At 39.9% G+C, this 288,358-nt stretch overlaps 1 protein-coding gene and 1 non-coding gene across 4 annotated transcripts; one reads left to right on the forward strand and one right to left on the reverse strand.

The window, feature by feature from the left end:
• The first annotated feature begins 66,347 nt into the window (after nucleotides 1-66,347).
• On the forward strand, nucleotides 66,348-234,055 carry Peli2 (pellino E3 ubiquitin protein ligase family member 2). 3 transcript variants are annotated; one of them, XM_047539057.1, is made up of 8 exons: nucleotides 66,348-66,856; nucleotides 84,433-84,506; nucleotides 116,576-116,705; nucleotides 144,208-144,312; nucleotides 213,099-213,200; nucleotides 223,266-223,463; nucleotides 225,357-225,545; nucleotides 229,289-234,055. In XM_047539057.1, exons 2-8 carry the CDS (start codon nucleotides 84,472-84,474, stop codon nucleotides 229,853-229,855), a joined length of 1,326 nt encoding a protein of 441 aa, XP_047395013.1. In that variant the 5' UTR covers nucleotides 66,348-66,856; nucleotides 84,433-84,471; the 3' UTR covers nucleotides 229,856-234,055. The 3 variants fall into 3 exon arrangements, with proteins under 3 accessions (XP_047395013.1, XP_047395012.1, XP_047395014.1); XM_047539056.1 differs by lacking the exon at nucleotides 84,433-84,506 and having other exon boundaries at nucleotides 66,351-66,856; XM_047539058.1 differs by lacking the exons at nucleotides 84,433-84,506; nucleotides 144,208-144,312 and having other exon boundaries at nucleotides 66,358-66,856.
• On the reverse strand, nucleotides 167,850-167,956 carry LOC124978343 (U6 spliceosomal RNA). Its single transcript, XR_007107380.1, has one exon. It is a non-coding gene; the product is annotated as a U6 spliceosomal RNA (small nuclear RNA).
• Nucleotides 234,056-288,358: the final 54,303 nt, after the last annotated feature.

Consider the following 288,358-nt stretch of genomic DNA (forward strand, 5'->3'; position numbering starts at 1 on the left):
TAGTTTCTAGACCCCAAGCCCCATCCCCCATCCCATTTCCATTTCCCTCCTCACCTTTCACACTTCAATGAAGAGACCCATGCTGTTTTAACAGTTCATTGAAACCCTACATGCCCACCCTTATCAACTTGCCTTTTTATTAATCATGTTAGTCTAATTGTTTTAATAATGCAAGTCTGCCTCACTTACTTGATAAATATCAGCAAAGATTTGTTACACAGATGTGCTTGGTGAGAATTTCTGCAAACTAGAGTAACAAGTGCCCTGACCCTTGAACTAAAGCAGGACTTCTTTGGCCTTCAAAGAGACCAACTTTAGACAAAACATGATCTGTGAATATGGAACCAAACATGTTCTTTCCCAGTAATAGAGCAAAATAAAATAAAAACTTGGGGAAAAATATGCAATTGATTTAACAACAAATTCAAGTATTATTTGGTAGTCCAGAGCATATTTTTTCATAGACCTTCTTTGTTCTAACTTTTTTCTGCAAGGTTTGTGTAAATATAAGAAACCCTAATAGGAAAAGCAGAATTTATTGAGGGTTCTGAGTTCATTCCTTTGTGTACTTCCTGCCCAGGTCTTGAACTGGTAACACAGTGTGGGAGGCCTGAAAACCACAGAATAGGCTAAACCTGTGTTTTAAAAATCAAATTGGTGAGTATCTACCAGCAGTTTTTTTTTTTTTTAAATGGGGAAAAATAGGAAAGAAACACAAAAAAAATCAGCATTCATCACATATAGGAAGAGTGAGCATCTTTACATTGTGTGTTGACTTCAGTTGTATGTGTTGGTTCTTCATTTTGATATTTCTATGGATCTCATAAAAAAAATTGAAAGTTAATGACCAGAGAAATAGCAGAAAAAAATGGCAGTTTCTGTTAGATGAAGAGACTTGTATTCAAGATGCTAAAAATCAAGAGAAGGAGTCTGGCTTCATGTAGAATCCATTGTACCTTCTTAAGTGGAGAAATGACATGATAAAGGTGAAGGTTTCTTTTTTTAAGAGTTTGGCATGGGTGGCTGTTGGGGGCTATGCCATGCGGACTATGCCAAGATGGCACCTGGCAGCCAGCCAGAAGTTGTTTTAATCACATCGGCGGTGAGGAAGTCGGTTAGCATAGACACTCAGGAGCCTTATCATTGGCCGTGTTCAGGTGAGTCCACGCACACAACGCGTGCACGGGTGTTCCTGAGTGCTCCTGCTCGGGCCTGCTCGTTTTGACCTTGCAGTGATTGGGCAGCTGGCTCCTCGCCTGATCTTCGCTTAACTGGCGTGGCCCTGCCCTCCGCCTCTTGGAGGGAATATAAGTGGACAGTAGGTAGAAGGAAAAAAGGAAGCAGCAAAAAGAAGCAGCTAGCAGTAAGAAGAAGCAGCTAGAAGAAGCAGCTAGCAGAGAAGCAGAAGCAGCTAGCAGAGAGAAGAAGCAGCTAGCAGTAAGAAGCAGTGGGTAGCGGCAGAAGGCAGATCGTAGAGCGGAGAACTGAGAACACACCTCTAGGTTGCGCCCTTTAGTTCACAGGATGCAGAACGCACCTCTAAGAAGAAGCAGCAGAACTCTAGGAAGAAATAGATCTCTGACAAGCGTAGAAGCCTCTCTTTCTCTAAAACTTTATCTATAAGCAAAGGCTATCTTTCTCTCAAAGTCTCTCTTCCTCTCAAAGAAGCCTCTTTTCCTCTATAAGCTAGAGAATAAGCAAGCAAGCAAGAAAGCAGCGCACTAAAGAGAAAGATAATAGAAGTAGCTCAGTTTCCAGTCCACCTCTGATAAATACCCGCGCAATTGTTGCTGCAGGCGGTAATAAATATCCACGGGATTGTTGCCATGGGCGGCAACAGGTGGCATGCGTGATAGCCTGTTGGGGGTAGGACCAGATAGGGAAACTGGAATATTTTTGAAGTTTCTTGAAACAGAAGCTGATTCTTGCTGTCTTAATCATGAAAAGAAGTTTTCAAATGAATTACTGCATCCTCACTCATGGACATGCTGGGAAAGTTAGAGAACCAGGTTGAGGAAGTGAGAAGAAGGGCAGTGCATAGCAAGGGCCATGGTGGAAATAACTCCATGTTATGGTTTGGATATGAGGTCTCCTCCAAAAGCTCACTTGTGAGATAATGCAAGAATGTTCAGAAGATAAATGATTGGGTTGTAAGAGTCTCAACCCAATCAGTGAATTAATCCCCTGATAGGGATTAACTGAGTGGCAACTGAAGTGGTAGGTTTGGCTGGAGGAGGTGGGAATTGGGGGCATGGCTTTGGGGTATATATTTTGTATCTGGAGAGTGGACTCTCTCTCTGCATTCTGATGATGTGAGTTGCTTTCCTCTGCCCCACACTTCCACCATGATGTTCTGCCTCACCTAGAGCCCTGAGGGATGGAGCCGACCTTCTATGGACACTAAGACTTCTGAAACCATGAGCCCCCAAATAAACCTTTCCTCCTCCATAATTGTGCTGGTCGGGTCTTTTTTTTGCAGCAGTGAAAAAGCTGACTAAAATAGAGCTTATCTGGGGAGGACACCCAGAGCATAGCTGCTGAGCACTGGGCACTGGAGCTTACCTGACGTGCTGGAACCCCCTTGGGACCCTGGAGACATCCACAGGCATTGCTGGCATTGCTGGCACTGCTGCTGCAAAATAATTCTCAGCAAATTCTGCCCCTGTGCACCATTAGAACCACACTTAGTGTCCAGGGTGGGTGTTTCTGATTAGCCAAGTCCAGTTGTGCACCTGAGCTCCAGCCTCAAGAAAAACTGCTCTTTTTGGCTTCTCCAGCAGGAAGAAGTCTCTGCCTCCCATCAAGATTCACACATTGGAGAATTCTCTAAACACCGGAAAAGGGCTCAGTTAATCATGGACCAGCTAGAATACAGCAATGTGCCAGCTAAGGTGGTAAGGGTTTGGAGCAGAATAGTGACAAAGAAAAAGAAAGAACAAATCAGAGAGATTAGGGAAGGAAGAAATGGACTTGGTGATAGACTGCTTATAGATGATTAGCAATGGGGAATGGAAAGAGCCAACTCCAGGCTTCTGTCCTGGAGTTGATAAGAGAAGTTGGTACTGCTGACAGTTACAAGAACTGAGAAAAGAAGAAACTCAAAAAAATCATGAAGCCATATTTAGTGGGGACAGATGACCTAATTGTTTTTGAGTTAGTGGTCATGGTAAATGTAGCTCCTTCAGTTAATCCCAATCTTTGAGATCATCTGTAAGGACCAATTTACATCATTGTCTTGAGCAGGTCTTCTGTATGGTGTCACTGGTGTGACATGGTCTGACATCTTGTGGATTCAGGACTTTCCAAATCAGTGTTCTCACTGATTGTAACCTGCACCCTGAACCCTTTTGATATTTATTTTTACATGCATTTTGTAGACTCAAGTTAGGAAAGAACTTTAAAAAGTGTTTTCTTTCTTTTAAAACTCCGACACATAGCACTCACAAGAATGACAAATTGCCATTGAGATTTGACAAATGAAAAGACCCAAGAGTGTGTATATAGTGCAGACGCAGAAGCACAGATATGCACTGGATGAGAAATCTGCAGGGGCATTCCCCACCCATGCTCTCCCTTGCCAAGATGAGGTGATGTTCTCTACCTGTCATAGCTCCAGTGCCTTTTCTTGTACCCACTTGGGATTAGGACTAGAACCCCAACCCATTGACCCATCAGGTTGATGGTCAAACTTGCTCATTTTGCATCTTACACCTGACTATAGCTTTTCACTACCCCTAACTCTGCAGTTAAGAAAGTATAGTGGGTTGGGGCTATTAAGAGCAGATGAAAAGACCAGACCAGCGAGGGGTTCCAATCAGCTGGTAGCAGTTCACATCTAGAAGAATGGACTTGAACACCAGTAAAGGTCCTAGAGTATTCTTCCCTGGTATGCCCTTTCCTAATTGTTCTTTCCCACCTCTTTTCATATGCAGAGCTCATCTTATGTGTCTCAAATTTCCTTGCTTTTAAGATGAAAGGGAGATATTGAAGTCGCCTTAGTAATTCTAAAGCTCCTATTTCTTGTCTGGCATCACAATTTCTGTGCTTCCCAAGTTCTCTTCCTTAACCTGTATTACAGAAAAGAGAAAGTGAGAAAGTAGAAATAAGGGATTGGGTTTTAATGGGAGTTAGGTGATTATCAACAAACTGGGAAACTCAATAATCTTTTCCTGTTCTGGAACAATATAAAAGAAGACCAAAAACCAATGCATTGATATGTTTAAAATGAAACCAGGTAATTTTCATAATTTTTAAGACCATACCAAACAAGCCATTTTAGACTCCACTTTTACCTTCCTCCAAAGCATGGCTAGTGCTTGCTGATCATTGTCAACAAGCATTAGTGATTGGGCATTATATTCTTAAATTACACCTGTGTAAACCAAAGGAAAGAAAAAAAAAAAGAGGTTGCTGAAAAAGTAAATCAGCTACGATTTGCCTGATTCAGTGGACAAGAGTTAGTCATGGACCCTGGAAAACCCTTAGGATCTTTGCACCTGGAGTCCCTCCTACCTGGAATCTTCTATTCCCCAGGCCACTCCCTTCAACCCACTAACTCCTACTCATTCACCTCTTAGATTTCAACTTAGATGTCCTTTCCTCGGGGAAGCCATCCCTGACCCCAAGACCAGGTCAAGTTCCTGTTATCTTATTTTCATAACATGCAAGGTTGTACTTAAAAATTGCATTTCTCTCCACACAAGAGGGCAGGAATTCATCTTTTTTTAAAAATATTTTTAATTGTAGATGGACACAATAACTTTATTTTATTTGTTTATTTTTTTATGTGGTGCTGAGGATCACACCCAGTGCCTCATGTGTGCTGGGCAAGTGCTGAACCACTGAGCCACAACCCCAGCCCAGGAATGCATCTTTTTGGTTTGTTTTAGTATCATGCATAGTGCTCAATAATTGTTTCCTAGTTTATTAATTAATCATGAGTCAGGTCCTGGGTTTCAATTCTAACCTTGCTTCTAAGTAGCTCTGTGGCCTGAAAGATTTGTTTTCTTGTGGATCTTGATTTCTTCATCTATAAAGTGAAGATTTGAGACTGGCTAATTCCTCTGAACTTCCACTCCAGATTTCATGGTCCTGAAATGTTATGTGCAAAATTTTTCGTGTGTGAATCATGTAATATTAAAGTTTGCCTTTAAGAAAATTTCTAGAGTAAATCCTCAATGACAGGTGAAGGTAAGACTCCTCCTCACTAGCTCAAACATCAGGACAAGAAACCTGATTAATTTGAACTGGGGGAGGATGCTTATTTTAAGATGTTGGAAGGTTTTATGAATTCCTTAGGTTATCAGTTCTGAAGAAATTCAAACTTGGACACATCGCTGAGAACAGGGTGGGGGTTGGGGAAAGCATCCATTAAAAAGAAATGAAAAGGCTGTCACAGGACCAACTCATGGGAAAATAAAAAAAGAAAATGTTTCTGTAGACACATATATACATGTATTCTGCCTTGCCTGGTGGATAATGAATCCTTTTGAAAGCAAATAGTTTGTATGCTAAAGTATTTTGTAAATGCAGGTTTTCATCTAATGGGATTCTGAAAACCATGCCCAACCACATTTTGATCTTTCTGCATACTTCACATCGAATTCTGCATTCTACAGCCTTAAAGACAGTTTTTAGAAAGATGCCCTAGTTGAGGAGAGAGATTGAGTCCCACCCAACTCCCTGAACACAATGCATTTCCATCTCAGATAAGGGCCAGAAGAAAATATCCTGTACTGATATTTGAAACACAGATAGAAGGTATTTGACAATTATGCCAATGTCTTTCATAAAACATCTGAAAATGCAACTACCACCCGACCATCTCTGAATGATATCTCATTTTGCTTTAGGACATTGATCATTCTCTGTTCTTTCTTCTGCTCTGCTTTAATCTCATGGGGGTTTTCATTAAAAACTGATCTGAGGAGCAGAAGCCATGTCAATGTTATGAATGGGGACCAGCCTTTGATAACATCTCCTCTCAGACCAGGAGGGAGATGGCAGCTGAACCGTCATGCTGGATAAAAAGCAAACAGGAGCCTAGAATCTGCCCTGGGGAAGCGGCAGGGAGAGGTTGGCAGCTGAAAGCTGGTGTGTGTCAGTGCATCTTGGGTTCAACAGCTCCATTTTGTAAGCCAGTACCCAGTTAGAGGGGTGAGAGAGAACATGAGGCCCAGGGGGCTCCTGCCCACAAGAATCAATGCCATTTACCCAGAGAGGAAGGATGGAGCCAGCCCAGAGCACACTGCTCCTGGCCGCCTCTCAGCATGACCTGGGGCATACAGTGCAGCTTCATAGCAGCCGCAGGAACTCTCAAAACCCAGGTAGGGAAATTCCAGCTCAAGATGCTCAACGGAAGTCACTTCCTGGTCCCTTGTGGCACTAATACCACTCTTCTCCTCTCCAGGAGGATTCAAATGAAAAGGTGGAAACAGGCCAATACACCCAAACAATTAATAATCAATATTTGTTAAGTGGCTCTGGACCATGCAATGTGCTAAGCGCTCTCTATACACTACCTCTTAAATCTGTACAGCAACTATGGGGGAGAAACTATTTTCTAGGTCAGGAAACTGAAGCACAAGCCACAGGCTGGTTAATAGTTGAGCCAGGATTTGAACACAGGTTATGAAACTTCACAATTCACACTTGACTACGCAATCAAATAACTCCAAGCAATTAGCGGAGGCACCTGACCCAGGAGTATTAACAAATGGATTAGTAGGCTTGTGGACTTGATCAGATTTTTTATTATTATTATTATTTTTAATTTTTTGACAGGGTCTTGCTAAGTTGCTCAGAGCCTCACTAAGTTGCTTAGACTAGCTTTGAACTTGCAACTTGATCAGGTTTAATAGTAGGTATAGTAAAGGTTAGTTGCAATAGTGCCTATCTTTACATAATTCATACTACCATTTCTTATCACCAAGACTCTCTTTAATTTTAGAGATAATTAAAATACTGAAAAAATGTGGGGAAATCATTTGTTTAGGATCAAATTTCAATTGAACTTACAAATAAAATCAGGTTTATAAGATCTCTGCCATAAGAAAACCTTTGTTTTTCTATGACTGATACTTGGGGGTTTATCAAACAGGGAAGGAGAAGTCCTGAGGTTTAGATGTAATTTTGAAAGATCTGCAGTCTGGGAGTCAAAGGGATCTGAACTTTAGACTGTTCCGCCATCTGAAAGTTTTTAGAACTGAAGTTCCAGTTTCTCATCTAAAAACTGAGGGTGATTAAATCAGCGTTGTTCTGGAGGCTGCTAAGAATAGAACTTCCCTGATCTAGGGACTGGGGATATAGAGCACTGGCATGGCATGTATGAAGCCCTGCATTTGATCCCCAGCACCTCACCTTCACACACAAAAAAGGAGCTCAATTTGTAGTATTTGCCCATTTCTCTGGTGTAAACACTCCTACCACGACTGATTGCAAGCTCTAACTTGATGCCACTGAATGCAGGGTTGAAAAGAGATGTGTGATTAACTCTGGTGGACCATTGTAAACTGCTCCTGCCCACCCTGCTCACAGGAGTGTGGATAAATCCATTAGATTGACTGTCCGTGTGATTGACACACCCCAGCAGCCAGAAAGCTCAGGATGGAGAAGAGGGTAACAAAGGCGAGGGTAGGATGGAAACGGAAAGATGAGAGATACTGTCTAATCTGTTGTCACTCCTTCAATAGATGCTCACAAATAGCTCTTATTTGCAAGCTTCTTGGACACTGTGTGGTTTGGGATAGGATAGCAACCCATTAAGGTGGGAGCAGAAAATAACCTTTTTCTGCAATTGGTTTACAATCTAGCTTTTCCCAGAGCTGGCTACTGTATCCCAGCCAGTGCTCACAGTGATAGAAGGTGATCCTTTCTCAGGTTGTTAGACTCAGGAAATGGATCCTTTATAACAGTAGGGAGACCTGGTGGACAGGGTTACTGTGAATGTGGTTGTCTTGTTATTAACATCTAAGGGAAAGGAGCAGAAATCCATAATGCCATTTTGAGAAGGAAAAGCAAGATGTCCCAGATGTATTCCACCACTCACACGGAAGCAATTAGCTACCATATTGCAATTGATCACTCTGCTCAGACTTCTTTGGGCTAACTACTCTTGTTTTGGGGGAAAAAGAAAAAGGAAAACAAAACAAAGCAATTCAGAGGAACTGCTAAAACTGATTTGACAGGAAGCTTGATTCAAAATTCCTGTTTTGCATCAGTGGAAGCGTTTAAAGTGATGGTATTTTGCAATACCTACTGCTTGATATCTATTTCCAGGCAACCCCTGTTCAGTTGCCTGACATATTTATGTGTTCTTTCATTTCTACATCAAGTATTTATTAAGGGTCTTCTAAGTGCCAGGCCCTGCAGTAGGTACTAGAGATACAACAGAGAATAAGAGAGATACAATCATTCTCCTTACTAAAATCAACTGGAGAAACAAAAAAATTAAAATTTAAAATTTAAAACAATTATTTAAAAATTCACTGGAGGGATTCAGGTTTAGAAATTCACTGTCAAATCCATGGTTACCCACTGTGGAGGTACAGTTGAGCCTCCTAATCAGCAAATCTGAATTCTGAAATATACTAAAATCAAAACCATTTTGAGTGCTGACATGATGTTCAAAAAGTTTCCAATTTCAGAGCATTTCAGATTTTGAATCTGGGAGTTTGGGATTAGGGTGTTCAACTTGTGAAGTCTCTGCAAACATTCCAAAAGCTGGAAAACTCAAGAAGAGGAAATACCCTGGTCCCAAGCAGTTTGGATGAGGGACATTCAACGTTTACTAAGAAGAAAACGAGAAACCATGAGAAAGGAAAACATTGGTAATCTCACTTTAGGCTACTCAGGAAAGCCCTGAGTAGGTTGTATTCACTGTAGACATGAAAGATGAGGGACCAGTTCATCAAGTTGTGGAATGAGGAGGTGGGGAGACCTGAAGGGTAGATTGAAGAGCCTTCAAGGCAAAGGAAATAATACTTGCAAGGCACTAATGCAGGAGGAAGTTTAGTGTACTCAAAAGCTAAAAACAAGACTAGACAAATCTGTAAAGACAAAGTAGATTAGTGGTTGCCTTGGGCTAAGGATGTCGGAGGATAAAGGGGGTGTTTGCTGCTGGGTACAGGATCAGGGGTTATAAAATGTTCTAACGTTGATTGTGGTGATAGTTATGTAACTCTGAGCATACTAAAAAAAAACAATGAATTATACACTTGGAATGGGTGAACTGTATGATATTTGAATTATAACTCAATAAGACCATTTTTTAAGCATCTTAATATTGGGGTCTGAATGAGCAAGGATTGGGGGAGAGAATAAGGTGAATCTGGAAATTCTCAAGCAGGCCCATATCATTTAGGGCCTATGCGCCCTTGGCAACAAAGTCAGATTTTATTCTAGGTTTAAGAGAAGCTATCCCATTGGTGCTGTGTGGATTTGGGGTGGAATGGAGTGGGAAGGCAAAAATGGAAAGGGCGAGAGTAGTTAGGAAAACATCACAATAACCTATGTGAGATGTGATGACGAAACCAGATGGTAGAAGTGGGTAGGGAACAGATGGGATTCAAAATCCATTTTGAAGGGCAGCCCTGATAGGAACTGGTGAAGAATAAATGTAGGAGGTGAAGCTACAACAAAGAGAAAGCTTTCTCATGTTCTTCTCCCACTGTAGCTTCTAGATCCTAAAGCAGGAAACATGGATCTCCAGAGCCTGTGGTCATTCCCGCCCAGAGAAGCCCTTAAGAATCACGTTCGGGGTCTGGGACTGGAACAGGAGAGATGCCCCACTGCAGGCTCTGCTGAACCCCCTCTACCTCTCTCAGAGACCCCCTACTTCTCCATCTGGAATGGTCGCAAGACCCGTAGATCCCAACAGCCCTTGGCGTGTCTGGCAAACTGTGGAGAATCCCTTCATTTTACATAAATTGTGTCAGAAAAAGACATTAACTGGGCAAAGGGAAGAGGAGGGAGAGCCCAGTAAACAGAAGTCTGGATTTTTCTCACTTCCTCGGGAACCTGTCCACTCGCTCCGCGTCATCTGCACTGCAATCCCATTTGGCAAGAAGTGCATTGGGGGCTGGACCGGCCTCCTCAGAATAACTAACTTGTTTGACTCCCGAAGAATATTGGGATACTCAGCCTTGGGCCTTTGGCCATCTCTCACTGTGTGTTCACGGTGATTTGGGCCACTTGCTGACTCCAGGAGCAGAGAGCCTTCACGGAATGGCCTGGACCCAACAGCAGCTTCTCCAAGTCCCTGGAGCTCCCCTGTTATCCATATGGCCGTCAGGCCAAAAATATGTATTTCCTCTTCCCTGTTCACACCTCCATCCCGTCTTTCCCACCTGCCTCTAGAAGCAGAGTGTGGAGCGTTGGAAGAGTAGTTAAAGCGTGGACTGTGGAAGCAGACAGAATCCAACCTCCTCTTCCAACTTGCTGGGTTATCTTGACCAAGGCATTAAGTTTCTCTGAGTTTCAGTTTCATATACATAACAACAAAAACATGGGTGAATAAGAATAAAGTAAGATGCACACCCAGAATTGTTTCCTTTACTCCTTCAACAAATCTTGACAGACACCTGTTTTGGGCGGGTCCTGCAGGTGATGGGGATACCGTGGTGAACAAGGCACGTGAAACCCTGCCCTCTGGAGCTTATGTTCTTTTCTCTAACTTTAAAAAGTTTGGGGGGGCCAAGATGGCGGACTAGAGGGCGGCTGCATTTCACGCTGCTCCAGGACGCAAGATTCAAAAGAGGAGATAGTGAGAGACTTGGGACCAACTCAAAGCTGCCGGGTGAGTCTCTCCTGTTGGGGAGGCGTCCCGGATGGGGCGGTAGCCCCGGAACGCAGGGAATTTGTGAAGTGGAGTTGCTCGGCGAGACGCCCCTCCCCCCACTGGAGCGGTAAACACGGACAACTGGGATCATCGTAGAGGAGGCGGCTCAGCATAGCGCTTGGACTCGAGCAGCCGCTGGGGCTCCGGGCGGCTGCCTGGGGAGGAGCTGCGTGGTGAGCTGTTTGGACCCAGAGTGACCGCTTCCGAACACCGGGGGGTTGCCCGGAGGAGGAGGAGAGGCCCGGCGGGTCGCTTGGGTCTAGGAGTGACTGCATCAGAGCCACGGGCGGTTGCCAGAGGAGGAGCTGCGTGGTGAGCTGTTTGAACTCAGAGTGGGCGCTCCTGAGCGCCGGGGGACTGCCCGGAGGAAGAGGAGGAGCACGGCGGGACGCTTGGTCTGGGAATGACTGCATCAGAACCACAGGCGGTTGCCAGAGGAGGAGTTGTGTGGTGAACTGTTTGAACTCAGAGCTAGCGCTCCTGAGTGCCGGGAGGTTGCCCGGAGAAGGAGGAGGAGCGTGGCTTGTTGTTCGACCTGGGAGTGACTGCATCAGAGCTGCGGACGGTTGCCGAAGGAGGAGCTGCATGACGAGCTGTTTGAACTCGGAGCAGCTGCTCCAGAACACTGGTGGCCTGCCTGGAGGAGGAGAGCGGTGGGACGCTTAGTCTGTGAGTGACTGCATCAGAACCACAGGCGGTTGCCAGAGGAGGAGGCGAGTGGTGAGTTGATTGGACTAAAAGCAACCGCTCCGGAACACCGGTGGCCTGCCTGGAGAAGGAGCGTGGTGAGTCACCTGGTCTCGGAGCCACCGCTCCTGAACACCCGGGCGGCTACCCCAAGGAGGAGGAGGAGGAACAGGGCGGGTCACTTGGACTTGGAGTGACTGCCTAGGGCTACGGGTGGTTGGTGGGAGGAGGAGACCCAAAGTGAGTTGTTTGGACTCCTAGTGACTGCGTCGGAAACCGGGCGGCTGTCCGGAGGAGGAGGTGTGTGGCGGGTCTCTGTGTCTCGGAGCTATTGTACGGGGCTCCAGGTGGTGGCTCAGGGGAGGGGCTACATAGCCAGGCGATTGGTGCAGAGCAGGGTCCCAGGAGCTAGGTGGCTTCTTGCTGGAAGAGCCACACAGAGACACGCCTAGGGGCGGAGTGAAGTTTCCAGGGCGGCGGGCAGACTCTCTGGGAGAGGCAGCCTAAGGAGACTCGCCTGCGAAGGGTGAGGCTCCCAGGCCCAGGACGTAGGTCCGGGCCCCTGGGATCGTTGCAGAAGAAGACAGCCCAGCCCAGGGGGTAGTTGTAGATTGAGGGGAACCTCTAGGAGGGCAACTGACTAGCGAGACGTCCCCACCGAGTGACTCTTCCCAGCCAGGGGAGGTTTTCCCACAGGGACAGTAAAGTCAGAGACATAGGCACAAACAGGCCTTGCCTCAGCCCACAGCCTACTTCCCCGTTGGATGACCATTGGTCAACAAGTGGAGACACCTCTGCCCACTAGCAGGGAATATACGCCACCTGAGGGTCACCACCCTAGAGAGGCAGCTTCTTCGTGGAGCTCTGCATTATCAACCTCCTCCAAGACTTCAGGCTACTGAAGGATAAGAGGGGATATACTAACAATCTTCAGGGACATTATAAGTTGATAGAGGAAATCTGCAATATCTTAATGACCCACTGATCCCTGAACAATATGAGAAAACAAGGGAAGAAAATGCCCCAAACAAATCTAGATGTTACATCAATAAAATCCAACGACAGCATGGCAGAAGAAATGACAGAAAGGGAGTTCAGAATGTACATAATTAAAATGATTAGGGAAGCAAACGATGAGATGAAAGAGCAAATGCAGGCATTGAACGATCGCACCAATCGACAGTTAACAGAGCAAATTCAGGAAGCAAAAGATCATTTCAATAAAGAGTTAGAGATATTGAAAAAAAACCAAACAGAAATCCTTGAAATGAAGGAAACAATAAACCAAATTAAGAACTCCATAGAAAGCACAACCAATAGGATAGAACAGCTGGAAGACAGAACTTCAGATATTGAAGACAAAATATTTAACCTCGAAAACAAAGTTGAACAAACAGAGAAGATGGTGAGAAATCATGAACAGAATCTCCAAGAACTATGGGATATCATGAAAAGGCCAAATTAGAGAATTATTGGGATTGAGGAAGGCTTAGAGAAACAAACCAAAGGAATGAACAATCTATTTGAAGAAATAATATCAGAAAATTTCCCAAATCTGAAGAATGAAATGGAAAATCAAGTCCAAGAGGCTTATAGGACTCCAAATACACAAAATTACAACAGACCCACACCAAGGCACATTATAATGAAAATACCTAACATACAAAATAAAGACAGAATTTTAAAGGCGGTGAGAGAAAAGAACCAAATTACATTCAGGGGGAAGCCAATACGGATATCAGCAGATTTTTCAATCCAGACCCTAAAAGCTAGAAGGGCCTGGAACAACATTTTTCAAGCTCTGAAAGAAAATGGATGCCAACCAAGAATCTTATACCCAGCAAAACTTACCTTCAAATTTGACGATGAAATAAGATCATTCCATGATAAACAAAAGCTAAAAGAATTTACAAAAAGAAAGCCAGCATTACAGAACATTCTCAGCAAAATATTCCATGAGGAAGAGATAAAAAACAAAGAAGCAAATCAGCAAAGGGAGGAATTATCCTAAAGGAACTGTCAAATGAAGGAGGAACCAAGATGTGTCAAAAATTTTAAATATGAACCAAATGACTGGGAATACAAATCATATCTCAATAATAACCCTGAATGTTAATGGCCTGAATTCATCAATCAAAAGACATAGACTGGCAGATTGGATTAAAAAGAAAGATCCAACAATATGTTGCCTGCAAGAGACTCACCTCATAGAAAGAGATACCCATAGACTAAAGGTGAAAGGATGGGGAAAAACATACCATGCACATGGGCTCAGCAAAAAAGCTGGAGTATCCATCCTCATTTCAGATAAAGTGGACTTCAAGCCAATGTTAGTTAGAAGGGATAAAGAAGGACATTTCATACTGCTTAAGGGAAGCATAAATCAGCAAGATATAACAATCATAAACATCTATGCCCCAAACAGTGGCTCATCCATATATGTTAAACAAATCCTTCTCAATTTTAGAAACCAAATAGACCATAACACAATAATACTAGGTGATTTTAACACGCCTCTTTCACCACTGGACAGATCTTCCAAACAAAAATTGAACAAAGAAACCATAGATCTCAATAACACAATCAATAATTTAGACTTAACAGACATTTATAGAATATACCATCCAACCAAGAGCGAATACACTTTCTTCTCAGCAGCACATGGATCCTTCTCTAAAATAGACCATATATTATGCCACAAAGCTAATGTCAGCAAATACAAGAAGATAGAGACACTACCTTGTATTCTATCAGATCATAATGGATTGAAGTTACAAATTAATGAAAGAGTAAAAAACAGAAACTACTCCAACACCTGGAGATTAAACAATATGCTACTATATGATGAATGGATAACAGAAGATATTAGGAAGGAAATTAAAAAATTCTTAGAGGTAAACGAGAACAAAGAAACAACATATCAAAATCTCTGGGACACTATGAAAGCGGTACTTAGAGGAAGATTTATTTCATGGAGCGCATTTAATAAAAGAAGTAAAACTCAAAAAATAAATGACCTAACACTACAGCTCAAAGCCCTAGAAAAAGAAGAACAGACCAACACCAAAAGTAGTAGAAGACAGGAAATAGTTAAACTGAGAGCTGAAATCAACGAAATTGAAACGAAAGAAACAATACAAAAAATTGACAAAATAAATAGTTGGTTCTTCGAAAAAATAAACAAAATTGATAAACCTTTAGCCACACTAACAAAGAGAAGACGAGAGAAAACCCAAATCACTAAAATTCGGAATGAACAAGGAAATATCACAACAGACACGAGTGAAATACAAAACATAATTAGAAGCTATTTTGAAAATCTATACTCCAACAAAATAGAAAATTTCGAAGACATCAACAGGTTTCTAGAGACATATGAATTGCCTAAACTGAACGAGGAGGACATACACAATTTAAATAGACCAATTTCAAGTAATGAAATAGAAGAAGTCATCAAAAGCCTTCCAACAAAGAAAAGTCCAGGACCAGATGGGTTCTCAGCCGAGTTCTACAAAACTTTTAAAGAAGAACTCATTCCAATACTTCTCAAAGTATTCCAGAAAATAGAAGAGGAGGGAACCCTCCCAAACTCATTCTATGAAGCCAATATTACCCTGATTCCTAAACCAGACAGAGACACATCGAGGAAAGAAAATTTCAGACCAATATCCTTAATGAACATCGACGCAAAAATTCTCAACAAAATTTTAGCAAATCGCATACAAAAACATATTAAAAAGATAGTGCACCATGATCAAGTGGGTTTCATCCCAGGGATGCAAGGTTGGTTCAACATCAGGAAATCAATAAATGTCATTCACCATATCAATAGACTTAAAGTCAAGAATCACATGATTATTTCGATAGATGCAGAAAAAGCATTTGATAAAATACAGCACCCCTTCATGCTCAAAACACTAGAAAAAATAGGGATAGTGGGAACATTCCTTAACATTGTAAAGGCCATCTATGCTAAACCCATGGCTAATATCATTCTTAACGGTGAAAAACTGAAAGCATTCCCTCTAAAAACTGGAACAAGGCAGGGATGCCCTCTTTCACCACTTCTATTCAATATCGTCCTTGAAACTCTAGCCAGAGCAATTAGACAGACCAAAGAAATTAAAGGGATACGAATAGGAAAAGAAGAACTCAAACTATCCCTATTTGCTGATGATATGATTGTATACTTAGAGGAACCAGGAAATTCCACCAGAAAACTTTTAGATCTCATAAGTGAATTCAGTAAAGTAGCGGGATATAAGATCAATGCACATAAATCTAAGGCATTTTTATATATAAGCGATGAATCTTCAGAAAGAGAAATTAGGAAAACTACCCCATTCACAATAGCTTCGAAAAAAATAAAGTATTTGGGAATCAATCTCACAAAAGAGGTGAAAGACCTCTACAATGAGAACTACAGAACACTAAAGAAAGAAATTAAAGAAAACCTTAGAAGATGGAAAGATCTCCCATGTTCTTGGATAGGAAGAATTAATATTGTCAAAATGGCCATACTACCAAAAGTGCTATACAGATTCAATGCAATTCCAATTAAAATCCCAATGATGTACCTTACAGAAATAGATCAAGAAATTATGAAATTCATCTGGAAGAATAAAAAACCCAGAATAGCTAAAGCAATCCTTGGCAGAAAGAGTGAAGCAGGGGGTATCGCAATACCAGATCTTCAACTCTACTACAAAGCAATAGTAACAAAAACAGCATGGTATTGGTACCAAAATAGAAAGGTGGATCAATGGTACAGAATAGAGGACATGGACACAAACCCAAATAAATACAATTTTCTCATACTAGACAAAGGGGCCAAAAATATGCAATGGAGAAAAGATAGCCTCTTCAACAAATGGTGCTGGGAGAATTGGAAATCCATATGCAACAGAATGAAACTAAACCCATATCTCTCACCATGCACAAAACTAAACTCAAAATGGATTAAGGATCTCGGAATCAGACCAGAGACCTTGCATCTTATAGAAGAAAAAGTAGGTCCAGAGCTTCAACATGTCGGCTTAGGACCAGACTTCCTCAACAGGACTCCCATAGCACAAGAAATAAAAGCAAGAATTAATAACTGGGATAGATTCAAACTAAAAAGCTTTCTCTCAGCAAAGGAAACTATCAGCAATGCAAAGAAAGAGCCTACAGAGTGGGAGAAAATCTTTGCCAATCATACTTCAGATAGAGCACTAATCTCCAGAATCTATAAAGAACTCAAAAAACTCTACACCAAGAATGTAAATAATCCAATTGACAAATGGGCTAAGGAAATGAATAGACACTTCACAGAAGAAGATGTACAAGCAATCAACAAACATATGGAAAAATGTTCAACATCTCTAGTAATAAGAGAAATGCAAATCAAAACCACCCTAAGATTCCATCTCACCCCAATTAGAATGGCAATTATCAAGAATACAACCAACAACAGGTGTTGGCGAGGATGTGGGGAGAAAGGTACACTCATACATTGCTGGTGGGGCTGCAAATTAGTGCAGCCACTCTGGAAAGCAGTGTGGAGATTCCTTAGAAAACTTGGAATGGAAACACCATTTGACCCAGCTATCCCACTCCTTGGCCTATACCCAAAGGACTTAAAATCAGCATATTACAGAGATACAGCCACATCAATGTTCATAGCTGCTCAGTTCACAATAGCCAGATTGTGGAACCAACCTAGATGTCCTTCAATTGATGAATGGATAAAGAAAATGTGGTATATATATACAATGGAATATTACTCAGCCATAAAGAATGATAAAATTATGGCATTTGCAGGCAAATGGATGAAACTGGAGAATATCATGCTAAGTGAGATAAGCCAATCTCAAAAAACCAAAGGAAGAATGATATCGCTAATAAGTGGATGATGACACATAATGGGGGTGGGAAGGGTTAGTGTTGGGGTTGGAGTTGGGTTTAGGGAGGGGGGCAGGAATGGAGGAAGGAAGGACTGTATAGATGGAGGGGAAGGGTGGGAGGGGAGGGGGGGAAGGGAAAAAATGGCAGAATGAATCAAACAACATTACCCTATGTAAATTTATGATTACACAAATGGTATGCCTTTACGCCATGTACTTTTGTTATACAGTAATTGTGCCTCCAGGTGACTGATATAGACATGATGTGTACATAAAATTACTAGAGATACATAAAAAAAAAAATAAAAGTCATACACATTTGAGTTAATATATATATATATATATTAACCAAGAGAATATAAAAAAAAAAAAAAAAAAAAAAAAAAGTTTGTAGCTCAGCATGTAGACAGAACAGGACACAGATACTTAGTGTACGGCTTGGTGAATTTTTGCATCCATGCATACACCAATGAAACCAGAGCCCAGGCAAAGAAATAGAACATTCCCAAAGTATCAGGGTTTTTTTCTTTTTCTTTTTATTCATGCTCCTGCCTAATTAGTGCCACTCCCACCCCACACCCACCTCCACCAGAGGTAACCGCTGTTCTGATTTCAATTACCATGGACTTGTTTGCCTCTTGAATTCATGTAGATGAAATTCATGTCCTTTTGACTCACCATTTCGTAGTTGACTTCTTTCACTAAAGAAAGATGTTTGTGAAAATTATTCATATACTGTTGCATGGATTACTGGCTTGCTCTTTTTTACTGCTACATAAATCTTTCTTTCCCTTTATTATTATTATTTTTCAGTCCTTGGGATTAAACCCAGGACCTTGCACATCCTAAACAAGGGCTCTACCACTCAGTTACATCCCTAGCCCTTATTGCTGTATAATACTTCATTGAATGAATATATTATCATCTATTGTTCTAAAGTGAATATGGGCATTTTTATATACATCTTTTGATGGACTTATGCATTCATTTCTCTCATACATTTAGGTGTGAAATTCTTAGTATATATGTAAGTTTTGGTAAACTTGGAACACACTGACAGTTTTCCAAAGTGGTTGCAACAATTTACAGACTCATCAGAAATATATGAGATTCCTTCTCAAAAAACCAAAGGACAAATGATCTCACTGATAAGTGGATGATGACACACAATGGGGGGTGGGAGGGGGGCAAGAATGGAGGAAGGAGGGACTGTATAGAGGGAAAAGAGGAGTGGGAGGGGTGGGGGGGGAGGAAAAAATAACAATGAAACAAACACTATTACCCTACGTAAATGTATGATTACACAAATGGTATGCCTCTACTTCATGTACAGAGAAACAAGATGTATCCCATTTGTTTACAATAAAAATAAATTTAAAAAAAGAAATATATGAGATTCCAGTTGCTAGGGGGAAGAGGGAGAGGATCTAAATTTAATAAGTTATGCAGTATGTTAGGTGATAAATGCTGCAGAAAAATAAAATGGGGAAAGACGGACAATTTCAAAGAGTACTCATTTATGTGTACCTATTTATCCGTTTCTAACAATTTTATACTTAGCATACTCAGAGATGATTTGGTTATCAGTTAAATGAAGAAATGTTTATTGATCATTTACTATGTACCCAGCACTACATGCGGGGATATGAGTGTAAGGCAAGGCCCCATGCCTTGAGGGAGTTTATGGTATGGTTGGAGTCACATTGAGCACAAGGATTTATTCAGATGGAGCAGTGCTGTCCTGGGACAGACTGTCAGGACAATGCGAGCTTTTGCAAGGGAGAGAAAAGCACCAATCCTACTAGCAATGAAGAGACTCCAGAAGAGAGACAGAAACATGGACCCAGGTGGGACTTCATTCTCATTTTCCTCCTATTTAGATCCTCTTCATTTGTGTGTGTGTGTGTGCTCAGAAAGGCCTCTGAATATCTTTGTGAGACTGTAACCTGACCTTTCTGGGAGGTCAGTGGCCCACAGTTTCCCGAGATTTCAGTCATGGGGGCATTTGTCCTTTCCATAGACACAGCTCCGAACTTGGGCAGGCACTTTTCTAGATCAAAAGATACAGCTGCATCCGAATGGTCTCTGCCCTCAAGAAGTTTGGGGTCCAGCAAGAGAAAAAATAGATATACAAATAACGACAAGAAAAGGGAAAGAAAAAATGTCATAAGAGAAGTGTTAGTAAAGCATTTTAGGCATTTGGAAGAGAAAAGGATATGGAGAAATCAAGTAGTCAAAATTCCACGTAAACAGCACACAGGCTCTCTCTCCTTCTCTTCCCTTCTCCCTCTCTCCCAGACACACACACACACACACACACACACACACACACACATCACGCACACACACACCACACCCACCATACCACACATCCCCCCACACACGCATACCACACACATCACACACACACACACCACACCACACACACACGCATACCACACACATATATACCACACACACACATCACACACCCACACATACCATACACCCATACTCACACACACATACCACACCCACCATACCACACATCCCCCCCACACACACACCACACCCACCATACCACACATCCCCCACACACACGCATACCACACACATCACACACACACCACACCACACACACATGCATACCACACACATATATACCACACACATCACACACACACAGCACATACACACACATACATACCACACACACCACACACCCACACGCATACCACACACATATATACCACACACACACATACATACCACACATACACACATACCACACACCCACACCCACACACCACACACACACACACACACACACACACACACACACACACATACTGCACACACACATACCACACACCCACACCCACCCAGAATTAGACATTTCTGCAGCCAGGAGCAGAACCCATTCTTGCCTGAATGGCTGCATCTTTTCTGCTTTTAACTTTTTCTATCACAGTCTGAGAACTAATTGTCTAAATGTTGCTTATTTTTTTAAAAATAAGAAAACTTCTACCTTGTGATCCCAGCCATCCGATAGTGGGGATCTAGAATCCCCAGAGCAGCCTAAGGCAGTCAACCTTTCAGCTCAGAGAGTACCTGCCGGCTGGGAAGTGGGGCCTGTGGAAAGGAAGCAAGAGGAGAGAGCATGCAGGGGAAGGAAGGAGGCGTGGTGAAGGAAGAGAGGAGAGTCCCGAAGAAGCACAAGAAGTGGGCTCAGACCCTGCCCTGGTCTCCAGACACCTCAAGGCTTTATCCGAGTGTTGAACTCAATGAATATGAGGCTGGGGATTGAGAAAAAGCCACATGAATGGTAGGTCTAGGACTGCCTGTCTTCTGTCCTTCCTCTGCTCTGCTTCTGAGAACAGGAGTGAGACAGCTGGAGCCCCAGGCCCCATCTTGGGCCATGAGGATAAGGTCACATGCTGGGGATGGCAGAGTTGGAAACTGAGTTGAAGGAGCCATCAGGGAAGCAGAGCTGCCAAATCAGCCCTGGATTGTCTACCTCCAAAGGAATACAGTCCTCAACTTGTATAAGATACTGTTATTTTGGTTGTCTGTTATTCACAGTTAAACATAATCCTAATGGATACAGAATTGTTTCTGATACAGAATGGTTTTCTTGACAAATTAAAATTTATAAACCAATTACCAGATGATTACTATTACACATGATGAGAGCGACTATGATCTTTCTTCCAATTATATTTTAAATCACACAAGTAATTTCATACAATGTGAAAATATTATAGTAAAGACTGACAATTACTCTGAGATTCTCCTCCCCCTCCTCCCCTACCCACCCTATTCTATGCTCAGCCTCCAAAGCAAGCATCCAAAGTAAGTGCAGAGATCATCTCATATGTCCCTACCTAGATGTTTACAAACACATCAAGGCCCTGTTGCACTTTTGTTTTAAAAAATGTGGTCCTAGCCAGGTGTGGCACAAGCCTGTAATCCCAGTGGCTTGGGAGGCTGAGGCAGGAGGATCACAAGTTCAAGGCCAGTCTCAGCAATAGCGAGGCGCTAAGCAACTCAGTGAGACCCTGTCTCTAAATCAAATACAAAATAGGGTTGGGGATGTGACTCAGTGGTTGAGTGCCCCTGAGTTCAATCCCTGGTATCCCCAACCCCCCCAAAATGTGGTCCTAATATGCATGTTATTCTGCAGTGTTTGCCATTTAATGATGAAGTGTGACTTCTGTCAATTCTGGGATATTCTTTTCAACCCCTTTGAAGTACTTCATATGTATGGATGAATGATAACTAACCAGTTATACTTTAAGCATTGTTAAGAATGTTAAAGTAACAATCTTTACTTTCGTATCATAAATAAGGCTTCAATCAACAACCCTGTGCTTGTGAATGAGATTTTAGTAAGATGGATTTCTAAGTGGATTTGCAAGGGTTTGACCTTCTGAAGTGGACTTTAACATTTTTTAAGGATTGAAAATGACATGGAAATTTTTTTTTAGCAGCTGCAAGATGGCAGAGCTAAAGAATGAGACAGGGCTAATGGGAAGGTCAAGTGCCCTGCTCACCCTCTAGCCATAGGAAGCAGAAAAAAGAGATATTTTATAAACTGTGGGAGGCCTTATGAGTCTAGTGCAGGGACAGAGACTATGGTCACATCTGACCCTGTGGCCAGTTGGATGCCCCCTAAGCATTTGCTTCACCCAGCTTCATACATTGTTCTTTGTGGCTGATGGAGTCCCAGGCTGGATTTGGGAGAGGAAAAGACCTTCCCAGGGACAATTATGCAGTTCTGCCATGTTTCCCTTCCTCTCATCATATCTGATTTTAACAAACAATTCCAACTCCGCTGCTTGATGTTCATCTTAAGAGTGCCCCGCTACTATGGGATCAGTGCACAGCATCACACTGACTCACAATTTCCCAAGAGCAGTAAGTGAAACCAGCTTATGGCGCATTTTCAGCAGGAGACTGGATCTATGAAGGCCAACTCTTTCGGGAAGGAGGCCAGAGGCTTCCTAACCAAATAAGCGCAAATTTCGTTGTCTTTTGCAGTCAACCATTTCCTTTCATCCCCAATCTATTTACAGATTCCCTGGAAGAGGTCATATCCTTCTTAGCATATCACTGCTCAGCAGAAGTTCGTGAATTATTGACCAGTTGTGGTGCCTTCAAACTCTGGACCAGAACCTTTCTTTGGACCATGGATACATTTGGCAACCTGCTGAAGCCCATGAATTCCTTCTCGGAATGATGTTTTTAAATACTCGATATAAAATACATGGGATGACAAATGAAATGAGTCATCCAAATGTCGTTAGTAAAATGTTAAAAATAAGTGTGTGATATAGTATGCATGCTTTCTATTTAACATTAAATAGTAATATTCAGCAGCAGGAGGAGTAGCTGGCATCATTCTGAAGAAGTGACAAGTGTGAACAGTGTTTGAAGATGTCTGCAATAACCGAAAAGTGATACGGACAGATCTGTGATTACTAAGGACAACAAACTCCAGGATACTGCTAATGCCACCGTGTTCTGTCGCTACCCTCGTAAAGGAAACACAAAATTTTAGCCTGAGGTTAATGAAAAGAAAGATGCAATTTTTCTCCACCGAAGTTCACAGACCCTAAACTCTAGTTTAAGAGCCCCCACCCACCCACCTCGGGCTGGGGATGTAGCTCAGTTGGTAGAGGGCTTGTCTCGCAGGCACGAGGCCCTGGGTTCAATCCCCAGCACCGCAAAAAAAAAGATTTATTTATCAGTCTCAACCCAGTTTTCAAGGTGTCCTCAATCTGCCCCCAATCCTTCTTCCCTGTCTTATCTCCTACCAGCCAGTTTCATGTACCTTCTTCAGCCAGACTGGATCAGGGTCTCCCCACACTTCCTTTCTGCCCCCAGCTCCTTTGCTCACATTATCCCTATTACTCTTCCCCTTATTTCAAAGCCAGGTCTCATCTAGCCTTGAAGGCCAGTTCCATGTGTGGTACCTTCATGCAGTTTTTCCTAATCACTAGAACCTCCTTGTGGTAGATTGAGAATGACCATAAATCCTTTGGCATTCTTCCCATCAAAGAGTTTATTTTTCCACCTTTGTATCTGGACTGGTCTATGACATGTTTTGACCAACAGAATAAGATGGAAGTGACTATGGACAATTCCAGCCCAGGCCTCAGGAGGCCTTGAAGTTTTCACTCTTGGAACCAAGTGAGCTAGCTTGCTGGATATGTGTGGTCCAGTTGATAATTTACACCAACCTATGGACTGGCAACAAGCCCATCTTAGGCCATTCAGCCCTAACTAAGTCACCAAACTGTGACCACAAGAGAGATCGAGACCAACAGAAGATCACCTCGCTGAGTCCAACCCCAAACTGCCAACCCAGAGAATCTCATGAGCAAATAAATGGTTGTTGTATTAAGGCAAAAAAAAAAAAAAGAGCCCTCCTATTTTCATGCCCATTGACGCTCTCACCCGGGTGTTGCTCAGGCAACTCCCAATCAGAGTGGAATGAACTCCTCCTCTTGGCTCCATCTCCACTCCCCATCCACATAGACACCCTGCCCACTACCCAAGCCCTAAACCTGGTGCTGACCTGGGGCTGCTTCTCCTTCCCTGTTGTATGACTCTTCTCCTTGCTGTTCCCCCTGAGTCTCCTCCCCACACTCCTACTCCCTCCATTTGGTGTCACCTTGGTGGGCTTTTGCATTAGCCTTCTGCCCCTCTAGTGTGTCCTCCTCACTGAAATGGGAATGATTGTTTCAAAACGGCAACATGTTTATAGCTTCAATGATTAAACCCTTCTGTGACTACGGGATGGGACCCAGTCTCCTTAGTGGGGCATAAAGGCCTTCTGAGTCTGGCCCTTGCCACATTTATGGGCCTGTCACTTGATCCCTTACCAACATTCCACGTCCTGATCGTAAGAAAGGATTTCCACTCCTCTGGCACCCCCAGAGACCTGACCCTCCTCCACCCCCGCCCCTGGTTGGTGCCCTCTCGTCTTGACTCATCTGCCAAGACTTCCATGAACCTTGTCTTCTCAGCCTGGGTCCTATCACTGTCTTGCACAGGTGGCTGTGGGCACACATGCACAGAGACACACATGCACACAAAGTAGGTTGACCATTTTCTCCTTGGTTTCCTCACCACATAGTAAATACTTCATTAAAATCTCCTGTAATATTTGATTTGACTTTTTTTTTTTTTTAATGTGACAATCTTTTTCTAGTAGACATTGAGGGTTCCTCAAGGACTGGCCCTGTTTTTGCCTTTGTTAGATTTCCTTTTGATTCTCTAACATCCAACACACTATTTAGGATATAGAACATGCTTAATAAATGTATACGCATTTTTAAAAGATAAACAAAAAAAGGAATCCATTCATGAATGTACATTAATGAGGAGAAAGAAATGCACCTGTAACTTCCAGCATTTAAATAAAATGTCAATCATGGCACCAAACCATAGTAAAGAGCAGGGGAGTCAAACACACAGAAACTCTGTCGTCTCTTTCGCTCTTCAAACCCTCTATTCAGCATGCTCCAGGAGGAGCTCCAGGAGGGAACAAGGCACAGAGGCCTGCATTCTGCTTTGTGTCTCGAGTCTGATAAAGAGAATCCTGAAAGTTCCATCCTTGGTAGAGCTGCTGACTTACTATGAAGCCCATCCTGGAAGGCATAGGCACTGCTGACCCCAGAACTTGTTTTCCTGCCGGTAGATGGGAATTCCAATTTCTGTGTAAAACACATTCCAGATCTGGAGATTTAAGGGGTCAGTTCTGTATTTCTAACAGAACAAAAATTATTATTTTGGCTTTCTACTTTATCAGGTCTATGTTTTCTATTTTCTGGGATCAAATGTCTGGCATTCTTATTTAAACTCTGACCCCTTTCCTCAGTTCAATATATCCCTTTATAAATAAATGGCTGTTCTTCCTCACCCACCATGTTAATTTGCAAGCAGCCACTAGACAGTACTGACTTATCCAGGCAATTATTTACTGGTGCCATGGAATCTCTACCCAAATGGGTGTGCAGCAGGGGTAAGGCAGGGATTTCTCCCATTTTCCAGAATTCTTCCAAATCAGAAATTTGGCCTTTTTTCTTATTCCAGCTCCATGCTCAGTCTGGTATGACTAATAAAGATGTTGATGAGATTTTATGTTCACAATTTGCGGATCACTCTCATTGGAAACAGTATTGCATTAGCATCCTATTTCTGTGTGCCTCTGGCCAGCAGGACTCTCCTTGGGCTCTTAACTGTATGTGAAGTAGCTGGGCAGAAACAAGGGCCTCCAGCTAACTCACCAGCACATTCAGCTTCCTCGTTAGGAAGACCCTCATTATCACCAACTTGAGAATTGCAGCCAGGTAGAAGACAAATGGGATGGTGCCATGGTCATTCATCAAATGAAGAGAGAGTGTGACCTCTGCCATCCATTGGCTGAGATGAAAAGCTTTGGCATTAGCTCAGTTAAAATGGTGTGCATGCCTGTGCCCACCCGTTCACATCCAGAGCAAGGGCATGGCTAGGAGTTATTTGGCTGAGCTTTCTGCTCCTGCACAGAGAGAAGTTTTATATAATCCAGTCTCTAATTCCAAAAGTCCAAAGCCTTTCATCGTTTTCTGTCTTGTGAGAGACTCCTTGTTCAGGGCCTTCCATGATTTTAAGAACAGGAAAGATCTTTTGCTAGATGTTTTTGGGTACATAGACATTTAGTGGCAGCTTCTTAAAGAAAAAGAAAAAAAAAAAAAAAACAACTCTCCCACCAAAGAGCTATCTTTAGCAAGGTCTTCCCTTTTTCTTATTTTGGAAACATGAAGTACTCATTTCTTTGGCTAATTAGTATTTCAAAAGCAAGCTCAGATACAAGGCAGGGAATCCAGAAAGTTTTTAATTTGTAGAAATGTTTTGGTTTTGATATAGCCCAGGCAGTTTAAACACACACTTTATGAGAGGCAAGGAGGTTGGGAAATGGAGGTCTCCTGACCTCGTGGTTGAGCGGCCTTCAGAGGGCCTAGTCTCTGCGCATGGCATTGTGTGCTAAAGATGCAGACTCAGCAGAGGGGGTCCAGGAGTGGATCCCCTCTACTCATCTTCCTGCACCTTCACATGAATCTACTTTAATCCCCTGCCAGTCCCTCTACTACTCAAACCCTCCAAAAGGGATAATCGCTTTTGAGGGAAAACTAGGGCAAGGTAAAGTGAGAGCGCCACCTGAGCCAGGGTGTTGTATCCTCTAAAGGTAGCAAGAAGTGTCGCTGGGCCATCTTCTAAGGGTCCATGGGGCAAAGTCACTGCCATAGTCCTGCATCAGGGAGTACAGATTCTGGGATTCAGAGCTGAGCACCAAGAACTGTGCCCAGAGATGCCAGGCCAAAGGAATAAGGGAGAGGACAGTCCTGGGCACTAACCCCAGAGTTCAGAGATATAAAACTTATATCAGAGCATACCAAGTATGGGCTAAGATGAGACTGGAAGAGCTTACTATTTTCTAGCTGTACCTTTTATCAGTCGAGGGCATTCATGAGTTGACATCAATCCTCCATCCTCTATTCCAAAGCTAAGTCTCCATCAGTGTGCTAGATTCCACACCCCACCAATTTCCCTACTACCATTGCTATGGGTTTGGATAAGTGTCCCCCAAAGGTCTGTGTTAAAGGCATGATCCCCAGAGGGTGCTAATGGAAGGTGCTATGGACCTTTCAGAAGTGGGACCTAGAGGGAAGATCTTGGGCCATTGGGGACAGGCTGTCAAGCAAGACTGTAGGACTCTCGTTTGTCCTTTCTCTTGTTTTTGCTTTCTGACTCAGGAGGTAAATTTTCTCTGTCATGTGCTCCTGCCTGATGTGCTGCTCTTGCCATAGGCCCAAAATGACGGGGTCACTCAATCTTAAGCTGGAAACTTCAAAGTCATGATTCAAAATATACCTTCTCTTTTTATAAATTAACTGCCCCAGATATTTTTTTATAGTAACAGAAATTTGGCTAATATCACTGTGTTCTAATTATTCTGTCTCTGGTATCTTCAATCTTTCTCTCATCACTGGATTTTTTTTTTTTTTTCTTTTTTCTGGTACTAGGGATTGAACTCAGGATCTTGCACATACCAGGCAAGCACTCTATCACTGAGCCACATAAACTTGTTCTAATTTTTCCCACCTGAGGAAAAAATTCTTTCCCAAAGCTGGCTCTTCCCTTCAGTGAGAGAAAGGAGGAGAGGGAAAAGGAGAGATAGAAGAGAAAGAGAGGAGGAGGAAGTCCTTCATGTTTAAAAAGAAGAAAAAGGAAGAGAAGATGTATATTACACTTTTAAAAATTGAGCAATTTTTAAATATTGGAAAAAACAGTCACAAATCTTGTGCTTCGGTTTCTGTCTCTTCTCCAATCTCTCATCCTTCTTCAGCAGGTTCTCTACACAGCAAGAAAGTTTACCGTGGGCATACCTCACAGTTTGCAATCCAGAGTGAGAAAGGACAGCTATTCTCTGATATCTATATATCAAAACTCTGGGAACACATTCATGCTCTGCATGAGTCTATGCCCACATTAGGTGTTCATAAATATAGTCTCTTCTTGGTAGAGAGGGAGGGGATTTATAGTGTCTACCAATTCCTATGGTCCAAATATCTCCATCATGGAGATACCAGTGTGATGTCCCTTGTAAGCTGGAAGGAGTCCACTCCAGCACATCACTGATCAAATTACTGTGATCAGGATGATGAGATAGATACTCCTTCCATCTTAGGGCAAAGGACCCAGTACAGTTTCTGCAGGACTGCATGAACATCTGCTTCAGCAGATTTACATGGAGTAGGGAAAGGTGGATGACCAAGGGATAGATGAAGAACTAAGATCAGAGAAATGGAATGAAACCCTGCCATTGAAAACAGCACATGCCCATTTGACTTAGGCGGTTTTGTTTGTTTGTTTGCTTGTTTTCATTTATCCATTCCTCTTCCCAGTATGTGTTTCCTCTGTGTGATCTCATCCTTCTCCATGGCATCTACACTTATGAAATAATGATGTCCAGAGTCTTTACCTTCCACTTTGGCTTGGCTTCTGAGCTTCGGTCTCATATATCACCTGTCAATTGGATATCTACGACTGGATGCTCCCCAACCACAAACTGTATTTCCATAACTGAATTCATTCTCTCTCCACACAAGCATATTGACTTAGCAACATCAAAATCATCTCTGAGTCATTTCACTTTCCTTCATCCCCACGCTCCCTGCCCACATACACACCACTCAAGTTCTATTGGTAAGTGCCTCTACAACATCTTTCAGATGTACCCCTTTTATCTCCTTTCCAGGGCCATTACCCTAATTCAAACACACACTGGCCACTGGCTGACACCTTGACTCTTACAGTGACCTCCTACTTGGTTTCCAAGCCTCCTCCTACTCTGCAAACTCAAACATAGTCTTTCTAAAATATAAATGTGATTGTACCCTGTCCTAGGGTCAAACCCCTATAAAGGTCCCTATGTACCTAGGGTACAGTTCAGACTGCTTAGCATGGCACACGTGGTCTGTGACTGTCTGGATCCATGTTCATCTCTTTACATGTGCTGTTCTTTCTGCCTGGTATTCCTTCCCAGCCGTCTATTCTGATGCATAAACTCTTTCTTACCTTTCAAAGTTCAAAGTGAATGTGAGTTTCCCCTCACTATCCAGCCCAACTCCAGAACTATCTGTGCTCCAGTTGTTTGTACTTTAAACCTTAATAATAATACACTGTATTAGGATCAGCCATTTATTAATAAATGTTTTTGAATGAATGAATTCCAGGTATATAGTGAATGAGAATAGCATATGGATTATATTCACTAAGCTTTTCAGTACTGGTCTTTATTTCGATGATCCAAATTCCTGTTCTCCCTTAGAAACAGTTAAAGATTTGTTTCTGTGTTAACAACAACAATAATAATAGCAATAATAAATCCTCTAGACAAAGTCTTGGCAGTCATCAGGCAACAATTGGTTGAAAGATCCTGACAGTTCAAGGAGAGCACATTTCCTTTATTTAAAAAGAATCTGTTCATTTCCTATCCAGATGAATATATATTTTTCTCTTACTTCATTTATAATCAAATATATTTTACTATTAAAAATTATTTTTGAGACTTTACCTTCTGCTGCATCTGTCTGTTAAAAAGGCAAAGTGCTGCATGATTTAACAACAAAACCTCTTCATAGTAAAGCTGGGATCTAAGGCATTTTCAGCTCTTGGTATGACTCAACATATTAAAGTGCAGGAGAATTAACTCTTATATCTCTTATTTTGCCAAAAGACAAATTTAGGCACAAGAAAAGTCAAGTTTGACTTGAAGGAAAAGAATTGGATCAGTGAGCTACCATTCCTTACTCTATTTTCTAGGATATATTTACTTTCTTAAGGAGGATTAAATAACTTCAAGTGGGAAATTAAACAAACAGAACTGATTACTAAATAAGTCAGGGTTTTGTTATTATGTAAATGGTAAGACTAAAGAAAGCTAAAACACAGTCTAACCAAAAAGGGTAGACTGTGGAATGAACACTAAATTCAACTGTAGTGGTTTCAAAATCTCATCCGCCATTTGCAAGTTCTAGAAGACAACATAGTTTTAAAGTTAAGTGTCATCCTCATTATAATAATTCTCGTGATTTCTTGTATTAACACTAACCTGAGTGTCTGCAACATGAAAATGAAGATTATTAATAGGACTTGACTAAATTATCAAATGCTTGACTCTAGACTGAAGCTATTGGCCCAGTTTTATCCACCATGGTAGATAGAGGCCTGTGGCAGGAATAGAAGATACATGGGATTTGGCTGTTTGTGTCCATTCTCCTGCACTCAAGGTCAACAATAACAAAGTCACAGCACTCATTACCATGATCTGCATGCCAGTCTTCAAATCTTCAGGGTAACATTTTTGATGGCAATTATCACTAAGCCATCACTGTAGGTTCACATTTTAGTCAGGGACCCATCAGAACAGATGATATACTCAGAATGCTAATTTTAGGGCTCTTTGATACAGGGACTATTGTTAGCCTTTACCACTCATAGGCCTGAGGGAACAAGTGGTTTCAAAAATTTAGAAAGAGTGATTGTACGGAGAGAGCATTTGAGGAAGATTTTAGTGGAATGAAACAGGAAAATTTTTGCAACTGGGCAAGGAAAATACCCAGATCTTGCTCTTCTACCACCTCCAGTCTCCTGCCAGTGTGTTCCACTAACGAAGCCTCCTGGTACAGTCTGTACGGTAAGCTCCCTATTGCATGGAGCACATTAGAGAGCAGGTCTGGATGGGACAATGTAGGAAGTCTGATTGCTACCAGGTTGAAAGTGCACTGCCATTTGTAGTTCACCTCAGTGTACTGTCTCCTGCAGGTGAGTGCAAGGGCCAAAGAACACAGGTGGGTGTGGATGGTAGGATGCCGTTGACCTTCCATGTCTGCATTTTCCCAGTAGTAAGGCAGGAGTGAGCCTGCAGACCTCTCCAATGGGTGATGCAATTCTCCAAGTTTAGCATTCTAAACCCACTGGATTTTTGGCAAGAGAGTATCAGCCGGTGTTGTTAGAGAGATGTGATAGACTATTTTGTTTCTAACACGTCTCAAGCAGAGCACCCAAGAAAAATTTCCTCCTTCTTTTCATCTGTCTACAGATGGGATCCTTGTTTCTCTGCAGTCATCTGTCAGAGTTATGATCTCCCCATCTGAGCCCCCGACCGGCAGAGAAGGTTGAGCTTTCCAGAGAGTTTATTCATATCCAGTCTCTGTATTCTTGAGTGAAACCTGATATCTTCACTCCAAGTGCCTTGTAATCACCCAAATGTGTCTGTGAGGTTCCATCCCCATGGTGTTATTTTGTATTACAAATAGGAAGTTGTTGGTTTCTTTTCTGTTGTGGAAAATGTTTGTGTTCCAGTTTTCAAAAACAAAGAATGTCCATGGGACATTCTAGGAGGAATGGAGAAAGTTTCGTCCGAGTAGGGTTTACGTTAGCACCTGGCCTGTATTTAAATGATCACATAAGAAGAACAGCTGTGGAAGCTCAGCTTGCTTAACCATAATATTTACTGTTAATGCAAAGAAAAACAGGGAAAGAAAGGAAAATATTTGTTAAAAATGAATTTAACAGATCATTGTCTCTCCCTTTTGGAATGAGGGAACCCAAGAGGGTACTAAAAAAAAGAGATGCATATATGTATTCTATACATAATTGATCACTGTTTTTCAACTGGTCATTTAAAAACTCATTCAATGTTTTCAGTTAGGGTGGTCAGGGTATCTTATTTATAGTTTCATCAGGAAAATGAAAAGAATATTTTATGGCATATTTTCTAGTTATATTTAAAGATGTTTGTCTCATTTTCATATTGAAAGACTACTTACGAAACAACAAAATCTCTCTCTTTACACTTTGTGTTTGAAGACCTTCCAAAACTTTATAAATAATAAGTTTCAGAATATCCTTGTTAAAAACGTGATTTTATTCTCCCTGAGCCAGGAAAATTAGAGAAATGAAGGCCCAAACCCAGGGGACTGAAGGAAGTGATTTTCCTCTCTTCTGCCCCCTCTACCCTCGCCTCTGTTCTTCCTATGTCCTTTAACTCTCCTGGGCCTTTCCTTTTACTCTGTCTTCTCCCATGGTCCTGTCATCCCATGTCCTAGATACTTAGTTCACGTGTCCGCTTTCCTCCTTTGATTCCCCTCTAACATTCCTATTTCCTGCCTTCCCTGAGTCATCCTATAACTTGGAGTCAAGTTCAAAAGTGGTTGGGTAAACCAAATACTCGCTCACCACCTGCCACCCTTGTCCTTTGTCTGCTTTACTCATTCAATTCAAATTGGCTCACCAACCATGAAAAACACTGCATTCAGTAGGTAAATAGGTGACTCGAATATGGTGCCTGCCGATGGAGCTTAGAGTCCAATGAAGAGCAACAACAGCTCAAAGTTACAAGACACACCGTGATAAATACAGAAATGAATGCATATCTGAATAGTGACAGGTTTCCAAAAGAAGAGCTGATTCTGACCAAGGGTGGAAGCTTTGGGAAGGAAGTGACTGGCAATGGACCTCCACCAGAGGAGGGCAAGCAGGGAGACCTCCAGCAGATCAGAAGACCTACGGCCTGAGCTAGACACAGCTGCTCAACCATGGGAGAGGGAGGGCTGTGGGAGGGGGAGGGAGGGCTGTGGGAGGGGGAGGGAGGGTGTGGGAGGGGGAGGGCTGTGGGAGAGGGAGGGCTCTGGGAGAGGGAGGGCTCTGGGAGAGGGAGGGTTGTGGGAGGGGGAAGGGCTGTGGGAGAGGGAGGGTTGTGGGAGGGGGAGGGCTGTGGGAGAGGGAGGGCTCTGGGAGAGGGAGGGTTGTGGGAGTGGGCAGATCATGGAGGTAAAGAGCACAGCAGGGAAAAGAAAGGTGAACAGCAGAGTCGAGGAGACTGGCTATATTTGAGGAAAAGAAGAGGAAGTGTCCTACAAGGGGCTCAGAGGATAACTGTCAGAGATTAAAATAAACTAGGAGTTCAGTGGCAGGAAATTTTAGGGATGAATTTCCAAAAGAGAGGGTAACTAATAATAGTTATGAGAAGAATAACAACAAATTTTAATAAACTTTTTACTATGTTCCAGGCATTATTCTAAAGCACCCGATAAAGTTAAGAAGTGGCAGAACTAGGACTCACACCAGACCTGACCAATGCCAACACTCTTCACTCTGCAGACGGTAAACAGGATGGAAACCTTGACTATGCATTTTCCTTTGGTCATCACAGGAGTCCACTGGAGGAATCTCAAGTGAGAGATTTCAGCTGGGTGATTGGGATAGGTAGCAATAAAAAGAAGTAAAGGAATTGGCTCTAGTGTCTTCTCCAAAATTTTAGCAGTGAATCTGAAGAAATAGGGCAGTGACTTAAGGAAGTAAGAAGAAACTTTCCAAAATGGGAGCTACTTAGACAGTAGGTTGATTAGGAGCTTGAAAATTCAAGAGAGAGATTCCTATTAAGAAGATGGGAGGAAGTGGGATCAAGAAGAGAATAGAAAGATTATCTTGGAAAGATGAGGGACCTGGCTCCCTGCCTCTGAGTTAAGAGAAGGAGGACAGGATAAGTATTAAGCAAATCAGATGCAAAGGGTGGTAGATTTGAGGGGGTTCACTAAGGTCGTTTCCACCTTCCCACCAAAGATTGCTAATGAAAGGGACTAGGAACTCTGAAAACAGAAGATGGTGTGACCCCTGTAGGTCACAGGCTTGGGAAAAGTAGACCTGGACAAATTAGTAAATATCTACTTGGAATGCCTCAGAAGTATATTTGAGACACAGAATGCAGAATACAGAAATAACACTGCATGAATGGAAACTGGTTTGAAAGTAAGCCTTCCCCACAAAAAGCAAATTCGCATTCCAGTTGGGTGCCTAGACTTCTACTCTTACTCATTAAGGGCTAAGAAAACAGTAGACCAAATAGTTGGGATATCTATAAAACAGAGAGACAGCTGATAAATTAAAAGTCACCCTGGCAGAAAGCAATGTTCAGAATGCCCATCGTATAACAAAAGGTTCTTTGTAGCAAAAACCACACAGAACAAGGGCTTAAGATAGGAGATTCTGCATTATTCAAAGAGATAAGGACCAGGTCAGGAAAATCCTTCCCTACTGACACTTCACCTGCCTCTCCTAATCAATCACAGAGCAAAGTATAGTGAAAAGAGTGTGGCCACTGGGCTCTGAGAGCCCAGGGTTCAAGTCCATGTCCCTAGCTACACTAGTGAGCAGCTTTTATCAAGTTACTTAATCTATCTGACCCTTATTCATAAAATGGAGATACTAATACCCACCATCCCAAAGTGTCAGAATTAGTGTGACAATCCCCTTTTCCTTTCCTTTTGCTACCTGATCTGCCTGGACACTTTGAAAACCTCCAATTCTAAGTTTTGGAAAAGAGTTAACAAGTCATGCAAGCAGAGTCCTATTTTGTGTCTCACAATGCACCTACCCCTGGCCCAGCACTACCTTTCTCTCCTGTCACTAGCATGACCTGGTCTTATCCCTGTTCATGGCCAGAATTACCTGGGCATTATTAGCAAGCTACCTGAGAATGTTTGCTGTAGTACTTCTCCCCATCTCTCTCCTGCATCTTCAAACTTTCTCTCCAGGATCATCCTGATCAGCTTACAAACATGCTGTTATTTTGCCCCACTTTGTCTCCTAGTTAGACCCCATTATTCTCCTTCCTTTTGGAAGGAAACACTTTGAAAGAGACATCTGTTCTTATGACCTGCAGTTGCTTCTCTCTCTCTCTCTCTCTCTCTCTCTCTCTCTCTCTCTCTCTCTCTCCATCTCTTCCTTCTTCTGTACTGTCTCTACTCAAGGTCACCAATGATCACAATATTGCTAATTTTTTTTTCAAACTTTATCTTAGTTGACCTACAGGCAGCATTTGACAAAGTGGAATAAATACTTTCCTCCTTAAAACACTTTCCTGTCTTGGTTTCTAGGCTTTCCTGGTGTTGTCCCACCTCCCTGGTCAGTGACTTCCTCACCTCTCCAACCTCTATGTATCGGACTTCCCCAGGGCAGTCTGTGGATGCTTTGTTCTTCTAATTACAATTTTCCTCTTGGTAAAGTTTATAGTTTTTTGGTTTTAAGACTAACTCTAGGATGATGACTCCCAAAATTGTATCTTTATTCTGGATCTTTCCCTAAAACTTGCAGAATCCATTTGCCCACTTGATATCTCCAACTGCATACCTAATTGGCAACCCCAAACTTAACATGTACAAAATGGGACCCCTAGCGCACTCCCCCAACCAACTTTTCCTGCAGTCTCTGGTTGGTGGTGACTCCATTCTTCCTCTGATTTCATTCAGAAGATCTTAAGGGCACTCTTGATTCTTCTCTCTGTCTGTCTCTCTCTCTCTCTCTCTCTCTCTCTCTCTCTCTCTCTCTCTCTCTCTCTCTCCCTCTTTGTATATGCTCTGTCATCAGAAGCTATTGGATCTACCTCCAAAATGTCCACATCTTTCACCTTCCTGCCACCATCCTGGTCCAACTCTCCATCATATGTCACCACTGTGGCCATCTAACTAGTCTCTCTGCTTCTCTACTCTTGAACCCAAGCAGTTTCTTCTCAATGTAGCAACCAGAGCTGCCTGTTAAAACACAAAATCTGATCATGACACTCTACTCAAAACCGTTCAAAGCCTTCCCGTCTCATTCAGAATAAAAGTTAAGACCACAAGATGATGCTGTCTTATCTCTTGACCCCATCGTCTCACTGATTTCCCCTCAATCACATCAGATCTTCAAATGCACACTGGGTCTTTGCATTTGCTGTTCCCTCTGCCCAGATTCCTCCTCCCCCAGATTTGCTGATTACCAGATCCCTCACTACCTTAGTTACTCCAATATAACCACTTCAAAAAATCTTGTCCTATTTTTCTGCTCCATTACTTTCATCTTCTAAATATTTATCACTATTTAACTATATGTATTACTTATGTTGTTCATTATCTTCCCCAATAAAATGTTTGTCCTTTAGGGTTAGGTGTTCACAACTTTATTCTGACACCTACAACAGCTCCTGGCATATGATATTTGTTGAAAGACTGAATGAATTTTTATTAATTGAATGCATTTGAGCAGTCAAAGAAACGGTTATTAAGTTTTTTAAAAAGCTATTTGGAGGGAAAGGGGACAAAAATCTAGTGATCTAGAGTATTCACACATATGCTGGATTTGGGGAAAATATTGCCTAGTGGGAACCTGGTGAGCAAAAGTGGGATCATGGGTAGCTCTTGGTCACGTGCTGATGGCAGGACTCCAGCCAGAGAGCTTCCCATTGCCAGTGAAGAACCTACTCTGACTCTCCTGCGAAGAATAAGACTAAGGTGGTCACCCTACCCAGACAGTAGAATTGCTCCTCAATGATTTTTAACATCAAAAACATGGGATAACACGCTGAGGCGGTGAGGGAAGGCAGTGTGTTATGGTCTTAGTTATGGTTACGGTTATAGATGGGAACATTTGTTCTGTCAAGCTTGTGACCCAGTCACATTTAAAGGTCTCAGAAACCCGAACTGAACTAGATTTAAAGTTCCTTTTGTGTGAGTGAAACATGACCAATGTGGCCTCTTTTGTTCTGTGGATGGAAGCTGTACTTCAAGAACCTGGGTCTGAGCCTCATGGAGAACCAATATGAAGTAGCACCTGAACTTGTAAAGAAATTCCTAAAACTATCTCCCCCAAATGTTAATTAAATGACTAAATATGTGATGTCCAAGAAATTGCTTAACCTTTTGGAACTATAATATCCACATCTGTAATATAATAGAGTGCCCCACTATTTTACCCTCATAATCTTTTAATATGACATTAATTAACCATTTTCCTGTAAAATTATAATCTTTGTCCTACATATTTCTTATTTTGCTTATGAGTAGATATATTCTAATAAGTTATGGTAAAAGTTCTTGGTTAACGAAAACATTTTGCCCATGCAGAGCATTTATTATTACCATTCTGCACTAGTTTGGTAAGATAGGCTGAGAATGTTACTGTTTCTAAGACAGTATAAAACTCTAGTGAAAAATGAATTTGAGTATCCCAATATATAAACATAGTTGGATAATTTTCATTTGAACTTTTTAAAATGTAAGCTAGCAATTATGATTGTTTTGGCTGTATATCCAGACAACATAATTCAAATCAGCCCATTCAAAACCTTGCATAAAAACTAGAGTACAGGGAATATCAGCTTTGGGTGACTCAATCAGGCTTAAGTGATGTCATCCAAATTTGGTTACTTGGGCTGGGGATATAGCTCAGTTGGTAGAGTACTTGCCTTGCATGCACAAGGCCCTGGGTTCAATCCCCAGTGCCGCAAAAAAAAAAAAAAAGTTGATTATTCTTTTTGCAGATCTGCTTCCTTCTTATCAGGTCTATTCTCAGATATTCTATAATCATAAGGTGTCTTCCTGAAGCTCCAAGACTACAACCTTCCAAATTTGAATACAACAAGAATTAGCAAGACCTTTGTCGCTCCAATCTTAGCAAACATCTAGCGATTCACATTGCAAACCTGAACCTATTTCTGTGAACAAGAGAAATACAATATGTTCATTGAGTATATGCTGTATGCTAAAACAAGGGCAGAGTCAGCTTCCCAAACCAAGAGTGAGACAGGAGTGGATATCTCAACAAAAATTTATCCATTGAGAGAGAAGGCAGGATGCATGCATTTTTCCCAAGAAAAATAGAGGCATCAGCTCTTGCCATTACTGCTGTATAATTTCTCCAGTTGCCAAGAAAGCAGCACATCCTTTCTACTGTGCAAACAAGCAAGCTGCTGGGAGACCATATTAACTTTTGCTAATAGAAAGCTTTGAGTTTGCAGAGTACAGCCAAATCTTCCTCAAGAGCTGGTGCAGTCAGCTGTGTTTATCTTGTCCTTGCTTTCAGGCAGTGCTGGCTGGAACAGATCGGTCATGCCGTGGATAACCATGAGAAGTACTGTATTGTGCCCAGGCTCTGGTACAGACATTTCTGAGGCACCACAGTGAGGTATCACTCACGCACAGTTCAGGGAGGAAAACTCGGTGCAAGCTCCAAGAGCAAATTAAACACAACTTTGTGGGTTTCGTGGTTAGCTGCCAATGAGAAGACTGATCTCTGAGTTAATGGTTCATGACAGGATGACTCCAGAGTTCTTGGCAGGAAGCAATGTTCTCAATACTAACCCTCCTTATGGCGAGCGAGACACATGCTAACTCGTCCATATTTACTGATGGTATTTGCATAAAGGATCAGCTCCATTATTTTATTCAATGCCCAGATTTCCCAAGATGAAGGAGATGGTGGATCCTCAACATGAATATGGTGATCAGCGGCTGGTGCCTCTAGAAACCCTATAAACAGTGTAACGGTGGGGGATGTGCCATCAATGTGACAGGTTTTCATGTAAGATTACACTCTCCCATGAATATGAATTTCCCTCTGTGGCATACAAGGACTGAATCTTATAATGTAAGCTCTGCTACAAGGAGATTTGGTTAAGCTGTCAGACCATTAAATAAATGGTTTCACAATTTGTTTATACTTCTACTGAGCACAACATTTCAATAAGGAAGGGAAATTTTAACTGCCTGAAGGGAGATAGGAAAGAGATTACAGGATCTTTGTTGGTGGCTGAACTTCATCTCATTTCAGGAACTTTATTTTTCTAACCATTGAGAAGAAAACATGAGGAAAGTTGCTTCTAAAGATTCTATGGGAAACCCCACATTGGTTAAAATAACTAAGTGAGCCCCTGGTAACCAACACAGGGTCTTTCCTACAATAATTTGCATTGAGAAATGGTAATCAAGGTCCTTGGCAGCCAAGATAAATTTACCTTTTCTTTACTTTCATTGTGATGCCTTTTGATTTAAGACAACACTAAGCTAGTCCCTCCTGTGAAAGCAATATTAAAGAACAGAAAACATCATTCTAACATGTGGGGTTCACATTATTTCTCTTGCAGTTTTCTCACCTAAAACATTTTGGTTTTTTTTTTTGGGGGGGGGGGGCTGCTGGGGATCGAACCCAGGGCCTTGTGCTTACAAGGCAAGCATTCTACCGACTGAGCTATTTCCCCAGCCCCAAATATTTTGGGTTTTGAGGTTTGAGTGCTTGTTAAATTTTGTCCCAGAAAATTTGTCATCAGATGACTATTACAGAAAAGTTTGGTTAACAACAAAGTGCTAAAAACCACTACTCCAGTTAATTCTGATGTTCCCACCTGTCAGAACCAGCTGCTCTCCACAAGGGACTTGTCTCTGGCCAGGTCTATATTCTTGTATATAAAACGGTGGGGAGAGATTGGCATAAGCAAGCCAGTGGAGGCTCAGTTTGTGACAGGATTGGCAAACATTTCCAAGGTGAGCTTTCTCTTGAAAAGTTCTAAGGAGACAATCATTCGAATTTGCATTTGCATTCATCAAAGGTAGGTGGGCGAGTGTCATGGTTAAAAGGAAGCAGATGGTCCCACCTAAGCCACCTACTAACTGTGTAACCTTAGGCAAGTCACTAAGTCCCTCTGATTTCTAGTTTTATCTCTAATTTGAGGATAATAGTAGCATCTAATGCAATATCATCTTAATCATTAAATAACGTAATGAGCACAAAGTTCTTAGCAGGGTTTCAGGCTCATATTAAGTGGTTGATAAATATTAACTATCATTATCTGATTTACTTTAAATTTTTGCTTTTTTTCCTATTAATGGAAAACTCTAAAGGCAGAAAAAACTATAATAATGTTAGAAAATGCTTGTCTCCATGTTTTCAGAGACACAAATAACCAATCTGTTTGACCCAAAAATATTAAATCTTAGAAATCCAAGATTTTAATTCTAAGACCTAATTAGAAATGGCAAGGGATTTTATTTTGGAGGTAACATAAGGTTTATTCAAGGATTATCCTGGTGGAATATTTATTTTTATTTTGAATATGCTGTTTCAGAAAAAAGCTACTGAAAATTATCGAACAGGCTGTGAAGATAAAATACAAATTTCCCAAACAAATTTTCCTCCTCTCTCTCTCTCTCTCTCTCTCTCTCACACACACACACACACACACACATACACACGTACACACACATGATCACACCATCTGAAGCAGAACTGAATTTTCTCTCAGACCAGAACAGTCACCTCTTTGTGCTACTGCTGAATTTGCTGGAATGTTTGCATTCACGGTAGTGCATTTGAAAAGGGGATTAAAAATGTAAAAGTTTTGTGTGAACTTGACAGAGTTCGTCATTTCCTTGGGGATGCCTAGGCCTCTGGCCTAGAGGAGACCCCAAAGGCCAGTTTCTACTTACTGATCATCCATCAGTTCCTGGGCAGATGGTGAAGACCAGGGAAGAGAGTGCATAGCAGGCCCTGCAGCCACGCACTGGCACCTGACTGAGGGTTGACCAGACCTCCTTCCTGCCAACCATATAAAAGAAGAGAAAATGCAAATTCCAAATCCACACACTCTGGAAAACCACCCCACAGGCACAGACATGTGCCCTGATTTTTAAGAGAAAAACATTCTTCACGTTTCCTTTCTATGACAAAGAGAAGAAATGTTAAGTAGGGAAAATAGGTGATGAGACCAAAAAATATTTTTATTTCCTTGGCCAATGACCTTTGAGAAATTGGAATTTCCTTTGGAGGAGTTTAAGTGGAAAATGAGTGAAACCCCAGGCCGCCTTCCGGCTTCCTTTGTTACCCCACACATTGGTCCCCGCAGCCAGAGTGGCCACCGCAGGACGATTTATAGACCTCGGTTGTTGAGCCGTGGTCTCAGGTGGCGCTTTGCAGGTCGCTGAGGCTTTGGCCTGCAAATGGAATGAGAAGGCCATTTAACAGTGTGGCGCATTGCTAATTAGTGGCAAATTTGGCCAGTTTCTGCACATAAGGAAGCTTGAGCTGACTCTGGCCCCATCTGCTCTGAAAATAATGATAACTGGATTTTATGCAAAGGTTAGGTTTTTGCAGGGAATTCCTCTTCTGTCTTTCACAGGAAAATGATCTATAAAGATTTTTTATTTGCACCATTGTGGTTATTTGTTGTTTAGCCCAATTACGGATGCTTTTCTGTATGACTCTTGTCAAGGGTCTGAATAGAAAGCCCTCAAATGTGAGGAGGAGTTCTCTGTTTCTTTTGTTAAGCTAATTCTCCCACAAACGCTGAATTCTGCAGAAAACCTTCTAGAAAACTCAGTCTGAACTTAGCTCTGCAGGGTAAAGTAGCATCCCTTTTTTCCATCTGCCTCTGTTCAACTTTCACTGCTGAACAGAAGCAATGGCTCCAGACGTTGGTTTACTGGAGGTTAACTTTTCTTGGAGAAAAATGTCAAATCTGCCCTCTCCCTATTGTGGTTCTGAACTGGACAACTCACTTTTTCTTGTTCCTACTTGTGCAAGAATTGCTGACTTTGTTCTATCATAATCATATTTACCTAGGCTAAAAACCAGAAACGAAGTAAATAAAAACAAGTGCACACCGCCCCCACATAGAAACCACCAAAAATAGTGTATGGCTTTTCTCAGATCCCATGGATGGATTCCAAAAAATAAGCAGCAAAGGTACAAACCTTTTAAATTTTTCTCTCTTTCTAAAGGTTTGAGTGGAGACATGTCCCCTCCCTTTTTGTTGTGTCAATCTTTTTCCTGGATTTTCTAGGCGCTTTCATGCATAACCCTCATTAGCTGGATGTTCCAAATAACTCCCAGCAACTCATTTTCAGCAGCATTTTTTTTTAATTCAGGAAGAATGCAAAAGTCTTTGTACCACTTGCAGCAGATAGGCATTTCTCTGTTAATTAAGACATTATGATCTTATTGCCGTGAGAGGGATTTGGCCTGTGTATCTACCCACTCTGTAGCTCCGAATAATGAAAACTCTGCGAGACCCCTTGCTGATGGGTGCACCTTTGAGTTTACAGAGATTAATGATTTTTAAATTGACTCCACAGACCACTAGTAATGAAATTGACCATATCCAATTTTGAAAGCCCTAAGACCCCAAGAGAAACTGCAAATTAGCAGTGAGAAGGTAGCGTGTTCCTAGTGATGAGAAGCCCAAGCTGATATTGTCCCGTTGCAGAACTGGGCAGGTCAGGTTAGTATTGCTGCACTAGGTTAAAGGTCAACCTGGATATGGAATGTGTAAGCAGCCTTAGGCCTGGTACATTTGCAATTCCTAAAGAACTGAAGTAGTGACAGGATATTATCCTGTACCCTAATGGCATGAGACACAATTAAAAAGGAAGTAGCTTAGGCTAATATCTTGCTTCTGGTGAAGTAGTAACATAGTAGCAAAAATAGTAGCTAATATTTATTGATATTTGCTGTGCTTTAGACACAAGCATTTAATATGCATTATCGCCTTATTTCTCACCAGAACCCGAGTGGGACACACTTTCATTATTGTCCCCATTGTGCAATTGCAGAACTAAAACTTAGGGAGGCTAAATGACCTGCTTGACATAATCAATAGTCAAGTAGTGGGTCTGAGAGTTGAGCCTCCATCTGATTCCAAAGTGAAAGCACGTGGTCTTTGTCTTCCACTGCCTCTCTATAGACACTGTTGCTATGGTTCATAGAAACACAAGAAACAGAAGGTGGAGCCAACAAGGCCCTTACAACCAAGACTTTAGTCATCTGGAAGTCTTAAGCAACATCTTCTTGTGAAACCTCTTTGTTTAACAACCAACTTAAATTCCTCATACTGCCCTTACAAACTTTTTTTTTTTCTTTTTTGGTTCCAGGAATTGAACCCAGGGTCGGTTAACTACTGAGCCACATCACAGCCCTTTTTATATTTTATTTAGAGATCCTGTCTCCCAAAATTGTTTAGGGCCTCACTAAGTTGCCGATGGCTTTGATCCTCCTGCCTCGGCCTCCCGAGCCACTGGAATTATAGGTGTACACCACCATACCCAACTCTTTCAAACACTTAACTGTCACTTTCCCTTTGTGCAATTAGAAGATCAATTGATATGACCCTCTTCTTTTCTCAAAGAAGATAGAAGCAAAGACAAGTATTATGGTCCTTATGCCTCCTTAGTTATAGTCTCCAGATTCCCACCAAGCCCTTGGTGAGTACCTTCAAGTTGTAAGTTTGGGCACCCTCCTGGCTGACATACAAAACTTGTGATAATCAAATGCCTAGACCCATAAACTGAGTGACTGAATGCTAGAATGCAAGTCACATGAGGGAATGCGTGCAAGCCCTGTCTCACTGTTCCTGTTCTCCAGCAAATCAATTTCCCCCTTTAAATATTACAACATGTCATTTGAAATTTAGCTAAGGAAAGAGTTGTTCATGGTCTTTTTTTTTTTTTTTCAATTGCAGGTTTTCTTGGTTGTTGTAAGTTAAAGGGAAAGTGTGATTTTAAAGACTGACTTTTATGACATCTAAAACTGTACTCACCTGTTTCTCTTCTCTTTCCTCTTCACTGCCCAATCCATTTAGCATTTCTCAATGATTTTATTCTCAGCAATACCACTTTTAAATTGAACATGTGCTTTACAGTAACAAAAGCTGAAGAGTAGCATGTGTTCTGGATTGATTTTCAATTTCTTTTCAAGGAAAACCAAGAAAGCCTGGTCAAAGAAGGGCCATCCGAAACAGAGTGCTCTCCCTATTTCCCTCTCAGCGTTTGGTTTCCTTCTTTATTTTTTCTTCTTTGAGTCTTAGTATGGATTTTGGGCTAGCCTCACCTGGACTATTCCTCAGGCTTAGCAGTCTCAGTCTTGGCCAGTCTCCAAGCAACTCCTATTTATGTGATAGGATATTAGAAAAATAAGAGGAGTTTGTCATCTCAAACACTAGAAAAATATGCCATGTCACTTTGTGGTTCCTCCTACTTCATCTTTCTCCCCCTCTTCATTAAGCTTCAGGGCAGCAAGGATACTGGGGACCAAGTTTTCACTCTAAATGAAGCTCCCTCAAAAGTCTGGCGGTCATAAAATGGAACAGATAAATGACTTCCTTTGTCTTTATATGACTGCTTTATCAGTTTAAGAAGCTGAATGAAGCCCAGGTTTACATTTGTATCTCATGGAAGATGGCAAAAAAAAATTTTCTTTTGTAGCCACGTCACAGTTTATCTAAATTTGAATATGTGAGACATAAGAACCCAGAGTTAGGTTCTCTGGCTGATTTCTATAGCAACTAGAGTACAGTGCTATCTACAGGGGACCGCTCAATAAGAATGTGCCAACTTCAGCACCTCTCAGCCTTCCACAGATGCTGGAAGGCTTCAGCAACATCCTGAGAGATAGAAATGAGAATGACGAGCACAAAATCAAAGAGGAATGAGTTATTCCTATTATCTCAGCTGCCTGCCTCGAGCCTTGGTACATTATGACATTGTGGGCTGATGTCAGTTTCTGATTTCTATGGGAAAATTAAGGAAAATCCCAAGGAATCCACCAGGAAGAAAATGAACCATTGAAATATATAACTGGAAGCAAAATGACTATTGAAAATTAGAGGACAGGGAACTGTGACCCAAATTTGATGATATCATTTAATTTAAAAATATGCTTAAGCACAGAAGACCAGGATGGAATTAATAACACAGGTGAAGTGTTTGTTCACAAATTAGAGAAAGACCAGGATGTGGAGTGACTTGAACCTTGAGAAAGCAGCATGAAAAAGGAAGTCGAAAAACTCGGAGGTTTACACTTGTCTGTTCAGCACTACTTCCTGCAGCCTGGCCGCTTCCCCCTTCTCTCTGAAGTCAGCAATGAGATGAAAGCTGGAACTTAGGACCGCCAGCTCAGGGAAGGAGAAGGAATGAAGGGAATATTTTTACCAGTTAAATATACATTTGGGACCTTAGGCTCCTCTTTTAAAAGTAAAATCAACAATGATGATTTCATAGGGGAAACAGTAAAAAAAATGGAAAGGCACAGAATTAACTGTTTGAGGCTTAGTTCTGTGACAAGGGCGGGTTACAGGACCTTTCCAAACTTCAGGTTCTTCATCTATTAAGGTGAGATTAGGTATCAACTTCTGCCCTCCTGGGGAAGAGTTGTTGGAATGATGTATGAAAAAGTCACTGCTTAATAGGCCCCTAGAATGGAGGTGGTCAAGGTTGCTGGGTGTATTCATCTTCTAGGGCTACCATAACAAATTATCACAATCTGAGTGGATAAGATCAACATACATTTATTCTTTCATGGTACCAAAGGTCAGAAGTCCAAATCAGAAGTACAATTCCTCTGAAGGTTGCAGGGGAGGATCCTTCCTTGCCTCTTCCAGTTTCTGGAGGCTTCAATAGTAGCTTAGCTTGTGACTATTTGACAGTCATTTATTCTCGATAATAACAAATGTGCAATGAACATTTAGTTATGTTGTAAGCACTGTTCCAGGTTCTGCTGACATTTTATTTCTTTAACTTGAATCTTGCAAGGTAGGAATACCATTTTCTCCACAGTGAAGAAACTGATGATCGGAGAATTTAAATCACTTGCCCAAGCCAAAGTTGTAAAGCTAGTAGGTATAGGATCTAGGAATTAAATCCAGGTGTCTCTAACTGCAAAGCCCATGCTGTAAGCCACAGCCCTCGGGGGTTTACTCCTCAAGTTGCTTGCACAGGAGAGGGAATTGGGGAGAGAATCAGGCAAAGAGCAGCTTCTTACAAGGAAGAAGGGCTCAATGTCCTAAGTAGTGACACACAGGACAGGAACAGTCTGTCACTTCCCGTCACCCTTGCCTCTTACATCTTCCTCTGTTAGCATCCTTTCTCAAACCCTCTTTGGACAGAATGGATCTGCCTGCCCAGGAATGGATCTGCCTGCCCAGGAGAAGATGATGGAATCTAACAATCTGGTAGGTTTTCAGGTCAGCTTTTACTAGAACTTCTATTTTGAAATCAGGGAATCCTGAAAACATGAACACACATACACACACCAGATGGTTGTTCTCAGAAAAGTTTCTTTTAAGAAAAAGGATTCTCCATCCTTACTTAACACAAAATCAGTGCTGTCTTTGGGTGTCCTGTGTACCTAACCACAATTTTCCCACTTTTGGAAACATGAGAGAGGCCTCTCCACAGTGACAGCATGATGAGAGGTGGCACAGTTTGCAGACGGAGATTCAAATACATATAGAAATGTTAATTGGTAGAGGCCCTTTCTCCACATTAGCAAGGTGCAGTGAATGGCTCTGTATAGGAGACCACTGGTTATTTAAAATGCTCAGCAATAATTGAATACAGCTGTTGGAATATTGCTGCATGATTTCTATTTCAGAATTAGGAAACACCAGCAACTTTCATTGCTCCAGTTACAAAACAAAGAATTTCTTCTTGGGAACTCTAGTTCTAGAAAAATAGTTGTACACGTGTTGGAGGAAGAAAGCCATGCAAGCCTTTTTGACATGTCATATATAAATACCCATTCCAGGCCTTGCCCATCAACTCATAAAACAAACATATAATTTTAAATGTCTACTTTTCAAGTTACTCCCATGAATAACTGCGAAAAAGTCCATATTTTCTGTTTAAACTTTTTTTCATGTTAACTCCAAAAAAGTTGACATTAATGGACATTCTCCTTGAAAGAAAGTATTTTAGGTCCGATTATGGCATAATTAACTGTCCCAACATATATCAGTTTAACATCATAACCAGTTTGATATGCTCAGAGTCTCTGCAGGTTGGGGATTTGGATAGAGCATAGAAGGAATGTGTTGATTCTGCTCCAGGAAGCCTGCAAAGATGAGGGTGACTGAGCTCATATCGCTCTTATATCTGGAACCAGCACTCAGGTGACTTTCAGAGTAGGCTTGCAGACCAAAGCACCCGTATCTGGTTTCTCTGTGTGGTTTGACTTCCTCATAAGCATGGCAGCTTCAGGATTCTCAAAGCAGATGTTCCAGTAGCCAAGGTAGAAGTTGAATTACCTGCCATCTCCCTTGGCATGACTTTCACTACATCCTATTGGCCAAGTAGTCAAAGGTCCACCAGACTCAGGGGAAGGGGACACCACCTGTTGTTGAAGAAGTGACATTTCACATTGCAGAAGAAGCACATGAGATGGAAATTACTGTTGCACTTGTCTTTTGAAAAATGCAGTCTGCTGTAAGAAGGGATAAGAAATGTCAAAATAGTTCAAAATATACATTATCCAAGAAGGAGTTGATGGAGGAAAAAAAATGTGAAGGGAACAATCTCCTAGTGGGGTATATGTTATACCTAGGCTACAGGTGAGATTGAGGGCAATGACAGTTACTAAATTTTACAGTGTTCACTGTGTGCCAGACACTGTTCCAAGTGGTTAACCTGTAGCAATTCCGTTCATCCTTAGTGGAAATAGGTATAAAGATATTAAGTAACCAGACCAAAGTTATACAAAAAGCAGTAAGGCTAGACTGTGAGTCCAGGCAATTCACCTCCATGTGCTGTGTGCCTTAACCACTCTGCCTTAGTGCTTCTCCAATCCGAGGGAAGAAATAAGAATAGTATAAGGAAAAGCAAACTGTGAAGTGGCATTCATTTCTAGGTATTACTTGGGAAGGAGGACAATCTTTACTGAATGCCCACCAAGGCCAGGGATTGTGCTCTGGATACTCCATCTCCCAATTCTCACTATAATCTATGAGGCGGGTATTATTACTGCCACATTATAGAAAGGAGAACTGAGGTTTAGAGGCATTAAGTGACTTGCCCAAAAGTCATAAAGATGACAAACTGTAGCCATGAGTTTCAAAGACAAAGCCATCCGACTTTGGTCTACCTGTTTTTTCCATCTTTCTCCAGCAACAGGCTACCTTCTCCGGGGTTTTTGTGTGAGTCCATGTGAATCCTGAGTTAATTCACTGTGGAGTCTTTTGCTTCTTGATAGCATGACATTTGATAACACTGATAGCTGAAAGATTCAGAGCATCCAATATCCCTTGGTTTGATTATGGAGCTTTGGGAACTAATATTGCAACATTTGTGTTCGTCTTTGCAAATTCCTGTTAGACAAGAACTATGACTTTTATCTTAGATAATAAGCCTGAATTCTGGAAGGATATTTTTTCTCTTTCTAAGAATATATCTTATCAAATACCTGACATTTTCAAGAATTTATCCTTTGCCCTATCAGACCATTAAGTAAGCAGAAACTCCTCTGAAGAAGTCTGTGTTTTGCTTGGGCTTTAGCTATAATTTGATAGGCACTCAACCATAACATGATGATTATGAAGTACTTAGGATTGTGCATCTGCAAGATGCTTTCTAAATATATATATATATTTTGTGCTTCACCCTCTAAATCTTTAATCTCAACTGTGTCATGTTTTTAACCAATTTTGTGAAAGATCCTTGAGCTGCCATGGAAGATAGAGGCAAGTGGATTTGGGAAACCAAAGATATTTGTATATTCTACATTTTTTCATTAATGTGACTGACAGATTCATCTCTAGTACCAGATAGCTCTCTTTCAACTTCTTTCCTGTGCCAATGACCAAGGTTTTAACTCCCTTGTGACCAGTGGATTCAGAGGGCTATACTCCCTGCCCTTTTTCTTTGACAACAAAAATGGCACCTATCATTACATAAAGTCTGACACTGTGCTTTCCAGAGCTAAGAATAAGTGAACTTTCCTAGACTCTGTTCACAGATTGAGGGTTTTCAATTATTAATACTCTTACCAATGGCATTATTTGCAATCACACCTGTTCCTAATGGAACAGAATTTAACTAATGACAGGAGATCCGAGAGAGTCGCAAAGGTCTTAGACAGCTGCAGAATCTACCAACCCCACAGTCAGGCATCAATACAAACAGCTAGGGTGTGAGTGATCTCTTTTATCAGAATATAAAAGCCATTTGGATGTGTTTATCTTAGTTCACTTTCTGGAACAAAAGTTCTTTGACAAAGAGCAAAGCCTTTTTCATCTTAGTGTATGTTCAATGCCGAGTACAAAAGTTTTTAGTAGGTGTCTGTTGACTTGTTCAGAATTGTCTCAGAAATTTGTTCACAGCACTTTGTGAGTCTATTGTCAGAGTCATTCAAGGAAGAAAGAGCTGAATTTTTCATGTGTGATTCAAACCTCCCAACTTTCCAGTTCAGTGCTTTTTGTTTTAAATCATCCTTAGCATTCAGTGAGCTAAAACGTATTATACAATAGCTATGATGTACTCATTGTCCTCCTGGAAAACTTTACTTACAACTCATCTAATCTCCTTGAGGACTCCAGAGCTGTTCACAGTACCTGGCTCATGTAGTGGACACTCCATATAATTTGCAATTACATAACTGAAACATTCATCTCATCGGGAAAAGCTTTGCTATCAAGTCCCATTTAGGTGGCAGAAGTTGCTCATTGAGTCCTATTCTGGATGAAACTGCTGTTCTTTGCAAATGCTAAGGATATGCATGCTTCCTTGCTTGCCTTCAGTTTTCTTCAGAGAACTGGAAGGGGTGGAGGCTAGTTCTTTTGATCTTTAGAGGCACTGCTAAATGAAGTCTTTATCCTGGATTAAAAATATGCGCACAAGCAATAGAATTATCTTAATCTCATTACAGCACAAAGAAAAACACTCAAGCTAGTAAAGAAGAATCTACGTTAGGGTTTGAAATCCTATGCCTAACATAAAACTGAGACTTAGGGGAACTCAAATATATTGGAGCAGACAATTTATCTTGGTCTTTCTCACTATAGAATCTTCACTTCTCTTTGCATGTCAGCTCCATCTTCCCTATGAAAATAATCTTCATTTTTAGACCTGCTTCCCTGTACCTTCGGCTACATTTAACTTTGGGGTGCTCTAAAGTCAAGTCTAAAATGGGTTGAGTATGTTATCCAAAACACTTCAGAAGTGTTTTGGAGTTGAGTTTTTTAAAAAATATTTGCATATCTCTATAATGAAATAACTTGAAGAGGGGGCCCAAGTATATGAAATTTATTTATATTTAATATACAACTTATACATATAGACTGAAGGCAATTATAGGAAATATTTTAGGGGCAGGTACAGGGATTGAACTCAGGGGCACTCAATCACTGAGTCGCATCCCCGTCCTATTTTGTATTATATTTAGAGACAGGGTCTCACTGAGTTGCTTAGTACCACGATTTTGCTGAGGCTGGCTTTGAACTCATGCTCCTCCTGCCTCAGCCTCCTGAGCCGCTGGGATTAAAGGTGTGTGCCGCCATGCCCAGCAGGAAATATTTTTGATAATTTTGTGCATGAAACAAAGTTTCATGATGGGAGAATTTCTACTTAGCCTCATGCTGGCATTTGAAATTTCAGACTTTGGAGCATTTCAAATTTTGGATTTTTGAATTGGGGAAGCTCAAGTACTAATTCTATTTACTATTTTTTCCATCTCTATGTTTCAACTTCCAAATTTTCTGGGAGTTTGGTTTCAAATGGCTCAACAGACTTATAGGCCCACTTTTGGTCTAATTACCAAATGGGACAAGTTCAATCTTTTTCAGGCAGAGTTCGTCACAGGAAAAGTTTTCAGTCAGAGTGTTGGCAAGAGGAAATCATGGCCAAATCTTTAAAAATTACCATATAAATCTATCTTTGCAAGAATGTGATTTTAATTAGATTAATCATGAGAACATTTAAAATGAAAATAACAAAAACTAGTTTCAATCTTTGTGCCTGATGCTACTTCATTTTCATTGCTGAACTACCTCTTTATCTTTGAATCCTCTAGTTTTCTCTCAAAAATTATCTTTAGAGAATAATTTTGTGACCCCCTGACCTGAAGATCCTATATTAGAAGTCAAACAATAAGGATAAATCCTTTGAACATTTCTTGTTGCTTCTGGTAGCTTCATTTGTAATGACTATTTGCCCTAAATTAAAGTGAGGTTGGAGAAAGTAGAAATCAAACTCCAGGGAAAAGATCTGAAAAGCTGGGGATACTTTTGAAGCTTAAAAAGATGAAAGAGATTGTAAGTAGCCTCAACCCTTCTTTGATAATTTACTCATGTAGAAATTTGCTTTCTTCAAGATAACACGTAAATTTATTGAAAAATGAACTTTGAAAAGTATGAATAATCTTATATCTTAAAGATTAAAATAAAGAGGGCTATAAATGAGTATCAATTGAATTTTTAAAAATGTTAATGGTCTCAATTTAATTTAAAATTGATAGTGTTAACACCCTATTACCAAGATCTTGCTTCAGTTGCACCCCACATACCTATCCTTGACTCGTTTGTCACTCCCATCAGCCTGTGGTAGATCCTTGCAAGGTGAGCTCTACTGAGAGAATGAGAGCAGCCGTGCGCTAGGGAACAAAGGCGTTCTTTCTTACGACCCTGATGATTGGACCAGGAGAGAGGGCCCAGCCCAAGGCCAGCCTATAACTTCTCACATGATGTTCAAAAAAATGTGTTGAGCCAATCAGATTCCATCTCTCAAAAAATGTGAACTCATACATGACCACAGAAGGAATCTAGGAAATATTTTAGGAGCAAAAGTTTGCCCATTACGGGACTGGGGTTGTGGCTCAGTGATAGAGCGCCTGCCTAGCACATGTGAGGTACTGGGTTCAATCCTCAACACCACATAAAAATGAATAAATAAAATAAAAATAAAGGTATTGTGTCCATGTACAACTTAAAAACAAAACAAAAAAAAAGATGGTCCATTATGGTACAGAAAGATTTGATTTCCATCATACTGTGTGAAAACCAAACAAAGAAGAAAATAGGAATCAACAGAGGAAGCCCACCTAGAGAGAAAAACAACATCTTAGCAATGGAATCTCTTTTAAGAGATGAACAGCCCACCGGTCACTAGAGCAGCCCTGGATGGTGTTTTAGTCTAGGTGGAGACTTGCAGCAAAACCTCTATTTTCTACAAGTATCACAAGTGACTCTGTCTCTTATAATTCCAAAGACCTAACTTTGACACTATCTTATCCAGGGCTCATGGAAAAAGACTAAGGGCTGCCGACTTACATTAGGCAATGGAACTTGATAATTTGACATTTAGGATATTGACATGGATCCTCCAGATAATGAAATTTGAACAAATTGGGAGTTAGCCGAGATGAAAGCATTCGCATGTTGGCTCGCTTTCTTGGGGCAAGTTTGTCTCTCTCCCTCACCAGTGCTGAGGTAGGCAAGTCTAGCTGTGGGCTAGGGACTCATCCACAGAGGACACACGCCCTATTAGAAGGAGGACCAACCTGTGTCACTTGAAGGTGACTCAACCATTCCAGTCCAGAGTCTATTGAGAACTGTTTAGGGATGATTTGGGGGGCATTTCCTTTCTCTGAACAAGGAGGCTGGTTCCTCAGCCAGGCCAGGAACTCTGGTTCTTAGTGAGAGGAATTGGAAGGGTGCTAAAGTTGAAGAAAGATTTTTAGTCACCTTGCATATAGTAGAGTCTTGTGGTAGCTGGGGTGGAGGTGAGCTGGGAGTGACGTGGTGTCAGTGAGGAGAGTGAATGACATCTATGCTGTGTGCATGTGTGTGTGTGTGTGTGTGTGTGTGTGTGTGTGCACAGACATAGGCACATTGCTGAGGCAGCAGTATAGTGAGCAAAGATGGAGCTTCTAATCACTGCTTCCATCAGGAGAGAAATGGCAGTCTGGTGAGCTCGGGGAGAGTGTTGGGTGCCTCATCTGGACTCAGGAATTTGAAACTCACAGGAGGGTCAACCAGAACAGGCTGTGATTCCCCCTTTCACATCCCCCCTTCACAACCAGCACCAGTGACCCTGTTCTTTTTGTTGCTTCGGAGCAGGGAGGTAAAACTAGTTGTTTTATGACCCTGCCTGCTGGTATATTATGACCAAAACTGATGACCATGATAGACATATAAAGGAACATGCAGATAATATTTCCAATAGGTATAAAGTAAAAATTCAAAATGTTCTTAAGAGGTACCATAGCATATTGTTACAAAAGGCATGGTTTATGGAACTGGACATGTTGGATCTAATACTGAACATTATCACTTATTAGCTGTGTAATTTTCAGCAAGACACTTAAACTTTTTATGCCTCAATTTCTTCTTCTTTGTAATGGTGGCAATAATAACAATAGTCAATACTTCATTTAGTTATTGTAAGGATAAATGCAGTCTTTGTGTGAGGTGTTTACTAGCATAGCTGGCACAGAATAAATATTCTGTGTTAGAGATGTTATTATTTGCTGCACTTCAAGAATAAGGCATGGAGAGGAACTTGTCAAAGTCCATGTGGTGGTCAGCTGCAAGGTAAGGAGGAATTCAAGTTCTGTTTGACACTGGTTCTTTTTTAACACACTATTATAAAACCAAGCTTTGCATGTGTCTTCAAGGAAATGCAATGTGACTCACACTTCATCCTCAGTTCCAGGTGAGAAAACTAGAGAATGAAAAGTGAGATGTCTCTGTCTGATTTGTCTTCTTCTGTGTCACCACGCGGTTCTGACTTGGTTGGTGTTCTCTGCAGTAATATGTCGCTCTCTCTGTTACATGCATTCCTAGAATCCTTTGGTCCCCCTCCAGGCAGCACATAACATTCACATGCTCTAGAACTTTCAATCAAAGAATCCACCAGGGCTCAGCATGGGGGCCTGGCACATAGTGGACACTCACTGAGTCTTTATTGGACATGAATGGATATCAATTTGCTCCTACCTCAGCAAGTTTCCACAGACCCCTGTTCTTCAGATTCAATCATTCTTCTTATGTTTCAGCCCTTTTGGTGGCCTAACCCTTCACATTCTTTACTTACTTCAGTTAATGAGTCTTCTCTGGTCATGTTCTTCTAACCTATCTTTATCCCTCACATAGTACTAAATATAACTCCTATACTTGAACATTCTAAAATCCATTTTTGTGCTCCATCAGAATTATAGTTGGGGTGGACAAATTGGAGGTGTTTTCTGTCACATGCCGTCTTCTCTAAAAATTGCTCTCATGGCAGCTATGTTTGAACTACATTGACCTTGACCTTTAACCCTAGTTGATGGGACCAGAAATGACCACCTGGGCCATGCTAGGCCAATCAAATTCTCTCCTCCTAGATTATGGAATAGGTTTTGAGAGGAACTAAGCAGTCTTTACTTGTCACAGGAGATAAGGTCATGTAACCCCAGAAACTATAAGGTCAGGTAGCCATCCTCTGTCAGGTGAGTGGAGAAACAGAGAAAGGTGACTGAAAAGAGACAAGAAAAACAAAAGGGAAGGAAAGAAAGAAAATTCATGCAGTCAGTCTCAGAGGAAAACAGACAACTTCATCAGTAACTTTCATCAGCTACATTGGGAAGAAATAGCATCAATTTTACACCAACTTAAAAAAAAATAGATGTGGGTTCACTGCACAACCTGTTTAATGCAACCAATGTAGCCTAATAAAAAGTCAGATAGAGACATTCCTGAAACAAAATTACAGACCATTTTCTCTTGTTAATACAGTTGAAAAGATATGTAGCAAAATAACAGCAGATTACATTCAATTGTAAATAAATAAAAACAATAATATATTATAACCAAATAGGACTTATTACATACAAAGTTGGTTTAACATTTGAAAAATCAATCCATGTAACTAGTATATGAATAAAATAAAAAAGAAAAAAACATACAATCATCTTAATAGATTCAGAAAAGGCAGTTGATAAAATTCAATACTGCACTATTTTTTTTTAACTCCCCCAAAAATAGGAATAGTAGGGGACTTATTAAAACTGATAATGGGCACCAAACGAAAATTTCAGCTAACATCATATTTGATGGTGAAAAGTTCAATTTTTTCATCTTGAGGTCATGAAAAAGGCAAGGATGCCTGCTTTCGTCACTTCTATACATTTTCTTGATGTCACTGCCATTTCAATCGGAGAAAAGAAATAAAAGGCATAAAGATTAGAAAGGAAGAAGTAAAACTGTCCCAATGGTAGATGATATTGTTTACATAGAAGAATCCAGAGACTCTATAAAACAACTATTAAAACTGAAAAGAAAGTGTAGCAAGTTCAAAAGACACTACATAGTATTTTCAAAAAACAAATTTCATTCTTATGTGTTAATGGACTTTAGAAAATATCATTAACAGTTGTGCTGAAAAGGCCCTTACAATGCCTGGGAATTTTTTTTTAAACAACAGAAAATAGTGCTCGGAAAAAAAATCATGTCCATAGATTACAAAATGTCCCAAAGTGAACTATACAGGTTTAACAGGATACAAACTATATTTCAACAGGATATTTTGCAGATATTAACATGGTAATTCTAAAATATATATAGAATACAAAAGATATGAAATAATCAAACCAATTTTTATTTGGAAAACTTTTTCTATCTAGTTTTAGGATTTACTCTCTAGTTCCTTTAATCAAGACAGCTTAGTATTGGCAAAAACCAGACATAGAGTCTGGTTTTTTGAAAAATAGACTAAATATGGACTCATGCATACAGGAGCAATTCTGTTTTTGACAAAGATGCTATGCAAATGCAGGGGGGAATCTTTTCAGCAAAAGATTTCAGATCAACTGAATATCTGAGTGGAAGGAACAAACATTAACCCTTACCTCACACCATATAAAAAATTAACTTGATGTGGATCAGAGACATAAATGTGAAACTTGAAATTATTATACCTCCAGAAGGACATCAAGGGGAAAATATTTGTGACCTTTGGATATGCAACATGTTCTTCTTTTTCTTCCTGTAACTAATCATATGCAAGTAAAATAAACCAATTGATACTTTTAACATTTTGCCTGGAAACTTCCTTGGTCAGATGCACAAGTTCATTAGGCACACTTTTGTTTGTTTTTAATCTTCCATGTTTCCACAGGCAATGGTTTTGCAAATTGTTCCTGCCACTGCGTGATGCTGTTCTGTCCTTTTTCCATCCTCCAAGAGTACTTTCCTCATTGCTATTCTAGCCTCCACTAACAGCCTCCTTTCTCTGTCCTCTTAGCCTTTATCTTCGGCCCAAAGCCACAGCCATGAGTTTTAGATGTTTATTATGGCAGCACTCCACTTATGGATACCAAAACCCTATCTTACACTTAAACTTGGAGCTTCAAGGCTCACCCTTTTGGAAAACTGTTACTTTATGAACAAACCCAGTAAGTGCATATTAGTAAATATGTGTTGAAAGTTTCCTGTACAATGTGCAAGGAACAGCCCTATAATAATAAGCAAACTTGATACATACTTATTTAGTGTCTATGATGTTTGAGACTGAACTGTCTTGTGGAAAGGGAGACCACACTGAGAGAGAAAGCAGCCCCACCAGCGAACTCTTCTAGCCAATCCAGCTGAGGCTCTGGACATGTGAGTGGCATCTGGGACCACCCAGTGCCCAGTTGACCATCACTTAATGGAAAATGCAAGAGTAAGCATCTCAAAAGGGTGGGAGCAGACCAACCAACCAGCTGAGCTTAGTCCACATTACTGACTCACAGTCTCATGAAGAAATAAATGGATTTGTAAAAAATTTGGGGTGTTTTGTTTTGCAGTAATAAATAATTGATATAATCATTATCCTCAAAAAGTTGCTTAATAAAATCTAGCTGTGAATAAAAATTTACTTAGAGCATCTTGCAACTTAATATCCATGTGATTTTATTGTAAAAAGATTATTGCAAGCAATTTCTCTGCTGAATATGATCTATAGTACCAAACATATGGTAAGTCTGTGATAAGCACAGAAAGATTATGAATTTTAAAATGCCTAGAAGAGGAGAGAGAGGAGGCAGGGGATTTGATTTTTAAGTTTTTTTTTTTTTTTTTTTTTTTTAACTGGCTTTTAGTATTCGTTCTTCTGGATATAGAAGAGGATAGAGCTAATAAAATGTTTAACATTTAATAAAATGTCCATCATTTCATAGAGGAAATAGATTAGTTCTTTTTCAGAAATGACTATCTCTTAAGTCTTGGAGCTCAGTTAAGAGATTTCCCTTTCCTTGTTGCATATTTGTGGCTTTCTTTTTGTCAACAGCAGATCTTTTTGGCATATTAACTTCAGCCAATCACAACACAAAGAACAGAACACAGGAGGGGAAAGGCCCCTCAGACAATTGACTGGTGATCAAGCAAGAAGAAAGGTTAACAGGAACTAACCAACTAGATGTTTTGTGAATTATCAGTTTTGATTTGTAGATGTTAAAGTGTTTAATTTTCCCATTATTGTGGTTAAGCTTCAACCTTGGCTTAAGCACTTTCAAGAAGAATGAGAATGTCATTTTGTCTCACTATTTATCTTAAGAGAATAGTTATAATTTCTACCTGTTATCTGATGCTCATTCCTACTTTAATGGTTGATGATAGGGGTCAGTTCCATCTGTTCTGGGTCGTGTCTGTCAATGTACCCTTGGATTGTTTTTTTTTTTTTTTTAATGTGAACTGGCACTTGGGAATGGAGATTAGGTCACTCAAACTTGGTGTGTTGATTTTGCAACTAAACACACCCACTGACTTCATATATGCAATAGTAATGGTCAAATTTAAAAGATTATGGAAAGGTAAGAATAAAATGATTGCATACAGCATCATTTAAGGTCAAAAGGACGTTTATTGGCTAGGTGGAGATGATTGATGTATTGGATCAAAATTTTAGCTCTAGTTTCCTGATATAAGTTGATCTCTCAGTACTTCCTCATAATTATACTATTGCATTTCACCTTACAGATTAGAAAGCATTCTCATTTGGATTCATTACTTTCTTTGATTCTGAGGTTCTAGTTGTTATAATTGGAATATTTTCACAACTAGTAGGAAAGCTACAAGATTCTGTGGGTTCTGCCAGTCAGAGTAAATTAAATTATTTCAAAAATGTAAATGACCTCAAAAATATAAGCCCTTGGGACTCCTGGATAACAGCTGTCTTATTTGCAGCTGTATTGTTGCTGTAACTATCACTGTGCCTCCAACATCATAGACACTAAATAAATATATATCAGGTTTGCTTATTAGAGGACTGCTCATTGTCAATGCAGGAAACTTTTGACACATATTTACTAATATGTTACTGTTTAATATTCCCACATACTCTTTCCCATAATATTGTTCATATACTTTTATTAAAGAACAATGATAATATATACTTTTAATACTCTGCAGTACACAAATTACTATCACAAGCATTATCTTATTTGATTTTCTCTAAAACCTAGTGAGCTATATAGGCAGACACATATTATACTATTTCACAGATGGGATAACAGAGGCAGGGAGCAGGAGATTAAGGGATTAGAATTCAGTCTCTGACTCTGAAGACAAGCCTCACTCCACTCTGTTAGTGTCTTTCTCAGTGGTGAAGATAAGGAGGCCTTGTTCCAGTATCATCTCATTGTTACAAGTTTGTTTCCTTATTTGTGGTAATTTTGGCCTTGGGCTAAGAACATAAGAATGAATTCCTTTATTAAAGATTGCTTATATGTAGCTTCTAAAATGTGTATCTTGATTTCAGCAAAGGATTTTATGGTCTTTAATGATATCTAGGTAGGTAAAATTATTAGATGATTTTTAGTGTTTCAATAACTATACCCAACCCTTCAGTGATTTCCAATAGGAAAGGGAAACAGTTTGTACATTATTACCCTGAAGGCTCTGTGTGGTCTGGCTCCTACCCACTTCTCCAACTTTATCCTATATCCCTTTTCTGCTCATTCGGTAGACTCTAGCAACATGAATTTCTTTCTTTTTTTAAATACATGCCAAGCTCATTCCAGTCTCAGTGCATTTGTACCTGAGGTGCCTTCTGTAGGGAATGTCTGTAGTCCCTCAGATCTTGCACGGGTGACTCTATTTTATCATTCAGTCATCTGCTCAAAAGTGTCCTTGGAGAAAACTTCCCTGGTCTCCTTGTTGAGTACAAAAAGCTAGGAACATAAGAGTGTGCTTCCACGTCTGTATCTTTTCTTAAATATTAGTTATACAAACACATACACATACATGGAAGATATTGTTGGAAAAATACATAAGAAAGTATTAACAGTGGTTTTACTATAGGGGAGAACCATAGGACGAAAGTAAGATCAGGTATTTTTATTCTTTTGATTATTTGAGTTGCTTATCATCCATATGCATTAGCTATTGAAATGACTAAAACATCTTTAAAAGAATAAAGAAAAATTCATTGGTCTGTCTGAGACTAACAAATGGGAAACAGAAGAAAAATAAGTATTTAATATTTCACTTAGATTCAATAATTCAACTGCACAGGATTTAGTAAGGTAGATCATGTTTAAAAGCAATTCATTGGCAAAAAAAACCCTAATATTTTATTGATCCAACCACTTCACTGGGTTGAATGTATCTGGCCAGCACCATACATGTTCTTTACAAGTGCACAAAGAAATATTTCCAGGACAGATCACATGTTAAGTCACAAAATGAATTTTAACAAATTTGTAATGTATAATTTAAAACAATGCCAAATATCTTTCCCAAACACAGTGGGATGAAACTAAAAATCAGCAGCAGGAAGAAAACTGGAAAATTCATAAACAAACACGTATTAAACAACACACTCTTGAACAGCCAAGGGGTCAAGAAGAAACCAAAAGGGAAATGAGAAAATATTTTGGGTTGAATAAAATGAAAACACAACATATATGGTTTGTATGCAGCAAAAGCAGCATTAGGAATGAAGTTTATAGCAGAAAAATCTACATTTAAAAATAAGGTTCTTAAATAAGCAACCTGACTCTAAATCTCATGGAAGTAGAAAAAGAAGAACAAACTAAGCCCAAACTTAGCAGGAAGAAGGAAATGATAAAATTGGAGCAGAACTTAATAAAATAGAGGCTATTAAAAAGTGGGGGAAAATGAAACAGAGAGTTAGTTATTTAAAAAACTCAATACATTGATGGACTTCTAAATAAAATAAGAAAAAAAAAAGAAGATTCAAATAAATAAAATCAGAAATGAAAAAAGAGACATTACAACTGGTGCCATAGAAATGAAAAGGATTATAAGAGCCTACTATGAATACCTATATACCAACTGTTTGGACAATGTTACAGTTTAGATGTGGTATTCCTAAAAGCTCACGTGAGACAATGCAAAAGGTTTGGAGGAGAAATGATTGGTGTATAGCCTTAACATAATCAGTGAATTAATTCCTGATGGGATTAACTGAGTGGTAACTGGAGGCAGGTGGGATGTGGCTGGAGGAAAAGGTTCATTGGGGGCATGGCTATGAGGTATATATTTTGCAACTAGACAGTGGTCTCTCCTTCTCCCCTCCCCCCCTCCTCCCCTCCCCTCCCCTCCCCTCCCCTCCCCTCCCTTCCTCTCCTCTTCTCTCCTTTCTGATCATCATGTGAGCTGCTTCCCTCTGCCACACTCTTCTGCCATGATGTTCTGCCTCACTTCAAGCCTGGAGGAATGAGTCTGTTGTCTATGAATTGAGACATCTGAAACTGTGAGCCCCCCCAAATAAACTTTTCCTCCCGTACAATTGTGCTGCAGCACAATTTAGTTGCAGCAGCGAAATAGCCAAATTTCTAGACATATATACTCTACCATGACTGAATCATGAAGAAATAGAAACTCTAAAACTAAAGTAAGGAGATTGAATAATCCCAAACCTCCCAACGAAGAAAAATCCAGCATCAGAGGGCTTCACTGGTTAATTTTACCAAATAACTCACGAACCAATGCCAATCCTTCTTAAATACTTCCAAAAAATTGAAAAGGAAACAATACTTCCACACTCATTTTATGAAGACAGTATTGCCCTGTTAGCAGAGCCAGAAAAACATACTATAAGAAAAGAAAACTACAGGCCAATATCCCTGGTGTATATAGAGGAAAAAAAATTCTCAACAAAATACAAGCAAACTGAATTCAATAGCACATTAAAGAATCATATATCATGACCAAGTAGGATTTATCCTTGAGATGCAAGGCTTTTTCACAATATAGAAGTCAATGAATGTGATACATCACACAGAATACAGGATAAAAATCATATGGTCATCTCAACAGATGCAGAAAAAACATCTGAAAAAAGTCAACACCTTTTCATGATGAAAACATTCAACAAACTTGGAATAAGAGGAAACCATCTGATGCTATAAGTAAAATAATAGTAAGTGGAAAGTAGTAAAATTAGCTCTGTGTGTGGATGACATGATATTACACACAGGAAACATTAAAGATGCCAAGAAAACAGCTAATAAATTAATTCAGTAAAGTAAAACCCTTAGGAATAAACTTAACCAAGGAGGTGAAAGACTTGTACACTGAAAACTATGAAATCACTGGATAACATTAAAGATATCTCATGTTCATTAATTGGAGGAATTAACATTGTTAAAATGTCCCTTTTACCCAAATATATAATGTGAACCATATGTATAGGGTCAGCTAATTTTTGACGAGGGTGCTACGTATACACACTAGGGAAAGGATAGTCTCTTCAATAAATGGTGTTGGGAAAATGGGAAATCCAAATTCAAAGGAATGAAATTGAACCTTATTTTACACCACTTACAAAAATCAACTCAAAATGGATTAAAGACTTGAAAGATCTCAAGCTAAAATTCTCAGAAGAAAACAAAGTGGGAAATTTTCATAGCATTCATCTTGCCAATTATTTCTTGGATATGACACCAAAAGTACAGGCAACAAGAGCAATAATAGGCAAGTGGAACGCTATCAAATTAAAATACTTCTGGGAATAAATATTTGCAATCCATATATCTGGAAGGGGTTAATTTCCAAAATATATAAGGGACCTCTACAACTCAATAGAAACAAACTTCACCAAAACCCCTCCCAAGAAACCTGATTGAAAAATAGGCAAAGGACTTAATAAATATTTATCTGAAGAAGACATATAGAAAAAAAAATATATATATATAAAGATGCTCGGTATATCTAACCATCAGGGAAATGCATATCAAAAGCACAGTGAGATGAAGCCTCACTTACTTCCTGCATGGGAGGCTGAGTCAGGAAGATGTAGGTTCCAGGTCAGCCTCAGCAGCTTAGTGAGGCCCTAAGCAACTTAGTGTGACTGTCTCAAAAAAGTCTGGGGAGGTAAGTCAGTAGTAAATTGGCCCTGGGTTAAATCCCTAGTACCACCCCACCCCCCAAAAAAATCCCCAATGAGATAATCATCTCAAATCCATTCAGATGACCTTATAAAATGAAACATAACAGATAATAAGTTTTATTGAGGATGTGGAAAAATAGGAATCCTTGTACACTGCCAGTAGAAATGTAAAATGGTGTAGCTGCTATGGAAAACACTATGGAGATACCTCAAAAAATTAAAAATGTAACCACCATATGAGCCAGCAAACCCACTTTGGGGTTTTTATCCAAAAGAATTGAAATCAAGGTCTCAAAGAGATATTTGTACTCCCATATTCATTGCAGCGTTATTTACAAAAGCTGACCTAAATGTTCATACAAGATGAATGGATAAAGAAAATGTGGTATATACATACTATGGAATACTATTCAGCCATAAGAAGGAGGGAATCCTCTCATACGCTACAACATGAAGGAACATTGAGGCCCATTGTGCTCTGTAAAATAACCTAGTCCCAGAAGGACAAATACTGCATGATTCACTTATATGAGGTATCTAAAATAATCTAACTCATCAAAGCAGAAAGTAGAATAGTGTATGCCAGAGGCTGGAGGCGGGGGGAAGGAGAGTTGTTGTTCAAAGGGTAAAAAGATTCAGTCAAGCCAGATGAAAAAGTTCTAGAATCTGCCACAGAATATGGTGTTGATAATTAAAATTGTAGTGTACATTTAAAAATCCATTAAGAGGGTAGATCTCAGATTCTGTAGTTTCTTTACCACAATAAAAATAGTGAATGCACTGCATAATAATAATCACAGAAATGCAAATAAAAAATTATCACCTGTCAAATTAGTATGAATTTTAAAATGCTGGTGAGAGTTCCCCCAGGCAGGCTCTCATTTAGTGCTAGTTACAGTATAAACTGGCAGGCACAACCGTTTTGAAAAACACTTTGGAAATACACATCAAAAGGTCTTAAAAATGTTTATACCCTTTGATGTAAAAATTTTACTCGTAGAAATCTGCTTTTAAGAAATAACAAATATAAATGTTTATTATTTATAGTAGTAAAATTTAAAACTCCTCCAAATGTTCCATGAGAGGAGAATGGTTAATACATTTTGATAATTTCTATTTTAAAAGTTTATGAGGTTTTAGTGACAAGAGAAAACTTTACAACATAAAACTAAGCGAAAAAAAGCTAGGATGACAAACTTCATAAGGGGTGTTTACACACAGTATTATCACCACCATGTTAAAGAAAAAGAAAAAGATGTAGGAAATACACAGAAATGAAAAAGGGTTGTTTCTGGGTAAGGAGATAATGAATGGTTTAAGACAAGGTTTTTTAAAAAATCTTTTTCCCATGTTTTCCACACTTTTGACAAAGAACTTATATTATTCTTTCTATCAGGAAATGAACAGAAAGACATAAAAGATCAAATGTAATCTAAAGTTCCACAGAAAAATGTATTATACCTTGAGCAAATATGCATTTTTCAAACTGTGTACTTACTCTTTGCAAACATAAATATGTGAGATAAAATGTACAGGGACCAAAAGTTAAACTCTTCATGCTAGAAATACTGGGAGGTATTTTACTGATTTTAAGGTATGGTTAAAATAAACATAATTTTTTTCACTAAATCTTTTAATTCTAAAGTAAAAGAGGAAGGCATAGTAGGGAGAGAAAGCAAAAGAGAGCATTACATTATTTATTTGTATAGTAAACATATGGCTTCTGCTAACTCAAGGAAATAGCACTGGGTCCCTGTGGGATACTGTGTGCATCCTCTTCAGGAGAGTGGTCTGCAGGGACATAAATGGCATGACCAACAGGAAGAGTAGGGAAGGGTCTGTCCTGGCAGCAAGGACAGCCAAACCCACCATGGCTTTCAGTGGATTGGCAGATGGCACAGCCAGATTGTCCCACCAGCCTGGAGCTACTAACTAAAACAATTACATTCAAGAGGGATAAATTCATGCTACAATCAGATTCCTAGCATTAGCTGGGATGGTGGGGGTCATGTTCCAATTGGTTTGAGTTGTGAGCAGATAATGGATAAGGGATGGGCCGAGAGGTGCAAGCTGGCTTCTTTAGGGACAGAAGCCAACAACTCTGACAAAATCAAGTTTCCTGCCATGGCCCCGGTCCTCCTGTTTGATGCCACTTGAGAAGTGTTCCTTTACTTTTACTCATATGTTTCCTTGAAATCAGAGAAAATCAATTTGGAGACCTTGGGTACAATTTGGAAACTAGACATGGTTTTGGTGGGCCCATGAGATATTTAAAGGTGTGTGTATGGGGCTGGGGGTGGAGAGGAGCTTGAATACATTGCTGACAGTTCAAATTTGGGAAATTTGGCATAATCAGGATTTGGGGTTTTTAAACAAGATTAAATCTATCAAGAGTAAGCTGTCATTGTCACAGATCACCAGTATACCACAGTCTTCACTCAGTTCATTTGCTCATTTGGATTTCTATGCATGGAGCCTGTATGTATTCCTAAACCCTGATCAATAGGCTTGCTCTTACCAGTAGGAAGCTTTCAGGGCTCACAGTGACTGACAGATCTCACAAGCTCTGAGCTGCCTAGGATAAAAAGCTTCCATTGAGAGAAAAACTCATTTAAAGCAACACTACCTGTTAGTAACTTTGATAAAGACAGACCTGATTAAGCACTATAAACATGCTCAAAGATACACTGGGGGATAAGAGAGATGCCCCTCTGGAAATCATGGGTGCTCTAAGCAGGTAGCTAGAATGGTGAGGGCTTTCGAGGAAGATTGGGACAGACTCTGGGAAGCTCTCAGTTTAGTGTTTGGAACTTGGTAGGAGGTTAATAAATATTTGTTTCTATCTTCCTAACAGCAGATGCAGAGCACAGCAAGGAAGAAATGGAGCCAGAACAGTGTAATGCAATGCACAAAAGCACAGCATGCCAAGAGAGAAAGAGGTAATTGTAGCCTAGAGATCAGTAGATGCACTAGAATAGACCCCTAGTAGTTAGGATGACAGTGCCAGGTACTGTCGTGATGGGGACTGCAAAATTGCAGCAAGATTCTGACAGATCTCTGATAGTTACACAACAACATGGTAAGCTGGAGCACAGAATAGATGAAAACAACATTAATCAAGCAGAAATTTAGGTAGAAATCACACCAACACTGATGTAAGGAGAAAGAATTCAACCCTTTAGCGAATGATTACCAGTTGAAACCGCAACAAACTCTTTATAACATAAAAATACAAAGAGTATGTAAAATACACAGGATAGTTATATTCAGTTTAAGTACAGGATTTCAGCAATTAGCAGAAATAATTTAATTGTTTAATAAAATTTATTTTTGGATTATCAATGGTGCAGCTTTTGTTACTTTGGAACAATTTGTTTCTAAAGGCTCAATTTTTAAAAAATCAGTTACTAACTGAAATAAAACTATCAGAAGCATCATTGTCACCACAGTAATAACCTGTCAGGGAGTGTTACACAAAGGGTGTTTAACAGCAGAATGGAAGGTTATAGATGCAATTATTTCTTCTCTAGCCCTTTACTTAGGGTCATAGCCAATCAGTCGCTGTTTACACATAGGGTAGCTTCTGCAGTATTTATTTCTTTAAATATTTAACAGTCTTGAAAGGCAGCAACTGGCAATAGTCTAGAGTTTCTAGCATGTTGTAAGTGCTTAATAAATGTTAAAATATTTAATAAAATTCTGTATGATGAAAAACAGCAGTCAGTAAAACTATTATAGTCAAAATATAAAAAGCAAACAGTGCATTGACTAAACCATGATAATAAAGGAATATTTATAGTCACCAAAAAAAAAAAAAAATCCATCCAGGTAATTTCCTCTTAAATTCCTTAGGGAATCAGAAAAGTGCGTAGAAAATGGATTAAAAAAAAAAAAAAAAAACACCCCATTTTTTTATTTTTTAAAGGCATGTGGGACTCTACTAAAGACAAACCAGAGTAGTTATATCCTGTACAATGGTGGGGGTCTCCGAGTGCCTTCAAAACTACCTCTAAACCAATACCAAAGGGAAAAGCCTTCTGATTCTTCAGCTGCCATCAACTCTGAAGGAGTAGTCTGTTTGAGAAGAGGAGGTGCGTGGGTGCGACGCTTCCAGATGTAAGCCGGGTCGCAGTGACACGCAGAAAGCAAATGCTCTGATGCAGAGAGGAAGTTCTTCATTTCCGTCTAATCCCGGGAAAACGTCGGCGAGGCTTGGGAAGCGTGACTGCTGCGCTCCGGCGTCTCTTGCGCAGCCCTCGGCGGCAGGAGCCGGCGGCGGCGAGGGCTGAGGACCCCGCGCTCCAACTTTAGGGAAGGAAGTGAGGAGAAAAACAGAGCTGCTCCTTTAAGAACTCCCCTTTCCTTTTACTCTATGTTTACATAACACCCGGCCGGTCCTGGGCCGCCCGAGGGGGCGGGGAGGGGGCGCGGGCGGCCCCACGCGCCGGGGGCGGGGCCGGGGGCTGGGGGCGGTGGCGCTCCGCGAGGGCGGAGCCCCCCACCTGCCCGCGCCGGCGGGGCGGCTCCGCGCTCCGGCCCCCGCCCACCCCGCCTCGCGCGCTCCCTCCCTCCCTCCCTCCCGCGGGGCTTCGGCGGCGGCGGCTGCAGTGGCGGTGGCGCTCGGCGCTCGACGCTCGGCGCGGGCAGGTCCCCCTGCTGCCCGGTCCCATTTGTTGCCGGGTCTGGCTCGGGGCGGCCGCGGCGCGCGGAGCTCCGGGGAGCCAGGCGGGCAGACGCGCAGCCACGACGGAGCAGCCGCGGGACTGGCCGCCCCGCGCCCCCTTCGCCGCGGTGCCCTTCCCGGGCGCGCTCACCCCCTTCTCGGGATGGGATTGTAGCGGCGGCGCGGACTCGGCGGGGATCGCGGCGGAGGCGGCGGCGGCCGAGCGGGGCTCCATGTTTTCCCCCGGCCAGGAGGAACCCTGCGCCCCCAATAAAGAGCCGGTGAAATACGGGGAGCTGGTGGTACTGGGGTGAGTCCGGGGATCCCCGGCACCGGGCAGACGGGCGGGAAGCGAGCGTCCCCGAGTGGGGCCGCGGGGTGGCTCGGGCGCTCTCAGGGGACCGCTGGGGCTCAGGGAGCGGCTCGCCGGAGGCCGGGATGCTCCGCTCCGCGCGCGCGGGACGCGGCGGCCGGCGCAGGGACGTGCGGTGCGCGCGGAGGCGACCCGGGCGACCCGGCGAGGCACAGCGTGGCGCTCCCGGACCCGGTCCTCGGCGGTACCGCGGGGGCCGGGGCTTGACTTCCCGCGCGCTGCGGGTGCCCTCTCGGGGGCCGGGGAGGGTGAGCAGAGGCTCCAGCACCTCGCGGGGTCGCTTCCCGAAGCTGAGAAACCAGCCGCCGTGGCCCTTGGTGGTCCTTAGCCCACCGAGGACCGTTGGCCCGGAGCACCCGTCTTCCGAACCCCGAGTGCGGGCTGTGGGCTCGCGCCGCTGCGGACAGTGGGGTCTGCGGGCTGCGTTTTGCATATTGTTATGGTGACCGCCGCGGGCGGTGAACTGTCTGTGACCCAGGCTGGCCGGTTAGCCCCGGCTTCTCGGAGCAGGGAGGGGACGATCGGGGACGCGGCCACAGGGGCCTGGACACCGGGCGCGGGGCCTCACTCCTCCGGCCCCCGGCCCGGGCCTCGGCCCTGCGGATGCCCTACTGGCGGCGGGGCAGCGGCGGGGAGCGAGCCAGCCGCCTCTGCTCCCTTTCCGCTGGTGAAAACCACATTTTGAAGATGGTAATTATCTACAATCGTTAAACGGCAGCAATTAGAGACTTCATCTACTTCCTGAATTTCCTTGTGACATTTCTATTGTTTACCCTTAATAAACCAGGAGAGAGGCTTCGCAGGATTAAAGCAGGATAAAGTGGGCAGTGAAAGGGGAGTGGAAGGGGGAGGAGAAAAGTGCAGGAAACTCGGGAGAAGGAGCAACTTGGCTTTAGTGTTGGAGGAGAAAGGGTTATTTTTCCCTTTGGATGTGCCGCTCCTGGGAACCCGCGCTTTTGTCCTCCTCTGTTGAAAGACTTGTATTCAGAGCACATGAGTGCTGATAGGTGGTTTTAGCACACATGTGAGGAGTCCTCGCTATGGAGACTCAGGGGGCTTTGAAAAAAGTGTTTTCATAACTTGAAGATACCAACTTAAAATAAAACAATTTTATAAGAGAGGTGTTTTAAAGAGAAGCTCTTAGACACATATGCCTACTTTTCCTCACTTTGTTGCTAGAGTAAGTGGGATAGTGCTGAAAATCCCATTACTTGTCTTGAAACTATCTGCAGCTAAGCGTTAATCACACCTGCATGGTAATTGCACTTAAAAGACAAATGTCAGGGTTCGCTGGACAGGAAGGAGGAGTGACAGGGAAAAAGCCACAGTTTAGTCTGTCTTATGTAACTTCAACCCAGCCTAATTTTGTGGAGTTTGGTTTTGTTTGTGTGGCTGGCTTCAAAGTATGTTTAACACTGTGAACTTGACATGGAAGATTAACTTATGCCAGAACTTTATTTCATTATTTCCTTTTGAGGCAATCATTGTTGAGATGTTTCAGAACAGCAGTCTGTGAGTAGGACTGGAGGAGATTTTGTGTTCATAGTTGGAGTGAAGGACATTCCAAAGCCAGGAAAAGGATTTATACCCTGGATTGTCCTGGTGTCACAGGCTTATTCCAAAGTAGGCTATGTAAATACATTGCTAGTTGCATATGAACTGCCCTTTACTAATGCTTTCCAGTTGACATTGAGTCTGACATTGCTGCTGCTTACCTGACTGTTGGAATCAGGCAGAAGTTATTCGTGCACCTACTGTGTGCCACTTCTGTTTAGGCATTGAGGATCCAGCAGTGAACCAGGAACTTTCATTTTAGTGTGGAGTGACAGGCATAAACACACACAAAAAAGTGAATAAATTAATAAATGACAACTTCAAGTGTTGCCAAATTCTCAACAAAGTTGGTTAAAGAGTGACTGCTGGTTATTGCTTTCTTCAGCTAGGTCAGGGAAGGTCTCTCTGAGAAACTAAAATTGAGTAGAAGATGCTAGTCTGGTTTTTATAATACTTGAATTGTCTTTTTTTGAGAGTAGATTTCTGATTCTAGCAATATTAAACTTTGGAGAACAGGTAAAATAGTGAATAAATGGGTAGATTTTTAAAGAGGCCTTTATTAAATTACATCCTACCCTTAGGACTTGAGACAGTGTCTTCCTTCTTAAAACAACAGTAGCATTCAAAGAATAATCACTATCAACTTTGAATGTCTGATCTTCTAGGACATAAATATTGGTAAATAGTCTATTAGATTTTCTTACTCAAATTATTTTTGAGGTTAAAAATCCTCAGTGTTTGATATTGATGGAATTCTTTGCTTGGCCATAAAATATAAGGGTTTTTGTTTGTTTGCATTTCAAGAAAATTGTTGTGACTGTCCTTTTTGCTGTCTTCTGAATTTCATAGTAAAATGTTACCAGGAAATTCTAGAGGACAGGCTGAAAGTTTGATAGATATCTGTATCTTTATACAAATAATCTGCATCTTTTCATGTGTTACACAATATTAAGAGAATTCTATGTAGTTGGGATTGTAGCGGGGTCATACGTTTTGTCAGATTAGTGAAATTTGAATTATTTCATAATTCTAACCAGTTAATGTATTACAGCCACACGTCTTTATTGTGCCCACTAATTCATTTAAAGTGCAGAAAAATGACTTGTCTGCCCATTGGGTCTTTCTTGTTATTAACTTTAAAATTGAAAGTTGAGGAAGTGGCTTAGGATTTGAGAGGCATTTGAGTGAGTGGGAACAGCATGCATTCACAGTTAGGGGACCTGATTCAAGTCCTGCTTTCTTGCCAAGTGGCTTTGTGATTTTGGCTTAGTTCCTCCCTGTTTCTTTAGCAGTAACAAAATATGATTGGATTAGGTTGTCATAAAAAACTGTTCATTGGCTCAAATGTAGAAAATGTATAGTTATTATATTTTCCAAATTGCTTGACATTTGATTTTATATATTCTTAAAGTGATGGTGCTAGAATTCAAATGGGCACACATCCTGTATCTGTAGCAGAAAGGTTAATGCTGTGATTGCTTTTTGTGAAGTAGACATGCATAAAACAGGCTTAAAAAAAGTAATATTCTACATATACTTGACTCCTTGGTGGTAGGTTGTGCAAGAATACATTCAAATGGGGTAAAACTTGCTTTCCCAAGTTTAAGAAACGCAAAGATGGTTTAAAGTTAAGCTAAATAGACTGAAATACTAACCTAAGGAGGAGATAATGTAATGATAGAATTTTAGGACTGAGAAGGGCCTAAGAAGCCCTTTTATTATTCACAAAGAAACGGGGGCTCCTGGAAGGAGGGAGACTTTTTCAAGTTCCTGCTTGCTCCTGGCTGAGCTGGGTCACTGTACACACTGTTTCCCTGCTGTGGGTGCTGTCAGCCACTCAAAGTACCCTTTCTGGATTCAATTTGAAGCATGCAGTTCTCTTGCTGACTAATGGCCCATCATGGTTTTTGGAAAAATACTGCTTGCTCTTAGTTCCCTTACCTCACAGTTGAATGGATAGTGCATTTTGTAAGACTTTATTTTTCATTAGATGCTTCACAAAATGCATTTGCATTGGCTCTCTCAACCAAGGTTTCCTAACTGAGGGTCCACAGATGGAATTCAGGGAATTCACAAACTTGGATGGGGGAAAACACATCTTTATTTTCACTGTATTCTAACTGAAACATAGCATTTTGCTCTATTATGAGTATATGCAACAAAAAGATCTGCTGCTAGATTTGTCATTTAATGCCTCAACATAGAAGTACATGTATCATTATTTACAACTTAAAACTACTTGGATAACTCACTATAACTGATTTCATTGATATTCCATTGTATACATTGAATAAAACCATTTCTCTGACCAGAGTTGGGTAGGCTTAGCCAGACTACCAGAGAGATCCTTGGCACAAAAAGAGCTTAAGATCCTTTACAATTGAAGCTTTATAAATATTACCGAAAAATGAAGTATCTTAGTGGAAACATTAAGCACTACAAAAGGGGGAGGTACCTGCCTGGTTTCCTTTGGATAGTGCAGTTGCCTGTTAGATTAAAACAAAGAGGACTGTTGCTTGAAGAGGCTATGGTCTTTCTTTTTTAAAGGCAGTCCCCAATTTCCATATGCTTTTTGTGTTGTTCCCTAGGGTCCTTCTTTGACTCTGCCTCCCTTTGGTAGTAATAAGGAACCTTAAAATGTACCCTGACACTTTTTCTTTTCTCCTCCTCCACTCTAATTTGGGCACAAAGGCATCAAACACTAGTATCTTTTATAGACTTAAAAGCCTTTGAACTGTTTTTTATTAAAGCAAAATCTTTGTTGTCACTTGGCATGTGGGGTGACTGAAGAGTTCAGATCTGTTTGTGTGGACGTAGTGTCTCATTCTGTAGGCTATTAAGGGTTATGATGTTACTGGCTTTGGGTTGCTATATTTTCCTTTACTAACTTTAGCCTTGTTTGGAATATGCTGCTGTCTGTGTGACTTTGTGGCTTCTGGTCTGACTTTCTCAGATTTATTTGTTTCTCTCTTTAACACAACAGGACTGGAATCTTTATTAGGACTTTTCACTGTGGGTCGTATTTTGTCATGTGATCGTTTGGGGGTGCCTTTTATAAACAAAACAAGCTTGATTCAGGTTCTAACAACTTTACCAAACATGTTTTATCTGGAAGATAAAACACAGACACAGAAGACCAGAACAGAATAAAACACAACAGTTGCTGTATCGGGGGGGACGTGGATGTTGTGACCCTAGAGCCATGGTTCTGTGACTGCTGTGCAGGGGTGGCCGTGTGGCCTTCCTGAGAAGACCACGTGAGACTGAAAGTTGACTTTTGAATAGAGACAACAGCAACTGGCAGACCTCATTGGTACGGGAGAAAAATAACTGTGAGAAGGAATTTCTAAATCTTTTATTTAATTAAGGGTTTCTTCTGGGGTGTACAGAAATCTATTTTACAAAAAGAAAAGTGAAGGTTAGAATGATTCTGTTATTAGTTCTTACTGAACTTATTGTCACCTTCATCTTCTAGAAAATAAAATAATAAGAGCAGAAAGTGCTTCATATTTCTTAGTTTGTTTAAATTGGCTGTTGCAACCTCTGTCTCAGCCATCTCATAGGTGATGATCAGTCTTGAGGTATGTGGCCAGTAATTTATGACATGTAATAAAGTGTGAATCTTTCAAATGATTCAGGGGTGTTCTTTTAATAATGCTGTTTTTCACCTACATGCATTCTGATGTTTTCTCAAGTGGGAGAGAAAGGAGTGGAGTCACATTAGGTAAACCAGAAATGTATTCATTCAACATATATTCCCTGGGTGTCTTCCAGGGTTGGCGAAGAGAATTGGGACAAGGCACACAGATTCCCTGCTCTGGTGAATTGCTAGATGTTCTTGTCATAGCCCTTTACTACTGTGCATGTACGGTATGTGTGTATTTAGTACATACAAATATTTGTCATGTGCTGTGTTTGGCACTAAGGGATGCACAAGACAGCAAGGTTCTAGCCACTGAAATTTACAGCCCAGCTGGGGAGAGCAGAAGGCTAGGATCCTGGCATGTCAAAAGGCTCACATAGCCTCTGCCCTGAATGATAAGGAGACAGCCCGTGTGGAGATGAGAGGGCGAGAGAGCTCTAGAAAGGGTGTATGACCTATAGGGGCATGCTGCATGTAGTGCCGTTAAAGAGCAGGGTGGAGCCCTGAATGGCTAGGGAGGTGGTTGCATAAAATAATGGGAAGATAAGGATGGAGGCAGGTGGGGGGGCTTGTAAATTATTGGAAGTGTTTTGGACTTTAAGAGTGTGGGAGACTATTACTAGGTTTTCAGACATGAGAGGGATATAGACAAAGCTTTCAACCAAGAAGACACAGTGGAAATGGAGGAAAAAAACTGAGTCTGGAGCCCACCAAGGCAAAGAATGGACTGTGAGCCCCAGGGCAGCTATCTGGCTTCCAGGTCTTGCTTCCTGTTGCATCCCTTGCCTTGTGTTCTCTGTGGTTTACCAGAAAGTGCGGGATGGGGACCAGCACCGCTCTCTGACCCTGATGCTGGGTTACAGGCATCTTCCCTGCCTGCCTTCCTGGATCTCACCTTGGGAGAGATGGCAAGCCAGCAGGTCGATAAAGTGTGGAATTGCAGAGTGCTGCGAGGAACATACAGCAAGATAAGGGAGAAGGCAAGCAGGTGGGTGGGAAGAGGGGGACTGGCAGGGTGAAAGTTCTAGGGATAAGGTTGGGGTGCTTTTAAATAGAATAATCAGGAGGAACTTTCCCAAGGAAATGATCCTGTGTCCTTTGAGAGCCCCCATCTTTTTCAGAGTTCATTTATACTTTTTTCCCCACTCTGGTCAAGCCACCAAGAGAAGGTTCTGCTCCTAAAGCCAAAAGGTTCTGAGTATTCCATTAGTTAAGAAGCAAAGTGTATAAGCAGTTGACAAAGGGAATATAGAAAAATGTAAGGACAGATACTTAATGTCCCTTCACACAAACATGGTTCAGTCCACAGTGCTACCTGCCACTGGCCCGGAGAGGTAGCTGCATTCCACCAGGGTTCATGGAAACTGTCAGGAGTTCCCTTGGAGTTTGCCCTCAAGGGCAGGGATGCCTGCCTGACTCCACCCTCTGTGGATTGTGGGCACATCTTTCTGGCACATAGTGGGCATTCATGAGTGTCTTGAGGGAATGGATTTTAGGAACACACCCCAGCACCCTAAACCTGGGGTGACACCTGGGCTTAATAGATGTTTCTTAATTTGGAAAGAACACTGCTTCTGTAGTGCAATTACAATTCCGTGAACAATCCTGCCAGCCTTTAGGGCCCAAGTTAAAGATTCCGTAAGACACTAAGCTGCTTTACTGACATCAGCTATTCCAATTTCAACTTCTGTTTGTTTTTCTTTTCATGAGTTACCTAACAGTCATTTTGTCACCTGCAGAAAGTTCTGCCTCGAAGGGAAGCGGACCATCTGTTGTAATTCCACCAGCTGCTCTGAACTGCATTGCAGTGCCACAGTGGCATTGAAAGGCTGTGGCCATTAATGTCTGTTAATGATGGCTGGAGATACTGTGGCATACAAGCCTCTTAGATGACAAACCTGATAAATATGCATCGGGTATTTTCAGCAGCAGGTTTAAGTCTTGATTGAGGTTTTCTTTCCAGCCATACACATAATGCTTCTCACTCTCAAACACTTAACTCTGCTTATTCCCTGCTTTTCTGCTCATGCAGAATCTGTTTTTAGGATAAGAAATCATTATTTCAAGCTTTGTATTTCTATTTTAATTAGTACCAGTTTAACAGAATCCAACCACAGCAGGCGGTTGTATGTTTAGCTTCTAGGCTAGTGGTAGGAAACGGCTGTTTACTATTACCAAGCACCTCAGAGGAACCTGGGCAGCTCTGCCTCCCTCCTCATCTGTACCTGATTCTTCCACTTACAGCTCCTCAGTTGTAGAACACTCATTGTAATGAGAACTTATGATGGGTGTCCAATTAAGTTTTCCTGAGGCACTCGATTGATTGATTACTTTGAGTAAAGCTAATTCCTGCACAAGGACCATAGACACAAAGGAATATATGTTTTTATACCAGATCCCAGAAAATTATGCAGACTAGATCCTTAGACTTCTCAAGATAGTTTTTCACACAAACCATTTTCACTTGGTAAGCATTCACTTGTTTGACCTGTCAAGATCTGTGGAAGAATCACAATAAAGGCTGAGTTACTGAGATGGAGATTACCCAGTTTCTCTAGTTGGTGTTGCTGATGGTTGGAGATCAGATAGGGAACTCAGTTCTTTTACTTCATCTCCTGTTCTTTCAGCCAGAGGGAGTTCCTCCTATCCCTGTGTGTGTGTTCCAGACCTCCCATCAGAAGAATCCCCTCTCCTTGAAACAGGGCTGGTGCTGGGATTGCATTGACCCCTCCACATGGCACAAGGGATGCTGTGTGGCTTCTGGGGGTGTTGCCTGAAGGGATGTTGTAGACTGTTCTTGTCCTTACATCCATGACAAAATACCACTTGCTGGGGACTTCAACAACAGAAACTTGTTTTCTCACGATTCTTGAGGCTGGAAGTCGAAGATTAAGGTGTCAGCTGACTGGTTTCTCCTGAGACCTCTGCCCTTGGCTCACAAATGACTACTTTCTCACTGTGTCCTTACATGGCCTTTTCACTGTGCATGTATGTCTCTGGTGCCTCTTTTTCTTCTTATGACACCTATCATATTGGATTAGGACCTTCCCATATTACCTCATTTTAAGTGCCTGTCTCTGAGGTTTTCTGGGAGTTAGTACTTCATAAGAATTTTACGGGGGTTACAGTTCAGACCAAAATGTCCTTTTAGAGGGCAGCTGACTTATCAAGAAGTCTGACTACCCTACTGGAAGTAGTTACTCTGCCAGATGAGAGATTATAAAAGGAAAGGAGAAGTTCTGCCAGCCCCCAGCCATTGCAGCCACTCCAGCTGAGGCAGTAGACCTGTGATTGAAACCATCATGGGTCCTTTGGTCTATCAGGCAGCCAGTTCATATCATACCGAGCAAAGATGAGTTCTTTCCAGCACCCAAATGAAAGCATCATGAGCAGATAAGCAGCAGTTTTAAGTCATTTGTTTTTGGGAGATTTGTTATACAGCAATAGACAAAAGACCAGAATACTACATTTGCAAATGGTTCAGTTGTCAGATTTGACAACTCTAACATGAAATAAATTCAAATACTCATTTCTTGTTGAATTGTTTTTTTGTTTTCTTCAGGTTATTAATTACTTTAATAAGCACAATTTCAGCCTTTTGGATGAATTATTCCAGACATCATGTACTGTGCTGTTTGAAAGTCTCAGCTGACAAAAGCATTTGTGGAATAATTTTATCACATGAAAGTCACCTGCGAGTTTCCCTGCCTTCCCCCTCCGTAATCAGTACAGTCTCCTGCAGTTCACTGAGCAGTTGAATAACCCAGCTGAGCTGAGAACCATGCTTCTGGGAGACTCCCACATAAGCAGCTTTCACCCAGGACAGCTAAGTGCATGACACAGATTTTCAGGCTATTAAAGGTCACCTGACATGAAATAATAGAACTAGCAGAGATTTCAGTAGGGGAAGTAATCTATACCAGCATTCTGCAGGTACAGGGTGCCAAGTGGACCAAAGAATGTTTTAATACTGCAGTCAAGTGATTAAATGACAGGATGAAAAGCTCATTTATATTGGTTGTACCTGTCTGTGATTGCAGGCAGTAAGAATGTAGAACAGTTTTCTGAAGTACTTCTTGTCTCATGCTCATAATGGAGAACAGTGTTGTGTCAGTTCAGAAGCAAGCAAAGGCAGAAGATTGCTCTGGTGCTCCCAGTTTGGGGTACTCTCTGCATAGAGGCCAGGTGTCATAGCAGCACTGCTACGAACCACCTGCACAGCATACAGGGTGGAGGGACCTGCAGGCATGGGAGCCACCATCCACTGCCTCCAAACTGAACATGTCATAATAGGAAGAAAAGAGACTCCTCTAGTAGCTGAGACCAATGTAACTTTTAAAACTTCCCTATGGGAGAATTTTCCATTTTTAATCAGGGATTGAGAAATGCAAAATCCAGACTTTTGCCTTTAAAGTTGATTAACTATGTGTAAAGAAATTAAACTTCCAAATCATGTATTTTGAAAGTTTAAAGCTTTTATAATTTTTTTAGATTTTATAACAACTGTGGTAAGACTTTTGGGACTATATATAAAATTTCATGTGTTCTGAATGGATATATTTAGCTAAAAATGGAATCCACTATATGTCCAGAAACCGAGCCATTTAAACATGTTCACTAAACATGAGCCAACTCTGTTTGTGCTAGGTGATGCTGTTGCTACTTGATAATGATGATCAGAGGATAAGGGGTGCCGGAACTCACATGTCATATGAGGAAGTGTGGAGCAACAAATCGTGGCTGGTTCAGAGGAAGGGTGGTTGAGGGGAGCAGCTTCTGGGAGCACTGTGTGCCAGGTTGTGTCAGTTGTTTCATGTCATCATTCTAGGAACTTGTTTTTATTATGTGGGCAACAAGGCTCAAGCCTGGTGACTTGTCCAAGTTCACTCCCTCTTGGAAGGTAGGTCTGTGTGACTCTGAAGCTGATTCCGTCTGCTTAGTGAATGTGGGAGGCATGTATACTGTTAGGAGATGGGAAAGGATTTCCCAGGGCAAAAGGCTTTGAGAATCTTGAAGGGTGATGCTGATTTTTATAGAACAGTAGTTAGGAGGTCACAGGGGTTTTGGAACGTAAGGAATTTGGCTGGAGGTTGAAATTGGAGAAGGAGATGAAGTTGGAAAGTTAGGTTGGAGTAAGATCAGGGTATCAGTCAGCAAATTCATATGCTAGGCACATGGTGGGTAGTGGTTCCTACCTTCATGGAGCATATAATCTTATCAGTAAAGGAGGACTTTAAGCAAATTAAACCTGGCAAGATGCTGCTGGGTTTTTGGGGAGGGGGATTCCCAGGGGACAAAATTTGTGTTTGTGGTTGGGGTAGGAAGGATATCATGATTCCACGTAAGCTGAGATGTAAAGGGTGAGCAGGTGTCAGCTGAAGGTTATTGGGAAGAGGGCAGAGTACACGAAGGTGTGGCACATGAGGAGGAGTTGAGAGACCCCTCAGGAGTTGAGAGACACCAGAGTGTTGGGAAATCAAGGGGTTGGAGGGCTAGGGTAACGATAGAGGGATTTGTGAGCCCAGGAAAGACTTAAGCTCCTGGGAGTGGGAAACCTTGCTAATTACATGTCAAAGAGTTATTTCAAGTTATAGGTAGCTGGCACTGTTTTGAGTAGGTGAGTGATCCATAGGATCTGATTTCATGGGAAATCTCCAAATAGGCCTTTTCCCTCTTTTTTTGATTTTTTTTCTCCCTTGACTGTCTCTCTTCCCTTGCTAAGGGACAGTTGCTTATGGTGAGTGTCTCCCCCATGTGCATGATGACACTCATGGAGTAGATCTATCATTCAGTTGCTCAGTGGTTTGTTCTGGGAACTTGGGCTGCAACTGATGAATGTTTTGGGGTTAAATCCACTAACCTAGCAGTCAAGAATCAGAGAACTTGTCTTCACTCAGCCACCTGTGCCCTAGACCCTGGCATTCCTGGCAGGCCCTGGTGATGGTGTCCCTGTGCGTGGTCTGCAGGGGAGAGGACCTCAGGGAAGCTTAGGGGCCCTCCTTTCTGAGTCTGAGGAAGCATTGCCAGCCACTCTTTGTGTAGGCTGTCATTGTGGTCTAGGGCAGGCTCTTTCTTCTGTCGCAGGTCTCCACTGTCTTTGCTCTCTGTTGCTGAGCTGTCCCAGCAGTATGTGGGACTAGTGGGCCTGCTGTCTCACCCCCAGACCACCCCCCTGATGATATAATCGAGAAGGTTTTTGTTCTTGCCCTGTTTGCTTGCCCTGACCCTGTGCTCCGCTCAACCTCTGCCTTGTCCTCTTGGTGCCCAAATCCTTTTGAACTGAAGTGGACCTTCTTGGTTAGAACCTAGTTTAAAATCACCATTAGAGAGAAAGAATTAGGATCTGAGCTTGCTTGCTTGCTTATTTATTTATTTATTTTCCTACAGAAAAAAGGGAATTCCAGTAGAGTCGCTCCTTAGTGGCCTGATTCTTCCTCCTCTTGGGGGAGGTGCCCAGGGGCCTGGCTCATAGGTCATGATGATGGCGTCTGTCCCTCCTTGAGAGCTTCCTCTCAGTCATATCCTTTGCAAAGTGTTGACTTCTCTGAACTCCGACTAAGGGAGGTGGGTGCCATCACTTGTTACCCTTAAGTGAGGAAACTGAGTCATGGTGCCTGAGAAACCTGTCCAGATTACTCGACTGGCATAAGATTTGAGCTCTGATTTGAATTTAGGCCTTTCCGACTTCAACACAGTTGTTCTTAAATCCTGCCTTTACTGAATGAGTTCAGAAGCAGTTTTGCACTATTTTAATTACCTTTTTTAGCCAAATACTTGCATTCTGGGTATTCTCATTCAACACATGACACAAAGCTTTACTCCTTTAATGAAGTTGCTGGCAAGGTTAAAAAAAATTGGTTTTTCTTATATTTACAGCTGAGATTAACTTTTTGTGGAAAGTTTGCTTTTTTTTTGTGTTTTTGTATTGTATGTTTTGAAACATTAAATATATAATTTCCAGGAAATAAAAACTAATCCTTATAATATCTGTCTGCCTTCTTATTTACCTGACTGTGTTACACTTGAATTATGCTTCAAGAAAGACCTGCCTTGGTCATCTAGAATTCAAAGTTCATTCGCCTAGTTTCCAGGATGATTTATTGAGTTGTTCTTCCCTGACAGAACAGCCCTGTAATTGCACAGTGTGGCTCAGCCCTTGAAGTCTTCCTTTGTCTTTGTTGTTGGTGAAAACTTAGGCTAGCATTTGTATTTGGCCCATAGCTTGGAGAAAGAGCTGCAAGGGTTTTCCCTCTCCAGTAAAACCTGGGATCTGCCCGGAGACTAATGCTACTGCATGTGGAGTTTTCCCTTTCTGTCTCTTGATCTTCCTGTTAGTATTGATTACGGGAAAAGGACTTCACAGTTTCTATCTCCTCACTAACAGCACTTTGTACAAGTTGTTCCAGTAATGGCACTCGTTCAGCTAATCTTAAAAGTACAGGCCAACAACAGTCCAGGAAAACTGCCTTTTATTTGCTTACACTGAGTGTTAACTTGGACCAGATGAGAACTTCAAGGCGTTCATGAAACTTGGTTGACGTAGACCCTTCTGAAAACTGGCGTAGCTTTATGTTTTACAGTTCCAACCTTCCTGTAATGGCAGTGAAATCTTTTCAGTGACATATATTAGGAGCTGCAAAGGACCCAGGGTTTCTGAAGAACATTCTTAGCAAATAGGCATCCTAAGATATCAGATGGTAAAATACCAGAGGACAAATACAGCATCTTGATAAGCACTATTAGATGTTATATGGGGGAAAAACAGAGACCTGAAGCACCGCAGGGAAGTAATTCAATCAGCAGATTCTGATAATGTAATAAACTACACAGGGTGAAACTTGAGTGGTTTACACACACCAGAATGCCCTTCAATTGAATTATTGTCTCATAATAGTTGTCTGCCCATGTACTACTGTTTTAAATATTAAAAGACAATGCAAGTCACTTTTTCCCCTCACATGAAAAAGAAGACACAAATCTTCATCACTTTAATAATTCATATGCCACCCCCCATGACTGTCAGGGCTCATGTTTTGGGTTTATTAGTTGGAAATCCTGTCTGGGAGAGCAGAACATGCAGACTCTGTATTGTATTATGTGTAAAGCTGCTTCTTGATTGTGTGGGTGCAGTGGAGAGTAGCTTCTCTCTTGGTAGTGAGGGGGACTGAGTGGAGGGCTCCTCCCTCACTGGGTTTTCCCTGCTCCTGTACCTTTTGCAGCTAGGAGGCAGGCAGAATCTCCTCTGGCAATCATAGTGTGAGAGGCACACTGAAAGGGCCGGTGCTCCTGCCACAGGCTAGGTGTCCCATTACAGTCCTGGAGGAGGTGATGCCATCCACACTGAACAAATGAGGCAGCGGAGGCCAAGACCTTGAGTGACTTGTGTGAGACTGCGCATGACTGTAACGGATTTTGAAGTTCAAGAATTTGAGTCTAGTTCCCAAATTCTAAAGTTCATGCATATTCCACTTCTTAAGCCTGTAGATACATCTTAAGCTTGCAACAGGGCTTTCCAAGACTGGACACACTGCACTCTAAGGCCATGTCACTATCAGTAGTAACTTTTGATAATGATCAGAAGGGTATAAGTCTTCAGGTCTGGCATTAGGTTCCAAAGTTGTGATTTTAGCTAGAAATGCTGGAGTTGTCCCCACTGGACAGGGGATGAGGTGAGCTGCAGTGTAGGCTGACAGCCCTGCTGGCCCTGCACCTCCCCGTGAGATGGCTCTGCCTGTTTACATTTCCCTTTCTGCTCTTGCCTCAGACCCAGGAAAGGGTCAGAGGATGCCTGCCCCTGTTTTTCCTGTTACTTCCACTCAGACCCAGTTGGGACAATAGAACTCAACTCCCTTGAGGGAAGAGATTTCTGTAGCTCTTTAAGCTCAGTCTAAGTGAATCTTTCTCTGATCTAATTGGGTCTTTTTATCCACTTGAACACCACCATGGTAATTATACAAATCATACCCTCTTCCATTGGGTTTGCAGAATTTTTTCACCCCAGTTTCTTCTACATTAAATCAGTTTCAAGTTATATGTCATGGGTTCTTAAAACTTTTAGACATTAGACATTAATCCTTAACATTAATTTCATAGCTTTCCTTCACTGAAAAATTTGTAAATGAAAAAAATGTTTAAAGAACATTTGTATTCAGGTAATATGGTATTAATTTAAAAAGCTGCATGCTGGAAGCATATATTAAGAATATTAACAAAAATTTTGGAAGAGGAAAGAAAAATCACCCATGATGTTAATATTTTCTTTTTTTCCCCCACGTTTTCTTCTAGGTGTGGTTCATATATGTAAATGTTTTTGTATACTTCATGTTGTACATGGTATATGTGCCTATTTTTAAAGTATTAGCTAGTTGACCTTCATTTTTAGGAGAATTTGATTATTGCTAAAAAAAATTTAAAACAGGCCAAATATATTTTTTCTTGAATAAAGCAGGTTTGTGTTAATTGGTTATTTAATGCAAATTCTGCTCTTTTGGGGGAGCATGAGGAATTGCTATGTGATTTTTAAGGTCTCTGTTCTAAAAGAATATATGGATAGAGGAGAAACAGACTGGGCTCTACCTTGCTTGAGATTCCCCAGGAGAGCAGCCTATATGTGAAGGACATGTCTCCTGAAAATGCTTCCTAGGTGCTGAGAGGAAAGGACACTCTGGAGACAGTAAATTCTACTATGCATGATTGTCCAGGATAACTAATTTACTGTCGTTGGGGCCACCCCTGGATCTCTGGGATGTGTCTGTATAGCTTTCTTCCTTCTCTTTTCTTCATCTTCTGTGCTTTTGCACATATAGTTCCCTCTGTCTGCAGTTGCTTCCATTCTGCTCTTTCTGCCATGTCTTGCTCACTTATTATGTAACTCAGGTGTCACCTCCAGCAAGCTGCCCTGACTCCCCTCTGTTTTCCTCTGTCCAGGACCAGGGATTTCTGGTGACATTCTGTGCTGTGGAAATGTCTCCTCCTTATTGGGTTCCTTCAGGGCAGGTTCTGGGGCTTGCTCAGCAGCTCTCCTTCCCAGAACCTCGGTAGTACCTGGCATTGGGAGAATGGAGAGAAGGGTGAAGAGATGTTCTCCTGGAAGTAGGAACATTCTATTGGAATGGCCTCTTCCCCATTTCTTTGCTTCCTGCTCTAGTTTTTAAGAATGCATTATTTATTCTAAAATTAGTATTTGATTTATTTATATTTCTTTAATAAACTTTCTAAAAGTATTCTCCTGTTTGTGTCTTCCAAGGTAAGGTAGATTATAAAGTTCTTTAGCACACAAACATGATGGGTGCTCCTTGATGATTGACTGGCCCTGAAATGAGATGGTAATGACTTTAAAATTTTCCCTTTAAGCCTTTCATGAAGAGAAGGGTTAAAGCAGGTGAGGAGGGATGTAACTGGAAGCTGACAGTAATTTCAGCTTTTATCTTTAAATGACCTTTCTTACTATGTAGTATTAAAATTCTCCCCAGAAAAATCAACAGACTCAGCCACATTTTTTTGACAGTGATAAATCTTTATTTTATTCAAAATTTGTTGCTCCGAAAAAAACATTAGTTGCTCTGGTTTCTTATCTTTTCACTCGAAAGTCACAGATAAATATTCTTTCCATTATTTTTTCCTGATGTATCGCATCTGCTTTTGCATTTGTGTGCTGGCTGGGTTCATGTGTGCTTTCCCTGTGCATCTTCTACTTGTCAACTCCTTTCTTTTGATTCTTAGAGAACTTTATGCTCATAGTGCATATGTGATGTTTGCTGTTCATCCAGTTTCCAGGTTTTCTTTTTTCATGGCCCGACACACATACTTGCTGTTGATTGACCCCCTCCTCCCCCAATTATACTGGGTTGAGTGCCACTTGTTATATATTTGAAGCAAGACAGCTGGGGTACTCTGAAAGCCAACTTGAATTTATTTCCCCCCCTTTTTTTTTTCTTTCTTTTAAAAAACAATTGAAACATTTTAAAATGTGAAATTATTATATAAAACTTAAAAATTTTATGATTCTATCCTTTGATTCTAAGAAAATGTGTTTCTGTTAGGCAACCTTTCTTTAATTCTGCATCTTAAATAAAAAATAATAAAATGAATCCATAAACACATACACAAAAGAAAAAAAATCCTCATTTTCATGAGGAACCAGAAATCTTATCATTAGACTATTTCTTTTTGCTAGAGAGGATTGTGTGTAGCAGGGGAACATAAGGCATCCTGCCTTCTGATTTTCCTTTTCTGTCCCCCTTCTCCCCAGTGCAGTCTCCTACCCATCCTCCACTTTGTAGAATTCTCGAATGAATATTCATCTCCTTTCTCCAGTCCCACTCCAGTTCTTATGAGGGTCCACAACAGATAATGAAATGTCTAAAATTCAGATTATTCATGGGATTTGTAAGAAATAAAAAGGGAATGTGGTGATTTTTTTTTTTTTTTATGGAGAGCAGCATAATAGCATAAATTATTGTGAATTAAGGTCTTCGTTCCTAGTGGTGTCGGCAGGGAGCCCTGAAGCTGTATTCTAAGTATAAAACAGCCACAGACACAAACCAGGCTCTGTGAGCACGTGCGCTGCCTCATGACGTGCCAGCAAGAAGGAAGGCGGTCTGCTGCTCAGGGTGTGCACAGATCTTTGGGAGAACACTGCAGTCCAAATGATTTGTGAACTGTGGTTTTGTAAAGTGGTTTAATGAATTCGTTCATTTAGTTTTGATTGGATTATAGGGGACTGTCTTACAGTGTGTATCTGGCTGATTATTTTTGCTTTGTAGATTTTTTTTCTGGTATATCATGGGCACATACTCAATAAAAAATGACCCAGAAATTGCAGATATTTCCTCAAACTGAGAAATAATGCTTAGGGATGGTAGCCCAGAGATTTGGGGGAATGTTGGTGGTCGTTGAGTCAATTTATTGCCGATGATCTCTCCAAAATGAGATTTCTCTAAGAGCTGACAGTTTTTGGCTTTCTGTTGTAAATGTATTAGCTACATATGGTGACTATTACTAAATTGAAAACAGCCTTTATTTTTCTGATAGAATATATTTCAAAATCTGAAACACTTACTTTCCTGGACTAAGAGTAACTGGGTTTAAAAAAAAAAAAAAAAGGACCAAGACCTAGAGTATAATATGCAGAATATTTTGCTCATTAACAAAACTGCACAGTCAACAGCCTTGGTGTTACGTAGTAAAGAAACCTGGTTAGGGGTTGCCACAGGAGTGACCTGCTTGTGGACCACTGAGGTTCATGTTAACTGATTATTTAGCAGAAATTTCTGTAGAGGATTATTTTTTTTTAATTGGTGCTTCTCTTTTTCAGATACAACATTTGGTGTCTACTTGAGTCCTTCTTTGATGCATGGAGCTTGTCTCATTGACCTTTCTGCACATTAGGTATCATTGGATAACTTTGTAAATTTAAGAGGTAGAAAACCGGAACTCAGGAGAATCCTCTGAAGGTCCCTTTCAAATATTCTGTTCCTACAAATAAAGTTAAAAAGTAAAAGTCAAATGTTAATGGTAACTTAGGCCTCTGTAAGGACGGACTGTGTGGAGGGCATTTCTGTCCCCCGAGGGTACCATTGGTTCACTCATGTTCTGCACAGTTGAATTTTTCACTGCCTCTGAGGGAGCTTAGTGGAGTGTTGAGTCCACAGTGTCTTTGATCATGCCCTAGATCTCGGCATTATCGTAGATAGTGTGGCAACAAAGTAAACATGCTTGTTGGGTCCATTTGTGGAACATACAATTTAGAAGCATCACTGTTAACTTCTAGATTGTATTTTTAACCTTTTGAACTGGCAGTTTCTTGGAATGTGTTGAGGTGTTGAAAATGAGATTAAATCAAGGTTTCAACTAAGAATTGGGAGCAAAAAAGCAAAGCTGTAGGTTTCATATGTGATCTGTCACTCTCTAGGACTGTTCAGTCAGAGAGATGCCTTTTGTTTAAATAAGAAGAAAAATAATAATTGACTACTTTGGCCTGCTGACCTCGGTAATTATTAGCTCCTCTGATGTAATTTATTAGTGTAATTTATTGAGTGCCAGGGGTTTAACTGATGTATGAAGCACAGATTTATATGGGACTCCTGCCAGTGGTCTCACTCTGAAGTCAATATGGATCTTTCTTTTCTTTCTCTCGTCCCCCTGCCTCTCTCCTCCCCTTCTCTTTCTCTTCTCCTCATTGTAGGTATGGCTGACATCCTTCCTTTCTGGTAGACCTTGTTGGTTTGCCTTTTGCAACTTCTAGGAGTCTTATGTGGAGAAAACCTCACAATATAGAATTTGTTTTCCAACTTCCCCTTAGAAAACCTTTTTACGCTTGTTTGCCTTATGAATAGAGGTGGAAATATTTTGCCTGACTGGTGTCTGGTCCCACATAGAAAGGTTTGGTTGGATATTAGCAAAACAGTGAATTTTTACCTACCCAATAGAAACTTCTTTTCATTTACTTACTCCATAGGAGGTGACAGCATCAGGTTTACAAGAAAGAGTAGAAAGCAAGTTTATAATACTTGTCAAAGTGTTTTATATCTTATCATTAACATATGAATCCCATGTAACTTTTTTCCTTAGAAGGGAGAGACCATTGAATGTGCATAGTAAGAGGATTTTCTCCCATGAAATATGAGAAATTGGCTTTCTTAGTCATTGGAATAAGCAACAGAGGAAAAAGAGCTTTTTAGGTCTTGTGACATGTAATTGCTCTGTGTCTGGATTAAAAAGTGCATAAAAGAACGCAAGCCTAAACTACCTAGGGCTTAGTGGGTCATTGGATTCTGTTTCTTTGCCAGGATAGCATACTTTTTTCCAGGTCCCTTATAGGGTATGCTGACCCTGGTTCCTTGTTACCTCCAGAATGTTGCTGATTTGAGTGTCTTAGGTGTGATTCTGCTGCAGATGAGGCTTGTGTGTACACAAAGGAACAGTACAGGAAAGGTGGTTTTGTACATGCTCTCTCCCACTTTGGGATATTTAGCAAGCAGTACAGTTAGTACATGATAAATGACCACTCAGCATTCATGTGTGGGGTTCTGACTTTGTCATCCATTTTTTAAAAAGCAAGATTGTGATCCAATTGAAGGCTAATGGTTTGGATTGAAGATATTAAACTGCTCTGAGTTTGTCTAGGTTGCTGATGAGCTGTGGTGAATAAAAAACGGATGATCTTTGCACAGGAGTTCAGAAACTGTTATGGTTTGGATCTAGAATGTCCCCCAAAGTCTTACCTGTAGAAGATTGGTTTCTAGTATCCAGTGCAGTAATGTGTAGAGGTGATGCTTTTAGGGAATGATTGGATTAGAGGGCTTTAACCTCAACAGGCGGATTAATTGATTTGATGAATTAGTAATTTGAATGGACTACTGATGGTGGAAACTGTAGGCAGGTGGGGCATAGTTGGAGGAAGTAAGTCACTGGGGGCATGCCCGTGGGAACTATTTCTTAACCTTGGCCCATTTACTTCCTGCCCCCATGAGCTGAGCAGCTTTCCTCTGCCACACCCTTCCTTGTTCTGACTTGGAGTCAGCCAGCCATGGACTGAAACCTCTGAAACTGTGAGCGAATATGAATTTTTCCTCCTCTAAGGTGTTTGTCAGATATTTTAACCACAGCAATGAAAGACCAACACAGAAACATTTGCATTGATGCTTGGATCATTCTCTTAGAAAAGTTATTTGATCTGAATATTTCATTTTGAAATATTGTCTTCCTTGCTGAATGTCACTTCTTTACCTGTAGTGTCACCTGGGCTCTAGGTTGTGTTTCCTGGGACAGACTTGGGAGCTACCTTTGCTGGAAACACCCACCAGAGGAGGCTGCTGCATGTGCTCTGGGAAGTGTGGAGACGAGAATCTGCCAGGCCGTGTGCCCTGCCCCATGCTGGCCACCTCTCCTATGCCAGCTCACCACTGACGCCTGCCTCTGTTATATGCTCACCAGAGCATTACAGTGCTCAGAAAATTGCTTTTTCCAAGAACTGGCTGTTTTTGTGTAAAGTAGTCATTTTTCATGAGAAGGTAAAAGTAACTTCAGGCATATTCTTTGAAAATTGCAGATGTAGTTAGCAAAAAGTGCAGTCCAAAACATAGTATAGTATATTTTTACATAGATTTTGACACAGAAAACTATGTTTGGAGTCATGGTCCTATTGTGGGATTATAAAAGTCATTTTTTAAGATTTAAGCATTTCCTGTATTCAGAATTTTCTGCAAGATTTAATTAAATCTAAGTACAGATGTCACTGTGGTTCTTTTTGTCTTTCAAAAACTGGGAATTATCGTTAATTTTCTATAATACCTATCTGCAGCAAAAGACTTGAGTGGCAATTATTGAACAGGGGTGTTATATAATAAGGAATTTGCTCAATTTGAAATGTGTCAGATTCAGAGTTTGGAAACTGTAAAATGTCCTCTTTGGCACATTTTTAAAAAAATCAGGTTTTACTGTTAGAGATATGTGAAAAATGATAGAATATTAAAAATTTAAAGATTTGATTCACCAAACTAATCTTAGCATTTATTCTGCCTCTCCCTCTAATTGATTTGTGGAGTCACTGAAAGAGCAGGTTGTTTTCAGTCTGTTGTCGGTCTAGTCTGTGCACTCACTCAATTTGTTTGAACCCTCAGATTGTGGAGACCTTTAGTTCATGTTGAAACAATTCTTTCTTCTGTGTTGTTGGTGAGTTTGTTTTCTCAGGTGTCTTTTCACAGCCTGGCTCTGCTTCTTCCCTGCTGACATAGTTGGTGAGCATGTGGGGAGGCGGTGGGAAAGAAGTAGGGTTACGTGCGATTCAAGCTGGTCCAGCTGACGGGGGAGGTGGAGGGATTTTCAGAATGTGGCAGCACAGTTAGAGGGACAGCTGGGTGGAGGTGGAGTCATTGGATAAGCCACAGAATCCTTAATTATCTAACCCAGTGCCTTGCCTCTGGGATGCCCTCACTGATAGGGCATTACATGCGGGAAATGGGGCTTCTTCCTTGGTTTGGTGCTGACGGGGTGGGAGGGAAAGGAAGGAAGGAAAGGAAGACAGATGGGCCAGGGAACGGGGAAGAGGAGGTAGAAGATGGGATAGGAGAGAGAGAGTGTGGGTCTGCTGAATAGAGTGGGGTTTTGAAATACTGGGATTTATATGTATTGGGTAGCTTTATGATTTAATTGTCTTACACTAATTAGGAAACTGTGAAAATTGATCAGTATATATTTTGTAGACAATTGCTTATTTTCTAGTGAAGTTTACCCTGTGGTTTCTTGCTCAGAACCATTGAAGTTCACTTCTTATGGAACCTGACTCCCTCACCCTTCCCTGTTGTTGCTTCTTTTATCATTGTTTACCTTTCCTTTTCTGTTCTCTTCTTTGGGTACATTTTGTTTTGGCTCATTTTTTAAAATCTTTGATTTACTTTTGAGTGAAGTGCCTGAGGGTTTTTTTTTTTTTTTTTTTTAAACACTGTCTTTAATGCTTCAGTTTGCCCCCACCACCACCAAAGTTGCAAGAATTTTTTTAAGTAAATTTTCTAAAAATATGATTCTGTGAGACCCCACTAGCACAACTGAGAAATAGAAAAGCTGGGGCCAGCCAGAAGTCGTGAAAATAGCCCTGTCACAAACCACTCCTATGCAGCAAGCTTCTAGCTGGTAAAATCTGACTCCATTCTTTGAAAAGGGTGGTGCAAACCAGCTTCTTTACTAAAAGGAAAAGGTGGGATTTTGATATTTGAGACTAGTCTTTGGCAGGGCATTTAATTACTGCTAAAATTGACTTTTATCAGAAATGAATAATTGTTGAGAATGGGTTTTCCTTCTTCATGTGGCTGAAGGAAATGAACTTGGAATTCTGTTGATTATGGCTAAATCATGCCTTGTTCCTTAAACCTGTATAGTTCAGAACTGAGTGCCTCAGCTGAGTGTTCTTGAGTCTGAAAGCTCTGTACTTTTACAGATGCATCTGTCCCGTTAATATTTTCAGGACTTGTAAAGAACAGTTAAATAACAACCTACTTTCTCCAAAACAAACTCCTACCCCAATTGTAGTTATTCATTTAAAATGAGTTAAATAGCATCAATCTTTGCTTTAAATGAGACTCACTTGAACATATTTGTTAGTTGCAAATTAGTTTTTCAAAAGTAGTCAGAGCAACAGTAAGCACAGCTATAATATATCCCTAAGATTTGTTTTGCCTTTATAGTGAGAGCCTACACGAAAATAAAATATTAACTTTAAGCAAACCCTTGAAAATGCCTCCTTTGAAAAGTAGTTTCTTTTGGAAGTTTCTCAGTCAAGATCATTAGATTAAGGAGTTCTGTGCATATGCAGCACAGCCCTTGATAGGATCATTAACCATCCATGAGGGTCCTTGTTAGCCTCTGTTTATGGATAGCAGTAAGAAAAGACAATGTTGAAGGCTTAAACTTACTAGTTTTTAACTGACAGTGTTTTCATTTTTAAATTCTGGTTTAACCACAAGATAAGGGAAAATGGATGATGTAAGAACTAGCCCTGATGGGGTCAAGTGGACAGATGGTCGTTGACTTGGTATCACAGGAGCTTCCTAATATATTCAGAGGCACAATAGGGAAGGCTGAGTTTTTTAGTCAGCTTTTTCATCAGTGTGATCAAAAGACCAGACAAGAACAATTTTCAGGAGGAAAATTTTATTTAGGGCTCACAGTTTCAGAGGTCTCAGTTCATAGTTGGCAGAGTCCATACCTCTGGCCTGAGGTGAGGCAGAACATCATGGAAGATGAGCATGGCAGAAAAAAACAAGCACAGGACCTAACAGGACAGAGAGAGAGAGAGAGAGAGAGAGAGAGAGAGAGAAAGAGAGAGAGAAAGAGATGGAAGGAAAGAGAAAGAGAGCTCTGCTCACTAGGGACAAAATATAAACCCCAAAGACATGCTCCTAGGAACCTATCTTTTCCAGCCACCCCTGACCTTCCTATAGGGCAGTGGATTAATCCACTGATTAGGCCTCTACCTCATAATATGATCATTTCACCTCTGAAAATTCTTGCATCGTCTCACACGTGAGATTTTGGGGACACCCTATAACTAAACCATAACCAAGAGAATGGGGCAGATGTGTCAAACTGGCAATTTTGCAGGCCAGAGCATGTGGATGCTGACACAGCAGCTGAGCATTGATTTCTATCCTCTGTTTCCTGATACTTTTATTTTTTAGTTGTCCTTCTAACCAAGGAGAGCTTGAGTGCAGTAAATGTACGACTAAAGTTTGTCCTGGCTGGGTTGGAACCCCAAAGGCAGTTGGCAAGGCTTGGACCAGCAAGCGGGCAGTCACACAGTTCTGAGCTGTTTCCTAGTAAGTCTGAGCTTCCCGTGGGTGAGAAGAAAGTATAACTTGTTTGAATTGACTTAGGACAGAGGGATCATTTGATTCACAGTGAAGATGTTTAATATTCTTCAGGCATTAATCTGTCTGTAGTGTGTTGTTGGGGAAAGTTAAGTGGAGGAAGAAATGTTGTGAGACTAGAGTCTTATGTGGTGCCCATGTGCCCTTTTTGACTGCCTCAGAAACAATCAGGACTGGCAGGCACATGAGTGGCAGAGAGGCAAACCAGCATCTGCTCCCTCTGTCTGCTACCATCTTTCATAGTTTTTAGGAGCTAATTTGTGTCATGGACCATGTTCCTGTATTTGAAGTATTTCATTACAAGGAAAATGCTTTGTAGTGTTGTACAAAGGCGTCGGCAAAGCTTAAACAAATGCAGTGTGTATGGCCATGCACTACAATGTCAGCATAGTTCTGATTGTTTCCAGTTCTAGAGGGTTCTTTCATGAGTGCTGATCTCTAATTTACTGTGGCTTGAACCTACCCATCCCTCCATAGTGGCCTTTAAAATGAGAATTCACTGTGTACTCATGAGCAGAGCTTCAGATACTGATGATGTTCTCTGTTTTACCTTAAAACTTTTTTCTCACCCTTTAAAGTTTAGACAAACTCAACTTTTTATGAATAATTAGGCAACAGGTATATCATTTATTTACAAATCCATGGACCTTTCTGCATCCTGAATGTTATTATTTCTAATTGGGTCTTGGTCCACTGTACCATCTGAGGTTATGAGGTGGCTTTCAAGAAGAAACCTCCACCTACCATTATACTCTCACTTGCCAGTAATTGTCCTGGGATGTCTCACAGTTGATATATTTTCAGAATTAGGAGTTTAAGGCTTAGAATTGATAATTTTCTCTGCTAACCCTGAACTTCTTAGCTAAGAGGTATTAAATTTTAGAAACTTCCAGAGTATATTTTATATAAAGTTATTTATTTTCAAATATGAAAATGACATAATTTTCTGTTTTATCAGGTCCCTGAACACTATTATTAGAAAAAATGGGTTATCATAGGAATTCTCAAGGTTGCTAGAAATGTACAGGTATAACAGTGGTAAATTGAGGGGTCTCCTGTTTTCTTTTTACAAATCATTATCTTTCCTTAAATAAGCTTTAACTTGTTCATCGTTGAAGATTTGGGAAATACAAAAATACATGAAGGGATATATCATAAGTCATCAAGAACCCAGCTCTTGGAGGAGGCAGCTGCTACACTGGAAGTGTTCTCCTGGCCAGAATAGGTTCCTTCCTGCTTCCCTGCCTTGCCCTACCACAGGGCAGCTTGGAGACCCTTTCAGAAAGTTGGTTAGCTAGTCAGGACTTCCAAGACCCTGGTGATCTGGCATGTGTTGTGTGTTCTCTTGCCCGCCCCTTAGTCTATCACAGCATACTGTGTCCTTAATAGACGGTATCCTAGTGTGTTTATTTTTTATTGGCTTACTTGGGTTTTGTCTCTCTTTCCTATTGGAATGTGAACTCCATAAACTTGGGGAGCATGTCCCAGTAGTATCCTTGGTGAGTACCTGTAATATCATATGGGCTTAATAGGAGTTTATTAAACAACGAATGAATGAATGACCCTTTCAAGTCACTCTCTTTGTGTGCATGTGTACACATAATTACATATACATTTGTCTTTTACAAAATTCTTAATTTTTTTTTATCCTAAGCAGGTCAATTTGACACTTAAGACTGACCATCCCACCTACTAATGTGCAAAATGTAGTTACAGAATATTTAATATTTGTAGATACGATTGTAAAATTTTATAAAATTTTAAAGAATTGTAGAAGTTACAAACTTGTTAGAACCTTAGTTGTTCCCCTTATTTATGATTGTCTACTGTTCCCCTTCCTCACTGGGCTCCTGTTCCTCTTTTCCTGATCCCCAGCATTTAGTAAAGTACTTGGTGTGGCCACCTGTTGAGGGAATAAATTCAATAAGGCCATCCATTCTAATATTTTTCTTAGTACCAACTTTCCCCTTTGCCAGTGTTTCCATTAAGAGAGAGGAATGAAGTGGAAAAGAGGGTAGAAAGAGACCAAAAGATGAGTTTAGGTTAAATCCTGGATCCCCAGGAAATGTTTTGTAAATGTTCTCTTCACTTTATTAGTATTGAAATAGTTCACTGCCTGCTTATCCTCTCTTGCTCACACCTTCCCACCACCCCTTCTGCAAGTTCTGCTTGGTTAGTGTTTCTACCTAACTCTCACAGTTTAAAGCTTCACAATAGTTTAGTAGTTGAAGGCAGAAGAATCAGTAGTAGCATTTCACATTTTTGTTGTTTTGGAATAGGAACATAATGCAGACTCATTTATTCAGCCATGTTTTATGAGGGCTTCTCTTTGCCATGCATTTGGGCTATTGAAGGGTTGTATTGTGGTATACTGCCTCTCTAATTTGAATGATAAATGGCTCTGTTTCAAAGGGGAAAAAAAGTATCTGAAATCCCTAGTATTGACTTAGATTACTTTTGTTTCAGTGTTACTTAGATATGTAGAAAACCTGTAACTAGAAATAAACACCTTATGTGTATCTCTTTTACAACTAGAAACAAAAGCCAGTGCATAATGAAATCTGAAACTATAGTCATTGAAATCCAAATTTACCATATTAATTTAATGTGACCGATGATGCTGTTTTGCTAAAACAAAAGCACCATTTGTGATACAGAACCTGCACTCACTGTGCAGGCGGGGTTTTTGAGTCTGGCCAGCCTCTGCTACCACAGGTTTCTCACCAGTGCCGTCTGGGAACTGCTGAAGTCTTGGTTCTTGGGGAGTGTAGGTGGTTTCGTGTGGTCCTATGACCAGTAGGTCTGCCTTGGTTGTTTTCTTGTCAGTGCCAGACAGTGAAAGTGGTAAGTTTGCCTTTCTCTATTCCAAATGGAGTACAAACTGGGATGTTGAAAAACAACATGACATGGTCTTGACATGTTCTTCTTGACATGTCGTGGACCACCAGGAACATTCCATGAATCAATCTATCTTGGAGAAACATTGGTTCAGAGAAGAGAGGGAGAGGACACGCCTGATACCACACCATGTGCTCTTTGCTGTACTAGAGTGTACAGGTGCCATGTGGTGGTAGGAGAAGGTGTTAGTTTTTATATTGAAACCCTGAGGCAAGAGAGGAGTTTATACGGTTGACAGGCAGGGAGGGCATTTCACACAGAGCTGTTGGTCTGTACAAGGTCATGGGCCTGGAGGCTTGGATATTCTGTACTGTTCAAGAATCCTACAAAAGGAGAACTTTGGAAGTTGAAGAGAGCATTCTGACACAATCTGTATATAGAGTTCTTAACATTTGCATGCTGACAGATGAATTTTGCTTGTGTTAGAACATTGTCAGATTAAAGTCTTTCTTATGTTTTCCTTTTTTGAGGTGTGATTTATATGTCACACTTTATTCAGTGTACAGTTTAGTGGCTTAGTAAATTTACATATCATTTATAAATTGACCACAGCGAGGTGTAGAACACTTTTCAGGATCCTCAGTGCTTCTTCCTGCCAGTTTGTAGTTAGTTCCCACTTCCAGCTCAGCTCTAGGCAGCCACTGATCTGTCACTTTAATTTTGCCTATTTTAGAAATTTCATATAAAAAGGACCATATAGTAAGTAGCCTTTTGTGTCTGACTGCTTTCATTTAACATAATGTTCTCAGTGTTCATCCATGTCATAGTATATATCTTCATTCCTTTTTTTATGACCAAATTATATTCCATTGTATGAATATACCTCATTTGATGTATTGCCAATTGATGAACCCTGGATCATTTCTAGTTTTTAGCTGTTATGAATAATACTGTAATGGACTTTGCTTGTGGGTCTTTGTGTTGATATCTTTTAGATTTTTTTTTTTGGTAGGTACTTAGAATTGCTGGGTCCTTTGAGTGTCTGCTAAACTTTTTAAGAAACTGCCAAATTTTTTTCCAAAAATGCATCTTACTGAGTGTACAGTCTTATTGGCAGCAAGCCATGATGTTGTCATTTGCAGTTAGGGTGAACGGCACATGTGTGTTTGTGGTAGAGGGAAGATGATGTGAAAGTCACTGTGGTGGAATGGGTTCATTCTTCGTTTCCTGCTTGGTGTTTTTAATTCCTGTACCAGTACCAAACTGCATAGAATAGTGTTCTGAGGATATTACTTTCTTTGTTCTGAAGTTTAATGTTAATAATGCTTCTTTTTCTCTTTATGAGCTTTGGTTTTATGGGAACTATTTGTCAGTCACCAAAGTCTGGAAAATTCTCCTGTAGTGATCCCCAACTGGGTTAAACAAGACCCCCCCTGCCCCCATAACTGTCTTGTGGTGGAATTTTCTGGTCCTAGCTTTTAGAAAGAGGAAAGCTATGAAGTGTGTAAGAGAAATAGCAAGTATTTTGAAGTGTGTGGTTTGGGTGTGTGTCCAAAAGGGAAACTAGGTTACTGTTACATTATTACCAATGTGGTGTTTTGACCACAACATTATTGGTGTGACAAATGATCTTGAAATCAGATTTGGGACAAGTCTGAGTATTCTGTGTGTAGGTGGCTTAGGAACAGACAGGTTTAGCGTGGTGTTATAGTATTGTTTGATGGAAGCACAGATTGTTTCATACCTTCGGTCACGTGAAGGTCAGCACCAAGATTGGTATTTCTCTCCTTAAATCTGCCTCCTTCCTCTCAGTCCCCTCCGGGCAGTCGGAACAATTCACTGTGCCAGCCAGAAACTGGAGGTCAGCCTGGATCCTTCTCTCGCCTCTCATAGCATGTGCGTCACTGAGTTTTTAAAATTTTCTTCCTTGCAGTCTGACTTCTCCCTCCTATCTGGCTATGGCTGTAAGTCTCCTAGTTCCTTTTCATCGTTTCTCTATTCCAGTGTATCCTTCACAGTGCTGCTGGAGAGGTCCGTCAACAATGAAAAGCAGTTCATGTGACCCTGTTAGGATTTATGGAATAGTGTGCATGTGCACATGTGTACTCTAGGATAAAGCGTAAACACTCCATGATCTATTAGGGCTTTATAGTGATAGCCGTGCCTACCTCATCCTCCTGCATCCTCATGGACTGCTTGGGGTTCCTGAGTTGTCCCCTGCTGTCTCATTTCCAAGTATTTGGGAATCCTGCTCTGGTTGTCTGGGAAATAACCAGGTTTAAGCCTTAGTATATATGGATCCTTCTATGAAACCTGCTTCTCCCCCTCCTCTGTCTGCAGTGAACATGTAAGTTCATGCTTCCAAGACAGTGTACCTCACTACGGAAATCTCAGATTTTACCCCCTCATTTTCTTCCTGAGTTCCCATAGCATTTTCCAAAACTTTTCTACTTGATTTTGTCCCTGAGTAGTGCCTTTGCTTCTGTTTTCCTGTTGGACCTGTACTCCTGGGTAGCAGGGACTTCTTCTGTGTAAAAGAAGTGCAACCCTGGCATCCATCAAATGCAGTGCTTGCCACCAAGTGTGCACTCAACAGGGACTTGCAGAAGTGGGAAGTGGAGTCAGAGCTAAAAGGGAGGTGGGAGCTGCAGATGCCTGTGAGAAATGATAAGCAGGAAGTGTGTGGGTCACTGTCTTCCAGTAGATGGAGACCCAAACCATACACTGATTGAGAGAGCTTCATAAGAAGAACCACCTCCTTAGGTGACTCGTTTCAGCAATCAGAAGCACTCACGCCTGGGAAATATAGACTGATATTTTACCAAAATCCTTTATGCCAGGGTTTAAGCCTTAGTGTATACGGATCCTTCTGTGAAAGCAGAGAAAGCATTCAAATCAGATTTGTAATAAAATTGAAACAAGAGTTGTGAAGTTAGATGCCAAATGTGTGAACCTACTAGCTGAGATTAAAGCACATATCTGTGCTGATTGAAAAGTGAGCACTTTGCGCACAGTGTGCTTTTCCTGCTGAACTTATGCATAGTTCCGCCGTGTGTATTCTGGCTAGTTGATCTGCATACTGCAGTTCACTCTTTGTCCTTTTTTTATTTTTACAACGTGCCAAGTGTAATCATGCGTGGAATTATGCTTTATAAAGCAAGAATGCCTGCCTAAGGGAGCAGGGGACTCCAAGAAGAAATGTCGGGGAAAAAGCGCAGGGATATTTTCTCCATTTAGTCACATTGTTCAGTTTTTTTGGGGATTGGAGCCCACCTTGTACTTTGGGGTTTTTCTGAACCACATCACAGCAGTGATGGCTTTTTTTCATTCTGTTAGATTAATCTGCATCTGGCCTTCAGGACCCATATCACCTCTGTTCATTTCCGGATTATCTTCCCTCTGCAGGGTCTGCGAATAAGATATTGAAATCTCTATTTAAAATATTATACTTTGTATTTTTGTTCTTGTCTAAGAACTCAAGTATCTTTCAAGGAATAATGTAAATATTTCACGTTTTACTCTTGTTATTTTTAAAGGACATATAGCATCTTCCCTTCCACGTTAGGAACATGCATTTTTCCTGCGTCCTTCCTTTTTCGGTGCTGGTGAGAGTCTTAACAGGTCCTGCCTTCCTATGATTTTTTATGCTGGTCTCAGCTGTGCTGTGACAAGATTGATGACTCTTCTAGAACTCTGTGGCATCACCAATATTGTCATTAAGAGGAGACTTGAATAGCATAGGCCTCCCTGATTGCCCTTGCTGCCTGCCTTTTTAAGGCAGAGGTGATGATAATTGAAGAGTGTTTTGATCTCTTCAAAAGCAAAATAGTTTAAAGAAGAAATATTGTAGGGATTAAGTCCCTGGCAAAAAGCACAGTGTAACTTTAAAGTGTGGCTGGTGGTTAACATTAAGATCTGCTGTTAACTGCCAGCATACCAACATGAAGGAAACCATTTCCCCACATAGAAGCCAAAGTAAAGAAATTCACTGAACAGATTTTGAGAATGCAGATATATTTCAGAGAATGCTCTGTGTGTTGATTGATCCAGTGTAATCTCATTACTGATCCCATTATTGGTTACCATTATGATTCTTAGTATTATTATTTTATCATTTTTGAATACATTCAGTAGTCACTCTACGGTAAGTAATTTTTTCAGATTAGCCTACTATCTGACATAATAGTGGAATATTTATGAATGAATTTTAGGAGTAGATACTTAAGTAAGAGTATTTAAGTATCTGTTTACACATATTTGGAGGTTTTGTATACTTGGAAAATACCTTGCAACCTTTTATTTTTAAGATTCTAGATATTTGAAGGACCAACTTGTATAAAATAGCAAACTTATTTTTGTTTGTTAAAAAGACTTGATACAAACATCAGGCAGTGTACAACAAAGAAGACAAATTGAACTTAACATGAGGAAGACCTTTACCAGAGACATGGGTCCGCCATGCACTGGCCTTCCCTGTGACCGTGTTCCAATAGGACTGGCTGGTCCACCCTCTCTCAGAGCTAGCAGAGTGGATAAGTGGTGGCACTGGAGTGGCTGGACCAGGTGCCAGAGGTTCCCTCAACCCTACATCCTGAAAAATCTGATGTCAATTTTCAGATAAGGCTGAAGTCTAATCAGATTGAATGATTTTGCCTTTCGAATATAAGAACTTAAAGAAATGAGAGGTTCAATCACCTCTGTCATGTTTGAAACTGGAATTTAGAAAGAAAAAGTTACAAATGAGATTTCAGGTTAAGTAGGCACTTCCTACCAGTTCTCTGGCAGTGTTACTGCTCACCCCACCCGCAGTGCCCCGCGTAGCCTCTTTGAAGCATCTTTGGTAATTGTGGGAGCAGCTACAGGAGGTTAAAGCCCATCCAGGGTCTTTAGTTTCTCCCTCCCTGCCACCTGGTGATTTTTTACTTGTATTCAGAGCTTTGCTCTATGGTCACCTCCTTTTTTGACCCTTGTTTCTCCTTTCCACTTTCTTACTAGTTGTCCTTAATGGCCCCAGGTGGTCTGACCTTGGTGCTCTTAGTATTATACATAGAGCTGTTTGAGAACAACACTGTATTTTAAATGTCGTACATTTCTTGAGGGGTTGAACTTCCTCAGTGTGTTACATGACCTTGGTAATACCTCAGCCATTTGAACATACCTGTTCAGGTAGGACTTGAAGTGAGAGTGTTTGGATTTTTATCCCAGTTCTGCCACTTCTTACTTCTGGGATGGTGAACACATTACTTAACCTGTGCCTCAGTTTCTCATCTGTTGGATGAGGATATTAGTAAGATTATTATGAAGACTACATGAGTTAATAATACATATGAGGTGCAGTTAGAACAGTGTCAAGTAAGCATTTAACAAGTTGTAGTTGATGTATGGACCTAAGCTGAGAACCAAGTTTTATTAAGAAACACATTATTAGTAGAGTTAAAGAAGAGAAGGAAAGTTTGGGGCCAAGATAAAATGAAATTAAGCTTCCTTTAACAGATATGCCCCAAAGTAACTGAAGTAATATATTGGGTTTCTCTAGAGGAATAGAACCGATAGAATATACACACATATATAACCGTTGTAGTCAGCTTTTTCGACTGAAAGACCCAACCTGCACAATTGTAAAGGAGGAAAAGTTTGAGGGCTCACGATTTCAGAGGTCTTAGTCCATAGAAGGCTGACTCCATTCCTCCAGGCTAGAGGTGAGGGAGAACATCATGACCAAAGAATGTGGCAGAGAGAAGCAACTCACATCATGGTCAGGAAACTGAGAGAGAGAGACTCCACTTTCTGAACGTAAAATATGTACCCCATGCCATACCACCAATGAACCACTTCATCCAAACACACCCCACCTGCCTCCAGTTACCACTCAGTTAACCCCATCAATTATCAATTCACCGATTAGGTCAATGAATTATTTCTCCCCCAAACATTTATTGCATTGTCTCACACGTGAGCTTTTGGGGGACACCACATCTAAACCATATAATAAGGGGATTTATTAGGTTGACTTATACAGTCAGAGGGTGGGTTGATTCCACATAGCTGTCTATAGGCTAGAGAGCCAGGAACACAGCTGCTCAGTCCAGGAAGCTGGAGCCTGAGGGCAGGTGGGGCCAGTGGTGCAGCCCCCGTCCAAGACTGAGTTATTTTCTTTTATTTTTTTAAAAATTATTTATTTATTTTTAAATTTTTTACAGACTGCATTTTCATTCATTGTACACAAATGGGGTACATCATTTCGTGTCTATGGTTGTACACAATGTAGAGTCACACCATTCGTGTAATCATACATGTACATGGGGTAATGATGTCTGTCTCAGTCCACCGTTTTTCATACCCCCACTCCTTCTCATTTCCTTCTACATAACCTAAAGTTCCTCCATTCTTTCACTCCCCCAACCCCATTATATCTTCCACTTATCAGGGAAAACATTCGGACTTTGTTTTTTGGGGATTGGCTTATTTCACTTAGCATGATATTCTCATGCATTTATTTCATGCATTTATTTGCAAATGCCATGATATTATTCTTCTTTATGACTGAATAATATTCCATTGTGTATATACACCACAGTTCCTTTATCCAGCCATCTGTTGAAGGGCATCTAGGTTGGTTCCACTATCTAGTTACTGTGAATTAAGCTGCTATAAACATTGATATGGCTATGTTACTGTACTATGCTAAAAAGAATGCGTTCTTGAAAACCCCCTGGAGAGCTGCTGGTGTGAGTCCATGCAGACTGAGGAACTGGAGTGTGGTGTTTCTGCTGTGTGTCTTCTGGATCCCCAGCCTGCCGGATGGTGCCTCCCACATTCAGGGTGGATCTTAACCCTTCAGTTTGCTGTCCTGCATGCCTGTTGTCTCAGGAAACGTTCTCACGACAAACCCAGAAGTGCCCTTTACTTATTTTGTAGACATCTCTCAGTCAGTCACATTAACAAATCAAGATGAACCCTCACAAGTAATATAGGTGAAATTTCTTAGGTGTTTCCTCTTTCATAAAATAGCCCAAAGTCAAGCAGTCCAAGGCTGCTGGAATCTAGAGGATCATTCTGATATCCTGCTTCCTTTAGTGTTGTTACTCTTGGGAGTTGGTCTCACGTAGAGAAACTGTCATGTCTCCAGTCTGTTCTAGCCCTCAGGGCAGAGAAAAGCCAGGGGGGAAGTGGTTTCAACCTTAAGGAGAGGAACCAGAAATTTTAAGTGTCACTTATGGTTACATTATCCCACATAGTCACATGACCACACCTAATAGCAAGGAAAATAAAGGGCATTTCTCTCAAATGGGCTGGTTAGATTCCCAGCTCTGCCTCTTAAAGGCTGTGACTTGGGAAAGTTTCTTAAACTCTGTGCCTGTTTTCTTTTAAAATGGGGTAGTGGGAGTACCTGCCTCATGGTGTTATGGTAGGGATTTCATTGTTAATCCACGTGAAGCGTTCCAGACAGGGCCTGAAAAAGGGAAGCATTAGATAAATGTTAGTGATTTTGATTATTGTTTTACTTAAAGAAAGAAGGGAGAATGAGCATTAGGGGACAATGAATAGTCTCTCTGTGGGAGAAAAATCAGAGACTGGGTGACCACAGGCTTATTATTACTGTTGGTCCCAGGAACTTTTTGTTTCCACCTAAGTTTGCCTTGCTGTTAGGTCTTATGTAGGCTTCCCTTGGGTCCGTTTGAGAAAGGTTTATTTTCTGTGTTTATGGTTTTGACCTCTCAATTTTCATTTCTATTTCCACTCTCATTATAGCTTGCCATTAATATACCACAGAAGTAAATGTAAAGAAACTTTCTATTTGTAACTATTAATTTATAATTACAACCTTAAATTTTCCTTATATGTATAGAAATATGACTATAAAGTTAAGTTTTACATTTTGAAACCTATTTTTGGGGGGTGGGTACTGGGGATTAAACTCAGAGGTACTTTGCCACTGAGCCATATCCCCAGCCCCTTTTATTTTATTTTTTAATTTTGAGATAGGATCTCACTAAGTTCTTAGGGCCTTGCTAAGTTGCTCAGACTGGCCTTAAATTTGTGATCCTCCTGCCTCAGCCTCCTGAGTTGCTGAGATTACAGGCATGCCACCCTGCCCAACTTTGAAACCCACTTCTAATTGCTGTCAATGAGAAAATGTGTATTTTTAGGCAGTATGCAGTCTAGTTGTTTCTAACTGCTCTTCTCTCTTCAAAGCATCATCCCATATCTTTGTAGTAACATGGTGGGCTTCGTAGTGTGTATACACACATCTACTTGACAGTTTCTACGTACTTCGCTGCTGAGACTGCACCGTGGTAGTAGGATAGTAAGTCAGGTGAATCTGGGAAATATTGCATGCTGTCTCTTCCACTTGGTGATTGGTAGAGTAAATTAGCATATGTGTATGTTTTTAAAAAGCTGCAAGAAAGATGATAGAAGAAAAGTCTGTTTAATTTTGTTTAGTTCCTTTCACAAACTCATTTGAAAATGAACACTTTTGGCTTTCTGGTTTGTTTTTGAGGAGCACCACTGAGGCCTTTCTAGGAAGTGGGCTTCTGTGTGTGCTGGTTTTGGCCGTGTGAGCAATCCTGATCCACCTCAAGACGTGGTTCGTACCACACTGCTAATTCTGAGTTGCCTGCACTTTCTGTTCTTGTTGTTAGAGTCCTAGTAAAGAGAAGGCCCAATACCCTGATGAGCATTCTCTTGTAATTTTAGTAACTAATTGGGAAGCACCCTTTTTCAGATTTAAAATTTTTTCAAAGTTTATCTTAAGATCCTAGAAATCATGCTAAGTGAGATAAGCCAATCTCAAAAAACTAAAGGACGAATGATCTCGCTGATAAGCGGATGAGGACATATAATGGGGGTGGGAGGGGTTAGCATTAGGTTTAGGGTTAGGTTTAGAGTTAGGCTAAGGAGAGCGGTAAGAATGAAGGAAAGAAGGACTGTATAAAGGGAAAAGGGTGGGAGGGGTGGGGGGGAAGGGAAAAAAATAAACATCATTACCCTATGTAAACGTAAAAAAATAAATTAAAAAAAAAAAAAAGATCCTAGAAATCAATTTTGTACTCAATGGCAAATTACTGAGTTAAAAATTTGACTAAGATTCTCTGAAATAGAATGAAACATTCGTGTCAAGCATATCTGTGGCAGAGGCTGAACATTGGTACGTTTATTTGTTTGGAAAAAAGTACGAGAACATTGAGAGGTATTTTGTGTTTGTGTTTGTTTTTGTTTTTTGGTAGAATAACAGCTTTTCCAACTGTGTCTGGCATCCCTGTCCCTCACTCTATGCTTGTGTGCCAGAGTTGATCCCTGTGTGGATGGTGTTAGTGTAGCCCCCTAACCCACTCCATACACTGTGCATGCTACAGCGTGGAAATTTAAATCCTCTTCTCATTCTAAGGGTTGATTGTATTTCTGGATTTTCTTTCAAATCTCAATTGAGTAATACTTGACTTGGAAATTAAAACAGTGAGGCCACCTTATTTAACAAAACGTATCTTTTAAAAAATGTTCTAATTTAAAGAAATATACTCAATAGACAATTAGAAGATACAGACACTATACATCAAATAGAAATCACAATTCTTTCTTAACCACAGTTAGTATTTGGCATATTTGTTTGTCCTATGTTTCAGCATATTAAAAATACTCTATACATCTTGTGTTCTTGGGTTTTCATAATCCTTTTCCATTACTCTTGAGAATTTGTGGTGAATATTTCACCATGTAGAATTACAGTCTAATTAATCTATTATTATTGAACATTTTTGTTATTTGCTATATTTTTCCATTAAAAATAATGACATAATTAACACCTTTGTGCCCAAAACTTGGCTTTCATTTCAAAATTATGTCTGAGATGATCCCTCAAATTAGAATTACTGAGTCAAAGTACATGAGTACTTTTAGAATGCTGCAGGTGTGTGTTGCTAAAATATTTTGTGGAGATATTGTACCAATTAACATTCTCTACAGTGGCATAGTAGAGTACTGTATCATTTGAACAGAATTTAGTAATTTGGCAAATAATGCATTTTTTTAAAAAATTTCTGACAAGATTGGATTAAAAAAAGGTGTCCACTAGTCATTGGTTTTTTTTTCCCCTCTGCCAATTGTTCTTTGCATTTTTTTTTTTTAATTGTATGTCTGTAGGGAGTCTGTGTTTTCTCCATTTTATTTGTAAAAACATATACCTATGAAAGATACTATATTTTTGTCATATTTCTGCCAATATTTTTTCTAGCTTTGTTGAATGTATAATTTTATAACTTTTGATATGCAAAATTTTCATAATTTTACATATTCAAGTGTGCCAGTTCTTGATTTTATGTTTAGAGATCACATAATCAACTTTGTTTTCTTTAATTCTTTGATTGTATTTATATTCATCTTTTGAGTATTTTAGAAAGTATTGTGTAGTGATGTAAGATGCAGTTCTAAGCAACATTTTTTTCTTTCAAAGTAGCTTCAGTTTCCCTAATAAAGTTGATTGAATGACCCAATTTCTTTCTCACTGAATGGTGGTCCTTTCTTCATTGCATTACTTATTCTAGGATCTATTTCTGAAGTATCTCTTCAGTTTCGTTGGCTGGTGGTTTTTCTTCTCAAGTAATACATTGTTATAATTATTAAGGCAATAACATTAGTTTTGTACCTTCTTTCCAGAGTTAATACTTTTGCCGTCTTATTCTTGAATAATTATGTGAATGAAGTATTCTTTTAGGCTCTTGAAAACATTAATCTGGAAAAGTAAAGAATTTTATCAAATGTCTTTTTGGTATCTATAATTAGTATGAATTTGGAAGCTGTTTATCAAGTGAATTTTAATGTGTGAATCACACTTTGTTAGTAACTTACATTGTTAAATTCCAAAGTGTATCCCTAGAGAAAATGCTTTGATCCCAAGAAAAATATATATTTTTAATGCTAGAATATTTCATTTCCCTCAAAAAGCAGGAGAGCATTTTCTTAATTACCAACTAGAGAGAAAGCATCTTAAAGCAGAGAGATGGAGTTTGAGAATATCTTCTAGCCCTGGCATTTTCCCAAGGAACTCTTTTACAAGTGTAATGTCCCAAGACTGTCAAACCCTAGAGATCTTGAAGATAAAATCGAACTAGCGTTCAGGTCACTCTGTTGATTGGCTGTGTGGCCTTGAAGATGCCTCTTCACTTGACATGCTTCACCGTGGATGTGTCTGTACCTAGGGGCCTTTCTGTGGTGATGAAAGTGTTGTATCTGCCAACTGTCCAGTGAGGTAGTCACTGACCACGTAGCTCTTGAGCTCTTCAAAGTGTAGCTAGTGTGACAAACTGAATTTTAAATTTTATTTAATTGTAACTAATTAAAATTGAAATTGAAATAGCTACCTATGGCTATTGAACCTTATAGATCTATTAGTGAATCTCTAAGATCATATGTAGTTCTTGAACTGTGCCTCTAAACACTGGTAAGATTTTCTAAGAATCTTCTTATATGTCAAGAAATTGTAAATGGGAAGATTTTGGGGAAAATCTCTTGATTTGTCCCGATTCTCGAATTGATAATGTGCATACTTCCTCTGTTCAGATTATGTACATGGTAGTTGACTGACTTCTAGTAGCCACATAAATATGTTGTTTGTGATAATTGATAATGCATTCTATATTTATTTTCGTGGTATTTTCCCCCACTCTTTATTGTTGTTGCAGTCAGTGGGTTAATGCTTCAAACCAGAATTAACTTCTAGGTAATATGCTTCTGTAGCATTTACTACCGTTTACTACTGAGAGGCTCAGAAACACTTTTATGTAATTAACATTCTTCACCTGCTACTTTGCAATTATAAAGTGCAGCATTAAAGAAGAGTGCTTCCACTTCTTGAAATAAAGTTGATTTTATATATATTTTTATTTCTAATATTTTCTATTCTCATGGTTCTGCTATTAGTCATATAAAGTGTTTTGGAAGTAGAAAAATCTTTAGAAAACTCATGGAAGGAAGTGAATCCATGTAGCATCAACATGCTTTGTGTAAAACCATGATCGCTTTATGTTTTTTTATTTTGTATAAAGTAACTTTTCCCCCTGAATTCTGCCATGGATAATTGAACAAAGCTAAAATATTTTGTAAAAAATTGCCTTGAGAATTTATTTTTGCATACAATAAGCAATTATTTATTTCTTTAATAAATAATTGGGGCATTGCCCAGTAATGTTCAGAATTGAATCTTCTTGCTCTGGATTGTCTATATTTTTAGGAATTTCTAAAAATTGTCTGTGCATACACTGAAAGTTTAAAGTAAACATACATTAGAGTTATTTTTCTAGGAGTAGCAAGAGGAGCATTCCTTGAAAATTTTAAAAGGGAAATTGGAAATAATTATTTTAGTAGTCTGAATTAATTAGGATACAGAGGAGATTTCAATGCTAGTTTGAATTTCTGTCTTAATACTTACTCCAACACTTTGGTTTGGGTGAATAATCAAATTTCTTTGTACCATCAAGTTTCTTTATTTGAAGTGCCCATAGCTTAACACGTTTGATGATGGGGCCAAAGCTAGTTTAATATATTGACTAAATAAGCCTTTGAGATGCTCATTTTTAGAGGTTTTTTACCATAGTAAAAGTTGTGTATAAACAGATTTAAAAGAATCATTGCTTTGCCAAAAATTACATACTTAATTCTTTCTTATAAATTTGAACTTTAGAGATTAAGAACTTTGTAGACACATATTATTTGTCTTATTTGAGGAACCACAGATTTTAATGGATAGATTTCAATAACAATTTATTGAAAAGAAAGATAAAATACATACAGTTTGGTATTACCATCCTTCTTCTGTTTAATAAGTATGCATTTTATTTTTATTTTTTTGTAGTACTTGGGATCGAACCTTAGCTTCACACATGTGGGCAAGTGCTCTACTACTGATCCACATCCCCAGTCCTTTTTTAAAAAATTGTAACTTTGAGATAGGTTTTCACTAAGTTACCCACGCTGGCTTCAAACTTTTGATCCTCTTACCTCAGCCTGGTGAGTAGTTGGGATCAATGGTGTGCACCACCTTGCCTGGCAATAATTATACATTTGCAAAATTTTATTATCATTTTTATATCTCATTTTAAAAGGGATGCATTTGAAATCAACTCCAATTTTAGATTTCTTCCTTCTGAATGAAATAGTATTCTTCATATATTTAAATTTCAAAAGCTATGTAAGTTTATGTATATTTAGCCCAAAATATTTAGGCACTAAGGAAGTTCCTTAAGTTAATTTGCCTTTGAGATGCACAGCATCAGTTAATTATTGCCATATGCTGCTGTATAACCAATCATCCCAAATCTCAGTGACTTAAAACGGCAGTCATTTATTCTCCTGAGTCTGTGGGCAGTGGAGGAGACTGCTTTGGGCTGTGGTGAGGTGGCTTTGCTCCACACTGCATTTCTGTGGTTTGGTGCTCCTCCAGGTTTCTCTCATGTTCCTTGACATGGCAGGCTGGCTGGACACGTTCTCCTATGGCCATGGCAGAGGTGTCGGAGGATAATCTCAACTATCAAGCCTGTTTCAAGCCCCGTGACCTCACCTTTGTTAGTATCTCCTCCATGGACCAGAGTTGCATAACCTAATCCAAAGTCCTGAGCAAGGCAGTGAGCTGAAACCATAAGGTTACAAGGCATAGGCATGTATTTAGGGAGGAATGAGGAACAGGGACTACTATTTCAGTCTATCACTTACAGTTTATGCTACTGATGAAAGGCCAAAATAGGCAAATGTTAAAGCAATGAAAAAGTAATGTATGGTATTTAATCATTTTTCAAAACTATTAATTAGTAAAATATGTAAAGAAGTGTAGAGTATAAAATGGCACTAATTCTGGAATAAAGTATATAATGATAAATCTTCCTAATATGTGTTATACAAATCACACTATCAAATCCACTTGTTATACAAATCATACACTATCAAATCCATTTCTTGCTACACCTCATTTTTTTCTTTTGATGTGACATTTTCTCTTCTTAATAAAATGACTCAAGCTGGGTGTGGGGATGCATGCCTTTATTCCCAGCAGCTCAGGAGGCTGAGGCAGGAGGTTTTCAAGTTCAAAGCCAGCCTCAGCAACTTAATGAGGTACTTAAGCAGCTCAGTGAGACCCTGTCTCTAAATAAAATACAAAAAGGACTGGGAATGTGACTCAGTAGTTGAGTGTCTCTGGGTTCAGTCCCCAGTACCAAAAAAAAAAAAAAAAAAATTTACTGCAAGTCAGTATTTAAAAATTAATTTTTATTCATATTATATTCTTTGGCATAAAGCATTAATATTATATTAATATATACTTAATTGGAGAGATTTTGGGTTGTTGGAGCTGAAGGTAGACTAGAAGTAGTAGTCTTGAACAGCATCATAAATAGCCTTCCCTATTCCTGGCACTTTGCCTGCCTTCAGGTGTTCAGTGAAAATTGTTTTCTGTTGGCTCTCCAGCAGTGCGCAAAAATCAAAGATTCAATACAGTAAAAAAATGCACACACACACAGACATGGTTTAGTGATAGTTCCAATGTAAAATGAAAAAGGGAGGAGGAAAAAAGCAAATAGCTCGACATAGGATAATATTACTCTTTTCGGAGACAGTTAATTTTTTATTTTAGGTACACTGGATTTGCTTTGCATGCTCTTATTTTTGGTGCCTGGTTAGAGGAAGAAGTGGGGAAGTTTGACCTTCAAGAATCAATAGAAACTGAATAAAAGCAGGAAAGAACAGTGTGTTTGTCCTGGGATCAGCGTAGGTGTGGTGCTAATGAGGCTGGAGTCGGGGTTGAGGCTTCTCATGAGCTGCTTAGTTTTGCCCTCAGTGCCAGAATCCAAGCTAGAGAAGGTTACTCCTTTCTAACTTATGGGGAAGGAAACTGAGGCTCTGAGAAGCTTGGGGACTCATGCAGAATCACATAGGAATTGGAGATAGAACCAGGGTACAGGCCTTTCACCTCACATCGAGCCTTTTGCTACAAAGAGCTGTTGCAAAAACCTAGGAAGAGCAGGTGGAAGTCTACTGAATGCAGGTCAGAGCTATGTTCCTGATACCAAAAACTTTTTAATGGCTAGCCTTAGGAAATATTTTGGCATGAGGAAATCATTAAATTTCAAGATGAGAAAAAAGGCTACCTATAGTAAACTGGCGTTTCTCATTTGCCATGAAGATGTGGGGGTCTTCTGTACAATGTAGTAGCAGTACACATCCAAGATGAACTTTACTCCTTTTAGACAGGAGGAGGTATTTTAGTGGCTAGAAATACCTTCTGTATCCATGTTGAGTGGAAATGTTTGAGAGAGATTTGGAAAATCTCTCTTAAATATTGAATTTGTAACTTTGTAGCTGAGCTTAGTCAAGGTTAAGTGCCTTCACATCCCCAGCTAAGAAAAGAACTGGGGCTGTATTTCCTGTCTCCATCCTTAGACCACCACCATTCTTCCTGCACTAATGAGGTGACTTTTATTATTGAGTCATCCTCTGATTCAGGGTACTAGCTAGAGGCAAAGGGGGGGATATGCAAAGAAACAGGGAGCTGCTCAGAGAGCACCCAGTTCAGAGGTGGAAGTAAGTGGAAGATCAATTTGTGTTGTCACACAGGTCTGGTATAGAAGACTTTTATTAAGGTGTCATGACTGGACTCACATGTGTAGGGCATGCCAATAAATATACCTTCAAAGACACCAGGGCAGTACCCTAATTCAAAATGTACTGTTCAGGGCCTGTGGGGGTAGCCCAGGGGTAGAACGGTGCATGTATGAGGCCCTGGGTTCCACTGCCAGCACCAAAAGGCAAAGCATAATGATACCACTGTTTAACGGTGACGAGTTCTGCTCCTTCTAATGTTGAAGACTGAACACCAGAGAAGCACGCCAAGGCAAGCATATTAAGCAGGTTTTATTTAAAGATAATAATACAGACTTCTCCAGGGAGGAAGAAGGGGGCCATGGCTGATGTTCTAAAGTCCCCAGAAGCGAGCGTTCCCTACATCTTTTATAGGTTAAAGTCTCTTTTGTTCTCCAGTTCTCTCCCCCTTATCTCTCCTTCCTGCCTATGTGACTAGGCCTAGTTTTGCATTAAGTGAGAAGCCATGGGCAGGGGGAGGGCCAGGGTGATTCAGGCAGGTGAGGGCCCAGGGGGCATTAATTAGCAGCTCCATGCTTGCAGTCCTTGATAAAGGCAGGTAAGTTTGGTAATTGGTGGGCTCCGGAGATCCTTGACATTCCATTCTTCCAGGGGCAGTCTCCAACTTCCAGAGGCAGATGGCTTCATGGCTTCATTTCCTCGATTTGACCCGATCCCCTGTTTCTACACTAACTGCCTGTCCTTAATCTGGCTTCAATAATAAAACCTAAAAACAAAACTTTTTTATTTTTACCTATTGTGTTTTCTAACCCACTTTCATCAGCATTTACCAGTGTTGGTTTGCATCTGTCACCTTGTCTGCCTTCCTACCTGGCTGAATCTATTAGAAGACAAGGTGTCTTTGTGTCTCCTTAGCCCCTTACACCCAACTCTCAGCCTGACACACCCCATGCACTTTGCCTGATCCATTTTGAAAGAACATATGTACTTTTTTTTTTTTTTTTTTTCATGTTCAGTAGGTCTTAGATAACTCCTTGGAGTAAAGACCGTTTCCAGACAGAAATGGGGACTTGAGAATCTTCCATGTAATGCCATGGCCAGGAAGATTTTCTGAATGAATTGATGTTTACAGAGCTGCAGCAGGTTATCTCCAGAGGGGATAGCTGTTATGTTGCTGCCATAATTAGTTCTCTGGCTAGAAATCAAAGTCTACTTTTATGGGACTTCATTGTGAGGCTTTTCTTAAAGGCACAGAGAAGTAAATGTTGTGTCCCCGGGCTTTGCAGTTTATTGGGGCAGGGGAAGTCCATGTATATGACAGATTAAATAATGAGGGCGTTGGGACTATAATTATGTAAAACCAATATCAGGCATTTATTGGTTTATGTGCATTTTCTTACAGTTGCATTTGTAATAAATGTGAGAGTGACCTCAAGACAGGTGCCATCTTGCAGGGGTTTACCAGACCCTGTGCCCTGCCTTTGAATCTCTTTGTCTCTAGAGTCACATCCTGTTCATCTGCAGTGTATGGTCTCCTTTGGTTACAGTAGTTGCCTGTGATTTATTGGTGCAAGTGACGGAGATGTTGCTTCCGAGCGAGGGCAACCTTCAGTCTGTAATGAAAAGCCTGGCTGCTTCTGGAACAGGCTCACTGGATGCTGATGACGCCTCCACTGCTGGAGCCCATGGCTCTTCTATTCTACAGGGCTAGTTAAGATCCCAGGGAATGTCTCAAATTGTGACCAAGGGTCCTGGCATCCCCTCTCTTGCTATTGTTCCCTGTAGGAAAATCTGTCAAATGCATTTTAGGTGGCAGGCATCTTTTCAAGGCTGTCTCTTTGCATTCGTATCCCAAGAATTGCAGTGTCTGTGTTGTCTTCTGGGAAAGAGCATGAAATTTGGTGTCTGACTGACCGGGTGTGGCTTTGGGTTCTGCCTGGCCTTTCCTGGCTGTGTCATCGTGTTTCGGCCATTCTGAATCTTTTACATGTCTACCAGAAGCAGTACCCCTTAAACAATGTTTCTTGCCCACAGCAAGTGTTATGAATTCACATTAATATGTGAACTCTAAATTGTTAATAATTCTATATTACTTGGTGAGGTGTTTTCATTAGCCTTTTCAGCTTCCCAATGTCTGTACTATTAAGACCAGCTATTGTTCTGTACATATGAAGAGTTAAGTTTTCATCACAAATTTCCTAAACAAATGGGTGTTTTAAAAGGTCTTCAGAATTTTTTTTTTAAAAAAGTGAAGCTTGAAGGCAACCCCCACACCCTCCCCACCCCCCCGCAGCTGCTCACTAGGTATGTCAGCATGTGGACATTTTGTTTCCACAAACTTACTGACTAAAAAGCTTGCCAGGCCAGGGAACATTCTGACCTTCTTTTGTAGAACTGTAACTTTTTACCTTTGTAAGCAGAATTTCAACTTCACACTTGAGTCATACTCTAGAGAAGATGGTCCTTCTGTCACCACATGGTCTGGAGGTTTTCAGTGACTACTGTGTATCCCCCCTGCGTTGTGCCAGGTACCTTACTTTCTTGGAGTCAGAATGCAGATGGGCCAGGTGGGGAGGTAGGGAGGACAGAGGGGAAGAGCTGGTAATGGTCATCAGGAGTAGGTGACAGTGCTTGGCTTAAAACAGATGAGGGACTAATGCAGAGACTGTGGAGCTGGGCAAGTGGAACTGTGCTGAGGATTTGGGACTTGTTGTTCCAGGGATCTATTACTGCACAACTGACTACCCCCGTGCTTACTGGCTTAAAGCAGCCACCATTTTATGCATTACACAATTCTAGTTCAGAAATTTCGGCAGTTCTGCTCCATGTGATGTCATCTGAGGTCACTTGGTGGTAGTTAGGGTGGACTCACCTGCAGAGGCCATAGTGGCCTCAACCCATTGCAGGCCAGGATCAGCTGGGACTGCAATTGAAGTGCCTATGTGTATCTTTCCTAGCATGTCACTCACAGAGTAGTTGAGTTTCTTATGAGGCAGCTAGGGTCCCAAGAGACCCAGGCAGAAGGCACAAGGCCTTTCCACATCTGGCTGTAGAACTTAAGACTGCCACTTCTTTTGTATCCTGCTGGTAAGCAAGTCACAAGTCACAAAGGTAAGCCCATATTTAGAAAGAGGGGAATCAGACTCCATCAATCAGCAGAAGTAACGAGGAATTTGTGGCCCTCTTCAATTGTCCCATGGTGTTCCTTGACAGAAGATCCACTGCAAGAGACTTTCAGGAGGAAAAGATGGAGGGATGCTGGTGCACATGATCAAATGCACTTTCACATTTGGTGGCTGAGATCAGAGGATTGTGGGCTGAAGAGTAGGCGTGGGCCGAGAGTGGGATAGCAGGCGAGGAGTGCTTTTTCAGGATTCCTGGCTGTGCCGGGAAGATGGGAATGAACCCAGAGGCTGGGGGTAAGCCTGGGGTTGGAGCATTTGCATGCTTGGCTTTGTTTCATTTGAAGATGGGTGACGTCACCAGTGACTCTCACTGTTTCAGATTGTGGGTGTGCATTTTTATTCTCATGGCTGATTGCCGAACTGATGGACTGTTGTTGACATTCTGTCTGGTCTTTGGTGATATTTCTTCTGGTCCTAGTCTTTCTGCCTGTGTTCAAGAAGGGGTTGTTTCTTTTAGTGGTTGTATTTCCCAGGTACTATCTCAGTCTTCTTGCTTCCTTATTCTGTACCCTTTCCTTGAAGTCCATATATTCTTGTGATTTTAACAGACACCCCATGATGAAGGCCCCCAGATCTTAGCATGTTCAGAACTCCAGTCCTGCCTATGCAGTTGCCTCCTGCATGACTCCCTTGAATGGTCCTTTAATTCCTGTTCCTGTTTCTAATAATTCCATTATTTTGCCCAGGCCAGAAACCTCTATGATTTTCCCTTTGTCTGTCCCTCACCCTGTGTATCCAAACACGCCACCAAGTGCTGTTGATTTTGTGGGTTCTCAAAAACATTGCTGCACATAAACACTACCTGTGGGGCTTTGCAAATGCAGACCTGGAGCCCATTCCAGCCTTCCTGAATCAGAATCTCCTGGGATTTAACTTTCCGTATTTTTATAAAGTTTCCCAGGTGATTCTGATGTTCACCGTACATTGAAAACAACTCTAAAACTTTTCTGTTAATACTTCAGCTCATTTCCGTCATCATTGCTTTGAGTCAGGTCCTTATAGTTTCTCCTGTAACAAATTACCACAATTTGGTGGCTTAAAACTATGCTATGTGCATTGAATATATCACAATTCATTCCAATTTTATGTATATTTATAATGTACCAATTTAAAAAAAATAAAAAAGAACACAGGAAGGCCAATAGAGTAAACGGAGGGGACCAGGAGGAGGGAAGAGGGGAGGAAGTACTGGGGATCGAAATGGAGAAAACTGTTATATGCATTTATGACTATGTCAGAAGAACCCCATTATATATAACTGTAGTGCACTATTAAAAAAAAAAATGACTTTCCTCTCACAGTTCTTGAGCCCACGAGTCTGAATCAGGGTGATGGTAGGGCTGTGCTCCCTGTGAAGGTTCTAAGGGAGAATGCTTCCTTACCTGTTTTAGCCTCTGGTGGCTCCAGGTGCTCCTTGACTTTGTGGTTGCATAACTCCAGGCTCTGCCTCCATTTTCACATGGTCACCTCTTTGTCCCTTTGTGTCTCTTAGAAGGCATTTGCTTTTGGATTTATGTCCTACCAGTAATCCAGGGTAATTTCATCTGGAGATCCTTAATTCCATCTACAAAGACTCTTTCTAAAAGGTCATATTCACAGGTTCCAGAACATGGTCATATCTTTCTGAGGGCCACCATTTGTACTGCCACATGCCCCCTCTGGCTATGATGGTTCTTCCAGCTGATCATCTTGCCTCTAACCTGGGTATATCTTCAAGTATATTCAGTCATGTGATCCATTTGCTTACATCTTACCAGATTTGCTTACATCTTACCAGATTCCCCATTCCCTTGGGGTAAAAAGCCAAGTCCCTTATCCTGGAGAACCTGCTGTTAGGATCTGGCCTCTGCCTGCCTTTCCCATCCTTCCCCCTTGCTTCCTGTGCTCCTGAACTTCAGCTCATGACACTGAATTGCCTTCGTCCTCCCTGCCTTGTGCAGGCTCTTGTCTCACACTTCCTGTTGTGTTCTGGCTTAGATTCAGGACAGTGCAAGCAGCATCTTCCCATGAAGCCTTCCCTAAGGCCTCTACTGTGTGCTCTGTGCTGCTAGTGCCTCTTGTTCCATGTGTGTGTGTGTGTGTGTTTTAATCACACTTGTTTTTGTGCCTTTCTCTCCCAGGCATAGAGCCCCGTGAAGGCAGAAAAGCTGATATTCATCATTATAGCTCTAGTACTTGGCACTATAAATATTGAATGAATGGTGCTGTAGCTTAACCTAATTAGCTGCTCATTTTATCTTGATTTTGGTTTTTCCACCAGTACTTTATTTCCGAACGAATTTTTCACCTAACATTATCTAGACATGTAAATCAGTAGTCAACTTATAAGTAGACTGGCTTTTTATTTGTTTAACATGCAATACCTGTGCATCTCTGTGGGCGAATTTAAATTAAAATGTTTCTGCATGCATTAAGGTTGACATTTCTGGACCCCCCCCCCCCCGCCTTTATGATGTATCGGTTTGGGGTTGTAAATAGCAGAAACCAGTCTGAGTTAGCAGAAACTAAAAAGAAGTTCGTGAACAAGAGTCGGAGTACAGCTGGGCCAGTGAAAACCCTTTAGGATCCTCTTTCCATCTCTTTTTGCTGCTTATCTCTTTGTCCATCTGCTTCATCCTTCACTTTCTGTGCTTCTTCAGCCACATACAGGTTGTGACGCGCCCATGGCCCCCATGTTTACAGGGCCAAGCAGCCACCCACAGAGGCTGGTATGGTTAGTTGCCTCTCTTCCCAGTGTTGTGTTTCCCCGGATGAGAATGTCATTGGCCAGCTTGGGCGCTATGCCACCTCTTTCCAGTCAACTCCAGGATGGTGGTGGAGAGGACGCTGGCAGGGCCATCTCATCCAAACATAGTAGAGCTCACCCTTGGGAGTTAAGGGACAGATTCTAGGGAAGGGAGTGTGCTATTGTGAATAAATAGCCTAAGAAGAGCTCAATCGGAAGTGTGGTTGAGAGAAGGATACAGCAAGGGCTGGGTTAAAACCGGGGGCACAGGAAACCTAGCCAGATCTTGTAGTAATTGTAGATCACAGTAGTGAAAATGTTTCTCTAAATTGTTTACTGTCTTGACTTTAATTGGTTCGCATATGTTTCCTTTAACACAGAATGTTCATCTTGAGTTAAGTGGTATGAAGATATCTTAAAACAAAATGGGTTTATGATGGTTGTTTACTCATGGATATTCCATAGAAGTGATCACAAATAAGAAAATAAATTAAGAAAATAATGTACATTTTTCTACCTAGCCTGAAAAAGAAAGTACTAAGATTTGAAATAAAATATCACTTCATTCTAGAGACATTTTTATATAGCTGACATTCTTTTGTGATGGGAATGGAAACAGATCACACACACAGTGGGAATAACTTCCGGTGATTATGTTGAACCATTGTCAGACTGCAGATACTGACTCAGCTGTTAAAACACACACACCCCAAATCCCTTTGTTCCAAAGTCTGCCGTTCCCAATGGGCCTCATGTCCCCACTTCCTTACCCTGGTGACCATCTCCTCTTCTGCGTAGAGCTGGAGAAGTGGAGAAAGCCCAGGGATCTGCTGGACAGGACCCTTGGGTCAGAAACAAGCTGCCAGACCTGCTGTCCCCTGACTTGGGTGTTCTGAGGGAGCCTTGGAGCAGCCATTTTAATCCATGTGCATTTTAAATGATTCCTTTCCCTTTTCTTGAAAGGAGCTTCTGCCAGTGTTGACAGAGAATAGTTATGTTAGTGTGGCCACATGGGACAGTGGTCAGAATAGTCAGTAACAGGTTAATCCAAAGTTAGAATATGCAGTCAAAAATTTAACTGCTAACTACAACCTTGCCTTTGTTTTAAATTCTCATGTTAGCAAAATATAAAAAATCTGCATATGAACATCGTGTGTTTTCCTTGTAACTGTAAGTTTTTGACAGTTTATGGACTATAAAACTCAATGTATAATTTGTGCAAGTTATTTTTTGCTAACCAGCAGTGTAGGATTCAATGAAAAATGAAAGTGAATGTGTTCGGAACTTTAAAGAAAGCAGGTAACTAAATTTGGTCTTCTTACAAATAAAGATCTTATAGAGAACATTAACATGATTTGAGAATGAGGGATGAGGTTTAATTAGTATGCTATTTTCTAACTAGTTCATTTAAAAATATTTCTTAAGTTTCTCTGGGGTCCATTAGAATGATGCTGGCTGAATTGAGCCAGCTCTTGATATGGCCTCTGCAGAATCTGCTTGTTTATACTGGGTTTCAAAAAAGATTTGAAGAGTGACTTCATAGAATAGGAAACCTATAATTACTTGTACATCACTCTTAAATTAAGTTTCTGGAAGTGATTTGAATTTCATTACCACTAAAGTCTGTTTTGCAAACCTTTCCTTTGTGAGTTGTTTGGTGGGCAGTTGTTTACTCCTGTCTTTTTCATTATTTCATCTAACTTTCATGCCTAAAACTTTAAAAATCTGCAAATAATTGAACCATCTCATCTCTGTTTTTAGGTACAATGGTGCTTTACCTAATGGAGACAGAGGAAGGAGGAAAAGCAGATTTGCTCTCTATAAGCGGCCGAAGGCTAATGGTGTTAAACCTAGCACGGTCCACGTAATATCCACGCCCCAGGCATCCAAGGTAGGTGACTGGTTTGTTTGAGAGGGCCCTTGTCAAACAGTGATTCAGAATCATTCCTTGTCAGCTGCTTGCTTTCCTTTAGTCCTATTCCTGTTGGACATTTTCTCAACCACCTAAGGCGGGGTATTTGTTGTGGGGCTGTGCTGTGCACTGTGGAATGTTTAGCAGCGTCCCTGGCCTTATCCTACTAAGATGCCAGCGGTACTCTCCTCTCCCCACTCCCTAAAATGTTAACAACCAAAAAACCTTGACATTGAAGGATGTCTTCTGAGGAGGGGTTGCTAGGTAAAATCTGCCTTATTATGAACCCCTGCTTTATGATGCAAAGTAATTAGCATTTATCAAGTTAGAATTCCTGTGACTGCATGCCGAAATACGTAACAACAAATCCTATCAGTGTGCACAACTAATGGGCCGATAAAAAAGTAGGAAAAAAAAAAAAAAAAAAAAAAAAAAAGAATTGTAGCTGAAAGATACATGATGTTCTTTACCAAAGAGTTAGGGCCTTGTGCTTACAAGGCAAGCACTCTATCAACTAAGCCATATCCCCGGCCTACCAAAGAGTTCTTGTATTGAATCTTGGTATACACGGCAAAGACTTAGTGATTTTCATTCTATTAATTGGATATATTATGTGTTTTCACATATTCTCCACGTGCATATAATTAAATTTGTGTGATTATTGAAAAGATAGGAAGAAGACAGGGCTAAGTGATATAAGTCCACTGTACCTATTTGAACTGAATAAAATGCTAAATTAAAAAAAGGATTATTTCATTTGCTTCCTGATATACAAGTGAAGGAAAATGGGAGTTTTCATTCTGTTTGATACATTTTATATATTAGACTTGTGAAAGTTGTTCTTTCAATAAGATAAATTTTTTGAGATATAATAAAGTTTCCTTTTATATAAAATAATTATATATATCTGCAGTATTTCATATGGGGCTACTGGCTATACATGTTTATCTTCATGGGTTTGGACCATCTGGAATAAGTAAGTATTGATTCCCATCTTACTGACAACCTGTATTGAGAGAGGGATGGCTCCTTGGAAGCAGACTGATGTTTATACAGTGATTATAGTGCATCTTTATAGGTGCTTTTATTTAAAAACAAAACAAAAAACAAAAAAAACCCTTATTGTTCCTGAAGCCAAGCTATGGATGAGTTTGTTAAATGTCCCCGTTAAGAGTGTCTTGTACTAATGAAAGAATGACTAGATAAGAAAATATAAAGCACCAAGGAAACAGAGGAGAGATTAATATTTAGTGGGCAAGTTTTCACTAGAGAAAGAGAAATAAACTAAACATTTTAGGGAGGAAAGAACATTTTATAAGGAAAACAAAGGAAATCCACTTTGCAAAGATTCTGCATGCATTAAGGTTGACATTTCTGGGGACCCCCCCCCCCCCCCCCGCCTTTATGATGGATATGGGTTTGGGGTTGTAGATAGCAGAAACCAGTCTGAAGAAAGAAGGCAAATAGCAACAAAATCTTGGGATGGTCAGGGAACTAGGAGAAACATTTTATGTAAAGAACAAAAATATTTGATGTAAAAGAAAACCAAGACAATGTTTTTAAGCATGTGATGAGAGCCATAACTGTTTATTCTGATACTACAGATGTGGTCATTATAATTTTGCATATTTGTTGACATTCATCTGTATCTGTACCTTGTTATGTTGGCTTTTTTTTTTTTTTTTTTTTTTTTTTTTAAGTTTTAGGTCTATAATAGAATGACTGACCCTTACAAAATTAGAGAAATCTTTGTTACAATTGTTTTGCAATGAAATATAAAAAATTGCTACTATAGGGATATCAGTGGTCTTCTTCTTCATTCCCTACCTCCTAGTTCTCCCATTTTAGCCAAAGTTTACCTTATGCCTAGATTTTACTTGAAGTTACTTAGATTATACATCTTTTATCTTAAGTCTGTGTTTACCCACGGTACTAAGAGTAGGTCAGATCGGGTTTTGGTCTTTACCCTTCTTATGCTGTAATCTGGGGGAAATAAATTCTCAGGATCTCAGATTACTCATTTACTAAATAAGCAAATTGACTACAGGCAGAAGCCATATTAAAACAAATGCTACATTTTGGTTATAAGCAATAGAAATTATGGACTTAAAAAAAAGTAAAAATGGAGAAATTATTATAGGATAGAGTAGGAATAACTCTTAGAATCAAGGAAAAGTTGAGTAACCAGGTTTCATTAAGAGGAGAAATGGAGTGTCAATAGAAGTTCACATGGCTATTCTTTCAGTATGCAGTGACTTGACTTCAGTCACCTTCTGCCTCTTCTCAAATTTCCAGGAGAGAGAACCTGATAGGCTGCACCTGGCTCACCCAGTTGTGGTAGAGGGAGATGGCAGAGGAGGCGTAGTTATTGTGAGTTGATCACTACCCAGTGCTGTCTTAACCTCATTCGTTCATCTCCGTGCCTCTTCCTTGAGGTCCTTGTACTTAGTCAGTACTAAATAATGGTTAGGACAGAGATTAGGTACTGAATCTACTTTCTTCTTCCCTGTGTGAATTTCTGACCTCAGCCACAAATCCTTCACTTCTTCTGGTCCCTCCCAAACTTGCATCTCTCAGCAGCTTGGCCCTGCCACTCTTGCTGCTGGATTTGCTCTATTGGCCCCTTCCACTTTGTAGCCCCATTCAGATGTGAACAAAGCTCTTTATGTATTTAACTGTAACATTTACATTAACATTAACATTTAATCTGACTGTAAGTAATATGCACTTATTATTCTCTTTTCCATTTCTTCTAGTGGAACTAGAAATGATTCTGTTCTGCTACTCCATTCTACTCCCTTCTTGAGATTATTAATCTAAGCTATCTTTTCCCCAGACTTGTGGACCTTGCTGACCTATAGCTCACCTCTGTATTTCAGTGCCTTAGGGCAGCCCTTTATCTTTCTCCTGGACCCCTTTAACTTCTGTTTCGCCTTATGCTTGCAAGGTAAGCAAGCTACCAGCTGAGCTATCTCCCCAACCCCCCCCTTTAACTTCTGTGGTTCATTGTACTTTAACTCTTTCAATTTCAGAAGCTGTTACTTCTGCTCCCACTCATACAGTACACTTTGCAGCCAGTTGTCACTTAGAAGTGATCATAATGTCCTGTTCATCCTACCTGTACATACACACTTTCCTATCTACTAGGCATTCCATCCTTCAGTCTGTCCTTATTGCTGTGGTTATTGGTCTGCCTGACTTCTATAGTTATTATGCTAATTTACCCCAGATTCTTTTTCTCTGGTGCTTTTTGGGACCCTCTCTCCCTGAGTCCCTGGCTCCAGGCTCCCCTCCAGACCCTGCTGGACTGTTCTGTTTGTCCTGCTTATTGCTTACACCATGTCCCATGAGAATGCCATTGTGCGTGGTGATACCTGGCAGAAACTGTTTGACCTGAAATGACAGTGGTTTGCCTGTCCTAGAACTTTTGATTTTTCAGTATTGGAAATAAAAGGGGCATCTTTGATTCGGGTTGTAAAAGTGAGACCTAAAAGGGTGGGTGTGTTAGGATTTGAGCACTGTGCCTTTTGGCTGTGTTGTTTCTTTCTTTGCCCCACAATCCAGGGCAGAACAAGGATGGAAACCCCTTTGCTAGTTGGAGCAGCAGCTGGGAAACAGGACCTCTTAGTCTCCTACGCATGCCAATATCCAAGTGAAAGCAGATTAGGGTGGCAAACATGTGCTGCTGTTGTGTAATCTCTGTTTGTATAGTCTTTATTTGTGCACATATTTGCTCTTGGAATAATACAGGTATTTTTCTGATTATATAATACATTTAAAAAAAATCAAAAGTCCTCTTTTACTTCTGGCTGTTCTGTTACATATGCACAAGGCCTTTAGTAATTTATTCACCCACTCATTTACTCAACAAATATTTATCCAGCACCTTCCATGACCAGGCATTATGCCAAGTATTGGATAGACTGCAGTGAACAAACACATCAGCATGGAGCTAATCGTCCAATGAGTAGGCAAACAATGAAGAATCATGTGAATACGTATGAAACTGCACATTGTGAAAAGAACTGTGAGGAAAGGGGGCTTAGGGTGGAGGCTGGGTAGACAGGGAAGGATGTCTGAACAAGGGGCATGTGAGCTGGAGGAAAGAGGGCTCAATCAGGACAGCAGAGAGATTCAGGCATTTGTGGACCTGGCTGTAGAAGATTTGAGTTTTTTCCCAAAGGGAAACATTGAAGAGTGTTAAGTAGGGGGAATGACATGCTGTGACAGAATCTCAGTCGATTTATATATGCTCATTTACTTTTTATTATGTGGGGCAACTATTTTGCTGTTATTACTAGTAAATAGTGTGACAGTATGATGGTGGTGGTGATGCTACTAGTGTCTGATGGAGGGATATTTTGCTAGTGCGTGGTTTAAATTTAGCCATGGAAGACTTTTTGTGTGTGTGTTTTGTTTTTGTGCTTTTTAGAAATACATGACAGTAGAGTGTGTTTTGACATCTTCCATGCACATGGAGTGTAACTTAATTAGGACCCCAGTCTTGTGGTTGTACGTGATGTGGAGTTTCACTGGTGGTATAATCATATATGAACATAGGAAAGTTATGTCTGGTTCATTCCACTGTCTTTCCTACTCCTGTCCCCGCTTCCTTCCCTTCATTCCCCTAATCCACTGCACTTTTATTCCCCTCCCCCATTGCCTGTTAGCATCTGCATATCAAAGAGAACATTAACCTTTTTTGTTTTTAAAACTTTTTATCATGATTTTCCCTTCCTAGGTGATGCTTTAATGAAATATCCTTTTTTTTTGGAGGGGGTATCTTTGCCTTCAAAAAGTAATTGAAAATAACTTTGTTCCAGTTAGCATATTTCAGTATGGAAAATATCAGTGATCTTTAAGTGATAGGTTAGAGAAAGATTAGTGCTCCTTAATATGATTGACATGACTAGGCTGAAACTTGTGTCTTATTCCTCTTTGTGTTGCTACAAAAAAGTACTTTATAAAGTACCTGGGACTTAAAGAAGTTTATTTGGCTCACTATTCTGGTGGCTGGAAGGTTCACACAATATGGTACCTGCATCCTGGTTGTATCACATAATGGCAGAGAAACAAAAAGGGAACCAGCCACATGTAGAAGGGATATAGATACAAGCAGGAAAGTAGAGAAGAACAAGACTTGTTCTTTTTTAACAGCCACCTCCCATGGTCACTAACCCATTTCTTCAAGACTTCATCTACTCTGTGAAACAGCATTAACCTCCTCCCAGGGTGGTACCCCCATGATCTCCTAATAACCTGCTAGGTCCCACCTCTTAGAGATCCACTACCTCTCAATATTGCCAGAATGGGCACCAAACATTCAGTACATGAACCTTTGGGGATGAACCACATCCATACCATAGCAGCCTATTTGAGCTAGTATGTCTCTTTTGCTTAGTAAAATACTGAAATTCATCTGTATCAGTCAATGAATAGTAATAATAGTAACCTTGGGAAGTGGTAAAACTAATACAATTTTCAATGTGAACTCATTACCCCAAGCTAATTTTGCAGGGTGTAGTGAGGTCCACTTTTGAAGCCTTCATTGTCTCTGCAGCCTGTGCCTTGGTGCAGTATGTAACATATCTCCACTGCACATTCAAACGAGGCTCTGTTTATGCTTTAGGGGAATCATCAGTTTATCAATATTCTCAGACTTTCTAATTACCACTGCTTTTAAAGAATTAAAAATTCTTTAAAGGTTTTAAGTAGTTATTATTTTGGTTTCTTTCATAGTTATTGTATTGTAATTCTTGGGTAATTATGTTGTTTGATATTTTTAAGTTCAGTAAATAATTTGAAGTAAATTATCCTTTAAAAATTAATTTAATAAAATATTTTATTAAAAAAGGGACAACATTTGGATAAGGTTTATCCTTTTAGATATCATGAATATTCTGAATCTGTGAGAGGAGAAAAAAATAATAAAAAATAAGAGAAGGAAAAAAAGAAATAATAGTAATTAACTTAATTACTATTAATAGTAATTTAATAATAGTAATTTCAGCCCATAATATCTTTTGATTCCATTCAGAATACAAACCTAAAAACAAATCATTTTATTTCCAGAATGAGAAATAGATGATTTCAATGAAAAATAAAACATGAATTAGTTTCCAAAATATTGAAATAACAACTTTCAAAAACTTTTAAGCAATGAATATTGATAAAGCAAAGACAAAAACATTCAGGAAGTACCAATATAATATGTCGTAAGTTAAAAATAATTTTCTGACATAGAGTATACATTAGAACTTTATTTTTATAGGAATGTATCATGTCACTTTAGATTTATGATCCTGATTATAGCAAAACATATATCTACTGAGATGGAAAAAACACTTTCTGGAAGACTTATGTATCAGGGCAGTAAAATTTAGTCACCATTGACAAAGCTCCAAACATTTCACATAGACATATTTGAATAATTTACTTAAAATGCAATATTTAAGACTTTGAAGATAGTATGATGGTTTTTGTTGATTCCATGGAACTAGAAGGAACAGCATCTGAAATATATTAAACTTTATCATCATACTCAAGAGAAATTGTTTCAATGAGAAATATTTACATGAAAACCTTATGAATTTTGTACAGATGGTGCAAGTATAGTGCTGGGAAGAAGAGTCGTTTCAACTGAAGTTCTAGGAAAACTTTTGAATGTTTTTGTTTGTTACTATCTCATTTGTTATTTTGTCGTCTCTGGATGATTGAAAGTTAAACCAAGTAAACCACTACCATTTTTCTTGAAAATTTTTGTTACTATACATCCAAAAATTACTAGAGAATTAAGTATCATTTCTAAAAATTTGGAATTGCAATAATGAAGTATTTGAACTTGTGGTACTACATGTAAACTCAGTTTGGAAACTGTATAGGCTTTAATATGTGAGATAACAGTTGGGCAGTTAAACATTTTAGAGGCTTTATTGCATGATATTCTAACCAGTGTCAAGATTTTCCTTGGTATTAAGAGAATGAAAAATTTCTGTTATTAACATGGACAGATTAGTTGACAAATAATTAGTGGTAGGACAGATAAAGCCAGAAACAGAACTTCTGTTCTCTCCCCACTGCCTCTGATTGTGGGTTAGTTTCCATGTATCCGTGAAAACATTTGACCTTTGCTTAGCTTATAAAATTATGTCAAAATGGAGTCTACTGTCATGTATATTTAAAAAGAACCAATAAAAAAATACAGGAAACCATGGTAAAGAATCAGGATATTAGAGAAAAACAAATTTAAAATAAAACAAAACAGTAATTCTAAGAGAATATCTATCAAGTTACCCAATAAATTACATGAATATGTGCTTATTTGGTGATATTTATGAAGAATACGATTTATTTTAATAACATACTTTTAATTTATTGATTCTTAGAACTCGGCCAGTTGATGTTTTCAAAGCATCATGGATTGAAATTGATTTTCATGACATAGGTGATAACAGAAATAGTGAATATAAAAACCTCAAGCAGGAAAGCTTGATTCTAGCACTCAGCAAACTAATTATCGGTGCAATTATCTGCATTACTGATAATATAATAATTATGATTTTGCCTTGATGCATGTATTATTTGGAAAAATTATGTAATTTGTGTTGTCCTTAAAGCAGTTTTCATAATGACTGGCTTTTAACATGTCAGTGTGGAAGAATACCTGTACTTATATTTATAATTGTGCTTTTATTCATACTTATTTTAATTATGTCTCTGATTCGGGCACTTGCACTTTGTGTGTGTGTGTGTGTGTGTGTGTGTGTAGGGTCTTTTGCTGTAACCCTCCTTTTCAAAACAACATTAAGGAGCTTTTATTCAGACCAACTTCTTTTTTTACCAATGAGGAACTTTAAAAAGCCTAGAAGAGTTCAGTAGGTTATCTTAGGTCACTAAGCTAGCTGTGTTGCCCAGGACCCAGAAATGTTGGTCCATGGCTATAGGTAGGAGGTGCTCTGAAGGGTGCAACTCAAGCTGGTTCTGTTCCTCTTTCCCTTTCTCCCACTTCCCAGGATTGTAACTTGGGAACTCCATAAACTAGGACTAATGTAATGATAAAGTTAGTTAATATGGCACTTGCCAATAAAAATCAAAGTTGCTTTGTAGGCTTATGGGATAGTAGTGCTATTTCTGAAATCAGGTGCTCTTCAGAGAGCCTTTTCTATAAAAGAAAGGATGGTGTTTAGTTTGTTTATAGTGGTGGTTATGATAGCATGTAGTAGAAGATACAGTGAAATAAAATTCTGTACAGTGGAAAAGAAGTCACAAAGGGTCACAGAGGTATCATCAGCTGACTTGGAATGACTAGTCCTCTGTTTTGTTACACTTTTTACATTAAAGTGCGTGGTGGTCTTATCTTTTTCAAGAATGTACTCTGAGCCTCTTGAAGTACTAGTTGTGGATGACTGATTCATAGGGGTGCCTACTTACAAGCTCTTGATCGATCGAACCTGTGTTCCAGAGGAGGTGTGAATGAGTATCTTTGGGAATTTTTGATTTTGTCCAACTCTGAGTTAATGGAGGGCTTGGTAAACTGGTTCAGGTGCTCTCAGATGGGCAGCCCATTTGTGCTTCTCTCTTTGTTTATTCTGCTGCCAAATAGTCCCTGCAGACTTCCCTGATCTTCTGCTCTGTGTTCCCTAGGTGGCCATGTTTTCCCTCACCTGCATACCTTTGCTGGTGATGTTCTCATTGCTTAGGATGTGCTCCAGCCTCATATAGTAACCTACACTGCCACAACCCTTTAAAACACAGCCCAGTTATCCTTTTCTTCCAGAAAGACTTCTTTCATTCCCATCCTGGGGCTGAGTGTGTGTGTGTTCTTTTTTGAAGTCCTAGAGCAGTTTGGGTATCCTCTCCATTGCTCTGATGCTGCGTTAGAGATATTACCTGACTTCTCTTGTCATCCTGGATGGCAAGCTCCTTGAAGGCAGCAATCTTGCATCTCTGCACTTCGGCTGCCTGGCACAGTTGGTTGACCTGACTTGGGAATGTGCTGTACAGTAGGTGTTCCTAGTCGTAATAGAGTCTGCCTCCAGGTATGGCTTGAGAGAAACTCTTGGAACATGTCATATGTCTACTACATGGTAGCAATCAATTCATGTTAGGTAATGTTGTTAGTGATGGTTTCTTAGGAAAATATTAATGATCTGTTATAAGAAATTATGAATAGGCGCAGAATACAATGAAATATAAATACTTATTGGATGTCAATTGTATTAAAAAATCCTTCTAGCTAAAATATACTAATAGATTAAAAATTAAAACTGCATCTTCATGATTTGAATATAGGCTTCCTTTGTAAATTTCACAAGTTAAATTTATCATTTTCTTTAAATCACAGCAATGAAGCTTTAATAATGAACAGTTTTAGAATTATTGAGCCTACTGACTTTGAAAATCAGAGTATTTCCTCACTGGAGAATGTACTTACATTTAGAACATTTTGATAAGGCATTCTTATATGAAAATGCATCTGGCTAAATTGGTTTAGTTCCTCATGCATTCTTTAGCCTTCCAACATTTGTTTAATTCCTTGTGTTTTGAACAGAGGAGTAGTTCTGTATTTTTTTTTTTTTTCAATGTAGAGTTAAGCCTTTGTTTCACACAAAGTTATACTTAAAATTTTTTTTCTAAGTTGTTTTGTAGTGCCTCTTCGAAATTGTTAACATGAATATCAGCAGTCTTTCCCCCAGCATTAAAAAAAAAAACATTTTTGTTATTTTCCTCTACAATCTAGTATCATATTCTAAAACTTCTAAATAGCATTGATACTATCAAATTAAAATGTTTTTGCACAGCAAAGGAAACAAGAATATGAAGAGAGAACCTACAGAATGAGAGAAAATCTTTGCTAGCTACTTTTATGACAGGGGATTAATAACCAGAATACATAAAGAACTCAGAAATCTTAACACTAAGAAAAGCAAATAACCCGATTAATTAATGGGCAAATGAATTAAACAGACACTTCTCAAAAGAAGAAAATACAGATGGTCAACAAATAATATGAAAAATGTTCAACATCATTTAGTGATTAGAGAAATACAAATCAAAACTACATTGAGATTTCATTTTCCTCCAATCAGAATGGCAGCCATCAAGAATACAAATGTTAATAAATGCTAGAGAGGATGTGGAGAAAAAGAAACACCTTTAAACTGTTGGTGGAATTGTAAATTACTACAACCACTATGGGAATCAGTGTGGAGGTTCCTCAAAGGACTAGGCATGGAACCACCATGTGACCCCCATGTGGTATATAAACATGAGCCATGAAGAAGAATGAAAATGTGTCATTTGCAGGAAAATGTATGGAACTTGAGAACATTGTGTCTAGCGAAATAAGCCAAACTCAAAGTCAAGGGTAGTATGTCTTCTCTCATACATGGAAGTTAGAGAGCAAAAAAGAAAAGAAAGTTATGTGTGGAGGTCTCATGAAAATTAAAGGGAGATCAGTGGAGTGGAGGCAAAGGACCAAGGGGTGGAAGATGAGAGGGGAGGGAGAAAGTACTGGCCAACTTATATTTAAATTGTGTGCATGTGCAAATATGTAACAACAAATCCCATCATTATGTACAACTATATTGCACCAATAAAAAAATAGAGAAAAAATATACCAACAAAAAGATAAAACAAACAAATGAATAAATAGCATTGATATTTAAGTCTCATAAGCTAGATAGAACTTACGCCTAGCATACAGGTCTTATTTAGTTTTTTAAATTTTTTTCTTATTATTTATTTATTGGATGGTGCTGGAGATCAAACCCAGGGCCTCTCATGTGCTATGTTGAGCTACATACACAGCACTAACATTTTTTGTTTTAAGAACTTTTTTAAAAATACAAGTTCTAAAGTGTGAAGTTTGATGAATCTTCATAAAGTGAACATGCACATATACACAGTACCCTGATCAAGAAGCAGAGCGGTGGGGCTGGGGCTGTAGCTCAGCAGCAGAGCACTTGCCTAGCTCCTGTGAGGCACTGAGTTCAATCCTTAGCACCACATAAAAATAAACAAATAAAATAAAGGCATGCTGTTCCATCTACAGCTACAAAAAATTTATTTATTAAAAAAAAAAATAGAAGCTGAGCAAAATCAGCATCCCAGAAGACCCTTACTGCCACTCCTGATTGCTGCCCCACCCCCAAGTAGTAACCAGATATCCATCATTCTAACACCATAGGTTTTTTTTTGTATTTTTTTGGTTTTTTTTGCTTTGTATAAATGAGACCCATAGTACATACTATTCTGTTTCTGACTTCTTTCATGTAGCATCATATTTGTGAGTGAAATACCCCAACTTGGATGTAAAAATAGTTTGTTCATTGCTATTTAATATTCTACTATGTGAATACTCATTCTAATACCTAATGTGCTTTAAAGTTTTGATAGCACTAAAACCTCAATTAAGTTTTTGTAAATTATGAAATATATTTTCAAAAGTTAGCTATTTTACTTTAGATGTGAAGTCAAAATAAATGGAATTCAGTACTGGCTACCAACATTCACATTTGTAGCTTGTAGCAGTTTAAAATCTAGCTATTTGTTGTGCAGGTGAAGAATATATCCTCACTTAGAAAATCGGTTAGCTTGCTAAAACAGTAATTTTACAGAACTAAATATTTGGGGAAGAACTAGAATTTTATGCTAACCTTTGGTTTTTATGTTATGTTTTTTTCTTTTCTGAAAAAAACGTACACCTAATACAATAGTAGATGTTGGACAGGGAACCTGCATATCAAATTTTCCTTGATTTTCACATTTGTGAGATGAGGTAACCTGATATGGGAGGCAGGAATGACATAGACTTTGATGTCAGATGAACCTGATTGGAATCATGGCTCTGCTCTTTCCTAGCATGAGCCCTGGACAAGCCTCTGAGTGCAGTAGCATTTTCAAAATTGCTCATGAGACTTAGGCGGGATAGATAGGATACACAGCTCCTGTCTGAATAGGCTCTGGGGAATCAGGAATGTTCTTTTAGTTACTGTGCAAGGATATTCTAAAGATACAATGGAATCATATGATCTTTTGAAAGCCACCATACTGAATACCAACATATCATAATCAATGCATTGAGAAGATTTCAGACTATTCCCTAAGTGCATAAATGCTCATTCTCATGGGCTGTGTAGCTCATTTTCAATATTTAAATATAAGCAAATCCTTAATATTTGCTCCCTTAATTGCACACCAAAAAAAAAAAAAAAGTCTTTGAAACTTTATCCTAAAAGGTGAGTGGCAGTGCCCAGAGGCCACCTCCACTGTGAATCGCTATCTTCTAGGGTCTAGTTCCCCTTCCTTGCATGGGGCTTGGCAAATCTCTGTTCCCAGTAGATTATAAGATCCTTGACAGTAGGACCTACTCTTATAGGCAGGCTCCTCAAAGGAAATTTCACATAACTGATGGAATGAACACTGGCCATATATGATTTAGAATCTCTTGCTTTTCCCTCAATTTACATGATTTTTTGAAGTGCAAAAGAGTTGAATAACTTAGGACCAGAGTCAGAAGAAAGCTTTTCTCAGTAAACACATGTTTCTAGCATTCCAGACGGTTGAATTACTTGAAATATTTTCCTTTTCTTTGTGAAAATAATCACTGCCTGACATTCAGATGAAGTCCTCATATGGGAAGGGAAAGTGAAGTGTGGGAGGTTGGTAGCAATAATGAGTCACAGGAGGAGGGTCAGAGGGTCTGGACAACAAAGGCCATAACTCTGCTGTGACTGTGCCTACCAGATTAGCTCTCTGCAAGGGCAGGGCTTTGCCTGCTTTCTGAGCTGTGAGATTGGACAGGGTCACTATGAAATTCTTCTGAGCTGCTACCTTACCATCATCTTAACAGCTTGCCAACCCAAACTGCAATTTTGAGAACCATGATACAGAACTAGTTTCTTAGGTTTGATGCTAGTTATTACCTTTTTTTGGTTTTATTGATGTTTGATAGTACTTTTGTTTTTCAAAAACGAATAAAAACTTTCAGCAGCGATTTATTGACCTTTCTTCCACTTAGTCTTTCATTACACTGACATTTCTAGTGTGTATTCCTTGTTCTGCGTTGTTCCCTAAACTGAATCATACTGAACAGTGGTAAGGAGGACTTGGGAAAGTTTAGGAATATTATTTCTAATTGAAGGTTGAGCATTTCTCAGCCTCGGCAACCGCTGACAGTTTGGGCTGGTTACCTCTTTGTTGTAAGCAGCAGTGCTGTGCATGTTCAACATTATCTTTGACCTCTACCCACTAGATACCAGTTGTACCTCCTGTTCCTCATTGTGACTGCCAAAAATGTCTCCAGGCTTTACTGAACGTCCCCTGGGGGTGGGGACAAAATCACCCCAATTAAGTAATAATGACTTAGATTCTCAAACTCCGGTTAAGTATGGAATCTGGTTAATAATTGAGCCCCGGAGTCAGAGTCCCTATTTGAAATCCCAGTTCTTCTTTGGCCAAGTGACGACCACACTGACCCTCAGTTTTCTCATCTCTCAAGCTGGGGAAAATAATATCACTAAACTGTTAGGTTGGAATAGCTGGTTTAGTACATGTGAAGTTCATTATCAGTAAATGTTAACCATGACTATTATTACTACTTATAAGATATCAATTATCATAATTAGACCTTTCCTTCTTACGTTTTCACCATGTCACAGAGTGGAAACTTGAGGGGAAATCGTAAGTAAGAAAACTTCTTAGCAAATTCATCTTCATTTTAAAAAGCTGCATCACCAATCCTTTGGCAGGCAGTGTGGCAAAGTGAATGGATATCAGGCTCATCCGACAAGGCCTTTTCTCTGAGTAATTCAGTGCTGCTTAGCAGAAACCATTGCTTTAAATCAGGCTTTGTGGAGATAGAGGGAGATTCTTTACAATTGACTTCCATATGGGGTTAATCTGTCTTTGGCCTGAATTAAGAAGCACTGGTCTCAGTTCTCTGAGCCTCTCTCTGTCTTCCCAGGGTTGGCAGCACATTTCAAGACCTGTGTCCCCAGCCCAGGACAGGGTAGTGAGAAGCCTGCGGGTGGGAAAAGGAACTGGAAGGAATGCTGATTTTTCTCTATTGCTCTGTCAGTGAAGCTGCCTCCTCCCTGAATTCAATCCATTATCTGATTTGACAAGGATGAATTCATTTTGCCAAAGCCTTGGTTGTGGCAGTGATTGCTAATTTCATAGAGTGAATAAAGGAGGATTGGGTGGAGGAGGGACTCAGAAAGAGCAGCAAAGATCATGTGGAGGGAAGAAAGTTTCCCTAAAGTTTGAGGAAGGAAAAGGAAGAGGAGAAATTGCAAATAAATATAGTCATACAAACCAAAGACGACTTCAAATAGTTTAAATTAGCAAAACATCTCTGATGATACATGCAACTGAGTTATACTCTCTAGTTTGAAGGTTCAAAAAAAAAATCCACAGTTCATCCCAAATAGGTTAACAACATGTATTCTTTTAAAATTTTATCAATCTTCTTTTTTTGTCGTTAAATAATTAGAATTTTCATTGAGCTTTTAAAGGTAACTTTTAGCTCACTCACTTAACTTTTAAAATCAAAATAAAGGAGTGCAGTCATCCCTTGCAATTCATGGGGGATTTGGTCTAGGACCCCCCCACACACAGATAACCAAAATCCAGGATGCCCAAGTCCCTCATGTAAAATGGCATAATACTTGCATAGAATCTACACACATCCTTCCATATACTTCAGATCATCTCTAGATCAGTTCTAATCTAGACCTTATGCAATGTGAAAGCAGTGTAAGTAGTTCTGTACTGTAGACTACATCCGGCCATATCTACACATCCTTTGTGGGATTCAAAGTAGTGCTTGACATCTGGAAAATTCAAGGTTTGCTTTTTGGAAACTTCTGAAAAAATTTTTTTTCCAAATGTTTTCCATTGGTGGTTGGTTGAATTCATAGATATGGAGGACAGACTGTATATAATTTGCTCCTGGGGTTCAGAATCCTTTTTTAACGTGTTACCTAAGGAATATTCTAGTTCTTCTGCCTACCTTTCCTAGTGTGAAAACTGATGCCTAGAATTTCATAGGCACTTTTTAGGGTTGCTTCTCAGGCTTGAGCCTCAGGCTCTTCTGTTATTTTATTTTATTTTATTTTTTTATGTCTGAGGTCTTCACTTGGTTTGGTAAGTTGATAAAAGTCTTTTTACCACCTTTTTGTTTTTAACGTAGTGATGATTTCTAAGCTTTGTGTACCCATATGGGGCCCTAAGCCGAATGTGAGGCATTGACCTTGAGCATACAGTTTACTTCCCACTGGAGTAGCAGTGTTTTGGTGCGTCTCTGCCCCTCTTCCTGCGGGACAAGTACCTGTCCCTGACCTCAGCCTCTGGTCCTAGGCCTGCTCTGCCCTCCAGTTCTGCTGTCCTTGATAGCATACTTAAGAGTTTTCCTTCCCTTGGCACCTAGGACCCACCCCATCAAGGAGTCTCCAGACCCTGTGCCATCTGCTTCTACCCCGTCACAGTTCCAGGCGTCAACATTTGTGGTGGTTGAAGGATGGATGGTTGAATGAGACCTTAACAATTTCCCCTTCGCCCCAGGCCATAGTTTATTCCTGCCTTTCAGGGGTGACTCAAGTGCTAAATGTGCTCCCAAGATGACTTGGGACTCTTCCCTTCACACTCTTGTGTGTCTTGCCTGGCTGAAAACCTTGACTAATTCTCCAGTGTGTGCAAGGCAGGGCCCCAAGTCCAGGGAGTGGCACACAGTCCTTCCCTGAGTGGCTCCATACCTTTCTGACCTCCGTTTCCACCAGTGTGCCTTCTTCCTGCTTTAGAAGTCAGTCCATGGGGAATTGTTAGAGCTTATTATACGTTTAAGATCTACACTTTATGGAGGTGAAAATAAGGACCGAGTGTTGTCCCTGTTATTAGGATTCAAGAGCCAGCTGTGTGGAATTAAAATACCCCATCCCTCACTGTGCAGCGATGACCCTAATGAATGCAGCAGAATTCACTTTCCACTGACGGAATTCAATCTAAAACTGTAAACTGGATGCTCATTAATTTAATGCTTTTCCTTGACACATCTTTCTGCAGCTTTTGGAAAAATGTTTTTAGGCATCTGTAGATGGAAGGATGCATGCCAGCCAGAGGTAGATAAGTCTAGAAAATGAACAGTCTGTCTTTGGTGTTCCTTATAACCACCCCTGTAAGAGGAGCCCTCTCCCCCAATTCCCAGGACCCAGTCTTTGCACTGTTTGCTTGTAATGTTGTATCTTTATGTTTGCTTCTTTCCAGTTTTCTGTTTCCTCCTTTCTCGTGGGGATATGAACATGGAGAGACAAACACTGGAAGTCCCTGGGGAGAGGTGTGTCCCCTTCCCCATTTCTCTTATTTACCTTTGGTTCTCGATACCATTATCCCTTTGCCTTCACAACGTGTGTGAGACCAGTGCATTTTCCCAGCAGCTGTTCACCACAGCGGTTCTGAAGCTAGCTGGGATTGTAGCAGCCATAGAACAGACTTGCTGTGTGAAAGGCTTATTAGCCTCCAACTAAAGGCCTTAGAGGCCGAGGTGTTTTCACTCACCAAAATTGCTGCTAATGAAGCAGGTGGGGTTAGCTGTCTTCCAAATGCCACCACCTCCCATATTAAAATTCCCCATACTTCCTATCAGAAGAAACTTTCCTGTCTTTGTTGTTTCTTTTTTTCCCCTTCGGGCTGTATATTTTGTATCTGGTGAGTGAAATCTTTTTCTCTGCTTGGTGATCAGCCTGGGAGCTGCTTCCTTCTGCCATAGTTGTCCACCTTGATGTTCTGCTTCACCTTGAGCAGCAAAGAATAGAGCCTGAGACCTCTGAAACCCTGAGCCCCAAAACTTGTCATCCCCTAAAATTGTTCTTTTTAGGTTTTTTTTTAGTCACAGCGGTGATAAAACTGACTAAAACAGTACTCCATTTTAAATTAAGCTTAATTTATTCAATTAAGAATAAAGTTTGAAGAATAATGTTTCCTTTTTTCATATTTCCTACAGTTCCTAGGATTTGTAAAGGTGTCTGTCTACCAAATATTTGCTTTTAACTATTTTAGTCTATTTATAATAGTGCAAAAGAGAAGATGCACACTGCCCTTGAGGGATTTTTTACACTAGTAGTATACATATGTGTAAAAATGATTCCTTTAAGAAGTATGCATGTATTATTACACAAATGGTGTGACTCTACATCATGTACAACTAGAGAAATAAAAAGTTGTACTCCATTTGTATACAATGAAAAAAATAACAATAAACTAAAAAAAAGAAGTGTGTATGACTGATGATTTGTTGAAATAGAGCAGGGCTCTGCATTTTTCTACCAATAATTTTTTTTTGTTGTTTCATTTATGCTAAATGGCATCTTAGGTTTGGGGCAGTTCTGTGGAGACCTTTTGGTTTGTCAAATGTGGTTCAGATGTCAGAAAACCTGATCTGTCCAGCAGGCAGCTGGGAACCCTGTTCTCATGGGCCATGTGTCTATGCAAGCTGCAGCTGGTACATGTGACTGTCAGGCCAGGTCAGGGTGGCACTCCTCACAGGAGGCCACCATCTCCACCCTTTATTCACAGTTGGAGGAGCAGGGCCTTTCTTAGATTCCAAAATGTCAACTTGTGATTGCTGGGGGTAGGTGACTCTGGTGGGGGAAGTGTTTACTCCCCTTAACCAGAGAAGCAGTAGAGGACGGAAATACTTAAGTACAATTTCCTGGCACCGTCAGGGAAACAAGTAGTGGATAATACTGTGAGGTCCAAGGACACAAATTATGCTGAGTTATGAAGGGGTGCACACAATTTTGTCTTGCAAAGAGAAAGGGGCAAAAGTGTAGCTGGCAGCATATTCCAAGACCCTGAGACTGACCTGAGGGCTGGCGAGTTGGAGCCTGGGATGAGGTGAGGATCCAGAAGTAACAACACTTCAAGTCTTGGTAAGGGGCCTTGGTGTTAATGTAGGTGCAACTGGAAACTGTTGGCAGTTACAGGGAGATGTGTGAAGAAGATATTCTGGCTTTCATATGGAGAGTAGGGACAGAAACTGAGACCAGTAAGACTCTTGCAGGGGTTAGACCAGATAAGGTGGCTTAGAGTAGTAGGATGGTTAATTTTATGTGTTAATTTGTCCAGGACTTGGTGCCCAGGTATGTGGTCGACATTTATTCTGAATGTTCCTGTGAAGGTGTTTTTGTAGCATTTAGATCTCTGGACTTTAAAACAAATTGCCCCTCACAATCTGACCAAGTCTCATTCAATCAGGTGAAGGCCTGAATGGACCTCCCTTGGGCAACAGGGAATCTGAAGCAAACAACCTTCACACTCAAACTGCCCACTGGCTCTTTCCTGGGTCTCCATCCTGCCTGCCTCCCTACCCTACAGATTTTGACTTACCAGCCTCCATAATCATGTGAGCCAATTCTGTAAAATAAATCTCTTTATATGTGTGCATCCTGTTGGTCTATTTCTCTGAAGAGCCCTGACTAATATGACTAGAGTGGTAGCAATGGAAACAAGGAGGTCAACACGTTTTTGAGGAAGAAGCAACAGGACTCTCTCAGAGGAGGAATTAACTGTAATTAATGGATGGTGAAAGAAAAAGGAGCCAGTTTAGGGAGAAATTTACGAGTTTGGTTTGGGCCTGTTTAGTTTAGGGTGCCCATGAGATATGAGTGGAAGAGTCAAGGATGCAATTGGATATGTGATTCTGAAACTCAGCAGTAGAGGGAGAACCTAGGACTGAGCAACCCAATCTTTAGGAAAAAACTAAAAAGGAGTGACCAGAAAAGAAGCAGCCAGCCATGGAAGCATTGTGGAAGACAAGGAAGAGGATCGCCAGAGCAGAAGGCAGTAGCTGACATCAACTGCTGCTGAGCAGTCAGTGAGATGAAGAGTGAAAGGAGGCCACTGTTAAATTCCACCCCTTGCAGTGTCGGGGCTGTGGTGGTGGCTAATGCAGATTTGGTGAAGCATTGGAAGCTGAGTCAAGCATTTGTGGTCTGAGGGAGTGAACAGGAGATGAGGAAGAGCTCACCTTGTGGCAGTGCATCCATGGGAATCAGCAAAGCCAAGGATCGTAGATGAGGCTTCAGGGGTCAGAAGCGTTTCTCTCTGTCTTTCATCATTGGGTGTTAGGAGAGCATGTTCATATGCTGAGGATACAGGGGACTGCGTGCAGTGGAATATTGATGACGAGGTGGGTGGATAAGTGAAGGAACAGGCCCTTAAGAAAGTGAAAAAGAGGTGTGTCTCAGAGCACATGTAACTGAAGGAGTGAGAGTTAAGAGTGGTAAAGGGCAGCTAAGGAAAGGGTCCAACAGCAGGTGACCTTGCAGTTTTGGAAGATGAGAGACTGCCCACCTGGTGGTTTTTTATCTCAGCACTATAGGAGAGAATGGGTGGTGGGAAGGAAGTTTGAAGAAAGAAGTGGGAAGTAGAGCAGGGGAGAAAGACTGGAGACAGAATGCCAGGTGGCATGGGGAGCCCCCTTGAGGGTCAACTGACCTAAAGTCACCCTAGTCTGTGTGTGTTTTCTAATGTACACATTTTGCTGCTTGGCTGTATCTGCAGAGAAAGGAGAAAATAGGGTTAAAGTGAGTCCAAGGAGCAGGATAGAGAGGGAAGGGTTCTTACAGGAGTGGCAAAAAGCAGGGGGTGGAATTTGAGTTTGATGAGAAGGGGACTGATGAAGAGTCATGCCAGGACCGTGGGGAAGGGTTCCTCGCGGAAGGACTCCCAGGCGAGAGGTCGCGAACGCGGTGAGCCGGCCCACAGCACTGCTTCCTGGAGCAGCCGGGTGCCTCAGCCCTTCGCTGCACGCCTCCGACCCTGCCTGCTGAACTTCCACCTCCTGCGTGGACCCTTCTCCGGCCCTGGGTTCCCCACACCCTTCACCTTTTGTGGCGCTGACCCACTGCTTTGCCATGGGGCAGAGCCTCTTCCCTCAGACGCACAGACCGTGGTTTCCCTGAACCTGCCGCCTCCGTGCGGGTGCCTGCTAGAGGATTTTGTTGATCTCTGAGTTGCTGGGAATCAGAAGTCTTTACTTTTTATGCAGTCAGGTCAATTTGTCTCTCTGTACCACCTCTTTTGTGGCTTGTTTCTGATATTGTCTTTTAATAAGTTTTAAAGGCTTTTGGTAGGTAGGAGTTTAAACCATATGGAATTTATTTTGTGTAGGTAGTTAGCTTTGTAAAGATCCAGTGTGTTTTCATGTAGATAAGTTAATTTTTTCTGTACCTTCTCTCATTAACTGGTAATACTTCTTCATGACATCCAAAATTTCTACAAAAACATGAGAACCCACATGTAAAACTCTCTGTTCTCTTCCATTGGTCTGTTTGTCCCTGAACCAATCAATGCCACACTCACGTCTGGTCAGAGCAGTCCCACCCACCTTGTTCTTCAGGAATTTCTTGCCGATTCTTGACTTTTTTTCTCAATGTGAACTCTAGGATCAAATTGCCAGATCTTAGCAAAAAGCATGTTCCAGTTTTGATGGGAATTGCATGTAATTTGTAGATCAATTTTGGGGAAAATTGTATGGTATTGAATCTATCTATTAACTTGATCTGTAGGTCATCTTTTATGATTTCAAATAAACCTTTAGTCCATAGATATCTTCCATATATTTAAAAAGATTTAGATAACTAATGGTTATGATTGCAAACAAAGTATTTCTGTTTTTTAAGTTATTATGTTTTATAGATTTTGTTTTTGGTAACAAGACGTGCTATTGATTTTTACATATCCATGCATATAGTTAGTGATTCTTGTTTTCTGGCTATTTTTGCAAATTTGGTTTTTGTCTTTTGGTTAATTTATATTTTGTTAGAAAACCTTTGCATTTACTAAGTTATAATAAACACAATTATCCATGTCTATAATCACATCACTTTTTCTATTCCTAACATTGTGTAGTCTTTTCTCTTTAACTTTTTTCTTTTTTTTGCTTAGATATTTTTTACTCATTTTTCAGAAAGGCAAATTTTCACTTTGCTTTTTTTCTACTATTATTTATTTTCTTAAATTTTATTTGTTTTAGCTCAGATCTCTTCCCACTCATCCTACAATAATTCTCTAAACAAAAATAATTTTATTACAGTCATATGTGAGCCAAATTTTCTATGTTGCTGCCCAAAGTCTTTTTCATGAGAGGGATCACATGATGCTTCTGAGTCATCTGAGTGACTGTCCTGGATGTCTCCACATATCCATGTTTGGAAAATGAATGCAGCAGTGCTGCCTGGGCCCTGGTAGCCTCTTAATTCTGTTCTGTTTGTGTTTATACAAGAGACATTTTAGCTGTGTCACATCTCTTCATATGTTGCTGCTGCAGCGACAGAGTTCAGTTAAAGAACAAAGAACTACGCAACTGAAAGTGTCCCACTAATCACAGGTGGTAGATTCCCAAATGTAATGAAAAATTGTTCTTTATTATTGGGAATATTAAAAAGGAAGAATATATTTAAAATAACACATTAATTAAGTTCACCCAGTGCTTCATGGTTCTTCCTGTTGATTTCTCAGAGTGTGAGTAGCCATGAACCAAATTTTATAACTAGCAAGTCGGAGTGAAATTCCCCTTATAATTAAGTCTAATGGCCATTTTGGCATATGTTACGGTTTGGATATGAGATGTCCCCCAAAAGCTCATGTGTTAGTCAATGCAAAGTTTTTCAGAGGTGAAATGGTTGGATTATAATAGCCTTAACCTAATCAGTGACTGAATTCACTGATATGGATTAACTGGGCAGTAACTGTAGGCAGGTAGCCTGTGACTGGAGGGAGGTCAGTAACTGTGGACTTGCTTTGGGAGTTTATATTTTGTTTCTAGTGAATGGAGGTCTCTCTGCTTCCTATTGCCATTTCCTGAACTACTTTCCTCTGCCATGGCCTTCTTCCATGATGTTCCGCCTCACCTTGGGCTTAGAGTTATGGAGTTGGTTGACTATGGAATGACCCTCTGAAACCATGAGCCCAAATACACTTTTCCTCCTCCATGTTTTCTTGTCAGGTCTTTGGTCACAGCAACAAAAAAGCTGACCGAAACAGCATATTCAGCCAGATTTAGACACAAACCCTACTCATTGTATAGACAGATAAAAAGTTTTTTGGAAATTAAATTTATAAGAACATCATGATAAACCAATGAGGTATTTTTTCAGTGTTTATGTATAATTTTCACTCAGCTCGCCAGGATCCAGGGATTTAATCAAGTTGTACTGCAGGTTCTGTTTAGGGGCATGCCATATATAGTTGGTGCTTGAGAGAACTTTGCTGGCTTGATTTTGATTGAGTGCACCTGGTAGAAGTCTTCCAGGTCACTAGAGAAAGTCCTCTACCTTACAGAGTGGTAGTAGTTCCAGGTGTATTCAGCTGGTAGACAGGTCTGTATCAAGTTTAGGTTTTCTGGAACTCTGCAGTCTTGAGTGATTAATGAAGAATGCTACCAAACAGAGCGATGAGTTAGAGCCACAATTCAAGGCCTTAAAATTTTCTATTCTTGGTGATTTGGGTCATGTTGCATTTTTCAAATATTTATTATTGTTATTCTTGTTATTTGAGGAAAACGGGATGCGTTTCTTTTGACTTTTGTGTACTACTCTCACCCATATGCCATAATAATAATGAGAACGCCTTCATTGAGTGCTGCTCCTGCCAGGTATTGTGCCAAGAGCTTTTCATGTATTTCATTATTTTTCCTCACAGCAGCGTGAAGTAGGGATTTTGTCATTTCTGTTTTTCCAGTGAGGAATCTGAGTTGATTCAGTTAAGGTCACACAGCTGGGGAAAGGTGGAGTGGAGACTCAAGTCTGGGTCTTTCTGACCCAAGCCTGCTTTCATAACTGCCACACTCTTCTGTTTCCATGCAAGTAATAAAAGTATTGCCCAGACTGGAAAATGTGCCTTTAGAAGGAAAGAAATCTTATTAAAAGGTGGGAAAGTTATCAATAGAACCACCATTCAACCAAAGATACATACCCATGTATTGAAAAATTGAATTTTTGATTTTTGGACTGCTAATGCTTGTAAGCAACCAGTTTTACAGTTTAGGCAAAGATGATTCTTGTTTTAGTAACTAAATTCCTGACTCAGACACCTCCTTATTAAAGTTACTTTCAGACTAGTTTTTGATATTATAGTAGGACTTAGCAGAACTCTGGCTTTGTTGTTAATCATCTTACCTTTGTGTTTCAAACAAATATGTTTAGCTCATGGGTTTTGTGTGATCTAAAAGCCATTAGTGATCATTATTCAGTGAAACTGTCTAAAGATTTCACAAGTCATTTGGATTTCATAGGTCTTCTTTTTTTACATCAAAAGGCATGCACAGTCATCTTTAATATTAAAATTCTTTTGATGTAGGCATAAAACACCAATTAAAATAACCTTAAGAATTGGTCTTGAAATGTGAACCCAAAGAAGAGCACTGGCCTGTGAATTTGGAAGCCTGGAACTTACTCCCTACTATGATATGGCTCCAGACAGATGATCTACTTGCTCCAAGGATGCCATAAAGTGCAACTCTAAATAAGTCCCACTTCCATGCAGTTCTTCACATTTCATTATCCTATCAAAGGATGATTCTGAGTTTGCTGGTTGTTTTTCCACGAGATTTTTATTTAGGAGAAGTGTAGAAGACAGAAAGATTAACTAGAAACTGGACAGGGTATTTTTTTTTTTTCTTTAAGCAGGCCTGAAAGCCACCTTTCAAATACTGTGGTAGTCATTTTTCCCAGAGTCTTGGAACAACAATGTACCCATAGAGACAGTTATTCAGGAAAGAGGGAGGTATTTTAAAAAGTGTAGCAGTAGTACTCTTAAGTTGGTGTTTCTGTGAACAGAGGATTTTCATGCATTCAACTAACATTTTAAGGGCCTTCCATGTATATATTATTATTATTATTATTTTTTTTTTTTTGTGGTACTGGGGATCAAACTCAGGGCCTTGGGCTTGCGAGGCAAGCACTCTACCAGCTTAGCTATCTTTCTAGCCCTATTATTTTTGAAGAAAGAAAAAATACTGCCTGTATAATGTGGTTGAATTGTGTTTTCAAACTCCACCTGAAGCCATTCTGCTCTCTTAGGCTCTCATCTACTTGATTTCAGAGCAAGGTGAAGGGCTGCTTTTGAACTGCTACACTTTTGCTCTTAGTGGGTGGTTCAGTTGCACTGGATTTACAGATACAGTAAGGAATATTTAACCAAGAATTCAGCTCCCTGTTTACAGAAATCTCATCCATGGTCAATCAGTATACATTCGTTTTTCTACAAAGGTTAAGTCCTTGTGGTTCAAGTCATTTTAAAATTAAAAGAGCTTCTTAACCAGTTATTAATATTAATAGCTCACCATGACTACAGAAATGCATTGAACATGAACCGTGTGCTAGAATACTGTTCTAGCACTTAACATGTGCCAACTCGTTTATTCTCACAACCCAGTGAGGTTATTCCATATGATAAATGAAGAAACCCAGGCAGAGAGATGCATGAAATACCTGGTGGTTACCTGTCGGTGAGGTTACACGCCAGGTCTCCAAGCCCACAGCCTAAACAGAGTTAAGGTCATTCAGCTGGGGCTGTATAAGATGGTCTAATACAGAAATATGGCTTCATACCTCTTGTCCCGCAGAAATGTAAATTTCCCTTAGCGCAGTCAGACTCCCGTGTGTCTGTCAGCTCTCCTTTTCTGTGGAGACAGCCCTCCTGCAGCCTCACTCCTGGTCTGCTCACAGCCAGCTTCCTCCTCGCTCCCTCTCTCTCACTGGGACTTTCCTAATCACCTGATGATACTTGGGTATCTGTTCACATGGAAGGCCAACTGAAACCTGGGTGCAGGGAAGGAGTGGGGCTCCTGCAGTCTGGGCTTAGTTGCAGTAGCCCAACTAAGGCTACTTACTTAGCCTTACTTACTTAGGAGGAACAAGGCTGCGTCTTTTGGGAATGTGGCTTTTGATGTGCTGCAGTGCGAAGCACAGCATCATCCACAAAATGTCGTTAATGATATCTGTAACCTGAATCAGATGTTACAGTACAGCTAGAGAAATACAGACCAGGCAGCAGTCTGCAAGACTTCTGCCTGAGCTCTTTAAAAATGGCCATCATGGAAGACCAAAGTGCTAAATAAAAATAAAAGGTAGAATGGCTGTTCTTCATTAAAGGAAATTTTAGAGACAGTTCAACCACATGCTGTGTGCGAGCGTTCCTTGGATCCTGGGTTTAAAAAAAAATCCCACTGTAGTGCATTTTTAAAAATGATTGGGAAAGTTGGAATGTGGAATAAAGTGTATTATTATTGTATGAAGGTTAATTTCTTAGGTGTGATAATGGTATTATGATTATGTAGGAAGCTGCTGGAATATATAGCAGTGAAATAATGTCTGCAACTTATGCTGAAATAGTCCTGCCCCCCAAAAAGCATGTTGTGCACATATATCTTTTTCTCTTTGTGTGTACACATGCATGTGTACATATAAAATGTGTGCATGTACATTATTTGCACATGGATGCCCTCTATCTGTGAACATTCTGGACATTATTATGAAAACATTAATTTTTCAGAGTTGAACAATGAAGGACAAAGCAATGATTCAGAATGAAATGCAATAGTTAAACCATGATGTTTGTGAGGGCATTTACTGGCTTTATAATTTATTAAACAAAGATTTATGAAGTACTTGCTAAGGGTGCCCAGGTGCTTGTGAGCAAGGTAGAGCCAGCCATCCCAGTCAGCCTGGAAGCCCAGTGTAAGTGTATGTAAGTTATTATGGCAGCTGTTTTGGAAAGGGATTACGGCTGTATATAACGGTGGCTCTCACCCTACTCTGAAGTGTGGAGGGAACTGGCTTAAAGACAGTTAAGTATCCTGAAAGAAAGAGTTAACTGTGCTGAATTGGGAGTTGGACAGGAGGCTGGAGGATGGAGGCGAAGCCCTGTATCAGGAGAGGATGAGCAATTTCTGCATCCAGAAGGGGTCGGATAGAGACCAGAGCAGGGAATAGTGCCGAACTCCCAGAAGGACTCCTCAGCCCGGGCATCAGGCAGGCACTGGAAGGCTTTCAACAGGAGACTGACCCATGGGGTTCACCTTCCATTTTAGAACAGGTGGTATTCTAAAAGTTGGTGAATACCTGGCGATGCATTAGAATTGTTATCCAGGCAAGGGGATGTGATGGTGTAGACTAGGTTAGTGAAATGAAAACAGAGAGCCGCGAACAGCTTAGAGTGATGTTCACATAGTGGATTAATCTGGGTGCTTGGCCCAGTCCTCAGGCTAGTTGAATGTGGTGGATAAGAGAGCAAGAAGGCTAGGATGATGCCATGCTTCTGGTTTGAGGAAGGGGAAGCACACTGTGAGTCCTGCAGGAGACCCATGGTCTTTGAGTTTGGGGCAGAAGAGGGCAGAAGTTGGTTTCAGTTTTGCATATGCTGCATTTGAGGTATTTGTGAGACCTGCAAGTGCTGGAATTCAGAAGGCTCTAATATATATGGGTCTGGAGCCCAGAAGTGAGGTTTGGGTAGAATTGGGGAGTTTCTGGCATGCAGATGGTATTTGGAGAGTATGAGCTCCTCTGGAAGAGCTTTTAGACAGTGCAGAGAAGACTGGTGTAGTTAGGGCCTGACGGAGAGGGAGGCACCTGTGAGTTAGAGCCCAGAGGGCAGGGAGAGAACCCGGGGTGTCAAGGCCAGGCAGGGAGTAGGTAGCAGACTGGAACTGCAAGAGACCAAGCAAGACAGGACTGAGGGAGCCCAGTGTGAGGGAGACACAGAGTGCTAGACTGAGTGCACTGCAAGCAGATGGGGAAGAGGAGGCAGAGCACAGGAAACGCACGCAGTCTGAATAGCTGAGAATGGGAATGGTGTGGAAGTAGAGTTAAGGGTGTATTCATAAACATGTTTTAATATGGAGAGTCTTGAGCATCCTTCAGCATGGAAGGTAGTGGGCCCATGGAGATGGGGAGGTGGAAAAAAAGAGGGGGCAATGGACTGGGCAGGATCCTAGAGAAGACAGCGGGGCGAGTGGCTGGAGCTTAGTCAGAACTGGCCTGAGGAAGCGTAAAATTCCTGCTGGAACAGGAGGGCAGGTGAGGGCGTTGACTCAGTAGGATGTTAAAGTGAATATTTACAAGAAAAAACATTCCATGATTTTGAAAGTAAATGAAATCTGTTCCTTCAGATAGTATTCATGTGGAGGCATGACATGATAGGTGCTCTTGCAAAACATAGCATGGTTCCAAGGGGGTGCCTCAAAGCCCTTTGGTGGCTTTGCAGGACACCCGTGCCCAGAGAACCTCCTGTTGTACACACCTGACCCCAGATTGGATGCCACATCTTAGAGTTAGAAAGTAGTTTGGAAGGGGAAGAGGGTCATTAATTAAATGCACTTGGAATAAAAGACTGTTCAAAGTATCATGGGTATTTAAGGGATAACTGGAAAGTTGGATTTTTTTTTCCTGTGAACTAATCAGTAACCATTATTTTGATGCAGGAAAAGATCACAGATAACCATCCAAACAGCAGCAATCAGCTTTCCAGTGATGCTTCCCAGCAGGAAGAGTGGCAGAAATTCACACGTACACTGTTGTTTGAAAAGGTTGAGTACTGAAGTGACACACTTCATTTACTAGGGTATTTGCAGTAGGAAGGTGACCTAATTAGAACAAATGGTAACCTCAGGAACTTTCTCATCTCCTTATTATGGGGTCAGTGCCTCCAATTACTTGCCTTTACTTGATCAAAACAGATGAGTTGTGACTCATTCCTAGACTTAATCAAGGAAGAAAAGTTATATTGGAATCTATGTGCATGCCTTACTGAAATCCCAGCTATTTGGGAGGCTCACCCAGGAAGGTCACAAATTCAGGGACAGCCTGGGCAACTTAGTAGGACCCTGTCTCAAAATTTAAGTGAAAGACTGGGGATGTAGCTTAGTGGTAGAGCACTCCTGGATATAATCCTCAGTATTGGGCAGGCGGGGGAAGAAAATGAAAATGGGTTTTGCATATCATTCTTCCATTTCCCATTGAAGGAAAAATAATTAAGTTATTCTAAGTTGATGAAAGTATTTCTTCCACCTCATCCCACCTACAAAGTTTCCTTCGCCAAATGGATCATATTTTGTAAGTCCTTTGAGAGTTTCCTTCCAGTTTAACTTCACTGTTTTGATAACACCAAGTGTTCCAGAAAGTTGTCATTTCAGAGTGCAGTAAATGACTCTTAATGTGCTAGGCTGGATGTGACGTTTTTGCTTCTGATTTTCCACAAAGGGCCACTTTGTTTTGCTAATGGTTCTACATCCCTAGAAAACAGTGTTTCCCCTTCAGATGTTTTAAAATAACGTCAAAACCCTGGACTTTTCACCAGTCCTTGCAGTATTCTGTGACTTTTCTCTTTCCTCCTTGAACATTTCCTTTGTTTCCTGCTGTTGGGTGTTTTATCAATCTAATACCAATTTCCCTCTCAGCGTATGGCTCTCATGCACTGGCTGTTAACCTTTGATATGGAACTCTGTTAAGTGTTTTCTGAATTCCAAGATCACTGCCACTCCTTTTATTAAACTTGTTGGTATTATCCTCAGGGGGATTTGCTGCATGTTATGTGAGAATGACTTGCTGTTCCCAGAAGCGGGTTGGCTGTGCCTCATCCAGTGTGCTCAAAAAGTTATCACATAAGACCCTTAGTTTTCAGTGATTACGTGGCTATTGAATTGTAATTCTGCTGTGAAATCCTGGGGAGACAGAAATTAATAACACAAATTACTACCCAAGAGCAGAGTGAGCACAGGGCCTTAAGATTCATGAATCACATCATTTCTCATTGCCCTTAGACACATGCTCGGATTGTTAGATCCTAATAAATAATATACTTTACACATTGCCAACAAGGCCAGTAGAGCAAAAAATCACTATTCTCTGCATAAACCCTAACATTCTTGTAATTGTCATCACATCAGAATCAGAACAGCTTCCCTATGGACTACTGACTGTGTCCCAGTCACTGTGCTGAGAACTTATATACTTTTTCTAAATTAATTGCTTCAGTAGATATTTTTGGGCACCCACTTGTGCCAGGTACTATGGTAGGTACTGAGGATATTATGCTCACTACCCTCAAGGGATTGTAACTTTATAGGAGATTCCAGAAAAAAATGTCAGAATTACCACCAGTATTATTGGATGTATTAGAAACAGAAACTGGGTGGGTTTGGGGTTCAGCACCAGCTATAGGCTAAAAGGGGTGGGAACTGTCAAAAGACAGCTGAGGCTTTTCTATGTGGCCAGAAGGTAGGGAGACCTGCATTGGCAGGGACTGCTAGGACAGAGCACAGCCCTGCCCAGGAGAGGACCTTGGTGCCTTCAGGCATCCTAGGGACCTGGCTATTGTGTACGAACCCTTGGACCTTTATCCAAATGACAGGCACATTTGAAGTTGCCAGGCATTCAAACTGGGACTCAAAAGGAAAATAAAAAATTCTGATTGTTGCTAGATATATAGGCAGTAAAAGTCAGATTCCTCTCTCATGGGACAAGATGGCATTGGTGCCTAAATTCAAAGTGCTGTGTTATCAAGGCGCATGAGCCAGTTTTATAGAGAGAGGTTTAACATTTAGGAGTCAGCCTAATCCTTCTCGTGTGCTTGCCAGGGTGGGTGCAGGCGCCACTGGGAAAGGGAGTGTCTCCTGGCTTCTGCTCAGGCCCACTCACCACAGCAGACGAGTGCCATGGAAGTTCCTGGGAGGGCACCTGATCTCATCTCAGGGAGGTGGAGAGGGCTTTGCAGAAGAGATGACGTTCAAGACCTGAAAAATAAATTAAGATGGGGTAGGAGGGGAAGGAACAGAGGGAAGCGATTGTTCAAATAGGCGCAGCAAGTTTGCTCCAAGAATTAAAAATATTTCCATTTGCTTGGAAGATGTAGGAAAAGGAGGGCTGTTAGGTAACTGTTGCATTTTACTTTCTCCCTGTGTTGACATTTGCACTAATGGTTCAGAAGCAATGGTGGGTAAAACTGCTGACACTTTAGCATGAATCAGTGTAGTGGCTCCAAGCTGTAGCATTTTGTTCTTCATTGCCACAAAGCACCTGCAGTTTTAAAAAATGCAGTTTCACTTGTTGAAGCAGTAAACATTATTTTTATTAAACTTCTACCCTTGAATACAGATCTTTATGTTTTGCATGATGAAGTGGGACGTATATACACAGAACTTCTGTCATGTAACAGCATCAGCGTTATCTCTAAGAAAAGCACTTGTGCAGTTGTTTGACTTATAGGCTGCACTGACCACTTTCATAGAACACCATTCTTATCTGAAAGAATGATAAATAAGGTTATTCAGACTTGAGTATTTAGCAACCCAAGGGAAACTATGGAGGATTTTTGTTGTCAATGTTATGATCTAGCTTTCAAGCAAAAATTAGGATGTTGGAAAACTTGAATCTGCTACCCAGAACTTGACAGTTTCCAGTAATTAAAATTCTGATGAGGATGGTGGTGATATTAATAAATACGAGCTTTTGATATGTATAATGAAATGTGTCATCATTTGGAATATCTATATAACTCTGGGAGCTATTTCCCAAGTGACCAATGCATGATGTTACAGAATCATACATAGTTAAAATATCCATTCAGTGTAAAAATTAGACCAATGGATTTTGATACTACAGCATAAGAAACTCTCATTGCTATAGTTTCAGATTCCACATTGTAGCTAGCCTTTAAGAAATGACTGGTTGTCAAGTTTTAGTGTAGTATCAGAGAAGTATCTGTAATTACCTGAAAAGGCTATTAAAATTCTCATTTTTTTCATCTACTTATCTAAGGAAGGCTAGGTTTCCTTCGTGTTCTTCAGCCAAACTGATGTATCACAACAGATTCAGTACAGAAGCAGATGTAAGAATACAGCCACACACAGACATTGAAGAGATTTGCAAAAATGTAAAGCAATACCACTCATTTCTGAAAATTTTTTCATGTTGGAAATAGAGGATTGTTTTCATAAAATATTTTGTGATATTACTATTGTTATTAAGTGAATTAGTGAATATTTAAAAATTTTCAGTTTTAATTTATGATATGGCAAATGCCTCTATAGATACAATACATGAACAGAAACTTTTGGGGATTTTTCAATAGTTTTAGAGAATGTAAACAAGTCTTAAAACTAAAAAGTTTGAGAACCAATGATCTGAATATTTAAAACTTAAAAAGATTTAATACAGGGAAGAAGATGCTTACCAAATAATTTGAAGATCAGGAGGAGCAAAGATCAGGGAAGATCCTCACTAACTCTTAGGTTTACCTCTAGTTCAAAGAAATGAGACATCAATACGTCAAGGGAGTCAGAAGCTGTAGGGAATCCTCAGTGATTTATACCAGATGAAGGGAGATGAGGAGAGGAGGCAGAGAAATAAAAAGCATAATCGTATCCTCGATTGGGGGGGACAAAAATGATATGGCCATTACTGGGGAAATTTGATTCAATCTGTAAGTAGATATTATGTATTGTTAAATTTCTGAAGGTGTAATGTTATTGTGGTTATGCAAGTATCCTTCCTCTTAGAAGCAATCTAAAGTATTTAGTAGTGAAATGTCACATTTCAAATTGACCGTAAAGAAAAGATACATTTATAGAAAGAGAGCAGATGTAGTAAAATGTTCACAATGGATAAATCTAGTTGAAAATTGTTCAGAATAGATATTCATCATATTATTTTTACTTTTTTTTTTTTTTTTTTAGTTTTGAGGTTTTTCAAGATAAAATATTGGGGAAAAGTATAATACCAGCATAAAATAAATCAATCAAAGGTTTAGAACCTAAAGTAAAACTATCTCTTGGAGTGTAGAACACAAAAACAAAGTGAGGAAATTAAGAAGGAAAATTAAAAATTAGAGGATCAATCTAGGAAGTCTAACATTTAGTTAGTACAAACTAAGAGCAAAGTAAGAAGAAAAAAGTTAACAAAGAATAGTAGAATAAAATGGGATAAATTATCTCAGAACCAGTTAAACGAATCTCCAGTTTTAATACTAAGAGCCCAACAGAAAAACTGAAGAAAGAGCCACATCAAGGCATATAATTGTAAAATTCAGAATAAATTCAGATAAAGAATCCTAATAGCCTCCAGAGAGAAACTCATCACACATAAAGGGCCAGGAATTAGAAAGTCTTCTCACCAGCAACGCTGTGAAGCAGTGTTTTCAAAATTGTGAATAGAAATGATTTCCAGCCTAAGATTGTGTTTCTTGCCAAATTTCTGATCAAGTATGAGGATAAAATGAAGATATCTTCAAATATGAGATGTAAAAATGTCACTGCTCTGTACGCTTGCTCATGAAGGTGGATTATATCTAAATGAGGGAGGAGGGAATGCATGGGGTCCAGGGAGCATTCTGCACAAGGGAGAAACAAAGGGAAGATGCAGGGAATCCCAGGGTAGCAGCTGGCAAGCAGACCTAGAGAACTATCTAGCCAGGTTAGAGCAGTAGACCCAAGTTTTATTTGCAAGAAGGAGTATCAAAAAACAAAAACAAAAACGCAACCAATGTATTATCTAATGCATATAACTATATTGAGAAAGATTTGTACTTTTATAGGAGAGTTGGGGTTAATTAGTTATTGATAACAAACAAAATAAGCAAATCAAAAGAAGTAAAATTCCAGGTAAAACAAAAAGTTGAAGGAAGGAAATTTTGTCATAGTTCACTGCAGGGTTTGGCTTTGACCAATGTTAATGTAGTCACAATAATGTCAAAATTAATATTGATTTAACCAAAAATTGTAGTATAGCCCTATTGGAAGAATGAAAAGAAATATGTGCATGTATATGTTGATGGGGGGAGGGTGTGTTCAGGAAGAAGAGCAAAAGAGATCAATCTGTGGGTACTGTCTGAATTTGAAAAGTATGCTGTTTAGAATAACAGAATTAATTAACCAAAGAAACAGCCCCAAGAGTTGAAAGTGGATATCTCTGGGATGGGGAAATCAGTGTTGAAAAAGGGGTGAGTTCAGGTCTTCTGTATTTGATTTTAATTCTTGGACAATGGTTTGATTTTTTTACTATGCATTTCTTAAATAAAAACTTGAAGAAATAAGATGGAAAATGCTAGAGATCAATAAGGAGGGCTTGATGAATTGTAAAAGCAAATGTAAAAGAATTGAAATAGGAGCTTGCAGTCCTGTTGATTTCAATATAAGATTTCCATCATAAAGAGACGATGAAATCAGGCAAAATTGGCACACAACTGTAATCCCAACAACTTGGGAGACTGAGGCTGGAGGCTCACAAGTTGAGGCCAGCCTCAACAACTTAGCAAGACCCTGTCTCAAAATAAAAATAGAAAAGGGCTGGGAATACAACTTAGTGGTAGAGCATTTGCCTAGTGTGAGTGAGGACCTGGGTTCAATCCCAAGTATTGCAAAAAACAGTGATGAGTCCCAGAGAATGGCCTTAGAGATAGGTGAATAGAGTGAACATCTTTGCAGTTAATGAAACAAGCACAGGTTAGGGCCATCAAGTGTGGTGAAGCTGTTTACAATAATGGTAGGTAGGGTTTGGAATGCCAAGCAGACAACACCTGGGGTCAGAGTCTTCAGTCTGGAGCCTTGTGATCAGTAAGTAGAGGAGCCAGGAGTTAGCTATTCTGCATGCCCTGTGAACGTTTTCCCTCCCATATAAAGGAAAAGTGAACCCCTTTCTCTCTAAATAATTAAAAGTGCCTATTAAATAACTGGTACAATCGATTTTGGCATTAGGTACTGCTCATGGCCTTGGTCTTAAGTAGCTCTCGAGAGTTTGGGCATGCCCTACACTTTCTGAGCATATTATGTGTGGGATTTATAAGTGGTTCCAAAGTGGTTGTAGCCCACCTGCGATTCTTGATCCTGTACATAACTGGCTGAGAAGACACCATAAGGATGGATACATTCTGAGGACCTTGGGCATTTACTTCATCCCCTCTGTCCATTATTTTCCTCCTCTGAGGTAACGGCGAAAGCAGCTCTCATCCTGAAGCATCTTCAGTTACTCTGAGGATAGCTGCTGGCTGGCTGGCCCTTGCCTTCGTGAAGGTCATCATGGGGTCATGAGGAGTTTGTTTTTTTCTGACTGGTGGACAAACTCCCGAGTTGAGGTGTCACAGCTTTATTTTTTGATCTGTCACCTCCATGTCATCTGCCCTGAAGTTACCACCTCTTCCCCTCCCCTTCTCCATAAACTGAGTTAAATGCTCACATGGTTCTTACTGTGCCCTTCTTATAAAGCATCTTTTAATTTTATTGTATGTGTTTTCCAACTTTGTTAAGATAAAGAATGTACTCTCTTGACATTTGTATCTTCAATGCTTAATCATAGTTCTTGGTATCTAGTAAGAAATCAAAATTTGGGGAGTACATAGATGGGTGAATATAAATTAGATAGGCATTTGACCTTTACCAGTTTTAGAGAGATTTTGTTATAAAAGTATTAAATGTGTTATTTTTGTATGTGTTATTTTCAACTGGTAATGTTGTCAGATGACTGAATTGCAAGTTGGGGGTTGGTGTTAGAATACTATAATATAGGCTCTTTATTTTTTTAATTTTAATTTTAATTTTTCTGTAGATCGAGCTAAATTACCTCTTCTTTTTTAACAGTAATCTACATGACCAGACTTAAAACCCATATGAAAGCGTGCATGTTGGTTTTCACCTAGGAATAGGAGTGTAATGTTGTGGAGCACTGAAATCAAAGGCCTGATATTAATAGCTGACTGGTAGTTCTGTTTAGTCAGCAGTAGCTTACCAAGAGCCTGTTATGGGAGCTGGGGTGCAGCTCAGTGGTAGAGCACTTGCCTAGCTCTACCATGTTGAGACCCTGGGTTCAATCCCACCACCATAAAATTTTTAAGAAGAGCCTGTTATAGACTAGGAATAGCCCTGGGTGAACACCGTTTGGGGCAGAACATATTGGAAAACCCAGTGAGGTAGATATCACCAAAGAGCAAGAAGGTGGAATCAGCCAAGGTAGAAATGGGACAGAGACATTGTTTTCTTAAGACATTAATTTATGTCCCAAGCTAGTTTGTGGCCTGTGTCTAGAGCCAGCAGTACAAACCACTCTTCCACTGTTTGGTCCTGAGCATGACTGATTTTTCATGTTCTAACCTACATTGTTTTGCTTTCCATAGCTCCTATGCTGTACTTTTATTATTTTAAATAATATTTTAAATAATTCCCATAAATTCTACCAGGTCCAATTTTCAGTAGATCCCAAGTCTTAAAGCTCCTGTGGGGAGTTGAAGACATGGGAGATGAGGAAGGGTGATGAGCAAGAGGCTTTCCTTGTTGCTGCCCCCTTGCTATTCTTTTGGGGGATGAGGTTCTAACTTTGAAGATGGCAGATGGAAGCTCCACTGCTGAGCTATCTAACAAGTGTCTGAACCAGTCCTAGAGATCCTTATGACTCTTCAAAACTCCTCAATCTTCCTTTAACAATTCCTCATTTGCCTCCTGGATGCTGTTTCAGGACAGGGACAGTCTGTGCACATACTCAGAGACTGAGCCCACACCTGCCCACAGGACATGGGAGGTATGAGCCCCAGCCAAAGATTGTTCAAGCTGAGGTCAACAGCCAACTGCAGCTGGGGGCTGGGGAGAGAGGCAGGGGCTATAGGGAAGTCAGGAAGTGGCTTTTTTTTTTTTAATTTTAATTTATTTTTATTGTAAACAAATGGGATACATGTTCTTTCTGTTTGTACATGGAGTAACAGCATACCATTTGTGTAATCATATATTTACATAGGGTAAGGATGTTTGATTCATTCTGTTATTATTTCCTTCCCCCCACCCCTCCTACCCCTCTTTTCCCTCCATACAGTTCCTCCTTCCTCCATTTCTGCCCCCCTCCCACCCCCCATTATGTGTCATCATCCGCTTATCAGTGAGATCATTCGCCTTTTGGATTTTTGAGATTGGCTTATTCACTTAGCATGATATTCTCCAATTTCATCCATTTGCCTGCAAATGCCATAATTTTATTATTATTTATAGCTGAGTAATATTCCATTGTATATATATACCACAGTTTCTTTATCTGTTCATCAATTGAAGGGCATCTAAGTTGGTTCCACAGTCTGGCTATTGTGAATTGAGCAGCTGTGAACATTGATGTGGCTGTATCTCTGTAGTATGCTGATTTTAAGTCCTTTGGGTATAGGCCAAGGAGTGGGATAACTGGGTCAAATGGTGGGTCCATTCCAAGTTTTCTAAGGAATCTCCACACTGCTTTCCAGAGTGTCTGCACTACTTTGCAGCCCCACCAGCAATGTATGAGTGTACCTTTTCCCTCACATCCTCTCCAACACCTATTGTTGCTTGTATTCTTGATAATCGCCAATCTGTTTGGGGTGAGATGCAATCTTAGTGCAGTTTTGATTTGCATTTCTCTTATTACTAAAGATGGTGAACATTTTTTCATATGTTTGTTGATTGCTTGTAGATCTTCTTCTGTGAAGTGTCTCTTCATATCCTTAGCCCATTTGTTGATTGGGTTATTTGTATTCTTGGTGTAGAGTTTTTTGAGTTCTTTATATATTCTGGAAATTAGTGCTCTATCTGAAGTATGAGTGGCAAAGGTTTTCTCCCACTCTGTAGGCTCTCTCTTCACATTGCTGATAGTTTCATTTGCTGAGAGAAAGCTATTTAGTTTGAATCTATCCCAGTTGTTGATTCTTGCTTTTATTTCTTGTGCTATGGGAGGTCCCGTTAAGGAAGTCTGATCCTAAGCCAACAAGTTGAAGATTTGGACCTACTTTTTCTTCTGTAAGATGCAGGGACTCTGGTCTGATTTTGAGGTCCTTGATCCATTGTGAATTGATTTTTGTGCAGGGTGAGAGATAGGGGTTTAGTTTCATTCTGTTACATATGGATTTCCAGTTTTCCCAGCACCATTTGTTGACGAGGCTATCTTTTCTCCATTGCATATTTTTGGCACCTTTGTCTAGTATGAGAAAATTGTATTTATTTGGGTTTGTGTCTGTGACCTCTATTCTGTACCATTGATCTACCTGTCTATTTTGGTGCCAATACCATGCCGTTTTTGTTACTATTGCTTTGTAGTATAGTTGAAGTTCTGGTATTGTGATACCCCCTGGTTCACTCTTCCTGCTAAGGATTGTTTTAACTATTCTGGGTTTCTTATTCTTCCAGATGAATTTCATGATTGCTTGCTCTATTTCTGTATGGTACATCATTGGGATTTTAATTGGAATTGCATTGAATCTGTATAGTACTTTTGGTAGTATGGCCATTTTGACAATATTAATTCTGCCTATCCAAGAACATGGGAGATCTTTCCATCTTCTAAGGTCTTCCTCAATTTCTTTCTTGAATGTTTTGTAGTTTTCATTGTAGAGATCTTTTACCTCTTTGGTTAGATTGATGCCCAAGTATTTTATTTTTTTTGAGGCTATTGCAAATGGAGTTGTTTTCCTCATTTCCCTTTCAGCTGTTTCGTCACTTGCGTATAAAAATGCTTTAGATTTATGCGTGTTGATTTTATAGCCTGCTATTTTGCTGAATTCATTGATGAGGTCTAGAAGTTTTCTGGAGGAGTTTTTTGGATCCTCTAAATATAGAATCATGTCATCCACAAATAGTGACAGCTTAAGTTCCTCTTTTCCTATTCATATCCCTTTAATTTCTTTAGTCTGCCTAATTGCTCTGGCTAGAGTTTCGAGGACAGTGTTGAATAGAAGGGGTGAAAGAGGACATCCCTGTCTTGTTACCATTTTTAAAGGGAATGGTTTCAGTTTTTCTCCATTAAGAATGGTGTTGGCCATGGGCTTAACATAAATAGCCTTTACAATGTTCAGGTATGTTCCTACTATCCCTATTTTTTCTAGTGTTTTGAGCATGAAGGGGTGTTGTATTTTGTCAAACGCTTTTTCTGTGTCAATTGAAATAATCATATGATTCTTATCCTTAAGTCTATTGACATGATGGATTACGTTTATTGATTTACAGGTGTTAAACCATCCTTGCATTCCAGGGATGAACCCCACTTGATCGTGGTGCACGATTTTCTTAATATGCTTTTGGATACGGTTTGCCAATATTTTGTTAAGGATCTTTGCATCTATATTCATCAAGGATATTGGTCTAAAATTTTCTTTCCTTGATGTGTCTTTTCCTGGTTTGGGAATGAGGGTGATGTTAGCTTCATAGAATGAGTTTGGTAGGGTACCTTCTTTTTCTATTTCCTGGAATACTTTGAGAAGTATTGGAATGAGATCTTCTTTGAAGGTCTTATAGAACTCGGCTGAGAATCCGTCTGGTCCTGGGCTTTTCTTGGATGGTAGGTTTTTAATGGCTTCTTCTATTTCATTGCTTGATATTGATCTGTTTAAATTGTGTATGTCCTCCTGGTTCAGTTTGGGAGGAGCATATATCTCTAGAAAGTTGTCAATGTCTTCGGTAGATTCTATTTTGCTGGAATACAGATTTTCAAAGTAGCTTCTAATTATGTTATGTATCTCAGTGGTGTCTGTCATGATATTTCCTTTTTCATCACGAATTTTAGTAATTTGAGTTTTCTCTCTCCTCTTTGTTAATGTGACTAAGGGTTTGTCTATTTTGTTTACTTTCTCAAAGAACCAAGTTTTTGATTTGTCTTTTTTGAATTGTTTCTTTTGTTTCAATTTCATTGATTTCAGCTCTGATATTATTTCCTGTCTTCTACTACTTTTGCTGTTATTTTTCTGTTATTCTGTTCTTCTTTTTCTAGGACTTTGAGCTGTAATGTTAGGTCATTTAGTTGTTGACTTTTCATTCTTTTCTGGAATGCGCTCCATGCAATGAATTTTCCTCTTAGTACTGCTTTCATAGTGTCCCAGAGATTTCGATATGTTGTATCGTCATTATCATTGACCTCTAAGAATTTTTCAATCTCCTCCCTAATGTTTTCTGTTATCCATGTTTCATTCAATAGCATATTATTTAGTCTCCAGGTGTTGGAGTAATTTCTGTTTTTTATTTTGTCATTGATTTCTACTCTCAGTCCATTATGATCTGATAGATTTCCTAAGGGCTGCTTTGTAGCATAACATATGGTCTATTTTCAAGAAGGTTCCATGTGCTGCTGAGAAGAAAGTGAATCCACTCGTTGATGGATGAAATATTCTATATATGTCTTTTAAGTCTATGTTATTGATTGTGTTATTGAGTTCTATGGTTTCTTTGTTCGGTTTTTGTTTCGAAGATTTATCTAATGGTGACAGCGGTGCATTAAAGTCACCCAGAATTATTGTGTTGTGGTCTATGTGATTCCTGAAATTGAGAAGGATTTGTTTGATGTACAGGGATGCACCATTGTTTGGGGCATAAATATTTACTATCGTTATGTCTTCCTGATTTATGGTTCCCTTAAGCAGTATGAAATGTCCTTCTGTATCCCTTCTGACAAACTTTGGCTTGAAGTCCACTTTATCTGATATAAGGATGGAAACCCCCACTTTTTTACTGCTTCCATGTGCGTGGTAGGTTTTTTCCCATCCTTTCACCTTTAGTCTGTGGATGTCTTTTTCTATGAGATAAGTCTCTTGCAGGCAGCATATTGTTGGGTCTTTCTTTTTAATCCATTCTGCCAGTCTATGTCTTTTGATTGATGAGTTTAGGCCATTAATGTTCAGGGTTATTATTGAGATACGATTTGTATTCCCAGTCATTTTGCTTATTTTTGTTTTTTAAGTTGGCTTGGTTTCTCCTTTGAGTGGTTTTTCTCTAAGGTAGTTCCTCCCTTTGCTGACCTACATTGTTGTTTTTCATTTCCTCCTCATGGAATATTTTGTTGAGAACATTCTGTAGTGCAGGCTTTCTATTTGTAAATTCTTTTAACTTTTGTTTATCATGGAAGGATTTTATTTCATCTTCATTTCTAAAGGTTAGTTTAGGGTATAGGATTCTTGGTTGGCAACCATGTTCTTTCAGAGCTTGAAATATGTTGTTCCAGGCCCTTCTATCTTTTAGAGTCTGGGTTGAGAAGTGGGCTGCTATCCGTATTGGTCTCCCCCTATATGTAATCTGATGCTTTTCTCTCGTGGCCTTCAAAATTCTATATTTTGAATGTTAGGCATTTTCATTATAATGTGCCTTGGTGTGGATCTGTTGTGATTTTGTGCATTTGGTGTTCTGTAAGCCTCTTGTATTTGATTTTCCATTTCATTCTTCAGGCTTGGGAAATTTTCTGATATTATTTCATTGAATAGATCGTTCATTTCTTTGGTTTGTATCTCTGTGCCTTCCTCAATCCCAATAATTCTTAAATTTGGACTTTTCATGATGTCCCATAGTTCTTGGAGATTCTGTTCATGATTTCTTACCATCTTCTCTGTTTGGGTAACTTTATTTTCAAGATTAAATATTTGTCTTCATTGTCTGAGGTTCTGTCTTCCAAGTGGTCTAATCTTTTGGTGATGCTTTCCATTGAGTTTTTTATTTGGTTTATTGTTTCCTTCATTTCAAGGATTTCAGTTTGATTTTTTTTGAGAATCTCTATCTCTTTGTTGAAATGATCTTTTGCTTCCTGCAGGTGCTCTTTCAGCTTATTGGTATTATCATTCATTGCCTGCATTGCTCTCTTATCTCATCCTTTGCTTCGTGAATCATCTTAATCATGTATAATCTGAAGTCCTTTTCTGACATTTCTTCTAACATACTATCATTGGAATCTATTAATATAGAATCTAGATTTGTTTGGATCATTTTCTTCCCTTGTTTTTTCATGTTGTTCATGTATCTTCCCCTCTAGCAGTGCAGATCTGGGGTATTGCAGATTTCCTCCTATAGGCTTATAGTGGCCCTAGAGGTTTCCAAAACCCTTTCTTTAAGGGGAGATCAATATTAGCAGTGCCCAATTCAGACACTATGCAATCCTGGACCAAATAGCTCATACGAGGACAATAACAAAATTGTCATAATAAACAGAATGAGTTCATATATTATCTTCAATAAAACAAACAGATTTGCAATAAGGTCTGCAGTTTCTAATGGAGGACAAAGAGGATGCAGAGGATGTAGAATGTGGCTATTAATGGGATAAGAAAAGATACGGAAGTTCTAGATAATAGGGTAAGAGTGTAATCAAAAGAAATTGGATGTTAGCATGCAAAAAAGGGAGAAAGATACTCTGAGGGGACAGGTAAACAAAAGGAAAAGAGAGCAAGAAAAGTAAAGAAATAAAAACTTAAATTTTTTGTATAAGGAGAAAAAAGAAAATCTACAGTATAACAGTCATATAGTAATGAAACCTCCAAGTGTTCAATAGCCTGATGCATGAGAGGTACCTGACAATGAGCTTCAAGCCTCCAGCAGGCGTCTCAGGATGGGATTTGCCCCACCTAAAGATCGGAGCTGTGGCTTCCAGGATTATCCAAGATGGCTGCTCTGGCTTCGAAATGTGTTGGCAAATGGGGAGCTGCAGTTCAGGGTGTGGATGTGGTCAGCTGGAGGTCCTGGAGGCGGGATGCGGTTGGTCAGGCAGGGGTCCTGGAGGTCCAGTGTGTTTAGTGTAGTTGCGGGATCCTGGATGCCGGGTGCAATCAGTTGGTCTGGGGTCCCGGTGATAGGGAGTAGTCAGTTGGTCTGGGGATCCTGGCGGCAGGGAGCAGTCAGTTGATGTGAGGGCCCCAGAGGCAGGAAGTGATAGGTCTGGCTGAGGGATCCTGGAGACGGGGCTCAGTCAGTCTGGCCAGGGGTCCTACGGGGCCTGGCTGTTGTCTCAAAATGGTGGCAGCCATGTGTAATCAAACCTGCAGGTACTGTAACAGTGACCTTCCAGGCAGCAGCAGGCAGCTGTGCTTCACTGGCGGTCGGCGATCAGTTTGCTGACTGTTGTCAGACGATCGGGAGGTAAACCTCGTGCATTGGGTGATGGATAGGTGTAATGCAGGCAATGGACCGGCCAGAGGCAGGCAAATGGCGGATGATAGGCACCTGACAGTGAGCAATCTGCACTCACAAAAGGCTTCGATAGGCTGGCAGACTGCAGGTCATCACAGCAGACAAATGGGGTAAACACCAGGGGATCGATAAGCAGCAAAAACTGCCTCACCAAGAAACAGATATCCTCTGCTTGAAACCGGAGTTACGGAGCGACAAGGAACGCAGCCTCCCTCTAGTCTGCCATCTTGGATCCCCCAGGAGGTGGCTTTTTTTTTTTTTTTTTTTTTTTTGTGGTGCTGGGCATCGAACTCACGGCTCTGTGCTTGCAAGGCAAGCACTTTACCAACTGAGCTATCTCCCCAGCCCAGGAGGTGGCTTTTGTTCTACACCTGCTGTGTGTGTCCATCCTGAGAGTGTCCTGGCTCTGAAGTTGATGGCTTTTTCCCAGACCTTGGGTCACTGCCCTTTGCTCTTATTGACTCTAGCCCATCTTAAGAATTATTCCTGAAACTGGAAAGTGATACAAGCAGGCTGCCTGCTTGAATTGTAAAGAACATGAACTCTGGGTGGGAGATGTCTTCATCAGCTCTCCAGGAAGTAGAAAACCCCTGGGTAATGATAACTTTTCTCCTCTACCAACTGTGAATGAAGTTACAGGTTTTTTTAAAAATTATTATGGATTACTTTTATTTCTGTTTTACATTTATCTGTTGGACTCAGGCACATTTTGCACAGTAGAGCCTGAAGAGGATCCAGAACAGAATTAACTTGTTGGAAGCCCAGGGAGAAGAATATTTCATAGACAGGGCCAAACTCAGGAAGGGGGGAGGCAGGAGACAAGCCCATGGAGCAGTTTAGGGCAGTTACCAGAGAGGGGGATAAATGTTAGATTACAGAGAACAAAAAAAGAGAGCAAAGGCTAAAGAAGCGTGTGGACTATTGTCCCTAAGAAGTTTGGTGATTTGATGTTAAAGGGAGGAATTTTGGTGATGGTGGTGTGTTTTTAGGATGGAGGGAGCACAGATGTGCTGGGGTGAAGTTGATAAACCTGTGGTAGAGAAAGAGGAATTGAAGTAGGAGAGGGGCTCAGAGTGAGCAGCATTGATAATGAGTAGAAAGATGCCAGAAAGGAGCATAGGTCTGTTTATTTAGTTGACTTCCTATCAGTTTTCTGAATGACAGATATGTGCCTTGTGTTAAATTTTTTTTTTTTTTTTGGTTCTGGGAATTGAACTCGGGGATCTCAACCACTGAGCCACATCCCTGGCCCTTTTTTGTGTGTTAATTTTTAAAGGCTCATTTATAAGACTTGTAGTAATATCACTATGATTCAGCAAAACTCACAGATCTCAAGCTGGGACCCACAAGGAAGTATATTGTTAAATTATTTGTGATACGAGGCCAAAACATGTATCTTGTTTTCCCATCTTGGACGAGTGGGAGCCTGCAACTCTGAGGGAAGGAGGGTGGTTAGAGAGGGTGGGGAGAGGACTAGAAGGCATTGAACCCTATGCTGTGTTTTACAGGTACCAGGATGCATTTGGGACAGGAAAGGATGCTCTTACTTCTCTCAGTTCAGTTTTGGGTGTTGGCAGCGTTCTCCAGTTGGATTAGTTAGGCTTGGGGAACATTGTTTTACAGTACCCACAAATGATATGGTAACTTGCATTTAGGCACCATTGCTCTGGTAGTCTCTCCTTACTTTGAGTTTTTCTTCCTCTCCTAGCCTTTGTCTTCAGCTCGTCCAATGGGGAGAATTTTATCAAGTGGTTTCTTTGTTCCCTTGGTGGGAAGAGGGTGTGGGACCTGTGTGTCCCACAAAGAACCAAACTTGGAATAAGCTACTGCTGAATGACAGGGGCAGCCCTGAAAGGGGCTGGAGAACATAGCAGCACAAGGACCTCCAGAATTCAAAAGATACTCTTCCATTTTTGGCGGAATATTAAATGACATTTAATGCCTTGAATGCTGCATGGGGGTGTTCTTTTAGACTTCTGGGGCAAGATTCTAGGGAGAGACAGGCTAAGACAGCTGTTACCCTCCTGGACTTCACAACAGTACAGTGCAGGGTTCCCGAAGCTCAGTGGCAGAGCATTGAGGACCAGGAGGTGACTGCATGGGTTTGTGCTCTCCAGAACATCCTGTTTTAAAAAAAAAAAATGAGAGATGCTGGGCATTTTAGTTACTGTTTCACTTAAGCCTACATTTTGGAATTAATAGACACTTGCTTAGTAATTTGAGAATAGGAGATTTCAGTAATTAATATCGATTTTTTTTTTTTTTTTTTTGCCTAGCTTCATGATGCTGACACATGTCATTCATGGATCACACAATTATAATTACCTGCATAACATTCTTGCTTGGTAATGTAGATGACAGTGAGACAGCTCTTTATCAGTCTTGAGACCCAGCACTTGGGATTATTTTCTGCTCTCTCTTCAGAAGTGTGTTTCTCTCTAGGAAATACGATGTCTTACAGGCTAAAGCCTGTTCATGAGCATAGGGACTTTGGGGAGAGGGCATTTAAGGGTGGTTACCCTTCTGCACTGTTGCTAGCAAAACACAGCTCACTGGAAAACCAGCTGAGGGGAAACTGGCTGATTGTGTTATAGGCAAACATAACTTTGGTGGTGTTTTCATGTGATTTTGGGTTTCCTCAGTAGGCAAGTAGAAGGAAATAATCCTTATTTTCTAGCTTTATGGCTTATTTCTAGCTTTTTAGAAACATGATTAGTTCATGAATCAAGACTAAAAAGAAGTGACCAGAAACAAAACAACTTAAATCAGTAGTTGAAAATTCTTATTTGCTGTTAAAAATGTGATAATATTTCAATTGAACCCTACATTTTGGTAGCAGAACACATGAATTCAGGGGCATGTTATTTCCAAAATTCACAAAGTCTTAAGAAAAAGATCAGAATCTTGAAATGTAGCCTAGTTTTGAGATAAATTTTTAATTGAACTCACTGTTACTTAACAATGCCTGGCCCATGTTGTCACTATCACCAGTGGTATAGAATTTAGGTACCTAATGCCTGAGCATCAGTAAGTAACCTAAAACACATAATGTGACCACAAAATAATGACACCGTTGTGTTTTATAGAAATTGTGAAGATTTTTTTATTATCATATATCACATTATGATGCTGTGAAATTTATTTATCACATTGGAGCTATTGCTGTAATTTTATTTTTATGTGGGAAATGTGTGCCAGTACTGCTCGGGAATTTGCTTAATCTGGCTTATATTTTGCAGAGATGTCATCCCTAGGCTTTCAAGGTAGCAATTAATTTTGCTTCATTCTTTAATCAACATTATAGAAAGGCAAAAACAAAAGCCATATGCTGATGCATTTGCTTTCTATGTGCCTATGACATAATTAATCTTTTTTTTGGTTTAGATTTCACTGTAATTGAGTGCTTGACTGGGGGTGGGGTGACACTTGTCAAGGTCATTTGCACTTGTGGGGTTGCAGCATTGTTTGTTAAGGCTCTTTGCTGTTTCATTTTCTACTTTCTAAGCCAATTGTGGAGTTACACTATGCCCAGTCTTGTTCTCTAGCATCATTTCCCAGTTTATTATAAAAGCATATTAAACTACTTGTTCTGCAGAGTGTAGGCTAGTATTGTTGAATGTTCAGGCTGCACTGTTATTTTGTAAAACATACATACACTTTCCCAACAAGTCATAAGCTATTTTGTGCTGCAAACATAGTCTCTTCTAAAAGCAGATATTTCACATAATTCACATCATTTTTTGTCAAATTACAATTCTGTCTTAGTTGTAGCAACTGAGTTTTATGCATTTGATGATAGTTTTTCTGTGTACACTGCTAGGTGGTTTGTTATAAACCAGTTGTAATTGCATTCATTATAACCTAATTCACTGGCAAGAAAAGAACAAAACTCTGTAGGCAGAGGATGTGTTTGGAGCTCCATTGCTATCGAGATTCATGTCAACAGGGCTCAGTTTTCTGGCTCCTGAAAAAGCTAATTCAGTTTCTTCACTTACCCAGCAGACAGTTGGCTCTTTGCCAGGAGCTGTTGACAGTTATTGCTTCTCTTTAGGCTGATTAGCATGCAAGGTTACAGTGTCTCTATGAATAATTTTGCTTACCTATATAATAATTTAAGAATTTAATCATTTCCAAACATGTCCTAAATTATTCAGCCCTTTGTCAGCATCTCAATTCAGTCCTAAAGTATTCACCATGGTTGTAGTGTGTTAGATACATTAAGGAAAGTGTTTCCAAATAGGTTGTTGTTTCTAACAATAGAGTTCTTACATTCCTTTGGTGTGTTAAATAGTTTTATATACGCATCTCCTTTGAGGTGATGACAGTCTTCTGAGGTAGAAACATCAGTGACATGTCCCCTGCTTCTCACAGAGAAGGAAACCGGGTCCTTGAGCAGTAAGGGATTCATCCAGAGTCACATAGTTCCCCAAGTATTGCAGGGTTCTGCAGCCCAGCCCTTCTTCCCCCTTCACCTTCAGGCAGGCCCATGCAGGTTTTCCATCTTTGGGGAGAGAAATTGACATTGGAATCAGCCAGAATAAGGAGAGAATGAAAATGTCCTATTGACCGTCACAAGGTGTTGCATGGCAGTTGACCTCACAGATGGGGGGTGGTTACACTATTGTGATAGGAGGAGGGCTCCTCTGAGGTGGGCATCCTCTGTGGCCAGGGGTCCACCCTCTGCCACTTTCTGTGGCACTCTCTGAATGGCCGCCGGGGAAGGCTTGCTCACTGCATCAGGAGTCTTAGACAAATGTTCAAGACCCTTTTATTCTGCTCCATCCTGGAAACTGAATATAAATTTCATTAGGAAGAAAAACAAAAAAGCCAATGATAGAAAAAGGCAATTCGTCTATCATTTTCTAATCTCTGGGTTTTTAATGGCTTGACAGGCACCCTGTTCATATTCCCTGTTTCCCTTTCTCTCATTTTCGGTCTGACGTGGCATTCTTCTTGTTAGAGCTGCCTGTCCCTCTGCCCGCTCCTTACCAGTGTCATCCTCACCACCTCTCTGCGCTTTTATTTATTAAACATCTCATTTTCTACTTAAAAACTCCTGCTCAGCTAATAAGAGTGACTTTTCATGACGCATCCTTCCCCAGTCAAGCACCCTGCCTGGCTCTTTTCACACAGGGTCTCCTGCAACTCCTCCAAGCTTCCCGTCAGCTGGGTGTGCTGACAGCCAGTTCAAATGAAAGGAAACTGAGGGACGATGAAGAAAGCTGACCAATATTACACAGCCTGGATGTGAACCGCGTTTAGTCTTACTCCACAGGCAGTGATTTAACAAATGAGCAAACTAGACTGGTTCTCTTCTTCCCTGGCAAGATTACATATCCATGCTTTACCATTATTTTCTAGGACATCTGCTTTCAGATAATGTAACCTTGGGGTTGGTTTTACTGTTGTTGTTGTTGTTGCTAGCAACTTCTGCACTTTTTCTGTAAGTAGTCTGGTGTTTATAATATAAGCCAAGAGTTGCATTCTTCTTATTTATACCTCTGTACTCCTGAAATAGATAAATGGCTCCAGGTAGATCTCCTAGTAATAAAAATGATTGGTGTTAAAGCCGACATTGCTGCTGCTTTAATTGTCTATTTTGACTCTGCTACTGTGTAGCCAACTGTGTAGTCAACTCTATATAGTTAATATTTTGTGCTACATTTTAAGATTAATTTCTTGCCACCTACCCTTCTATCTCCTAAAAGTTTTCCTTTATTTTCCCCAAGATATGAACATGGGAATTTTTTTTCTCTTCATCTTTCTGGGCAACACTTAGGAAAATCAGACCTTTTGTCTAAGACCTTTGTGTGTGCACAAAACACAGAGAGAGAGAGAGAGATCAAGACAATATTTAATTTGCCCAGATTACAGATTATGCTACCCAAAGCAGAGAGCTATTCGTCTTGAACTGTTGTGTCTGTGGTGCACACTCTGGTTTGTAGACACAGAAAAGTTGATCAAAGTTAAATGTGTTGGGAGTTTCGTTCTCAAGGATGGTAAGTATGAAAAGGTTAGCCATGGGTTGCAGGGCACACACCAGAACAGCAGGTAGTGGCCTCTAAGTTTTGCCTAAGTTTTATAAGATGCCTAGTCCTTTCACTTTCTTGGACCTGACCAGATCAATGCCTTGTATTTTCCCTTCACCCCTCTTTTTTTAATAGTAAACAGAGTCCCTGGAAGTAAACACATTTAAGTATAAGCCATTATAGGTATCCTTGTCTCTTCATTCTGTGCAGATTTTTTTTTAAAAATTAATATTAATTTACCTAAAACCAAAGCTCGTCTTCAACTCTGAGCAACTCCAGTTGTCTTTCACTGACCAGGTCCCCTCCTTCTTTCCGTCCCTTCATCTCCCAGTGACGGCCAGAGCTCTGTCTGACCCTTGAGTGCTCAGCGTTCACAAGCCTGTCTCATGTCTCCAGTATCCTCTGCTTCCATCTGGAGAGACCCTGATAGCATCTGCAAGAAGTCAGCGACGGCCTCAGAGCTACAGTCACTCCTAGGAGGCCTCCTTAGTCCCACCCAGGACACACGTGTTCTTGTTAATAGACTATTCTAACCTGACTGATAATTCCCTTCCATTTCTGTCTTCAGCTTAGAAGCAGAAACTCAGATGGGGGACACGATACATAACTTGGTAGACTGAAAAGTGGCATGGCACTCGTCCCTTCTAGTCAGCTCCAGTTGTTTGTTTACTTTCACGTTTATAATTTGCCCTGATGCACAAAGGACTTGAGGCCACTGCCATCTTTACAGAGAGTCCCTTGTTACATCTTTAATGGATACAGCCTCCTTTAGGAAGCTCAGGATTGAAAAAACTCCTGCAACAGAACAGATAATTTAAGTGTTCTGCTAACACTTTTTATTGCTTTATTAATGCTTGCTGTGGGAGTCATTTGAAGCAGTGCAGGTGAACAGGAAGCTAACAGCAGACACGAAGAATTGTGCTGTCTCACAGATGTGCGTCTTATCTGCAGGCTGCAGACACTGAGCTCCAGCTTGCTCCTTACTTCTCTCTCCATAAGGTTCTGAACAAGAAGTGCACAGCAGACGTGCCCCTGCTGCTGATGCCTACGACAGAGCACCGTCCCCAGCTCTAGGGTGACTGCAGTGGGCCACGCTGTGGGAATAACTGTTTAACTCTCTGCAGCTTTAAAATCAGATTAATTTCATCTGGGCAAAGGCACATCGGCAGGGGTGTATTTTACTGTTTGACACACAGATGACAATCTAGCTGGAAGCTAGTATTTTGGAAGAAAATACTGAAAAGAAAATGATGGTTTTGAAACAACATGGTTATAAGACACAGCATGTGTCTATATTTTTCTTCTGAGAAAAGTCAAATTTTCACCCTGGAAAAACACCCAGAAACCAAGCAGTCACGTCCTTGTGTTTTGGCATTTATCTAACAGTTTGTATAAAAGGAAAACACTGTAAAAAGTCATTCCAACACTGTGTTCTAATTTTGCCAAAGCCATGAGATGAAACAATCAGCGTGTTTGTACTTTTATGTTGAAAATTTGAGGAGCGTGACAATACAAAGGGAAAAATAGGGAGGAGAATCCTGTCTTGCCTTTGAAGAGGACAGGGCTGAGGCATAGCTTTACTCCAAGGAGCTCCATAACCAGTGTCCAGAGAGCTACCACAGGAGGGGAGGAGATAAATGAGGCATGCAGGAATTTGGAGAATGGCTAGGACAAGGCAGCAGGTACAAAATGTGCCTTCTTTGGTGACTAAAATCCAGATTCACCCAAGAATTTCCAGAAAATAGAAGCAGCTGCATAGTTCAAGTTAATACGCATATGACACTTACCCAGAGTTTTCATGAACACACAATTCCGTCCTTCCAACAGCGCCATGCAGGTGAGGCACACAGCCCTAGTTTATAAACCAGTTGCAGTCAGGCCATGTGAGATGCTGGAACAGGGATAGCTGCAATCTTGTTGAGACAAAGTCCCCCTAACAACTATGCTCTTCAGGAAGCTGAGATGAAGTTCCGTAGGCCACACCTGAGAACAAACATCACATGGGGTGCTTAATCTAGGCAGCTGAGAGGAAGAAGAAAGGCCTGCCTAAGGAGAATTTGGACCTGAGGAGCGCTGCTTAGTCCCCAAGACAAAGGGAACAGCAGTGACTAGCTAAAGAATGAAGGAGCAGGTGGAGGCAAGGCCACCAGCGAAGGTCACATGAGAAGGTGAAGGGGTTCCAAGCTTCACTTGTGGGAACTTGCAATGCTAGAAACAGATTCCAAGGATTTGCCTGTCAACTGTGGAAGCTAACGACCTGGGAATAGGCACACACTTTTCTACCCCCAGTCTCCGTCTCCCAGTGCTCAGGAGTAATCATCTCATTTTAGAAAACAAACTATAGAAACATCTATGTGCCAGATTCCAAATTGGAAATGAGTATCTTCTTTAAAGTATCTTTGCAGCCAAGACAAGTTCTGTTACAACTTGAGGAGCCAGGCTGAACACAGCCCCCTAGGTGCCGTAGATACTGTTTGGCAGATTCCTCTCTCCTTTTTTTGTGTGTGGATGCACAAAAGGAAATTTTACTGGTGCAAACTTGAGTTTTATAAAAAGTTGATGGTGTGAACATTCAAATTTTCTTTTAACCTTTTGTTTCCATCCTTCCTTGAGACCAGTCACTCAGGTCAATTTTTGCATAAGAAGAGTAACAGCCTCGCTCAACTGATAGAGCTGGGATGAACGTAGCATATGCATCCTGATGCTGTGGGGCAGCCATGGGAGGAGCTCAGTAAAGGTCAGCTTCCCGACTGTGCCTCTCCCTCCTGAAGAAAATGCAGAGTAAGATGTACTTGACGTGAATAACAGTTATTTTGCATTAAAGTATATTTCTTCTATGCATAGTGGCCCGAGGCTGCTATTTGTTTTTAGTGTCAGATTGCTATTTAATAGTTTTTCCACCTCTTTAATTCTTTTCGAAAGGTACTGATCTCCTGCTATGTTATGCTAGAAGTTTTATCTGTGTCACCTCATTTAATCTTCATGGCAAGATGTCCTTTTCATTGGCCTGCACATGAGTACCTTAATTCAATACATTTTGCAGCTGTGATTCATTTTTTTTTTTTAAATTGTAGAAATCATTTTGCTGGATGTGGATCACTCTGTCTGTGGGAAAAGGTATTAATATATAATATCATGCCTTAAAATGACAATTTAAAAAAATTTTTTAATATGAAATGCTTCACAAATTTGCATGTCATCCTTGTGCAGAGGCCATGCTAATCTTCTCTGTATCATTCCAGTTTTAGTGTATGTGCTACTAAAGTGAGCACAAAAAGTATTTTTTTTTTTTTTTAATCAAAGGGAATTTGAAAAGTATTTGTTTTGTCAGGAAGAGCTGTCTTTTTAGTCCACAGTGATTGCATAAGAGGGTTGGAGGCAGAGTTAACCGTAGTCCATACAAATTAGAAAATGGTGTCCTCTCTGGGCAGATACTATCCCTAGGGCACAAGACTTGTGCACAAAATGAACCAAGGCCTCCCTTTAGGTGGGTAGACACCATAATGTGTGGCTCAGAGAGCTGACAGCAGGCTGGATATCAGCTTCTTGTGCATCTTGTGCGTCTTGTGCATTGCACAACCTGGCCTAACTACATGGTGGCTGAGGGGTGTGTGTGTGTGGTGGGGGTGTGGTTGATGGGAGAGCCAGGTGTTGATGGAGAACAGCAGACAATGAATGTAAATAAGGGGAACACGTACAGGACAAAATGATAGATTAGCAATTGGTAAGTAATCAAAGAAATTTTATAGAATTGGAAGAGGGGAGAGAGTGCCTACAGCTGATCCTTGCTGAAGACTTGCAAGGCAGTTTGAAGCTGGTGGCCAAAAACCCAATGGAAAAAAGAGCGTGCTGCAAACCCCAGCAAGTCACCACCAAGGCAGTCTTGTTAACCTTGACTCCCTTTGTTGTTCCTAATTTTTCTAACTGCAGCGCTTTAATGCCAAGCTTATTCTTAGGGAGTGAAGCTTATTATTAGGCCCCTGAGTCTCAGGCAGACCAATTAGAGATGATGGAGGAATAATGTGAAGTGCTCTAGAGCCTGGACATCCTCCCCTGATCCACCCGTGGAGATCTCCAGAGCAACCAGACCCCGCAGCCCTGTTCTTCAGCCTGTTGGTGGTAAGCTCTCCCACTCGGCCTCTGAGTAGCAGCCTGCTCTCTACTCCCACATTACTCCGCTCCCTGTGGACTGCAGATGTGCAGAGAAAGGCCAAAACGGTGGGTCCGCACAGTCAAAATAATAGGAAAGCCAAATATGGAAGCAGAAGAAGAAGATGGAGTGTGCAGAGAGGAAGGTCTGTTTGTAAAAGCCTGTTTAAAAATGGGGTACATATCTTATTTTCCTTCCTTTCATACAAGACAATATTTGATCATTTATTATTTACTTCATTAAGAATTAAATATAGGGTTGGGGAGATAGCTCAGCTGGTAGAGTGCTTGCCTTGCAAGCACAAGGCCCTGAGTTTGATCCCCAGTACCGCAAAAAAAAAAAAAAGAATTAAATACAGATTTCAATACCATACATAGTAACTTTCAAAAGTTACAGAAGGGTAAAAGAAACCACAGTAGGTTTTTCATACATTTTTGTTATTTAGACATCATTTACTCTAATTTTACAAGAACCAAAATCTCTGCTAAAATTCTCAGAGTTTAATCTACCAGTTCATGTTATATAATACTTGTTTTCCTCCACCCCCATTCCCAGCTTGGCAAATACAAACGTACAAGAATGCCAGCAGCGGTGGTGGATGCCTGTGATCCCAGCCACTTGGGAGGCTTAGAGGATTTAAGTTTAAGGCCAGCCTCAGCAAGCTACCAAGACCCCCAGCAACTGAGCAAGACTCTGTCTCAAAATAAAAAATAAAAAGAGCTATAGATGTAGCTCAGTGATAAAGTACCCCTGTGTTCAAGTCCCAGTACCCAAAAAAAAAAAAAAAAAATATATATATATATATATATATATATATATATGTATGTATATATGTGAGAGAGAGAGAGAGAGAAAGTAGAGATCAATGTACTACTTTAGATTATATTTTTGAGAGCAGATGATTTTACAGTTGCAGAATAATGAAACAGTATAAATTTATCTTATGTGGAAATATAGATGAACATGGCTTTTAAAAGGAGATTGATGAATGTGCGTGTGTACTTTTAAAAGTTCTGGCTTAGAAATCATAGCAGACTCATAAGTAACCAGAGTAATACCTGGATTGCTTTTGATGGTCATTCAAATGATCTGATTTCACTTAAAGGGACCTTTCAGTCATAGTAATACTTGCGTCAGTAAAATGATTTTATATTGCTTGCAAATGTAAAGACTTGTGATTTAGACTCAAGGAAAAGCAGATTCTGGCATTCATTTCCTACATCTGTCCCAAATCTTATATCCCAAGTCTTATATATAGTAGTGACTATGAACTAGTGTGATCTGCACAGTTAATAAGTTGCAATCTCCTAACTTGGAATGTCCACCATGATTTTGCCCTCTGGTGTCTTTTTAAAAACTCATTAATAACTTACTGTGAAACCTAGCTAGTAAAATTGTTGCTCTTGAGAAAAGGGTCATCTGTTCAAAGTTTAGTAGAGATAAAATTCTTACAACACAATATAATGTGTTTTGAATCTTTCCCTTCTATTAAACACTTGAGCTCACAGACAAGTTCTGCCCACTGTAGTTTGGCAGAATTTTGTTTTCATTATTAACTCATAAAAGCAATTCAGACCTTAAGTAATATATTTTATGTGTAATTGTTTCATTTCTCTGTGTATATACTGAGGGAGGTGTTTTGTACATTTGTGCAGGTCTTGTTACATTTTAACAAGGAAATCTTTTCTTCATTGGACTTGGGAGACTCATAAAGATGTCAACATGTAAAGTACAGTTGAATTTGAATGTGAAAATGTGGCCCACACCCACACCTGCCTTCTCTGGGTTTCCTTGTGCTCTATACGTAATTCTGACATAGCACCAGCCTCTCTGCTGTATAATTGCTGATTCACCAATTGGTTTCTCCCTAGATGCTCTGCCTGCTTTGAAAGTCTTGGTATGTGCAGATAACTACACCTTTTGTGTGTGTGTGTGTTCCTGGAGCCTAGGAGCCTACTGTATGCTGGGTGCTTAGCACATGGAGAGCAAACAAATAGCACATGCTGATAGAATCGGTGTGTGGTAAAGATGACCAGTGAGAATGGAGGTTGTTCCTGAGAAATGGAGAAAGGAAAAAGCCCGTCCAAGAAGTCCCAGTATTGTTTTAACACACTGTAAAGGTAACTAAGTTGTTTTGCTGAGTTCCTAGCTCTCCATGTAATAATAATACCTTATCATTACTTGTAGTCATCTTAGGTAACATAAGCCATGTCCTTGTAGTTAAGGGGAAATCTTACTTTATTCATCTTCCATTTCAAGATGGATCTAGAGTTAAAGACTTTATATAAAATATGTGTAAGACTGGCTGCATTAAAAAAGTTATCTCAGCTATACTGTTTGCATTGAGTTTATACATATATATATATATATTTGAGTTATATATGTATATTCTTAATTGGTAAAATAATGTTAGTTCCTGTAGTCTGCATTCAAAATTTTCGAGGTTCTTTGAAATAAAAAGAAGTCTAAAGATGTTGTTTTAAAAAAAAAAAAGTTCCAGTAACAGCTGAGTCTGAATGATGGTGGGGACTCCAGAGTCACGAATGAAGGTAGATGTTAGGCTGCTGTTAGGACAGAGGGACTGGATGCTCCAAAATTCCAGACATCTGAGGCAGCACCGAGGCACAGGGTGTAGATGAAGTTAACTACAAGGAGTGACAGTGACCTCGTGCTGTCAGGGCTAGGGGAGAAACTACTGAGACCTCGGAGCCCAGAGGAGGCGTGCGCACCGCTCTCTCCAGGAGCTCCCTGAGTGATGTGAGGTGGCTTCTGTGAGCTGACTGAGCACTTTGGAAATGTGGTCCTGTGCTAGCTGAGAGGGTACCAGGGTGTACGCTGTCCTCCAGAGGGCACGTCAGTGAAGAGGGTCGGTGGTCCTAACTTCCAGCAGTGTTGCCTTTTTAGGAGAAACTGCGGGCTTTGGTTCTTCTGTTTTTATTGCCCTGGAAGGGGAACAAACTCTTAAGAAGAGCACTAGGGGAAGGCTGTGTGGAGTCTTCCAACTCAGGGCAGCCCCTAGACTGCTGCCCAAGCTCCCTCCCATGGTCCCGCACACCAGCAGACTGAGGCGGGGGCTCCTTGTTCCATTAGTCCTCATTCTGGTTTAGGATATGTATGTCGTGTTGGAAACAGGTACAGAGAGGTCGTGGGCCTTGCCCAAGGTCACTCAACCAATATACTGTGAAACCTGTATTTTAACTCAGTCTGGTTTCAGAATCTGGCCTTTTAATCCTAGTCTACACTCCACAGGGACTGACTGCCCCAGGCAGAGTTCCCAGGGCAAGACCCAGCAGACCAAAGCAAAGCTTCTCTGGCCCCCAAAAGTCAGGTCAAGGAGACTAACTCCTAGTAGATCAGACTTCTAAATCAATATATAGGTACTTAAATAACCCTAGAATTTTATTACTTATGAATTCCTAGTTTAATCCCCCCTTCCAGACTTAGATGCATTGATACTTGTTTTAAGATGGCTTTTTGTAAGCCATTAAAAACTTCCTGAACGTGCCCTTTAGTTCATTTTACTGAAAAAGATGATCATGCTCTAGGGCTTCTGCATTCCAGTGAAATGGTGTTTTGTTTCTTTAGGCATTATAAAATCCTGGAGTGCATTGATTGTGTTTATTGTGGTTCATCTCTTACCTCAGGTACTGGCACTTTAAAAAAAATCATGTTTGATGAAAATCAAATTTTGCAGAACAGCTACAGTAGTAGGGATTATTCACACTACAAGATGACTTTTTGCCTTATGAAATAACTCACCACTGTGTTCCTTTAAGTGGAAGGCCTCAAGGGCTCTAAAATGGAATTTCTATAAAAACTTAAATGGAAGTTTTCAGGAATGTACTATTATATAAACTGAAAATGAACCACCTAATAAAATATTAGTTATATTTTATTTTAAAGATAATTACCAGGTTCTTATTTCCCCTTCCTCAGCAGTTCAATCCAGAAACCATTAGGTGCAACTGGCAGAGTACCTGTGGTAGGGGGGCATGGTGGTCCCACTGGGGTATAGGGTGACCTCCTGGGAGGGCTGCCCAGCACACATCTTAGAGCCAAGTGGGGGCCTTTGGTCATGGCCCATTGTGGGGTGAGGAGGACACTAGGTGTCTCATTCTGAGAGGGAAGAGGTAGGGTGATGTGAGTGGTGTGGCAGGTGGCAGTCAGGTGAGTCCAGGTAGAGTAAGGAGAGTGCCTCACCTGGACCAGAGGCTCAGTGGCAGCAAGCAGTGGAGCTAAGAAGACATCAGTATAGCAAGGATCCAATGCCCCAATTTTTTAATTCATAGAAAAAAAATACAAATTAGGGGGAAAAAACCTGGAATAATCACTATTGTGGAAGATTTTCAAATGGGAAATATCAGCATAAACTTGTTGATTTCAACAAATGTAGATATATGGAAAATAAATATAAATGTGCATATGTGCATATACATATGCACTTGTAGACTTACCTGTAGTCCCTAGTGTAGAGCCCAAGACAGCAGCACTCCAGTAGCAGTGAGCACACCCAGCATCCAGATCTTGGATTCTAAAGGCCATTCTCCTGAGAGGAACAGGACTCCTTGGAGAAAACTGACTTCAGGGCTGGGGAGGGAAAGTACAAAATGAGTCTGAATCCATGCACCCAAAAGTAAGGAAGTGCTCAGAAACGATAGAGGCCTGTCCAAAGGACTCTAAAGCAAGGTGGAAGGAGCCCACTGGCAAATCTGGACCATATGAACATCAGATTAAATTAGGATGATTCCAAAAGAAATGCTGGTCCAAACCGAGAAACAAATCTGTGCCACTACTAGAAATGGAACTTAAAACCAGGGTCACCTCATTTTTGCTTATAGGCATCTAATATAATGTGTCACTCCTAATACATAGAGTGCAATGCTTTTTTGTTTTGTTTTGTTTTGTTTTGCTTTGTTTTTAGTACCAGGGATTGAACTCAGGGATGGTTAACTAACCACTGAGCCACACCTCCAGCCCATTTTTATTTTTATTTTGAGACAGGGTCTCGCTGAGTTGCTAAGTGCCTTGCTAAGCTGCTGAAGCTGGCTTTGAATTCACAATCCTCCTACCTCCGTCTCCAGAGCTGCTGGGATTACAGGCATGTGTGTCTGGGCAAGGCTATGTTTTAAAAAAAATAGAATCTGAATAGAAAAAGGCCTTGCTTCCAAAGAATCCCCCCACCTTGTAACACTGTTTCAGTTCAGAAGTAATTTGATGATGAAAACAATAACTGCATGTAAAACATACCATCTTATTTAAAATAGATATTCAAACATTTCTCATTTGTGGCAGGGACAATATTAGATTATTTATTACTTTAAGTCAAGTATAGTGGCTTATCTTGGTGTCATCTGTAATTGCTTTTTCTCAGCAACATAGAGCCAACCTTTAATGCCACTCTGGGGACCTGCATCTGTATGTACTCTAAGAAAGAACAATTAAAAAGTCGAAGAGTTAGAATTCTGATCTTTACCCTTTTTCTATAAATTTCTAATTTTTATCCAGACATACCTAAGTAGAATATCTTTATACATTTTTATATTATTGACAGCTGTGCTTGTGCTATTAGGTGACTAAACTACTCAGTAGCTTTTATGTATAACAGGAAAAAATAAAATATAAACTTAACCTTTTAAAACTAGATTTTAAAAAATTAGTCTACACAATTCACATTAAGATCTAAAAAAAAAACTGGGCAGACCTAGGAGTGTGCTGTCATTTTGTAGGAGGACTGGAAATGAAGAGAAGAATGTGCTGAAGAATGGAAATGGTCTGGAGTGGGCAGAGCTGGTGAGCGGGCCACCCACAGGGACCCACAGGTCTGGCTGTGGAATGTTGGCAGGAGCTTCTGTTTCCCAGACTTGACATCGGGGACTAGGGAGTATGGTTTTTCCGGTAGAGGTTTGTATGGATCCTACCATGTCTTTTCTGAGGGTGTCTTGTTTGTTTCACCTCTCCGAAAATTGAGACAAGACTGAGCAAAGTATATCAGAAAAAATAAAAATGGTAATCTCCATCTCAAAGTGTCATAGTCAATATTCCTTTACTGTAACTCCTGGGGGGGGGGGGTGTAATATTGTGGTGCATACCTGCTTCAAAAGTAGTTAATACAAAAACTCTTAATAAAAAATAGTATTATGGGATAGACACTAATAATAGTGCCCAAGTATTTGGACACTTTTCACAGAAATCTCTGAAAATTTATGTGTTGCTCTAAAGGGAACCCAAGGAACCTAATGCCCTTTTTCACTTTATTACAAGGTCATCTCTTCAGTGGTGCTGTGGGGTAACTTTGTGAAGGCTTATGCTTTCAATTTCTAGACAGTTACACATGTTTTGCCAAGATAAGAAATAACATAAATATTTGTTTATATGTCCCAGCAAATGGTAATTTACCTACCTCAATGACTGATTAGAATATTAGTGAGCTCCTTATGGGGTGGACCTGTGTCCACTTTCTCCTTGCTCAAATAGTATACAAGGTGTCGAGGATTCATATACTCATCTCAGTGACAGGAACAGGTTGAGATTGCAAAGCTGGTTGCTGTGGTATGGTCAGGATTTCTTTAATGCCAGAAGAAACTCACTAGAGTTGGGTCAGGGTATGGTGGGGAGAATTCTGGTGCTACTAGACTCTCATTCTTACTGATCCTCCTCGTGAATCTGTTTGGTCTCCTTCCTCTCTCTGTCCCTGACTGCTTGTGTAGTTGCTTCATTCTTATGCTTTCAGCCTAAGCTGTGGTCCACCCAGCCTTGCTAGGATCCAGTTCACCTTGTCAACTTTCATCTTCTCTTCTACACGATGGGCCACGTCTCTGTGTGTTGTTTAAGTCACCTTTGAGAGCTAGTTCCAGAGCTGCTGCCAGAAGTGCTGCAGTCAGTTGTGCAGGGACTGGCCCTGCCAGAGTCACATGTCCCAAGTCTGGCCACTCAGGACGGCAGTGAGCTCAGCTGTACTTGTTTGTAGTCCATCATGTTCATGGCAGATCCAGATCTTCCAGTTTTATAGAAGAATATTGAAGGATGGAAAATGTGTGTTTTCATTTCCTTAGAGCATTTCTCATGTATCTCCCCTGCACAAGGGAGCTGTCCATCCAGTTTTGTTGTTGACTCTTCTCATTCTAGGGAATATGGTGACAGGCAGTTCTGCAGACAGTCAGGCACAAAGACATATCCTATTTCTAGATGGGGAGACTAGTCTCTGCTCTGTGTGCATCTGTAGTTTTTTAAAATTTAGTTTCATTTGCTGTGTAATTACAAGGAATCAAATTCAGAAAGTAATTTAACTCTTGGTCCTTGAAATCTTCTGTTTTGGTGCTAGTAGCATTTCACTCCTTTTGCCCTTTTCTGTGTCTTGCTAGTTATTTAGTGGGATACTGGAAGATGTTGAATTAGGAGTGGTATAGCTGGATACCCTTTTAAATTTGAGCATCCTTTTGAAGGTTTGAGATTCTATTTTAACATGTGTTCCCATGTGTATTGCATCAAATAGATACTTACAAGCTTTGATTCATCCTTCTGATTCATCACCATCAACTTTGTGACTGATAGTGTTAGGAGTGTTTAGACCTCAACCGACCTTACTAGCATAGGAACATGTGAGGCAGTGCCAGGTCCTGGATTTCTGGCAACGTTAGATATCTTTTCTTTAGATATTAAAACCTGTGACCTGAGAGTGATGCTGTCCTTGGATGATTTTGCATGCATGTGTCTTATAAATGCACATTAGAATTAAGCATTAAACATGTAAAGAGCCCAGAAGAGCGCTCTGGTGATGGAGAGCCAAGGGAAACGGTCCAGACACTGCACTTGTCTGTTATTGTAAACCTGGACAGCCTCTCCAGTGGTAGCAGAATTTCCCCATGTTTAGTTTTTATTTAGTCTCACATTTGGTTGGTTGAAGACTAACTTGGAACCCGTGTTGATATGACCATTTTTTACCTTTTCCTCAGTGAAAGGGACAGCTGGGTTTACAGTAGAGCCTTTCCGTTTCCAAGTGGCAATATCTGCTGCACAGTTCATATTTCACTCTAAAATGTTTGTGTTTGTTGTGATGTTTTTTAGTCTATCTTTTGTGAGGTTGATATGGTTAAATTTTAGGGTGTAAAATTGGATTGCCGTTTACTACTTTAGCATGTTTCAAAATAAACATACTTGTTGACTTGAAACACATGCACATAGGCATGTATGAACAAGGACTCTTGCACAGCACTATTCTAAGTTGTGCAGAGATAAGCTGTAGCGTAATGAATGCCTGGAGGGAGGAGACCGCTGTTCTCGGGTTTTAATTACACTTGTGCGATAACTTTTGTAGTGGAGCCTGAGACGCTTCTGAAGAGCAAATGAGGTTTCAGCCCGACTTGCTTAGCTTGGAGTCTGGTGTGTGCTACGTGTGTGTAAACGCACAAAGGCTTTCACAACTCTGATTCTACTCTCTGTTGATTTTGCTGACTCTTACTTATGGTGCCTTGTTTTTTGTGCATTTTCTTCCAGTTTTTTACCCTGAGATCGTATTTCTTAGTTTTATCTGTGGCTGTTCTCTGGAACCAGACCTGAGGGCAGATTGCTCCAGAGGGGATTGCTTACTTCTCAGGGGTGCCTGGAGCCACTGATCCCAGGACCACTGGGGACTCAACTCTCAGTTTGAGGTCTTTTGCACCTTCAGTTATTTCTGGCTACAGATTTACATCAGGGCTGGTTTGTGGTGACAAATGGATCTCTCCCCATTCACTTAGTATCAAGATTTGGGACAGGCAACTTTCTTAGTGATCCTGAGGTGTTATTTAATCCTATTTTCCCCAAATACAGGCGGTGTGGTCCTCTGGTATGTCCCATTAAATGCTCCACTTTGGGCTGGCATTGGGAGTTCCCCCTGCTTCTACCAGTGCTATGAGACTGTGAAAACCAAAGCTAAAATCTGTCCCTCCTTCCGTAAATGCCCCAAAGAGGAACCAGTATTAGTCCCCTTAATACCTCTGGAATTCTCATCTTCACTTCATCTTTAACTTCTAATATTCCTTACTAACGAGACAGTCATATTTACCTGGTGGTCTGTCCTTAATGCTTTAGCCAACTTTTTAGTTTTCAATGTGAGAATCAGGCAGAGTATCTGCCTAGACAGATCCCCAGACATGGAAGTCCTTAATTTAAGATTGCTTTGGACTCTTCCTTGTTTAGCTTGTCCACCTCCTGCCCCAGGAACTGGAAGAATTCACAGAATTTACGTCAGTGAGATGTTGAGACCCTGTTTTATACTCAGTGCTCTCTACTTGCTCAGAAACCCATGTAAGTCAGGCAGCTTTCGTGTTTTAGATCCTCGTTTTTTTTTTTTTTTTTTAAACATGGGACTAAATTCTCTCTTCTTAGAATTTCTCCCAGTTAAATTCTGTTCCTTGAAGCAACAAAGATAAATCTCCCTTTTCCATGTGGTATCTGGTATTTTGTGCCTCTTGCTTCCTCGACTCTTCTAAGTTTGCTATTCTCTGGGTTAGCTTCCCTCAGGGTCTCCAACTGTGTCTTGGGCAACATGATTTAAGGTACCCATCCCAAATATTAAAATTAACGACAATTTCCTCTATTTGGTATCTAGTTTGTAGTTTCTCAGGCATTGTGTGTTCATAACTGCACACAGTGTTCCAAATACGACCTGATGGTGTCAGAGTACTTTAATGCTGTCCTCTTAACTATGTGTCTTTACAGTTGACACAGCTAATAGTCCATTACTTCTCCTTTCCTCACTCCTTAACTCCTTCTGCCCACAACCCTGATACCTTTTTTGTGTAAATTGTTTTAAGCTGGATCTTATTCATCTTGGAACTATAGATAATATGCCTTTTTAAAAAAAGTTAATGAATGGGATTATCTCAAACTAAGAAATTTCTCCATAGCAGAGGAAATAATCAGCAGAATTAAGAGATAATCTATAGAATGGAAGAAAATGTTTGCAAACTATTCAATCCAATAAGAGATTAATATCTAAAATATTTAAAGAAATATATTTAAGAAACTGAACACCAAAAAAATCCAATAAAAAAATGGGCTAAAGAACTAAAGAAACACTTCCTATGCGCATATATGATTACACAACCAATGTAATTCTACATATCATGTTCAACCAGAAGAATGAGAAGTTATACTCCATTTATGTATAATATGTCCAGGTACTCTCTACTATCATGTATAACTAATAAGAACAAATAAAAAATAAGATCTATCAGTGAGCAACAAGTATATGAAAAAAATTTCCAGTCTCACTAATCATCAGGGAAGTGCAAATCAAGACCACAGTGAGACATCGTCACCCCAGTTAGCAGGGCTGTCATCCAAAAGGCAAAAAATAATAAAAAGCCAGAGAGGATATGGAAGAAGAGGAACTCTAAAAAATTGTTGGTGGGAATGTATATTAGTATGACCATTTTTGAAAGCAGTGTGGAGACTTCTTTAAAGACTAAAAATAGAACATGGATAGCATGTTAAATCCAAGTGAAAGGTTTTATACAACTCTGGGGTTTTTGAGAGTCTAGATAATACTCTATTCAAGGTATTCTTAGGTAAAGGCAAGTAGAACCATATCCAGCCATTCCACTACTTGCACTACCATGTTTACTGCAGTGCTGTGTGCAATAGCTAAAATATGGAATTACCCTAGATGCCTGTCAGTAGATGAATGAACAAAAAATGTGGTTTATACACACTGGAATATCATTCAGCCATAAAAAAGAATGAAATTCTATCATTTGAAACAAAGAGGATGGAAGTGGAGGCCACTGTGTTAAATGAAATAAGCCAGATGCAGAATGACAAATACCACACATTCTCATATGTGAAGCTGAAAAGTCAGTCTCATAGAAGAACAAAACAATAATGGTCACTGGAGAATGGGAATCCATGATGTATTTCAAAATGACTAGAAGAGTATGAAGTTCCCATCCCAGAAAGAAGAGATGGAAGTTCTTATTCCCCAATATGATTATTACACATTGTGTATATGTACAAAATTAACCAAAATATGTCCCATGAATGTACAAATATTATGTCTCAATTCAAGAAAAAAAATAAACTGTAAAGGGTAAATGGTATGCTGCTATTTAAATCCCTTTTTGAATGAGCATATGAAGGTCCTGATATAATTCTGTTTATCTTTGCTTAAGAATACCTTGAATAGAATATTATCTAGAATCTCAAAAATCCCAGAGTTGTATAAAACCTTTCACTTGGATTTAACATGTTATCAATCAATTCTATCTGTAGAAGCTGATAGTTATTCAGGTATCATTAATAATAACCAAGCCCATTGACTTAATATGCCTGTACAGTCATATTGACTTTTAAAAGATTATATTTTACAAAGACATTTTATTTACCATCTTTAAGAGAAGAGATTTAAGTTCATAAAAACTCGCTTTTTCCAACATTTGATGTCAAATGCATTTTATATTGACAGCATTAGTAGATTTGTTTAGTCTTCTACTACATAATATATCAGAAAATCTATTAGTTATAATTTAGATTCTTGTCATAAATGTTTTCAGAAAGCTATTCTAAAGCTGCTATTAGCAGCGGTAATAGCAGTTAAAGGTTTTTAGTGTTCTTAATGCATCTCTACAATGACTTTGTGCTTCTCAAAATAAAACCTAGTTTTTCCTTGCTTTTGAGTAACTTTCCCTTTGGATTTGCTGAGTTTTGACTGTAGGACTCTTTGGTTGAATATAATTATGATTACATATGTAATGAAAGAGTTTTGTGAAGTCAGAGTCTGATTAACCCTTTACTGGGAGGATTCATGACGCTCATTGTGCAGAGAGACTTGAAGCATGTGTCTGAAAGCCAGATGAGTGAACTAGTTGACAAAGATGTTTACCTGGGGGAATTTGTGGGTTAAACTTATTTTAAGGTTCACATGTAAGAATTTGTTCAGTGAACTTGAAAAAAAATCCTTTTGTACGGTTAAAAGACATTAGAAGAATAACAGGTTTGGAAAGTAGCTGAAAACTTTCTTGATGTGATTAAACCAACTCAAGCAGTAAATTAAACATGCTTTGTTGTTGTTGTTGTTGTTGTTGTTAATGGTGAAAAATGCTTTGTCCAGTGGTTTTGATTGGAAACATGAATTAAAACTCTTATCACGTGTTTTTCACAGAGGACTTTATATGTTAATAATTGTTAGTGAACTGGAGATACTATTTGAAAGTATAAATTGATCTTCATAAAGAGCTAAAATAATTTGAAGTATTAGTTATTAAGCCACAAATGATATTTATTGCCTTTCTCCATCCAGTTTTATAAATATGAAACAGTTGCTTTGTTGGTTTCCTGTAGTCTAGAAAGTTGAAGAGTATTTATATGTTCTTTCTTTGGGATTGAGAACAGGGAAATAATCCTCAAGAAAAGAATAATTCAGAATATCTTCTTTTAAAAATTCCCAGTGGGCCCAGGGGTACTGCACAGGGGATATGTGGCAGAGCACATGCTTATTAGCACCCGAGACCCTGGCTGAGACTGCAGCTGAGGTTCAGTACCTGGCACCAAAACCAATTCTCAGTGGACTGCACAGAAGAACCCCTAACCTTGTCTAAATGAACTTAGTTATTAGAGTTTGGTGGTCCTGTGGACAGGTGAGAGCTGTGTAAGAGTAAATAGGTTCTTTTACCTATTTTGTTTTGTTAATAAGCATGCTCTGGACCTTTGCTTTTAAACCTGCCTCTGTGAGTACTGATTGCAACATGTATAGTGTACCTCCCTGTTTCTCTTCTCATCTGAGTTCCACAAGTTTGAGGATTCTGCTCCTTTATTGAAATGATTTGGACTCTTGATCACCAGTGTCACAAGAAAGAACTGAAAGCTCAACATTTTGTAACCAAAGGTTAAAGCAGCTTTTAATGATAGAAACATAAAGATGGAATAAACCTCCCAGAAGGTAGAACAATGAAGAAAAAAAGGAATATTGGAGAATCAATTCAGGAAGCCCAACACCCAACGAATAATGATTTCCAGAAGAAGTAGTGAGTAGAAAATTATAAAGAAGGAATTCAGGAAAATCTGTGTACTTCCAAATTGAAAGGGCTTGGCGGGCACAGGCACATTTGTTGTTCACTCTACCTGTGTTCCTTCAGGGTCTGCTGGACGGGCGTTGTTAAAGGCAGGAGGACCGTATAGATGAGGGGAGGCCAACAGTCTGTGCCATCGTGGAGTTTACATTTTGTTGGAATTACACTGGAAATTTAAAAATAGCTCATACCAGGTCTCTTCACTGTGAAATTTCAGAACACCATGGATAAAGGAAAGATAGTAAAAATTTTCACAAAAGAGAAAAGTCAGGTTGTGTTTGAAGAATTGGGAATCAAATGGAATCGAACTTCTCAATAGTAAAGCTCTGTGCTACTCTTGAGAACAGATGAGTGCCAGCCACTAGTTATATGCCCAGCCAAACAATTACATGGGAGAATAGACGAGACATTTTAGATAGGCCAGGAATATAAAAAATATTTAGCCACGGGGAATATGCTTGACAAACAATGAAGGAGTGAAATTCTGAAAGAGGAAGCAAAGATGAGATGTAGGAGATGAGACCCAACCCAGGAGAAAAGCAAAGGGAGTTCCTGGGAAGGTGGGAAGGCATGCAACTCTCAGGGTCCTAGGGTCAGGGCACCCCAGAGAGGGCAGAGGCCTCTGGATGAAATGGCCCTCTGTGAGGGGTGTGAGGACAAAAGCACTCACTAGTTAACCACCTCACGGCTTTCTCTACAGAGAAATTTTATGGTTGTATTAGAAGGTTGGGAATAAATTAGTAATAGAAAGATAGCTAAGTGACTGTAAACAAAGTTATAATTAATTCCAGCAGAAATAGAGTTATCAAGAAAGAAAATACATTGATGATATACTACAGACACAGCTGTGAGCTTTATAGTTATAGTCATAACCATGGAAATAGTGAATAGCAATTGAATTTTTAAAAACCCATATATTAGCAGGATAGGGAAGGGGAGTCTGTGAGAAAGCTAGTTGCACCTTGCAAAGTAGGACATCAAAAACGACACATCAGGAGTAGTGGCACATGCTTGTAATCCCAGCTGCTGGGAGGCTGAGACAGGAGGGTTTGAAGTTCAAAGCCAGACTCAGCAATTTAGTGAGTAGCAATTTAGCAACTTAGTGAGACCTTGTCTCAAAGTAAAATACAAAAGGGGCTGGGAATGTGGCTCAGTGGTAGAGTGCCCCTGGGTTCAATTCCTGGTACCAAATAATAATAATAATGATAACATGTCATTGAAAACTCAAGAAAGAGATTAACTTGGTAGTTTGTGTGATACTGAAACAACCTGTCAAAGAATTCTGTGTAATTTTCACCCCAGTGTGACTCAGCACAGGATGAAAAGCCCTCCTTCAGGAGTGTGGCCTTCCAGAGTCCTTGGCTGATAACTTCCACAGCAGACTACTCTCTGAGGGAGGCGGGAGGGCGGGGCTTGGAGGCCCAGCTGCTTTCAACAGACCCCTGTGAAGCAGCTACAAGGACAGCATCGTGCCTTTGTTTTAATTCACAAGGCACTGATCTCTGTCCTCATTTGTGATGGATTAGAGTGTGGGATAAGCCTGGTCCCAATTTCTGGCATTTTGTAACCTTGGACAAGTGAAGTCACATTTTAGTTTTCCTATCTGTAAAATGGAAATAATACTACTACCTCCTTCCTAAGGTGATTTTGAAGAGTAAATCAGTTAAGATATGTCCAGTCTTTTAAATAGTTGATAGCACATAGTATGCATGCTGTGCTATGTCATTTATTTTTACCTTTGTTGACCTTTGCGTTTGCATTTTCCTTCCTTCCTTCCTTCCTTCCTTCCTTCCTTCCTTCCTTCCTTCCTTCCTTCCTTCCTTCCTTCCTTCCTCTCCTCCTCTCTCTCTCTCTCTCTCTCTCTCTCTCTCTCTCTTTTGCTATCACTATTGTGATGTTTTCTTATCCAATTCAAAAAAATGCATCAATAATTTAGAAGTGGTTCTTTGAAGTATAAAAAAGTGATAAAATAAGAATAAAATACTACTACAGCTCAAAATAACATTATAAACATCAACAGTGAACAGAAACCCAGAGTAATTACAGGCTGTGAATCCCAGTGTCCAGGGACCAGTGAATCTGCCAGATTGATCATTTCACTCAAGTAACCAAAAAAGGAAAATCGTAAGTAGAAAGTACCACAGTGACTCTCTAAAATTGAATTTTACTTGGCAGGTGATTTATTTGTCCACAGTCTCCAGTGCGTTCTCTGTTATGAAACTTTGTCAAATAGTGGCATGAAACCCTTAATGCTTTTGAGTCATTTTCAGGCAAAGTACGCTAGTCCCTCTGGTAAACCAGTTGAGTTGTCCCAGATCAAGTTCAAAATAGTGTTTTCCAGGGTGAAACTGATTAATTCTGTCCCTGAGGGCCCAAAATAGAACAAAACCTCAAAGGCATCATTCAAAGTTACATTCCTCATAACAAAAGCAGATTTGCCGAGAAGTTTGCAACATCAGCCCCAAAGCTGATGGCAAACATATTTAAAGGGAAAGAAGAACAAGTTTTTGTCAGAATCCTTTATCAAATGCTGTTGTTGTCTGTCACGTAATGTCAGTGGTATGCAGTATGAAAAACAATCGTGTGTGAATGACTGTTGGACTTTATGGTTTGTTGAAATCACTGGTGCGCAGAATATGTGTCAGCCTTTAGCATATGTCTGGTGACACATATGAAGGAAAAGTGTTCAGTGATTTTTCTTGCAGTTTGTCATTGGAAACCTTTGCATCAGGAGAGATTTTTTAGTTGCTTATTTTATGGGCCCCCCCTTATTGATGGGGAAGTTCCTTGACATTCCCAGCAACAGGCACCTACTGAGCACTCAAGGAAGATGCTGCTCAGGGAATACTGGTCCACACTCCACTTTCTCCACCAAGATGGTGAAGCTCCCTCATTGAATGTGTTCCACTGGGCCATATGAATTTCTCAGCAAGTAGATATCTTAGCTCTTCCATGTTGAGTTCTGCTAGCTGATGAGGAAATCTTTTTCCAAGAAAGTGTGAAATAAAATATTTCTTCATGGTCCTGATGCAAGTAAAGAGCCATTTCTATGACATCAGATGGCTTAATCCAATGACTTAGTGGGTACTTTTATCTTCTTCCACTGAATCTGTTTCTTTCTGGTCAGAAATAAGAATGAGAATTTCTAAAATCTGCATGATGATGCTGATGACTTGATCACTCAAGTAAGAATTGGCTCTTTACTAGCCATTCTGATTTTCATCAGGAAGAGATTGATAGTTGGCTCTTTGTAAAAATAGAAGACAAATAACTAAATGATTGAAGTATCATGTACTTCAGTCACTATTCATCTCTTTCCCAAGTTGAAACTCCATCTCCCACCTTTTAAGGATAACTTAGGTTCTTGTTGATACCAAAGGAAGCCTTTTAATAAGACTTAGATTTTATCTGGGTTCATTCTTGATGCAAATATTTGTACTACCTATCAGAACAAAACATTGCAACAATTTCCAACAGTCTGTACAGTACAGTGGATTATAGTCTTCTAATTTGTTTAAAATTAAAATATATTAATTCACTTAAATATGGAGGCTAAAAGCAATTATGTCTTGAACACAGATGAGATATTGTGCTGATGTGGAATGTTTGAATTTTAAAATATTACATGTCACTGATATTTAAAATTTTGAATGAACATTTAAAAATTATTGATTATAGTAAAATTGTCAGCATTTGTACCATACCCAGTGAGTGAATTCATAGTTGGCAGAGGTTTGGGATGTATTATTGCCCCAGGAGTTGGAGAGTTATTCTGGACTGATGTTTATGTGTCTAATGTTTATGTGACTCCATACAGGCAAATTGTCTTCCTTTGGGAACTATTTCTTCATCTATAAAAACGAGAATAGCCAGACAGTTTCTCATATCAAAATGGCAATTCTTACTAAACCAGTAGATGTTTTGAACTGAACAGCTTCTCTGAATGTCATAGGTCCTATAAATCTTAGTTGCAGGAGACTTTAGAAACAATCTGGTCCACCCTTCCTTGGTAAACTAGAATTGCCTCTGCAGCACGCCTGGTGTAGTCTCTGAGCTTTCCCTGTAGGGCAGGCAGAGGGTGTGAAGCTTGCTGTGACTTGGGAAGGATGGCAAGGCCAGTGCTGGGCAACTAGGAACCGTTTTCAACAGCTGCAGCTCAGATAAGTCTGATTTATTTGCACCCAAGTCTGTTTGTCTTTCCCTATAATATTTTTGTATTCATTTCAATTCTGTCCACCTAGGCCAAACAAAAAAATAAATTTTTCTTTTATATTATTATTTTTTAATTATTTAAGTCAGCTACTAATCCTCTGCTATTCTAGGGCAGATGGCTGTAGTTCTTTGAACAACTCCTCCTGTGTTTCTTATCTCCTTCTGTTCTGGTCCCTCTGTACCTTTTCAGAGTACTCTTCAGGACAAATGTGGTCTACCTATATGGAGATAGATCAGTGATCTTTTGGTATCTATATAGATCAGTGATTTTTTGTTCTGTAAGAAGTACTGTTTAGGGGCTGGGATTGTGACTTAGTGATAGAGTGCTCACCTAGCATGTGTGAAGCACTGGGTTCAATCCTCAGCACCGCATAAAAATAAATAAATAAAATAAAGGTATTGTGTCCATCTACAACTAAAAAAAAAAAAAAAAAAAAAAAAGAAGCACTATTTACTGAGATAGACCAATCATGTGCCAGGACCTTCAAGGTTGGCCCAGGCCTGGTTTCTTTTATTTTCACAACTTTGCCAGAAGATTTGATTATCTGTAGTAATGTAAAAACTAAGACTCAGATTTTAAGTTAATTGTTCAAGATAGCTAACCCAGGAAGTAGCACAGCTGTGTCTTCTTTTCATTTTAATTATGTTGTCACACCATTGATTCACGCCACCTAGACACACTGCCTTTGTTGAATTTAAAAAATATTACATTCTTCTTAAAACGTTTGAATATACAGAAATATGTAAGAAAACCCTTCCTCCTCAGCCCAGTAGCCATGCTAGTAGTGTGATATGTGATTGCCTTTTACATTCTTGTTCTACCACTTACTTTCAGAACCTGAACAAAAAGGAGACAAGAATATGTACCTATTTCACTAGAAGTAATGAGTGAGTTAATGAAGTACCTGCTGAATAGTGCTTGATACCTAGTAAGAGCTCAACTGCTGCTGTTGCATACACAAATGCAACATGCATAATGTGTGAAAGTAAACACATGTACTCAAGTGGAATTCAAAACAAAAACAATAGGAACAGGCTGTGTATAATATCCTCAAACTTTTCACCCATAACTTATCACAGTTTTCTTCCATATCATTATAAGTCAGTCCACTGTAGTACTTTTTTTTTCTTTTCTGCAGTTAGAAGGTATGCTATGGCCCCTTAATTTCCTTACTGATGGATGTTTAGGTTGTCTCCATACTATAATAAGTAATGGTTCAGGGCATCATCTCGAAATATAGCTTTATTCATGAGAACTGATTTTCTGAACCTACACTGAGAAATTTACATTTATCTATTAAAAATGGTTTATCTTGTTATATTTGGCCTGCTTTCATAATGTATTTATCACTGAATGTGTTTTGACCCTGTCATCCAGTGGATTCACTGTGTTTGATTTTACTTCATTTTTTAAGTGGTGATCAATCTACTCCCTTTAACACCTTAAAAATCATGAATTTAAAAAGGGTGAATTCAACAATTTAGGACAGAATTCTGTAGTTGCCACCAGAGGGCTCCTGTTATGTTGAAACAGATCTTTTAGGAGTAGTCACTCACCTAGGTGTAAACCTCCTTGGGGTACTACCTTAAAACTGTATTCCTCCATTGTGTGTACAGGCGTGTCACAACAGACCTTGACAGGTGCCTTCACAGGATCTTGTTAAGAACGTTGTCATTTAATGAGCAGTTTTTGCTCCCCAGTCTGGAAGAATGATACTGTACTGTAGTTGGAAAAGCTTGAAATATAAATGACAGACATCTATTCTTTGGAAAATGTCTGAAAAAATATCTAAATTACCCAATTTTATTGCCCAAAAAATGAAGAATGAAAAGGATAAGTGCTATTTTGCTTACATTAGGCTAGCTGCCACATAACTGGCACCAGTGTTGACGTTCCATTTGGAAATTTTTTAGCAAGATCAGATGTAATACCATCAGTTAAAATATATTTTCAGAGTTTTGGGTTGATTTAAACCACTAAAATTAGTTGCATAAATGTGAAATAAAGTACAAAAGAAATTTTTTTCAGTGTCTGCTATGCTAACTTTGATGCAATGAACATGTCAAACTTGCCAACTGAGAACATGGCATCAATCACTGAACATAGTAAATAATGAGAACATTAAGTTTTGTGTGTGTGTTTATTTATTCTTCACTTCTTTAGGTTTTAGAGATTAGAATGACCATCCCATTTGAACCTTTCAAGAACTCTGAAAGACAGAGTATAGATGGTTATTTTCCTTTTTTAGTTGAAAGAATTGAAGCACAGAGTAATTTTAAAACTGTCCAGAAAAAGGAATGATGCATTATCATTGGGGAAGTCTCAGAAAGAGTCGTCACATAAGAGGGGCCCTCAAAGCAGGATTTTGTATTTTGTTAAGTGAGAACAGGACAAGGGGCATCTGGTTGGGAAGTAGAAGGAAGGCATGTGGCTGGCTGAGCTGAGAGGGTGAGGCCAGTAGGCCAAATCACGGAGGCCTCAAAGCCATGCTCCGGAGTGTGGCCTTCAGTCTGAAACCAGGGCAGGTGAGAGGAGTAGAGAAGGGGAACAGCACTCATCAGACGGTAGAGTGGAGACTGAGAGGATCGCTGCTGCTTCTCATCCTTTGGCCTTTCTGTTTGGAACCCACGGACTTTGCTAAGTGTCGTGGAGAGGGGTGGTCTGAGTGCTGCCATCTGTACTCCCATGTCCCATTGGGAAAGGACGTGGGTTTTCCTTTGAGTGAACACCTGAATCAAGTGGTTAAACATCAGTTCAAAAAATGAAAAATACCATCTCAGTATCTGCCTGGACTTCTCAAAGAGGTCCTGTTGGGCTTCTTGCTTGGAGGTCTGCTTCCTTCATCAGTCAGTCCCTAAGGTGATGGTACTGCAGCTTGGCCACAGGAGATGGATTATGTGAGCTTACAAGTATTTTTGGCTTTAAAAGATTGATATGGGGCCAAGCACAGTCATGTACTGCTGTACTCCAAGAAGCTTGGGAGGTTACAGCAGGAGGATTGCAAGTTCAAAGCCGCCCTAAGCAACTCAGCAAGACCCTGTCTCAGAATAAAAAATTAAGAAAGGCTGGGGATGTGGCTTGGTGGTTAAGCACCCCTGGGGTTCAATCCCTGGTACCAAAAAAAAAAAACTTGATAGTGGTATGGGCATATTTTACTTTCTGGAAATTCACATATGAGAATTCTAAGCTTAAATAATTCATAAAATTTAAGCCATGTTGAGCATTCACTCTATGCCAAGCACTAGGGGGTGAGAGGAAAGAAAAGTAAGGCCGATCTCCAATTAACTATCCTCTATTTTTTTTTCATTCCTTTGCATGTGTTATACATTTGCTTATCGACCCTTATCACAGTGTTTGGTGATTCTGTCTCTTATCACTGTGAAGTCCACCTTTCCCCATACCTTTGTGCTCCCATCTGTTTCCTGCTGTCTCAGCAAGGACCACTTCTTCCTGGAATCCTTATCCAACTCTTCCAAGATGCAGTCAGTTAAATTCAGCAGATACTTCTAGAGCAGTAGTTCTGTGCAGCCTCCTATGTGTCAAAAACTGTCCCTAACTTGATCCTTAAAAGCCCAGTTCTGACCATGGGACAAGGCACAAAGCAGGGGCTCCAGGTATGTCTCATGAGCAAGTAAGGAACTGGTGTTCTTCTGAGAAGGCAACATGCAGATACACACCAATGAGTTAAATAGCATTGAGACAGCATATGGCTGACATATATGTGGCCCATATATTCAGTTCTGTGTGAATCAGGCTCAAGACTGGAAAGGATTGGCATGAGAGGTGTATTTCTCAGTGCTCTGTTCCCTTTGATGTGGGTCCTGACTCAGTCATTCATCAGAAGGTCATGCGACCAGATGCTGACCAGGAGCAATGCAAATCCCAGTGTCATTTAAATACTAATTGTGGGGGATCACTTTGACTCTGTGAATAGACCACACCAGAGGGGAGTTTCCTGTAGGGAGAGAAGGTGTTCTCTGGTATTCTCCAAGGGACACAAGTCCCCTCACCAAACCCTTTCTTCACTGAGGATGCTTCAAGTGGGGCTCTGTCCTCTGCCTCCTAACACCATGTTCTCTGCCCATTCTTGGTATCAAGTTTATTTCCAGAAGCCACCAGCACTGGCTGGACTTGTGGGGCACTGTCTGATGCATGATGGTTCCTAATGAAATTCTGGGCCATGTGCTGATGGTTGACAGATCAGCCAAATAAGCCAACCCTAGAAGATAATGGTGCTGCCTTAGATCAGGTTTCCTAGATGCAAAACCTGTGCAAGTGCTGAGGAAGTGCTTTCAGGACAAGCTAAGGAAGAAACTCTTAGCTCATGTCCTGATCCCCCAGGAAGCTCTGAGACATGACTGGTCGCCTCACCTTGAGGCAGTTGCTCAGTTTTCTTTCCTTTTCCTTTATACAGGGCTATAGGCTGAAATTAGTTCATGTTCCCATCTGCAGAGTGGAATATAAAGAAAACAAGATATAGGGAAAACAGTTTAGAGTCTATAAAAGAGCATCACCTAAGTAATGAGGGTGAGTTATCCCTAGATCAAAGTCTGCCCTGGACTTGCCCAAACAAAACTTAAAAGCAATCTTTGAGAGATAAAATTGATCTGAAGAGACTTAAGTGCCTGCTAGAACAAGCCCAACATGCTTAACAAAAACCAGCACCCAAAAACCTAAAATTAACAATGTCTGGCATCTAATCAGAAATTACCAGAAATGCATAAAAACTATAAAATATGACCCTATACCCTGAGCAGGGGAGTCAGAGAGTATCAATAGGCACAAACCTAGAAATTAGAGATGGAATTAAAGACAAGAAAGTTAAAGCAGCAGCTAAAATATATATTTCCTAGGATCCTGAAGGCAAAGGAAAACATGTATATGTTAACAAGAGAAATGTAAGAAAGAATAAGACTGAAACAAAATTTCCAAAATTGAAAACTGAATTATCTGAAATGAAAAATGCACTGGACTGGGTATAGTACATTAGAAACTAAAGAAGATATCATCATGAAATTTGGAGATACAGCAATTAAAATATCAGTATGAAACAAGAGAGAAAAAAATACAGAAAATAAGTCAAGAGAGTCACAGTATTTTGAAAAAGTATCTAGTTCTAAATTTGCATAATTGATGTTCTAAAGCAAAAAATGAGGGTAGAGGAAGTGGGAGAAATGCTCAATGATAAAATTAAGATCCCAGAAGCTTAATGAACTCTAAAGAGAAGATAACTACCACAACACACAGCACAAATGGATGAAAAGCAGTAATAAAAAGAAAGACTTAAAGGCATCCAAAGAAAAAAGGTAATATGTACAGAGGAACAAATAAAAATAAACCAGAAACAATACCAACCAGAAGACTGTGGATCAATATTTTTAAAATACCAGAAGTGTGGGACTACCAATGGAATTCTTACCTAGCATAATTTTTTTCAAAAGTGAAAGGAAAATGAGTGTTTATTTCAGAAAAATAAAAGCGGAAAATTGTCATCACCAGGAAACCTGCACAACAACAACAAAAAATTCTTGGATCCCTCCGCTAGCGCCAGAGCTGCTTGGTCCTTGGCCGTGTCCGCAGCTGCGTTGGCGTCAGGTGCTTCACAGCTGAGGAGACCCAGTGCCTGCACACGAGCCTGGCGGCCCTTCGCCTTCGCGTCAGGCAGCCACCTTGCTCTCAGAGGAGGCTGCAGGGGTAACGCCGCCGCCTGGCTGTGGATGCACCTTTGTTTTATTAACTAATTTATATGCGGTGCTGAGAATCCAACCCATGACCTCGCACGTGCTAGCTATTGAGGCAATGCACTGAAGGAAAAGAAGAAAAAATTTAAAAAGCAGTGTTCCACTCAAGAGTAGAGGACAAATACAGTTTGGGTAGTCTGGGTCTGGCTCCATTGCCCAGGCTGGCCTTAAACACGTGATCCTCCTGCCTCAGCCTCAGTTGCTGGGATAACAGACATGCACCACCAAGTCCAGCATCAGATACCCAATGTGAAGTGATGGTTCAAAAAACTGGAGAGACACTGCCCTGAATTAAAGCAGGGAACTTTAAGTGGAAAGCTACCAGAGCCTGCTGCATGAGAGGTACATGATAATGAGCTTCCAGTTTCCAGCAGGCATCTCAGGATGGGACTTGCCCCACATAAAGACAGAAGATTTCACTTCTGGGATAATCCAAGATGGCCACACTGGCTTGCAAGAACTCTTGACATTCAGGGATGTGGCCATTGATTTCACTGAAGAGGAGTGGAAATGCCTTCAACCAGCTCAACAAAACTTATATAGAGATGTGATGTTAGAGAATTACAGAAACTTGGTCTTCCTGGACTACATTTCAAGATGTTGAAGAGGTTTCCTCATTTCATGTAACACTGTTTTATTTTTGTCTATATTTTATGATTATATAACAATTTCCATTACTTCACAAATTAGGACATTGTTGCAATTAAGATATGCATGATTCTTGTTTCTATTGCCAATAAAATTGTATATGCTTTTACTTGTTTTTATAAATAGTATACCTTTTTAAATGAATTTTATATTTTATCCAGATTGATTTTTTTATCCTGTTTATGTACATAGTAATGTAATTTTTTTATATGTGAATGTAACAGGGACAGAAACCAGGGGTACTCTAATAATGGGCTACATCCCCAGCCCCTTTCTATTTATATTTGGAGAGAGGTTCTCACAAAGTTATTGAGGATGGCATTGAAATTATTACCTTCCTGCCTCAGAATTACAATAGTAATTCTGGATTATATGCATGCCCTTTATAAATATATTCATGAATTATTTCTTATAGGAAAAAGATCGTAGCATTTTAAAGGTACCTTACAAACATTTTACAATTCTTTTTATTTTTATGTGTTGTTTGTAATTTTAATTGTGATCAAAACCACAAAACAATACTTGCTGTCCTACCATACCATGCATACTGTTCAGCAATATTAATTCATATTGTCACATATTTTATCTATAGAATGCTTACACCTCAAAAATCAGTAAATATATTTCCATGTAAACAACAGCTTATTTCTGTCTTCTCCTGTCACTAAAGTCATTCTCATTTCTGTTCAGAAGGCTTTTTTTTTGCATGTTGGTTTGCTTCTTTGTTTTTAGTTGTCTCATATAGGTAGAGTTCTCCTATATTTTTCTTTGTAGTAGTGGCATATTTCAGTTAACATAATGTACTAAAGATTTGTCCTGATTATAGATTTTTGCAAAAATTTATTACTTTTTAACTTGAAAAATATTCTGTAGTTTCTACATTCCAAATTGCTTTATACACTCATCTCAAGGGTTATTTTATATGCTTTCTCATAGTTGCTCTGTTGATTAATGTTGTAATAAACTTTTGTGTTCAAATATCTAAAAAAAAAAAAAAAAAAAAAAAAAATTCTTGCAGGCAGAAGGAAAAAAGTGTTCACAGATGTAAAATTTGGATTCACACAAAAGTTTAGAGTACTAGATGTGGTTAAAATAAGGGTAAAAGGCATTTCTTTCTTATTTTATCTTTTTTAAAAGATAATTATGTAAAGCCAAATTAATGAGAATATATGGGATTTGTAACGTGAAAAAAATTAATGGCAGTAGTATCAGGGACAGGAAGGAGGAAATTATAAGATTCTTGCATTGTTTATCCTGGGAATGCAAGGTTGGTTTGTTATTCAAAAATCAGTCAATGTAATTCACCATATCAGCAAACTAAAAAGAAAATTACACAATCATCTCAGTAGGTGTGCAAAAAGCACTTGATGAGTTAAAACACTCATTCACCATAAAATTTCTCAGGAAACTAGCAATAAAGGAAACTTCCTAACTTGATAAATGGTGTCTATTAAAATTTGCAGGTAATTACACCTAACAGTGAAAGAATTAGCATTTTCCCTTTCTTAGACTGGAAACTAAGAGGGAATGTTTACTTTCAACATTTCTACTTCATATTGTGCCAAAGGTCTTAGCAGTGTAATATGGCAAGGGGGAAAACAAAACATGATTAGGCAATAAAGGAAGTAAAAGTACTTTTAATCACAGTATGATTATATATAGAAAATCCTATAATAGATACAAAAAACAAACTATTCACACTGATAAATAAGTGTAGTGGGCTTGTAGGATACAAGACCAATATATAAAAATCAATTGTTGTCCATAAATAATTGAGAATGGGAAATTTGAGAAAAAAATTATTTACTATACAAGATGAAATACTTAGGGATAAATTTAATGCAATATATGCAACACTATACACCAGAAACTGCAAAAACATGCTGATATAAAGAAGACCTAAGTAAAATCCATTCATTTTCAGTTAGGAACAGATGTACTATGTTCATGGATTGGAGGGCTAGTTGTTATTTAGATATCAATTTTCTAAAACTTGATCAATAGATTCAGCCCAATCCCTAACAAAATCCCAGATTGATTTTTAGTGGGAAAAAAGTTAGATGTATATTGATCATATGACCTAGCAACCCTATTCTAGGTATTTATCTAGAAAAAAATGAAAACATAACCATAGTTATATTCATAATGGCCCCAAACTGGAAATAATCTAAATACCCATCAGTTGGTGAATGGAATAAATAAACTATAGTATACTCATATAATTGAATAACCACTAATAAACAAAAAGGACTAGATTACCAGAACACACAATAACTTAGATACATTTTCAAAGGTTTTGGTAATTTAAAGAAGCCAAATGCAAGAGTACATATTTATGTTTTCATGTATATGAAATTCTAGAAAAGACCTAACTGTAGTGACAGAAAGCATATTACTGGTTGCTGAAAAACATGAAGGAGTGATACAGTCATAATGGGACTGTTTGTGAGGACAGAACCATTCTACATCTTGATTGGATGTTTTCATTTGTCAAAACTTCTCAAATTGTATACCTAAAAGTGATGAATTTTAGTAACTATATGTCATTCAAAAACTGATTTTTACCACAGTGAAACTTCACATCATGTACAACCACAAAAATGGGATTCTAATTATATTCCACATATGTATAATATGTCAAAATATACTCTACTGTCGTGTATATCTAAAAAGAACAAATAAAGAAGAAAAGCTGATTTTTAAACTCTAGGAAATAAATTTTTATGAAGTTACTTTACAGTTTGATAATACTCCCTGTGTGGGTAAATAGTATGATGACTACTTCGAAGAGCTAACATATGTTTACACTAAAATGATGAAAGCAGAATTGCTTAATTTGCTTCCAGTAGCACTTGTGTTCTGTAAAGGAGACTTCAAAATGAATGTGGACAGATCTGTGTTTTGAGTAGAATAACTGAGAAAGTAAAGGAATTAGAAGCCATATGTTTTGAAGAAAATCAGGAGGCACGAGGGAAGATCCACCAAGAGAAGCAAATACTAGCAGTGAGATTCAGTATACTGAGGAGGTCTACAACTAGATATTTGAAGGACTCTCATATCAGAACAGATTGGGGTAGTTTTCCTCCTCCCTGAATGTCTGACCATGGGAAAATAGGTTTCTATCTACCACAACGCTTTCCAGCTTATGTAATTTTTTGGACTGAATGTCATTGACAGAAACAGGTGTGCTGCTGTAAAGGAGAATCTAGACACTTCTGAAGAATAAGCCTGTCCTGGCTTGTGTTAGTAATTATTAACTATGTTCCGTGACTCCACAAATGACTTGTACTTGCTATCCCCTCCTCATTTCTCCTGAGTAATCTCTCTGCTCCAACTGACAGTTGTGATTGGTGCTTATTTTTATAACTCATTCTTACAAATTTTACTTGCACAAAGCCATCCTTTCCTGATTCTCTTGCTTATGAGTCTTTCTTTCCAGTGATGAAAAGAGGGTTTGATAGGTGACTGAACTTCATCACTTTCAAAGTGATTCCCAATGTTTTGATCTCATAATTGTGAGTGATTATGCAAGTTTACATAAATCTCCTCCCCTGAACTTGGAAGCTCTTCTGTGAAGAAGAAATGTGGTGTAGACTCACTCACCTGGAAATCCCTCCAAGTGAGTTTCCTTGTTTTATATAGTAGTGATAAGTATACCCTCTTTATAGTTGTGGGGATCAAATAATTAAGTAAAACAAAACATATGAAAATGTCATATCTTGAAAAGGCACTTTATAAACAAATTATTACTAATTTGGTTATGAAGTTGATATTTATCATTTTATAAATCTGGGGTTTCTTATTTTTTAGCTCATTGGATTCAAACAGAGGATTTTATGGATTTAGAGTGCTAATCTAATTAAACTTATCAGATGAATATCTTGATGGAAGAATGCCAAGTTTCCTTGCACCATAAACAAGACTCGTTTTCTATGGTTCTCACGTAGCTTTACTCTAAAAGTTAGTAGGTGGTGTCTTTAGAGTTTACCATTCAGCACAGACTTCATCCACAGATAGTAATACATTTATTTTATTTTTCTAACTTATTTATATCCTGTCTCTTCCCCAAAAGTACCAGAGGCAGGGCAGGTTTATTTTAAGCAGCAATTTGCAGAGTCCTAAGGCAGATCTGTCCTTTCATTTGTCTTCCTCTACCTACATAGCAGTCTAATAACCCACCATTGACCCTGGTCATTTTTAGCTGCAGTTCTAAAAGTTTTGTTCCTCAACATCACCTACCTGCATGGATAGGCCTTGTAATCAGTAGTAGTGTCTTATTGACTTAATAACTGAATCAATTCTGAATCCTGGTATAGTCAATAGCAAGCCATTTCACCTGTTCTACTGATTTTTTGACCATGTGAAAATGGATTTTCTACAGATTTTTTCAAATCTTACTCTTTTCTCTAATTTGCCTTTCGTCCTCTATTCCTGTCTTTTCTCAAGAAATGTAAACTCATTTTACAATAGTTGAAGTTGGGGAGGGGATTATAAAGATTATTCTTCACCATATCTAGAATGTATTCTCACAATGGAAAGTAACATTTAACACCTGTGCACTGCTCTCCTCTTACCAATTAGTGAGGCTTTAGGCGCATGCTTGTGACTCACGTTAGTTGATACAGGGACTGGGCCTTAAGACTGTTGGTCTCCTGTCCTGACATTCTCTATGGATACAATGTGTCGTGTGCTTATAGATTCCTGTTATATTCCTAATCACTTCGGGTCATATCCTTGCCAAATATAGTTAGAATGCAAATGTTTAAATACAGAATATGCACAGCAGAAAGCCTTTTTGTGTATGGTACCTTTCACTTGTGTTCTAGCAACTGATATCACCTTGGGGTTTTCAGAAGCTTCCTGCCAAAGACTGCAGGCTTTGATTCCTTTGCTCAGGGAATCATGAGCTAATGACTCAAGTTTTCTTTACTTATCTCAAATTTCTGTTAGACATACAATCACTGAGCAAGTATTGATGAACCCACAAGAACTCAGGATACAGAATGTGTATGACCCCTTGCTGAAGGAATCACTAGAGAAGAAATTTCAGCTACTCCCCCCAAAAAATGAAAGAAAAGAAACAGGTGATTAGAGTGCCTATGGCAAAGGTACTGTCATTTAAGCAGTGAATTCTGCTTCATCTGTAGAACTAAAACAAAGCAGGAAGTGATTACTTCTGACTAGAATGTAAGTGTTACAGTTCTGAAGTGTAGAAACAATGGAAGTAGTAAGAGATGAGAATGAAGGGGGGAGCAAAGGAGAGTGGTAGTGTGGGCATTCTATCATCTTCAGATTTTATAACCAAGAGACAAAAATGTATCACTTATGACACGTGTGTGTGTGTGTGTGTGTGTGTGTGTGTGTGTGTGTGTGTTTATGACAGGTATCTTTAGAGGTAAAAAGCAATCAGCAATAATCAATATAAGAACAAAAGTGTGTGGAGGATGGTAAGGAGAAATGAAATTATTATTTATCATTGCTTTTACTAGAAGGTTAATGGATACAACCATATTTTACAGTTGTATACACAAGAATAGAACTATACCCCTTCTAAGTAATTATATGAACTAAGAAGATTAGGCAAAGAAAGGACGGATCATAATGCAAAAGATTTTTCTTTTTTTTTTTTTGCAAAAGATTTTTCAAGAGGTAACAAGTTCAGAAATTAAATTTAAAAAATATACCATTTACAAGTGCATCAAAAATGCACTCATTATTTGCAGATTACATATTACAAATGCTCTCATGACCCTTTTGCTGTGATTTGCCAACATACAGTGGCAGAGTTTTTGAATGACCTCACATACACATTCCCAACTGATGTACAACAAAGCAAAGATCTCTGCTTGACTCAGTTCTGTCTAAAGTTTTTCTCTTTTTTTATGCTTTTTCTTGGTAACTTCCTAAACCATAGTGTTGACGTGCTATCAAGTGTTCCTAAGTGTAAGAAAGCTGTGGTGTGCCTTACAGAAAAAACACATGTGTTAGATAAGCCTTTTTTAGCTAAAGTGCTGTTGATTGACTGTGAATTCAAGAAGCTACTCCAGAAAGTGCTAAAGTAAAATCTGTAGTGTATGAGTTAAATATGGAAAGGTCGCTAAATTTATGGATTCATGAGATGATGACCAATTAAAAAAGCATAGTAATAAATAGCATTGTTGTGAGGTTGAAAGCCAAAGAAATTTGTAATCACATTACCCAGGAACAGGAACATGCTAAACCTTTCTCAGCTAGTCTTTTATTATGAAAAAATACTAATTTACGTAATTGTTTGTAAGAAATATATAGTAGATGAGGTGATTTAAACAGAAACATAAAGCAAAGTTGTATATTGATCAGTTGACAAAAACGTTTTTACAAGAGACTTAAAGGAACCTAATCTTAATCCTAGGAAAAATTTCCCCTAGGAGCAGTGGTTTAATAATCACTAATCCAATGCTTGTGGCAAATCTATATAACATGACTACTGAGAATAATTATAATTGACTGTACTTAGGGATAAATTGAATAAAAGACATGGAAGATCTTTATGCTAGAAACTGCAAAACATTGCTGAGAGAAAATTAAAGACCTAAATATCTAGAGAGATATGCCATGTTCATGGATTTGAAAACTATTGATTTAAATTCTGCAAAAATTCATCTGTAAATTCAATGTAATCCCAATCAAAGTTCCAGCAGTTTTTATAAAAATTAACAAGCCAATTATAAAATCCATTTGAAAATGCAAACCTGAAGTAGCCAAAACTACATGAAAAAACAAGAACAGGGCTGGAATATTTAATTGATTTCAGTACATATTTTGAAGTTGCAGTAAGGCAATGGCATGGGAATAAAGATAGATAAATAGGTCATCAAAGTAGAGTCTGGAAATAGGCCCACATATATACGGATATGTGATTTTTGACAAAAATTCACAGGCAGTTCAACTTATAACAGCTTTTTAAATAGACAATGCTGAATCTCTTGAGAATCCATATGCTGAAATATGAACTTTGATCTGTACCTTCAACCACTGTTTTAGTCAGCTTTTGTGTTGCTAATACTAATACACCTGAGAAGAACAACATAGAGGAGGAGAGGTTTATTTTGGCTCACAGTTTCAGAGGTTCAGTCTAAGGCAGGCCAACTCCATAGCTCTGGGCCTAAGGTGAGGCCAGATGTCATGAAGGAAGGTAATGGCAGAGGGAAGCTGCTCAGGACCTGGCAACCAGGAAGCAGAGAAAGAACTCTGTTCACCAGGGACAAAATGTGAAACCCAAAGGCACACCCCCAGTCACCTGCTGCTTCCTGCCACAGCTTGTCTGTCTGCAGTTACCACCTGGTTAATCCATATCAGAGGATTATTCTACTTATTAGGCTATGCTGCTCATAATCTAATAATTTTACCTCTGAAAATTATTGCATTGTTTCACAAATGGGCCTTTAGAGGATACCTCCTATCTAAATCACAACTACCATACACAAGAATTAACTCTAAATGGATAATAGACCTAAATAAAAACTTTTTAAAAGAAAACGTCGAAGAAAAATCTTTGCACCTTTGGGTTAGGCAAGGTTTTCTTAGACATAAAATGAGAAACACAGTTCACATAAGGACTAATTGATAGGGCTAGGATTGTGGCTTAGTGGTAAAGCACTTGTGTAGCATGTGTGAGGTACTGGGTTTGATCAGCACCCAGTAAAAAATATAAAGAAATGAATAAAATAAAGGTCTATCAACATCTAAATTTTTTTTAAAACGCTAATTGATAAATTGACATCAAAATTAAGAATTTTGCCTCTTTGAAAAAAGCCTTTTAGAGAATGAAAAGACAAAGGTGAAGACTGGGAGAAAATAATGATTATCCTTTATCTGATAAAGGTTTCAAATTCAGAATACATAAAGACCTCAAAACTCAATAATAAACTAATTTTTGAGAATTGGCAAGTTAGACTGAGCCTTCACTATAGACAATACATGAATGGTATATTAGCATATGAAAGATTCTCATTAGGAAAATACAAATTAAAACCCTAATGAGATATCACTTCACATTCATAAGGGTAGCTAAAATTAAAAAGCTGACAGCCCCAAAAGTTGCTAGGAACTTGAACTCACACTGATAAAAATGCAAAGTGGTATCACCAATTTGGAAAATAATTTTAGTAGTTTTAAAAAAGTTAAACATATACCTGCCATATGTTATACAAAACTTACACAATGCAAAGGGAGCTATGAAAATACCCCTACCGATGCTAAAAATACATTAAGGTAATATTGCAGTTGTATGCAAACATGTGATAGCTTACATAACGTGATCCGTATTAGAGAAGGATCTTTGTGTTGCTGAGAAGGAAGTATATTCAGTCTTTGATGAAATATTCTATATGTCTGTTAAGTCTAAATTATCTATTGTATTTTTTACTTTTATAGCTTCTTTTAGTTTTTGTTTAGAGGATCTATATACAGTGGTGATAGAGGCATTTGAAAGTTACCTGGTATTATTGTGATGTGGTCTGTTTGGTTCCTGAAATTGAGAAGAGTTTGTTTGATGTATATAGATGATCCATTGTTTGGGGTATAGCTCCTTTTCAATTGATATTAATTTTCGTGTTCTTGCTTTTTTCTTAATTAGAATTGTTTGATTTTATCTGTATTATTTCTTTTCTATTTCATCAATTTCTGTTCCTACTCTTATTTTTTCCTTCCTACTATATAATTTGAAAATAATTTGAATGTTATTCTAGCTTCTTTCTCATACAAGTACTTTTAAGTTGTAAATGTTCATCTGAGTACTGTTTCATCCCAAAGTTCCTGATATTTTAAGCTTTTATTATCACTTAGTTCAAAGCACTTTTTCTTTAATTTTTATGCTTTCTTCCTTAACCTCTGAGATATTTTTAAAGTGTGCCATTTAATTTTAAAATAGTTAACATGTGGGAGTGGGGTTCTATCTATCTTAAGGTGATTGAATTCTAATGTAATAAATCATGCAGGAAACACAGTTTCTAATATTTCAAATTTAAACAAAAAAGGAAATGCTTATTGTATTGATTGTATTGATTATATACATATCAAAACTGATCAAATTGCATACTTCAAATATGTGCCTTTTATTGTACTTCATTTTTACCTTAATAACGCTTTGGGAAAAAAAAAAAACTAAAAACCTATACAAAAACATTCATAGCAGCTTCATGGAACTTGAGTATGTTCATCAACAGATGCATGAATGAACAAATTGTAGTATATTCTTACTATGGAATACTACTCAGCAACATAAAGTAATGAACTATTGATACATACTTGTGCTGAAAACAGGAATTATGCTTTTTTATATAAGCACCATGACTAAAAAAGTATTCAAGTAATATTTTAAAACTGGAAAGTAAAACCATAAATATATTAAAGAAAAATGAAGAATTCATTGCTTAATCTAAGAGTGAGAAAACCCTTTCAGTTATGAAGGAAAACCCAGAAATCATAAAACACTGATATAGAATTCATATAGAATTGCATGGAATTCTAAAAAATCACTTAACCTGAAAACCCAGTATGTGGGAGGATGAGCAACTGTCATTGCTAAGATCAACAAGCCAGAAGACTAATGGGCAAAGGACAGAAATAATTCTTAGTACAGAGGTGACTCTTAACATTCTTAAAAACGTTAGCCTTATTTATAATAATAGAAGTGTAACAGTAACCCCGTGTTTTGATGACAGTGGAGAAGTACACTCTCATATACTTCTAGTAAGAATGTCAATTAGTATGACTTTCGTGAAAAGTAGTTTGATACTTTTACTATTAAAAGTACACGTACCCACATCTCATTTGGTCCAGCAATTTTATTTCTAGGACTTTATCCTATAGATATACTAACTTATATGCAAAAGAATACCTGCATATTTATTGCAGCATTGCTTATGAAAAAAATTTTCTAAATTTTAATGCCCACCAATAAGAGAGTTAGTAAGACTATATATATCAAAAAGAATGAGACAGCAATAAAGCTACATGATACACAGACCATTTTACAAGTTACTGTGCTTAAAGTGAAAGAAGCAGTAGGAACACTGTGCAGTATGCTGTCATTTCTTGCATAAACACTGTATAAACATAAAATTTTCTCTGAAAGAATACCCAAGAAACTAGTAATGGTGTCTCTTTGATAGGCTGGCATTGAAAGGAGTATGCTATTTACTGGTCACATTTGGTATCTTATGCACATTTTACCTTATTGAAAATCCTCTTTGCCTTATAAATGCAACCAATAACATGGAAGACTCCATAGAATTATTAAATTCTCTAATAGAGTTTATGAATACTATAGTAATCAAAATAATTGTAAGAGTAATTGCGTTGGGCATTGTAGTCTGGGTACTCTACAAACATTATCTGCATTTTTACAGCAACCCTTGAAGGTAGTAGTAGTAGCAGTACTTTACACGTTAGGAAATTCAGACTACGGCCCAAGGACGCACAGCTAACATGGAACTTTTTAAGTTCATTTTATTGAGGCTTGAGGTGTAACATCCAGCATACCTAAGCTTCTGTCAAAAACAATTGTAAATGGTTTTGTGTGGTGGCAAGTACTCCAAGGAAAGGCAGCTATTGTCTTACAATTTTATGTATTGTTTGTAATTTGCATAATGCTAGCAGGCTTAACATCTTGAAAATGCCACCTGCCAACATACCTGTTGTCTTTTGAAAATAAATATTTGATGTTTCTGTATAACTAGGATTGCAGACTTAAGTAGGACGATTCCATAAAGAAAATGAGATTCTTCAACAGATGGACAAATTTTAAATATAGGCCAAATCTTTGAAAAAAAAAAAAATCAAGTTTAATGAGGGAAAAAAATTGAACTTCTCCCTTATTTTTTACAACTTTTAAATAAGGATTTTTGCTTCTATCATTATAAATAATCAATAGGGTTTTGTATTTTATTTTGTTTGGAACAGAGTAAATTTCTGTCTTTTTATTTCTTGATACTCAAGGAATTGTTTGGACAACCAGTAACTGGACTATATATTAAAATAATTATATGGCAGATCTTTGACTTAGTATAAAGTCAATTTATGTCAGATCCAATTTATAGCATCTGGAAATTTGCCTGCTCAGCCCAACAAATTTGGGTTTAAATTTACTACTGACTCACTAGAACAGATATTATATGTGGTTGCCTATGTATTTCTTCCTCAGTGCTTGTGTTATGGTTTAGATGTGAGGTGTCCCCCAAAAGCTCACATCTGAGACAATGCAAGAAAACTTATAGGTGAAACAATTGGATTATGAGAGCCTTAACCTAATCAGTGCATGAATCCCTGATAGGGATTAACTGGGCCAGGCAGGTATGGCTGGAGGAGGTGGCTCTCTGGAGATGAGCCTTTGGGGTATGTATTTTGTCCTTGCTGAGCAGAGCTCTCTTTGCTTCTTGGTGCTTTGCTCCCAGCTACTTTCCTCTGCCACACACTTCATGGTGTTCTGCCTCACCTTAGATCCCGAGAAATGACATTGGCCACGCATGGACTGAGAGACCTCTGAAACCATGAGCCCCCAAATAAACGTTTCCTCCACTAGTTGTTATTGTCAGTCCTTTTGGTCACAGCAACTAAAGAGTTGATTAAAACACCTTATTTTACACCATAAAGGCGTTATTAAAAAAGGAGTAGGTAAATGAAGTTATTAAACAATGAATTTTGCTTTTTCAGTATAGTTATTTGCAAGATGCTTTATTCTTATTTATGATTCATTTTTATTAGAGTTCAGTCTTTCAGTGAGCTTTGCTTCCTGGAGCGAGTAGCTCTTTATGTGCCTATATGTCAATATTTAGAGAAATAAATGTTAGAGATCATAGCAGATGGTTTCACATACGTTGTTTAAAGCATTGTCTGTTGACTTATTAAATATCTCCCTCTAAAGTTTAACAACTCCTGTTCTTATATGTACAGTTTGGTGTCGTCCCACCCCCTCCTTAATCTTAAGGTATTCAACAATGAGAAAGTGTTGTTTTATTTTCACTGAAATACTTGGCACTTCACGAGAACACTTCATCTTCTTTCTTCTCATGCTTCTTGCTCCTGGCTAGAGCTGTAAATGTACAAGAGCGAAAGCACTGCTGTTTCAAAAGGGGTCTGTTGAGAGTCACCTTCTCTACCTCTCACCAGGAGAGCGCCCCCCATCGCCCCTCTGGTGACCATGCATGAGTGGTCTCTGTGGCAGGAGCAAGCCCTGGGTGGCCAGCAGTCCTAATGCCTGGATTCTGGAGCATTGCCTTTTGCCATAGATGTGATGCTCAGGACCTCGTCCTTCCTCCTTCCCTTCTGCTCTGTCAGGTGCCAACACCCAGACAGTGTGGAGAGATGTCACCAAGAAGCAGTAGAACTTCGAAAGTCTTGATTTTAAATGGTCTGTCATTTTATGGTAACTAGTGCACAGTGTGTGTTGGGCAATGTGAACACGTGTCTGTACATAGATGTGTGTCCAAGTCACAGCACTCCTGTGTTGGAAAACTCCACTCCACTCCCACTTTCCAAGTGAGATGAGACAAAAAGAGCAGGTTGCTTAACAGGAGACGAGTACCTTAATACGTTTTAAAGCACAGTGAAGCGCTCCATACAAACTTGAGTATAACCTTTCACTTGGTCAGCACTTTGTGATATAGTGATGGATTCAGAAGTAGCTGAAACATATCTGCTTTTCTACAGCGGTGACCTTCCCAGGGACACAAGACCAGCACTACACAGATGACAAAACCAAGGCACAGACCAAGGCTCAGAGCACCTGAGTAATATGCCCAGAGTCCCAAAGCCAGCTGATGGTAGAGTGGCAATCTGGCCCCATCTGTACCATTAACCACACAATATACTGATAGAATTAGAGGACGATTTAAAAAGACAATTCTTCCCTCCCAGAACTTCTCATATGACTAGAAGTTGTACAGTTCCTGGGGACGGATCACAAAGCATATGAACTTGATCTTGCTCAGCTCTCTAGCTGCAGCCAAACTAGTCCGAGTCAGGTCATCTTTATGATCAGAACCACCAATCAAATTCAGCTTCATTATAATTAGGAGTAACCCCAAATTAGAAACAGGAGAGCCATTTTCTACCCTCAGGCATCTGTGCTTGCTGACTGGCTCTTCCCCACTCCTGTCAGCCCTGTACATTAGTAGATTCTCTGCCTGGTTTACTGAATAACTCAATGAGCTGATCCAGGATGGGAATAGGAGTGGCCCACTGCCAACTTCAAAGCTATTGCCTCTAACAAATATGTATATCATTTTGATTAACTAGGAAATACTCTTGACCCAAGTTATTAGCACTCAGTAACTTTTGCTACCATAGCCATGGTCAGGGCACTCATTTGAAATATGGTTCCTTGAAAAGATAGAATATTTTAAAGAAGTGCGCACGTAACATAAATTGTAAATTCCTTTAGCCACCTCCTCTCTTTAGAAATAGTACTCATACATATTTTATATATAAATTGACAAGGATGGCAGAGACCTCATCTTCCCTGTAGCAATTTGAACCAGACTGATTGAGGATTTATTGCCTAATTATACTTGTCATCCTGACATAAAAGTCATTAGTTTTGAAAAAACATGTTTGTCATGCCAGGATTATCCCTAATTAATACAGTCAATAGCTAATGTATATTTAAAGCTAAGAGAATAGTAACCTCCAAGGAATATGTCATGGACTACAAGGAACCCATGGCAAACATCTTTAGGTCATGAAGCAGTGCTCAGAGTATAGGTTTGCATCTGAGAAAAGAAGGTGCCATGTTCTACAGCGTTCCCTCTGCCTTGAAAGTAGTGAAGCTGGCATCGACCCCCTTTGTTGATGAATTATAAAGGTAATAACTGAAGAGTCAGAGAGGTTATTTAATTTGGTTTTAATTAGCAGAAACCCAACTAGGATTCAAGCCTGATCTAGTGTGGTGTTTCCTCAGTATTGAAATGTACTAGCCAAGTTGATCTGGGCAATATCCACATAGGGATTCTCCTTTCCTAAAATACACGTGAAGTTGGAGCTCAGCAGAATAGATCAAGTAATCATAGTCAGACAGCCGCTGTGGCGTGAATGTTTTCTTTGGCCTGATGTTCAGGCGTGTGCTGGATTGTCAGTGGGTGCTTCAGTGAGGCAGTGCAATTTCACATGCAGTGCCCGTGGTCCCGTTATGTCCATATGTGCTCGATAATCTCTAGGACCCACGCTACTGTGCCCAGCATCACAGTGTACACGGTGGTTGGAATGGGAAAATAATACAGGACTTACTTCCAGGCTGCCACACAGTTCCAGCAAGCTCATTCATAATCTTGTGAATGGGCACATTTCCGCCACAAGCATACATATCAAAAGTTATTTTTAAATTTAATAGGTGCAATTAATTGACCCCATTCAGACCTGTCCCCCAACAGTTTTGTTATTATGTTTTCCACAGCAGTTAAAATGCTTCTCCTGCAACACACTCTGTTGCAGACTGCTTGTGTTTAATAACCAGAACTTCATGAGAAGTCAGGATAGTTATCTTCTAATTTTATCAGTTCTTTTCTGCAGTAAATCATCTTGTATAGCTATTTATTTTAAGTTGTATGATGGACTGAAATATTTTATTGCAAATTAGAAATAGCAGTTAATGTGGGTGAACATAAAGTTACCTTTTAAAGTATGCAGACCCCTCAGCTGGGGAGCTTCTACTCCCCACCAGGCCTATGGAGAGGGCCTTGTTGTGCCCATCATTTAAAGGCTGTTGAGAACACAAACTTAGATTATGTTTCTTCATGGACCCCGAATGACAAAGGGGTCATAACTCCCAGAGTCAAATGTGAGGACACATGTCAGGCTGTGAGAATGCCTCAGCCTGTCCCCAGAGAATGTGATGGCCGTGGCAGATGGGGGGCCCTGCGCTTGACCCCAGCTCATCCAGCCCACCAGCTCCTTCTTCCCAGACCCTCATAAGGGCCCGAGTGACAGTGCAGTGGGTCCCACCACCCTCAGACATCTGAGACAGAGTCCTCAAAGCAGTGCTGTGAACCCTCAGGGTCTAGCTAGGAAAGGCTCCTTCAGCCCCTGGCCCTGTACTCTGAGAGGCAAGGACAGTGCCAATTGTGTCTACACCCAGCGGAGACAGTGCAGGGCGGGCGCCTCCAGGAACTGTCCTGTAGTTAGTCACACTGCGCTGTGCCCTGCGGTTCTGTAATAATCGGCATCCAGGATGTCTAGACAAAGGCATTGTTAAACCCCTGAGTCATTTGCTTCTAAGGAAGACAGTAATAGACAAATTGGGTGTAGTTCTGAAGAAAAAGAATTTCATTGCCTTTCATTCGAATCTCTCTCCCTGCCCCCACCACACTCCATTCCCTTAAATGAGGCAGACTCTGGTTTAGAGAGCATCATACCCTTTTAGTATACATAACACATGGAGTTTGCCAAAGTTTGTCGTCATCATTTCTAAAATAAGCAGTTGTCTGCTTCTCCTGCCTTTCTGGTGCCCCCCTCTATTCCTGTTCCAAATATGTAAGGACTGAAAAATGTCCATGTGACATGGTTAGTCTCTTTTGCCTCCTCTGACAATGCTTTAATGAGTGCCTTACAGATTCCTTTTATACATACTGATGTACAAATATTAAGTTTAGATACTGATATAAATTTTTCTTAAATCTTCTAACAACTGGAGAATACTACAGTACAAATGACACCACAAACAAGTGTCTTATCAGACTTTCAGGAGCCCACAAAACTTCCCTCAGGAGCATCACCCTGCTGCCCACCACAGTAGACACCCTAGCCCTCACCCATGGGTGTAGGTAAGCTGTGCACAAAAAGAGCCGTAACGTCTTCTGTGATGGCACAGAGATAGAAAAAAAAAAAAGGCCTTGCACCAAGTCTCCTTGAAAACTGGTTGTTCCATTTGTCTCTTGTGTAGCAAATTACTCCCAAATTTGGTGACTTAAAAGAAATCATTCCATTGTTTATTATTTTGTGGGTCAAGGCTGTCTCTAGCCCATGTGCTGTGTGCTGGGGCATCTGGAAGGGAGTCTCCACTCCCCAGGTGGCTTCCCACTCACATGTCTGCATCCCTACTCCTTGGACTCTCCCCCAACCCCATGTGGTGGTTTATCTGAGTTAGGCTTCCTAGCTGCAGCTGAGAACTCAGAGCGGCATGTGTCAGCTGAGGGCTTCTCCTGACTGAGCCCCAAAAGTTCCACGTGTCACTACCACAGCATTCTGTGGGTCAGGCAAGTTACTAAGGCAGACAGATTCAGAGGAAGACAAATTAGATTGCAGAAAGTTGTGGGCTATAAAGGAGCTTATTATAATACTCCTTCTGGGGATAATGTTTTATAAGTACTGATTGCCCAGTAGCTACTTTGTATTGGAAGAGAAAAAGTAAAAAGTTATACATTGTTTACTCTGCTTTGTGATTGAGTTTTGCCTTAATGTGGTTTGACTTTCTGTTAGATTAATTATAATGCAATGGCAAGAGGGGGCTCAGAGGTGGCACAAAAGTTTCTGGAATGAGGGACTGGGAATGTGGTGGTTCTGTTGACTGAAATAGGAAGCCCAAGAGAAGGGCAAGGGCATTTGACCAAAGTGTCAGGATGCTTTAGACCACAAGTAACAAAATGCAAAGTGCCCAACCAAAAGCAGCCTACAATGCACATTTCTCCTGCAAGTCTGGGGACAGGTAGTTCTAGGTTTGGCTCAGCATCTCAAAGATGTCATGCTATCAGTCAACTTCTCTGAGTCTTTTGACATACTGTCAATCAACTTCTCTCAGAGTCTTTTGGCACCCCTCTTATGTTGCAAGATAACCACCTCAGCTTTATTGCTGTATTATTATAATAATGACAGAGAAGGAAGGAGCCTCTTCTGATGTCTTTCATCCCCAGGAGCCTGACACAGGATTTCTGTTGATTCACACCAGCCAGAATGCAGCCACATGTTTATGAGCTAGCCTCAGGGAGAGCTGGGTTGGCATTGGTCAGGCTTTTCCAGGGAAGGAGGGAGAAAGGCATTAAGTGGCACCAGTCATGGCTGCCACAGGGTCATATGACCCCTTCCCCAAATGGGCAAAATCCTAACTATAATAAATTAATATTTTCTGGAAACCAGTTAGTTTCTCTGTTGACATTCTCTCATTTACTCTGTATTTGAGAGCTACTCCCATTTCCTCTTACCAAATAAAAGTTTTAATTATTTCCCTTACCCTTTAAATTTGAATGAAAGTTCTTTGGCTGCATGAAGACAGGTGTTCCCATGATGCATGTCATTACATGTTATACATCCCCCTGAATGCCTTTATGTGCACATAGGTTTTACATAAGGAAGAAGATTTTAGGTGCATGCTTGTTTTAGAGTCTGGAGACTCAGAGAACTCCCTGACATTTTTTAGTTGTAAGTTGAACCAGGACACCAATTCTAACTGTACTCATCCCTGACTGGCAAAGGGTGGCTAAACTGAGCGGAGTAGTGTAGACCTGAGAAAATCCAGATCCTCAACTAAGAAGAAATGCCTTGGTCCAAAGGGCCTGGTGTGGGATTGCCAAGTGATGCTTCACGACTTAGGCTCCTTTATCCAGTGTATCTGTAATTGTCAAGTTGTATATTTTTAACTCACTAAAATTAACACCTGTAATAAAGTAGCTTTTATAAACTCAAAATAGTTGAGCCGAGTGTCACTCTTGGGAGGGACAATGGGAAGAAAACCCAGGGAAAGGAGCTGTAAATGTCATCTTGTATCTGTAGCATTCATTCATTCATTTGTCCTTCATCAAATGCCTGTGGGGCCCTAATTTTGGGGGATGGAAGAACGAACGAGTCCAGGCCTGCCAAGGAGCTGTCACAGTGTTGTAAGAGTGGGGTAGGTGGCCCATCCTCTCAGCACAGCTGCATGGGAGAAACAGTGTCTATGTCTATCCCACAGGCTGCTTGGGCCCATTTTCTTTAAGATGTTAAAAGGCATAGTTTTCAAAGTAAGCTTGTAGTAAGATTGCACACAACGTTATGTTACAGAAATTGTGTTTGAACGGAATTACAGTGAGTGTCAAAAGAGGGCCTACCTACCTCCCTCCTTTCTGATATTTCAGAAATAAATTTCATAACAAATGCTTTGGAGAAGTTTTTATTTCCAAAATACCTAAAGTGATTGACTCAATTCAGTGAAATCTGTATTTCTAAAAGTGTATTTAGAAGCTGTATTTCTAAAAGTGATACTTTATTATTTCTTTTTCATTTCCATAGTTTTAATTGGTACATTATAATTTTACATAAAGGTGGGCTTTGTTGTTACATATTCATACATGCACAACATAACCAAATAATTGGGCCAATATTATTCCCCAGTATTTCTCCTTTCCCTCCCCCTGGTCCATTTACTCTGCTGATCTTCCTTCAATTTTCATGAGATCTTCCCTACCTGGAAGTCATATTTTAAGGGTTAAAAAATATTGTTGAAAATTGATACTTCTACTAAAAAAGAACAGGGGAGAGAAAAAGATTATGTTTTATGTACTTGTAGACTTCTCTGTAAGATACCACCCAAGAAAGAAAGTGAAAACTGATCTCCAGCTTGAACTCTCCTCTGCAGTTTCCCCAATCACCTAAATCGGACCCTACCCTGGAGTGTAATATACACAGAGATCATGTAAGCCCTAATTCACATCTTCAGGGAAATCGGCACCTCTTCACATATTTCTGAGGATCTTAGTGGTGACCTTAGGTGCCCTAGTTTTAACTGCCACCTTTTGCTCCAAATCCCAGTTCTAGGTTTGGGGATATAGCTCAGTTTACAGGGTAGAGTGCTTGCCTTGCAAGCACAAGTCTCGGGTTCAAATCCCAGTTCTGAATTAAGTCTCAGTCTTCTTAGGCCAGCTCATCACCATGCTCTGCACCCTGCAGGTGCATCTGGTACACGGGCTTTTGAATGGACAGGACTCCCCTGTAGCTTACCATTACCAGAGGGGAATCCCTGCCAGAACTGGAAGGGACTTCCAGGTGGATGTCGCTGATTCCAAGTGCACCAGCCACCCCACTACAAGGCTTGCATTATCTGTGCCTCAGAGCCACTCACCACCTTCTTAGGGCTTGTGTCTCCCTGCAGAATCTCTTCTCTCATTTTCCCACCTTCCCCAAACCCAAAGGCCTACTTACCACTATGCTTACTACTATAAAGTTTAGCGTCTCCCCAGCATTACTGAGATATAACCAGCAATGAAAATTGTATATTTGCAAGGTGCGCAACATGATGATTTGATATATGTATACATCATGAAATGATTCTACAATCGAGTGAAATTAATGTCCACCACATCCACCTGTGTAACATCGAAAGTAGTTCTTTATAAACTTGGCTTTCAGACAGTGTCTCACCAGCACCATGGACTTTATCTGACTCGGATCAATGAAAATTTAGAAGATTTTATTTGTTAATGAAGTTGAGTAGCTTAAGAACTATTTTTCAGATTCCTGAACTTATTAAAGATCTATATTATCTTTAATACTTTTATTATCTTCATAAAACATGTAAAATAAAGCATCAGATGTTCAATCACAAAGTTCCTCAGGGCAAATGATTCAATAACCATGAGATTAACCAGGTTAACTTCAAAGATAAGATTTGGAATGTTGTACTGTTTATTGCTTTGGGCAATTATAGTAGTCAAATATAAATGTTCACAGAATACATTTTCATTAACATGCTATCTGTGTCCAGCTACTTCCAGATGTTTTCTGGGTCTTCACATAATGTCATCATTAAATAAATATTTAATAGAAAGCCTATTAAAGTTTTATTTATCATACTTAATGTTAAAGAGTAGAAATGAAGATAAATTAAGTTAAAAGTAATGAAGAAATATAACTGAAATAACTTGGAGTACAATTTAAATCAATTTCTTTGTTAATTTAGAAATGTTAAAAGTTTTGACCACAACCTAAGATGTGTTCAAATATATCATTATGGAGAAAATAAGAGCAATGTCTTACTATTTCTAGCTTATTTGAATACAAATATTAACTCTTGTTAGTCTAAAACAGAAAAAAAGACAAGTTCTCTACCTTATTTATCAATTCATTTATATATATACATATGTATCATATATATATATATACTGATGTGGCTGTCATTGGCACGTGTGTATTATCATGTAGAAATCCTTACAAGGCATTGACAGTTTTTTTCATTGACTTTTATACTATGCTTATAATCTCTGTAACCTAGGAAAAATCATAGAGCATAATGTTATTGACTTACCTGTTATGTGAAATAAATTTTAAAAATTTAAATAAATCACTATGTTCAGTCTAAAAATTGTATCACTGAGTTTAGCTAATGGAGAAAGTATATGTTCCTGTGGAAATGTTACATCAAGTTGTGCAAGCTAGTAAAGTAGCTTTGATTTGATTTAAATAAAATATTGTTCACATCAGGATGCATGATAAAACTAGAATTCTGACTATTGGCTCCTCTGTGATCCAGAGGACAGAGCACAGGGACAGGCTCTGACTGTCCTGTACTGGGGTTTCTGATAAAGTAGTGACTCTTAACCAGAAACAGATTGTGATAAGTTGTCAAAATAAACTTTTGATAAGTGTTTTTTTTTTTTTAATTTATTTCATGATCAGGCTATCAGCTGCAAAGGTCAACACAGCATATCCTACACTTTGTCAAGGAATCAGACTGTGGTGGTTGAATACACACATGATAAAGACACAGATATGTTTCAGGTAACATCTTTCTTTTCTAATTAAAATGTTATTGCATTTTTCCTTTTCTTCTGTATTTTGATATGTGACTAGAACATCCAGCATAGTAGTGTTTGATGATGTTGAGGGGGAAGAAGTGAGGATAATATAAAACTTACTCCTATTTGGTTTCCAAAGGTTAAAAAAAAAAAAACTTTAAAAATGTAAAAAGAAATTATAAATGCCACATTGTCGGATCTCAGTGCAATAAAAATAGACATTAATAATAAGAATAAAAAATTTTTTAAGCCAACCACTTTTGAAAGCCTACATGAACATAGTCAAAATACTTCCTCAAGTAACACTTGGGTCAAAACTTCAATTCTAGGCCTTTCAGAAAAAGCTGCGGGAACTCAGTATAGCAAAACTCACTTTACGTAGTCATCATCTCACTGTCTTCTAGAAAAACGTAAAACTTACTTTCTTTATTAAAATATAAGAAAACAAATGAAGATCATGGTACCATTTATTTTAGAAAGTTCTTTTTTTAAAATGACAATAATTAAGGATAATAATTAAGAACCTAGTTAATTAAGGATGAACTCAGGAATAGTTTTAGTGGTACATAATTGCAAGTTCATAAATATACTAATAGAAAGCAAAAGGAAAAAAAAGTCCTCAATTAATGAAGAGAATTAATAAATCCAAGATTTGGCACTTTTAAACAACAAAAATTAAAATTGGGGCTAATTAAAGAAAAAAGCAAACATAAGTTGCAAACAATTAGGTTTTACATTCTATGTGGAGAGTTAAATTTTTAAATAATGTTGCAACAAATGTCAAAAAATTTTGCTAGATACTGATACTATCATACCATGTGCCAAAATAAATATTAAAGAGTAAGCATTTGAATGTAAAAATGAAGGAACAAAGTCCTAGAACAAAATTTAACTGAATTCATGTTTTTGGAATGGGGAAGGGTTAATAGCAAATGAAAACATAGATTTTACTTTACACAACTTCTTCACGAATGTCAAAAAATTGAAAGGCATTTAAACTAGGGGACAATTTAGACAACAAGTCAAGTAGACAAAGGATTATAACTGTAATATATTAATTGCCATTCCCAAACCTGAAAACACGGACAATGAGCAAAATATGCAGTTCTCAAAAGAAGAAATATATCCTGGCATAGTGGCACACACATGTAATTCCAGTGGCTGGGGAGGCTGAGGCAGAAGGTTTGCAAGTTCAAATTCAAGGCTGACCCCAGCAACTTAGTGAGACCCTGTCTCAAAATAAAGAAGAAAAAAGGCTGGGAATGTGTCTCAGTGGTTAAGCACCCCTGGGTTTAATTCCTGGAATCAAAAAAAGAAAAGAAAGGAAGAACAAAGACTGTAAATAGCCAATAAATATATTTAAAATTTTTAAATGCCAGATAAATTAATAGTGTAATACTCATTACCTATTAATTGGAAAATGTAAATAACAAAGCACTGCAAAGCCTTGTGTGGAAGTGACATGTGGCACTGTGAATGGTGCAGCATTTCTACAAGGCAGCACTGTGGTGTTACCAGTGACTTAAACGTTGAGACCCTCTGGCCCAGGAATTCTATCATTAGCAAGTTTTTATATACAAATAATTAAGGAATAGGGTCAAAAGTGTATCCACAAGGATGTCCACTACAGTGTTGCATATACTAATAAAAAACTAGAAACAAATCCATACTTCAACATTGGAAGAGAATATAGTAGAATACATTTAAATAGAAAACGCCATGTAGCCATTGCATGTTTATTAAATGGGAAATACAATAAAACGAGTAAAAAGGCATATACACACACATATACATACATAAACATGTCTATGAGAGGTGGACTGGAAAAAATGCCCCAGTTCTTTTACCCTGTTTTCTGTAACATCACAGAATAACAACCTGGACCACCTATGTCAGATCTTTTAAACAAAAAAGATATAAAAATCTGTATCTTTTTTTTTTAAATACACATAGTGGCCATGAACGTCAACACTTCAGACTAATAAAAAGACCCAGCCTAAAATAAAGTTGTCTTTTCCCTTTAAAATTTCTCTCAAAATTTGGGAGTAATACCTACTTTTCCTTTTGTCTATCAAATTAAAAATCAGTGGTAAAAATGCAATAAATTAGCCACCTGGGGGAAACATGTTTTAGCATCTCATACCATCAAATTCCAAATTAAAGATTCAGAATTTTTTTCTAAAAAGTTCAGAGAATTAGAAGAAAATATGAGGAATTATTCAAATTATTAACTTAAAGCTATTAACTTCAAGTTAGGAAGAACTTTCTAATTCTGAAACAACTCACAAAGCACAAAATAAATGCTTACTAAGTGTTGGTTTTTAGGTAGTTAAATATCTGTGTGGCCAAAATATAATAAAAGTAAAAACAAAAGGCAAATGGGAAAATATTTGCAATTCATATTACAAAGGGTTTAACATGTCTCAAACTTGTGAGGTCTTCCTAGAAATCACTAAGAAAAGACATACAGTTGAATAGGCAAATCAGTGAGGAACTTGATAGGGGAAAAGAAATAAGTCTTAGAAATAAGAAAGTACATTCAACTTGACTTTCAAAAAAAAGAAAATGTGAGAAAATCACACAGAGATACTATTTTTTACTTACCAAATTGGAACAAATCCAGAAGGTTTTGTCAGAGAATTAGGGAAGCAGATACTCTCTTACCTTACATAAATTGATATAACTTCTATGGCATAGTGATTTGTAAATGACTATGAAATGCTTACATATGTTGACTCAGCTCCCTTCTTTATAATGCTCTCCTCTTTCTCAATATTCAGCCCAGAGATATCTATATATAGACATTTGTACAAAGTTCTTGCTCAAAGCATTGCTTAAAAAGCACCATGGAAGTGTTTCAAGGGATTAATTAATTTTAAAATATGGGAGTCATTTGGCTCAGTGAAGCACTGGGTTCAATTCTCAGCACCACATATAAATAAATAAATGAAACTAAAGGTCCATTGACAAATAAAAATATTTTTTTTAAAAATATATAAAAAATGCTATTCATTTGGATTTTGTGGTATTTGTAATCTTTTAAATTTATAGTCTGTTGTGATTTCCTTATTCATTCTAAATAAATGCTTTCTCTCACACAAAAAAAGCATTACTTAATAGCCCAAACTGGAAACAACTGAAAAGTCCTTCAATAGGAGACCAGGTCACTAAATCTGAGAAGAGCTATACAGTGGAGTCCAGCAAGGTTATAGAACAAGGAAAGGCTCTTTGTATAGCCTCAAAAAAGAAGCTCTAAACTTACTAAATGGACTAAGTATTAATATTATTAAATACATTGGGTCCTACTGATATGCTAAATTCAATTAACATTACTTAATATTAAATATTAATAAAGGTGTTAAATATAGATAATATTAAATATTACATTATATCAAATATTACACCAGGTATTAAATGTTAAATTAGTATTGTTAAATGGTTTAAATAATGCTTACATCAATTAAAAATCTCCCAAAAGATCAACAAGATATTCACAAAGCAGTGGGGAAGGCGCCTCGGCAGGTGGTACAGAGGAAGATAGTTCATGCTTTTTGATTTGGGAACCATATGAATGTATTAGTTGTTTTAAAGAAATAATCTTAGATGAAAGGCAGACATAGTCATAAAAAAGACGATATTTTAAGTGCCACTTTTGACTCAAAAGTTAGATTTCTTATTTAAGTAAAATAGTAACAGTAATTTTATTTTTCATGCCTTTCTATTATATAACCTTCTAAATGTCCTTTCTTCTCACTACCAAAGAAAACCTTTTCCTAAATAGGAGTACCACCTTTACTTCCCTGCTGGTGTTTTATGGAACTTTATAGTGATGTTTTTTAATGCTTAGCAAAATTATGCATTTTCTATTTATAAGCTTTTTTACTACTTATAGTAAAGATTGTGAGATTTTTACATAAATAGGGAAAAATCTTAACAATGAAAAATGAATTAAGACTATATCATGATTGTCACCACTAAAATCAACAACTTCAAGTACTACTGAAGCATGAGACATTGAATTCTTTTAAAGATAATCTTGTTACTTAGCAAATTTCATGTAGTATTCTTTTGTGACATGTTGTGACATCGCGTATTCTTCACTCTTGTGCAATTACATTATATTCTTATTATTCACTTCCTACCTTCTTATCTCTGCAGAATGAATTCAGGTTTTAGTTGGATTTTTTCAGCTTCCTGTTATTAAGTTCCAAGTGCTTTATTCTGTTACACAGAGTATTAACTACTCAAGATTTAATCAAATTAATAGGCATCTTTTTAACTGCAAGTGCCTGGCAGCAAAGCCTGCAGTGACCATTAGCACACCCTGGTGTACCGCCTTGAGTTGCTAAAGCAACTGCTCCGTTAGCCACTGTAGCTTTAGCACCCTCCCTGCAAACACCAATACCGGAGAGGCAGTGGCATCTTTGTATTATTATGGACCTACATCCGTTGACATGGGCTAAGGGACCCTCAAGGTTTCATGGACCATTCTCTAGTGTACACTGCCCTCTTAATTTCATAGAGTAGAAATCTCGTTCTTCAAAAGAAAAAGGAACTCAAATTCAGAGCAGTAAGATTTACGTCTCCTGAATTCTTGGTCCTCTACACAGTACTAACCCAACCTCTTTAAATAAAACATAGTAAGCTGAAAATAATTTGTATATTTCTTGAAACATAACCTGTTTTTCATTTTTACCCAAGTGATTAGATTGCATTCACAGGCTAACTGGACTTGTTGGAGGATTAATGTCAGAGCATTTGAAGTAACTCTTAGAAGGCCTTGAAAAGGCAAGCTTGTTTCATGTGTACCTCCTCTTAACAAGTTTACACGTCCAAAACCTGCTGCTGACAAAAGTCACTTAGCAAAAAGAACCGCAGCATTCACATTTCCCAAGTGTGGACCTCGCTGTAGAGGGCTCTTCACATTAGCTCCTCCCGTTAGAGTGATATCTAGGTTGATTGAGTATTTAAAGAAGAATACCAGAAAAGGAACTTGCCTGCATGTCCCATGGTGGAAGCAGAGAGTAGGCTCAGAGCTCAGAATATTACCAGCTGAGGGGGGAAAGACAGTCAAAACTAGATCTGAATTTAAGGGAGCGGGATTAAGGGTGAGAAAATCTGAATATGGTCAAATGAGATCTTAGTAATCATTTTATGGAGTAAGGGTAAACAAAGAAAGAGGAATCTGACAATAAAGTAAAACATAAGCCAAGTTTGTGGAAGGGATCAGAGGAAGTGATGAATGTCTTACCGAGTCCCTCAGGTAAGTGAGACACCCATGAGTTCTGACTCCACAGCTGGGCGAAGTGCTTTTTTTCCCTCTGACTTCTCAGTTTCACAGTCTGTGAATCTGGGTGCTGCGGTGCCTCACATTTTGGGTTTCTGCTTGTTTGTTTCTTTCTTTGTTTTAACTTTATAGCATATGTTTAATTGTATTATGGACATTAATTCTGTGTACCTTAATAATTTCATTTGGATAAAAAAATGATGGCATCTTGGTGGTTTAAAGTTGGTTCAATCATAAATTTATAAGTGTATTTACCAAGTGCAAAAGCAGAAGACTATGACTTGGTTTATTTTAGTTTGTGATGGTAGCATTTAATTAAGATCCATTTAGTTGGAGAAAATGTTAAAGAATATCTGCAGTTTTTTAGTAGATATTTCTTTAAAATTGCACTTAGCAGTGCACGTGTGTGTGTGTCACAGGCTTCAAACTCACTGCATCATTTTTATTTCCTGGGCGTCTGTTGTGTTGGATACTCATCTGGATCCCTGGGGCTAGAGAGCTGAGGCTCCCCTCTCGTTCGAGCAGCCTGTGTTCTGGAGCAGGCAGAAAGAAAGACCTTCAAGGAGCAGGCATTCCAGCAGAGGAAGCAGCCATCGAAGGGCTCCAGGTCAAGAGCAGAAATAAGGAGGGAGTAAACTGAGATGAACTTGGAGAGGCCAATAGAGGCTGAGAAGGAAAACCTTTAGGTCAAGTCAAGAGTCTGGGTTTCATCCTAGGAGTGTTGAAAAGCTGTTAAAAGCTGAAAAGCAAGGGAGAGATATAATCTGGCTTCTGTTTTTGTGAGTTATCTCTGTGTATGGAGAATAGTCTAGGAGGCAAGGATGAAAACAGGGAATTGGGAGGCTAAAGTAATGGAGTCCAAGTAAGAGATGATGGTGACTGGAACTGAGATGGGAAAAATAGGAAGATCAAAGGTGTAATTGGAGACACAGTGGATGAGGTTTACAAAGGGATAATGTGGAGGAATGAGAAGAATCATGATAATTCTTGGGTTTTGATTTTTAGCTTGAGTTAATTGAATGCCAGTCAGTTTTCGCCAAGGGGAAATCCAAGGGTTGAAGGGGGATCAGTGTTCTGTTTGAAACATGTTACGTTTGAGATGCTTATTAGGCCTAAGTGGAGATTGGGTGTGTTAGTCTGAAACTCAGGGGAGATATCAGGACTTTTTGACTAATGATGGGATTTGATGAGATTGCCTAGAGAAAGAATGGAGAGGAGGAAGGTGACTGGACGTGTTTTGCCGTTTTAGTACCGGGGCAGATGTGCTGGGTGATTATAACCTCTGGATTTAGCAGTGTATTAGTCATGGGAACCTTAGCGTGAGTGGGTTCAGTAGAGGTGAAGGGAGGGAAGCCCAGCTGGGGTGGGTAGAGGAGGGAGTTAGAGACAGGCAAGGAAAGGGAGGTGGTACTTCCCAGGAAGTATTGCTGATCAGTGAATCTGAGACAGAGGTGGAGGAAAGCTTTCTGAGGAAGAGAGACCAGTGTTGCAGGGCTGTTCTCACTGTGCTCTGTGAGCAGCAAAATGTTCATAACAGTACAGAAAGTGACAGGCCGGAAATTGAATCTTTTATAGCAGTTTGGCATCTCTGGGACATGCAAGCAGAGAACCATTTTTCTACTGCTCATTTTTTATTGTTCTTTTTTTTAAGTATCAGTGATATTGGAATTTTTAACAAAAACAATCTGCTCCTTCTGCCATAGTTTGAGAAGCTCCAGAATAGGATCTAGTATGAAGGAGTAAGTGGTAATTGAGGAGAGAGAAGGACAAGCAGGAGCAAAATTAACAGGAAGGCAAGACTGTTGGATACCAGGCTCTGTGGAGAGGTGGGTCTTGGGTAGGAGCAGCAACATTGAGCCTTCTCACAGGAGTGAGGTTGTAAAATAAAGTTATAGATTCAGGGGGAGGGGAGGAGAAATGAGGGACAAGTGCGTCATGCCACACTGCTTGAGCTGGCATCCAGGCAAACACACACACACACACACACACACACACACACACACACACACATCTTAAAGTATATTGGATAGAGTAAAATATTTGCTACCACTACTATATGAATACCAGCACTCTATCAGATGAAATTCAGAAGCATTTTGGCTTCTGTACTATATGAATATCAGATGAAATTCATGAACATCTTGGCCTCTCTACAAGACTGCCTTTAAAATAATGTGGAGCTGATCCAGTAGTGAGAAGAAAGGCATGCGGCAGACTCCACACTGAGTGAGTTTTCAGTAGGAAAGTGACTTAGATTTTTTTTCCTGACAAAAGCAGCATGTGGCTTGTGTCCTAAAGTATAAAATTTTACTAGCACTCCAGAGGTTAGACATAAACAAAAGTGAATTGATGAACAAATCTTATATGGCCAGTCAGATAAGATCATGGCTTAAAATAATTGATCCTAGCAGGTGGTTCCAGTTGGATTAAATTTTGTGTTTTAGAGTCAATTTCAGCTAATTCCTGAAGACATTAATTTAATAAATTTGGATGAACTCAGAATGTGGCCTTCTAGAGGAGAATAACTTTTGTAGACAGGAAAGAGCAGAGGTTGGGGGTGTAGCTCAGTGGTACAACACTTGCCTAGCATGCATGAGGCCCTGGGTTCCATGCCTAGTGCTGTAAATAAGAAGTAAAATAAATAAGAAAGAAGAGAAGGAGCAATTGTGTGGCATTCTAGAAGAGGGCAGTTTAGCTTTGAGCTTAAAAATTGAGAAATGAGCTTTGAAATAGCTTTGTCTTCTTCCATGAAGTCAACTGCCAATGTGGGGGTTCCTGGTCTTGTGAGCTAACCAAGGAATTTTTGAACTTTTCATTTATTTCACTCCTAAATTTCATTTGAACAGAGGTTCAGGAAAGGTGTGTTTCTGAGTTTGGAGTAGACCTTTCTTTCTCCTTTATGCTTTTCTGTATTTGTTAAATATTTTGCAATAAGTATTTGTTACTCTTCTAATTGTTTTTATTATAGCTTTTGTGAAAAAAAAAAAAAATCACAGCATCATGAACCAGTAGAGATTCTGAGTTATACACCCAGCTTCTAAATGAATCTAGCAAAGGGAAGATTCTACAACCTGAGAAAGATGAATTGTATGATTTGATTTTATAATCGCCCTCATTTATATTTTGACATTTTTTTTAACAAGCTATGTTTTCTAAACCTGAAATGCATATATTCAGGCATTATTTGTCTGCTCAAGTCAATGAGTTTCAATGAAACCAGAGGTTTAGTTTATTCCAGGCACATTTCATTAGGACAAGAAATTAAGAGTTGTAAAAAAAAAAAATGAGAAAATAGATGCTTATTGTTTTGCTTTTAGTTAGTCAATGCATGAAAATGTATATGAGAGATTTACAAAAGAAACTTAGTAATATTGTTTCAGGAAGCAAGCAGAGCTAAGTGATATAGGATATTTTCTTTTTATTCATTTGGATAAAAAATATTTTACATTGCTTATGTTTTAGATAGAATTTTGTGATAAGAATAAAAATACCTTGGAAATTGACTTTCAAAGCCTTATATGTACATCTCATGTGTTCCCTCCATTAGCAACTTCAGAATCAATGTCACTGTTGTTAGTAGAGGACATTAAAATGATATTTGGTGAGATTCTTCATTTACATATAAATGATTTTGATTTAAGAAGGCTTTCGTACATAATAACATTTTCACTGTTTTCAAGTTATAGATTCATAGAACATCATTATATAGTGTTCTAAATTCCATCTTAAGCATTTCCTTAGTTTAAACAAATACTTTTCCTAGTTCACAGGAGAAAGCAATACCTGTTTTATTTGAATTTATTGAATAGGAAAAGCTTTGTTAAAGAACTCTTAAGATCTTCCTAATGAAATGTGTTCTCTCTGGCAGCATTTAAATCTTGCCAAGCAAAGTAAACCAATACAATATTATTAGCAACTTTTTAGACTTTCCCCAGAGAGTTTTTTTTTTTTAATTCTTTTTTTTTTAATCCAAACTTGAAATGCCAAGACCAACTTTTTAAGTCTTTCATTTGGCTACCTCCCAAGCTTTGGGCTGACGTGTACAAGCCTTTTATATGATTCTCATACACACTGAGTAATGGCAGTAGACATTTTCACTCTGCATCTGGGTAAGGGCTATTCTTGCTCAGTGCTATGAGTCACCATTGGATTTACTTGGGAAAGCCATTCTCAGGAGCTAAACACGGAGTGGGAGGCAAGAGTTCCTTTGTTTTTTTGAAAGCTTGCTTTTCTCTAGCCATAGGAAAAAACATTTTTTAAAGAATGATTTGCTTGAAAGTGTTTTTCCTGCCTGGAACCAGGAGATAATCTAATGTGTGAGGGAAGATCTAATATTTTCCTCCAGAACAGAAAATTAAGCTTTCTCTTAGTATTTGAAATCTGATGGCCTAAGCAATAGACATAAAATTTCTATTAAGAAAGACGAAAACATTCTAGAGATCCGCTGTACAACATTATGCCTATGGTCAACAATTCTGGTATTGTGCATTCAAATACGTGGCAAGGGTAGATCTGATATTAAGTTTTCTTACCACAAAAAAATAAAATCAACAAAGTTTTAAAAAAAATCTGGCGATTGGGTGCCATAATTTCTTCCTTAGTTAAATAGAAAAAGGAGCACAATTGGAAGATTTTCACTAAATTCCTGTCCTCAGGGCAGAAATAATGAATGTTGAAGGGCTTCTGAGCACCCATCCCATGTGAAGAAGGTATGGTAATCTGGCTTTTTAAGCAAATCATGAGTGTGTTTGATTCACTCAGGTGGGCAGATCAACAGAAAGCCCTATCGACTTTGTGGTCACAGACACCATTTCCGGTGGTCAGAACAATGATGAAGCCCAGATCACACAGAGCACCATATCAAGGTTTGCCTGCAGAATTGTGTGTGACAGAAACGAACCTTACACGGCACGGATATTTGCAGCTGGCTTTGATTCTTCCAAAAACATATTTCTTGGAGTAAGTACTATTAATAAGTATAAATTTCAGGAAAAATACTCATCATTAGATTATAACATTTCATTGAGACCAGAAATTTGCTGTGTGATGCTCCTAGTTAGATTTTGAGATTTAGTTTTCAGGTGACCAGTTTGAAATCTGTTATTAGAAATCATTTAATCTGTCTCTGGAGGCTGAGACAGGAGGATTGCAAGTTCAAGGCTAGCTTCTGCAACTAGTGAGGCCCTAAGCAACTTAGGGAGACCCTGTCTCAAAATAAAAAAAAAATAAAAAGAATTGGGGATGTGACTCAGTGGTAAATTTAAGATCTCCTGGATCCAGTCACCAGTACCAAAAAAAAAACTAATCAATGGTTAGATGATTAACAGTATTTGTAAGAAAACAAAATGGCCACAACTTGTGGATTAATGCTTTTTTGAAATTTCATACCTTTAATAAAGTCATTTTTTCATGATTATCCTTTCTGTATCCAAAGATGCTTAAACAAACAACAGTCATTGCTTATTATTTGTTATGTTTGCTCTATCAACTATAATATGTACATTAATTACTTTTTTAAGTGCATATGTTAACATTGTGCATATGTATTTATGGTGGATATAAGAGGTTTATTTCAGGAGGAAAAAAAAATGGCCAAATCTAGATCATTAGAGCTCCAAGGAAAATGTTAGTGAATTATTCATTCATACATTAATCTTTTCCTAAGTGTGTTCTGTGTTCCATACTGAATTATAGATATGGTATCACAGAATTAAAAAGTCCATGCCCCTATAGGTTTTCCTTATAAATGACCCCTCAAAATTTTATTGAATGTCCAGTTTTAATATAGTTCCCTTTTGAATCAGTATTATTTTGGCAGGGTAGGAAAGAAACACTCATTGTGACCCGAACAATAATAAAAATATATTGTTCCATGTAATGGGAAACACTGAGGCAGCCTGGTTGACGCATAGTTCTGTATCTGGGAACCCTGTTCTTTCTGTCCTGCCCTCTGCCTCTCTGAGCACACCAGCCTCCTCAGGGGAGGTCTGCTCCTGCGTGGGAGCCGGCCCTTGTGCTTGCTGACAGCCCCTACGTTAGGGACAGAGATACTCTTCTTTCCACGTCTCTTCTTAAAGCAAAGAAGCCTCCTAGAAGTTGTCATCCATGTCTCATGGACCAGAACCCAGGCACGTCAGAACCTCAACACCAGTCACTTGGAAGGGACTGAAATTGTCATGGCAGTCTACACTTAACAGAATTTAGTGCAGACTAATTCCTGTTAGTGTAGACAAATCCCCTATGTGGACTGTAACTGGGCTCTGTCACTAAGAAAGAAGAGGGGAATTGCAGTGGCATAGGCAACCAAGAGTGTCTGTCCTGCCATTTTTGCCTTCTACCTTTGAATATATACATGCTTTGAGTATATAAATGCTTTGAGTATATAAATGATTTGTAAGAAAGCAAAATGGCCCCAACTTGTTGGCTTAATGTTTTTTGAAATTTCATACCTTTAATAAAGTCATTTTTTCATGATTATCCTTCTTTCTATATCCAAATAATGAATGCATATAAAGTGTTTTTAGGTAATAGGATAAAAGCACTGCACAAGAGCAACTGAACAGAGAAAACAGATTCTCCGATTCACACAGGGTGTGGGGGAATCTGATGGAAAAGCCCAGGCATCAGGGATTTATTTAAGCTCCTGAAGTGAATATAATGTATATCCAGTGATAAATCATTTATGTATTTTAGCCCATCTTTCATATTGTCAGAATAATTGCATATTTTATCCTGTGATTATTAGCTTTAAATAGCTCCCCTCCACCCCTACCGAGTATTTAAAGAGATTCCAGAATCCCCTCATTTTGAATGTCACCTTAGCATTTTTCTGGTCTGTGATGTACTCTCCAGGAAAAGGCAGCAAAGTGGAAAAACCCTGATGGTCACATGGATGGGCTCACCACAAATGGTGTCCTGGTGATGCATCCCAGAGGAGGCTTCACCGAGGAGTCCCAGCCTGGGGTCTGGCGTGAGATCTCTGTCTGTGGAGATGTGTACACCTTGAGAGAAACCAGGTCGGCCCAGCAAAGGGGAAAGCTGGTAAGTGGGTCCTGCTCTGGGAAACATACCAACTACAGAAACTCACTCATGGACTGTCATTCTCCCCTCCCCTGAGGCTCAGCAGACCTTTGTACAGGTGTAAGTGCTGAGCACCCTGGCCCAGGAAGAATGAGAATTCTGTGAACTCCTGAAAGTTAGAGGGACACGGCCAGCCTTCTGTTAATGTTTTAACTTGTTCATAGTGGAAATAAGTTATCTTTTGCTCCTTAGTATCTTAAATGCATAATCATTTATTACTTACCTCAGTATAAAATTCTACTTAAATCCACTGTAAGGAATTGAACTTACATTTAGAGTGAAGCTTTACTGATTTGAAAAAATCCTGAGTAATCCAAGACAAGCTGGTGAAATTTTTGAATTAAAGAATGATATAGGCTTTCTAGAACTAAGAAGTAATTAAGTTTTCAATTTTTCCTTAAGTTCACAGTAAGAAATGAATACAGAATTCACTACATATTTTTTTCCAAAGTCATAGTTCCAACTTTTTACTTGATGGTTCATGTACTGCATTGACCTAGCTCGTTAATACTTTCCTGCAGTTCTCACCACTGAGAGTCAAGCCCTAGAACAGTTGGTTTGGAGCCCTGCCTTCTCTGGAGATTCATTATAATACCTTAAATGGGGAGCTTTAGGTTTCTGATCTTGCCAAAACTATGTGGCACAGCCCCTGAAAGGTTCTTAGTACACTTTCCAGTTTGTACTTCAGATATCATTAAGTTGGAACAAGAGGAAACAAATGCCTTTTCTAGATGCTGGAGAAGGGGAAGTTCTTCAAGATCCCCTTAAAAAAATATAGAGAATGGAGTATGTGAGCTAGCATTTTTCAGAGTGAAAAACCATAACCAAGTATTTCTAGGATAGAGAAGACAGGGGATTCTTTTACAGACCTGGTTCGCTGTTCCCTGCAAGGTGCTTGTTTGGGGGGAGTTGTTGCTGTTATTTCTATTTCACACCACAGTTCAGCCACGGACTCAGCTGCTGTGTCTTACAGTCAAGCCTAGTCTTAGAGCATCACGACTGAATGCATATGAGAAGCATTTTCTAAGAAAGACCCAGCAATTCAATAAGTTTTGTTAAATATTTACAAGAAATTCTAAGTAGGAAAGGGAATGTGAATACAGTTTTTTCAAAAACAATTTTTTTTCTAGTTATCTGGTAGTTTTACATAAGACTGACCTAGATCAGCCGAACTGGTTATTAATCATTACAACAAGAATTAGAAAGCAGTAAGTGGTTGTCGGGTGCAGGCATTGCATGGACACTTCAGACTTCAGCTCACTTACCCTGCACCACAGCCCTCTAAAGGAGGAGGAATCAGTGGAATGCAGTGGTGGACACCTGTACTCCCAGCAGCTTGGGTGGCTCAGACAGGAGGGTCACAAGTTCAAAGCCAGCCTCAGCAAAAGTGAGGCACTAAGCAACTCAGTGAGACTCTGTCTCTAAATAAAATACAAAATAGAGCTGGGATGTGGCTCAGTGGTTGAATGCCCCTGAGTTCAATCCCCGGTATCCTCCCTCAAAAAAAAAAAAAAAAAAAAAAAAGAAAGGAAGGGAGGGAGGGAGGAAGGGAGGAAATCAGCCCCATTTTATGGCTAAGGAAGGTTTGGCATGGACAAGTTAAATGCTTCGCAGCATCACAGAATTCAAAGGTGGCTGCAGACAGGGTTTAAATGTAGTTCTCCCTGGCTGAGAGTCTGTGGTCCTAACTGCCACTCGGTACCATCCCTTGGAGGGCCACACTTAGCTCTCACCAAGAGGGTTTGCACCAGAGTTTTTGCCTCCTGGTGAATAGAAAGCACATCCTGAACTCCTCAGAGAGCTGCCAGGCCAGGAGGCCTTGCCACAAGGTGTTTCTTATCCATTCTAGTCCTTATGACTTAATTTAGGTAATTGTGTATGCCAGGAAATTTTGCCAATGCTACTGAAAAGAAGCCACTCCAAAAATGTCTTCTATTGATGGGTTGTACTAGAGAGACTAATTTTAAAGTTAGTCCCTGTAAATAACACATAGATCTGTATAAAACCATAGATATCTTCCTCAAATTAGGAGCTCAGGGTTCTCAGGTTGGATACCTTAACATCCAGTCCCTGTGCCTCTTGGCTGTTGCCCTTGTTATTCTTGACTGAGGCGCATTCATGCTCTTTGCCTAGAAAGAGAACCCACCCCAGCAGACTCCACCTCCTCTCGTCTGAGACCCCCCCGGCCCACTCTTCAGCCTGGCCCAGCCACACGGGAGCTCCAGCCTGGTCACCTGCTTTGGCATCAGTTAACTCTGGTTTTCCCTCGGCACTTTCTGCCGGGCCTTCTTGTGCCTCCCGCACGTGTGCCTTCCCTATAGCCCACCTCCTGACTCCTGACTTCTTGCTCAAATCTCTGTTCAAGGAAAACACTTTTAAAAACGATTTCTGACCTTCTGTCTTCATCAGAATGACAGCATCAGCTGTTGATGTAGTATTTACTGCTTGCCAGACCTTGACCTAGGAACTTTATTTATATTAACTTATTGAACCCTTATGACCACCGTCTGAAATTTACAAAGAGGAACTAAGGGACAGAGTGCTCCAGTAACCTGCCCAAGATTACACAACTGCCAGGTTGACAGAGCCAGGCTCAAGCAAGAGTCACAGCCTGAGCCACGGTGGGACTGTGGCCTTATGGCTCTTGAGTGACCCTCACTCACTCTGGATCGAGGCATGTCTGCCTCCCACCCCTGAAGACCAGTACTCTGTTTTAAGGTCTTGGTACCCTCAGGGCTTCACCTGCATCTGGCACAAGGAGACAGAGGTCAATCTCCTGACCACGCCCATCTGTGCTGCTTGTCAGCTGATCATCAGTCTTGTGAGCACTCGGTGCACCGCACAGACATCCTTTGAAAACAAAGGCTCATAGTGAAAGCTTCAGCCTCAGTCCTTAGAAATGAAGGATGAAAGACAGTTTCAAGGTGTGTGGGAAACAGAGTCACCAGGAGTGTCAGACACTGCAGTAATGATCGCAGCCCCAAAGGGTCTTCTGCACTGGCCCTGGTCTAAATGAGTATGAGTCTTCCCTGCTGGCCCTGGTGGGACATCTCTGTCCTTTCATGAGATATGACTAATTGTGTTACTGACTTGAGGAGTTAAAAATAAGAGTCTACCATGTACAGAGAAACAACATGTATCCCATTTGTTTACAATTAAAAAAAAAAAAAAGAGTCTAAGCTGAGCATGGTGGTTCATACCTATAATCCCAGCAAAACAGGAGGCTGAGGCAGGAGGATTACAACTTCAAGGCCAGCCTGGGCAATTTAGCAAGACATTGTCTCAAAAATAAGAAGAAAAAGAAGTGCCAGGGATGTAGCTTAGTGGTAAAGCACTTGCCTCGCATGTATGAGGCCTGGGTTCATTCCCCAGTATCACCAAAAGCTTGATTAATTAATTAAATTTTTAAAAAATTTAAGGAGATTTACAAAGTTCATTAAAACAAGCACTGGATTAACTGAACCTAGGTATTTTGTGTTCAGGACTTTCTATGCCAGACATATGTATTGTCTAATGTTTAAATGAGGAAACTGAGGCTCAGGGAGGATAGATTTCTCCCCTAGTTACTCCTTAGTAGTGAGATAAATTGCCTCCCTGTGTTTTCTTCAAAACTAACTATTTATTTTAAGAGGAAGGTCAGAGTGATTTGCTCCATGATTTGCAGAATTTTGCTTTTAAAGGCGTGTCTGTCAAACCCATTGTAGGTGGAAAGTGAGACAAATGTCCTGCAGGACGGCTCCCTCATTGACCTGTGTGGAGCCACTCTTCTCTGGAGAACAGCAGATGGGCTTTTCCACACTCCAACTCAGAAACACATAGAGGCCCTCCGGCAGGAGATCAACGCTGCCCGACCCCAGTGTCCTGTGGGGCTCAACACCCTGGTCTTCCCCAGCATCAACAGGAAAGAGGTGGTAGAGGAGAAGCAGCCCTGGGCATATCTCAGCTGTGGCCATGTGCACGGGTACCACAACTGGGGCCATCGGAGCGACACAGAGGCCAATGAGAGGGAGTGTCCCATGTGTAGGACTGTGGGCCCCTACGTACCTCTCTGGCTTGGCTGTGAGGCAGGATTTTACGTAGATGCAGGACCACCGACTCACGCTTTCACCCCCTGTGGACACGTGTGCTCAGAGAAGTCTGCAAAATATTGGTCTCAGATTCCTCTGCCTCATGGAACTCACGCATTTCATGCCGCCTGCCCTTTCTGTGCCACGCAGCTGGTTGGGGAGCAAAACTGCATCAAATTGATTTTCCAAGGTCCAGTTGACTGATGCCCTTGACAGCCATCTACAACATTATTAACAAGTTACTGTGAAGGTTTCGCCACTAACTCTAGAATTCTACCTTTTTGTATTGCTGTTTATTAGGGAGAGGGTGGACGGGGACTGGGAAAAAAAGAGGGGACACAGTGATGAAACATGGCAGGAGTTTAACAGATACCAGTGGTGTGTTGCATGCTCCAAACAGCAGCATCGTCATTGAAGTCTGCTTGATTAAACCATAATATCTGTGTAATAATTGGATTTCAACTGCCATGCTTTTATTTTTAACCTTGGGCTTTTATCCAGGTTTTTTTCCTGGGCAAACTTGGACAAGATTTTACAATATAGAAGAAATTTATTTGAAAGTTGGCTGTGAATGCGCAGCCCTCGGTGCTGCATGGGATGGCGTTACCGGAAACATGCGAAGTGTCTGGAGTGCCTGACATGGCCAGGGCGGCACTAGGCGCAAGACTGGTGAACAGGAGACCTTAGGCACAGGGGCTTGTTAGGAAATCTGCGGCATTTTTCTAATTTATTTTTCTGACTTTCTTGGGGGGACAATATTCATATATTGTGGGATTATTTTTAAACTTCATTGGAATTCACATGTACACTCATTCGTCAAATACTTGGCATTTCAAACAAAGAATTTCCCGTAATTTTTTAGTCCACCTTTTGTTACTTCTGCCTAACGTCGTTTGTCCCTGACCCTCATCTTACATGACCAGAACTGTTTGATTAGAAAACAGCAGCTCTTAAAAGTTCTTTCATGGAGGGTGACTATTACAGCAGTAGACATGGCGTAGGTCCTATAAGACCAACTTTATCTGCATACTGAATTATTTAAGACTTTAAGAGTGATTAAAAATACACTGTTACTTTTAATACCACTTGTTGGGGTTTTATAGGGGTTTTCTTCCTCTTCCTCTTCTTCCTGAAAGCCAAAATTCTCTGAGCCTAAAAGCAACAATCACAATGATAGTCATTTTTGTTCACTCGCCTTCTACCATCTGTCACCTTTCCTTGCTGCAAATAGAGCCCTGTAAGTTTTGAAAATGTTTGCAAATCAAACTAAATTTAAATGTGATCATTAGATATACACAACACCAAGTGGTACATCTGCAGAGATAATTTGAAATTTCTGATTTTGAGAGAGCAAATGAGTATTTACTGAGTAATAATTAAATCAGAATTTCATATGAGCTCCACCATCCCTCTCTGTTAGTTTCATTCATGTCGATTAATAATTCTTAGATGCTCATTCTCTGTGCTTGGTACCGGTAGTCTCACTGTTCCAGAATGTAGCGAGTCTGACTGAGCTAACATAGGCTTCCTCTGCACAGGGAGCAAGCATTCATTTAAACTCACATCCTCATGAATGGACCATCGAAGATTTGAGTCACATTTTCTAACCTTTGTAAATATATGTAATTTATATAATTCTAATGTACTATATCCATACTTGAATTGGTTTTTCCATATTTTGCCTACTGGCAAATAGTTTGCCTATTTTCAGTCATTCTAACCTATTTGAATACTCTTTTCCTTAAAGTGATAAGATTTCTTACTCTTAATTGCTGCTGCTTAATTTGACTTAATATTTTTAAAGTTCAGCCTGTCAGTTTTAAAATTGCTTTATTTTTCAATGGAGATCATTGTTGAGGATGAGGTGTTTTTTGTTTTGGGTTTTCTTTTGGTAATTTTCAAGTGATGTGAAAATCCTACAGCAGTTCTCTTATTGGTAGCTTCCTTTATTCCGTATATCGTACTCTACCTGCAGACAGAAAATGAAAGGAAAAGATGGAATTGCCTAGAATAATGTATTATATACCATCTGATTTAGCCAGAGTCTCCGATAACTAACTTTTGCTGACAGAGTATGTCTTTTTAGCCTTTGAGTCTGTGGGCTCTGAAGAATGATAAAGAGGTAGGTATTTGTCCCTTTTCTTATTATATGGCCAGAGAGTGGTTTGAGGGTTCTTGATACTCCAGGATTGTCTTGTAAGGTAAATGGTCTTGTACCCAGAAAGGCTGGTTTTCACCTACCAAGAAAAAAACAAAAACAAAAACAAAACCTTTTTTTTCTAGAAAATTATGTTCTAATATCATAATTTTCCATGTTCAGGACTACATATAAATCTAGTAGTTCTGCTTGTGATATATGCCCAAAAGTAAGGTTTCTGACTTGTAGTAAACTCAGATAGCTTAAGTGCACGTTGATATTTGGTCAGTAAATTCCAAGCTCTTGGAAGAGGTGAGAGTGCTGACTGCTATCAGCTCCACATCTTTTCCTTTGGCTTCCAAGTGAGGTCCCCTCCCACCCTGCCTAAGGAACCTCAGAGGTGGCACATCTGCAAAAAGGAAACCACGCTCACCTAGGCTACTCATGTAAGATCCCCTTATAATTTTGACTAAGATTTTTTTTCAGACTTGAAAGCAACTTAGTTTGTGAAAATAAAGAACACTAGCTCACCAAAGTAGAGTGATACAGTTGAGAAAAGGTCACATCTCCAAGGTCACTTCTTGCTTTTATGTCTGGCTTTTATGTCCCACTCTCCCACTTGTTCACATAAGGAATCCAGTTGTCCCGGTCTCAGCCTGACTGAGATGCCTTTTTCAAATAGGTTTCCAGAAGCAAAACTCCAGTGACGTATTTCCGTAGATTTTTTTTTTCAGTTGTTTGTCGGTTTACTACCAAAAAAAAAAAAAAAAAAAAAAAAGATTCAGAGTGAAATGGGGTACAGCTCTTTCAACTCTGAGTATTTTTCTAGTCTGGAATTTTTTATTAATAATCGGTGCTGCCGGGTCATGCATGCTGCAACTCTCAACATTTCCCTTATTTGGTTCAGCTTTTTGCAAAAAGGGCTACAGGTCACACTGCAGAGTATTAAGCTTTCTGGGTTTTTTTTACCCCAACTGTGGTCCAAAAGAATTAAAAATCTTTTAATATAAATAGAGAACATATTTATCATTCCTTGATAGTTAATTAGAGTTTGGTACCTTTGTGCCTCAGGGAAGCCACGTGATATAACTGGTTATAGAATTTCAGGGTTAGGGTTTAAGGAAAGGAGAAAGCCATTGGAAAACTGATGGGCTCCATTAAGGAGACTAATGAATCTGGATGCAGAAATGTGCCAGGAACTGGCATAAACATGATTGTAGTAGAATTTATTTTCCATTACCAATAGGAAGATCATTTTAAGTTATTATATATACTGTATTAGGAAAGTCAAGGTGGACTCTTCATAAAGCTTCAATGCCTTTTATTTTTGCTGACATAGAAATATCTCAAACCTTTGTTATTTGGGAGCTCAGTATTGTTATTTGGGCACTTTTGAGGGTTTAAGGAGCACATTTTCTACTTAATTTAAATGTACTATATGTTATAGAATTGTTACCTTCAGTTCTTGGATTTTGCTCAACTTTTTTTGTTTTTGAAAGCCATTCTGTCCTTTGGATGTGCACAGGAGGTGTGGTCACACTATTCTTGGTGCTGGGTGAACACCTGATAGTGTCATGTGATCTTGCCTCATAACAGGGGCATTGCTGATAGACAAAGCATGGGACCTTGATTTTAAGACAGATGCAGGTCCATTCCCTTGGCTGTCACTCTTACATCCCCATGGTTTAGCCTTTGTGGGGCAAGAGAATTAAATTCTTCCTGCAGCTGTGGACAGAGAACACCGCCCTGTTGTCATTTATGACCCAAAGGCCAATGAGACAACTTCAGGATCTTTTTAAAAGAATGTAAGCGTTACTGAAGCAGTAAAACAAAAGAAGGTTTAGTATTTTCTTTTTAGTAAAACTTGCACCCTTTCAAACAAATTTTCACCCTCATGAAGAACCCTAGAGGAGGATAGGGGAAAACAAATATTTTTCCAGTTGTACGTGACCCTTTCTTAACATGTTTCTAAGCAAACAAAAATAAAGTCAATGAAAGGGAAGTGTTTCTTTTTAGCTGAGATGGCAGATTGCTTCTCTGTATTGAATAGTCTAGAAGTTAAGGGGGTGGTCATATTTACCATGTATAGTGTTATGAGCAGTTAAATTTTATGAATATATTTGTAAAATTGTTCTTTTATATTTCATGTCAAATTGAAAAGTTTATTTCTTCACTATTGTACCTGTGGAAATATAAGCCATTTTACAGGAAAAATCTTCAAAAACTATTAAACAGATCTCACTATGTTTGTGAGTCATTTGTCTTCAGACTCTGGTTTTCATTGGGTTTATCGAGACATTCCATAGGAAGAAGAAACAAAAGTAGACTTGATTTCTGCATTTCTCAAACTTCCCAGTTAATCCCAAATAGTTGAGTTTATTATTAATTGTTTTATACTCTGCACAATACATATTTAAATCTGGGTTCTGAAAATCCCATTAAATTTTTTATTAAAGAAATTCATTTGGTGCTTATATTACTGTTTCTTGGGACATTTTATCACTGTCTAATAAATCTAATTTCCAGGAAAATTTAAACTGGATGATAGAATTAATTTTCTTCATGATCATTATAGTCATTAACTGCTTTTGTGACAATCTTTTACATTTTTAACAAAATAATGATTGTATTAAAGCCTTCAAACCTTTAGTATTTCTGTAAGAAAATATTTACACGTATGATAGTTTTTTTCTCATCACATTGATATTCAATGATTCTTAGTATTATTGATGGAAATAGTTTTTAGTTCTAAAAAATAAAACGCACTTATATAATAAGGCTTTTATTTAAGGAGGTAAGTGTTCCATACTTTTATCGAAGCTGAGATGCTATGAATTTTAAGATGTGTTCCTATAGAAAAATACATCCAGTTACAATTATAAGATATAGCCCATCCTGCAAGGTATCAAAACTGTGTAATTGAGGGAGAATGTTATTTTCAACAAGTGTGGAGCTGGATATCCACATACCAAAGAATGAAGTTGGACCCCTACCTCAATAAACAAAAATTAACCCAAAATGGATCAAAGAGCTACAACTATAGAGTTCTTAGGGTCGGGGGGAGGACCTTTGTGACCTTAGCTGATGATGTCTTAAATTCTATACCAAGAAAAGAAAAGAAAAGAAAAGAAAAAAGTAGGTAAGTTGGACTTCTTTAAAATTTAAGTTTTATGCATCAAAAGACACTATTAAGAGAGTAAAAAGCCCATAAAATAAAACATGTGAAGCTCATATATCTGACAAAGAACCTGTATCCAGAATGTGAAAGGACTCTTAAAATTCATGATTAAAAATACAACTCCATTAAATGATGGTCAAATATTTCAATGAACTTTTTACAGAGAAGATACATAAATGGCCAATAAGCACATAAAAACATGTTCAACATCATTAGCCATCAGGGAAATGCAAATTAAAATCACAATACCATTTTATATCAAGATGGTTAAAATTAAAAGAAAATAACAAATGTTGGCAAAGAGTTTGGAATATTAGAGTCCTCAGACACCTGGGATGGTAAAATGATGCAGCTGCTTTGGAACAAACAATTTGGCAGTTCTTCAAAAGGTAAAATATACAATTATCTTGTGATCCAGCAATTCCATTCCTTGATATATACCCAAGAGAATTGAAAACATTCACACAAAAACATGAACACCAGTGTTCATAGCATTCATAAGAGCAAAACAGTGAAAACACAAATGTTCATTGACTGAGGAACGGATGAACCAAATGTAGTGTGTCATAGAAATAATATTTGGCTATAAATATGAAGTACTGATGCATACTACAACATGATGTACCTCAAAAACACTGAGTGCAAGATACCAGATGCAAAAGGCCACATTGTATGTGTCATAAATAAGGAAATCCACAGAGAGAAAAAGTAACATTAGTGGTTGCCAGGGGTTAAGGAAAAAGGAATTTAAAAAAATGATTAGTGTTAAGTACAGAGTTTATTTTGGGGTGTAATGAAAATGTTATAAACTTTGTACAATTATGTGAATGTACTAAAAACCACTGGACACTTAAAAGGGTGACCTTTATAGTATATGAATGATATCTTGATAAAAACTTTTAAAGATAGATTCTAAATTCAAAGGTGTTAGATTGTCTTAGAATCAAAATACCATTCTAAAATCTTTGGTGATTCAGATGAAAAAATGCAGAGTCTTTCAAATTTTGTCTAACTTGAGAGATGTTTTCCAAAGTCTTACCATGTAACTCATTCCATTTTTTAAAAAATACTGAGATCCGTTGCTACATATTCCTGCATGCACAAAATTGAAGAACATAATTTGGTCAATGTCATTCCTCAGTGCCTCCGCTTCTCTATACTCTCTCCCCCAGGCACTTTCCTCTTCCTTCCTGAGATCCCAACACACCTTTTCCCCCTGTTTTCTCTCTAGCTTCCACCCAGGAGTAGCTCACTCCATCACACTTGTATTTGCCCATTAAGAGAAACATAAACCTTCCAAAAAAAAAAAAAAAAGATTAGAAGACAACTTCATATTCCTATGGATCTGCTTTTTTTTTTCCTTATTAAGATGAAAGCATAGAATGCTACTCTGAAAGCCTTCAACATCTACATTACTAATGAACTGTTTTCTAAATGGAATAAAAACCAGTACAAACCTGTTATTAAAAAGTTAAGACATGGGCAATAAAAAGAGAAAAGCCATTCATGATCCCATCACCCAGAGATTAACACTGTTAACATTTGGAAATATATTTTTCTAAACAAAAAAGGAATTTTTAGCTGTGATGTCACTTTGGTTTTAGTCTTACTTTCAGATGTTTCACCAGAAAAACTGTTCTATGTCAGCTTTGAAATGCGGTTTGGGAACAGAGGGAAACTGATGACGTGTGTGTCCATGGAATGTGTCTTGAGTCCTGCAAAAGGAGGCCACAGTTGTCATGGCTGCTGAGCTCTAAGCCTCAAGAGACTACTTCAAACTCTTGTGCCACCCTGAAGAACCACTGCTAATTATGGTGCCTGGGGCACCCAGAGGAAATGATCTGAAGCATCATGTCCCTCATTTTGTCTTCTAAACAAGATTTAATTGAAGAATACTAAGGTCATTCTCGTTAGATAAAAGAGATATGATGGTCTCTTTCTTGCCTAATTCCAGGTCTGAACTTTGAGCTTCCATCAGTTTCCTGAGACTTTGGCTTAAAAGAGATTCTTTAGCTGCATCTACAGAGGCTACATTCTTGTTTTCTAGATCTCTCCAGTGTTATGGTTTGGATGTGAAGTGTCCCCCAAAAGTTCATGTGTGAGACAATGCAAGAAGGTTTAGAGGAAAAATGATTGGGTTATCAGAACCTTAACCCTATCGGTGAATCACTCCCTTGATTGGATTAACTGAGTGGTAACCAAAGGTGGGTAGAGTATGGCTAGACAAGGTGAGTCAGTGGGGGTGTGACTTTGGGGTATGTATTTGTATCTGGTAAGTGGAGTCTCTCTCTCTCTCTGTCTCTCTCTCCTGCCTGATTATCATATGAGCTGTTTCTCTCTGCCCCACTCTTCCATCCTGATATTCTGCCACCTCAAACCCCAAGGAATGAAACCAGCTGTCTATGGACAGAGTCCTCTGAAACCATGAGTTCCCAAATACATTTCTTCCTCTAAAACTGTTCTTGTCGGGTCTTTCAGTCACAGTGGTGAAAAAGTTGACTAAAACACTCCTGGGATTCTCACTTTGGACACACCACCTAGAGAACAATGCAGGTGATCCATGTTCCATACTTTGAGAAGTGCTTCTTAAACTAACTGATGATACTAAGCATATGCCTCTGCTGTGCTCATCAGTTTTGTCAGACCCAGCATGGTTTCCTGGGAACTTGAGGTATTTTGCCCTGCCAGTCAAGTGTCCTTCCTGCCCTGTGTTTCCAGCTGCCATTTTCTCTCAGGTGAATGAACATGACTCTCCAAACTTTGTTGTCTCTTCCTAAACTTAGATTTCCTTTCCTTTGCCATCGGTTTCTTTAGTTTATTCCTTTAAGTATTTCCTTCCTGCAGAAAATCCCCAGAGATTTTCAAACAGGGTTGAAGAAGTTCAGAGTTCAAGATAAAATTTATACATGATTCTGAAAACTTGCTGAGTTCTCAGAATTCTCATTCACATAATGAAAACTTGTTTAGGTCAGCAAGCCAGTTCTCATCAGCATACATTTCACCAACTTTAGGTTCCTATCATCTACTGATAAAATTTGGAAAAGGAATGTTTTTTAAAATTTCAGCATTTGTTTCTCCATACATTCTGAAAATGTTCTATTGTTTAGATGTATTGAGTTACATTTCCTCATCTCTAAAATAGAAGTATTACTTCTATAAAACAGGGTGATAACCGTGTTCCCTTCCTTAAAGATCTTATACAATTAACATAACTCATGCACTGTGATATATAGTAAGTGCTTAGTAAATGATATAGTCGCCTATATTATTCTCTTGCAAGAACATTACCCAAAAAGTCTTCCTTAGAACTTCAGTCCAAGAAATGCCCTGCCAAAAAGGTCATAAAATCTTACAACCTTGAGAAATAACCTAATACCTCCCGTTTATTTGACTATTTCCCCCCCTGTATTTTGTATATTTAAATCTTGGGAATGCTAAATTTTGTAGGCTTTAGCTATTCTGGAACTATTGCCACACATTCCCAATATTACTTTTATTTTAAATGCAATTATCATGAACACAGTGTTGGCTATAGCTATTCATGTAGCTCTAAATCCTACTCTTTAAAGAAAACTACTGTTATTGCTCATGCACAACTCTGCATCAAAGCCTCTGTGATTCTAATTAAAGTTTCACTCGACATTGCTAATGATCGTGGAATAACTATTCTATGAAAAGAAATACACAGCAAATACAATTGAGTACATATTCAAGAATATAAAACTATTGATGATTAATGTGCCACTCAGTTGCTAGTGTTTCTCAATTTTAAATGTATTTTTTATAACCTCAAAAATACTAAATTAGAACTAGTTATTTATTTGGAATAATGTACCTCTTGAATTAGGTGGATACTGAGCTGGATTATCAACCATGTTACTGATGGGAAGCCTCAGAATACCTGACTGATTTTCTTGTTCATTTCTTCTGTAGAGAAAGAGTGAAAACTCATTTAAATTTCCACAACCTTTGCTATGAAATCCAATAAACTATTCAAAGTTGAAGTCCCTGCAGGTCACCAACATTTCCTTATTTATCTGAACCAATTTATGGTAGGTAAAACTTTTAATGAATTGAATTATCAGTTTACATTCATAAATCTTTAGGATGAAAATTGTTTTAGAAAACAAAGATTTCAATGATAAGTTGGTATGAATCAACATGGCTAAAATCAGAAAATGCAAATCAATGTGGTCAGTGGGAAAAGCACTGAGTTAGGTATCAGTTTCTGATAATTGCTTAATCATGTGATCTGATACTAGTTACTTAATCTCTGCTTGATTTTTACCTTGTGAGATGATGAAATTGGACTAAATATATGGTTTGCAAATAGTGGGTATATGTGCACAACACCTTTGCAAAATCAAATGAAATTGTGTACAGATTCCCAATATGTAAAACCATAAAAACAATATTTTAGTAGTAGAAATTTTGTAAACTCAAATAGGAAAAATTATCTAATAAGAAAAAACTAAAATCTAGCGTAAGGGAAAATAGTTGTCTCAGCCTTATCATCATCGTGTGTGTGTGTGTGTTGGAGAAAAAGTGATTTGTAGCTCACCTAAAATATTAATACTCATTTATCATAATCAGAAGCTTGAAAGAGAAGTAATAGAAATTTTTTCAAAGTTAAATCATTTACAATATTAACAATTATATCCATTCCTATTAATATGCATGTCGGATAAAAATTACCTAATGGAGTAAGTGTAAAATCATCTATGATGTAATATCTTGGCATAACTTACAAATGTAGGTAGGTACCAAATAGACCTGAACTCCATTCTTATTATAGGCCTGATTTTTTAAAAGATAAGAATGATATTCGTGGAGAACTCATGTTGGTAGCATCCTTGGAGGCTCTCGCTCTCCAAGAGCCTGCTGTCTAAAGTGACCTTACCTGCCACATAATTATGCATGCAATTGTTAACCCGCTATTTGGGGGCTTCTGATAATTCAAACAGGACCAGTTTCTGTCTATCAAACCCTTTCTTTTCCTCCTAAATTGATGAATGAAGATAGCAAAGGAATACTTCAAATGCTTCAAAAAGACTGTCTTGAGTATAGAATAAAATATAACTTACATTAAATGTTACTTAAAAAGGAATAAATACTTGACTAGTTATAAATATTACTATTATACGTACATGCAATGGTGATATATGTATTTTTTATTACCCATTCTTTACTATGAAATTTGAATCAGTACTTTAAAATAGCTTAATTTGATCAGTTTTTACACTATCATATGCAAGTACACTGGAATACTTGCCCTTTGCTAAAGAGATCTGCTCCTCATCCTGATAACACATGCTATAGAATGTCTAATGTGACCTCTACTTCACTTCCTGTGGGATGAACACTGCTCTCTATTCCTTCTGGAAAACATAGTGATGAATGCCCATAGCATGTCCATGCTCACAGCTAGCCACCCACTACTCTGAGAACAGTCTTCCACTCCCACCAGTTGAATTTCATGCTTACCAAGAAGAGTCAGTTACGTTTGTTGCTAAATTTATACCAGTTGTCCTATTGATATTATGTACTGAAGTATTATGTAACCTCATGAGCCAGGAATTATTTTTGATATCAGGGTTGTTTCATTTGTGAATTAAAAAAAAATGGTTTCCACTATGGGCAAGAAAACTGAAATGTTGGGAAATGCATGGGTTTTTTGAAGTTTTCGTTTAGAGTGAAACTGGTGTATTTTGGATCTCACTCTAAGGAACTGAAAATCAGAAATGATTCCTTGTCAATGTGGTTTATTCAAGAAAGAACACTTGGATTACTGACCAATCGATCTATACTGAAAGAAAAGATTTTGGCACACCACCAAAAACATTAGTGTGCAAATGTTCATTTGTATTCTAAAGCTGAAGTGAGACATTACAGTAAATGCAAAAAGTGTGCCTTCTTTTATATAGATTTCAATTAACTGAATAACTACCCTTTCAAACTAAGATAAGAGAGTTTCTATTAACTTTTGTGCACCCAGCTACAAAACTGTATCATGATCTGTTTTCCAAAGGTAAGTTACATGTTGAGCTTATTTTTATTTTATTTATTTCCTCATTTTTTATTCTATCAAAAATATTGGGGCTGGGGATATAGCTCAGTTGGTAGAGTGCTTGCCTCGCAAGCACAAGACCCTGGGTTCAATCTCCAGCACCACACACACACAAAAAAAATATTCACACCACTGTGTTCCAGGTACTATGCCAAGAGGCTTGTGGAAATAGGGGACATATAATCTGTGGCCCTGGGTTAACTCTTCACACTGGCAGGAATACCACCAAGTTAAAGCATGACTCTGTAACCATGGAGCCCTTAAAAGGAAGCCTGACCTTTATTTGGAGGATGGAAGAAGTATATCAGTTATCTAAATTTATTTACCTCCCTTTCTTACCCTTGGAGTTTGATTAAGTACAATTTTTCTTTTCTCTTGTTTTTGGTTTGGTTGGTTGGTTAGTTTGGGTGTTAACTTTTTCCACAAAAAAAATTAATCCTTCTTCAAAACTCCTTGGCCTGGAACCAAATAACAATAACTATCTTTGGCAAATTTAACTTTCAGTGTATCCCTGTGAGTTTTGGCACTGCCAGTTTCATAAGCAGCTACCGTACAGCCTGGAGGCCAGCTTTACACACACAGATACCCACCCATACACCTTGGCACTATTTCCCTGACTGCCGGTGGTGACTGCCCCAGGAAGCCTAAGATCTAGAAACTCAGAAGATGCATGACAGCTGTTATCATACTAATTACCAAGTGGGCTGCTGGTTCCCCCAAATTTTTGATTGTGTGCTGAACGCTGTATATTAAAAGGAGATGTGCAGAGGCTGCAGATGTTCTCCTCCTCTGGAGGAGCCACACTCCCTTTACTTGGGACCATCAACATTCACTATGCTGAGAATGTCAAGGCCTCAACAAAGACACTGGTGTATTCACCAGGGCCCTTCCCCTAGTGGATCCTGAACCATAATTCTCTTTCCTAAGCACAATGACAAATAGACCATTCTTTTCAGAGGATTGTGCTCACATTTTAACCTTGTGCTCAAACTCTTAAAGTGAAAACCTACCATGTATCAGGGGCAGTTTTCTGTCCCTCACCAGGATCTTGGCCTCTTAAGTTTCCAACTTTGTCTTTTAAGCCTTGCAAGACAGTCCAGAGCTCGGCTGGTTCCTCCACCTCCACTAGCCGGTTCTCAGATCCTTACTTCACAGCTTCAGTCTATCCCAGGGTGAAAGAAGCTGTGGATCAATAGTCGCCTGTCTTCAGACTGTGTCCTTTCCAGTCTTCCATACGCCAGCAAGCCTCCTGTGCCTTGTGACCCAGTTTTAATTTAACTTTATATGGCCTTTTTAGTTACTCCTGGTGAGAGCATCAGTCTGCTCCATGGCATCCCCCTCAGGGGTAGGAGGAAGCCCTGAGCCTGTATTTGAAACCTCAGAGAAGGAACTGTGTTCAACCCCCATAGCTTTTATTTATCCAGTCTCTATTCAAGAATCTGAAGAGTGCTTCTCTGCTCAAAGTTAACATTCCTCAAGATTTAACAAATGCATACCAAAGTTCATCTTTTTCCTCCTTTTAATTCCAAATGGCGAGGTTTTCTTACAAAAACATCAAAACCATCAAACCACTTACTGCTTCTACTTTAAATGCTCAGTGAGGATTTGTGAAATCCACTTCATTTCAGCGGGGCTTGTGGGCCAGAACTGATTTGGGTGGGGAGATACATCCTTTCTGTCTCCCTGGAGGCTTTGTGAATGGAAGCAGAGAGATGGTTCAGACTTTGGTAGTTCAGGCGCCAAGAGAGATGCTGCAGTTCGTGAGTCTGGTCACTTGTGCGAACAGAGCCAGTGGACTCAACCGTGGGCAGCCTCCTGCTCCCAGACCTCTGACCATACAGAGGGATTGTACTGTCCTCGGGAATTCTCAGCCTTTCACCTTCCTCTGAGGCCATGGCAACATGAGGCAGGGCAGAAGTCAGATCCACGTGGAAAACAGATTACCCCAAGGCAAGCCCAAACAGCAGAGGGCTTGTTAAGCCTGTCTGACAGCTTTGCTCCTTGGCTTACTTTCACTTTGATCTAGGATCTGGAGGATATCAGAGTGGATGTCAATTTCCATTAAGAAAAGAAAAACAAATGCTTCCATATCCATATTCCTCTCTTCCTGACCCTGAGTCCGTGCTGTTACTTATCAATCATCGGCCAGGAAGATGGCCCTGGGCCGGCAGGAGCCTCTAGAGACATCATTGCATTCTCTCCACAAGTACTCCTCTTTTTAAGATGCAACCTCTTGACACCCCACTGCCAAACATCTAAATGTTATAAACCATGTCACTATTTTTAACATGTGTCCTGTGCTTCTGCACCATGAGTCAGTGACATCTTTTTTTAAAAATACTTGGCATCCCTCAGAAGAAAGATACACCCATTTAAGTGTTCTCAGTTGCTACCATTCTAATCTTAAAGTCAAGAGTTGCTCCTTTTCTCTGCTGAGCCCAGGAACTGTTTGGGCTGCTCCCCATCCCCCTCCCTGTGTTACTGCTTATTTCAAAGGCAACAGTCAAGGCAAATGCAAGGGAGATGCACTGGTGCTCATAAATTCAAGGAGCTAAAATAGCAACAGCTGTGGCAATTTCAGGATTTCAGCAGGTAATCAAGTAACTAAGTGCAAAAGCGAGATTTGACAATTCTGTCGGGGACTGGGACAGAGGGCCGAGAGAAATTGAGCTTCAAGGAGAATCTTCGGGAGCTATCAACAAGAAATGTAAACCCAGGGAAGCAGAGCAGATCTCCCTGCTCTTGACTCTAATCCCTGAGTGGTAGGAACCTTTCTCATCTCCTAGCATTTGGCTTTTTTGGTATGTTTATCTCATGTTATATACTGCAGTTCACTCTATATTTGGAGTTAAGATCATCACTGGTTTAATAGTATCTTTCAACAGACCCATGAAAAGATGGGCAAGTGCCAACTGAGGCTGAAGCTGGTGAGTAGCGTTTCTTCTAAAATGTTCTTTCCAAGTCTAGAGGACAGTGATTCTCAGTCTCTATACAGGGTAGCCAGGCCCTCTTGTTCACTGTAGAAGGTTAGAATAGCACCCAAGGCCAGGCAGGCATTCAAGGCATAGAAAGGAGAAAGGATACAGTGTCTGTTCTCTTTTGTCACTAGACCATGATGAAAGAGGTCACATTAGGACAAAACTCAGTTATAAGTGTTAGCATAGTGGCTAAGAGCACAGGCTCAAGACGGACTGCGTAAGTTCAAATCCTGGTTCTGCTACTTACAGCCCGGCAACGTTGTGCAAATTTCTTAACTGTTCAGTGTCCAGTTTCTGCACCTCTGTAGCAGTGCAAACAATACCCACCTTAAATCAGTTCAGTGAGGACTGACTGATCCACTATGTGGGAAGCACTTACAATAATGCCTCAATAAGCACTCAGTAAATGGTATCTCACATAATTATAGAAAACATGTCTCTCTTCAATAATAAGCACCTGAAAAACAGTGAGAACCCCAGCACATTTATAAGAAAAGTAAAAATATCCTTTTGATATTGTTAAGCATCTTTGTGTTAGTTGGAACTATGTTGTTTGCAAATTCAGAAATCCAATTTCTGAACTAGCCTAGGAGGATGAAAAAGAAATTTATTGGCTCTTGTACCTTGACTTCAGAAACACCTGGAGCTAAGAGCTCTGTCTCTCTCCCTCTCTTGGCTGGGCTCACATAGTTTTGCCTGCAGTCATCCTTGGGAAAGATGGTCAATCCCAGCCCCATGTTTATACCCTCTTCGCCTGACATCTCCAGCAGAGGAGTCCCGGGAAGGGTTGGGATTGGCTGAGCATAGAACAGTCAGTATGGATGGAGGGATGTTGTTATGTAGCTGGGATCAGGTGCCTTCTCCTGGAAAACTGGAGGTGGGAAGTGAGGTAGGTGGAGAAAGAGGCAAGATTTGCAACAGATGTCCTAGCCAAAACACACCACGACTCGCCAAACCACACCTGTGGAATCAGATCCCCAGGGGAAAGAATGGTCTACTATGGGAGGAAAGTGGTACTGGGGGAGTGGGGTGAGGTTGTGCAGTCTGAAGCCCAAGGGGCCCCTCTGAAGCTAACAGGAAAGAACCTTCCTTCTTCTGTATAGAGATGGCAAATATATTAAGTATGTTTCACCTGTCATGTCAACATAGAAAAACTGAGTGCGAGCGCCTAGCACACGGCATGGAAAAACATTCTGAGGCTGCATCCTTGCTCAGATAAGATGTGACCTGCCGTGGGTATGGTTTGGGGAGCCGGGGTACCTAAGCCAGTTGATAACTGCCCGTATAATGCCAGTTGAAGAATACCCACAAACTGAGGACACCACACTGGGGGACTTTCAGCCAGAACCACATGCCAGCACAGAGCTTCCCAACTACAGCTGATTCAACTCGGCCACCTGACTGCCAAACCTGGCAGGTTATACACCTGGGAGGGCCACCTTAGGATACCACACACCCTGACACCTCTCTATTAAGAAGACAGAAAATACTGATTTACCTCTTTCAAAACCCCTTGGATCAGCCTTTCGCAAAACTTACCTTGAGATACTTTACCAAAAAACAACAAATAAGGACAATAATGTAATTTAAACTCTTTAATTCTTGCTTTCTTATGGTTTAATGCTTAAAGTGAGTTTGTATCTGTAGTGTTGTACCAACTGCTAGGCATGCTCAGTGCTCTTTAAAGGTAGTTCTTTCATGATTATTTTCACAACTTTTCTTTCTTATAAAACATGCATTTTATTACTAAGTAAAAAAGTGAGGGGGTTGGGGACGCAGCTCAGTGGTAGAGTGCTTGCCTAGCACATGTGAGGCACTGGGTGCGATCCTCAGCACCACATTAAAAATATAAATAAATAAAATAAATGTATTATGTCCATTTACAACTAATTTTTTTTTTAAAGTGAGAATGCTGTGCACTCAAATGTAGTTGAAAGGATTGCTTGGAAGATTTCAGAAAAGATCCCTGTATTAAAGATGCTTTTTGTTTTTGGTGTTTTATGCTGTGTCATCTTGGGACCTGTGGACTTGGGAGGGACTCTTCCACCCACCTCCCCATGCCGAGGGTGAGCTAATCCTTAGAGATAACAACTGCACATCTTTCATTTACAAATCAACCAATCCACAGTCCACATCCCCAATTACCTCTTTCACTTAGCAGGGCCCATATTTCCCTACCCTAAATCACCCTAGGAACAGGGACCAAGAAAGTATAAACTGCCCCATAGCTTAGAGCCCACTTGGATTATTCCAACTATCCCACCCTACATGTGCTTGAGCTCGCCTACCCTGCCTCTCCCATTCTTTCCCTTAGAAACAACAGGGAAGGCTTTGAGTCCTCTTTTGGCCTCCTTCCTACTGCCAGCTGGTTGATCTGAGTGCTTCCCCATGAAGCCCTGCCTGACCCGCATGCCCCTCCTCCTGGCACCTGTAAGCAATACACTCTTCTTTCTTTCTTTTTTTTTTTTTTTTAATTTTTATTTGTTCTAATTAGTTATACATGACAGCAGAATGCACTTATGCATTTTGATATATCACACATAAATGTAGTATAATTTCTCATTTTTCTGATTGTACCTATTGTAGGATCACATCGGTCATGTAGTCATACATGTCCATGAAGAAATAATGTCTGTTTCACTCTACTACCCTTCCGACCCCATACCCCTTCCCCTCCCTTTACTCCCCCTAATATAATAGTAACCTAATATAAATTCTTCCCTAGCATCTCCCCCCACCCTTATTGTGAATTAGCATCCACATATCAGAGAAAACATTTGGCCTTTGGTTCTTTGGGTTTGGCTTATTTCACTTAGCCTGATATTCTCCAACTCCATCCATTTACCAGCAAATGCATAATGTCATTCTTCTTGAAAGCTGAGTAATGTTCCATCATACATATAAACCACTTAAAGGCAATTGTCTCTGTCTGTCATCCTACTACAGCTGATTATCACAAATCCCAGGTACATTTTAAGCCATTCCCATAACTACAAACAATAGTATTGAAGAACAATGCAGAAAAAAAATACTCCCAAAATTGAAGTTGAAAGGAAAATGTGGGGAAAGGAAAGCCTGTCTTTAATTTTTTTTTTAGTTTTATTTTTACAGACTGTATTTTTATTCATTGTACGCAAAAGGGGTACAACTTTTTGTTTCTATGGTTGTACACAATGTGGATTCACACCATTCGTGTAATCATGCATGTACATAGGGTAATGATGTCTGTCTCATTCCACCATCTTTCATACCCCCACCCCTTCCTCCGTCTCATTTCCCTCTATGTAATCCAAAGTTCCTCCACTCTTCTCTTACCCTCCCCCCAGCCCCATTATGTATCATCATCCATTTATCAGGGAAAACATTCAGCCTTTGGTTTTTTGGGATTGGCTTATTTCACTTAGCATGATATTCTCCAATTCCATCCATTTATCTGCAAATACTATATTATTCTTCTTCTTTAGGGCTGAATAATATTCCATTGTGTATATATACCATGGTTTCTTTAACCATTCATCTGTTGAAGGGCATCTAGGTTGGTTCCATAATCTAGCTATTGTGAATTGAGCTGCTGTAAACATTGATGTGGCTGTGTTACTGTAGTATGCTGTTTTTAAGTATAAAACGAGGAATGGAATAACTAGGTCAAAATGGGGTCCATTCCAAGTTTTCTGAGGAATCTCCATACTGCAGAGTACTCCATACTCTAGAGTTTGATTATAAATGTGTTGATAAAGTTATTATTCATTTTCTTTCTGTAGTTTTGTTTGGAAAAGAAGTTATCAAAACCCAAGCAGATATATAGAATTTCTATAGGAATAAATATGTATTTGCTATAGGATTTGTGCCAGAGTTTGAACAGAGTTATGGAAAGTATTAACACTTGTAGAAGTTGTCTCCAATATAACCTCTAGCAATGCAGCAGTAAATCTCATCAAACATTCCAACTTGGACCCGTCAAAAAAGATTTTTTTTGCGCTATTCTTATTTATTTTCAAGAAAATTTTAAATGAATTCTTTTGTTTTAGTGGAAATTTTAAAATGCCAGCCTCTTGGTTTCTATGTGGCACCCTCACGTGTGAAGTTAAGCATCAGAGGAAGAGCCAAGTTCTAGAGCTTTTTGGAGTAAGGAATAAAGGAGGGTAATTTTGATGAAGCAAAGGCTAGGCCTGTCTGTCACTCCACTATCACAGGAGGGAGCCCAGCCTCAGGGACCATTCCAGGGGCCCAGAGACTGTATCCCAAGAGGGGAAGTGATTTCTAGGCAGAGAAAGACCTGTGGGGAGACATCCATTTTCTGATGGCTATTTGTGCCAAAGCGATGAACACTTCCTAGAGAGCTAGCTATTCGGGGAGGTGATGTTTGGGTAATATATGGCTGCTTTGCATTCTCACAACACCTTTCATCTAAGAGCTGGGAGTGTAACGCAAACATTAACTAATAAATTAAGCCTGGTGGCACCTCTGCGTGATCGATAGACTTAATAGCCATTTTTATAGTGTAGCAAAGGCAGCAACCTGCTCACAAGTGCTCAGGTCAGTTACCCAAGGTCAGGAAGGGGGAAACAGAAAACTTTCAAAACAAAGGACCAGTTCTAGCCACACTCCGCTTTTCCTCACCTGGCAGATAAGTCATTTCAAGAGCACGGTTCCCGCCACGGGGTTTCAGCAGTCGCCAAGAGGGTGCCGTGTGTACCTTGGTTTCCAGTGATTCACTTCAGGAGGTATCTCTTTAATGTAGCTTGGAGATGATTTGAAAATGGTAAGTCTTAGATGAAAGCTTTAAATCCTCTCTCTCCTGTTGACCCAGGAATTGATTTGTTTGCTAACGCTGGTCTCTTTCTGGTATGACGGTGACTAGCTCTGGAGTTATGTGCTCATGTTACTTAATCTGATTATGCAAAGGATGTAACATATTCCAAGAACATCAAACAACATATCCATGTAGGCATTAATGGAATTATTTTAATTACCATTTTAATTTCTGAAAATCCTCTAAAATTGTCATTGAAAATAGTGGAACTTCTCAACAGAATACAGTACCACATCCCTAACAAAATGGAACTGATTTGTTTGTTCAGGATTTGATTCTTTGGTTGAACATCACTGTATACCTTTTTAAATGATGCTTCTCTCCACTCTCACAAGCAAGGCTCTGTAACAAGCCATCTTATAGTGAAATTGTCCCACCCTCCCTTTCAGTCTGTTAATCACATGATCTCTACAGTGGCATAATCAGAAGGGAAAAAAAAAAGCAAAGAAATTTAATATAAAAACTCTGGTGCTCATATTCCCTGTTAGAAAATGGCCACTTGTGTTAACAAAGCAACTCTGATTTCTACCTCAGAACATGTTACCAAACTTCTCAGAGAGGAGCTAGCTCATCCCTAGGTCACTCATGTTCTTAAGTTTTGCTTTTATTTTTTGAAGCTGTTTCAAGTGAAATAAACAGTTGTGGCTGTCCAGTGTTCTGCCTTTTGGTCTTGCAGAGCCTGTCCTTCAAAAACTCTGGAAACTGTTCCTTCTTAAAAAAAAAAAAATCTGTCACAGTGTCCTATCCTCTCAACAAAAAATGGGAAGCTTATCCAGATGGAAGAGTGGGAGAAAAACAGGGAATGCCCATAGTTTAGGAAGAAAAAGATACCTTAAGTGATTCCGGTATAGCCCTCTGGGAGGCTGGTTGAAATCATCCTCAGGGACTATGTAGCTCTTTCAAAGCATGGTTTGTTTTGAGTTAGGGTGTTAATAAGCTTTGGTGTACAGTCATCTTCTGATACAGGCAAAAAAAAAAAAAAAAACGGATTAAAGAAGAACATGTTATCAGAAACATCCACCCATCAACCCGCAGTCCTGGGCCTCTACACAGAGGTTGGGTTTTGCCCTTCTGGTCCCCCTGAGTTCCTCAGATCTCTCTTGTGTATGGAAATTGGCAAAGGAGGGCCAAAGACCTTGCCTCAGGCAAGAACCATCCCAGAGCCCTTTGGAGTGGGAGGAGTTCATTTCTCAGTGTGGGGCTCTGTGGTTTGGCCTTGGGAGCCTGGGCCCTACTAAGCCTGTGGCTCATTTGCCTCCCTCTGGAGGAATAACCCAGGGTCCAGGGTCCGCTGAAGTCACAGCCTTGATGCTCTCACCTTCATTATTAAGACTTTTAGGGAAAAGATGTGGCCTCTTTTTCAGGAATCCCTACTGCAATCTTTAAAGCAGTCATGACAAAGATTCCCGAGAGCACGAAATCAGTCCTTCTGATCTTCCAGAGCATTTGTGTTTTGTGATAGAAAACCATTTCCTGCTCACTGGAGCCTCTGACAGAAAATGTGCAGGGTGGAATGGCTTTGTAACAAGGGAGGAAGATTCTGTTAAGATTATCACTTGGTGACAAAACAGTCACATTCTCATTTTGACTTGGATTTCAAGTGTGATTTGACAATGTGGGCGTGATTATCATTAACATTGCAAAACACAGAGTAACAAGTTAAAAAGAATTTGCTATGAGGATTTTATTGCAGAATCAACAGGAGGACTGGATGAAGCAAGAAAATGGACAGGAAGCCAAGGGTAGAGACACAGAGCTGCCTTCCGCTGACTCAGTAGGTGCCTGCAGCCCGACCCTGTCACTCACTGCCCATCCCCCTCCCACCACTCCATGGCAGATCACTTCTGGCTCAGCCTCATCTTTGGTCCCTCCCTTGAAATTTAGAGTTCTGGTCAATAGCATCCTCCCATCTCTTGCCCAAATGCTACCCTTCCCTTCCATCTTGAAATTCCTTCAGAGATGCTAGGCTTCACTGAGTGTGGTGGCGCGTGCCTGTAATCCCAACGGCTTCTGAGGCTGAGGCAGAGAATGGCAAGTTCAAAGCCAGCCTCAGCAATTTAGTGAGGCCCTCCGCAACTCAGCAAGACCCAGTCTCTAAATAAAATATAAAAAAGGATTGGGGATGTTGCTCACTGGTTAAGCACCCCTGGGTTCAGTCCCTGGTAGCAAAAAAAAAAAAAAAAAGTTAGATTTCCAAACACCACCAATGTCTAGTGTAGCACAGCACATTTTTGTCTGCCTAGGAAATTCCCACCACACACTACCAACCTCATTCTGGAGCCTACTTGTCTCTGTTTCTCTCTCTCTCTCTCTCTCTCTCTTTCTCTCTCTCTCTCTCTGTATACATATATATGTATAAGTTTTATTTACAAAATTTATTTTGGTAACAGTTTACCATTTTTGCCATTTTTAAATGTATATTTTGGTGGCATTAAGTACATTCACAAAGCTGCTCTATAGCAGACTAATTTTAGTCAAGTTTTTTCCTCCAGTGAATGTGGTCAGAGGAGATTGGAGGCCATCCTGTAGAAATTAGGATGGAAAGCCAACTAGTGCAAGGAAGGGGACCTTGCTGTCCCTTTCTGTGCCACCCTGTACCAGCTGAGATGGTATTTATAGAATAGCACCCCTTTTATTACTGTGTGGCTTCTCAGCACATATGAAAAGGAGATTGTGACCAGGTAGAAATATTTGGTTCAAATATGGTCAGTTAACTAAGCACTGGGGTCCCTTTCCAGGGCCCATTAGCTGTTTCATAGATGACTCCCAGTGCAAAGTTAGGAAGTTGGATAAATTCCTAATAAATGAAATACTTTTCAGTGTAACTCCAAGTAATACTGGAATTGTAGTAACTAGAAAATGATGGATTTGCCAACGTGTTCTCTGCAGCTACATTCTGGACATCTTCATCACACTTATGTATTACCTAAGAAGAGAACCTCTTCTGACCCCCACTCTGCCACACTTCTAATGGCACCGACTTTGCTTAAGAGCCCCGTCCACCATGTTCCGGGAAGAGAAGGTGCCTGCCTCAAGCGACAGGCAGCAATGTTGACAGTCACGGTGTGGTGGATTCCATTGTTCCCAACCCTTGGAAACCATGTAAGCTAAATAATTTAGAGCACTTCCATTAATAATGTCCTTGGGATTATTATGGTTGTTCACATTTCCTGACCACATTAGGCAAGTTATCTACTCAGGAAGTAGATTTTATAATCCATCTGCTTTTTTTTTAATTAGAGTTTTATAGTTACATGTAATAGTTGGGTTCATCCCGAAATCCATCAGTTTTTGTACAACCAGTTTAAAAAGAGAAATGGAGACTGCTATGGGGGGGGGTGAAGAGACAGAACCCTGATTCAATGTCATGTGAATAATGTAAGGAAGGGGTGAAGCAAAGAACAACACACAAAGGTTAAAATTTTCACCAATGCTGAGTGCTTAACAAAACAGGGGACAGGAGAGTTGGTGGCCAGCCAAATGGTCTCCAGAAGTCCAGGGATGTGAGTTCTCAGGGTCAGATAATTTATCATCCTGACTGGGGAGGGAGGGACGGGAAGGGAGACTGTGGAATTGGGTGAATGGGCAAGGTAGAATGGTTTGGGGACAACAGAGGAGGATTCAGTTAAAACTCCCACTTGGTGAAAAATTACAAAACAATTGAATTCTCATTCTGACGGAGTTCAAGTCTGACCGGACAGTGTGGGGATGGTGAAATATTTTCTCTCTGTATTATCATTAATGTTCCAAAAGAATTTCCACGCTTTTGTTCAGATTGGTTCCACATTGTTCAAGGTTGGTCATTGAGGGGGGTGGTGGGTTTTAATCTAAGGATTAAGCAGAATCCTTCCCCTGGGAGATGCACCTGTCTCCTGCCATTTTCAGAAGCAATCAATCAGGCCTTCTTTACACTCATTGGTTGATGACGGTGTCATCTCCCTGCGATCTCGTCCCATTTCCTCCTCTGCAGAGAATCAGCTATATAGTGGTATTGGCAATTTTACGGAGCTTCAAATTGGAATCTCTTGTGCCTTCTTACAACCTATTTTTTTTTTGCACTTGGTGGATAGCTGATAAACAAAATTACAGAGGGCTTAAGTCACAGATTAACTCCATTTCTGGTGCTGGTATCTCTCCAAATTGCCTGTCTTCTCCTTTCTAGGCTCTTGCTTAGGAAGGTACAGAATTACAACTGAATGAGTTACCATAGCAATCCCTATACATTATCTTTTAAATGTTCCACACCCTAATTTGATTGCAGAGATTTTAATTAATGACTTCTATGTTTTGGATAATAACATGCTTTTAAAATTAATGAATTGTAAATAGACAAAGGTAGTTAAATTGGTTTTGATTAAAAGATAGCTTATGTAGATATGCTGCTTCCATTTTGCTGCTCAAACAACAAAGCATTATTTCTACCCAGATCTTTACTGTGAAAACACTGGTATTTATTTTAGTCATTGGCTTTTATTCTGGAAACCTGGGACAGGATCCTCATCATTAAAATCTAGTAGTGTTGGTCTTCCCACATTGATATCTAAAATTGGCTCTTGCTGGTTGTCTGAGGATGCTACTTATGACTGGTAAATAATAAACTCTATCAGCTAGACATGGTGGTACATGCCTATAACCCCAGCCACTTGGGAGGCTGAGTCAGGAGGATTGCAAATTTGAGGCCAGCCTCAGCAATTTAGCAAGACTCTAAGCCACTTAGTGAGACTGTCTCAAAAAAAAAAAAAAAAATTTTAAAGGGATGGGGATGTGACTCAATGGTGAAGTGCCCCTGGGTTCAATCCCTGGTACAAAAAAAAAAAAGAGAGAGAGAGGATCAAGGAAATGCTTAACATGCTTTGTGAGGGACACACCATGGACAAAGCATAAACCTCTTCAGTTCTGTTTGATGTGCTTTGCAAGCATATCCACTGGTTATGTGACAAGTGCTCAGAACAGTGCCTGCTGCAAATAGGCACCCAGTGTGTTTCCATCAGCACCATTTGCCTTCACAGGCTGATTCCCAGCACCTTGGCTGGCCCGGCGAGTTACTCTGGTGACCTTCTCACCTCACAGTTCTGTCTCACTCTTGACGTTCTCTGCTGTGAGCTCTTGATTCAAGTGTTCACGAACCCTCTTACCATGAAGTCTGGATGATAAGTTTTAAGAGGTTTTTGTTTCAAAGAAGCTTATAAGAAGAATTCCATAACACTGGGGTTGCGATCTTCTCTGGTGATTCAGGTGAATATAATTTGGGTTGTGCATGTCACTAGTAACCTACAGAAGCCAAAAAGAAGTCGCATCCTGTTGTCTTTGGAGTTTTTCCTGGTGTTCTCCAGGCCCACTGGCATCTGTCCCACTACCTCCATCCAAAATGGTTTGGAATGGAAATGCACCTTACTGGAAGGTGGAGATGGCAAGAGGGATTTTTTGCTGAAAGGTCAGACGGTTCTGAGTGGGGCATTGGTGTCGGAGGAATAAAGGTTGAAACAATGATCAACAACAATTGCCTTAGCTTTCCTCTTAGAGAACTAATGGAAGAAACCTAAATATAGACAGCCATGACTGCAGCTTCCTGGGGTACTAGTTCCCAGTCCCTGTCCAGTCTCTGGATCCTTGGGCTTCTTCCACTCTGACACCCCATAAGCAGCCTTTCCTCTCAAGAAAGCTCCACCCTGTCCCCAAAGAGGAGTAGGGTCACCCCTTTATCTTGACCTCTCCACCAGTCTTTATTGATATTTTCTTCTTGGGTGTTATAAGTTCTGGAAGAAGATAGTGATGGGTCCAAAGTACTAAACAAGAGGGGGTTGGCAATCCAAAGCAGTTGTCTTCCTCAGGTGAGGACCTACAACTAAGGTAAACATTATGCTTTTTCTTAGAGACAACAACCTAATTTCAACTCAAAGAAAGAATGTCCTCCATTGCTGTGACCTCAGTCTTTCTCTTTGGATATAACAGGCCCCACCACCTATGCCTTTCTACCCTGAGCCCTGCTGCCTCTTTAGAGAAACCACTTATTTGTCAATGACTGTTCTTTCCCTTCCTGGGTGGGATGGTTTGTGCTAATGTCCTTCTTCAAACGGTTGGATCCTCCAGGGGTGGTCATGTTGTGGGGAAGGATTCAAGAAAGGGGTTCATCCCATGACAGGACAAGAAGGAAAAATAACCCTTTGGGCCTCTAGCTGGGAAGGAGAGGAGGTTCATGGACTCTGGGGACAATAGGAAACTCTGGACAGGGGACATGCAAACAACCCAACAAGTGCTCAGTGAGTCTTTCCTCTCAAAGTTTATCTACCTTCTTTGGCATTTCAGTGCTTCATTGTTTCTCCAGAAAGGAGAGTAGAAAAAAACAAAGGGGAGGATAATATGATTTTCCCTGACTCTTTTAAACAGTGGGATGTGTATTTGACTTTTGATCCACATTATTGGCTTTTCATGGTAATGAACATAATACATTTAGAATTTTTCTTACTGATATGTTCATTCTTATCTTTGACTTGCATCAGACCACAGAATGACTTTTACCTCATTTGTGGAACATGAGCCCATGGAGAAATTCACAAGTGTCACTGACTTGCTCCTCGGCAAGGGCTGGATGTTTGAGAAGCCACGTATTCAACCTGTGGCCTGATCCATGGCTCAGCAGTTACCAGAGTAATTAGGCCCTAGGGAAGGTACCAAATGACAACCTCATCCAGATTCCACTCTTCTAGGATCTTGCAATCAAGGCTAACTATATGGGTAACTATGTAGTATCCTATCGGGGACTACCGTCACATGCAAATTATGTGAATAAATAAAGCAAGCCAGCGGCACAGGGAATTCACAATGCCAGCTTTCCTCTGCCTTCTTGCTCAACCCCATCCATTCTTGTTGATGAATTTCCTCTGCAGGTTCCAGTCCATCCTGGTCCACAGACCAACAACCTACAGCCACAGCCACATCTATGCAGGGAAGGCCATTCTACCATGCCATCCTCTCATCCCAGGCCTAAGTGTCATGGAGAAGCAGTCAGATAAGAATATGTGACTGGGACTGCCAGACCTTCCTCTGCTAGATACCTTCCGCATGGAAACTTGACCATGGCCAGCAAGAGGGAGATATCGGCTCCCTGGTGCAACGTCAATTCAGGGCCAAGCAGCCAAAAAGGGCCGGTAGCGCCACAGAGAAATGGAGTTGCAGACGAAGCCATTTGTTCCTTAATTAATGTAACAGCTGTAAGGAGTATCTCCCCACCCCCACAACCTTCCCAGCAACCCGGGGTTTCCACCTGTTTGTTGGTTGTTGGTGCTGTGTGTTTCCAAGAATTGACCACATATGATTTTGTCCGCAAACATACAGCCCGCTTTATTCTGCAAATTCACTTAATAAGAATTTTTAAAAGTCTTTTACATGCCAAATGTTCTACAGATGCAGAACCATCTTCGGGTATTAAACGATAGTCAATATTTTTTTTGTCTCTAGCACATCATGCAAAGGAAGATTCATGGAAAGTTTGGGACTCAGTGGCTTAGAATTTCTCTGGTTTCTCCTAATTTGTTTACTTTGTAAAGACCAGTGATAAATATTGGTGGGAACTGTGTGTCAAATGGAACTACATTCCTACATCCACTTCAGAAAGATTATACTAATTCAGTGGCCGGAAATCTGTTGATTTCAAATTATCCAATTCTTGGTTGGATCCTGAAGGAGAAGTTTTTAAGGAGAGCTTGTGGTTTAAATTGCACGTTCCTCTGGAGTTTGTTTCTAGCTATTTGAAAATGCAGAAATATATATAGGTATAGATAAATATAATACAATAATAATACAATATAAATATTACAATACAATATTATAATACAATATATGCAACAGCTGTATCACACATAATGTATAAACTGCAGGTAACTGTATATGGCAGCTCACCAAATGTGGCCTGGCACGTAGTAGGCATTGACTGATGATCTGATGAATGAATCAAGAATATATTCCCGATGGGGTCATAATCTGGTTCTTGTGGCCAAGGAAGTGCAGGAATCCATGGGAGGTGAAGCCAAATGTGGTCTGGGGAGGCAGACCCAAAGGGACAATATTCTATGTGTGAAAATATGCTTCCAGCACCCGAAGAAAAATCAAGTGGGGTCAGCCTCATTCCTTGTGTGAGTTCTGACTTTTTTTTCCATAAACCCTGAAGTTGGCCAGGCTCAAGCCACTGAACTCACTCTTCGGATTGTCAGGGATGGCCAGAGAGGCTGCCTGGCTGGTATCAAATTCAATCCTAGGAGCTTCTGTACCTTTCTTCGTCAGCCTAAATTTCAGGAAGGCAAAAACAAGTGACATACAGTTTGAAACCCAGAAAGGATTTATTCTGCAGCTTGGGAGCCACCACAGAAGGCATCAGGAAGGTAAAAGAGGTTTGCAATCGCAGGCAACAGACTGCAAACATTTAAGAATGAGGGGAGGGTCTATGTGGGAATGGTGTGTTCCCAGATAAATCTCCTCTCAAGGCAATCCAAGAACATAATAATAACTGACATCCAGAGAACCAAGTGTCAGACACCAGATGAACTCATGATCCTCATAGCAAAGACAAAGGTAAGCACTGCAAGAACTGTCATTTTATGGTGGCAACCAAGACACAGAGTATTCATACAACTTGCCAGATTATATTAGTGAGAGGCAGTGCTTGCTAATTTCAGATCTAAATGGCTGAATTCCAAAAGAGAGCTATTAATACCTCAGCAAAACGCCTTTGCATATGTAAGGGAGTAGCTCCTAAGGTTCTGCTATGACCATGTGGCTGCAAATGTTGCTACTCCAAGTACTTTGCTACACTTTAGCAGAGTATACCTGCAGCTAACTACATTACCCTGAGAAAAATACCAGATCCTTCAAAGTACAAGACAGCCTTTCCATAGTATCTACTTGCTATATTTTGGATCCAAATGTCCCTAGAGGCCCATGAATTGAAGGCTTAGTCTCCAGTGTGGCAGTATTGGGAGGTGGTGGACACTTTAAGAGGCAGGGTCTAGTGGGAGGTTTTCTGGCCTTTGAGGGCATGCCCTTGAAAGAAATAATGGGACCCTGCCCCTTCCTCTTTCTCTCTTTGTTTCCTGGCTGCCAGGAAGTGAGCGACTTTGCTCCACAGTGCACTTCCTGCCACAATGTGCTGCCTCACCACAGGCCCAAAGTAATGGGGCCAATTGATCATGAACTGAAACCTCCAAAGCTGTGAGTTCAAATAAACCTTTCTCTTTTTAAGTTGATTTACTTCAGGTGTTTGTTATAGTAATGGAAAACTGACTAGCTTACCTACTCCCTGTGTGAACCATCTGCATCTCCAGACCAGTCCTGCTCTAACTCTTTACATCTCTGCCTCTTGTCACTATGGTGTCCTTTCCTTCCAGCAACTGCTTCCTATTTAGCTCTTTATCTAACAGGTCTACCCCTCCTTTAAGGTCCTTGAGAAATTCCTGAAATTTCCCTTGGCCGGTCCAATGGCAGAGATGATTCCTGGTTTTTCAATACTGTACACATCCATCCACTCAAGTCAGTAAATATTTATCAGTATGCTTTTAGCATCAGGAAAGGCTGATTTAGGTTAATTAGTCTAGAAGCTTTAGTTCTATTTTTCAGCATATCATTTAAAAGATTTTTTGATGAATTCTTCCTCTTATGGAGGCTTCGAATAGAGAGAGTCTGTTCTAGAAGCAGGAGATAGAGATGTCCTTGAAGCCCCTAGCAAGCTTCTCATTTGTCTGATCTGAGGGACATGCACAGTCCTGAGAAATCACCAAGAAGTGGGGCCAAAGTATTTCTGGTCCTTCCCTGCTCACCCTTGGAGCCAGGAGTGTGATTAGAAAATGTGAGAATGCTTAATTCCTATGTGAAACCTCTGAAATTACATAATTTGCCCTCCCAATCAACACTGGTTGTGTCTTCATTTTAAATGAGGAATCAGGAGATCAAACAGGTCATTGGTCTAATTGTGAAACTGAAATTCAAAGTCAGATCCGTCTACAAAGCTAGTACATTCCCACTCTGCCATTCTGGTAATCTGTAGCATGGGAATTGGTTTCTACCTCCTGATACTTGTGTTCCAGTGGATTGTCATTGAGTAGAAACCTGTGCTCCTGCATCCCCCACAGAAAGTAATTGGAATTCTACATAAACACAGACACTTCCTAATGGTTTCTAGGGAGAAGCATTTAGTGTGGGTTTGTTTATTCAATTTGTTATCATGCTTCTATTGCTAGAAGGTGTGCATAAAAGGAAGATAGATTCAAATATTACATTAAAGGAGGCCACTAAAAGTCCCAATAAAGGGGAGCTAGATACCAACTGTTTGAATTGTCTAATCTTGTTTTTAAAACATGCTCACTTTTTAAACACCTGGTCCTTAAAGTCAGAGATGCTGCTCCCCTTTCTCTGTGCTGATGAGTTTCAGGGGCATTTCTGTGGAGATGTATTTCAGGGACTGACACTCAGGTACTGGGAAGCAAGTGATGAATAAGCAGACATTATTTGGGCAATGCAATTTTCAGTCCAGGCTGCAAGAGAATATATTTGGAGATGCTTCTGTTGGTATTTAACTTGGAGACTGTATATACAGTAAATCAGGAAGGCCAATAATATAGTACATAGGGGGATGTTTTATGTATGGTTCTGACAATGTACAATGGCTGCCTTGGTGGAAGGGTGTGGATTTATGGTCCCACACTTACAGATGGTGGCAGCTAATATGTAGTGTGGTTCTCTATCTGTACCTGAGAGTATTCATGTTTTGGTTCAACCTGAGGTAAAGGAAAAGTATAAGGCAAACTTTAGACTTTTTGACACAAGAAATGTAGCCTGTGCAGTGACTATGTAGTTTTTAAAGGATGGAGAAAGAGCTTAAAACAGCATGCTTGCTCGTAACTCTTTCTAAGGCTCAGTTTCCTGGTGCAATTTCACAAGCATAGGTACATTTTTAGTCCCTGCTGCAACGTTCACTTGACCGTTTGGCAGGGAGGACTTATTCAATATGCCCAGTAGGCGTAGTGCCTGGACCCCCAAAATATATTTTAATTTTAATTTCCTTTAAAATCTGAAGAAAGAGTGAATTTAGTAATAACAAAGATATAATGATGGGTCCAGAATAGATTATACTTGACTTTATACCAATGAAATCATAACATTCCTTTTTTAATGATAAGAAGCTCACAAAAGCCAAAGTGCCTAAGGTCCATAAAAATTGGGAGTCCCCTTCCTGGAGACAAGACTAGGCTTAAAATCTAAGTTCTCCACTTTCCCCAGGCAGAGCCAAAGGTGGCCCACGGCATTAGGCATTTGATGAGGGTGAGCTGCTTCTGGTCTACAACTAATTCCACAGAACCCCAGGGAGTGGGTAGAGGCTGTCTGCAGATAGCTTCCTCTCATGTCCTCCCATGTCTCTAATGTCCTCTAATGTCTAATGTGCACCTGCCATCTTGGTTCCACCTGCACCCCTCTCACCCCAGCTGACCTTGTGAATGTTCAGATGCTGCCTCCAGGCATCTTCCCAGCCTAATAGTTTCTGAGTGTGGTCATGACCAACCAGGTAGCTTACTCAACAGTGATTTATTCTTCCATAGTCCTGGAGACTAAAATTCCAATTCAAGTTGTCATCAGGGCCTGCCCCCTAGCTTCTAGTGGTTTGCTGGCAATCTTTGACATCCCTTGGCTTATAGAAGCATCATCCCAATTCTTCATTTCCATAGGGCATTCTGTCTGCAAGCATTCTTATGCCTAAATCCCCCCTTTTGCTGCAACCATTAATTCAGAAAAATGGGCAAGGGGCAATGGGGATTGAGAAAACACAAACAGACACACATAGGTAAAAAGGTGGGGCCAGGTAGGACACTGTCCACTGATGGCGGAGCAGCGACTCAGAACCAGTACAGCACATTTATTATATAGGTTTTATCGTCAAAAGGTTATTTGTGGGAAAGTTTCAGCAAAGCAGGCAATGTAAAGGACACAGTATTGGCGAGACATTAGGGGTATCTTTCTATGCTCAGAATTCTCCATCCCCAGGAGCTGATGCCTGAGCTCAGAGCCTCCTCGGGCCAGGCATCACCATAGTAACTGGGCCATTTTGACCTGCACCTTTGCACAAGAAATTCCCAGTGCAAAGGCAGCCATGAGGCAATCAGAGAGACGATGATTCAAATCACAGTCCACACCCTTTGTATAAGGACACATATCATATTGAATTAGGGGTCACACTACTGTGACCTTCTGCAATGGATGAATATGGGTTGTCACCTCTGAAACGCATGTTGGAATTTTTAGTGCTATTGGATAGTGTTGGGAGGTGGTATTGGAAGGGCTGACTTTTAAGAGGTGATTAGGTTGTTAAGAGGGATGTCTGCCTTTATTCTGGAGTAGCTTAATTTTTAAAGGAGTGAGGGAGTGAGGCAGCACAGGAGGGTGTGATAAAGCAAGGCTGCCCCTCATGTTTTGACTCTTTCGCATACATTTGCTTGCCCTTCCACTTTCTGCCATGAGATGATGTAGCACAAGGCCCTTGCCAGATACCAGCACCATACTCTTGGACTTCCCAGCCTCCTGAACTATGAGCCAAAATAAACTTTTCTTTATAAATTACCCAGTCTGTGGTATTTGGTAATAGCAACAAAAAACAGACTAAGACACCTCATGTTAACTAATTACTTCTGCTCTGTTTCCAAATAAGGTCACATTCTGAGGCACTGGGAGACAGGATTACAACATTGAATATTTGAGGGAGGCAATTCAACTCATAACACCAATGCACTTGATCTTTGTGTGGGCCTGGAGCGTGAGTTCCTTCTACCTGTTGTTTAGAAAGCAGCTCTACATGAGCCATCTGTCCATCTCTTGTTTCACTCTTCTCCCAACTTCTACCCCAAAGGGAGTGTGTGCATACTCACTTGCAGGAGTATTATCAGAGATTCTTGTGCTTGATGCCATGTGGGAATTGAGAGAATGGAGGTCTCCATCATGCTCCTCCAAAACCCTAAACCTGCTATTTGGCAAAAAGAAGAGGGTTAAGAGTGGGCAGAGGAGATAAGGTGAAGCCAAAGGTTGCCAGACGTGAGAACAGAGGGGGAGGTGGCAGACAGGCAAAACCAGAGCCAGCGGGTTTTATCTGATTGTCTGTATGTCAACTACCCACCACTCTGTTCCTTAACACGGTGAAGGATCCAACCCAGGTCAGGGTCAGGACATAAATGCTGAGTTGGAAGAGTGGGTGTGGGTGGGCAGAAGGAGGGGGCTTGCAGGTCTGGCATTGAGCCCAGGATGTGTGGGATGCACTCCATAAAGCCACTGTGGGCATTAGCCAGTTTACTTAATCAGCAGTACAAGCCCCCAAGGCTCAAGTCATCTTTGTACCAATGTTACAATGAGCAGGAGTAGGAACAATGGAAAAAGAGCAGACTGGGGAGTTAACTGGATCTGAATTTAAATTCTAACTTCTGAGTCCAAATAATTTTAACTTTCTGGCCTCAAGTTCCCACACCCATAAAATGGGAATAATAATAATAATACCTGTCCTATAAAGTTGTTGTGAAAGCAAGACATACATATATGAAGTAGAGAGTCCCGGCACATGTGGGTGATGAGTAAGTGGTAGGTAGTAATGATGTGAGAGAACCTTGTATTAACCAAACGATAGCACCATTCAGATTACATACATGAAGTCAAAACCAAAGCTTAACTCCAGAAGTTGTTCTTTAGTTAATGGGCTTAAAATGCATACGCATGGTCTCAAGTATTGCCCCTGGGTTCAAAGTCTTGTAAAACAAGTGCAACTTTTCTCTCTAGTGGATACAGGTAGAAGAAGGTGAGGATTGTGCTAGAAAGTTTGCCCTTAATCATTATTGAAGGAGCCTTCCTTATTAGGGTCTTGGCACTTTGATCTCTGTTCTGTTCTCCTTTCCAAAAATGAGTGGGAAAGTGATGATGATAATAAACACATGTGCCAGGTTCTGTTCTTTAGTGTGTATCATCTTCTTTAATCTCTACAACAACCTTACAGGGGAGGGTTATTATTACAATGCCATTTTTACAGACTGAGGTATACAAACATAAGTAGTACTGGTGTCAGAGTACCTGCTCATTGCCACTGAGCTCTACTGCCTCATAACTATATTCTCTGTATGCTGTGGCTCTGCTGAAGTGTGTGTGTGTGTGTGTGTGTGTGTGCGCGCGCGTGCTTCTGCGTCTGTTCACTCTGGGATGTCCGAGAGTGCCCCAAACTCACCTCCCAGCCCAGCCACTGTGCGGAAGGCAGGGCTGAGTTGCTTCTGCTTTTTTGCAGAAACTATATCCTTTGAATGGTATTAATACAGGAAATGAATCTGAGTGGTTTCAAAACAAACTTGTGACCATGACAACTCCCATCTTATGCATGTCAGATAAATAAGACTTTTGAAATATTAAGTACTCTGGCACACTCAGTGATGTGACTCAGTTTCCTGATTGTGTTGTGGACCATCTGCTCAAGTGACCTCACTTCCTTTTCCTGTCTTACAGTGATACCACAATCTGTGGACTATTAGGTAGCCCATTAAAAATGGTAATTTAAAAAAAATTAGGAATAAAAGTGTAACAATGTGTAAAACAGTTTCACATCCACATATGTAAGATAGGTACGCATGAAGACAAGGTCTGGAGGGGACAGGGAAGAGGAAAATTGTGTCCAAAATATTAGAGATTCTGTTTTGCAGTTACTTTTTCAAATGCAATAGAATGAGATGTTACTTGTATACTTATTGCTGTCATACAAACACTAGGAGCCAGGGGTGTAGTTCAGTGGTTAGAGCACTTGTCTAGCATGTGTAAAGCCTGGGTTTTGCTGCCCCCCAAAAGGAAAAAAAAATCCATGAACACTATACATTTATAGAGGTTATAACTTTTTGATTTTTTTGAGCTTACTAGGCCTATAAGATAAAAGAATTACTAAATAGTGGATTATACTGGATGTCAAAAAACTCATCATAGGACAAATGTGTTTTCCTTATCCTGTTTGAAATTCTTAAGTAGTTGGAGAAATGGTGATGGAGAAGAAGAAAATGAAGGACATGATCTTTTCTTAAAATGTTATCTCCCACTAGGTATAGAAAATAATCAGCCAAAAAATATTTTGGGAAGGATGCAGCACATAAACAGCAAAATATGGAACTAAATTAAATATTACTTAAGCAATCTCCCTAGATATATTTTTCAATGAACCTGAAATCCATTAGATTTTTTTTAGTTAATTTGCTTTAGAAAATTAAGTCTTATTTGTCCTTTTTGCTTTGTTCTGTGTTTAGTTGACTCACTGAATCATCTTTTGTCAGTTTGGGGCACTTGAGGTTTGTTGGAGTGAAATGAATTTTTGTATAATTCAACTCTGTTTTTTAACACATATTTTTAAAGATAGATGTTGCATATAAAGTAGTGTTGATTAAAAAGGAAATAGGCCCATGCCGATGTGCAACTCTTTTCTCATTTGCTCCATTGGTCTGGTTCAGCCAAGATTCCAAACATCCTTCCTATTGATGCATCACAGGATTGAGAGAAGAATGAATCAACTCCATTCCAAAATGAAACTTCATTCCACAGGAGTGTGCATCATTAATAAATGTGAATGCCCCCAATCCATAGTGATACAGGATAAAAAGAAAAATGTACATGAAATGACTTGTGAATAAGTTCAGTCCAAGGCTAAATTTAATTTACGGTAAGCCCATTGTTGAGATTAGAACTAGACAAATGCATTATTATTTGATGCTTGGAGGCAAATCCAGACATATTCTTGACGATTCCTGTTGTCTGAATCCCTGAAACAAGTGATGTTTCCTGGGTCTCCAGGAAGACTTGATAGTAAGGCGGTTCCTCCCAGGAACCAATGATGTGTGATAATGGAATGAAAGGGAGATGGAGAAAATGAACTTGCTAGAAGGACCAAAATGCACCCAGTGTTCCAGAATATTTTGTCCCTTAATTTAAAGACTCCAGAAGACTATGGCAAGATATAGGTTCTGAGTTTCAGAACAGTGTGAAATGTGATGCAATTTCCACAGACTTTGTCACTAATTGACAGGTGCGGCTGCTTCTGGTCCTCCCACTGTGGCCCTTGGGAGAGTATGGCTGTCAGTCTCAGCATCATCACGTTGAGGACTGTTACACATGCCATGAGTACCATAAACAATTTTTTGTCTGCTCACTTGCATCTCCCTGGGATCTTTAACACTGTCTAGGGCACATAATTCCTGGAAGAATGAATTTCTTGAGCCCAATTCAGTATCATTGAATTAAAATTTATAGAGGCAGAGCCCCCAAATATGCATTTTAGCAGGATCCCCAGTTGATTCGCTGGTATAATTGTGAGAACCATTGCCCTACTGTGCATGGACATTGGCCAATACCTGTACCCTATTAGATTGGTACACCAGGAATGCATCATAAAATCTAAAGCCTAAAGATGAAAGAACAACCGTATCTTGGTTTCTATACTGAAAATGAGAACTCTCTCCAAGTACGTATAAAACATTTACACCCATCACCTCTAAGTGTTAGGTTAGATGGTTATGCTTACCCCCATTTTATGGACAAAAGGAAGTTGGACATATTTTAAACTCAAATAATTAACAAAATAAGAATCAAAACCTGCTCCACTAGGCAGAGTATAGGAAATGCTTTTAGCTCCTTGGCAGAAGTTACCATGTATATCCCTAACATTATTATCCCAGCACTTTGACATGGTATTAGATCACTTTCCTATAATCACTCCATTCTCTTTTATGAGACTTGAGGTTTAATTGGAGGTTCCAATAAGAGATTTTATGTGTTTAATGGATTTTGGTATAATAATCTGAAATGCTAGTCTGAAAGCCAGCTGACTTCTAATGAAGCTTCACTGGAGAGGCAGCTTTTTAGAATGCTACCTTAAGTCTATACTACAGAAGTAGACACAGAAATATTTAAGAGACAATGTAAGGTACCTGGTTTGTTCAAAACTTTGAGAACTGACAAGCATATGCTTCCCAATATCTACCGGTGGAACAGGATACTGCTGATAAATGTTGACTTGTGGAGCAGACTGCCTCAATTCTGGGGAATAATGGGGGTGCTTTGATAGTTGCAATCCCACTGGTCATTCTGGGAACCAAGAGATTGGGCTCGCTTCCTTTCCCTCATGCCCCCTCTTGAGTCCTCAGCCTGGGGTGCTCTTCCCCCAATGCTGCCCGCTGTAGAATGGAACAGGCATTCCAGCCTCCTTACCTGCACCCCTACCCTGGGGTCTCCAAAACATGCACCCACTCATGTTTTTTTAATGATTACTTAAGGAATTTTTCAACTGGGCACCAAAAGGAAAATGGGATTAACCAAAAGAGCAAGAAATGAGGGGAATTAACTTATTATGGGAAATCTTATATTTATAGCCCTTTCAGAGCAATTTCCCCGGGAAATTTCATAGTATATTGCGGCTAGGCATTTTCTTGCTTTCCCAGGCCTCTTGGGAGTATTTTAAATACCAGACAAGCACTCTACCACAGAGATATATTAAATTTAATGTACTTAAAATACTATGTAGTACATATCTCAAACATTAAGTGCTTGGCATGCACATGGAAACGACAATTCATAAGTGACCTCACCCACAACCAAGGACCCTTTGCCCTTCCTGAGGTGGAAATGTGAAACATGGATGCTCTTTGCTTCTCCATCCTGGTTGCACAGCTCCTGGCCCTGCAATGGCACTGATTGCCTTTCACCAAAATGTGAAGGATGCCAACCAGCTTTTTTCTACCCCTTTTTCTAGAGGTTTGGTGATCAGTAGCTCCTCAGATATGAATTGTGCAGGAGACACAACTAAGGTATTCATGAAAATTGGATTCATGGTTCCCAATCCCACACATTGATTCAGTAGGCCTGAGAGGGGCCCAGGAATCTGCATTTATGACAACCCCTTCCTCCCTAAATGATTTTGAGGCTCCCTCTGAGACACAGAACTCTAGACCTTGCCTAGAGAAACACAGCATCCTCTCCCTTCTTCACTGGACACTGGGTCACAACTGCCACCCTTCAAGATGTCAGTTAGTTCTCTGCATCACTCCCTGGTGCCCCATGCATTCCATAGCTACTTGAGTTTTCAGGGGTCAAGCTTTGAGCTTGTAGATGAAAAATTCCTTCCTGTGCAACATTTCCAAAGTTTCCTCTCATGGGCCATGGGACCACCTATATTAATACGCTTCTTTACCTGTCTTGGAGGGTCATGACTATTTCAGTAAATTATCTAAATTATCAGCAACATTGAACTTGGTTTCTCCTTTACCTGTTTTTCTAGTGGTCCTTAAACTTGGATGGGCACCAGAATCTTCTGCAGTTTTTTTGAACATAAGGTACCAAACTCACTCCAGGCCTACACAACCCAAATCCCTGGTGTCTGTGGATTCTGTTCCAGGGATTCTGTGACTCTGTATTGACAAACTCTACTGGAGGGTTAAAATGCCACCAAACATTGAGAATCATTATGTAATCCAGTTGTTCTCAAATGTCAGGATCACCTAGGGAACCTGTTCAACTACATCACTGATCCTACCCCCCAAAAAATTGACTTGGTAGATCTTGGTGGGAGGCTGAGAATGGGAATTTCTATAAAGTCTCCAGGGATGCTGATGCATAGACCAGGGTCCACACTTAGACAATCACTAAGAAGTAATACCTAGGCACAAGTTGTATTCGCAGCTATGTGGCAACCATCATACCCAACATCGGTGGCCTTAAACATCGGTGGCCTTAAAACAGCATCTGATCAAGACAACAGTTCCATTGCAAGCCCTCTACATTCCTGCATAGCCTGAGAGCCTTTTGTTCTCAGATCACTGGTAGAATAGCAGAGGTGGTTGAGAGATGCCTTCTCTATGGGTTCTTTGCAGTCTCACCTTATGACTCATCTGGAGAATGATTACCTTAAAATGATGCTGACCACAACCATAATACACATGGAGCAACTGTCCCTTACACTTTGCTGATCATTTTACATGGTCCAGTTCAGGTCTAGCACATTAGAGGGTCCTTGCTCCTGCCTTCTGCTCTTGTGCTAGCACTTCCTCTCCGTAAAGCCTGGGTTCTTCCTCAAATCTCTCTGCCCTACCCATAGAATTCCAAAAACATGTTGCTTTTACAGGAAGTTTCATGGGAAGATGGAAATGAGATTATATCACACACTGCACAAAAAAATCTTCATCCTAATCTCCACTTTAGTTAGCTCCTTTTCCTCTGACCTCTCTACCACCTGCCAGTTTTTACTTTCTTCCTTTCTTTTGTTGTATAGAATAATTTATGTGCCCTCCCCTCCCAATTTGCATCATTTCCCTCAACAGCTAAGGGGTCTTCTTTGGGATCCTTCCTTCTTAGAAATCAGGAGGGGATTATAAAAATATATTCCTCCTGGGTTAGTCAGCTTTCCTTCACTATGACAAAGTACCCAAGAGAACCAAGTTACAAGATAAAAGGTATATTTTGGCTCATGGTTTCCGAGGTTTCAGTCCATAGTCATTGGCCCTGTCATTTTAAGCCTATGGCGAGGCAGAATCATGATGGGGAGCTCTTGGTTAAGCAAAACTGCTCACCTTGTAACAGCTGGGAAGCAAAGAGAAAGAGGAAGGGGCAGGTTGAGTCCCATTATCCTGCTCAAGGGCACGCCCCCAATGACCTACCTTCCTTCCACTAGACCCCACCTCCTAAAGTGGCCATCACCTCTCCATAGCAGCACAGCCTGGCAACCAAGGCTCTAACCCATGAACCTGTTGGGGGGCATTTAATATCTAAGCCATAGCATTTTCCTGGCTCCCACCTCAACCCCTAATCCAGCAGAGGGAGCTGAGAGGTAGACTTCAAGGGAGTCCATATGCCTTTTGGGCAGTGTAGTCTACTTCTCTGTGGTCATCTTCCTGCACCACACAAAGCTAGCCCAGGCACAGGTGCAAGGTAGAAGTTTACCTTCTTCTGTTCTAGAAGGTCTATGAAACTGACACGCATCTGGGGCCTTTCCTCAAGGCACCGCACCTGGTGATAGAACATGAACACCTAGAGTAATTGGAAAGAGGTGACTTAGCAATGCAGCAGGAACATCTAGAGCCTTCACAGCAGGAGGTAGGGGAGATGCCGGTGGAGCTACAAGATGGACACCTGACTCCCATGGGACAGGGGTTGGGGATGGGGTTCATTTGGAGAGGAGCCCTCCAATACCTCGAGGGGCATAGATTACCCACAACCATGCCTTCATCATCACCCAAAAGTTTAGACGCCTCTGAACAGACCCTCCCCTCTGCCACTGCCACTGGGGTTCCTGGCAGGACAGCCTGCCTCAGATGGCAATGAGCCTGGCAGCCAGCTACCAAATCTCAGCTTCTTTTGAGTCTCCTGCTGCAGCACAGTTGAATGACACAACGTGAAATGACTCTTTGAAGTCAAATGAGGGCAGGGGAGACCATCAAATGCAATCACAACATCTAAATTAGAGAGGGGATGCATATGGGCCATTATTAGAAAGTGCCACAAAACTCAAATTGCCAAGATGGCAGTGCCACCTGCCGATGAGGGCCCTTTTGTATTGCTCCTCAAGTAACCCCATTCTTGAAGCTATTCTCCAGGCCCGAAGCATGGCCAGCCCCTGGGAATGCTGGAGATGCTCTTGTTATCTCAGAAGAGGCCATCCTAGGGTCTCTCTCATGCCTTAATGAAACCTCTTCCTGTCCTTGAGGAACTTGGATGATCCACTCAGAAAGATGGAGAACTGTTGAAAAGTGTTGAAGGAGTTGAAAGGAAAGGAAGAAACATACCAAACCTGGCAGCTGAAATAGGCCCTTTGGATGTTTTACATGGGCCTAAAATTCTTTTAAGATGCCACAAAGTGATCACCAGCAGAACTGGAAATGTGACTCTGTCCCCCGCCCAGCTCTTGTGACCCTAATTGCAAAAGGCCTCTTGCCACAGTCCAGCTCATCAGTGGAGCAGCCTAACTGTGGATTTGGGGTTAAGTCCTCTTCATTTTCTCTGCCCCTGTATTTATACACATTAGAATCTTCAAATTTGCTACTGAAGAGAATCCTAGTTTCAGTGAGATGGCCATTGCTGGCTGTTTATTTATCTTTTAATTTCAAACAAAGATTAATTTCAAGATAATAAAGGAAGCAGAAATTAAATTCTTATGCCTCCGTCTGAAGATCTTACTGCTATGTGCATTTCTGTGCTGGGCATGTGAAATACTTTTCTCTGGGCACTAAGGTTAACTTTCTTCTTCCTCGTCTCCTAGAAGTGTTAACCAGTGGACCTTTGTTTAACAGCTTCTGTGAAGCATTATGCTCTGACAAGTTGCTTGATGGATGGAGCTGTCAGCATATCCTCAATGCAGAGATGAGGAGAACATTGCCTCACCTATCAACTCTATAAATCAGACGAATAAAAATTAGTACCAAGCTAGGCCCAGGGATCCTCGCTCATTTTAGTATTCTTGGTAGATTATAATCTTTGAAATGTGCTCCAGGAAAAAAAGAAAGAATTTAATGTTGCTTTGCTTAAAAAAAAAAAAAAAAAAAAAAAAAAAAAAAAAAACATGATTTACTTTACAAAAGAATGGCTCATGAGCAAGACATCTGGAAAAATCTGTATTATATGCACGAACCTGGCCTCTGTGGGCTGGAATAATAACTTAGGGATTGTGGGTCTGCTTTGAAGTGCTGAGAGAGAGATGTTAGGGGAAATTCCAACTCCAAAGCAGGGCTGGGCAGAGGAGGAAGGGAAGAGATGAGGCATCAAAAGGAGGCACCAGGGAAGGAGGTGCCCAGGAGAGAAGAAACCCTTTCCACACCCATCTCAGGAGACTATTTTCACAGTTCGCAGGGTATTTCTTTACAGATCTACCTGCTTGTTGACATGTCAGTTCCCCTGGTAGGCTCTGAACCCCTTGATGCTAGGAACAAAGACTCCTTTACCTTTGTGTCCTGGGTTCCAGCCCTTATGCCCCATAGCAGAGTCTGCTATGGTTTGAATGTGAGGTGTCCCCCCAAAGCAAGAAGGTTCAGAGAAGAAATGATTGGGTTACAATAGTCTTTACCCAATCAGTGAATTAATCACCTGAAGGGATTGAGTGATAACTGGAGGCAGGTGGGGTGTGGCTGGAGGAGGTGGGTCATTATAGGGTGTGACTTTGGGTATATTTTGTATCTGGTTAGTGAAATCTCTCTGCTTCCTGATCACCATGTGAGCTGCTTCTCTCCACCACACTCTTCCACCATGATGTCCTGCCTCAACTTGAGCCCCCAGGAATGGAGACTGCTGTCTATAGACTGAGACCTCTGAAACCATGAACCCCCCCCAAATAAACTTTTCCTCCTCTACAGTTGTTCTGGTCAGGTCCTTTCAGTCACAGCGGCAAGAGCTGACTAAAACAGAGTCCCAGAATGAATGAAGGGTCAGACCCATTAGCAAAACAATTATGGTCACTCCACATGAAGAAAGAACTATAGATAACCTGGCAGAAGTGTTCTAAAAACATTTACCCAGATTATGAATATGTAGAAAGGATTCATGGAGAGTAAACCTTCACCAATAAGCACGGGATCTCACACTGTATTCTCGGGGAAGGGAACAAAACTCCTCCTTGGATATAAAAGTTTTTCACTGGGGAAGAAAATAGCAATTAGGGTCTACATTTTTCTAGGTCACTGCAGTTGCCACTTTGCCCTGCTCCAGGTTGACATTCGCAGAATTGGTTTTCTTTCCCATTTCCCTGATGGTCCATTGTCCCTCCCTTGGAATTGGGGGTAGTTTTTAAGTCACAGAGGATCTCCCTCCAGCTCTACCTGGCCCCACAGTGTTCACATCACTTAGGTTTCAGGGTCTCAGCTTCTTCATCTAAAACACGTAAATGACAACACTTGGGCTTGGCTGCTAGGCAGAACTAGAATAAAAACTAAGATGCTGTCAGGGAAGCCTGGGAGCATTTGCATGGCACAGGGGTAAAAATAGCCAAGAGGCAGATAAATGGAGTCAAACATATTGTCATTGCTTTGCTTTAAAATTTTTCACTACTCTTCAGGAAAATGAAAAGATGTCCTTTTGCAGGATGTCAGCTGCTGTTGGTTGCAGGAAGCTTCTGTCTGCCACTGATAAACAAATGACAACTTTCTCTGAATGGTCCAAATAGTGCCTGAAGCAGATTTGTGATTAATTTTTGCTGGCCTTTTTTTTTTTTTTTTTTTTTTTTTTTTTTTTTTTTTTTTGACCATGAGAAAGATTTGGCTGGAATGGGTATATTTCCCTCTTAACCAAATCCTTTTGGTGTTTTGAAAACTTTCCAAGTGAGAAATAAACCCTTTTACCCAGCTTGAGTCAGATGCTCAAACACAAGATAAAAATAGCTGCTTGGGAAGCTGTCGCCTGCTTTGCTCTGTCCCCGGCATGGTTAACCCTTCAAGGGGCCTTCGGCACAGCTAGTGATGGCCTCTAGCTTTTGTTAGAGTTGGTCCTCGCTTTTCGTTTAGTTTGTCCTTGCTATGACCCAGGGGAAGTCGCTTGTGATTATGGACAGAAAAGCTGAGGGTGATCCAAGTGTCAAAGTGCTCCTTCCAAACCATCTGCACTGAGTGCTTTTCCCACGGAAGGGGTCACTTCTGGGACTTAACTCTATTTTGAATAGTAGTTCATGGCTTCACTTTTCTCTCATGGATAGTTCGGCTAATATGATTAGTTGGAATATCTATTATAATATCTATTATAGTTGGAATAAAAAAATGACATACTTGATATTAAGCTAACATTTAATGAATAGACATCAGGCACTTCTTAGGTATATATAAATATTATACCATTTAATTCTCATAACAAATTCATGAAATAGATGCTACTAATAGTCACCATTTTATAGAAAGGGGAAAATGAGACTCAGAGAAGCTGTGTGACCTGGCCAGAATCTCATTCCTCAAAAATGACAGGCAAGAATTTAAACTCAGGACTGTCTGCCTGGAGTCTGAGCCCTCAAACAGTGTACCACGCCAAGGGAGTGGTCTTGGGTGCAGCATCTCTGGGTCCACCTGCTCTGCAACTCTGAATTCCACGCTCCCAACAGACCCCTTCAGGCAGTGGCTAGTGTGCATGTCCCCATCTCAGCTGCAGGTTTCAGTTAGTATGAAGTTCAGGTGCCCCTAGGCTTCTTGGGGTGGTGAGCCTTATCACTGACCTTGAGAAGCGACAGTCACTAAGAAGAGCAGGAGCCTGGGGATCAGCATTGCTGGGTCGGCTTTATTCTTTTCGCTTGGAAATTTGTTTTGCATTTTGGATATTCATCCAATATCTCTGGGGCTTATTAGTTCGTGAGGTTCAGAGATGGAGGTAAAAGAGCATGAATCGAATGACTCAGTGGGCAGGAAATTTATAATCCAGTAGCGAAATCAAAGAGAGCCTGAATCTTGTAAAGGACACAAGTTCATAACCAAGTGAGATGTGGAGGAATTTTTCTCACTTATCTTCTAGTCTAATTCCTACAGTGCTTGTTTGAAGTTTTTAAAAAGGAGAGGACAGCTAAGCTAAAAGGGCCAGGCCATGCTGGGCAGTCTGGAAAAGCCGGGGACTATTTAAAAGTGAGCCACGCACAGCTGAAGGCGAGAGCTGGTTTCCCTTGGTGGGGTGGATAGATGCGGGTGTGAGGGGGCCTTTCCTCCACACTGGGAAACAGGGGCCAGGTGAACTGCAGAACAGGCACAGGTGCCCGGCTGTGAAGTAGCCATATCAGCCCTTGGGAAGTTACCATTTCAGCCATTGAGATTCTGAAAAGGGGACATTCCTTTCAGGATCCCATGAATAAAACACACCATTGGGTTCACCTAAACTGTCTTATTTAAATTTTAAAAAGGAAGACATGTATCTAGCTGGTTGTCCTGGTTAGCATTATAAAATGCATTCACAAGCCAGTGATGGTTACAATATGACGAAGAGCCCTCCTGACCCCTTCAATCTCTAGGCCACTAGTCCTGCTGCCCAGGGTGATCTGAAAGATTAGATCTTTACCCCACCTCTTTCCAGCCCTGAGTTCCCCCTCTCTTCCAAATCCCAGATTTTAGTTCTTCCGGTGTTTTCCTATATGCCTGCAGATATTCAAGTGTGTTACTTACCTTGATCAAGTTTAAATATTATGTATTGTCTTCCTACTTCGACAGGTGAGTTCTTAGTTCACTTACACCACTGCCTTCTTACCCCAGTATATTTCTCTTCTACATGCCTTGCGAGATTTCTCTTTGTACCATGAGTAATGTAGGTAGGCTCCCTACCCCATTTTTTTGGTACCAGGGATTGACCCCAGGGGCACTCAAACACTGAGCCACACCCCCAGCCCTTTTTGATTTTGGTTTTGAAACAGTTACTAAGGCTGGCTTTGAACCTGAGATCCTCCTGCTTCAGTCTCCTGAGTCACTGGGATTACAGGTGTGCACCACGCACCTGGCTCTTAAGTCTCTGTTTCTAATGCTGCAGTGATTGGCGGTTAGCTTGACGCCTCACCCTGTAATATGAATATAGAGTGGAGGTGCAAACCTTTGCACTTAGCATATGGATCAACTGAGTATGACCAAAAAGAGGGAAGTGAGTATGGGGAGGGAGGGAAAGGGGAGAAGGCAGAAGGAAGACCAGTTGAGGAGTGTGGGAGAGAGAGAACTCTTTAAGGCATCAATGATTCCTCCTGCATCTGCATCCTGCTCAGTAAGTGAGGTGAGATGGACCAACTGGTCACTCAGTCTCACCCCTACCAACCACCTGCCTCATATTTGTGAGTATCTCTCTCAAACCAGATTCACCTGGGAACTTAAGCAAATGCTCAAGCCCCACCCCAAACCCACTGAGCCAGAAACTCGGATGGGACCCGCAACTCTCCAGTAATCTGATGCTCACGTCTAAGAAAACCATCCTGAGTTGAGGTCATTCCAGTGCTTAAAGATGCAGTATTTTTCATATACTGTAATTCCTAAGCCCAAGATGATTACTTCTACTTTGTTGTGGTGGGGAGAAAACTGATCCCTTAACAATACCGGTGTATTGTTCTAAAATCATAATCAAGTAGTTAACATTTTCTCCATAGATTGCTTTTAAAAAAACTAAAAACCAGTTACATGTATTTATAGTTTATAGTATGTATTTTTTTTTCCCTTTGGGGCTGAGAGGAAATGGTTACATTTCTTTCTGTCTAATTTTGGTGTCATTACCTCAAAGGAAAGCAATGCACTAGGGTTTTCTTTTCCTTCTTTCTTTTCTATTTTTTTCTTTCTTTTCTTTTTTTGGTGGGGCATACTGGGGATTGAACTCAGGGGCACTTGACCACTGAGCCACATCCTCAGCCCTATTTTGAATTTTATTTAGAGACAGGGTCTCACTGAGTTGCTTAGTGCCTCGCTTTTGCTGAGGCTGGCTTTGAACTTGCCATCCTCCTGCCTCAGCCTCCCAAAAATTACAGATGTGCCACCGTGCCCAGCTGGGTTTTTTTTCTTACATCATCATGCTATAGTAACCTTTTGCTTCATCATTGAGCCATGCCTTTCTCATAAGTGGCTGTTGTCTTGTGATTAGGAGCTTCATGATTGCTTTTCTCTTTTTAGTTCTTGGAAAAACAATCCTATGCATTCATTGTTACAATCCTGGCATCTTCAGTTTTCTTCTTTGGGCTCTCTCTCACATGGGATCCATTTTGTTTTTCCCTAACCCTACTGACTTTCAGCTGCTTTTATTTGGATCATAATTTGTATCATTTTAAATTTATCTTGGACACTTTAAATGCTTGCTTTCTTTTCCCCTTCATTGCTCTTCAGCTATTCTGAGTGGTCAGTGTTCTGGCAATGGATTCCACTGGGCTAAAACTTTTGCCTCTGAATGAGGTAACACAGATCCCTTGAATCAATCTACCACCTCTGGCTTTCTCTAGAGCTTAAGAGTAAATTCATTTAGCTTTGTATGGTATATGGAGAAGAGGTAAGTGGGAGCCCACAAATTCTTTTAGAAATTGAAATAAAAGGAATATTCCTGATTCTGAAAACAGAAAACTTTAATGTTTTCACATTTTTGTAACTCACCCCAACTGATATGTTATTAAAATATGAATAAATGTAGAATATCCCAGAGGCAAGAAAACGATGCACAAGTTATACTTTGAGAATTTCTGCTTTCCCAGGTCAGGACCAGTTCATTGCCATAGTTATTTGTCATCTTAAGAGAAAGAATTTCTGAAGAGTAGCAATTATACATTTGTTTGGCTCAAATAATAATAGCAGCTAGCTTATTCACCATAATTAAGAGGGATTTTGGCCTCATTAAATCAACTCAACTTCCTCCTGTGATTTTCTTGTGAAGAGCAGAGTGGCAGAGGGTGGGCTAATGGATATTTCTTTTTAGATGGAAATGGTTTGTTCCTGCAGTAATGTACTCATGATTCTGTGTGTATGGGGGCCGCTGGGCTCAGAAAGGCCAAGGGATTACCAAGCTGGTGTTCTTAAGCCAGGCATCCATTCTCTGTGCACCCGCTAGAGTCACAAACCCTCCACTTCCAGTTGCAAGGGGCGAAGTAAGGCCATTGCAATTGGAAAGAACATGAAACTCTGATGTCATGGAAATCACTGGTGGACAGTATAGAGAGGACCTGAAGAGCTCTGGTGGTTATGTCTGAGCACTTACTATTTATCTAATCTGTATGAGCTGAGGGCACCCAAGATCTAATTGAAAGAGGTTTGAACTCGGGCCATCATGTGGTAGGTAGCACATTGGCCACCTGTGTTGATTCATATACTGAGGAAGGGAGTGTGAGGGGGATGGGATTCACACAGGTGAGAGGTTTAGAATAACATACTTCAGGCAAGTACTTCATAAAATCAGCCTCACTGGCCTATCCTAACTGAATCCAAGCACTGCTTCAACTGGGCCAAGAAAATTCTCTTCAATCAGAAAATCATTCAGGAATATTAAATGCATACATTACTGCCAGGCATTTGTATGTGAAGGAATCCTAAAACGTAATGTTTTATAAACATGAATTTTTCAAGGGTCTGGTGTATATAATGACGGTTTAAATAGGATCTAAAAAAGGTATCAAATCTATTGTTTTTGCTTTAAAAAGGTAATTTCTAATCTAAATTTGGGATCGCAGCATAATGGTGGTACTGATATACTGAATTTAAGAAGCAATATCCACCTGTCCATGGGTACTAAATCACATTTTCCCTAAACGGAATTAATGGGAGCCTCTAACTTAAGTACATTCCAGGGATACATTTTTATCTTGTGTTTCTGAACAATTATTTTTTGGAAGTTCTTTTGCTCATGTGAAACATAGCTAAGAACCTAAAAGGCAACAAAAACACCGTATAACAGCAAAGAAAGCTCATGAATTCCAGGCCCTCAAGGTCCTGCCCTACTGACAGAGGCATCTCTTAGGTCTTAGTCTGGCCTCTTTATTTTATGTTGCTCACATATCAGTGAGTTGAATTATCTTGTTATAAGAAAAATTAGAACCACCATTTGACCCAGCTATCCCACTCCTCGGTTTATACCCAAGGGACTTAAAATCAGCATACTACAGTGATTCAGCCACATCAATGTTTATAGCAGCTCGATTCACTATAGCTAGATTGTGGAACCAACCTAGGTGCCCTTCAACAGATGAATGGATAAAGAAACTGTGATATATATACACAATGGAATATTACTCAGCAATAAGGAAGAATAAAATTATGACATTTGCAGGTTAAATGGATGAAATTGGACAGTATCATGCTAAGTGAAATAAACCAATCCCAAAAAACCAAAGGCTGAATGATTTCTCTGATAAGTGAATGATGATACATAATGGGGGAGCAGGAAGAGAAGCAAGAATGGAGGAAGGATGAATTGTGTAGAGGAAAATAAGGGTGGGGGGAAAGGAAAAATAATAGAATGAGCAAACATCATTACCCTATGTACATCTATGATTACGTAAATGGTGTGACTACTTTGTGTACAACCAGAAAAATGATAGTTGTACTGCATTGTGTACAATGAATCAAATTTAAAAAAAAGAAAAATTAGAAGTAGTGATTGAAGAGGGTGGCCAAGTAGCTAGTACAGATGCAAGTTTAAACTCAGGAGTAGAAAGAAAAACTATAAAATGTAGAAATAAGTATTCCAAGAGCACGGTGAGCAGAGCTCATTTCATGGACTGGAGAACAGTCAACACCTCAGATACCTCCAACTCCAAGGCTGCCTACCACATCCTTGTATTAGCTTGATCATGACAGCCCTAAGGTATTAGGGAACTGTTTGGTGTTCCCTTTCTAGAGAAGAGTGAAGAATATTTTAGAAATATTCCCACTCAGAAGGGCAAAAACTAGAATAAGTCAATGAACAGTCAAGTGTTATTTTTTTAAAACTCCTCATGTATCCAAATGAATTTATTTCCCATGAATATCCAATAGCCAATATTTTACTATGTAAGATTTTACCTGAGAGAGAGAAAAATTAGAATTACTATTTATTCCTGGCTACAAGGTATGTGTATATATGAACATATGTTAATTTTGTCAACATATGTGCATATCTATAGAAACACATAACATTCTCACACCACTTAAAGTAATTACATATGGACCTGTACAACTAATTATGGAAAATCTTTCTGTGATCAGGTGTTTTAATAGGGTAATAAAGGTTCTACTTTCAGTTTTACAATGCTTGATGCAGGCCATATAGCACAGCTCGTAGAATGCCAGCCTCTCATGCTGGAGGCCCGGGTTTGAGTCCCCAGCACTCTGGGCTTCTGGAAATAACAAACAAACGAAACCTACAATGCTTGATAATTTGGGATATTTATCATAGCTTCTTCCTGCTCCTTATAAAACTGTATTTTCCTCACATTTTATATCTAAGGTTCTTTAAATATTTTAGACACAGTTTTGGAAAATAATACATTATATATAATTATTATAATTTATACATCTATAATTATTTTATATTTAATGATATATTATATTTAGTCTTATATATAATTATTATATTATATAATATTATATATAATTACATAATATACATTACATAGAATTATTATATTATTTAATATATATATGCTTATCTTGCCAATAAACATCTGAGAGTTAAAGACCTGAAAATAAGATGTAGAGCTATAGTCATAGTAATAATACCAATGTTTAACAACTTGGTTATTTACCAAGTACTTTTACCCACATGTTCCATTTGGCTGATGTTGTTTTAAGACTATACTATATTTATAATTTAGGTAAACTAGTATTTACCTCTAAAGACTTGGTTCTCCTCAGATTGAGTTTTTTAAAGGTTACCTCATGGTGTGGGGAGGGCTAAGAACTTTCCCTTGAATTGTATCAGAAGTCCCATAATGTCTGGCTGTCATTCCACAAATATCTTTAAGATTGATTAATCAAATCAGGTTGTCAACTCAATCCATCTATTCTAAATCTTCCTATCAAAATTTTACCTGATGCTTTGAATGGTCATTGATCATTGCCTAGAATAGATGCATTGTTTCATTGTGTGTTCCAAAATGAGTTTTTTTCTAATTCCACTCTTCCTTTATACATTTCATAGCTAGAACTCTCTAGGAAGGACTTGCTTGTCTATGAGCTGGAAGTCCTGAAATGTGCTCAGTGCAGGAGAGGCAAGATGGCCGTCAGCCACTGTGCTATGCCGAAAAGATCACGCTCTCTTGGCATCTTCTGGCTTGTGGAGTTCTTCACCTTAGCGCCCAGAAGACTCAATGCAGATCGACGCGGGATTCCTGTTAGAGTGGGAAGATAGAGCCAAGTTTAAGGGAGATGAGGCTGGCAAATACAGTAGGGTTTCAGCCCCACCCCAGGAGGTTGCTGCAGGCATGGAACAAGGGCACCATGGGAAATAGAACCAAGACCCTGAAATGTGGAGCAGGCTCACTGGGTGAGACCAAAGGAGGGAGGAGAAAGATCATCACTGGAAATGAAAGAGACTGTGAAAGGAAAGCAAAAGGGAAACAGCCTATTGTGGCTGGGCTCTTGAAAGGCACAGGGAGTGGAGAATAAATGTGGGACTGACCCTGGAGGTGCGTTCAGAAGGTCTTTACGCAGGACCCAGCTCTGGCTGAGTCAAGGGTTTCGCTGACCCACCTGGGTCCAGAGATGGGAATGCCTCAGCTGGTTTGGCACCAGACACCCCCAGATGGACCTAATCGGAAATTCCACTCTTTTCTGTGACAAAACAAAAAGGAACTGGTTCCCAAAGGGACAGAGTCAGAGGAAATGGGGCAAACGATGACTTCATATGGTCAATATATTTATCACTATTTCAAACTGGTACCCAGCCAATGAATCCTCCAGCCTATTTTTGCCCACATATGACCCGGCTCCCAATCCCAATCACATAAATTCCCCAGAAAAGCAGAGTTGGAGCGTTTCTGGGTTTAGAACCGTGCTCTGCAGGACAGACTGACTAAGATATGTAAATACGAAGACTGGCCAGGGCCTCTGCCCATCCTCTTGGCACCTGACCATGCTCCACTTGAGGTTCCAGGGACCCACACCTTCTATGATATTTAGGAATTGACTGCTTAAACCCAAACCACCCCAACCAATTAAATAACATTTTCTTTTATTTCTGCATTACTTACAAGAGCATCAAGAATTATTTTTAGACTTAAAAAAAAAATAGCAGTTTGCTGGCGCTTGCCATCCAATTTGTAACAGATTTCCAGAGATTAACACTTGCTAGGTTTTTGGCCACATTTAATCACAAAAGTAATTCTGCATTCCATCAATACGCTCAGCTCAAGGGATAAAAATAGCACTGCAATCTGGTTGGGTGAGTCTGGGCCAGGGGGCTTTGCTTTCCAGTTGCTGTTTTTAATGTTCCAGAATCGCTGCCCTCTTTCAAATGCATGTGTTTGCAAGGGGCACCTGAGGGTGGGACAGTATCTGATGGGCTGTTAGGCACGGCAAGGCCCTTAGCATGCTAGAAAAAGAGATCTTTCCATGGAGCAAATGAAGAGAGTAATTGTGTCTGATTATCTGGCCAGATTTTAGGACTGAAAACCTGTATAGTACATGCTTTTTAAAAAAGTACTTTTGATAAGAAGTATTTCAAGGGGTGAAAACTACTTCTTGCAGCCACCTTGGATTCAGCTTATCTTTCCATGTGGAGTGGTCACTAACTAACCCCCAAAGGAGGGAAGGAAACTCCAGAAAAAAGTGCATAAATCAACATCCCCATTTGGTTTTGTCTTCCTGTATAACCAATTGTTCAGATCTGCCAATAAGAAGCTGTGGTGGCTTGTAGGAAATAAATGGCATTACAATCAATTTACATTGGTCATCAGCCTCCAGGGAAGCTTTGTTTTTGGCTTCCAGACACTACCGATCTTCTTGGATCTCCATAGCTCTGAGGTGAATTTTCAAAGCATAAAGAAAGTCCCCATAGCTGCCTCCAGAGAAAAGCCCCCCACCCTTTTTAAAAATGGTACCAGGGTTTGAACCCAGGGGTGCTTAATCACTGAGCCACATTCCCCAGCCATTTTTTTAAAAACTTTACTTTTTATCATAGAAAATTTCAAACATATTATTTTTTATTTTGAGGCCCCCCCTTTTTTTAAGAGAGAAATTTTAACCCTCTGTGCTATTTCTGCATGTTAAACAATGTCTTGTTATTTGCTCATTCTGTGTTATTTCACAGATGGCCTTGGTGGCAGAACATCTTAGCTCTAATATATAGTCCTCTTTTATTTGTCCACCATCATCCCAGGGAGACAAACAGGTCCCCTGTGTTCACAGCTAAGTTTACACATGCACACACACTCTGGCCACTCCAAAAGCAAATGAATTTGAGGGCCCTGGGAGAATGATAGGCTTTCCTCTTGACAGTGTCACCTGTGTCCCCGCCCCCACTGCCTGTCTACCTTTGCTTGACACCTTCTTCGTGAAGCCTAGATGACTCTGATGACTTTTCTGACTCTACAGGAAATGCATTAACTGATCAATTAGATAATATCTACCATTGATGGAAATGATTTTTTTTTACAAAATTGATATTTTGGAATTGGAAAAGTTCTTTAGAACATCTAATTGAGCACGTACCCAAAGGATAATCTGACAACCCTGAGGAGAGAGATGTTATAGAAAAAGGATTTCACAATCGAGTGCTTTTAAAGAACAGGCATGAGAACTCCTAAGTGACACTGGCTAAATTTCAAACGTTCTAAGGAGCCCTGGAGGTAACAAGCTGGTCTAGGTATATTTAACTATTATTTTCAAAATTTACTTGATTTAAGACTTTTTCCAGATGATTTGTATTAAATTTCTATAGAACATATTCTAGAAATGCTGATCCTATCTATTCTGTCCATTTCACTCAGGGCTCAGGGACTCTGATGACTGGCCTAAGCTCATTTTGTCAGGATGGGAACATACGGTCTTGCCATTTTAGGCTCATAACCTGATTGAAGCTATGACTCACATGGTCGGATCTCAGAGCTAACGCACCATTAAAGAAGCCCTGTGCAAGAAGGAATTTTGTTTCCTTGAATCTCTTAAAGGAAATCAAATAGGATCAAAAAGGTAACTGCAGGCACGCTTTCCTCACTTTCCCAATGGTCAACACAACAGCTGCTCAGGAGCACGTCAGTTACCCAGGAACTCACTGGCTCACCCAAAGCCAGCCTACTTCCATTATCCCAGCCCACTGAACTTCCTGTGGCCCCTCTTCCTCTTCTGTCTTCCTCTTTACTGTTTTCACTCCACCTCATTCTAGAAGTTCCTATAATCCTACTTCTGACCCTCTTGGCTATTTCTGATACATCTATTTTTTAATCCAATATTAAAATTCCCAAAGAACTTACCTGGCAAAGATAAGTTGTCCTTAGTGGAGAGAGGGAAGTTGAAATGGTGATGACAGACTTCTCTGAGGAGCTGGGAGAAGATGGGAAGGTACAGGCCACTTCTATGGCAATAGATGGGATCTTATCACCCGTTTGTTCCTTGCTACAACGTTCTCTATAAGAATGAAATGAATTCCCATCATTTCTTGTTCTGTTTTCTTTTTCTGTATCACAGCACTAATCATTTCATTGAAGAGTTGTTTATATTCGTATGTGTCTACCATTAAATTTGTTTCACATTTTTAAAAAATCCATTTTACTTCTTTTCACTGACAATGCGCAATTCAGGCATAGTTTCAAGGTTTTTCTAATATTTCTAGTGACATAGTTTCTAAAAATCAGCCATCTCTTATGGAAGCAATGTTAATATCAAGATCAGAAACTATCCACATGCTTCCCAAAGTGCCCTGGAGATGCCTGGAATGGATGAGTGGTCTCAGCTGACCTTTGTGTTCAGACCTAATGGCTTGTTTGACCTCTCATTCTGAATGTGGGAAAACTGTGCTTGTAGAATTTCCTTTTTATCCCAGGTGAAGGGTGTTTAGCTTTCAACTATTGAATCTTTTTAAAATTTTTTTTCATTTGTTCCTTTTAGTTATACACGACAGTAGAATGTTTTTGACGTACCATACATACATGGAGTATAACTTCCCATTTTTGTGGTTGTACACTGGTTGCATATTCATGTATGAACATAGTAAAGTTATATCTGATTCATTCTATTGTCTTTCCCATTCCCATCCTCCCTCCCTTCCCCCCACTTCCTGCTGTCCAATCAGGTGGGTCCCCCCTCCCCTGCATACCCCCATTGTGAGTCAGCATCTGTATATCAGAACATCTGCCTCTGTTTTGGGTGGATTGACTTATTTCACTTAGTATGATAGTCTCTGGTTCCATCCGTTTACCTGCAAATACCATAATTTCATTCTTTATGGCTGAGTAATATTCCATTGTGTATACGTACCATATTTTCTTTATCCATTCTTCTATTGAAGGATACCTGCATTGGTTCCATAGCTTAGATATTGTACATTGAGCCGCTATAAACATTGATGTGGCCATGTCACTATAGTATGCTGATTTTAAGTCCTTTAAGTATATACCAAGGAGTAGGAAAACTGGGTCAAATGGTGGCTCCATTCCAAGTTTTCTGAAGAATTTCCATACTGCTTTCCAGAATGGTTTTACTAATTTATTTGCAGTCCCACGAGCAATGTATGAGGGTACTTTTCCCCCCATATCCTCCCCAACATTTATTGTTACTTGTATTCTTGATAATTGCCATTCTGACTAGAGTGAGATGAAATCTTTTTTGTAGTTTTAATTTGCATTTCTATAATTGCTAGAGATGTCAAACATTTTTTTCATATATTTTTTGACTATTTTTCTTCTGTGACGTGTCTGTTCAGTTCCTTAACCCATTTATTGATTGGGTTTTTTTTTTTTTTTTTTTTTGGTATTGAGTTTTTTATGTATCTTGGAGATTAATGCTCTATCTAAGGTACAGGTGAAAAAGATTTTCTCCCATTCTGTAGGCTCTCTCTTCATGTTCTTGATTGTTTCCTTTGCTGTGAAGAAGCTTTTTAGTCTGCTATCATCCCATTTATTTATTCTTGATTTTACTTCTTGTGCTTTAGGAGTCTTGTTGAGGAATTCAGTTCCTAAGCCGACAAAGATGGAGAGTTCAGTCTACTTTTTCCTTCTAGTATGTGCGGGGTCTCTGGTCTAATGCCTAGGTCCTTGATCCACTTTGAGGTGACTTTTGAACAGGGTGAGAGATAGGGATCTAACTTTGTTTTGCTACATATGAATTTCCAGTTTTCCCAGCACCATTTATTGAAGAGGCTATCTTTTCTCCAATGTATGTTTATGGTGCCTTTGTCTAGTATGAGATAACTGTATTTATGTGGGTTTGTCTCTGTGTCTTCTGTTCCATTGGTTTTCTTGTCTGTTTTGGTGCCAAAACCATGCCGTTTTTGTTACTATCGCTCTGTAGTATAATTTGAGGTCTGGTTTTGTGATGTGTCCTGCTTCGCCTGAAATTTGAAAACTGGAAGGCACCTTCTTAAACCATTAACCAGAAACAAACCCAAGGCCTTCCCATGGACTACCTGGGTGGACTGACGGGGAGGAAAGGGAGGAGCAGAAGGACTGAAAAATTAACCGTGAGTATTTGGCATAAAAGATTCCTACTTCTCACTCCAGGCCTTTCTCTCCTCTGGAGGCTTCACTATAGCTTGGATTCCACATGAAGCAGGAGAGAAATTTGAATTTACCTCAAATTCACTTCAGTAACACCGGTATGGGCTAAGGAAATTTTAGAAACAACCTCCTTTATAGGTGAGTAATGTTTGGTCGAGGCAGGAGTATAGAATGAAAACACTTATGTGAATTCCTACATGTTTTTTTCCCTACTTAAAATGCACCTTGCCGACATAGCAACTAAACGTAATGCTATATCCAGGAAAGAATCATAGACCCGAAGAAGGACACTAGGTAAAAACTAAGGAAATCTGAAGAAATAATGGACTTTAGTGAGTCACAGTGCATCAGTACTGGTTCACTGGTGGTGGTAAGTATACCATACTAACAAGATGGAACATCATAATGGGGGGAAGGGGGCAGGGAGTATGGAACTCCCTGTATAATCTTAACAATGTTTTTGTTAATCTGAAACTATTTTATTTTAAAAATTCTCTTTGGAAAAAAACATTCTCCTTGGAGCATATTAGGATTTGAAGGCAGCTTTTTGGAACTAATAGGTGCTCAACATGGAACGGGTCATCGGAGCTCACGTCCCAAAGGGGACGACTCACACACCCCTTTCTTCTGCTAGAGAGATGCCCAAATCCAACTCCTCAAACCAAAATCTTGCCTGAGGTGGTTTTCAGATGCCAACAAGTGACTTGGTGGTCTCCTGGCACAAGTCCCACATGGGGAAGAATTGTGTGTAGATCTCTGTTGTGATTCTGCACAAATCATTTTTGGTCCGGGGCTGAAACTGGCTGTCCTCTTTAGTACCTCCCTGCCTCCCAAGCTTTCTTCTTTTGTGTCTCTTGACTCTGTGGGCTGCCAGGGGAGCACTTCTTGCTTAGTTTCAACAGATCCTGAGGGACAGGAATACTGGGGGCTCCCTCTGGCTGTGCCCTTGCAGGAACAGCCCTGGCTCTCAGATCCACACCTGGTAATTCCATTCGTCTCACAGCCAATGACACATCAGGAGTGGCAGTCATTTATAGTAACATAACTTTCTGATGTGGAAATGTCAAAGATGTCACTGACTCTGACAATTTACATAGTTAAAAGTTGACAGAATACTTATTTAACTCAGGCTCTAACTGTGCCATTCTCTGCAATCTTCTGCTCCCAAAGCCCATTTACCTACACGACTTTATTTCCATGCTGCCTCAAGATGCTTGAAAGGATAAGGACAAAGATGACAAGTTCTGGAAGGGAGAAGCCAAAATCAGTCTTCTCTGGAACATTCTCTGTGGTTTTAAAGATCCCCTTCCAGTTAAAATGTGTTGATGTGGGACAGCGGGGTTGTGAGCAGAAAAGGGCAGGTTACAAAATAGTATGTACACCATGTTTTTATTATTTATTTATTTATTTAAAAAAGTTGTCATTGCTGGTGGCAATGCAAAACAGATAGTAACTTTGGAAGACGGTTTGGAAGTTTCTATCAAAACTAACCATACTCATACCATACAATCTAGCAATTGCACTCCTTGGTATTTACCCAAATGAGTTGAAAACTCACATCCACAGAAAAACCTGCTCGTGGTTGTGATAGAAGCTTTGTTCATAATTGCCCGAACTTGGAAACAACCAAGATATCCTTAAGAAGATGAATGGATAGACAAATATCATTCAGTGCTAAAAAGAAATGTACTCCCCAGCCATGAAAAGACATGGAGGGGCTTTTAATGCATATTGACTGAAAGAAACCAATCTGAAAAGCTACCTAGTGTATAATTCCACCTCTTTGACATTCTGGTCAAGGCAAAAACATGGAGACAGTAAAAAGATCAGTGGCTGCCAGAGGTTAGAAGAGAGGAAGGAAAGAGTAAGAGGAAGGCACACAGAGGATTTTGGGGGCGGCGAAACAATTCTGTATACTGCAATGGTGGATACCTGGCATTGTACATTTGTCTGAACCTGTAGAACTTACAGCACCCTGAGTGAGCCCTATTATAAACTGTGGACTTTGGGGGATAGTGAGGTACCAATATAAGTTTATTAATTACAAAAAATTACCACTCCGGTGCAGGTTGTCAATAGTGGGCAAGATTGGGGCAGGGCAAGGCACTTACTGTATTTTTGGCTCAGTTTGCTGTGAATGTAGAATTCTTTTAAGAAATCAAGTCTATGACTAGGCACAGTGGCCCATGCCTTCAATTCCAGCAGCTTGGGAGGCTGAGGCAGGAGGATTACAAGTTCAAAGCCAGCCTCAGCAACTTAGCAAGGTCCTAAGCAACTTAGTGAGACCCTAATCTCAAAGTGAAATATTTTTTAAAAAGGGCTGGGGTTGTGACTCAGTGGTTGAGTGCCCCTGAGTTCAATCCCCAGTACTTTCCCCCACCAAATATCAAGGCTATGAAAAAAAAAAAAAAAAAAAAAAAAAAAAAAAGAAGTGTTCTTTCAGACTTCTGCATCAGTTGAACTCTCCCACATTCTTTGTAGCTGGCATATAAGAGCTTTGGAGAACCCAGCCCTGAATGTTTGGGATTCACACCCCTCTCCCCACCTCTTCTGTCTCCTCTGTGATTATCCCCACACCCTGAAGCTTTTAGCCTGTCTTCTGTTCCTTGTTCTAAACTTGACTCCTTACTTCTGAAGGCACATCTGGCCCCACCTCTTCCCCTTTGGCAAGCTCCTCAAACTGATTTGTCCTTCCTCTCTTGCTTTGTCTGCTTCCAACTTTTCTGGTTACCACTTTGCTCAAAAAACCCCTTGCTCTGGGTCTCAGCCTGCAATGACCCCCTCTAACCCTGATAAAGCTCTTCCCAAGGGCAGGAGTAAGGGAGAACCCCTAGAATTTGGACACCAGATGTAATCCATGCAGACATAGCAAGTAAAGATGCCCAAGTGGATCATTTTGCCACACAAGAATTCTTCTCTTCCCATCTTTAATGCATTGCTAGATCTGAAATATCAAGCATAATAAGTAAACCTACAAATATTAAGTGAAAAATTAAATCTGCTTTTAAACACTTCAGCATTCAAAAAGCAAATGCAAAAAGCAGTGGTATACATTGTTTCCTCCAAAAGAACCAGTCCTTTGCATGATTTTTATCTCCAGCAATTTTTATTGAAGACATTGCTGATTTGTTATTTTAATGGGCTTTCCAAAATCAGCTGTGGTGCTCATTATTCTTGCATGGTTGTTTTATTCTTGCACTTTTCCTACCAACAAGGGAGCCAGGGGACCTGTGGATGCTAATCATTCCATAACCCTAGCAGCGCGCCAGCAGGGGATTCACCTCCATGGAAATGGTAGCAAAAATACAGTGCTGAGACCTGATTGAGGGTTCTCACGGTTACAGCATAAATACTAAAACAAAGCATGTCTATAATTAGAGAAATTCTGCAGCAACACACTGTGTCTTTGGCCAATGTGCATA

Source organism: Sciurus carolinensis, chromosome 2 (genome assembly GCF_902686445.1).
Source record: "Sciurus carolinensis chromosome 2, mSciCar1.2, whole genome shotgun sequence".
Taxonomy (NCBI): Eukaryota; Metazoa; Chordata; class Mammalia; order Rodentia; family Sciuridae; genus Sciurus; species Sciurus carolinensis.

Bases quoted from the DNA above. Each gene is read 5' to 3' on its own strand.
- Peli2 (XM_047539056.1), top strand. From the start codon at position 66,780: ATGTTTTCCCCCGGCCAGGAGGAACCCTGCGCCCCCAATAAAGAGCCG. The intron at 66,857-116,575 runs GTGAGTCCGGGG...CTCTGTTTTTAG, and splicing joins GGGGAGCTGGTGGTACTGGG to GTACAATGGTGCTTTACCTA. The intron at 225,546-229,288 runs GTAAGTGGGTCC...AACCCATTGTAG, and splicing joins CCCAGCAAAGGGGAAAGCTG to GTGGAAAGTGAGACAAATGT.